Source organism: Oncorhynchus mykiss, chromosome 30 (assembly GCF_013265735.2).
Source record: "Oncorhynchus mykiss isolate Arlee chromosome 30, USDA_OmykA_1.1, whole genome shotgun sequence".
Taxonomy (NCBI): domain Eukaryota; kingdom Metazoa; phylum Chordata; class Actinopteri; order Salmoniformes; family Salmonidae; genus Oncorhynchus; species Oncorhynchus mykiss.
This window is the reverse complement of record NC_050570.1, coordinates 42005768-42294125: the sequence shown is the minus strand read 5'-3', so window position 1 is coordinate 42294125 and position 288358 is coordinate 42005768. Positions and strand designations below refer to the sequence as shown.

The window sequence follows — 288358 nt, the reverse complement described above, 5'->3', positions numbered from 1 at the left end:
TTTTATTTTTATTTAACCTTTATTTATTTATTTCAGTTAAGAACAAATTCTAATTTACAATGACGGCCTACACTGGCCAAACCCGGACGGCTCTGGGCCAATTGTGCGCCGCCCTATGGGACTCCCAAACACGGCCGGTTGTGATACAGCCTGGATTCGAACCAGGGTGTCTGTAGCGACGCCTCTAGCACTGAGGTGCAGTGCCTTAGACCGCTGCGGCACTCAGGAGGGAAGAAAGGGAGAGAGTGGGAGAGGGAGGAGCTGTGGCCTTGAGATACTGCAGAGTTTGGGACTGCACTTTTTGTGTGAATCTCAGTCTGTGGTGGGGGTGGGTACTAGATTTGATGTAGAGATAAAGAGGAGGCAGCAGTTGGTGTTCATAGGCTCAGGCTGGCTAGTTAAGAGCTAGCTCTCCTATTCTCCATCTGGCAAGGAACTGTACAGGGGGCTGTGATATGGGCTCCGGCAGAGCATGGAGAGGGGGAAGGGAGAGGGGGTGGAAGAAGGAGAAAGCTGTTGGAGACAGAGAAAGAAATGGAAAGGAGAGAGAAGGAAAGGGAGAGAGATACAAATAGAGGGGGAGAGAACCTTCCAAATGATTCTACAGTAAGCTAATTGCCAGACCCAATAAAACCAAAGCAGAAACACAAAGTCACACATTTCCACTTTTTTGTTTTCTACAGGCCTAAAACGTAATGAGGTATGCCCATCATGCCCACTCTGTGTTTGTAAATAATTCCATGATGGCTTACCCAAGTGGCCACCCCCAGCCTCACGTGATGCCCGACTAACAGTACACTCTTAGAAAAAAGGGTTCCAAAGGGGTTCTGCGGCTGTCCCCATAGGAGAACCATTTTTGGTTCCAGGTGGAACTATTTTAGGTTCCATGTAGAACCCTCTGTGGAAAGGGTTTTAAATTGAACCCAAATCGGTTCTACCTGAAACCAAAACGGTTCTACCTGAAAACAAAAGGAGTTCTTTAAAGGGTTATCCTATATTCTATTTAAAGGGTTATCCTTTAAAATGTTATCCTACAGCCGAAGAACCCTTTTTGGTTCTAGATATAACCTTTTTTTGTCTAGGAGTGTACGATCTCCCTTTCACCACCCCTCCCTCTCTCCTGCCCTCCACACCTCCCTCTCTCCTGCCCTCCACACCTCCCTCTCTCCTGCCCTCCACACCTCCTCTTTGCCTCTCCTTCCCGCTTCCCCTGTCACTGTTTACCTTTCTTTACAGTATCCTCTTCTGACGCTTTCCTCTCCCACGCTGCTTTGGGAGTTTCTCCGTGAGATGTCACATGAGGTGACCAATAAATTATTCTTCCAGATGAACTCTAGATGTATGGTAATATTATATGGCCCACAGCTGCAGACATCCACGCTGTGTGTGTGACATGTTTTCAGGTTGTAGCATGTTGATGTTGTTGCATTACAGATGAGCTCCATTTTAATGTCAAACAAGTGAAAGAGTTGCGCTATCTATGATCATCTTTTTTCAAGTCATTCTATAATTGGCACCTATTGGTATCAGTGCTCACTACTTTCAATAGGAATATTATGCATCCCTTTATTCAACAAAAAAATCTAACTCTGTTGTATGACAAGTCTTATAAATGCCAACATTTTGGAGACCATGACTTGTTATTTATCATGCTCAAGTAGGCTTAAATCCCACCCTTCTTTTAAATCATAGGATGACATACATTATGCTGTGCACTGCAAATACTGTGGCAGCTCCGTGCATCAGTAAGCCTAAAGATTCAATATTATCCCAATGTAAGATATCCTCATGTATTAAAAAAAATTGACATTGTCTAAACTTTACTGCAAATATTTTACTGCAAAAATTGTTAAATTGATATGGGGGGGCACAAACTCATGTAACCCAATATTGCAAGCTCCGATATTGCAAAGATGTGGAATATACTGTAAGTAGTCAGTTGTCTGCCCTACATACACAAACAAACAGCTTTAGGATATCTAAATGCATCGTGGAATTGTATCCCTGTGTTTACAGGTTTATAATATGTGGAAATATCAACTATGAATTTTGAATGTACAGTAAGCTTTCAATTTTTGGTCGCTGATTAATAGACCACTTTTCCAAGTCAAATTTGCTCTCATTCAATGCTGTATGGTCCTGCCTGACAAAAATACATACAGTTACAGGTATTTTGACGTTGTTGCTATTGTAATCGGCTCTAAGGGAAAAAAGAAGTGGGCTCAGACATCCAAATGTATATTTTTGGGATCCAGGGTTCCTTAAAGGATTTTGTATAGTTTGCCCTTACCCCTGCAATTTAGTCAGGGGGCCACCACAGATGTATCTTCAGGGTCACCCTGGATTTTGCTTCAAATCCAATATGGCTGCCATAGTACCATTTAATGGAGGTCAAATCACCTGTAAATATGAATTTTGTAGATGGGAGGATTTTTCAGAATTGTGTACAACACTCATGCCCATAAAGACTGTTTTGGTGTAAATAAATGTTATTCTGAATCAATATGGCCAACATAATTACACTCACACCTTCGCCTGCATATAAATTTCCCTGGTTTATTTTGTATTATGTTATTCTGTCTTTAAAATGGTTTCATACGGCTCTTGGTATAACTAGAACCACGTATGAATGGCACTGCCATGCTTCTGTTGTGTTTGAATAGCTGAAGTCTACTAGCTTTTCAATGTGTGTTCATGTTTTTCACAACACAAGCACATAGTAGTGTAAACAAGTTACAGGAAAGCAATCTGTAATACAACAGTCAGCCAATCTAGTAGCATAAAGTGCATTTGGAAAGTAGTCAGACCCCTTGACCTTTTCAACATTTTGTTTTACGTTACAGCCTCATTCTAAAATGGATTAAAAAATAAATTAATATCCCATTATGACGAAGCGAAAACAGGTTTTTGGAAATGTATCAAATTTATTAAAAATAAAAAACAGATATCTTATTTACATAAGTATTCAGACCCTTTGCTATGAGACTCTAAATTGAGCTCAGGTGCATCCTGTTTCCATTGATCATCCTTGAGTTGTTTCTACAACTTGATTGGAGTCCACCTGTGGTAAATTCCATTGATTGGATTTGGAAAGGCACACACCTGTCTATAGAAAGTCCAACAGTTGGAAGTGCATGTCAGAGCAAAAACCAAACCATGAGGTCGAAGGAATTGTCTGTAGAGCTCCAAGACAGGATTGTGTGGAGGCACAGATCTGGGGAAGGATACCAAAACATTTCTGTATTGAAGGTCCCCAAGATCACAGTGGCCTCCATCATTTGGAACCACTAATACTCTTCCTAGAGCTGGCTGGCCAGCCAAACTGAGCAATCGGGGGAGAAGGGCCTTGGTCAGGTAGTTGACCTAAACCCCAATGGTCAATCTGACAGGGCCACAGAGTTACTCTGTGGAAATGGGAAAACTTTCCAGAAGGACAACCATCTCTGCAGCACTCCACCAAACAGGGCTTTATGGTAGAGTGGCCAGATGGAAGCCACTCCTCAGTAAAAGGCACATGACAGCCCGCTTGGAGTTTGCCAAAAGGCACCTAAAGGACTCTCAGACAATGAGAAACTCTTCAGCCTCAATACAAAGCGTCACATCTGGAGGAAACATGGCACCATCACTACGGTGAAGCATGGTGGTGGCAGCATCATGCTGTGGGGATGTTTTTCAGCGGCATTGACTGAGAGACCAGTCAGGATCGAGGGAAAGATGAACTGAGCAAAGTTCAGAGAGATCCTTGATGAAGTCCTGAGCGCTCTGTAGCAGGTTCTCAGACTGGGGGGAAGATTCACCTTCCAACAAGACAACGACCCTAAGCACACAGCCAAGACAGTGCAGGAGTGGCTTCGGGACAAGTCTCTGAATGTTAGAATTTTTTATACAATTGCTTTGTCGTTATGGGGCATTGTGTATAGATTGATGAGGGAGAAAATAAAAATTTCATAAATTTTAGAATAAGGCTGTAAGGTAAAAAAATGTGGAAAAAGTCAAGGGGTCTGAATACTTTCCAAATGCACTGTATACGCACAGCTCTAACATTTCCCTTCTTTTTCCAACTAAAACGAAGTGTGTAAAATGTTATCAAACTATTTGAGGTGATCCAGAACATGAGTGTGTCCTAACATGGTGAGGAGACAAAGTAGCCAGTGTAGTTCTGTGCCCTGACCAGGTTGTGTAGTATCCAGTGTATTTCTGGGGCCTGACCAGGTTGCACAGCTAACAGCTAACTGGTCATTCTGCCAAGCTGCAGTGACAAGGGCACATCAAATAAAAAAATCAAATTAAATGTCTTTGTCACATGCTTCGTAAACAACAGGTGTAGACTAACAGTGAAATGCTTACTTACAGGTCCCTCCCAACAATGCCCTCCATTTCCTGTAGTCCACGATCAGCTCCTTTGTCTAGCTGATGTTTAGGAAGAGGTAGTTGTCCTGGCAACACACTGCCAGGTCACTGACCTCCTCCCTACAGAAATTATATCAAAATATCTAACGGGATTCGTCTTCCTCTGATGAGGGGTAAGAGAGGTCGGACCAATTTGCAGCGTGGTATGTGTCCATTTTAATAATACAAACTGAACACTATACAAATACAAAATAACAACCTGAAAGACAGAAACGAAAACCGAAACAGTTCCGTGTGGAACACAAAGACTGAAAACAAACACCCACGAAACCCCGGTGGAAAAAGGCTACCTAAGTATGATTTTCAATCAGAGACAACTAACGACACCTGCCTCTGATTGAGAACCATACCAGGCCAAACGCAAAATACAACATAGAAAAACAAACAGACTGCCCACCCCAACTCACGCCCTGACCATACTAAAACAAAGACAAAACAAAGGAACTAAGGTCAGAACGTGACAAAATAATAACACAATGAATAAATACACGAGTAACGATAACTTGGCTATATATATATGGGGTACCAGTACCAAGTCGATGTGCAGTGGTACGAGGTAATTGAGGTAAATACTGTACATATATTGAACAAAAATATAAACGCAACATGCAACAATTTCAACGACTTTACTGAGTAACAGTTCATATAAGGACATTAGTCAGTTGAAATAAATTCATTAGACCCTATTCTATGGATTTCACATGACTGGGCAGGGGCGCAGCCATGGGTGGACCTGGGAGGGCATAGGCCCACCCACTGGGGAGCCAGGCCCATCTAATCAGAATGAGGTTTTCCCCACAAAAGGGCTTTATTACAGACAGAAATTGTCATCAGTTTCATCAGCTTTCCGGGTGACTGGTCTCAGAAGATCCTGCAGGCAAAGAAGCCAGATGAGGAGGTAATGGGCTGGAGTTGTTACATGAGGTCTGCGTTTGTGAGGCCTATTGTACGTACTGTAGAATTCTCTAAAACGACGGTGGCGTCTTATGGTAGAAAAATGTACATTCAATTCTCTGGCAACAGCTCTGGTGGACATTCCTGCAGTCAGCATGCCAATTGAAGGCTCCCTCAAAGCTTGAGACATCTGTGGCATTGTGTTCTGTGACAAAACTGCACATTTTAGAGGGACCTTTTATTGCCCCCAGGACAAGGTGCACCTGTGTAATGATCTTGCTGTTTAATCAGCTTCTTGATATGCCATACCAGTCAGGTGGATGGATTTTCTTGGCAAAGGAGACATTCTCACTAACAGGGATGTAAACAAATTTGCACACACAAGAGAAATACGCTTTTTGTACATATGGAATATTTCTGGGATCTTATTTCAGCTCATGAAACATGGGACCAACACTTTGCATGTTGTGTTTATATTTTTGTTCAGTATACATATACTGTAGTGTCATGACTGTCTTGATCAGGTCAGGTTACAGGATACCACAACCCTACAGATTATCTCTCAACCCCAACAGAGGAGGAGAGATCTAGGGTTCTGAAGACGTGGGGGGTTTTATGGCCCTCACGCCTCTGGTAAATCTCAGGCCACAGACAAATTCCTTTGTACTGTCACTATGGAGAACCAGCCTCAGAACGTTAAACATGAAATAAAGGGACTTTGGAACAATGGTTTCCGTCAGCCACCGTGGTGGTCATGACAATAGATGGAAAATGAAAATGTATGTCATTTTTGTTTTGTTATTAAAGGTTAATAGATTACGTTATTACAAAAACATTGTAACATGAAGAGTTTTCCTAGTATATGTTTGATGTTTATACATTGTACGTTGTGTGGAAAATTTCCAAATCAAAGGGAATGTTTTGGGGAAGATGAAATGTTGTTAGTTGTCTAAAATGGGATTTGAGAAAAACCTAGCCCTTGCCTCATTAACTTGGTACGCCCAGAGAATTTCCCTAAAGGCGGCTATGCCCACTTCTGACCCAAGGGTATAAAACCTGTGAGTATATAATTTACAACAAGACTACGTGACCCCAGCTGCAGCAGGGTCTTAAAAAGTCAACAAACCCAGAACGCAACGCAAGTTTGAGGACAAAGAAATCCTTTTCTACCCAAGCTACGGACCTAGCCTCCATCTCCCATCGAATCGTGGTATCTAAAGGGTTTCATTCCTATGCTGTGAGCTCTGAGCTACAGAGCTGTCTGGCCTCAGAAGACATCTTCCATAACTAAAGGGGTGAGGGAACAGACTCCTAAGCCAAAAAGGACACTGACACCGAGAAGACGGTCAGAGAGGTGCACCGGAGTAGTGCGTCATCGAACAGCTGAAGGCCTACGCAGAGAATCTCCGGAGATCATTCCCACATAATTACATCATTATATTCTGACCCATAAGAGCGGCAGTTTGAGGCAAGGCTAGGGTTAGAATAGCATAGTTGACCAATTCACCCAAATGTATATTTCTCGTGTACTTCTTTCTGTTCTCTCTCTTTTGAAATTACCATTGTGGGTAACACGCACCATAGTGTGTTGACCCATGTTACTAAGTTCTAATCAATAGCCTATAATGTGTTTTGTCTATGTGTATCTTTTATCATCATTTTAGCTTTTTAGTAAATAAATATTCAATTAAGATTGGTGTGGTACGAATTCATTAGTGGTACCCGGATCCGTGCAGATTCACGGGCTATACGACGTTCAGAAAGAGATTGTTCGAGGCAACTGGTTAATTAGCGGCTGTTGTAAAATCCATATTCTGATATTCTTTGAGTTAATTTAATAATTGCTTGATTCAGTTAATCATGTAATTAGAAACTTGTAATCATTCGATGAGCAACAGTCGTCACATTAACTAATACAACGTCACGACAGTAAGTAGGGATATAGTGATTAAGCAATAGGATAAATAATAAACATTAGCAGCTGTGTATGTGATGAGTCAGAATACAGTGCCTTGCGAAAGTATTCGGCCCCCTTGAACTTTGCGACCTTTTGCCACATTTCAGGCTTCAAACATAAAGATATAAAACTGTATTTTTTTGTGAAGAATCAACAACAAGTGGGACACAATCATGAAGTGGAACGACATTTATTGGATATTTCAAACTTTTTTAACAAATCAAAAACTGAAAAATTGGGCGTGCAAAATTATTCAGCCCCCTTAAGTTAATACTTTGTAGCACCACCTTTTGCTGCGATTACAGCTGTAAGTCGCTTGGGGTATGTCTCTATCAGTTTTGCACATCGAGAGACTGAAATGTTTTCCCATTCCTCCTTGCAAAACAGCTCTAGCTCAGTGAGGTTGGATGGAGAGCATTTGTGAACAGCAGTTTTCAGTTCTTTCCACAGATTCTCGACTGGATTCAGGTCTGGACTTTGACTTGGCCATTCTAACACCTGGATATGTTTATTTTTGAACCATTCCATTGTAGATTTTGCTTTATGTTTTGGATCATTGTCTTGTTGGAAGACAAATCTCCGTCCCAGTCTCAGGTCTTTTGCAGACTCCATCAGGTTTTCTTCCAGAATGGTCCTGTATTTGGCTCCTTTCTTCCCATCAATTTTAACCATCTTCCCTGTCCCTGCTGAAGAAAAGCAGGCTCAAACCATGATGCTGCCACCACCATGTTTGACAGTGGGGATGGTGTGTTCTGTGTGATGAGCTGTGTTGCTTTTACGCCAAACATAATGTTTTGCATTGTTGCCAAAAAGTTAAATGTTGGTTTCATCTGACCAGAGCACCTTCTTCCACATGTTTGGTGTGTCTCCCAGGTGGCTTGTGGCAAACTTTAAATGACACTTTTTATGGATATCTTTAAGAAATGGCTTTCTTCTTGCCACTCTTCCATAAAGGCCAGATTTGTGCAATATACAACTGATTGTTGTCCTATGGACAGAGTCTCCCACCTCAGCTGTAGATCTCTGCAGTTCATCCAGAGTGATCATGGGCCTCTTGGCTGCATCTCTGATCAGTCTTCTGAGCTGAAAGTTTAGAGGGACGGCCAGGTCTTGGTAGATTTGCAGTGGTCTGATACTCCTTCCATTTCATTATTATCGCTTGCACAGTGCTCCTTGGGATGTTTAAAGCTTGGGAAATCTTTTTGTATCCAAATCCGGCTTTAAACTTCTTCACAACAGTATCTCGGACCTGCCTGGTGTGTTCCTTGTTCTTCATGATGCTCTCTGCGCTTTTGACGGACCTCTGAGACTATCACAGTGCAGGTGCATTTATACGGAGACTTGATTACACACAGGTGGATTGTATTTATCATCATTAGTCATTTAGGTCAACATTGGATCATTCAGAGATCCTCACTGAACTTCTGGAGAGAGTTTGCTGCACTGAAAGTAAAGGGGCTGAATAATTTTGCACGCACAATTTTTCAGTTTTTGATTTGTTAAAAAAGTTAGAAATATCCAATAAATGTCGTTCCACTTCATGATTGTGTCCCACTTGTTGTTGATTCTTCACCAAAAAATACAGTTTTATATATTTATGTTTGAAGCCTGAAATGTGGCAAAAGGTCGCAAAGTTCAAGGGGGCCGAATACTTTCGCAAGGCACTGTAATTTGTGCAAAAAGGACCCGGGTAGCTATTAGTTAATAACTATTTAACTAACTACTATATTTGGCAGTTTTATGGCTTGGGGGTAAAAGCTGTTCAGGGTCCTGTTGGTTCCAGACTTGGTGCATCAGTACTGCTGGTCGGGGGTCGCAGGTAGAACAGTCTATGACTTGAGTGGCTGGAGTCTTTGACAATTTTTAGGGCCTTCCCCTGACACCGCCTGGTAAATAGGTCCTGGGTGGCAGGGAGCTCGGCCCCAGTGATGTGCTGGGCTGTAAGCACTACCCTAGCGTCTTGTGGTCGAATGCTAAGCATTTGTCATACCGGGCGGTGATGCAGCCGCTCAAGATGCTCTCAATGGTGCAGCTGGAGGATTTGCGGGGCCATGCCGAATCTTTCCAGCCTCCTGAGGGGGAAGAGGCATTGTCGTGCCTTCTTCGTGACTGTCTTGGTGTGTGTGGGCCTTGACACTTTCTTAGTGATGTGGACACCGAGGAACTTGAAGCTCTCTACCCCTCCAATACAACCTTGTCAATGTGGATGGGGGCGTGCTCGGCCCTCCATTTCCTGTAGTCCACGATTAGCTCCTATGTCTTGCTGATGTTGATGAAGAGGTTGTTGTCCTGGAAACACACTGCCAGGTCACTGACCTCCTCCATATAGGCTGTTTCATTGTCATCGGTGATCAGGCCAACCACTGTTGTGTCGTCAGCAAACTTAATGAGGGTGTTGGAGTCGTGCATGGCCCCACAGTCATGGATGAACAGAGAGCACAGGAGGGGACAAAGGATGCACCCCTGAGAGGCCCCCGTGTTGAGGGTCAGTGTGGCAAATGTGTTGTTGTCTACTCTCACCACCTGGGGGCGGCCCGTCAGGAAGTCCAATATCCAGTTGCAGAGGGAGGTGTTCAGTCCCAGGGTCCTGAGCTTATTGATGAACTTGGAAGGCACTATTGTGTTGAACGCTGAGCTATAGTCAATGAACAGCATTCTCACATTGGTGTTCCTCTTGTCCAGGTGGGAGAGGGCAATGTGGAGTGCAATAGAGACTGCGTCATCTGTGGATCTGTTGGGGCGGTAAGGGAATTGGAGTGGGTCCAGGGTGTCTGGGATGATGGTGTTGATGTAAGCCATGACCAGTCTTTCAAAGCATTTCATGCTTACAGATGTGAGTGCCACGTGACGATAGTCATTTAGACAGGTGTCCTTGGCGTTGTTGGGCACAGTGACAATGGTGATCTGCTTGAAACATGAAAGTATTAAAGACTGGGTCAGGGTATAGGCAGTGTCATTCCTGTATTGACTGGCAGGGTATTCAGGACTCGGTGGTGATCAATTTCCATTTCTACAACAGTTGGGTGCAGGCACTCACAGCAGATGTGGCTTGCCTGCTAACAAAACCCATTGACTAACTGGAATGTTATCTCAGCCTGAATGATGCTGGGGATACTCCCGTAGTGGAATGATTGGTTGTCTGATTGTGAAGGAGGGTCTGTGAAAGGGCTGTCCCAAACGGATCTGCTGTTAGATCTTTCCAACACCTAATTAACTTGTGATTTCAGTTTTTATGTTGAATGTGGCAAAAAAAATCATGCAGGTCAGGTCCTACATATTCCTTTGGAGGTTGGGCAGGATGTTTTGTCAGGCCGATATTTACTGTGGGTAGTTGGCTGTGATTCCGGTCTGGAGCAGGCCCAGCAGGAGATGATGAGAGTGATAGAACCTGTGAGTTTGACCTCAGGTTACCTAGAGGTTACTTGGAGTGTAGGTCATAGACTACAACTATTGGTTATGAGGGACCAGGGGGTTGGAAATGCTTCAGGGAACAGAACCAAACACCGGGAATAAAAGTGATCCATACATTTCCGGATCAGAATCGTTATTTTAAAAATGCTAGGAATCCGGTGAATAACATTATTTTACGTTCCAGGCATTTTTCTCTAGTCCCACAAAAAAACTCAACAAAGAGCCTATGCAAAAACCATCACTCTGTCATTCAGAAACTTATTCCAGCGTCTGCCTGCAAGCCGCAAATCTTTGCCACTGTGTGTACGTGTTTAGGCTACCTGCCCCTCTCCCCTCCGAAGCATAGGCTACTGTACTGATGTTAGAAGCGTGAGACGATAGAGAGAGAGCTTTTTTATTCGCTTTAGTTTTTATTAGTTTTTAATTCTGGTGCCGCTCTCCACACACAAGCTTGTTAGCTTGCTAGCTCAAGCTTGTTAGCTAGCTAGTTCAAAGGACATTGAAACTTCCTTCATAGAAGCTGCTCCACTAGGCATAGTTCTGTGCACCCAATTCACATGAGGCATGTCATAACAAGATGCCTAGCGCTTCAAACCTGCTTCTCAAAATTCTCTTGCTTTTTTTCACAAACCAGTTCCGAACTCTATTTTGCTGGTTGGAAGAGTGGAACAGAACTGAAAAAATAGGAGTTCAGAACGAAATAATTGGAAAATAATTTTGGTTCCTACCCCTGTGAGGGACTTAGCACAACACCACAGACATATACATTTGAAGATCCCCCCAGGGCTTTGATGGAAAGTAAAGGGGTTGCAGAGGTGGTGGAACTGATCAAGCATGGTGCACAAAGACCACTATCTCAGAGTCAATCCCCAACCACCACACACGATGACATACAGCGTCTTTAAGTTTGCCATCCTAAGGGCCTTCTTTTTTTTGCCACAGATGGTATTATGTCCTTATATGGATGTTGGGATTACTCATGCATTGGTCTGGGATTTTCCCAGACCAATGCATGAGTCATCAAAGCGTGAGCTCATTCTTCAAATGCAAGTTCAGTTCTGGTGTCACATGGGCCAGCCAGCTATGGGTGGTAGCAAAATAGGTACATATCAGGGCAATGCACGCCAACACTTTCGAGATGGCATTTTGTTGAATAGCCTCCTGACATCCAGTTCCATGGTGTCTTTATTATCTGCTAGAGGGGGGACTGATGGTGGAGTGGGTCTATCGACAGTTCTGGGAGATTCAGGATGGAATTGATATTGATCACCTGCCTTATGTGCTTGTCATGTGTGGTTGCATCCACCCGATTAGAGTCCTGCACTGGCGGGGCTCCTGAGTGGCGCAGCGGTCTAAGGCACTGCATCGCAGTGCTAGAGGCGTCACTACACATCCGGGTTCAATCCCGGGTTTTATCACAACTGGCCGTGATCTGGAGTCCCATAGGATGGCGCACATTTGACCCAGCGTCGTCCAGTTTAGGGGAGGGTTTGGCCAAGGGGGGGGGTTTACTTGGCTCATCGCGCTCTAGAGACTCCTTGTGGCAGTCCGGGCGCCTGCAGGCTGAGCTCGATCATCAGTTGAACAATGCCGACTCATTGGTGCGACTAGCTTCCTGGTTAAGCGGGCGTGTGTTAAGAATCGCTGTTTTGTAATGACGTTCGTCTGTACGAGAGGCGGACCAAAGCGCAGCGTGGTTGTTTTGATTCATGTTTTTAATAAATAACTTCACATGAACAAACTAACAAAAACAAGAAATGTGAAAACGCAAAACAGTCCTATCCTGTGACAACAAACACAGTGACAGGAACAATCACCCACAAACACACAGTGACACCCAGGCTACCTAAGTATGATTCTCAATCAGAGACAACTAATGACACCTGCCTCTGATTGAGAACCATACTAGGCCGAAACATAGAAATACCCAAATCATAGAAAAACAAACATAGACTGCCCACCCAACTCACGCCCTGACCATACTAACTACATACAAAACAAAGGAAATAGAGGTCAGAACGTGACAGTACCCCCCCCCAAAGGTGCGGACTCCGGCCGCAAAACCTTGACCTATAGGGGAGGGTCTGGGTGGGCGTCTGTCCGCGGTGGCGGCTCTGGCGCGGGACGCGGACCCCACTTCACCATTGTCTTAGTCCGCCTTATTGTCCGCCTCCGTGGCTTTCTCACCATGGCCACCCTTCTCAATGACCCCACTGGACAGAGGGGCTGCTTGGGACAGAGGGGCAGCTCGGGACAGAGGTGAAGCAGCTGCTCGGGACAGAGGGACAACTGCTCGGGACAGAGGGGCGGCAGCAGCTTGGGACAGAGGGGCGATAGCAGCTCGGGACAGAGGGACGGCAGCAGCTCGGGACAGAGGGGCGGCAGCAGCTCGGGACAGAGGGGCGGCAGCAGCTCGGGACAGAGGGGCGGCAGCAGCTCGGGACAGAGGGGCGGCAGCAGCTCGGGACAGAGGGGCGGCAGCAGCTCGGGACAGAGGGGCGGCAGCTGCTCGGGACAGAGGGGCGGCAGCTGCTCGGGACAGAGGGGCGGCAGCAGCTCGGGACAGAGGGGCGGCAGCAGCTCGGGACAGAGGGGCGATAGCAGCTCGGGACAGAGGGGCAGCTGCTCGGGCGGCCCTGGCTGACTGGCGGCACTGGCGGCCCCTGGCTTACTGGCGGCCCCTGGCTGACTGGCGGCAATGGCGGCCCCTGGCTTACTGGCGGCCCCTGGCTGACTGGCGGCACTGGCGGCCCCTGGCTGACTGGCGGCCCCTGGCTGACTGGCGGCACTGGCGGCCCCTGGCTGACTGGCGGCCCCTGGCTGACTGGCGGCACTGGCGGCCCCTGGCTGACTGGCGGCACTGGCGGCCCCTGGCTGACTGGCGGCACTGGCGGCCCCTGGCTGACTGGCGGCACTGGCGGCCCCTGGCTGACTGGCGGCACTGGCGGCCCCTGGCTGACCGGGCGGCACTGGCGGCGCTGGGCAGACGGGCGGCACTGGCGGCGCTGGGCAGACGGGCGGCACTGGCGGCGCTGGGCAGACGGGCGGCACTGGCGGCGCTGGAGAGGAGGAAGGCTCTGGAAGCGCCGGACTGAGTAGCTCTCGTAGCGCCGAACAGGCGGGAGACTCCGGCAGCGCTGGACAGGAGGAAGGCTCTGGTAGCGCCGGAGAGGCGGGAGACTCCGGCAGCGCTGGAGAGGAGGGAGCCCCTGTAAGGATGGGCCGGAGAGACAGCCTGGTACGGGGGGCTGCCACCGGAGGGCTGGTGCGTGGAGGTGGTGACGGATAGACCAGGCCGTGTAGGCGCACTGGAGCTCTTGAGCACCGAGCCTGCCCAACCTTACCCGGTTGAATGGTCCCGGTCGCCCTGCCAGTGCGGCGAGGTGGAATAGCCCGCACTGGGCTATGCAGGCGAACCGGGGACACCGTGCGCAAGGCTGGTGCCATGTAAGCCGGCCCAAGGAGACGCACTGGAGACCAAATGCGTAGAGCCGGCTTCATGGCACTTGGCTCGATGCCCACTCTAGCCCGGCCGATACGCGGAGCTGGAATGTACCGCACCGGGCTGTGCACCCGCACTGGGGACACCGTGCGCTCCACAGCATAACACGGTGCCTGCCCGGTCTCTCTAGCCCCCCGGTAACCACAGGAAGTTGGCTCAGGTCTCCTACCTGGCGTAGCCATACTCCCTGTTAGCCCCCCCCCCAATACATTTTTGGGGCTGACTCCCGGGCTTCCTTGCCAACCGTGTTCCCTCATATCGCCGGCTCCTCTCTCCGGCTGTCTCTGCTCTCCTCGCTGCCTCCACCTGTTCCCATGGAAGGCGATCCTTTCCCGCCAGGATCTCCTCCCATGTGTAGCAACCCTTGCCGTCCAACACATCGTCCCAAGTCCATTCCTCCTTGTGCCGCTGTTGCCCGTTACCACGCCGCTTGGTCCTGTTGTGGTGGGTGATTCTGTAATGACGTTCGTCTGTACGAGAGGCGGACCAAAGCGCAGCGTGGTTGTTTTGATTCATGTTTTTAATAAATAACTTCACATGAACAAACTAACAAAAACAAGAAATGTGAAAACGCAAAACAGTCCTATCCTGTGACAACAAACACAGTGACAGGAACAATCACCCACAAACACACAGTGACACCCAGGCTACCTAAGTATGATTCTCAATCAGAGACAACTAATGACACCTGCCTCTGATTGAGAACCATACTAGGCCGAAACATAGAAATACCCAAATCATAGAAAAACAAACATAGACTGCCCACCCAACTCACGCCCTGACCATACTAACTACATACAAAACAAAGGAAATAGAGGTCAGAACGTGACATGTTTGGTGTTTCGGGGGAGGCATAACTCGACTTTCGCCTCCTGAGCCTATTGGGGAGAAGTTTGAAATTGTGGGTAAAATACAAAATAAAAAATAATATTTAAAAAAACTGCGTGGGCATGAATTTTAAGCCCAAGCCCTACCCATGCCCGCAAAGTTCAGACCCTACCCTACCCAGGCCGATCACTTCAGAAATAACTTCCCCTGTTAGTATCCATCTGTCTGTACCCCGCGCTGCATGTGCTCTGTGCATGGTGTGCTTGTTAGTATCTATAGCAACGCCTCTGCTTGCTGTTCTGTTCAATGAGGAGACAAAGAGCAGATAGTTGTAAACTAGCTAGTTTTTGTCACTCTAAACTTCAGCAAAACTCAAGGAAGATTACTCTATACCAGTACCCCCTGTACATAGCCTCGCTATTGTTATTTAACTGCTGCTCTTTAAATATTTGTTACTTTTATTTCTTCATTTTTTAAATGTTTTTTTTCTTCTTAAAACTGCATTGTTAGTTAAGGGCTTGTAAGTAAGCATTTCACTGTAAGACTGTTGTATTCGGAGCATGTGACAAATATTTATATTTGACGAGGTTGAAGCATTTCTGACACCATGATATGCACTGTGCAGCAGAGCACAAGCAAATGGCTAAGCTTCAAATTGTTAATGATCAATTCAGTGATACCCGAGTCCTACCTGTACCCTAGTTATTGATGAAATAACAGGCCCTGCCCAATGTAAAATGTTGGTACTTGGGTCGGATAGTAGAGCTCTACACCACAATGTCACCAAGTTAACATATATGACAACTCCAGGGCAAACAGCCTGGATGGTGGACATTATTACATTTTTTAACCCAAACAGCATAAAAGTGGACCGGAACATCCCAATGCCCATCACAAATGCAGTGAGGCAGCGGAAGTTGATGTTTGATTCAGGCAACTGTACTTATCTAGCAATGAATCAAAGCGTACTTCTAAATAATAAGGAGTAGATTTAACTTCTAATCCTGGAGGCACAAGTTATACCACAGTTGGTATACCTCAAGTTGTATAGCTATGGATAGGGTGTCCAGGGTTCTCTTTCCTTAAGTTGGAGCCTCCGAGTTGCCTCATTGATCTTCAAAGAGGCTCATGACTTGGAATGCTTGGTGTTGCCATGCCAAGCAGTCTCTGCTGCCTTTTCTACATCCAGACAATGATGTTTGAGTGTAATTATAGCAGTTTTTTTGGATTCCCAACATAGTTGAATTACACAAAAATAGTACTGAGTACTGGTCATAAGTACAATAAATGTATGAAATTCCATTTCATAAATGGGAGACATTAGAGATGTGAAAAAACATGGTTGTGTTTTGTTCTAACTAGAGTAGGGGTATCTAAAAATGAAAGCCCTTTTTGAGGATTAGCCACTAGGCTAAAAGTGGAATTGAAACAGCCTTGGAGCAGTTTGTATCTGGGGAGTGCAACATAGGGCCTACCTAATGACACACCTTAATTGGGATTCTCCAGGTAATGGAATGATCTACCCAGACTGAAAAATGTATGTACCTAAATTTCCATCCAACTGGTGAAAGATTTTCATACAAATATTCTAAAATCAGCATAAAGAAAATATGTGCATTTTCCCACCAGTGGTATGTTTCCACCAAATGGACTTGTCACGGATACAAATCAGTATGTGCTGACATAGTGCACATAACATTTTATTTTATGCCCTGAATCTATTCTACCATGCCCAGAAATCTGCTCCTTTTTTTCTCTGTCCCCACGCACTAGACGACCAGTTCTTGTAGCCTTTAGCCGTACCCTTATCCTACTCCTCCTCTGTTCCTCTGGTGATGTAGAGGTTAACCTAGGACCTGTAGCCCCCAATATTACACCTATTCCCCAGGCACTCTCATTTGTTGACTTCTGTAACCGTAAAAGCCTTGGTTTCATGCATGTTAACATCAGAAGCCTCCTCCCTAAGTTTGTTTTATTCAATGCTTTAGCACTCCGCCAACCCTGATGTCCTAGCTGTGTCTGAATCCTAGCTTAGGAAGGCCAACAAAAATTCTGAAATTTCCATCCCCAACTACAACATTTTCTGTCAAGATATACAGTGCCTTGCGAAAGTATTTGGCCCCCTTGAACTTTGCGACCTTTTGCCACATTTCAGGCTTCAAACATAAAGATATAAAACTGTATTTTTTTGTGAAGAATCAACAACAAGTGGGACACAATCATGAAGTGGAACGACATTTATTGGATATTTCAAACTTTTTTAACACATCAAAAACTGAAAAATTGGGCGTGCAAAATTATTCAGCCCCTTTACTTTCAGTGCAGCAAACTCTCTCCAGAAGTTCAGTGAGGATCTCTGAATGATCCAATGTTGACCTAAATGACTAATGATGATAAATACAATCCACCTGTGTGTAATCAAGTCTCCGTATAAATGCACCTGTACTGTGATAGTCTCAGAGGTCCGTTAAAAGCGCAGAGAGCATCATGAAGAACAAGGAACACACCAGGCAGGTCCGAGATACTGTTGTGAAGAAGTTTAAAGCTGGATTTGGATACAAAAATATTTCCCAAGCTTTAAACATCCCAAGGAGCACTGTGCAAGCGATAATATTGAAATGGAAGGAGTATCAGACCACTGCAAATCTACCAAGACCTGGCCGTCCCTCTAAACTTTCAGCTCATACAAGGAGAAGACTGATCAGAGATGCAGCCAAGAGGCCCATGATCACTCTGGATGAACTGCAGAGATCTACAGCTGAGGTGGGAGACTCTGTCCATAGGACAACAATCAGTCGTATATTGCACAAATCTGGCCTTTATGGAAGAGTGGCAAGAAGAAAGCCATTTCTTAAAGATATCCATAAAAAGTGTCATTTAAAGTTTGCCACAAGCCACCTGGGAGACACACCAAACATGTGGAAGAAGGTGCTCTGGTCAGATGAAACCAAAATGGAACTTTTTGGCAACAATGCAAAACGTTATGTTTGGCGTAAAAGCAACACAGCTGAACACACCATCCCCACTGTCAAACATGGTGGTGGCAGCATCATGGTTTGGGCCTGCTTTTCTTCAGCAGGGACAGGGAAGATGGTTAAAATTGATGGGAAGATGGATGGAGCCAAATACAGGACCATTCTGGAAGAAAACCTGATGGAGTCTGCAAAAGACCTGAGACTGGGACGGAGATTTGTCTTCCAACAAGACAATGATCCAAAACATAAAGCAAAATCTACAATGGAATGGTTCAAAAATAAACATATCCAGGTGTTAGAATGGCCAAGTCAAAGTCCAGACCTGAATCCAGTCGAGAATCTGTGGAAAGAACTGAAAACTGCTGTTCACAAATGCTTTCCATCCAACCTCACTGAGCTCGAGCTGTTTTGCAAGGAGGAATGGGAAAAAAATTCAGTCTCTCGATGTGCAAAACTGATAGAGACATACCCCAAGCGACTTACAGCTGTAATCGCAGCAAAAGGTGGCGCTACAAAGTATTAACTTAAGGGGGCTGAATAATTTTGCACGCCCAATATTTCAGGTTTTGATTTGTTAAAAAGGTTTGAAATATCAAATAAATGTCGTTCCACTTCATGATTGTGTCCCACTTGTTGTTGATTCTTCACAAAAAAAATACAGTTTTATATCTTTATGTTTGAAGCCTGAAATGTGGCAAAAGGTCGCAAAGTTCAAGGGGGCCGAATACTTTCGCAAGGCACTGTAACTGCCAAAGGGGACAGAGTTGCAATCTATTGCAGAGATAGCCTGCAGAGTTATGTCATACTATCCAGGTCTGTGCCCAAACAGTTTGATCTTCTACTTTTAAAAATCCACCATTCCAGAAATAAGTCTCTCACTGTTGTCGCTTGTTATAGACCCCCTTCAGCCCCCAGCTGTACCTTGGACACCATATGTGAATTGATAGCCCCCCCCATCTATCTTCAGAGTTCGTACTGTTAGGGGACCTAAACTGGGTTATGCTTAGCACCCCTGTCGTCCTACAATCTAAGCTAGATGCCCTCAATCTCACACAAATTTCAAGGGACCTATCAGGTACAACCCTAAATCCGTAAACATGGGCACCCTCATAGATATCATCCTGACCAACTTTCCCTGTACACCTCTGCTGTCTTCAACCAGGATTTCAGCGATCACTGCCTCATTGCCTGCGTCCGTAATGGGTCTGCGGTCAAACGACAACACTTCATCACTGTCAAACGCTCCTTAAAACACTTCAGCGAGCAGGCCTTTCTAACCGACGTGGCCCAGGTATCCTGAAAGGATATTGACCTCATCCCGTCAGCAGAGGATGCCTGGTTGTTCTTTAAAAGTGCTTTCCTCACCATCTTAAATAAGCATGCCCCATTCAAAAAATGTAGAACTAAGAACAGATATAGCCCTTGGTTCACTTCAGACTTGACTGCCCTTGACCAGCACAAAAACATTCTGTGCGTACTGCATTAGCATCGAATAGCTCCCGACATATGCAACTTTTCAGGGAAGTTAGGAACCAATACACAGTCAGTTAGGAAAGCTAAGGCTAGCTTTTTCAAACAGAAATTTGCATTCCAAAATGTTTGGGACACTAAAGTCCATGGAGAATAAGAGCACCTTCTTCCAGCTGCCCACTGCACTGAGACTAGGAAATACTTTCCACCTGGCTACCCCTACCCCGGCCAACAGCTCTGCACCCCCCCCCCCCCCCCCCCCCCCCCCCACACACACACACAGTTTCTACTTCACCCAAATCCAGATAGCTGATGTTCTGAAAGAGCTGCAAAATCTGGATCCCTACAAATCAGATGGGCAAGACAATCTGGACCCTCTCTTTCTAAAATGATCTGCCGAAATTGTTGCAACCCCTATTCCTAGCATGTTCAACCTCTCTTTCGTATCGTCTGACATCCCAAAAGATTGAAAGGAGCTGCGGTCATCCCCCTCTTCAAAGGGAGTGACACTCTAGACCCATACTGTTATAGACCTATATCCATCCTGCCCTGCCTTTCTAAAATATTCTAAAGCCAAGTTAACAAACAGATCACCGACCATTTAGAATCCCACCGTACCTTCTCCACTATGCAATCTGGTTTCCAAACTGGTCATACACCTCAGCCACATTCAAGGTCCTAAACGATATCATAACCGCCATCAATAAAATACAGTACTGTGCAGCCATCTTCATTGACCTGGCCAAGGCTTTTTCTACTCTGTCAATCACCACATTCTTATTGGCAGACTCAATAGACTTGGTTTCTCGAATGACTGCCTCGCCTGGTTCACCAACTACTTCTCAGATAGAGTTCAGTGTGTCAAATCGGAGGGCCTGTTGTCCGGACCTCTGGCAGTCTCTATGGGGGTGCCATATGGTTCAATTCTCGGGCCCACCCTTTTCTCTGGATATATCAACGATGTCGCTCTTGCTGCTGGAGATTCTTTGATCCACCTCTTCGCAGACAACACCATTCTGTATACATCTGGCCCTTCTTTGAACACTTTGTTAACAAACCTCCAAACAAGCTTCAATGCCATACAACACTTCTTCCGTGGCCTCCAACTGCTCTTAAATGCTAGTAAAACTAAATGCATGCTCTTCAACCGATTGCTGCCCGCACCCTCCCTCCCGACTAGCATCACTACTCTGGACGGTTCTGACTTTATGTGGACAACTACAAACACCTTGGTGTCTGGTTAGACTGTAAACTCTCCTTCCAGACTCCCATTAAGCATCTCCAATCCAAAGTTAAATCTAGAATTGGCTTTGTATTTCGCAAAAAAGCCTCCTTCACTCATGCTGCCAAACATACCCTCGTAAAATATACTATCCTACTGATCCTTGACTTCAGCAATGTCATTTACAAAATAGCCTCCAGCACTCTACTCAGCAAATTGGATGTAGTCTATCACAGTGCCATCGGTTTTGTCACCAAAGCCCCATATAAAATGAGCAAAACAAGAAATGTCCTCTCACTGTCAACTGCATTTATTGTCAGCAAACTTAACATGTGTAAATATTTGCATGAACATAACAACATTCAACAACTGAGACTTAAACTGAACAAGTTCCACAGACATGTGACTAACAAAAATGTAATAATGTGTCCCTGAACAAAGGGGGGGGGGTCAAAATCAAAAGTAATAGTCAGTATCTGGTGTGGCCACCAGCTGCATTAACTACTGCAGTGCATCTCCTCCTCATGGACTGCACCAGATTTGCCAGTTCTTGCTGTGAGATGTTACCCCACCCTTTCACCAAGGCACCTGCAAGTTCCTGGACATTTCTGGGGGGTAAGCCCTAGCCCTCACCCTCTGATCCAGCAAGTCCCAGACGAGATCAGGGCTCTTCGCTGGCCTTGACAGAACACTGACATTCCTGTCTTGCAGGAAATCACACACAGAACGACCAGTATGGCTGGTGGCATTGTCGTGCTGGAGGGTCATGTCATTATGAGCCTGCAGGAAGGGTACCACATGATGGAGGAGGATGTCTTCCCTGTAACGCAGTGTTAAGATTGCCTGCAATGACAACAAGCACAGTCCGATGATGCTGTGACACACCGCCCCAGACCATGATGGACCCTCCACCTCCAAATCTATCCTGCTCCAGAGTACAGGCCTCGGTGTAACAGTCATTCCTTCGACAACAAATGCGAATCCGACCATCACCCCTGGTGAGACAAAACCGTAACTCGTCAGTGAAGAGCACTTTTTGCCAGTCCCGTCTGGTCCAGCGACGATGGGTTTGTGCCCAAAGGTGATGTAATTGCCAGTGATGTCTGGTGAGGACCTACAGGCCCTTAGTCCAGCCTCTTTCAGCCTATTGCGGACAGTCTGAGCACTGATGGAGGAATTGTGCGTTCCTGGTGTAACATGGGCAGTTGTTGTTGCCATCCTGTACCTGTCCCGCAGGTGTGATGTTCGGATGTACCGATCCTGTGCAGGTGTTGTTACACGTGGTCTGCCACTGCGAGGATGATCAGCTGTCCGTCCTGTCTCCCTGTAGCACTGTCTTAGGCGTCTCACAGTATGGCATTGCAATTTATTGCCCTGGCCACATCTGCAGTCCTCATGCCTCCTTACAGCATGCCTAAGGCACGTTCATGCAGATGAGCAGGGACCCTGGTCATCTTTCTTTTGGTGTTTTTCAGAGTCAGTAGAAAGGCCTCTTTAGTGTCCTAAGTTTTCATAACTGTGATCTTAATTGCCTACTGTCTGTAAGCTGTTAGTGTCTTAACGGCCGTTCCACAGGTGCATGTTCATTAACTGTTTACGGTTCATTGAGCAAACATGGGAAACAGTGTTTCAATCCCTTACGATGAAGATCTGTGACGTTATTTTGATTTTTACGAATTATCTTTGAAAGACATGGTCCTGAAAAAGTGACTTTTTTTTTTTTTTGCTGAGTTTACTACCCAGCACTGCGACCTGTATGCTCTTGTTGGCTGGCCTTCCATACATATTCATCGCCAAACCCACTGGCTCCAGGGCATCTATAAATATTTGCTAGGTAAAGCCCGCCTTATCTCAGCTCACTGGTCAACATAGCAACACTCATCCATAGCACGCACTCCAGCAGGTATATTTCACTAGTCATCCCCAAAGCCAACACCTGCTTTGGCCACCTTTCCTTCCAGTTCTCTGCTACCAATGACTGGAACAAATTGCAAAAATCACTGAAGCTGGAAACTTATATCACCCTCACCAACTTTAAGCATCAGCTGTCAGAGCACTGTACCTGTACACAGCCCATCTGTAAATAGCACACCCAACTACCTCATCCCCATATTGTTTATATATATTTTTTGCTCTTTTGCACCCAAGTATCTCTACTTGCACATTATCATCTGCACATCTATCAATCTAGTGTTAATGCTAAATTGTAATTATTTTGCCACTATGGCCAATTTATTGCCTTACCTCCCTAACCTTACTACATTTGCACACACTGTACATAGATGTTTCTATTGTGTTATTGACTGTAAGTTTGTTTATCCCATGTGTAACTCAGTGTTGTTGTTTTTGTCACACTGCTTTGCTTTTTCTTGGCCAGGTCGCAGTTGTAAATGAGAATTTATTCTCAACTGGTCAACCTGGTTAAATAAAGGTGAATTTTTTTTAAAAAAATGCACATGTGCCTATTCTGGTCTTGACATGTGCGCTCTAACCAACAGCTAGCAGATACAGTGCGGGGTGGCTAGTAAAATACAGTGCGGGGTGGCTAGTAAGACTATTATGGATAATACTGAAAAACAATTTCGGGAAGGGAGCATCAAGTTTATCACCGTGCACCTTCACCACCCTGTGAAGTTCATCATAACTTCATGTGTAGCCTAAAAACTGCATGGTTTCCCAAGTTGTAATGGGAGGATAGAAGACCATACATCATATCATCCCGTGTCTCCAAATTTACTTCTATATGATGGTTATTCTATTCATATTTGCGGATAAAGGCGTTTCCACCACCATGTCTCGCATAATTAATTTCACCAACACAAAAAGATCCCACCATCATGTCAAAGGAACACATTATCTGTTGGCTAATCCCGAAAATCCCTGTTTCCATCAAAGCTGTCATGCTTTTTTAGTTATGGTACGACTTTACTCACATAAAAAAATGTGCATGGAAAGTTACTGGCTATGTTTCCATCCAATTGGCCACTGATTTCGATGTGAATATTCTAAAATCCACATGAAAACAATAATGCAAATTTTCCCACCAGAGATGTGTTTTCATTAAATTGATTTATTGCACATTTAAGGCTGTGCGTGATGACGTAGTGCACATAAAATAACTTTTGCTGTTAAATTCCAACATACTGAATAAAAATAAAAGTTTTTCAACTCTACTAATGGTTTTGTCACAAACAAATTTGTGTGCGCTCTAGCCAACAAATCTCACTTGCAGATACAGCCTACTACATAATGAGATTATTATGGACAAAATAGAGAGATTTGTTTTATTTGTCAAACGGCAGACAAATATCGTTTTTTAATACATTTTACCACAAAAAAAGATCCCACCTTGTCTAGCATATTTGTTTTGTCAACATTTGGAGAGTTTACGGACATACTTTTTATTAGGCCTGTCATGAAAATCTTTATCCGATGTAGTCCTACTTTCCTCGCATAAAAACGACGGAAACCTTTCCAATAAATTTCAAAGGTCTTATTCAGTTGACAGCTTGGCTGCAGTTTGACAAAAAAAGAAAAAGTATTGCTCTTTTGTCCATAATAATAGCATCATGTAGGCTATACCCGCACGGTATCTGCGAGCGGTTGGCTTTTGAGTACACGTGCCAATACCAGAGTGCGCACACTTGCTATATAACGCAACATTTTTGTGAGAAAACCATCAGTAGAGTTGAAAATACGATGGAAATCCATTTAACTTGTATTTTCTATTCAGTACATGAGAATATAACTGCAAAATGTATTTTTATGTGCACTGAATCATCACCTACAGCCTTTATCCTCTCTGGTGGGAAAATGCGCATAATGTTTTATGAGATTTTTAAAAATATTCAAGAAAATCTGTCAATTGGATGGAAACCTAGCTAGTGTAGTAGAATTATATTGACCATGTTCCATTTTTCATTGTAAGGCCTACCGGTAGGCCTATTGACTGGAGGAGAGACAGGGATTGACTCAAATTGGAATGGAACCATTCAAAAACAGAGGATATTTTTTCCATGTGATTAGAAAACACTACATGCGAACGCCATAAGCCTAGACCATTTCAGAGGAGAAATTGAATGTAATTATTTTTTTCTGTCTTTAAAATCACAATATTTGGTTTCAACAGTTTTCAATATTTCCCCTGATTTGGGAAATATACCTATATAACATATTAGGTTTATGACATGTGACACAACATAGATTAATGTTAAGTTTCATAATAATCTCAATTGAATAACATTATTTATATGCACTGCACTGTAAGGTTATTAGGAGTGCACCTTGCTGTTTTCATCTTCGACAGATATTGTTAAGACAGTTTGACTGCAGAGCTCAAGGATTTATTAACATGGATCCCTGCTATCAGGGTGTAACAAACACGACCTGATTTTATTCATATGGGCAATGACATACTGATATTTTGGACAAACCCGGGATGTGTGTGTGTGCGTGTGTGTGTTCGTGCTCGTGCGTGCGTCTCAACGTTGGCTCGTGAGCTCTCATTAACCGTTTGTTTGAGAGGGTTTGGTGGAGGGAGAGGAATATATATATAAATATCTTCTCGCCAAGCGGTAGGTTTGTTTTAATTGACACTCACTAGGACTACGAGAAACAAGGAACAACCCCCATCTACCGGCAGAATCTCTGCTATCCTCTCCTCCTCCTCCTCTCCTTTCCTCTCTTCTACAGGCCCGCAACCTTCTCAACACAAGGTTGGTTTCTATACCAGGACAGCGCATTATCAGCCTGAAGGTAACCTCAACTTTCACCTGAATTACACATTTTCACACAATTATTCGATGTGCTATACATTATATGCACATGGTTGCTATTTTTCGAGGTGCGTGTGCAAAAGTTGTGCGTGTGTGTAAGCTATGAGACGTTGCATTAATAATGACGGATATAGTGAGCCATATAACTGAGCTTTGAGAAAGCCTATGTTGACGGATTGGCGATATTTCTTTCATTCACAAGGAAACAAAAGTCAGCATTGAGCCGCCCGTGGAATAGTTAAAATATAGCTAGCTGTCTTATCTGTCATTGTTCCGAATACAGTATGTTCGTGGTAAACATTTTGTTTGAAAGAAATCAAGGTTGAAATTGAGAAGAAGCTGCACAGTACAGTGAACTGCATGATTCTCAGCAAAGCCGCAGCAAAATAGTGAAAAGGCAAGAGAGGGAAAACGGACTAAAAAGGAATTCATAGTAGCCTAAATGTGTTGCCAATTCTCAAATGTCATCATAAATAGTCTTCTGGAGCCACCAAATAATAGTAAAATAAGGAGGAATTCTGACAGGAATGTAAATACTTTTGTTGGCTCATATATTTAATTTGATGATTATTATTCTTCACGAGACAAAACCCCGGCATGGTTAAAACAATGCAGAGATGAATTCAACGAAAAATATAAAAGCCAACTCGTTTAAAGACCAATACCTTATTTTCGTAAATGGATAATTATATGTGTCGGATTCATCATTATTGGCATTAGGCTCTAAATTGCATCATCAATGGGCATTTCTTTTAAACATCATATAGGAGACAATTACGCATTTATATAGTCTAAAGAAGAACCTGCTATAGGCCTATAGACTTGTGAAATAGGCCTAGCTATAAACTAAGAGGGGATAACGTTAAATATCGATCTAAGTTTAAAAAACGAAATGGGTTGTTTTCCATTTCAGAGATGAACACTGGGAGAGCTCGTGGATGCACTGACGCATTTTAATCCTTTTTCACTTGGATGAAATGTCATTGCTGGAGGCCAGGGAGACACATGCATCTAGGGGCTATGTAACATTTCCTATTCCTTCTGAAGAGGCACAATGAAATAATAATAATAATAACATGGCTAATTTTATTTTCTCAAATAAATAAGTAACAACAGCTATAGCCTACATTTTGTATAAGCGTTTTTAAATTAGGTGGGCCACTTCTGCGTGTTCTATGCTCTCTTGGGACCGCATAATAAACACTTCAAGTAAATGTCACACTGAACTGCACGTTTCCCGTTTTTAGGTTTTCTTTGTCCAAGTGAAATTAATCCTGAGTGCCTTTTTTTTAAAACTTCAGTGGAATGAAACTGACAGAGCGCGAATTAACTCCGCTGCTGCTATATAGCACATCCACCTCCTTTAAAGTTTAGACATTTACGCGCCGTGTTATCTAGGGGGGCCCAATTAAACACACGACTTCTGATCCCCGCGACAAAATGGAAATGTAACAGGTCTTAAAATGATTGGCGTTGGCGTGAGGAAGCGCACCTGCAACTTCATGGAGCTTTGGGAAGTCTAATGGTCCGGACTGTAAGGAGAGTTATCTTTTGTCCTCTGACACAAAACCTTAAAATCTCCCAGACGTGTTGTATTGTCTGTCAGGCCTCGGCCGGGAATTTAGGCACAAAACGATACACACATTCGTTATAGATAATAGAAATTACTTCTTCAACCACATGCTATACAAACAATACAAATATTTTATGGAATTCAATATCTTGGATTAAGGTGCAGAATTTAAATTTACAAAGAAACTAACCGATTTAGCAAATATCATGGGTGTGTGTTGTCACACATTGGAGAGAGAAGCCTGTCTGTCAGTGTAAAGTCATAGTTTGAGTACAGAATGTTTAATTGGAGAGACGAGGGACATGCTAATGAGTCAGTGGCGGATAATTAGTTTACGTTGATTTTAGGTTACTGTTTAATTAAGAGAGCATTGATCTGGCTTTAAAAGCAGTAATTAGGGTCTACGTTACTTACACAGAATGCAGCCTACCACTGTCACTTCAACACATGCAGCTATATAACTCGACAATTCATATAAGCTAATGTCTTCTTAATTGGGATAGGCCTAACGTCTTTTGTTGGTTATCAGAAAAAGAGAAAAGGGCCTGGCATTTGTCCGTTTTAGAATGGGCCTATATATTTGCCATGCACTCTTTGAGGAATATTTATCGTATATAGGTCTAAAATTATTTCGCAGGCCTACTTGTGTTTTGTAGGCTAAACTGGACATATGTTGGCTATGACACACACACACATACACACAACATGTATTCTATAGTATTAATTAATCAGAATCCGGGTAAATTTAACCTTTTACCAATACAACTAATATTTTCAAAATCCAATCCAAAATGTTCAACTTCTTTTTTTTATAATAAACATGTTATAGCCCTACTTAGTTATTAGGCATACACAGCACGCTCACAGGTAAATGAGTATCACATTTAAAAATGCACGGCGGCAAAACATACATGACAAGGAAAGGTATCACCCTCACACGACTGTTTCACTTAAGACGTGCTATTCCACTAGACGTTTCACATAAAGTTATCGAATCAAATTCAGCAAGTGAGGCTACTGAAACTCCATATTACAGTTTATACAGATTAAAATTCGTTCAAATTACAATTCAATATCCAAGGTTTATCCTTCTAATTCAATCACACCAAAAGATTATGCAAATTTCACTAAACCGTATCGTGTCACTGCGATTTAGACTCCACTAATGTCTTCCGATAACTAAAACCCATAGAAAAGAAAAGTAATGAAAATGTCAATAACCAAAGTGTCTCTCTCCACGCTCTCGCAGCCAACATGCACCGCGGGTTAGAGGGGAGAGTGACAGCTCTTTGTTGGTGAATAGAAATCAGTGGCATAGAGAGAGGGAACGACTCCTCCTACCAAATTATCCAAACTGGGCAGGCTTTTGCTCTCTTCACAAATAGGACACGGCTCTCCAACTCAGGCAGTCCCAATCTGACCTTCAAGCGCACGGAACCCTATAACGTGAGATCGGCGCGGGACTGTCGAGAGAAAAACACCTAATCGAAACTTCTGCAATTTTAACCGTCCATCACCACCATCATCATCAGTGCATAAACTGGCCACCGCCGGATCAGCTGGACTATACTTATTTTTTTTTGTTACAAAACATTCAGGGGAGAGGAAATAATTTCTTCCTGCCTTGATTTCTCCCGGTCCCTCATCTATCCACCACTTGCAGGGGAGGTGAGCTGAGCTGAGTGTGTCTCTTGTTTGTTTGTTTGTGTGTGTGTGTGTGTGTGTGTTTGTGTGTGTGCCTGTCTAACAGTCTAACAGCAGAGCCAGTCGGATGCTCTGAGCCAACGGGACGCAGAGCTGTATATGGAAGTTGTGGGCTGCAAGGCAGAAGCGAGCAGTTGCACATTGCGTCGTTCAGGAGCGGGAGCCATGCTGTTCCACGGGATCTCCGGTGACCACATCCAAGGCATCATGGAGGAGATGGAGAGGAGATCCAAAACCGACTCGCGCCTTACCAAGGGCGTGCAGCTCAACGGAAGGGAATCGGTAAGAAAAATGTACTAAATGCAATGTTTTCTTTTCTTGTTCTGACATCCATGAAGATTACCACTTACATCCAAATGGGCATAACTGTTTAAATGCAAGGACATGCTTTATGAAGCTGTAGTTGGGCTAAGATAGCTGCAAGAAACAATCACTCGAAAGAAAATGTTGGGTTTAATATTGCGTTTACAGGTTCCTATATGGACAAAAAAAAATGTTTAAAGAACATGTATGTGTGTGGAAATGTTCGTATGTAATACAAATACATTCAGTTATCAACTAAACTAAGTGAAAGTGCATTAAGTAAAAGTGACAATTATTACTCACATTTTGCCAAATTGTTACACAATTTATATTTTGAGCAAATAACAAATTGCTGTTATTGTTTATTTATATAATATATAGGCCTAATTAAACAGTTATTACATAGATAATAGTTTGGACATTATTAGCATCTCTACATAATAATTTATTGTTATTATTATTAATTGTTGTTCTTTTGGCAGTAATGCTAAAGTTATAGACGTGTGAAAGTAGGAGGACATAGCGCATCAGGCTGTCGATACAGCTTATTTTAAATGTGCAATGAAGCGCAATTAATTATTCTTTGTCATTGTAATACATTTATGTATACAGGCTCCATTTGTTAGATACATTGAATGCAGTTACTCCCTAAACACAACCGGCCCTGCATGTTGACACATTTTCAGCTCCGCAGGAATTTCTTGGGATTGGCTTTAAAACCGAACTGTCATATATAGGCTACTTAAGAAAGTCTAACGATCGTTGTACTATTTATTTATTTTTAAGAAAATTGTGCATTGCTCATATTAGGCTAATATGTAATTTTTCAGATATGTCAGTTTTATCACACACAAGCCAAACCCCACATGGGAAGTATAGTCCTCACCACATGCGCAGGATGTGAGCCATGCATTTCCACATGTATTAATATTCCCCTCCTCTTCCAGACCATGCCTTCGATGGGACCGGAGAAGCCCGCGTTGTGTGCTGGCTGTGGAGGCAAAATCTCGGATAGATATTACTTACTCGCTGTGGATAAACAGTGGCACCTGCGGTGCCTCAAATGCTGTGAATGTAAACAACATTTGGAGTCAGAACTCACGTGTTTTGCCAAGGATGGCAGCATCTACTGCAAGGAGGATTACTACAGGTAAGAAAGCATACGGTTATGATTGGTTGTTTTTCTATAGGCCTAGTGAAATGATTGATTTTAATATTCGACGATTGAACACACGCTCTCTCTCCCTCACTCTCTTGTGTGTTTGGCATTAGGCCTGTCATACAAACTATTGTTAATGTCTGAAACGATAGATCTATAAACACAAACACAGGCCACAGAACATTTGAAATAGGCTATAGGTTAAATGTTCGCACAGAAGGCGGCCTATTGGTTCGATCAGCTATAGCTTTGGCATATTCAACAAGTCATACAAGGAAGGCCCCATATAATGAATCTACTACATGGAAATATAAATAGCTGTTAATAGCCAAGCAGCCTAAATATCAGAGGCAATCTGTCGTCTCTTGGCCATGCTGCAAATGCGATATGTTATTATAGGCCTGCGGATGGAGGTTATGACATTACATGCAAACTGCTGAATAAAAGCACAGTAAGAACATGGAGTTGTATTTTACGTAGCCACTCGCGGTGTGTGTTTGTGTTCCACTTTTTCAATCCTGTTTTGAGTGTTTTAGAAGTGTTATGTCTGGGCGTGTTTTTAAAGAATTGCGTCCTTGTTTCAGAAGGTTCTCAGTGCAGAGGTGTGCGCGCTGCCACCTCGGGATATCGGCATCGGAGATGGTAATGCGTGCACGGGACTCGGTGTACCATCTGAGCTGCTTCACGTGCACCACGTGCAACAAGACCCTGACCACCGGCGACCACTTCGGCATGAAGGACAGCCTGGTGTACTGCCGGGTCCACTTCGAGACCATAGCCCAGGGAGAGTACCCACACCCCGGCCTCAACTACTCCGAGCTGGCGGCTAAAGGCGGAGGTCTGGCGTTGCCTTACTTCAATGGCACTGGGACAGCTCAGAAGGGAAGGCCTCGCAAGAGGAAGAGCCCCGCCATGGGCATAGACATCGCCAGCTACAACTCAGGTGATGAGACGGAGAGGAGTTGCTGGTTGGGGAGTTGTACGCACAGAAGGCTATTGCGCTGTTTGAAAATAACGATACGGTGGGGATGTTTTGATTGAGGCCTATAACCTGTTAGGCTACATGCTAACTAACCAACCCATGCCGCGCGCTGGTGAACTGAGTAGAAAAGATAATGTCGAATATAGAGATTTCATTAATTATTTGGCTTGATCCGTGTTTAAGGGCATAGGCCTCATCTCCGTATTCCTACACCAAAAGCAATTTTAACCTAAAAAGGGGGGGACACGAAGAGAACAATTAGCCATTCCACACCTTGGAAGATGCCTACTTTGAATGTGTGCTCTGTTCACGAAGTAGCGTATTTGCATTTCTCCTCTTTAGGCTAAATTGCATGCTGTCAAAATGATCAAAAATGTACCCCCAGTTAACCATTAGTTTGACTTTTATAGCCTAATTATGGCTCTCATTCGGTAATCGAATTTGTAAAATGGGTACACACATGAACTTGAACCAGTGACCTAAGCACGTGCAGGGGGTAAAATAAATATGGGCTCAACTATTGAAAATGTGGGGAAATTGCCTCCTCGTTATACATTACAGGTAATTTTACAATTAAAAACTGGCATTGAAAACGTGAATGTTATAATCTAACCAACCCCGCGGCGTCTCTTTTGTAGTCGCTTTTTACAATTAGTGTCCGGCTGAGAAAGTTTGTCACTGTGTGCCAAATTTGTTCTGTTCTCCATGCATGGAGAGGAATAAGGGTAATCTGCGTGTTAAATAATTGTTCTGCGTTAATTGAAGGTGATGTAGGAATCCCTGGCTTCCAACCACTGAATCATACTCGGAAGGTCAGCACAGTTCTCAGAAACAGAGTGAGTGAGATGGAGCGGAATACAAAAAAACTAAACAAACAAGCAATAACATTACATCCTCTCCAGAATCTAACGTTATATAAAAAAAAATATTTGAATTGTTTTAATACGATGCTTTTGTTATGTCCTCTATTATGGTCTATCCCAAGCATAATATGTTATGTTTATTGGACTACAGTATTTTGCTTTAATAACGACAAGGGTGGTGGTAATGGTTCTTTTCTCAAGACTATTTCATTTTAGAAACATGCCCATATGCCCCCTTCATTTGTTTTGTATTTATGTTCAGCTGTAGATGTTGTGCTCTTTCCATATTTAAAACACTTTTGGTTGCACTGCAAAGACATATGATTGAATTTAGCTCTGAATTAAATCCTGCTTTTGTCCATAGCACTCAAAAAACATTCCATTAGGTATAATCACAAATTGCCTGTCTTTCACAGTCAGTTTCGAGCAAAAATGTTGATATTGTCTATATCCGGTTTAATGTTTAGGTTCCATCGACTCTATATGCATATAGCCTACGTCTTTAGATAATTATTCCATGCGGTCAGTCCCATGTCGACCTTGCAGTTGGAATACCGACTCAGCATGTTTTGTTAGCGACCCCTGGTGGGTAGTTGTAGAAATAAAGGCACTCAGCAGGCAATCATAGCTGAGGAAAATGGGATACCCAAGATTTAAAGATATAGCTGTTATTTTATTGCAGTGCTTTTAAGATGCTTGTCTAACATGAATTAAGATGCATATTTGACATCTGAAAATAAGTGTTTTAAGTTACACATTTCTGATGAAATATGAGTAGTAGTCTTGGACTATGGCCAAGATTCATTTGAAAAATACATAGATTCTGTATCCCAGAGATATTTAATCCTAGGGTTTTCTGTGTTCATGTTTAGTTCTGTATCAACTAAACGTCTAGTTTAGGTCTGTGACACCAGCACTAAAGTCTGTCATTTGAACTGTGTTTTGCATTTGCAGGGGGCGGAAATATCAAGATAGGTGTCTTGAATATATTAACAGCCTACTACAGCCTTTGCTCTCTTTTATTAGTCAGAGATTTAGAGATGACCACTTTAGCTAATAGGCCTATAGTAGAATGAGTAAAGTCTGTTATAGGAATATGCATGTCTGCTGGATGTGTTGAAAATAATTGTCTTTTGATCATGGCATGACAATCAATGATTTTAAATATATTTCAATAGACAGGACAGAATATTAGTATGGTGCATATTGGAAGTAGAGAATACATTTTAATGACAATACATTATTGCTTTCTTTAAGCACAGAGGAGTAGAATGCTAGCTTGACCAAATGGAGGACTGATCAACTCCTACTGTAGATATGGATCTGCTTTACATACTTTCTAAGGGGCTTGTGTCCGTTACATTTTGAATAACTTATGTTTGATTTAATTCAATCTTAACTGAAAATGATGGCCATTTTATGCCTTTAATTCCTCTTCAATGGAATCATCATAACCTAATCCTAACCCTGATCGGATGTGCTGTGTCTTTCTATAACTAACAACCTTGATTTTGGGAGTGCTGTCTATGTTGACAACTCTGGATTATATGTACGAGGACCAACAGCACCCCACTTTTTGTTTGAAGAATTATACTGCAATGCACACTTTACCACAGTATATCTGTTCTAACTTTGCACCCCCTCCTTCTCCTCCTTTTGGTCAGGTTGTAATGAGAACGATGGAGACCACTTGGACCGTGACCAAGCCTACCCTCCCTCCCAGAAGACCAAGCGCATGCGCACCTCCTTCAAGCACCACCAGCTCCGCACCATGAAGTCCTACTTTGCTATCAACCACAACCCCGACGCCAAGGACCTCAAACAGCTTGCCCAGAAGACAGGCCTCACCAAAAGAGTTCTACAGGTAAGCAGTAGCCATCGCCCTCATTTCTGACTTATGACCTAGTATGACATCATCACTCTATATCCCCCAGTCCATTGTCTGTTCTCACATTTGACCATCAGTTCCATTCAAGTCCATTGAAATCATGTTTTTTTTATACAATTATTTTCATTGGTTTTCTACCGATGTTGTATGCAATGTTGTTAGGCACCAGGTTCCTTGATGTACTGTATGAAGGAGATGTATGGTATTTGTAGTGTTTAGGGTTTCTAGACATATAATTCATCCACGTATCACTCCCAATCTCCCTGGGTCAGTGGTGGGAAGAGTAATTTAAGAGAGAGTGCACAAGTCTGTAAGGATCTTTTACAAAATAAAAATACTCTTTCAGCTGGTCATTTCTCATTTGGTTTCTACTCCCTGAGCCCAAAATAATGGCGTCAAAAACAGTTTGTAGGTATTGTTCTTTACTCTTTCTACTCTACGGGGAGAGTCAGGTAGTGGACAACACTGTGATGTCATAACTATTGCATTTTATTAGAAAGAAAGGAGACAAAGAAAATAAGTTAATAAATTAGACATAAACATAAAGTAAAAGCCATTGGATTGGATTTGCAGGTATGGTTCCAAAACGCAAGAGCCAAATTCAGAAGGAACGTTTTGCGACAGGAGAATGGTAATGACAAGGCCGACGGCACGTCACTCCCGCCGCCCTCGTCCGACAGCGGCGCTCTGACGCCCCCCTCCAGTGCGGCCACACTAACAGACCTGACCAATCCCTCTATCACTGTAGTGACCTCCGTCACATCTAGTTTGGACAGCCATGATTCGGGGAGCCCCTCACAGACTACCTTGACAAACCTTTTCTAGCAAGCTCTACAACTCTAAGCTCTTAACTCATTTATGTGTTTTTCCATAATTTGCATTTACATTTTTTTAAACACCTTTAAAGAAAACAGAGACAGTTCTGTGGATACAGGAAGTACTGTACTGTACCCAACAAAAAAGCAACAAGATCAACAAGAACAACTACAGCAACATTTAAACAGGAGGAAATTATGTTGATGTGTAGCATTTGCAACCGCTTGGCAGCTGTTTGTAGTCAACGTATTTAGTGATTGGTATTGTGTAGAGGACATTTTGAATCTGGACGGCATTGAACAATTATGAACAGGGTTCAACAATCTTGGACAGAGCCCAAATGGAACTATTTAAAATGGGAAAAGTATATTATTTTTACTTTATTTTATTTCATTTGGTAATTTGATTAAGTCTAAATTTATCCATCCCTGATAATTAATGTATTATTTACTGATCAATTAATTTAAAATCATTAATATTTTGCTCTAGAAATGTGTATGTTACCACTATCCTATTTAAGACATATTTAGATATTTTGTTTTTTCAAAATCAAAATACATTCGCAGAATACGTTGTAAAATATAATTCAGAGTTATCCTGGACCTAAAAAAACATTGGATTATTTTATGGATTAGTAATTCTAATCTCTAAATTGCACTGTATACATTACAAGAATCCGGACAATTACAACTCAAATGCCAGGTGGCTGCTGTGACCTCAACATGCATTTTGTCTTGACACACCTCAACTGTGAAAAAAATCAATAACAACAGAACAAATCTATATATCTGTACAGTGGTAACTGTCAAAGATGTAATGCAGTAACATTGATGTTAGAAAGAATTCCACAATAGAAATCAGTGAATGAAATTCTGGATTGGGACACAGTTGAATCGGCACTGTTTGAAAGGATTGTTTCCATGACAGTGCACTTTTTCTAATCTGCTGGCCTAATTTTACATACCAACACACAAATTGATTTTTTAAAATAGTTTATCTGGATTCAACGTGCCCATAGAATTACTGTTAAATAAAATACTGCCCATCATTTTGCTCAGGGTAAAGAAGGGTTGATAAAAAAAGGGAAAGGGGAGGAGGTTAAAAAGTGAGGGATGACAATGTGGCAGATTAGAGGCGTAGAGCTGACAGAAACTTTACAATGACCTCAGAAAACTAGAGATAGAAGACATGCAGCCAGTGGGACAAATAAATCATCCTCCATGTTCACGTTAGGCCATATTTATACTTTCTTTACGATCACTTGCCACTGAACAGACCAAAAACATGTTTCCTCTCAATGAATTAAGAGAAAGAAAGAGAAGCAGTCCTTCTGCAGGGTTCTAACATTTTAAATTAGTATTTTGTTGTCTTCTGGGCCAGCTGTTTAAGGTCGTTGGCGTTGGGGTTGTGGTTGATAGCAAAGCAGGACTACATAGTGCGGATTAAGAGAAAGAAAGAGAAGGAGTTCTTGCTGCTGGGTTAAAACATTTTATTGTAATTGTCACTATTTGTTCTATTGTAGAACAAAGCGTTATTCTCAATCTACTTGATGAAGTAGATGCCTAACTCAGTTCTACTATGTGCCTTATGATATAACTTGGAAGAAAGTTTGTGAACTTCAGGATTATATGTGTTGTTTGTTAACTGATTCACATACTTGTGACGCCTCACTAGTTTTGTACTGTTTTACATCTTATTTCTGAAGATCTTTTTATGGTGTATCCTGTTAAAAGGGGGCAGCGATGTCATAGAAAGCGTTTGTGCACTCTTTCAGATATAGTTGGTTAATCCAAGAATCTTATAAATTGATTTTCGTGTTAATAGTTCAGTACAGTAAGTGTTCTATCAAGATTGTCCATGTTTCCCTGTTTCTTGATAAAGATGGTGTATAGAAACTATTTCCCCTTAAATATTTATGGACCAAACGGTTGTTATATATCTTATTAAATTTGTGTGAATAAAAATACTTTGCTTTAAATGAGTTTTTTATTTTTCATTACACTTGCCATTTTTGTGTTGTTCCTTAGATACTGTTTTATTTTTTACTCACATCAACAAATGAAAAAGCATTCAATGATTGATTGACCAATTCAAAACAAGCGTTCCACATTTTTACTCTTATTTTAATTTCCTATTTTATGGTGTTTACAGTTTTAAAGTAATGCCCCATGGATTTGCACCTAAACCAAGTCGTCAAAAATTTCTGAAAATTGCTTTTTAATGCATGAATATGGCTATAACTTTTTTAAATTGAAAAAGGAACGCTGCAAAGCACACATTGATTGATATATCTATGTAGAGCTAAAGTGAAGAGTAAATGCAGACCCATAAAACCAGGTTGCTCTGTAGTTAATATATTGTTACTCTATGATTTCTTTCAGGGAGAACAAATCTTGGGGCATTACAGCCAAACTTCCCGACGTTTGAAAATTCCCTAAAGTATTAAGAGAAGGGGAATTCCTCACCATTGAAGACAAAGACAATATTAGGATAAGACCATAGAATAGAGAAAAAAAATAAACAAAAACATGTTTTAGTCCAAAAAAACAAAATAAATATTTTGAACATTTGAATCCAACTACAGAGGATAATAGTGTGTGATTACTGATATCCTTATGAAAAAAAGACTTGACTGCTCTTTGTATTGGAATGCCATTCACACACAGTGAAATAAAGTTGTATAGTAACATAGTTGTATATAGCAGAGCAGCCTGGCAGCACAGGAGATACAATGGGATTAAAAGACAGCAGACCTTAAACAACACCACAGGACACGAACACACACAGACACACACCTACTCCCCTCCCTTACCCCACACACTCCTAACCCCACCCTCTACAGAATCGGCTTACTCTATGAAAAAAGTTATTTTGTCACAAATGTAATTTTGTAAACACATGGCCTCCTTGAAACTGGCGAGCATGACGGCCATCAAACGGGCTGATGAAGAGGACTGCAGAATTGGCGCTTTGTGATCTGGCTTCACTAAGGAAAAGAGGAAGTAAAAAAAAAAGATGAAAAAGATTCCCATTTTGCATGCACCTCATCTTGATAACATTATCCTTGAGATGTATTTTATTATTTTGTTTGATGCATTGTATTTGTATCATTCATTGTCAGCTGTGAAATAAACCCTGTGAAAATCCTGTCCCTGATCCTGATCATGCCCACATATTTTATGGTGGAAAATGAAATGTCATTGTGAGAACATGGATGGAGTGTAATGCTTGAAACCTATTTATGCATGTACATGACATTTAGCTAACCAAGGACAATATGAACAATACAATTATTATCTGTTTTCAATATTGTGGTTATTCTTAGGTTCTTGGTTACTATGCAGCGTTACTTTCAATTACACAACCAGCCCATGTAATTCCTAAGTGTGTGATTACTGATAATACTGTAGATTACATTAATTAGATGTAGAATTCAAGCTATTTACAATTACATTTTCTAAGTTCTGGATGGAGTCCATTCAGAATCGTGACAAATGTGGGCACTACATTTCATTCTAGAGATAAACAACAATAATTATATTTGACTACCCGCATCTCAAGAATAACATTGCGAGGATTTTAGCAGCAACCTGATCCCACTGCCTTACCCTGGTTCCTTCAGTGTGGTGTACTTACTGCTCTATGATGAATGCTACATATCCATGTTAGGAAAGAGTGAGACAGAGGGGAGCAGAGGGCCGGGATTGGAGGGAGGGAGGGGAACGGTGGTGCCACATGGGGCCTAGTAAAACAGCTCGCTGTTGAATTCCAACAACGTAGGAAACAGCAAACGCTACAGACAAGTCCAAGCCTAAACCTCACTCACTGGGGTGCCGGCCGTGCTGTTTTTCCATGCCCGGGTGGTGGACGGTTTACACTAGCGAGCAGCAGGAAATGGGATTGCAACATGACACAAACAAACAGTGTCGGCCATCTTGGATTCAGGAGATTCTGGACATCATCACAGCATCCTGCTGACTGACAAGAATGTGAAGGGATGGAGGTTGGTGACTGGAATGCTTCTTATTGTAACAATTAGTGTGCAAGTGTGTTTGTGTGTGTGGCAAGTAAAAGTTCAGCTGTTAACTAGTTGTGTGTAAGATGTGTGGTTTGTAGAATGCCTCAGATTATAATGGAGCATTGTGCAGACTGCAGGGTCTTAAATACTAGTAGATTCCATTGTACAATTACATTCATTTTACAGTTGTCTCAACTATGCTTTGTCATTTTATTTATATTTTCGGATTATTAAGCATTTTGCGAGGGATAAAATCCCTAAATCCCTTCAGATGAATGTTCCAACATCTAGTATCTAGTGGAAAGCCTTCCCAGAAGAGTGGAGGTTGTTATAGCAGCAAAGGGGGGACCAACTCCATATTAATGCCCATTATTTTATTATGTTTGACGAACAGGTGTCCTGTCCACATACTTTTGGTCATGTAGTGATGTTGAATTTCTGGTTTCCTGATTAAAGAAAATAGAAGAGTAGCCTGTTTGAATAGAAAGGGAACTATTTTGCTTTAGTGTTATGAGCTTGCCAGGTGTCAATGAGGTTGTAATCAGAGAGTATATGTTGGAGAGACTTGGTTGCCTGTGGATTGTAGTTGGTCTTATTAGTTTTGTCCTGCATGTCCAGAATGGCATTCGTGTCTGTCCCAATTACCAGTTGGAATTCAGCTTATTCAAGATTTAATTTATAAGAATTTTTGAAACAATACAAAACATCCCCCCTGCCCAGACTCAACTGCTTCTCCCCTCTCCAGCATACACATCACTCTCTGCCACATGGCCTCAAACTGCACCATTTTGTTTCTCTCCATCCCCCATGCACTTTCAATATTTAGATAAAGAGTTTAACCTTTCCATTGTGTTAAAGATGGATGATTGGTTGATCTCCAGCTTTTAAGTATATGTTTTTTCAAGATGATTGATGAGAAAAGTATCTCACTACATCCTCATATGCAGTGTTAATTCTAACAATGTCTGTGGCATTGATTGCTAACCCCATTAAGATCGATTATTTGTAAATATTCTGAAAAAATGTGTTCAATATATGCTTAAACTATTGAATTACTTGCTGTGGTAGACATACGGGATGATATTTCCTTTATAAATCTTGTTTTATGTTCTAAATCTAGGAAAATATGCCAAAATGCTAACAAACAATTGCAGCCATTTGTGTTGCACCCTGACTGTGGTCCAAACACTTAAAAGACACACCCATGTCCACGTACCCTCGCCCTATGCCCTTGGGGGAATCCCCTTCGCCATCTTGGAGGGTGGTCCAAATGATTAGCCAAGCAAGGGAAGTTTGCAACGTAAGACCCTCAGCCCTCATTTTTAGTCGACTTTGCGAGTGTACAATCATGTTCACCCCGGGGCCTGAAACTCAACATCAATGGAGAAGTCAACATAAGTTAAAACGAATGCAAATAAGTTAGACATGTTGCTACTATGTAAAAAGTAAATATGTTTTTGTTTGGTTACATTTTGGAAATTGTAGAAATAAAACATTTCCCTTCTTGAGAAGATCAAGATGGGCAGGCTACCGTTAGTTAGCTAATTCATTTGCTAGCTATCATACAGTAGATATTAAGAATTATAAATATACATAATATATATAATTGACTGTAGTGCATATAAAGCACCCACAAGCTACCGGTGGCTGAAAACACAATCATTGCGGGATGAAGGAGTGACGAACTTCCGGCCCAGGGTGGTCCATTTAAAAATCATTCCTTCCTCCCTGGCCCCTTGCCCTGCAAGTGTATACTCGTGAGACGTAATGATACATCATCAAAAGTGTCCACTTAATTAGAGGGCTGAGGGGATAGGGTGTGTCTTTTAAGTGTTTGGACCGTATCCCCTCAGTCGGGGGAAACTGAAAACATCCCGTTAAGAGGGGAAAGGGAAGTGAGCTTGTGACGCAACTTCTGCTTTTGGACGTGATATGACATATAACATATATGGATGTCTATAGATAGCTGTTCCAGGCTGTATCACAAACGGCCATGACTGGGAGTTCCATAGGGCAGCACACTATTGGCCAAGTGTCGTCGGGGTTAGGGTTTATTGTAAATACGTTTTTTTCTTAACTGACTTGCCTAGTTACACAAATGTTAAAATTAAAATAAGAGTGCCTGTCTTTCTTCGAGATTAAGTTGTTGTTACGGTGTCAAGCTGGCTCGATAATAGACAGTGGAAATGGTAATTGTCTGCGTTCACTATTCCCGCCCAAATTAAGTAACGTCCTATCAGGGACAACATCGGAAATACGATGTCAATTACGATGATTTGGTTAACACTTTTAATTGCAGACATTTACTTATGCCTACATCGAGGCTACTCTTCTGTGAAAAAAAAGTTATTGAAGACCAACTTAAAATGAATTACATTGTAAATGAAAGTTATGGATTGCAGTAACGTGTGAAAGACAATTTCAATAAACATAAAATGAAGCACTTTGCATCTGTTTCTTTGATTAAGATAACGACTTCCAAATAGAAATACAAGATTACTTCATAAAATACAACAATCATGATTAGTTTTCAATTTCAAAATGTGTGGTCTACAGTTCATGAATATTTAATTTCCCCCTATCGATAAAAATGGCCACATTATATTTAGACAAATAAAATCATTAATGGATTACATAAATTGGAAACCAAAATTTTGTAGGAATACACCAACATTACTTTTCCATTCAATCATAAAATGTCTAGGGTAGGCTACATTGCCAAATTAGATTTGCTGTGGTAAACAAGGAAATTAAATACTCTATTTCAGTTGTACAGAGTGATTGTGAAATAGATAAATCATCCATATTTTGATAAAATAGCAAGATTAAATTGTTCCAATGATAATCCTCACCAGAGGGCGAAATAGTCTTGAAAAATCGACATCCGCTTTTGGGAGAGGTAAATCGGTGGCCAATAATGGTTCTAATTGAGATCAGCTGTGTGGGTGATTTTAGCATGTATTGATGGTTAAACGAGAGATCAGGTGCCGATAATCTGGTGGCCATCGAGGGTTGCAATTGGCCCAATGTGATTGGATTTAAAAGGAATCGCGCAGAGAGTGGTGCGAAGAATATGGTGGAAGGAAACTCTCTCTCTCGACCATGTTTACACCAATCCAATGCTTTTTAACTTTAGTGGTACATGTAATAAGAATCAAGTTAGCTACCTGGTAATTTTTTTCCCTTAGCTAGTAATTGCGATGCACAAGCTAGGCCTATTTTAAACATTACAATCTCCTGGCCGCATTTAACCGCCAGATTCAGTAGCTTGAAAACCCCCCAAAAGCTTGAAGACTTTATAATGTTAGTTAGTTTTGGAGTCAGAGATAATAGTTTTAGTTTTTCAAACCGGTTTGTTAATTTTATTTCAGTTTACTAAATCGTTTTTTCATGATTAGTTTGTTTCAGTTTTCGTTGCCTATAATAACCTTGGCGCACACACACACAAAGTATGGTATTGGTATTATCACAGATCTGTGGGTCTCTTGTGTGGCGTACATGTTTCTCTGATAGAGTGTCAGTTTAATGGGTGTGTGTGTATGTATATGTACCAGTTCCGCCCCAACGCCAATAAAGGCGTGCATTTCACCTCCACAGACACACACAAACGGATATCAGAGAGGCCACGATCTCGACAAGACACTGCTCGGGGTGGCAGGTAGCCTAGTGGTTAGAGCGACGGCCTGCAGGCTGTTAAGACACAGCAGTGACAGAGGGGAAGAGGGTGTTTTGGGGGAGAGGCGGGACAGGTCTGCCCTGTGAAGAGGTGGAGAGATCTGGGGTGGGCAACCCCCCCCCCCCCCCCCAAAGAAAACCTTAATTCCAATCATACATTTCTACTGCTCCTGTAGCCAAAACGTTTTTTAACATAAGACTTTATTTTCTACAACAACACGCTCACTCATCACACATTGCAGTCTAAGCAAGCTAGAACCACATATGAAAGGGAGTTGGTTAAAGGTATCTTTGCTAGAACCACTAATATGTGGGCTATATCAGTTGATCAGCACGGTTTCACTTCAGTATTCTATGGGTGAAGAGAAAGAAGGTAAGGGTTAAACTTAACAATTGGGTATTCATTCCCACTGGTTAAGGTAAGGGTTAAGGTTTGGGATAGGGTTTAAACAGAAATAATAAAAACTCAAAACAAGTGCCAAGCACTGGGATTGATCCTGCGATCCTCGGAGCCAAAGCTCATGGTTTAATGGGAATGGTCACCCTAGCAAGCCACAAGCCTACTAGATGTTAATAGGCACTTGCGTTGCCCCTACTGGATGGCATCTCTCGATGTCCTAGGGATCTGGATAAACGTCTAATACTGCAGTGGGATTTGGTGTGACCTGGCTGGAATGTAGGCTAGAATAGATGAATCAGCTCGTTAGCTAGACAATGCTGTCAAAATAAGCTAACTAGTCTTTAATTGATCCGAATTTGTTCTGCTACTGACAAACAGGACCTGCAGTTTCTCCGTTCCCTGTCCCTGACAGTAAGACACATATAAGCAACTCCAAGCAACTTACTATAAGTAACCTACTACTGACAGTATTAATTTCAAACTCACTGTCCAGCGCTGATAAGTAGCTTGTGCGCTTACTGGCGTTTTTTCAAATTTCATGATTAATGTCCTACTTTGATGGGCAATTCGTTGCATTTAATGTTGCAATAGAGAAAAGAGACTAAAAATGTTAGAAAGTTATTTGTTTGAAATAAAAACCCACCACCAATCAAAAGGACACTTCTTCATAGGACGGCTGTATCTGTGCACGTGTCTGCACACACAAAGGATAGGTTCATGTACATGACTCATTCTTCACATCATTATAAGGCATCTCTCCTGTGTCTCAATTATACAAAGCTCTCCCTACAGCTAAAACTGTATCTCTCTCTGTTTCTAACAGCGTTATTATTCCGTATCTACATTTATGTTGGTGTGTGAAGTCTTACATCTAAACAACCTTGAATGATCAGGGATACTGACTATGGGTTGCAATTATACTTGTGCAAACCTCACACACATTGCCTGCAAGTTTATCTGGCTATCAATAAGTAACATCACATACATACTTTCCTGTGGCCGGGAGATGGCATATGGAAACAAATGACCTAACAGGCTGCTGTAACAGGTCAGCTTTACTCTGCCTCACTCTAACCTCTAACCTTTAAAACTCCTGGACACATGTTTTATTTATTTAACCTTTATTTAACTAGGCAAGTCAGTTAAAAACCAATTCTTATTTACAATGACGGCCTACACCGGCCAAACCCAATGCTGTGCCAATTGTGCTCCGCCCTATGGGACTCCCAATCACGGCCGGTTGTGATACAGCCTGGATTTGAACCAGGATGTCTGTAGTGATGCCTCAAGCAGTGCCTTAGACCGCTGCGCCACTCTGGAGCCCACATGCTCCCCTCCTCTCATTTTCTCTCCTCTGATCTCTCCATCTGCTGGCTGTATGAAGTATGATCTCTATCACATCGGCTTTGACTACAGCCTCTGTGTTTCACACAGCAGTCATAGTCAACCCCAGACACAGGCAGTTAGAAAAAAAGACGACAGAGAAAACTTTTACAGTAAATATATGATGCCTGTGGCTCTACCAAGGTGACATATGTAATACATACATAAAAATGACAGACGATGTATAGTGTACAAAAAATGTAATCATTTCAAACGCATGTCAAAATACAGTGATAACCTGTTTCATCTTTAAAGATGTGATATTATACTTATCATACTTATAAAACTTTAGATTTGCAGAAAACAATTTTATGAAATAAATTGTATTTTTATTAAATATATTTGACCATATTTCTGTATGTGTTCAGATTTCATTGTGCATTGGTGACAATGTAAATAATCTGTAGTTTTATAATCAATTTTTCCATTTCAAATCAAATCGACTTTTATTTGTAACATGCGCTGAAATGCTTACTTACAAGCCCTTAACCAACAATGCAATTAAGAAAAATAAGAATGAAGAAAGATTTACTGAATAAACTAAAGTTTAAAAAAAAAGAGCAACAATAAAATAACAATAATGAGGGGACATTACCGAGTCAATGTGCAGGGGTACAAATTATTGGATGGTAATAAGTAAATGTAGGTAGGGGTAAAGTGACTATGCATAAATAGGTCATTAACAGCAAGTAGCAGCAGCGTTAAAAAAAAGGAGGGGGGTCATTGCAAATAGTCCAGGTAGCCATTTTATTAGCTGTTGAACAGTATTATGGCTTGGGGGTAGAAAATGTTAAGAAGCCTTTTGGACCTTGACTTGGCGCTCCGGTACTGCTTGCTGTGCGGTAGCAGAGAGAACAGTCTATGACTAGGGTGGCTGGAGTTTTTGGCAATTTTTAGGGCCTTCCTCTGACAACGCCTGATATAGAGGTACTGGATGGCAGGAAGCTTGGCCCAAGTGATATCCAGGGCAGTACACACCTTTCGGTCGGAGGCCGAGCAGTTACCATACCAGGCAGTGATGCAACCTGTCAGGACACTCTCGATGGTGCAGCTCTAGAACTTTGAAGATCTAAGGACCCATGCCAAATCTTTTCAGACTCCTGAGGTGGAATAGACATTGTCATGCCCTCTTCACTACTGTCTTGGTGTGTTTGGACCATGATAGTTTGTTGGTGATTTGGACACCAAGGAACTTGAAGCTCTCAACCTGCTCCACTACAGCCCCGTCGATGAGAATGGGGGTGTGCTCGGCCCTCCTTTTCCTGTAATCCACGATCATCTCCTTTGTCTTGATCACTTTGAGGGAGAGGTTGTTGTCCTAGCACCACACTTCGAGGTCTTTGACCTCCTCTCTATAGACTGTCTCAATGTTGTCGGTGATCAGGCCTACCACTGTAGTGTCGTCTGCAAACTAAATTATGGTGTTGGAGTCGTGCTTGGCCACACAGTCATGGGTGAACAGGGAGTACAGGAGAGGACTGAGCATTCACCCCTGAGGGGCCCCCGTGTTGAGGATCAGCGTGGCAGATGTGTTGTTGCCTACCCTTACCAACTGGGGGCGGCCCGTCAGGAAGTTCAGGATCCAGTTGCAGAGGAAGGTGTTTCGTCCCAGGGTCCTTAGCGTAGGTCTTCCTTTTGTCCAGGTGGGAAAAGGCAGTGTTGAGTGCAATAGAGATTGCATAATCTGTTGACCTGTTGGGGTAGTATGCAAATTGGAGTCCGTCTAGGGTTTCTGGGATGATGGTGTTGATGTGAGCCATGATCAGCCTTTCAAAGCACTTCATGGCTACAGACGTGAGTGCTACGGGTCGATAGTCATTTAGGCAGGTTCTTGGTGTTCTTGGGCACAGGGACTATGGTGGTCTGCTTGAAACATGTAGGTATTATAGACTCAGCCAGGGACAGGTTGAAAATGTCAGTGAAGACACTTGCCAGTTGGTCAGCGCATGCTTCGAGTACACGTTCTGGTAATCCGTGTGGCCCTGCGGCCTTGTGAATGCTGACCTGTTTAAAGGTCTTACATTGGCTACGGCGAGCGTAATCACACAGTCATCCAGAACAGCTTGTGCTCTCATGCATGCTTCAGTGTTGCTTGCCTTCAAGCGTGCATAGAAGTAATTTAGCTCGTCTGGTAGGCTTGTGTCACTGGGCAGCTCGCGGCTGGGTTTCCCTTTGTAGTCCGTAATAGTTTGCAAACCCTGCCTTATTCGACGAGTGTCGGAGCCAGTGTAGTAGGAATTAATCTTAGTCCTAATTTGATGCTTTGCATGTTTGATGATCTGAGGGCGTAGCGGGATTTCTTATAAGCTTCCGGGTTAGAGCCCCGCTCCTTGAATGCGGCAGCTCTACCCTTTAGTTCAGTGCGGATGTTGCCTGTAATCCATGGCTTGTGGTTGTGGTACGTACGGTCACTGTGGGGACAACGTCATTGATGCACTTATTGATGAAGCCAGTGACTGATGTGGTGTACTCCTCAATGTCATCGGATGAGTTCCGGAATATATTCCAGTCTGTGCTAGTAAAACAGTACTTTAGCTTAGCATCTGCTTCGTCAGACAACCTTCAGTATTGAGCGAGTCACTGGTACTTCCTGTTTTAGATTTTGCTTGTAAGCATGAATCAGGAGGATAGAATTGTGGTCAGATTTGCCAAATCTAGGGCGAGGAAGAGCTTTGTATGCGTCTCTGTGTGTGGAGTAAAGGAGGTCTAGAGTTTTTTTTCTCCTCTGGTTGCACATGTAACATGCTGGTAGAAATTAGGTAAAACGGATGCATGAAAGTCACTGGCCACTAGGAGCGCTGCCTCTGGATGAGCATTTTCTTGTTGCTTATGGCTTTATACAGCCCGTTGAATGTGGTCTTAGTGCCAGCATCGATTTGTGGCGGTACATAGACAGCTGTGGAAAATATAGATGAAAACTCTTTTTTTGTAAATAGTGTGGTCTACAGCTCATCATGAGATACTTTACCTCAGGCGAGCAAAACCTATAGACTTGTGTAATATTTGATTTTGCGCACCCCCTGTAATTGACAAATAGACACAGACTGCAACCCCTCGTCTTACCGGAGGCAGCTGTTCTGTCTTGCTGATGCACGGAAAAACCAGCCAACTGTATGTTATCCATGTCATTGTTCAGCCACGACTCGGTGAAACATAAGATATTACAGTTAATGTCCCATTGGTAGGATAGTCTTGAACGGAGCTCATCCAGTGTATTCTCCAATGATTGCACGTTGGCCAATAGGACGGACGGTAGAAGCCGGTTAGCCACCCGCTGACGAATTCTCACAAGGCACCCGACCAATGTGTCCCCTGTATCGGCGTCTTCTCTTCATGCGAATGACGAGGATTTGGGCCGGGTATCTGGAGTAAATCCTTCACATCTGACTCCTTAAAGTTTTTTTTGTTGCCCTGTTCGAGGTGAGTAATCACTGTTCTGATATCTAGAAGCTCTTTTCGGTCATAAGAGACGGTGGCAGAAACATTATGTACAAAATATGTTACAAACAATGCGAAAAAAACACACAAAATAGCACAACTGGTTAGGATCCCGTAAAATGGCAGCCATTCTTTCTGGAACACTTCTGATAGCTAGTTACTTTGTAAAAAAAATGTACATGTAAAGCCGAAATGTCTTGAGTCAATCAGTATTCAATGCCTTTGTTTATTTATTTCACCTTTATTTAACCAGGTAGGCAAGTTGAGAACAAGTTCTCATTTACAATTGCGACCTGGCCAAGATAAAGCAAAGTAGTTTGACAGGTACAACAACACAGAGTTACACATGGAGTAAAACAAACATACAGTAGAAAAATAAGTCTATATACAATGTGAGCAAATGAGGTGAGAGATAAGGGAGGTAAAGGCAATAAAAGGCTATGGTGGCGAAGTAAATACAATATAGCAAGTAAAAAAAATGTTAAAAAATAAACACTGGAATGGTAGATTTGCAGTGGAAGAATGTGCAAAGTAGAGATAGAAATAATGGGGGTACAAAGGAGCAAAATAAATAAATACAGTAGGGGGAGAGGCAGTTGTTAGGGCTAAATTATAGATGGGCTATGTACAGGTGCAGTAATCTGTGAGCTGCTCTGACAGCTGATGCTTAAAGCTAGTGAGGGGGATAAGTGAGGGCGATAAGTGTTTCCAGTTTCAGAGATTTTTGCAGTTCGTTCCAGTCATTGGCAGCAGAGAACTGGAAGGAGAGGCGGCCAAAGTAAGAATTGGTTTTGGACGTGACCAGAGAGATACAGTGGGGAGAAAAAGTATTTGATACACTGCTGATTTTTCAGGTTTTCCTACTTACAAAGCATGTAGAGGTCTGTCATTTTTATCATAGGTACACTTCAACTGTGAGAGACTGAATCTAAAACAAAAATCCAGAAAATCACATTGTATGATTTTTAAGTAATTAATTTGCATTTTATTGCATGACATAAGTATTTGATCACCTACCAACTAGTAAAAATTCCGGCTCTCACAGACCTGTTAGTTTTTCTCTAAGAAGCCCTCCTGTTCTCCACTCCACTCACCTGTATTAACTGCACCTGTTTGAACTCGTTACCTGTATAAAAGACACCTGTCCACACCCTCAATCAAACAGACTCCAACCTCTCCACAATGGCCAAGACCAGAGAGCTGTGTAAGGACATCAGGGATAAAATTGTAGACCTGCACAAGACTGAGATGGGCTACAGGACAATAGGCAAGCAGCTTGGTGAGAAGGCAACAACTGTTGGCGCAATTATTAGAAAATGGAAGAAGTTCAAGATGACGGTCAATCACCCTGGTCTGGGGCTCCATGCAAGATCTCACCTCGTGGGGCATCAATGATCATGAGGAAGGTGAGGGATCAGCCCAGAACTACACGGCAGGACCTGGTCAATGACCTGAAGAGAGCTGGGACCACAGTCTCAAAGAACACCATTAGTAACACACTACGCCGTCATGGATAAAAATCCTGCAGCACACGCAAGGTCCCCCTGCTCAAGCCAGCGCATGTCCAGGCCCGTCTGAAGTTTGCCAATGACCATCTGGATGATCCAGAGGAGGAATGGGAGAAGGTCATGTGGTCTGATGAGACAACAATATAGCTTTTTGGTCTAAACTCCACTCGCCGTGTTTGGAGGAAGAAGAAGGATGCGTACAACCCCAAGAACACCATCCCAACCGTGAAGCATGGAGGTGGAAACATCATTCTTTGGGGATGCTTTTCTGCAAAGGGGACAGGACGACTGCACCATATTGAGGGGAGGATGAATGGGGCCATGTATCACGAGATCTTGGCCAATAATCTCCTTCATTCAGTAAGAGCATTGAAGATGGGTCGTGGCTGGGTCTTCCAGCATGACAACGACCCGAAACACACAGCCAGGGCAACTAAGGAGTGGCTCTGTAAGAAGCATCTCAAGGTCCTGGAGTGGCCTAGCCAGTCTCGAGACCTGAACCCAATAGAACATCTTTGGAGGGAGCTGAAAGTCCGTATTGCCCAGCGTCATGCCCTGAAACCTGAAGAATCTGGAGAAGGTCTGTATGGAGGAGAGGGCCAAAATCCCTGATGCAGTGTGTGCAAACCTGGTCAAGAACTACAGGAAACGTATGATCTCTGTAATTGCAAACAAAGGGTTCTGTACCAAATATTAAGTTCTGCTTTTATGATGTATCAAATAATTATGTCATGCAATAAAATGCAAATTAATAACTTAAAAATCATACAATGGGATTTTCTGGATTTTTGTGTGTACAAAAATGTGTAATCCACATCATGAAGTGTACCTATGATAAAAATTACAGACCTCTACATGCTTTGTAAGTAGGAAATCCTGCAAAATCGGCAGTGTATCAAATACTTCTTTTCACTGTACACCTGCTGGAGTGCGTGCTACAGGTGGGTGCTGCTATGGTGACCAGCGAGGTGAGATAAGGGGGGACTTTACCTAGCAGGGTCTTGTACATGACCTGGAGCCAGTGGGTTTGGCAACGAGTATGAAGCGAGGGCCAGCCAAAGAGAGTGTACAGGTCGCAGTGGTGGGTAGTATATGGGGCTTTGGTGACAAAACGGATGGCACTGTGATAGACTGCATCCAGTTTGTTGAGTAGGGTATTGGAGGCTATTTTGTAAATGACGTCACTGAAGTCGAGGATCGGTAGGATGGTCAGTTTTATAAGGGTATGTTTGGCAGCATGAGTGAAGGAGGCTTTGTTGCAAAATAGGAAGCCAATTCTAGATGTAACTTTGGATTGGAGATGTTTGATGTGAGTCTGGAAAGAGAGTTTACAGTCTAACCAGACACCTGGGTATTTGTAGTTGTCCACATATTCTAAGTCAGACCCGTTCAGAGTAGTGATGTTGGACGGGCGGGCAGGTGCACGCAGTGATCGGTTGAATAGCATGCATTTAGTTTTACTTGTATTCAAGAGCAATTGAAGGCCACTGAAGGAGAGTTGTATGGCATTGAAGCTCGTCTGGAGAGTTGTTAACACAGAGTCCAAAGAAGGGCTAGATGTATACAGAATGGTGTCGTTTGCGTAGAGGTGGATCAGAGACTCACCAGCAGCAAGAGCGACATCATTGACGTATACAGAGAAGAGAGTCGGTCCAGGAATTGAACCATGTGGCACCCCCATAGAAACTGCCAGAGGTCCGGACAACAGGCCCTCCGATTTGACACACTGAACTCTATCAGAGAAATAGTTGGTGAACCAGGCGGGGCAATCATTTGAGAAACCAAGGCTATCGAGTCTGCCGATGAGGATGTGGTGATTGACAGAGTCGAAAGCCTTGGCCAGGTCGATGAATACGGCTGCACAGTAATGGCTCTTATCAATGGAGGTTATGATATCGATTAGGACCTTGAGCGTGGCTGAGATGCACCCATGACCAGCTCTGAAACCAGATTGCATAGCGGAGAAGTTATGGTGGGATTCGAAATGGCAGGTAATCGGTTTGTTGACTTGGCTTTCGAAGACCTTAGAAAGGCAGAGTAGGATAGATATAGGTCTGTAGCAGTTTGGGTCAAGAGTGTCCCCACCTTTGAAGAGGGGGATGACCGCAGCTGCTTTCCAATCTTTGGGAATCTCAGACGACACGAAAGAGAGGTTGAACAGGCTAGTAATAGGGGTTGCCACAATTTCGGCAGATAATTGTTTAAAAAGAAAGGGTCCAGATTGTCTAGCCCGGCTGATTTGTAGGGGTCCAGATTTTGCAGCTCTTTCAGAACGTCAGCTGACTGGATTTGGGAGAAGGAGAAATGGGGAAGGCTTGGGCGAGTTGCTGTGGGGGGTGCAGTGCTGTTGACCGGGGTCTGGGTAGCCAGGTGGAAAGCATGGCCAGCCGTAGATAAATGCTTATTGAAATTCTCAATTATTGTGGATTTATCGGTGGTGTTTCCTATCCTCAGTGCAGTGGGCAGCTGGAGGAGGTGTTTTTATTCTCCATGGACTTTACAGTGTCCCAGAACATTTTTGAGTTTGTGTTGCAGGAAGCAAATTTCTGCTTGAAAAAGCTAGCCTTGGCTTTTCTAACTGTCTGTGTGTATTGGTTTCTAACTTCCCTGAAAAGTTGCATATCACGGGGGCTGTTCGATGCTAATGCAGAACGCCATAGGATGTTTTTGTGTTGGTTAAGGGCAGTCAGGTCTGGAGAGAACCAGGGGCTATATCTGTTCCTGGTTCTAAATTTCTTGAAAGGGGCATGCTTTTTTAAGATGGTGTGGAAGGCATTAAAAAAAAAAAACAGGCATCCTCTACTGACGGGATGAGGTCAATGTCCTTCCAGGATACCCTGGCCAGGTCGATTAGAAAGGCCTGCTCGCTGAAGTGTTTCAAGGAGTTATGGCAAGCCTAAGTAAGTTCAGGAGTAAGGATTTGCTTAAATTGCAAATCACATAAATTGCATGGACTCACTCTGTGTACAATAATAGTGTTTAACAAGATTTTTGTTATGACTACCTCCTGTCTAGGCCACAAAAATAACTATCTGTAAGGTCCCTCAGTCCAGCAGTGAATTTCAAACACAGATTCAACCACAAAGACCAGGGAGGTTTTCCAATGCCTCGCAAAGAAGGAAATTTACTGGTAGATGGGTAAAACAATTTTTTTAAACATTGAATATCCCTCTGAGCATGGTAAAGTTATTCATTACACTTTGGATGGTGTATCAATATGCCTAGTCACTACAAAGATACAGGCATCCTTCTTAACTCAGTTGCCGGAGACGAAGGAAACCGCTCAGGGATTTTACCACGAGGCCAATGATGACTTTAAAACAGTTACATAGATTAATGGCTGTGATAGAAGAAAACCGAGGAAGTGTCAATAAGACTGTACTTACTCCACAATACTAGCCTAACTGAAAAAGTGAAAAGAAGGAAGCCTGTACAGAATAAAATATTCCAAAACATGCATCCTATTTGCAAAAAGGCACTTAAGTAAAACTGCAAAAAACATAAGGCAAGGAAATTAACTTCATGTCCTGAATACAAAGCGTAATATTTGGGGCAAATCCAACACAAGACATCACTGAGTACCACGTTTCATATTTTCAAGCACGGTAGTGGTTGCATCATATTATGGGTATGCTTGTCATCAGTAAGGACTAGGGAGTTCTTTATGATAAAAATCAATGGAATAGAGCTAAAGGCTGTCTAGCAATGATCAACAATCAACTTCACAGAGCTTGAAGAATTTTAAAAATAATAATGGGCAAATATTGTGCTCTTAGAGGCTTAACCAAAAAGACTCAAAGCTGTAATCGCCGCCAAATGTGATTCTATAAAGTTTTCACTCAGGGGTGTGAATACTTATGTAAATTAGATACTTTTGGTCATGTAGTGTATGTGGACACCTGCTCGTCAAACATCTCATTCCAAAATCACTGGCATAAATATGGAGTTGGTCCCCACTTTGCTCAGCCTCCACTCTTCTGGGAAGGCTTTCCACTAGATGTTGGAACATTGCTGCGGGGACTTGCTTCCTTTCAGCCACAAGAGCATTAGTGAGGTCGGGCACTGAATTTGGGCGATTAGGTCTGGCTCACAGTCTGTGAGCCAATTCATCCCAAAGGTGTTTGATGTGGTTGAGGTCAGGGCTCTGGGAAGGCCAGTCAAGTTCTTCCACACTGATCTCGACAAAGCATTTCTGTATGGACCTCGCTTTGTGCACGGGGGCATTGTCATGCTGAAACAGGAAAGGGCCTTCCCCAAACTGTTGCCACTGATCCAGAGTCCAATGGCAGCAAGCTTTACACCACTCCAGCCGACGCTTGTCATTGCACATGTTTCGTATTGCGTCAGATAACAATATTGACGAATACGCTGATTCGGTGTGCGAGTTCATTAGAACGTGCGTTGAAGATGTCGTTCCCATAGCAACGATTAAAACATTCCCTAACCAGAAACCGTGGATTGATGGCAGCATTCGCGTGAAACTGAAAGCGCGAACCACTGCTTTTAATCAGGGCAAGGTGACTGGTAACATGACCGAATACAAAGAGTGCAGCTATTCCCTCCGCAAGGCTATCAAACAAGCTAAGCGTCAGTACAGAGACAAAGTAGAATCTCAATTCAACGGCTCAGACACAAGAGGCATGTGGCAGGGTCTACAGTCAATCACGGACTACAAGAAGAAATCCAGCCCAGTCACGGACCAGGATGTCCTGCTCCCAGGCAGACTAAATAACTTTTTTGCCCGCTTTGAGGACAATACAGTGCCACTGACACGGCCTGCAACGAAAACATGCGGACTCTCCTTCACTGCAGCCGAGGTGAGTAAGACATTTAAACGTGTTAACCCTCGCAAGGCTGCAGGCCCAGACGGCATCCTCAGCCGCGCCCTCAGAGCATGCGCAGACCAGCTGGCCGGTGTGTTTACGGACATATTCAATCAATCCCTATACCAGTCTGCTGTTCCCACATGCTTCAAGAGGGCCACCATTGTTCCTGTTCCCAAGAAAGCTAAGGTAACTGAACTAAACGACTACCGCCCCGTAGCACTCACTTCCGTCATCATGAAGTGCTTTGAGAGACTAGTCAAGGACCATATCACCTCCACCCTACCCGACACCCTAGACCCACTCCAATTTGCTTACCGCCCAAATAGGTCCACAGACGATGCAATCTCAACCACACTGCACACTGCCCTAACCCATCTGGACAAGAGGAATACCTATGTGAGAATGCTGTTCATCGACTACAGCTCGGCATTCAACACCATAGTACCCTCCAAGCTCGTCATCAGGCTCGAGACCCTGGGTCTCGACCCCGCCCTGTGCAACTGGGTACTGGACTTCCTGACGGGCCGCCCCCAGGTGGTGAGGGTAGGTAACAACATCTCCACCCCGCTGATCCTCAACACTGGGGCCCCACAAGGGTGCGTTCTGAGCCCTCTCCTGTACTCCCTGTTCACCCACGACTGCGTGGCCACGCACGCCTCCAACTCAATCATCAAGTTTGCGGACGACACAACAGTGGTAGGCTTGATAACCAAGAACGACGAGACGGCCTACAGGGAGGAGGTGAGGGCCCTCGGAGTGTGGTGTCAGGAAAATAACCTCACACTCAACGTCAACAAAACTAAGGAGATGATTGTGGACTTCAGGAAACAGCAGAGGGAACACCCCCCTATCCACATCGATGGAACAGTAGTGGAGAGGGTAGCAAGTTTTAAGTTCCTCGGCATACACATCACAGACAAACTGAATTGGTCCACTCACACAGACAGCATCGTGAAGAAGGCGCAGCAGCGCCTCTTCAACCTCAGGAGGCTGAAGAAATTTGGTTTGTCACCAAAAGCACTCACAAACTTCTACAGATGCACAATCGAGAGCATCCTGGCGGGCTGTATCACCCACCGCCTGATACGGCAACTGCTCCGCCCACAACCGTAAGGCTCTCCAGAGAGTAGTGAGGTCTGCACAACGCATCACCGGGGGCAAACTACCTGCCCTTCAGGACACCTACACCACCCGATGTTACAGGAAGGCCATAAAGATCATCAAGGACATCAACCACCCGAGCCACTGCCTGTTCACCCCGCTATCATCCAGAAGGCGAGGTCAGTACAGGTGCATCAAAGCTGGGACCGAGAGACTGAAAAACAGCTTCTATCTCAAGGCCATCAGACTGTTAAACAGCCACCACTAACATTGAGTGGCTGCTGCCAACACGCTGACACTGACACTGACTCAACTCCAGCCACTTTAATAATGGGAATTGATGGGAAATGATGTAAAAATATCACTAGCCACTTTAAACAATGCTACCTTATATAATGTTACTTACCCTACATTATTCATCTCATATGCATACGTATATACTGTACTCTATATCATCGACTGCATCCTTATGTAATACATGTATCACTAGCCACTTTAACTATGCCACTTTGTTTACATACTCACCTCATGTATATACTGTACTCGATACCATCTACTGTATCCTGCCTATGCTGCTCTGTACCATCACTCATTCATATATCCTTATGTACATATTCTTTATCCCCTTACACTGTGTATAAGACAGTAGTTTTGGAATTGTTAGTTAGATTACTTGTTGGTTATTACTGCATTTTCGGAACTAGAAGCACAAGCATTTCGCTACACTCGCATTAACATCTGCTAACCATGTGTATGTGACAAATAAAATTTGATTGGGTTTGATTTGATTTGATTCTTAGGCTTGTGTGCGGCTGTTTGGCCATGGAAATCCACAGCATGAAGCTTCTGTTGAACAGTTATTGTGCTGACATTGCTTCCAAAGCCAGTTTGGAACTCAGTAGGGAGTGTTGCAACCGAGGAAAGACGATTTACGTTCTACACGTTTCATGACTAGAAGATCCCGTTCTGTGAGCTTGTGTGTCCTAACACTTTGCAGTTGAGCCATGGTTGCCCCTAGTTGTTTCCACTTCACAATAACAGCATTTAAAGTTGACCGGGACATCTCTAGCAGGGCAGACATTTGACAAACTGACTTGTTGGAAAGGTGGCATCCTATGACGGTGCCATGTTAAAAGTCATTGAACTCTTCAGTAAGGCCATTCTACTGCCAAACGGGTGTGGCTAAAATAGCCAAATCCACTAATTTGAAGGGGTTTCCACATACTTTTGTCTATATATTGTATTTTGGTATTTCATTTTCAATAAATTTGCAACAATTTCTAAAAACATGTTTCCACTTTGTCATTATGGGGTATTGTGTGTAGATGGACGAGAAGAAAATCTATTTAATCAATTTTGAACACTACAAATTGTGTAATAAGTCAAGGGGTATGAATACTTTCTGAAGACACTGGAGTTGCTTACCAAGACATTGAATGTTCCTGAGTGGCATAGATACCGTTTGAAAGTAGTTGTCTACCAATGGTCAACAACCAGCTTGACAGAGCTTGACAATTTTTTAAAAGGATTATGTATTGTAAATATTGTACAATCCAGTTGTGCAAAGCTTTTACAGACTTACCCAGAAAGACTCACAGCTGTAGTGGCTGCCAAAGGTTGAATACTTATGTAATCAACAAATTGTCACGGCTCAGGAGAAGACACAGACAGTTAGAAAATAAGTAACAAAAGTTTAATACAAAAACAGGGAAGGAAACGGCAGGTCAAGGGCAGGCAGAGGTCAGTAATCCAGAGCAGAGTCCGAAAGGTACAGAACGGCAGGCAGGCAGGCAGGCTCGGGGCAGCAGAATGGTCAAAAGCGGGAAAACAGGGACTAGAGGAGAAAAAAAACAGGAGTACGGGAAAAATGCTGGTAGGCTTGACGAGACAAGACGAACTGGTAAAAGACAAACAGAGAACACAGGGGATAATGGGGAAGATGGGCGACACCTGGAGGGGGGTGGAGACAAGCACAAAGACAGGTGAAACAGATCAGGGCGTGACAGATATATTTCTGTTTTATTTTTCATTCATGTTTTACAAATTAAATAAATTTTAATCCCAGGTTGTAACACAACAAGATGTGGAAAAAGTCAAAAGTTGTGAATACTTTCTGAAGGCCCTGTATACAATATTGTTGAAATTAAGAGCACTAAAGACATTTGGCCATGTTACCTTTTAATCTGAGCCATTTTGTTTTCAACAACTAAGAAAGAGCTCAACTTCTTTTTTTAATGTTTGTCAGTCAGTCTACCTCAGAAAGGTACCTCGAATTCCTCAGTCACGCCCCCCCCCCCATCCTTCTCAGCTGATTGTACACTGGAGAAGACAGACACCTAGAAGTTTGCAGATGGGGAATAAAGTGAAAGAGAACACAATCTATACACACACAAAAAAATCCTCAAACCAAATGAAAGATCTCAGCTAAATAAACAATATCAGTGAGAGAAAATACGTTTGCCATTGGTTTAATGCAGATCAATGGTGTGTGCCACTTTTAGAACAATGGAAATCCAACACCATTATTAAACAGATTTCCACCACAGAAACAGCTAGGCTCGTGTGTGCGGAGTGCATATTGAACCATGAGGATCTCTTGTTGCAGCTCCCCTCGCTGCCTGATGCATTACGTTTCATCCAGCCATCTAATTATTCCCTCAGAAACCTGAAATTTGAAGTTACAAAAGAGCGTCCCTATCTGTCACTGAGCGCCATTGATCTTATTGAAAGAAAATGTGGGTGTAGAGGAAACCCAATATAACTACATGCCATTAAATTCCACACAGCATTATTCACCAACAGAATTGACAGATTTCCCTGAGACATTTCTTTTAATCTTCAACTGTTGTTCAAGAAGAGAAAAAAAAACTACACTTCAGGCCTTTCCCTTTTTCCATATTTGTGAGGAGGTTAACAAAAAGGCTATTGAAGTAGGGAGAAAAAAATAACTCTTCCTTATAACTTGTTGATTATTAACAATGAGGAGGAAAATACATGTGTATGTGTTGTATCAGGGTTGTGTGAATTGTCAGGCTGTATTATTCATTGTCAAAAATATACACTGAGTGTACAAAACATTAGGAACACCTGCACTTTCCATGACATAGACCAGGGGTGTCAAACTCATTCCATGGAGTTCCTTACTAATCCGTGACCTTAATTCATCAATCAGGTCCAAGGGAGGAGCGAAAACCCGCAGACACTCGGCCCTCCGTGGAATGAGTTTGACACTTGAAAACTATGATCCGTTATTGATGTCAGTGAAGATGAAATGGCAGGTTAAAGAATGATTTTTAAGCCATGAGACAATTGAGACATGGATTGTGTATGTGTGCCATTCTGAGGGTAAATGGGCAAGACAAAATATTTAAGTGCCTTTGAACGGGGTATGGTAGTACGTGCCAGGCGCACCTGTTTGAGTGTGTCAAAAACTGCAACGCTGCTGGGTTTTTCACGCACCACAAGTTTCCCATGTGTATAAAGAATGGTCCACCACCCGAAGGACATCCAGCCATCTTATCCCAACTGTGGGAATAATTGGAGTTAACATGGGCCAGCAGCCCTTTGGAACACTTTCGACACCTTGTAGACGAATTGAGCAAAAGGGTGTGCAACTCAATATTAGGAAGGTGTTCCTAATGGTTGTGTGTAGTTTAAGGTCATAATTGTTTCCAATTATTATGTAGGCCTATTGCATGGTTTTGTGACAAAGAGAGAGAGAGAACCTGTAGACCTATATGTGTGTTTGTGCATATGTCTGTGTCCAGGTATGGGATGGAGGGGGCAGCTCAACCTTTTCTTTCTGTAATGATCAGAGTACGGTAATTGGTAAACATTAGAATAATATAGAGGTTAATGTAACACTCGTCTGTGGTGGAAGAAGAGGAGGACCACAAAAACAAAATAACGAGAACGAAACGAAACAGTCCTGTACGGTGAATACACAAAACAGGAAACAATAACCCACGAAACACAGGTGGGAAAAGGCTAAGTATGATTCTCAATCAACTAACAACACCTGCCTCTGATTGAGAACCATACCAGGCCAAACGCAAAACACAACATAGAAAAACGAACATAGACAACACACCCCAACTCATGCCCTGACCAACCTAAAACAAAGACATAAAGGAACTAAGGTCAGTCCGTGACAGTACCCCCCCAAAGGTGCAGACTCCGGCCGCAAAACCTGAACCTATAGGGGAGGGTCTGGGTGGGTGTCTGTCCACGGTGGCGGCTCTGGCGCGGGACGTGGACCCCACTCCACCATAGTCTTTCTCCGCCTCTTAACCCGTCTCTGTGGCGTCTCGGACTGGGGACCCTAGCAACAGGTCCCAAATGGACGGGAGATTCCGGACAGGCGGGAGACTCTGGCAGCGCTGGACAGAGACGGAGAGACAGCCTGTGCTACCGGAGGCCTGGAGACCGGACCGTGGAGGCGCACTGGAGGTCTCGAGCACCGAGCCTGCACAACCCTACCTGGCTGGATACTCCCCGTAGCCAGGCCAATGCGGCGAGGTGGAATAGACCGCACTGGGCTGTGCGGGCAAACCGGGAACCCCAGCCCGAGGACCCCAGCCCGAGGAGACGCACTGGAGACCAGATGCGCTGAGCCGGCTTCATAGCACCTGGCTCGATGCCCACTCTAGCCCGGCCGATACGAGGCGCTGCGATGTAATGCACCGGGCTATGCCTGCGCACCGGGGACACCTCACAGCATAACACGGTGCCTGCCCGGTCCACCTCTCTCCACGGTAAGCACGGGGAGTTGGCTCAGGTCTCCGACTTAGCCACACACTTGTGCCCCCTCCCAATAAAGTTTTGGGGCTGCCTCTCGTCCCTGCCGGGCTGCCTCCTCATACCACCGCCGCTCAGCTTTCGCTGCCTCCAGCTCTGTCTTGGGGCGGCGGTGTTCCCCAGCCTGTGTCCAGGGTCCCTTGCCGTCCAGAATCTCCTCCCATGTCCAGGAGTTCCGAGATTTCTGCTGCTGCCCGATACCACTCTGCTTGGTTCTTTGGCGGTAACGGTCGTCGGTGGAAGAAGGTGAGGACCAAAGCGCAGCGTGGTACTTGTTCATGTTATTTATTTAAACTGAACAACATCAAACAAACGCACAACCGAAACAGCTCTGTCAGGTGCAAACCACACTAAACAGAAAGTATAATCACCCACAACTCAAGGGTGAAAACAGGCTGCCTAAGTATGGTTCTCAATCAGGGACAACGATTGACAGCTGCCTCTGACTGAGAACCATACCAGGCCAAACACAGAAATACCAAATCATAGAAAAAAGGACATAGACTGCCCACCCGACTCACGCCCTGACCATACTAAAACAAAGACATCACAAAGGAACTAAGGTCAGAACGTGACAGTTATAGGAAGACCTGTGTCTTCCACGAGGTCCGAAGGGCAGCAATGTGAAACTGGTGACATTAAGGTCATGTGATTATACGGTTACTTTTCAAAATAAAGGTCCCCCCTGACCTTTTTTCTTAAATGGATGTTGTTCTGATTTAAAATGACAAAAAAATATATAGTTTTAAAGGTACGTAAACATACATTTATTAAAAATACTTAAAAAAATATAATAATCACAATTATTATACAGTGGGGCAAAAAAGTATTTAGTCAGCCACCAATTGTGCAAGTTCTCCCTCTTAAAAAGATGAGAGAGGCCTGTAATTTTCATCATAGGTACATTTAAACTATGACAGACAAAATTAGAAAAAAAATGAATTTATTTGCAAATTATGGTGGAAAATAAGTATTTGGTCAATAACAACCGTTTATCTCAATACTTTGTTATATACCCTTTGTTGGCAATGACAGAGGTCAAACGTTTTCTGTAAGTCTTCACAAGGTTTTCACACACTGTTGCTGGTCATTGTAAATGAGAATTTGTTCTTAACTGACTTGCCTAGTTACATTTTTTTTTTAGTATCAACTTTGCTGTGGGGTCATTGGAAGCTGCAATTTTGAAATATAATTGTAACATTCTCTTAGAAGAACTATATTGGTGTCACGACTTCCACCGAAGGTGGCTCCTCGGCGTCACCGGTCTACTAGCTGCCACCGATTCCTTTTTATTTTCTGTTAGTTTTGTCTTGATTGTTTTCACCTGTTACTTATTTGTTGTTAATTATGGCCTATCTAAACTTCCAGGGCCCGCCTGCTTTTGTGCGGGCTTATTCTCACTGTCAGTGGTGAAATTGTTTTGCTTATACGTATTTTTCTGTCTGTTATTTTCCCTGGTTTTGGTGACATACCTGATTATTGGTCATTTTGCCTGTTTGTTGGCTAGACCCAGCTTAATAAACGTAGGCATTGGAAGCATTGCTCTCTGCGCCTGACTCCACACCCACCACTCCTAGCTATTCGTGACAATTGGCAAGCCAATTCAAGCATTGCCAATATGCCTAACTTTAATAGTGTCTTTAGTAGAGCATTTTGGCCAGTTTGATGGTAAAGAGAATTTGGTGAATAATTTGAATGGCCTTATACATCTAAGCAATGACTGAATATTATCTCAGGGTTACCTTTTGAAAACTTCTTAGGTCAAAGAAAAAAAGATGGTTTGAAGTTATAAGACGTATGTCAGAGTTTGAACATGCAACTCTGATACTTGTACTAAGGTACTATGTGAAAGAATCTCACAATGATGTTCCTATTCCACAACATGTCACATACCCAGTCAGTGAAAATAAGGAAATACAGTCTAGCCTATGAGCGTATATTGAGTTCACTTCTGTCACAAAACTTTTGTCATCCAATGAACTCAAATGACAGTGTGGCTTTAAGGTTTTTCTGAACAATAAATGTACATATGTAAATTGATTATATATAAAATGTAAAGTACTGAGAACAGTTGCAAATGCAAATTGATCTTAATTTTTAGGACAGAGGAATCTCTTAAAGAAGAAGTTACAGGTCTGTGAGAGCCAGAAATCTTGCTTGTTTGTAGGTGACCAAATACTTATTTTCCACCATAATTTTCAAATAAATTCTTTAAAAATCCTACAATGTGATTTTCTGGATTTTTTTCTCATTTTGTCTGTCATAGTTGAAGTGTACCTACGATGAAAATTACAGGCCTCTCTCATCTTTTTAAGTAGGAGAACTTGCACAATTGGTGGCTGACTAAATACTTTTTTGCCTCACTGTATGTGTGAATGGTGACAGAATATTAACCCCAGCTGTAGGTCCATTTGAGTGTGTGCGGTCACTTTGGCCTGCACATCAACCAGTTCTGGGAACATTCAATATTTGGGCTGCTTGCTCTCAAAGTGCTGCTTGAATATCTTCAGGCTTGTGTCTATTAAAGGTCAAGTACAAAATAGAGGACCTTAATCTGTGGCTTAGATTGAATTCAAAGTTGACACAAATGATAAACTAAGCAATAAGATGCAACAAACTACAACACATATGAAAGACTGTACGACACAGGCCAAGTTTCCCAAAAGCATTTTAAGGCTAAGTTCATTGTTGGAACCTTCGTATGAGCATCGTTAAGTCTCTGAGCTGTTTCCCAAAACCATCATTACTAAAGTGGCACTTGAAAACCATAGCAGGTATGACTAAATAAGGTTACATAACCTTGTCTACTTGCTATAACAATTATCTGCTGTCCAGAGGGTAACAGAAAACAGATCAATGACTTCCTGCAGTAAAGTTTGTACACTGTTGACTCAAGAGAAGATGCTAATCAGCAAATCTCTTTAACCTTTCAAAAAGCCAGACCAAAATAATTCAGCTAGCTAGGGTAGCGACAAGTAATACTTGAAGTACCCACCCCTCACCCACAGGCACAAACAAACATCAAAAACACCTAGCTTCACCAGCAACATTAGCTAGATAGTTAACTAGCAAGCTAGACTGTTGGTTTATAAAAGCCAAGGAAAGCTAATTTTATAACCAATTTCTCATGCATTTAAATAGCTAGACATATAATTTCTGGGTATAATTTGTGGAACATTCCAACAGAAATCTGTTCCAAAAACTTTGTAAATAACAAGGTTGCCAACAAACAACACATTCAAAGTTGTATAGGGGCAGAATAAGATACCGTGTGGGCTATTCAATTACGTAAATGCAGACAAATGTATTGATAAACATCTAAACGTCACTTCAGGATAAGCCTACTCGAAACACAGATGTTATTTGAAGACGTTCTAAAATCCGCTATGGGAAAAATGAATGGGGGAAAAAACAATTGGAACCATTTCCGTATTTGACCGCTAGGTTTTATGGGCATTGTGATTTATATTGCGGTACTCTATAGGCTACTACTTCTGATACCTGTAAATCTGCCCTTAAAGATCACTGAAAATAAAAAAATAGCTACTTTCGTTTCACGCCAGTGGTATTTGACAGTTCCCCTCAATTCTCTGACGTTTACCCCGCCCCATCAATCCTGGGTTGTTTACAATACTGCCACAGGCCAGGAATGGTAAGGGGCTGACGGACTCTTTTGGAACATACCTCGTCAACTAGCTACTTTTACGATAGAGGTCGTCTCTGAAAAGTATTTGCGCACAGGGAAAGGTGCCACGCAAGAGCGGCCCGGCAACTCGACTGCAGCACGACCTTGGATTGGAAAAGTAAGCACCATCGCCACCCGAAAATAACAGTAGCGAAGCTCCCACTTCCTGGTAAGAATGCAGAAGTTTGCTAGCTAGCTAACGTTAGCTAGGTTCCAGTGTCCATACCATTGCCACATGTAAACTAACGTTGGTTAACTTTCACAAACTTATCGAATATGCTAGCCAGCTAACGTTAGCTAGGTTCGAGTGTCCATACCATTGTCAAATGTAAAATTTAACTAACGTTAGTTGGTTAACAAACTAAGCGAATTTACGGGGTAATTTCTTATTATTCCACGGAAAGTTAAAGCAAACAATATTAAAGTAATGCGACTTCACTTTTCATCGTACTTTAACTAACTCGCTATCAATCCATCTGTTTTATAGTGTATCTTGCACGTTACTAATAACGGTATGTACTGTCAACAGTTAGCTAGCTAGGTTGTCAGGTGTTGTATAATGATATAGCTAATGTGCTATCTAGGTAATATAACGTTTGTCGTCAGTTTAGTGTATGCCAATATTTTTGCTTTTCCAAACTTTTGACAGCCTGCCCTGTGTTTCAGTTCTCGTGTCTTGTCTGATGTCACAATGGAAATATGGGGTTATTTCAGAACAGTTATAATTCACAGACGGGTTGTCTGACAACGCCACGAAAATGATGTGGCCGGAAAGTGTGCGTTGTTATGATTCTGAACGTTGTCATGTCTAGATGGGATCCAGCATTTGTCAAATTTACAAAACAAGTTTTTAGCATTGTAGCTAATCCTAACCCTTTTCCTAACCTTAACATAATTCCCCGAACCTGCCATGTGTATTCTCCTTATCTGCTGCGTACGTTCTCCTAAACCTGCTACGAAAAGTAAATTATTACAAAAGCTTCTAGCCATGGCCTATTAATGGTCAGATAATTAGCAATAATGAAAATAAGCTGCCTTGTGGGGAATAGCAGGCCAGGAACTGCCAGATGCAACAAAATTACCTGGAAGTAAAGCTGCATTGGGAGCCAATTTTTTTTAATGGAATACATAGATCAGGGTGGGGAAAAAAATAATTAAAACACAATTTAAATGTGTTTTCGGAAGGGCTGTGGTCACCATTCATGTAATACATTTAAATGTTTCATCAGGTAGTATTGAGGAGCTATTTCATAGTTTTTTCATAGGTACACTATTTTCCTATTTCAATCCTATGCTTGGTGTGACTTGTATGGACAGAGCAGACCATCTGATATGCCCTTAAATATTATGATATGCAACCTGGAATCAAATTTTAAGAGGACCAGTGTTATATAGCGAGGGAAAAAAATCTCACATCTGTGCAGTTTGCAAGCGATGTTGTTTGGCTACATTGTATTGTTGTTTCCTTTCCAGAGTGTACTGGTTGTATTGTGTCATTTTGCTTGACTGAGAACCACAGGTTTCGGGCTGTCCCCAACCACAAAAAATGTTGGTTGAACGAAAGTGTTCTTTCAACTAGGAATCGGCCAATATTAGCTAAAAATTCCAACATCTGTATTGGCCCGATGTCTAGTTTAACGGCAATGTGCAAGACCGATGTCAAAGCTGATATAACGTAGATGGATGATGTAATGACGCCACAAAAAAATATAGCGCTACAGGTGCAACACAGCATTCCTAACCTAGCCCACAATGTCTGCTGTGTGGGTCAAGCAGTCATTTGAAAGAGTAAGACAATTCCAGCGAGACAACTCAAGAAAATTTAATTAATTGCCCTTGACAATCAACTGTTCTCTGTCATGGAAACTTTCCTAGAAGGAGGGTAGGGGGAGGATTCTATCATCAAATGTATTTCTTAGTTACTTAGGTTGGCTGTATCACAACCAGCTCTGATTGGTTGCAATTTCAGTTTAATCCACCAGAAAAGAAAAAAACAAATAATACGACAAAAAGTATTATTATTATGTATCACATCCGACCGTGATTGGGAGTCCCATAGGGCAGCGCACAATTGGCCCAGCGTTCCTCTCCCTCTAAAAACATAAATAAATGTTTTGGCCTTTACAAATATTATTTTGGCCTTTTATTCAGATTACAATTGCTCACTTTCATTTTTTTGAAAATGAAATAACCTCCAAAATATCGTTCTAATTTATGAAGTCGATGGCAGAAATGCTTCTCAAAGATGCCCTCTGGAGGTCAAACTAGCACTAACTAGCTTTAATGGCTGACACTTAAATAACGTGCCATAGAATTATGCGGCACGACGCAAGCTGTGCTGCAGAACGCTGCAACTTTTAAATGACGAACCACTGTAGACCTGTTTTGACGTTTCCACTGGTTCAGAGCGTCCCATTTATCCCTTTCACGCTGAGTGGTTATCAAAAGTGAGTGAGCGAGCCGGGAAGATTTTTCAAATACATTAAACTCAATGGATGTAAAAACAGACTTTGTTTGCTTGCTGTTCTGAGATGAATAAAAAAATTGATTTGAGAAGCTCCACAGCTCATTAGTGGTGTTGCTTTAAGCCAATCAGAAATACTATCAGACCCCCACATTTGGCACATTTAAATGCCTACATTTTTGACTCACCACCTGGATTTGGTCTTATGTAGCAAAATGTGAAATTGTATTTGCATTTTTTTTTTTTTACAGTGGATAAAAGTAGACTCAGAGCTACAAAATGGTATATCATACACTGCATTTGTGGAACAATGGGGAAGTAATAATTCTTTGAAAGTTGATGAACTTGTAAACTCGCTTTTGAGAGAGTTTCGCCTTTTGAATTTCTTGGTATCTAGTGAAGAGCTCCTCTTTGTCTAAACCCATTCAGCGTCGTTTACACCCTTTTAAGCTTCAGCACCACCCATCTCATTTCGCTCTCGGTGCGCACACTTTATTTATTTACCTCCTGATAACATGAAAACAGCCTAACCAGCTCTGCTGGCAACCATTTCATTACGCTTTTTTGCAGATGTTTACCGACAATGGCCATATTCAACGGTGTTGTAGACACGTCACGTAAGGTTAACTAACAAGCCAGCCAGCTAACGTTAGGTAGTAAACCTTTCTAGCGCAGGCGTTCCGCTAGCGACCCACCTCGACAACATCCGGTGAAATTGCAGAGCGCGAAATTCAAACTACAGAAATATAAGTATTTAACATTCATGAAAATACATGTTTAATACTTAAAATAAAGCTTAATTTCTTGTTAATCCAGCAGCTGTGTCAGATTTAAAAAAGGATTTACGGCGAAAACACACCATGCGATTATTTGAGGACAGCGCCCCGCGTAGAAACCAGGCAGGTGCGACACGAAAGTCAGAAATAGCCATATAATAAATGCCTTACCTTTGAAGATCTTATTCTGTTGGCAACCCAAAAGGTCCCAGTTACATCACAAATTGTCCTTTTGTTTGATAATGTCCTTCTTTGTATCCATAAAAACTCAGTTTTAGCTGGCGTGCTTCAGTCAATAATCCACCGGTTTCCCTCCTTCAAAATGCATACAAAAATAATCTCAAACGTTAGCAATAAACCTATCCAAACAAGTCAAACAACATTTATAATCAAACCTTAGGTACCCTAATAGGTAAATAAACAATACAATGTTCATTACCGGAGATAAATAACGAAGAATGCGCTTTCCTCCATGCGCATGGAAACACTACAGCCAAAATGTGAGCCACTTAGGAAAAACTATAACTTCTAGCTAATTTTTCCAAAAACCAGCCTGAAACTCTTTTGAGTTTGAGGACTGTTGACATTTAGGGGAAGCCCTAGGAACTGCAATCTGGGAGGTTTTCGCCTTACAATAAAAGTGACAGCCATTGATAATAGTGGTATGCCAAATGTGTTTTTCTTTTGTTGTTGGATGGTTTGTCCTCTGGGTTTTGCCTGCCATATCAGTTCTGTTATACTCACAGACATTATTTTAACAGTTTTAGAAACTTTAGCGTGGTTTCTATCCAAATCTACCAATTATATGCATATCTTAGCTTCTGGGCCTGAGTAACAGGCAGTTTACTTTGGGCACGCTTTTCATCCGGACGTGAAAATACTGCCCCCTAGCCCAAATGAACAAAGTGCCAACATTAAGCTCTAACTAGAAAAGCAAACCGCTCTGGGAAACAAATAATAGCATCCACTAGGGAGCCAGCCAGCTAACGTTAGCTTGAAATGAACCCCCTTTCTGTCAAATTTGAAACATGTTATTTCTGAAAATGTAGCTAGCTATCGTATCTGTTTACACCATCATGCATGATGGACGCGTCTCCCTGTCAGGAATGCCATACCACGTTTTTCCTTAGTTTGAAGATGTAATCCGGAGACAGTTGTTTTATCAATCTCGTTAGCTATCATACTCTAATTCCACTGATTTTTCAAAACTTGATCCTCCAGAAAGTGGAGAGCAACACTTATGCAGCTCCACCACACAATGCATTTATTTTAAAGCCACGTTCGACAGGATTACCAGCACAGACTGACAATCTCAAATAGACCGCAGCCTTCAATATGGCAGACCAATCTGAACTCCCCTCTCAGCATGTCCAGCCCACTCATTATCTCAGACAATCATGGCTAGTGGGGAAGGTTGCTCACTTTTTCTGTGGCTTAACCAACAAGGCTCATAATTTAACAATTTTATTCATATTTACAGATGGCACACAAGTTTTGTTATTAAGGCACATGAAAGGTTCACATGTTCGAGAAGGCATTTCTGCCAAAAACTTCATTTTGATCAAAACATTTTTTTTAACGTTCAAACGACTTTCCTGTGAAGTTGCGACATTCGCCTAGTTTCCTGAATCAGGTCACATTTGCATACAGCCCAAGTAGCCTTTAGGCCTACTTCTATGCCTAATCAGGTGCATGCCCTTACTCAACATTGACAGGAGGGCGCAAAACATAAGACAATTACTAAATTGACAAAACTCATAAATGGAATGAAATAAACCAAAACTTGTTTCTTACACATGTAGCATAAAGACTGAAATAATAATATATTGAATGCATTAACAAAAATTACCTTAACCAAACCAACATTGCAGATTAGACATTTTAGGAATTAATGGTAAATGTACAATCAAACTTGAACAATTCGCACACGTTATGAAACAATGAATGTGCACAAATTGGCGGGAGAGCTCATTCTGGAGAGAGACGTGCATTTTAGCCACACTCCCCTTCTTGGACTGTGCCATCCCCGTGGCATCTGCAATGGATTAGTTCACTGAGATGGGCGCAAATCAGACAGGTTTCTCGCGTGCCATAAAAAAATATATATATATATTTGCTACTGCTTTACTAAAAAAAAATATTGGTTGACCAACAGCGTGTAGGCTATTACATGTCACTGGAGTAGGCTAGCATATAGGCCTATATTTCATTTTCTAACAGCATCTAAACTGATTGGATCAACTTCTGAAAGTACCATGCTTAGATTCATAATGACATCTCCGATTGAATTATTTACTAACAGCGACAGTTTTGTTGCAAACAAGACAAACTGGTTTGGCATTGGAGAAATACGGTACGAAGAATATCTTTAAATAGGGTACGTACGCCAATTAATATAGACCATGGTAATCTTACCACTGTAATCAGATCAAATTGATCTTATTGTCATTGAATTGATTAGCCCACTAACCACGTGTTAAATGTGTAGTGTAGCCTACACTGTGTAGGGCTATGAATTGGGCCGCTAGTAGGCTATTGGTGACCTTTTTAGGAGTGGTTTCTTTGTAGCAATTCAGCCCTGAAGGCCTGATTTACGCAGTCTCCTCTGAACAGTTGATGTTGGTTTGTCTGTTACTTGAACTCTGTGAAGCATTTATTTGGGCTGCAATTTCTGAGGCTGGTAACTCTAATTAACATCTCTGCAGCAGAGGTAACTCTGGGTCTTCTTTTGCTGTGGAGGTCGTCATGAGAGCCAGTTTCATCATCCCGCTAGATGGTTTTTGCGACTGCACTTGAAGAAACTTTAAAAGTCCTTGAAATATTCAATGTTGATTGACCACCATGTCTTAAAGTAATGATGGACTGTCGTTTCTGTTTGCTTATTGTAGATGTTTGCTTACTCTAGACATATCTCCCATGTCATGTTAATGGGTAGCTGCCCATACAAATATAATGAATAGAATGGGCTTGTAACCTCTCAACCTGGCAATTATGATTTCTAAACTCATCGTTACACTCTCAATGGCTGCATGGTATTGTGATGCAATTTCCATGGTATAGTCCCAGTCGGTATTACACAGAATATTGTGGCCCCGACCGCTAAGGCTGCACAATTTGGACAAAATATCTAATTGCGATTTATTATTTTTGGGCAGATATTGCGACTATGAATTGCATTTTTTCAAACACGTAGGTGAAAAACGATGTCTGATGGAATTACCAAGTTAAGTGTCAGTGTAGAGAATAACACTTCTAAAATGGGATCATGTGAATGAGTACATACTGTGCTAACTGAATACAAAACCAAAGGAAATACACATTTTCCAACATTGTTATAGGCTACATATGATAGTAGATATGATTATTACACATACATATTAACAAACATGCATTTTTAACATGATCATTAAACTATACTATAAGACCTTTTTCCCTCGATTGCTCAGTTTGGTAGAGCTGCCAGCTCTAGGAAGAGACTTGGTGGTTATAAACTTCTTCCATTTAAGAATGATGGCCACTGTATTCTTGGGGACCTTCAATACTGCAGATATTTTTTGGTATCCTTCCCCAGATCTGTGCCTCGACACAGTCCTGTCTCGGAGCTCTACATACAATTCGACCTCATGGCTTGGTTTTGCTCTGACATGCAGTGTCCTCTGTGGGACCTTATAGAGACAGGTGTGTACCTTTCCAAATCCTGTCTAATCAATGGAATTTACCACAGGTGGACTCGCATAAAGTTGTAGAAACATCTGAAGGATGATCAATGGAAACAGGATGCACCTGAGCTAAATTTCGAGTCTCATAGCAAAGGGTCTGAATACTTATGTAAATAAAGTATTTCGTTTTTTATTTTTAATACATTTTCAAGGATTTCTAAATAACTGTTTTTGCTTTGTCATTATTATTCCATACATTTTAGAATAAGGCTGTAATGTAACAAACATTTGAGAAAGTCAAGGGATATGAATACTTTCCAAATTCACGGCACTAACCTAAATAATAAGATAATGAAAGGAAGCCTGTACATAATAAAAATATTCCAAAACATGCATCCTGTTTGCAATAAAGTAAAACTGTGGAAATGATGGCAAATAAATTAACTTTGTGCCGAATAATAACCTAAATAACGCACGACAAAATATATGCACTGGAGTTGCTTACCAAGACAACCTTGAATGCTTCTGAGTGGCTTAGTTACAGTTTTGACCTAAATCGGCTTAAAAATATATGGCAAGCAATGAAAATGGCAGTCTAGCAATAATCAACAACCAACTTCAGAGTTAGAAGAATTTTAAAAAGAATAAGGTGCAAATATTGTACAATCGAGTGAAAAGCTCGACTTAGCCAGAAAGACTCACAGCTGTAATCGCTGCCAAATGTGATACTAACATGTATTGACTCAGGGGTATGAATGAGATATTTATGTATTTCATAAAAAAAATGAAAAGTTTTTTTCACTTTGTCTTTATGGGGTATTGTGTGTAGGTGGGTGAGAACCCCCCAATATAATACATTTTGAATTCAGGCTGTAACACAACAAAATGTGGAATATGTCAAGGGCCATGAATACTTTCTGAAGGCACTATGTCAGGTAAGCAAACTTTGCAGTTAACATTTAATTGAGAAGGTTTTTGGGGAAAGTATTTCTGCCGGTTATCATAAGCATCGCTAACTGGCTACATACAGAGTGATAGACAAACGCGTGTACCAAGGCAATTTTGATGGAAATGAATTGGCAGATAATGTTACGTTTTCTTTTTAAGCCAGTTGTGGCTAACCGGGGGTCAATGTGGCATTACCCATTACGCCCACTTCCATCTTTGAATTCAAATAAAAAAAAAAAACATTTTCTGCTGTTAATGTTTCAACCTATTCATCTGGTGGTTAAATCAATAACAGCTTTTATTCCAAACCAATCTTTTGTTTTATTATTAAGTTATTGACAATTATTTTAAAGTTCTCCCTAAGTAGCCAATTTCAAAGCTGCATTTTTTTGGGGTGTTTAGGTGACCTGCAGATAAACACTTGACTTATATTATTTGTACCTTTACCAATAATTGATCATACTTTATGTAAAATGAAAAGATGAATGTACTGATATATGCACAGATAGGATGGCATTTCATGGACATTTTTTTTCCCATGCTAGTTGTCGTGCCTGCACGCCAGAGTCACACAGTAGCAACAAGATAATAGATTTCAGGAATTCACAAGTTTAGATTTTTAAATGCATCTTGTCTTATTTTACTTTGAAATGAACCTTGTTTTGTTATACATGTATTACATTTTAGTAAATTGGAACATTTCTCAGGTGGGCTTAAAGGGTACAGTAGCACAAACACAATAAACAAATACTAACTTTGCATAATATTGTAGTTTATAGTGGATATTTATCCCCCAAACCTTTCATTTCTAAATATTAAACCAATCGTATCTTGTTTGAAGTCTATGATTAGTTGAATCAGTTGTGTACCGTTTTGGCGAGAACAAAAGTCGAAGTCCACATTGATCTCTGTGGATATGATTGGACACCCTGTTATTAGTGCTAGGGTTCATGATGAGTAGTAATGATCGGTTTATTTTGATAACTTTAGAGGAGATTATATTAATCACATTATGAATAAGAATGGGCAGTTAAGTTTTGAACATTTAGGAAATGAATTAAAATGGATGATTTAAGAGATGGGTCTTATTTGGAACACCCATGGGGTATACAGGGTACGTTCGGTATGTTGGGCTTAATAGGTACACTATTGCTAGATAGTAGATAACGTTTATGACAGTTTGCGAGGGAACATGAATAAGTGCATGGACTTTCAGAATTGATTGGCGAGTTACTCATAGTTGGGCAGTAGCTCGCAATCTACCTGTTGGAGACCCCTGGTCTAGACCCGTGTATGTATGTATGGTAGAAGTTGAACTATGTAGCTAGGCCTTTTGTCCCACTCCCAGAACACTATATTGTGTCGTACTGTATTGAGAACAATGAACTCAACTCACAGCTTACACAGCCATTGTTTTAACAGCCCAATGTCTCTCAGTTCGACTCCATCAGTAGGCCAGAATAGAATGCAACCAAAGATTATCCAGGAGTGGCTGAGTGATATCACATCATTCTATTGACCTTTATTATTACCCTCCCTTCTGTTTCTACATCCTCTCTCCTTCAAAGACAACAAACAGGGAAAGCATCACACTCACTCAGCCAGCATCAGCCAGGTGATGGAGATCAGATCACTGTCTGATTCTCTGAATTACACTGTCAAGGATCTAGTCAGAAACCCGATGGCTGCTCAATCAATGGCAGCCAAAAGCTGCCTGCATCAGACCGGGCTGAGCGTCAACAGGTTGTAAAATTTAGGCAGGGCCGCCTGCCAGTAACCTTGTTTTTGATTGCTGATGAGACTTGAATTGTTTTTTGACAGCCTTTGGTGAAATGTCATGAATTGTTGCGTTGTAAACCAGGTTATGCCTTTGTTGTTGTTGCATAGTCTATAAATCTGTCTCGCATAGGCTTATCTCGTTTTGTCTCATGTTTGATATCGTAACAGTTTCTGTCATTAGAGTTATGTTCTTAGATTAGGACTATATGCCAGGGCCCTATAAAATCTGTTTTATTTTTTGCCTGATTCTGTTTAGTTTTTCCTTCAATTTTGCTTTCTCAAGGGGCCTTTTCCAGTTTTCACACTCAATCACTCTTTTTTTGCTTAAATCATATCAGGAGACTACTTTTGACATCTGGGGAAAATATGGGATATTTTGAATGTAGTTACACTTTTAGTGATGGTAGAGTTTTCAAAACAAATGCCCACGGAATTAATTAAAATAATCATGATATCATTTTGCCGGGTAAACATAGAGCCTCGTGAAATTACGCATTAGGGCATTGCGCAATAGGGTTTTTTCCACTTTAAAATGTATGCCAAACAAAAACCATTTGATTTTAAAGTTTAACAAACCATACAACTCTATTCACAATTACTACTTTTAACAATTTCCACAGGAAAAAAAAGAGAACTAATTTAGTTGAAGAACTGTGCAGATGCAAACTTTGGTAACGAAATGACGGTAAAATCTACCTCAGATTTTTATGCGACCACGTTTTCCAAAAACTCTTAAGTATCTGCTCCGAATTAAGATTCAAAGATGTCTGCAGAAAGAATGGGTTGTCAGCTATGACCACCTAACCAGTAGGCTACCTTTTGGGGTGTCAGGTAGCCTAGTGGTTAGAGTGTTGGACTAGTAACGGAAAGGTTGCAAGATCGAATCCCCGAGCTGACATGGTAAAAATCTGTCATTCGGCCCCTGAACAAGGCAGTTAACCCACTGTTCCTAGGCCATCATTGAAAATAACAATTTGTTCTTAACTGACTTGCCTAGTTAAATAAAGGTGTTTAAAAAAAAAAAAAAAAAAAAAAAAAATATATATATATATATATATATAACATATGGCACATTGATTTTGAAAATATATATTTTGGTTATTGAACTACAGTAAGTGAAGTGGAGTTACACCCAGTAATGGAATTACTGTAACATAATTACCTCATGGGTCCCTGATTTGTCCTACATAGAAATGCATAATTATGGATAGCATGTTATTCTCGTGTTTCACAAGTTTGGAAATCACAGTGCAGTACAGCAGAGTAGGGTAGAGTTCAGTACAGTAAAGTAGAGAATATTTCAGTAGAGTACAGTATAAAACAGTGGGGCAAAAAAGTATTTAGTCAGCCACCAATTGTGCAAGTTCTCCCACTTAAAAAGATGCGAGAGGCCTGTAATTTTCATCATAGGTACACTTCAACTGTGACAGACAAAATGAGAAAAAAAATCCAGACAATCACATTGTAGGATTTTTTATGAATTTATTTGCAAATTATGGTGGAAAATAAGTATTTGGTCACCTACAAACAAGCAAGATTTCTGGCTCTCACAGACCTGTAACTTCTTCTTTAAGAGGCTCCTCTGTCCTCCACTCGTTACCTGTATTAATGGCACCTGTTTGAACTTGTTATCAGTATAAAAGACACCTGTCCACAACCTCAAACAGTCACACTCTAAACTCCACTATGGCCAAGACCAAAGAGCTGTCAAAGGACACCAGACTAAATACTTTTTTGCCCCACTGTATACTTGTTGTACTTTTGTATTGTACAATTGTATTGAACTGTTCTCTACTTAAGTGATAATGCCAGTGAAGCCGGTGTCTGGAAGATATATTGGCACAAGACTACAAAGTAGCGGCACTTCATTTAGTTTTACCTGTTTTCTGTTGATATTTCTTTGTATATATTTCAACTGGCTGAGAAAAGCTGCCCGCCTGTCTCTCTCATCCCGACTCCAGACTCGTTCATTACTGTGTGACAGCTGTAGATCAAATTTGAATATTGAAACTATGTTGCAAATGTCGGCGAGACAGACAGTAATGTTTATACAAATCTCTGCCGTTGAAAGCTAAATGTTAGTCTAAAAGAAATGTGAGATGATGTCTAGATGATTTTTTATAGTGGATATCAAGTTTATAAATTGCCTGCGTGGGCTGATGAGACGGTGAATTGCGCAGTCAGATCGAACAGAGTAAATAGGCATTTTAACGTCATAGATTTAGCCAGTGTTAACTTGTAAAATAGACAGTCTGGAATGCAGTTTCAACCAATCAGCATTCAGGATTTCACACACACATTGTAAAATGTGCTCTACTCACTGTGCTGTATTGTTCTACTGTATTGTACTATACTGTGCTCTACTCACTACATTGCTGTACTGTACTCAGTACTGTACTCGGGGCCTAAAATGACCACCTGCCAAATGTGGGTATATTTTGGCATTGGTGGGTAAGCATGTCTAATTCACCAGCCAAGTTGGCAGGTGGCCACACTCGGGACTCTAGTGAGAGCATTTCATAAAAATAGTAAATTGTCAAGTATAGGCACATGTGCGAGTTATGATTTATAGAAAAATAAATGCGTCAGTAGCTGTTTTTAAAGAATTTCTGATTTTGTTTCATATCTGGTTATGCGCAAAGAAATCCTAATCCTAAAATTATAGCAATCCCACCAGAGTAGCAACACTGCCTGTCGGAGGGCCTGTGCATACTGTTAATGTACTGAAATATTTGTTTTTAGAAGCATTGGCACAGGCATAAAAGTTGGTCTAATTTACTTGAAAGTCTACTGAAGTATGTCTTTGTCTTTCTTGGCTGTTTACATTGTTGTTCTCAAGCTAGGTTGCTTTTCAATGTTAGCAAAGATACATCATTCCTCTACTGGTTTAATTCTCACAGGCACACAGACTCAGAGTGGCCTGTTACCAAGGTAACCTTAAAGGGGACCTGAACATTTTATATCTTATCTGTGATATTTTGTTTAAGAGACTCCGGAATATCAAATTAAGTTGTGTAATATCTCACATTACTTCTTACTAGTAATACATTTCTTGTTTAGGAAACATTCATATGCGCGCTCGTCTGTTATGGCAACAACAAATTGTCTGGTAAAAAAATCTGAGTGGCTGTTCGATTTTATCTACCTGCCACAGTGGATGGAATTTGGAGAAGTATTATAGTCCCTGACTGTACTGTACTCGACTGTGCCCAACTCACTGGACTGTACTATCCAAACTTGTGAAACATACAGTACCAGTCAAAAGTTAGGACAGAACCCTACTCATTTCAGGTGGTTTCTTTTATTTTTTGACTATTTTCTACATTGTATAAAAATTCAAAATGATGAAATAACACACATGGAATCATGTAGTGACCAAAAAAGATTTATTTGAGATTTTTCAAATTAGCCAGCCTATCACGTTTTAAGGTATGACCCAGGTGCAGACAGTGTTGAAGAAACAAAAGTTTATTCTTTAAACAGGGGCAGGAAAATGACCGGTCAAGGCAGGAAGGGGTCAAAAGTCCAGAGAGGGTGTAAGGCACCGGAACAGCAGGCGTGTTCAGGGTCAGGTCAGACAGAGGCTGGTAATCCAGAGTAGAGACAAAGGTACAGGGCGGCAGGCAGGAAAGGGGAGGGGGGGTAATACAGAAGATAACCCTATTTGATAAAATACCAAGTCCATATTATGGCAAGTACAGCTCAAGTAAGCAAAGAGAAATGACAGTTTGGGTTACTACATGATTCCATATGTGTTATTTCATATTTTGTCTTCCCTATTATTCTACAATGTAGAAAATAGTAAAAATAAAGAAGAACCCTTGAATGAGTAGGTGTGTCCAAACATTTGGCTGGTACTGTGCGTCTACAGTGACTTCAGAAAGTATTCACACCTTTGCCTTTTTCCATATTTTGATGTGTTAGAGCCTTACTTTACAATGGATTCCATTGAGATTTTGTGTCACTGGCCTACACACTACCCCATCATATCAAAGTGTGGATTTAGGGTTTAAGAAATGTTTAAAAATGAATTAAAAATGAAAAGCTGAAATGTCTTGAGTCAAGTATTCATCCCCTTTCTTATGGCAAGCCTAAAGTTCAGGAGTCGAAATGTGCTAAACAAGTCACAGAAGTTGCATGGACTCACTCTGTGTGCAATAATAGTGGTTAGAATGATTTTTGAATGACTACCTCACACGTACAATTATCTGTAATGTCCTTCAGTCGAGCAGTGAATTTCAAACACAGATTCAACTACAAAAACCAGGGAGGTAATGAAAGGCACCTACTAGTAAAATGTCTTCTACACCGCTGCATAAATGATTTAACATGCCTGGGAGATATGAATACTGTAGCTAGCTAAGAAGGTAATACTAAAACGTATGTTGTGTAGTAAGCAGTTAGTAGCCCATGTGCCTCACCCTAATAATTTGGTCCCTTTCCCCCTCATAACTTGTACATCTCAATTGTCAGTAGGAACCACATTTGTTTAAGCAAGTCAGCCATATCCGCTATGCTTTTTTAAAAAGGCAGTGAATGTGGCTGAATGAACTGTTTCGCTCAGACAAGGCTCTGCTCATAGGCAGGTGTAGCAGTGGTAGATGGGCAGGTGTATTAGTAGTAAGTGGGCAGGTGTATTAGTTGTAGGTGTAGCAGTGGTAGGTGGGCAGGTGTAGCAGTGGTAGGTGGGCAGGTGTAGCAGTGGTAGGTGGGCAGGTGTAGCAGTGGTAGGTGGGCAGGTGTGGTAGGTGGGCAGGTGTAGCAGTGGTAAGGATTCACTCCATGGTGCTGATAAGAAAGCTCTGCTGTTGGGACAGCTGCTTTAGTGCAAGTATTTTTTATTTTTTTTCACCTTTATTTAACCAGGTAGGCCAGTTGAGAACAAGCTCTCATTTTCAATTGCGTCCTGGCCAAGATGAAGCAAAGCAGTGCGACACAAACAACAACACAGAGTTACACATAGAATTAACAAATGTACAGTCAATAACACAATCGGGGAAAAAAAATTGCATATACAGTGCCTTGCGAAAGTATTCGGCCCCCTTGAACTTTGCGAACTTTTGCCACATTTCAGGCGTCAAACATAAAGATATAAAACTGTATTTTTTTGTGAAGAATCAACAACAAGTGGGACACAATCATGAAGTGGAACGACATTTATTGGATATTTCAAACTTTTTTAACAAATCAAAAACTGAAAAATTGGGCGTGCAAAATTATTCAGCCCCCTTAAGTTAATACTTTGTAGCGCCACCTTTTGCTGCGATTACAGCTGTAAGTCGCTTGGGGTATGTCTCTATCAGTTTTGCACATCGAGAGACTGAAACTTTTTCCCATTCCTCCTTGCAAAACAGCTCAAGCTCAGTGAGGTTGGATGGAGAGCATTTGTGAACAGCAGTTTTCAGTTCTTTCCACAGATTCTCGATTGGATTCAGGTCTGGACTTTGACTTGGCCATTCTAACACCTGGATATGTTTATTTTTGAACCATTCCATTGTAGATTTTGCTTTATGTTTTGGATCATTGTCTTGTTGGAAGACAAATCTCAGTCCCAGTCTCAGGTCTTTTGCAGACTCCATCAGGTTTTCTTCCAGAATGGTCCTGTATTTGGCTCCATCCATCTTCCCATCAATTTTAACCATCTTCCCTGTCCCTGCTGAAGAAAAGCAGGCCCAAACCATGATGCTGCCACCACCATGTTTGACAGTGGGGATGGTGTGTTCAGCTGTGTTGCTTTTACGCCAAACATAACGTTTTGCATTGTTGCCAAAAAGTTCAATTTTGGTTTCATCTGACCAGAGCACCTTCTTCCACATGTTTGGTGTGTCTCCCAGGTGGCTTGTGGCAAACTTTAAACGACACTTTTTATGGATATCTTTAAGAAATGGCTTTCTTCTTGCCACTCTTCCATAAAGGCCAGATTTGTGCAATATACGACTGATCGTTGTCCTATGGACAGAGTCTCCCACCTCAGCTGTAGATCTCTGCAGTTCATCCAGAGTGATCATGGGCCTCTTGGCTGCATCTCTGATCAGTCTTCTCCTTGTATGAGCTGAAAGTTTAGAGGGACGGCCAGGTCTTGGTAGATTTGCAGTGGTCTGATACTCCTTCCATTTCAATATTATCGCTTGCACAGTGCTCCTTGGGATGTTTAAAGCTTGGGAAATCTTTTTGTATCCAAATCCGGCTTTAAACTTCTTCACAACAGTATCTCGGACCTGCCTGGTGTGTTCCTTGTTCTTCATGATGCTCTCTGCGCTTTTAACGGACCTCTGAGACTATCACAGTGCAGGTGCATTTATACGGAGACTTGATTACACACAGGTGGATTGTATTTATCATCATTAGTCATTTAGGTCAACATTGGATCATTCAGAGATCCTCACTGAACTTCTGGAGAGAGTTTGCTGCACTGAAAGTAAAGGGGCTGAATAATTTTGCACGCCCAATTTTTCAGTTTTTGATTTGTTAAAGTTTGAAATATCCAATAAATGTCGTTCCACTTCATGATTGTGTCCCACTTGTTGTTGATTCCTCACAAAAAAATACAGTTTTATATCTTTATGTTTGAAGCCTGAAATGTGGCAAAAGGTCGCAAAGTTCAAGGGGGCCGAATACTTTCGCAAGGCACTGTATATAATTTTTGTTCATTGTTGTGTAGTGGCTTTTCTGTCATGCGTACAATTTATATTTTTAATCGTAAAATTGCCACTGGCGCTGTGAAATGTTATAAAAAACACTTATCTATCACACAAATCTGTCTCTGTCATTCTGTCTGCTTGTGTCACTCTCCCCGCCTCTAACTGGGTCTCAAGTTACACAACCGGCTCATGCGGCTGCTTCAAACATCGGCGGCAAAAACAATTCTCTGATGTGAGGTTGTGGCCACTTGTGATGAATTATCAAAGCAATTATCGGCTTACTTTCCAGTGAGAACTGCATGTTGTTAATTAGTTTCGAAATGTAATGAAATGATGGCTAAGATGACTGGGCACGAGTCAGGCTATTAGTAGCCTATGTAGCCTTTCCTTTCTCTTACTGACCGTTCGAGTTGAGATTAACTCGTTCCAAATTCTTGCAGTGACATTATTTTCTGGGCTGCTTCAAATTAGTTTGTTTACACTGAAGTTTGTTTTAATAAAATTACTTTATTCCAACCAGCAAATGTTTTAGGAAATCATGCAATCATTGCACAATACAGGCTAATGCATAACATGGTGGTTTTGAAGATAATATTAACATTAATATTAACATTGCTGGACTGTGGGCAGGAGCTAGATGAGATCTGGTGGGATGTCTGCAAATAAACCTGCGGGGATATCTCGTGGGAGAGGGTGGGCACGGTACCAAAAAATCTGTCCCGCGCAGACCCCTAAACCAAACCAACAATCCTAGCTTGCCATTATGAACCTCAAATTTAACAATGCCAATATTGTTTTTAATTAGTCTTTTGCTTTCAAAAGCAGCTCAAACATAGAACAAATGACCTATAGCCATTGAACTCTGCAGTGCAAATAACATGTATTATAGGGAACTAATGCACGCTCTAGAATGCCCTTCAATACAACTATTTAACAATGCCATGGTATAAAATACTGTATTATATCACACATAGAAGAACTAGGTGGGCTATATTCTCAAAAAAAAATAATAATAAGTCTGACATCGTGTGATACCCTTCAGCGTGATGTAAAGAGCTGAAATTGTGTGGTTATGGCTCAGGCTAACCCAGGAATACTCCAACCACTGCTCAGACTTCACACAGGGTCGCAAGTCAGTAATTTTCTGTTTACACATCTTTTGTAGTCAGTTTTCCTTCAGAGCACAGCAGACCTTGATGAGAAAGGGATCAATGTTTTAGAAAATTGAACACTTTCATATCAAACTGTGAACTGTGAATCTGTGAACATCGGGGACCCTCAGAAGATAGAGAGAAATTATTGTCAAGCCTGTTCCTCAGATAGGAGAAATATTGACAGCCTAGTTGTTTGACGGGATAAAACAGCCTACTCTTAGCACCCCACCAAATAACATGATTAGACCGTAGAGCACTTTTAGAGGCCAATTTTGGCACAAAATAAGGTTGGTCAATTTATTAAGATAACATACTGTTCAGGAAAAGCATCATAAACGTTCTACCTATAGCCTAGGCGTAGTATGTATCATTTCTGTAGAGGCGGAGAGGGACTCTTTGACATCATGCAAAAGGCAGAACTTAATGTAGCTTAAAAAACAGCCTCAGGAGGCGTCCAAAGTCGAACGTGCATTGAGATAGAGAAAGAAAAAAAGCGAACAAAAAATGTGTTATTGTAAAATCCCCAGGAGCATGATAACTGTAAAAAGTGGTCAGATGACAAATGTCTCATCCCATCTTTAATACGGTACTGAACCTTGCTGCTCGGCTACAACAGGAAACTGTCACAGCAGGACAAATTTGGTAAATTCCACTGTGCCGAATAACTAAGGCATTTGAACAATAGAAAGGGACAGGGGGATACCTAGTCAGTTGTACAACTGAAAGAAAGCATTCAACTGAAATGTGTCTTCTGCATTTGACCCAACTCCTCTGAATCAGAGGGGTGCGGAGGGCTGCCTTAATCGACATCCATGTCTTCGGCGGCCGGGGAACAGTGGGCTAACTGCCTTGCTCAGGAGCAGAAGGACAGATTTTTACCTTGTCAGCTCTGGGATTCAATCCAGCAACCTTTCGGTTACTGGTCCAACCTCCTACCCGCCAGGCTACCTGCCGCCCCTAGAGGTGAAGCAGCACTGATTCACAGAAACCTCTACAAATATGACTGTACTGTAGCCATTTCAAAACATCTTTCAATCAAACATTTCAATTTCACAGATAAAACAAATGTATAATATTAGGGGGAGCACGTGGACGTAATCACAGAATACCGACATTCAAAATGGAATTCAACAATTTTCAAAAATGTATTAAGCATACTAGGGAATAAACCAAATGGATTGAATTTGCCCAAATTTATCAAAAGACATTAGCAGAATGTAGGGCTGTCCCCGAAAAAAAAAAAGACTGAGTCGTCTGTTCTCTCGACCAATTAATTGGTCTACATTTTAAAGTGTATTTTTATATATATATATATATATATATATATATATATATATATATATATATATTAAAGGGAACACTTAAACAACACAATGTAACTCCAAGTCAATCACACTTCTGTGAAATCAAACTGTCCACTTAGGAAGCAATACTGATTGACAAATTTCACATGCTGTTGTGCAAATGGAATAGACAACAGGTGGAAATTATAGGCAATTAGCAAGACACCCCCAATAGAGGAGTGGTTCTGCAGGTGGTGACCACAGACCACTTCTCAGTTCCTATGCTTCCTGGCTGATGTTTTGGTCACTTTTGAATGCTGGCGGTGCTTTCACTCTAGTGGTAGCATGAGACGGAGTCTACAACCCACACAAGTGGCTCAGGTAGTGCAGCTCATCCAGGATGGCACATCATTGCGAGCTGTGGCAAGAAGGTTTGCTCTGTCTGTCAGCGTAGTGTCCAGAGCATGGAAGCGCTACCAGGAGACAGGCCAGTACATCAAGAGACGTGGAGGAGGCCGTAGGAGAGCAACAACCCAGCAGCAGGACCGCTACCTCCGCCTTTGTGCAAGGAGGAGCAGGAGGAGCACTGCCAGAGCCCTGCAAATTGACCTCCAGCAGGCCACAAATGTGCATGTGTCTGCTCAAACGGTCAGAAACAGACTCCATGAGGGTGGTATGAGGGCCCGACGTCCACAGGTGGGGATTGCGCTTACAGCCCAACACCGTGCAGGAAGTTTTTGCATTTGCCAGAGAACACCAAGATTGGCAAATTCGCCACTGGCGCCCTGTGCTCTTCACAGATGAAAGCAGGTTCACACTGAGCACATGTGACAGATGTGACAGTCTGGAGACGCCGTGGAGAACATTCTGCTGCCTGCAACATCCTCCAGCATGACCGGTTTGGCGGTGGGTAAGTCATGGTGTGGGGTGGCATTTCTTTGGGGGGGCCGCACAGCCCTCCATGTGCTTGCCAGAGGTAGCCTGACTGCCATTAGGTACCGAGATGAGATCCTCAGACTCCTTGAGACCATATGCTGGTGTGGTTGGCCCTGGGTCCCTCCTAATGCAAGACAATGCTAGATCTCATGTGGCTGGCGTGTTTCAGCAGTTCCTGCAAGAGGAAGGCATTGATGCTATGGACTGGCCCACCCGTTCCCCAGACCTGAATCCAATTGAGCACATCTGGGATGTCATGTCTCGCTCCGTTGCACCACAGACTGTCCAGGAGTTGGCAGATGCTTTAGTCCAGGTCTGGGAGGAGATCCCTCAGGAGACCACCCGCCACCTCATCAGAAGCATGCCCAGGCGTTGTAGGGAGGTCATACAGGCACGTGGAGGCCACACACACTACTGAGCCTCATTTTGACTTGTTTTAAGGACATTACATCAAAGTTGGATCAGCCTGTAGTGTGACTCCAAATCCAGACCTCCATGGGTTGATAAATTTGATTTCCATTGATAATTTTTGTGTGATTTTTGTTGTCAGCACATTCAACTATGTAAAGAAAAAAGTATTTAATAAGAATGTCATTCATTCAGATCTAGGATGTGTTATTTTAGTGTTCCCTTTATTTTTTTGAGCAGTGTGTGTATGTATATGTATATGTATATGTATATGTATATGTATATATATATATATATATATATATATATATATATATATATATATATATGTATGTATGTATGTATGTATGTACAGTGCCTTGCGAAAGTATTCTCCCCCCTTGAACTTTGCGACCTTTTGCCACATTTCAGGCTTCAAACATAAAGATATAAAACTGTATTTTTTTGTGAAGAATCAACAACAAGTGGGACACAATCATGAAGTGGAACGACATTTATTGGATATTTCAAACTTTTTTAACAAATCAAAAACTGAAAAATTGGGCGTGCAAAATTATTCAGCCCCCTTAAGTTAATACTTTGTAGCGCCACCTTTTGCTGCGATTACAGCTGTAAGTCGCTTGGGGTATGTCTCTGTCAGTTTTGCACATCGAGAGACTGAAATTTTTTCCCATTCCTCCTTGAAAAACAGCTCGAGCTCAGTGAGGTTGGATGGAGAGCATTTGTGAACAGCAGTTTCCTGTTCTTTCCACAGATTCTCGATTGGATTCAGGTCTGGACTTTGATTTGGCCATTCTAACACCTGGATATGTTTATTTTTGAACCATTCCATTGTAGATTTTGCTTTATGTTTTGGATCATTGTCTTGTTGGAAGACAAATCTCCGTCCCAGTCTCAGGTCTTTTGCAGACTCCATCAGGTTTTCTTCCAGAATGGTCCTGTATTTGGCTCCATCCATCTTCCCATCAATTTTAACCATCTTCCCTGTCCCTGCTGAAGAAAAGCAGGCCCAAACCATGATGCTGCCACAACCATGTTTGACAGTGGGGATGGTGTGTTCAGCGGTGTTGCTTTTACGCCAAACATAACATTTTGCATTGTTGCCAAAAAGTTCAATTTTGGTTTCATCTGACCAGAGCACCTTCTTCCACATGTTTGGTGTGTCTCCCAGGTGGCTTGTGGCAAACTTTAAACAACACTTTTTATGGATATCTTTAAGAAATGGCTTTCTTCTTGCCACTCTTCCATAAAGGCCAGATTTGTGCAATATACGACTGATTGTTGTCCTATGGACAGAGTCTCCCACCTCAGCTGTAGATCTCTGCAGTTCATCCAGAGTGATCATGGGCCTCTTGGCTGCATCTCTGATCAGTCTTCTCCTTGTATGAGCTGAAAGTTTAGAGGGACGGCCAGGTCTTGGTAGATTTGCAGTGGTCTGATACTCCTTCCATTTCAATATTATCGCTTGCACAGTGCTCCTTGGGATGTTTAAAGCTTGGGAAATCTTTTTGTATCCAAATCCGGCTTTAAACTTCTTCACAACAGTATCTCGGACCTGCCTGGTGTGTTCCTTGTTCTTCATGATGCTCTCTGCGCTTTTAACGGACCTCTGAGACTATCACAGTGCAGGTGCATTTATACGGAGACTTGATTACACACAGGTGGATTGTATTTATCATCATTAGTCATTTAGGTCAACGTTGGATCATTCAGAGATCCTCACTGAACTTCTGGAGAGTTTGCTGCACTGAAAGTAAAGGGGCTGAATAATTTTGCACGCCCAATTTTTCAGTTTTTGTAAAAATTTTTAACTGATTTCTTTATATGAACTGTAACTCAGTAAAAGCGTTGAAATTGTTGCTTGCATACATACATACATGTATGTATGTATGTATGCAACAATTTCAACGCTTTTACTGAGTTACAGTTCATATAAAGAAATCAGTTAATTGAAATAAATTATTTACTCCCTAATCTATGGATTTCATATGTCTGGGCAGGTTTGCAGACATGGGGGGGACCTGGGAGGGCATAGGCCCACCCACTCAAAATAAGTTTTTCCCCACAAAAGGGCTTTATTGCAGACAGAAATACCATCAGCTGTCTGCGTGGCTGGTCTCAGACGATCTTGCAGGCAAGGAAGCCGGATGTGGAGGTCCTGGGCTGGCATGGTAACACGCATTCTGCGGTTGTGAGGCCGGTTGGAGGGCAAAGTCTTTAAAACAGCGTTGGAGGGGGCTTATGGTAGAGAAATTAACATTCAATTTTCTGGCAACAGCTCTGGTAGACATTCGTGCAGTCAGCATGCCCACTGCACGCTCCCTCAACTTGAGACATCTATGGCATAATGTTGTGTGACACAACTCCACATTTTAGAGAGGCCTTTTTATTGTCCCCAGCACAAAGGTGTAACTGTGTAATGATCATGTTGTTTAATCGAGGACTTGATATGCCACACCTGTCAGGTGGGCGGATTATCTTGGCAAAGGAAACATTCTCACTAACAGGGATGTAAAGAAATGTGTGCACAAAATTGGAGAGAAGTAATCTTTTTGTGCGTCTGGAACATTTCTGGGGTCTGTAATTTCAGCTCATGAAACATGGGAACAAAACTTTACATGTTGCTTTTATTTTTGTTCAGTATACAGTACCAGTCACCTACTCTTTCAAGGCTTTTTCTTAGTTTTTACTATTTTCTACGTTGTAGAATAATAGTTAAGACATCAAAACTAAGAAGTAACACATATCGAATCATGTAGTAACAAAAAAGTATTACTGAAATCTAAATAGATTTTAGATTCTTCAAAGCATTCTGGCATTCTGTCAACCAGCTTCATGAGGAATGGTTTTCCAACAGCCTTGAAGGAGTTCCCACATATGCTGAGCACTTGTTGGCTGCTTTTCCTTCACTCTGCAGTCCAACTCATTCCAAACCATCTCAATGGGGTTGAGGTCGGGTGATTGTGGAGGTCATTTGATGCAGCACTCCATCACTCTCCTTGGGCAAATAGTCCTTAACAGCCTGGAGGTGTGTTGGGTCATTGTCCTGTTGAAAAACAAATGATAGTCCCACCAGGAGCAAACCAGATGGGATGGGGCGTATTGCTGCAGAATGCTGTGGTAGCCATGCTGGTTAAGTGTGCCTTGAATTCTAAATAAATTACAGACCGTGTCACCAACAAAGCACCATCACACCACCTCCATGCTTCATGGTGGGAACCACACATGCAGAGATCATCCCTTTACCTACTCTGCGTCTCACAAAGACACGCCGGTTGAAACCAAAAATCAAACATTTGGACTCATCAGACCAAAGGACAGATTTCCACCGGTCTAATGTCCATTGCTTGTGTTTCCTGGCCCAGGCAAGTCTCTTCTTCTTATTGGTGTCCTTTTGTAGTGGTTTCTTTGCAGCTATTCAACCATGAAGGCCTGATTCATGCAGTCTCCTCTGAACAGTTGATTTGGAGATATGTCTGTTACTTGAACTCTGTGAAGCATTTATTTGGGCTTTAATTTCTGAGGCTGGTAGCTCTAGTGAACTTATCCTCTTCAGCTGAGGGATCTCTGGGTCTTCCTTTCCTGTGGCGGTCCTCATGAGAGCTTAGTTTCATCATAGCGCTTGATGGTTTTTGTGACTGCACTTTTGTGACTGAAACTTTCAAAGTTCTTGAAATGTTCTGTATTGACTGACCATCACATCTTAAAGTAATGATGGACTGTCGTTTCTCTTTGCTTATTTGAGCTGTTCTTGCCATAATATGGAATTGTTCTTTTACCAAATAGGGCTGTCTTCTGTATACTACCCCCCCCCCCCCCCCCCCTCCTACCTTGTCACATCACAACTGATTGGCCCACAAATGTACTTTTAACAAGACACACCTGTTAATTGAAATGCATTCCAGGTGATTATGTCATGAAGCTGGTTGAGAGAATGTATGCCAAGAATGTGCAAAGCTGTCATCAAGGCAAAGGGTGGCTACTTTGAAGAATCTCATTTATAAAATATATTTTGATTTGCTTTAACACTTTTTTTGGTTACTACATGATTCCATATGTGTTATTTCATAGTGTTGCTGTATTCACTATTATTCTACAATGTAGAAAATAAAGAAAAGCCTTGGAATGAGTAGATGTGTCCAAACTTTTGACCGGTACTGTATATACACACCCTAATGTGTTTTAATAAAATCAGCGAAATACTTATTTGTTGAAATAAGACACATTACTCAAGAGGGAGCCAGAGATCAAGATAACCAGAAGAGGAAAACCTTAACCTGACCGGCCATCCTCCTTCTGCTCCTGCTGGCTTTCGCAGATTCCACCATTACACTCCTGAAGTTCCCGGTAATAGGCAACAAGAAGAGTCAGCGACCTTTCTCATGTGGAAATACCTTTTTATCGTACAGTCTTGACCGATCTACGTGCCAGTTATGATTTTCATATGCACATTTTTGTGGAACAGTTTCATTTCATTTATAATAACGCCTTTGTATCGCAAAATCATTGTCATGTGGTTAATCAAAGTTCTATCAAAATCAAAATTATACAAAAACTAAAAAGTAACTTATTTTGCCATTGCCAACTTTGTAAAAATAGCCTACATAAAGCCAATAAATAAAAACATAACAGCCTGCAGGTAGAAAATATGCTCATAAAAACTCAATTCCTATAAATCACATTGGCTATGTATGGGCCTGTCTGCAACCACGCTTGCACTCGCAAACTTTGCGCCCTCAGTTTCCATTGCCGGTGAGCTCAGGACAGACACAGCTGTAGGCTATTTTGCTCAAGGGATAAGAGCTCATCAGGTAGACCTATTCTATGTTTCCTTTCGATCAGAGCATGTCATTTTTTCCCTTTCAGGCTGAGTGGTTATCGTAAGGGAGAGAGCTGGAAAGATTTTTCAAATACATTGAGGAACTATTGTCATTCTCAATGGATGTAAAACAGACTTGTTTGCTTGCTGTTTGAAGAAAATATTACTTTGAGAAGCTCCACAGCTCATTAGTGGTGGTGCGTAAAGCCAATCAGAAATACCATCAGATCCCTAAATGGGCACATTTTATATGCCTACATTTGTGCACAGGCCAGGTAGCCTATAGGCCTACTTCTATGCGTAATCAGGTGTGCGTTCTTACTCAACATTGACAGAAGCTCTCCAAACAAAAGACAATGACTAAATTGTCAAAACTCGTACATTTTATGAAATAAACCAAAACTTGTCTCTCACAAGTGTAGCATAGGCTTTCGGCTCTGCAAACAATGTGTCCAGTCTGACAATGACGATAATAAAAGACTTGAATAATAAAATATTGAATGCATTAGCATAAATGATCAGAACCAAACAAATATTGTGGATTAGAAATTATATGATTTAACAGTAAATGTAGGCTTTTTACTGGTGATATGTAAAGTGGAATTGATAGACACTAACAATCAAGAAAAAAATTCATACAATGAATTCACGAAACAATGAATGCGCACGTATTGGCGGGAGAGAGTGCATTTTGTAGAGAGACGTGGAGTTTAGCCACTCTCCCCTTCTTCCTGGACTGTGCCTCTGCCAGGGATGAGTCTCAACCTCCAATGGATATGTTCACTTAGATAGGTTTCACGTGTGGCATATGTTTTTTTAAAGATATACTAAACAAAAATATAAATATAACATTCAACAATTGCAGCGATTTTTACTGAGTTACAGTTCATATAAGGAAATAATTCCTTATATGGGAGGCCCACCCATTTGGGAGCAAGGACCACCCACTGGGGAGACAGGCCAAGCCAGTCAGGAATCAGTTTTTCCTCACAAATGTACTTTATTACAGACAGAAATACTCCTCTGTTTTATCAGCTGTCCCCGTGGCTGGTATCAGAAGATCCTGCAGGTGAAGAAGCCAGATATGGAGGTCCTGGCCTGACATGGTTACACGTGGTCTGCGGTTGTAAGGCCGGTTGGATGTACTGATAAATTCAACGAATCCAACCGGCTTATGGTAGAAAAATTAACATTCAATTATCTGACAATAGCTCAAGTGGACATTATTGCAGTCAGCTTGCCAATTGCACGCTCCCTCAACTTGAGACATCTGTGACATTATGTTGTTTGACAAAACTGCACATTTTAGAAAGGACTTTTATAGTCCACAGTACGAGGTGCATCTGTTTTAATGATCATGCTATTTAATCAGCTTCTTGATATGCAAACTTTGTGGCTACAGTTTGGGGAAGGCCCTTTCCTATTTCAGCATGACAATGCCCCCGTGCACAAAGTGAGGTTCCATGTAAAAATTGTTTGTTGAGATTGGTGTGTAATACCTTGACTGGCCTGCACAGAGCCTTGACCTCAACTCCATCGAACACCTTTGGGATGAATTGGAACGCCGACTGTGGGCCCAATTGCCCAACACCCGACCTTACTAATGCTCTTGTGGCTGAATGGAAGCAAGTCCCCGAATCTATGTTCGAACACCTAGTGGAAAGCCTTCCCAGAAGAGTGGAGGCTGTTATAGCAGCAAAGGGGGAGCAAATCCATATTAATGCCCATGATTTTGGAATGAGATGTTCGACAAGCAAGTGTCCACATACTTTTGGTCATGTAGTGTATATCTGGCCATCCAAAGGGTAATTAATAACTTCACTATGCTCAAAGGGATATTCAATGTCTGCTTTTGTATTTTTTTTAAGACCCTGAATGACGGGTCGCCACTGAACATCGCATTTTATTCAGCGATACAAACCATTATGAAATAATTTGCTGAAGTAAAATATTTTCATCCTGGATTTGTCTTTCTGACCGCCACCAACAGCATGAACCATTCCGACCATGCCACACACTTCTCTGATGAGCGACGCAGTAATTCAGGGCTCTAGTTTGGTTAGCTAAACTAGCAAATCTGTTTGGTTACCACGGCAACTACTGTATTGATCTAGTAAACTTGCTAACTACTTCAGTGGATGTTGAACACCTTTCTAATGGCAAATGTGTTAAATTATATAACCATGGTATAAAAGGGATAATCAACTCGGGGCTCTATGCGTTCTCTGGAAAATAATGCAACTTCGTGGAAGTTCAGTTCTACTCCGCTAGTGCGTTGTGGAACACACCTTCCACTTCGTTCATTATTTCCAGCGAACGCATAGCCCCCCGTTGATTACCCCTTACTAAATAGATGCTATTTTAGCCTCTTATACTGTGTGATTACCAATATTGCCCTAGAGTAGGCTTTAATGAATAAAATGTTTGAAAATGAGAATTATGTCTATTAATTAAGATATCATGAAGGCATGATAGCAGAATAGGGTTTTCCTGATGTATCAAGAACTTCTGGTCTTCTGACACCCCCCCCCCCCCCCCCCCCCAAAAAAAAATATATACAAATAAATTAGGGCAGAGTACCTATGACTAATGAATTTAGATAGAACCTACATAATTTTTTATGCTTAAGCCCATATGATCTTAGTTATTTAATTTTAATGTTAGTTATTTTAATGTTAGTTATTTAATTTTAGATATTTAATTTCATTGCTCAGACACGTGCGAGCCAGGCATAGCTGGGGTGGCAGGGAGCCTAGTGGTTAGAGCGTTGGGCCAGTAACCGGAAGTTTGCTGGATTGAATCCCTGAGCTGACAAGGTAAAAATCTGATGTTCTGCCCCTGAACAAGGTATTCAACCCACTGCTCCCCGGTGGGCCGTCGTTGTAAATAAGAAATTGTCCTTAACTGACTTGCGTAGTTAAATAAAGGTACATTTTAAATGTATTATTTTTTTAAATGTTATATAGCCTGTGGTCCATACTGTGACTGTTCTAGGGTAGCCCGGTGAGCATGGCATAGCTCTGACGCTGTCTGTTATCTTAACTGCAGCTCAAGCTGTGTTTGTGGCAGATTGTGAACTGTGCACGAACAGATCGCTCAAAAGCACAAAGTGCCTTTTATTGGATGTTGTGTAGGCTAGACCCTTCCCTCTACGTCTCTTTTGATTATCCATACACACAGACTACAACTACCCCAGGATGCAGATTCACTTTCATGGAGTAATTACAAGATGCTATGAGCCACTGTAAACAGCGACGCAGTGACAGCTGCAGTATGCATTTGTCAGCATGAGGTGAGACAAACGCAGAAGGAGTTTGCACTTGGAATGGCAAAAAAATAAAAAGAGGAAAAAAAGGGCAGAGCATCATTCCAAACGGAGGCGTGTTTACTGTGGTGCTATGGGCGTTTGTTTCAGCCTCAACGTAGATGAGTCTTAATGCTTCACAGAGGATTTACAGCAGAAGAGAGTCACACACGCTGTAGTCAATGTAAAGGCCTGTCTATCTGGATGTTTCACCTCCTTGTGCTATTGTCAGCTAGGGAGGGACTCTTCCTCCATTTATAACCCAACTCGGTGCAGCCTTCTCTGAGCTCTCAGGTCCTGGGTTTGGCCTGGGGGTCTGGTGCTCTTGTCAAGGCCGAGAGGCATGGAGAGAGGATCCATAGAACCCTACTCTCCTGCCCGGCTGCCCCTGAACATTTTGGGTTTCTCCTCTAGCCATGACCCCATCTCTCTGGGTCTCTGTCAGTGGCAGAGTGGTAGATGTATATATTAAAAAAAAACACTTTTTTTACGCACGTCCAACTTGACACTGGAGCTAGACAAAACTATAAAAAAATAAAGTAATATCCACTCTCTGTTGGCTTCTCCCACAAGTGTTTGATACGCAAACAACATTTTGACCATCATGCTATATCAGACAAAACATTGTTTGGGTATCACATTTAGGCAACGCTTTTTATTAAAGATGCCTTGTGGGATAAAACGGCAACCGGTGAGCACCTGGTCCTGGACATTACTCGTATGTTTTTCTTCAGTGTGAGAGAAGATGCTTAGGCAGCCATTTCCTTCCTTGCAGTAGGCTAGGAGCTGCCGGATGCAGCAGGCAGGAAGGAGGGAGGCTGGGCTGTAGAAGCAGCCATGAGGTTCAGGAGCTGGGGCTGGCTCTGGCTCCTTCAGAAGTCCTGCCAAGCTGCGGCCGGGAGACTGAAGACCTCTGCCAGTGTGCTGCGGTCGTGGGCCAGCGAATAAAAATATTTTACAGATGTCTGAAGCCAGGCCCGGGAGCCAGCGGGGTATTTAGCTGTTGTTGAAGGTCTCTGTGTGTGTGTGTGTGTGTGTGTGAGAGAGAGGGTTGGGTTGTCTGTGTGAAAAAGAGTTGTGTGCCTGTGTGTGTGTGTTAGTTTATTAAAGTGAAAGGTGGGGCTACAGCGAACAGGAGCTGACATTGGTCAGTACTCAGGAGTGGTTGGCGTGCTAGTTGGGGGTGAGTTTGGGGGCTGAGGAAGAGGAAGTGTGCTGTTGGAGAATAGCCTGGCTATGCCATCATACTGTGCTGGGGGGGTTGGTGTACAGTAGTGCCTCAGTCTGGTTCATGCCACCATACTGTGTTTGCTCTGCTGGGCTAACAGTAAATACGTTTTAACAGTAAATATTTTAAGTGGAGCAGCAGCAGGCAAGCGGCACGCGGCAGCAGGCTGTAAACAGGAGCGCACCTCAGCCTAGCCTAGTCTTTTTGAAGCCTGTGCACCAGGGCCCTCGGAAGCCTCAAAACACACCGCTTCGCTCCACGACACAGCCCAACGCAGTGCAGCCCATGTCTCAAAGTTAGCGTTTCGTCAGAAGAAGGCAGGTGGCAGGGGCTGGCGGTGTCGGGGACATAAAAAGCATCCCCCGATTTTTAAAGAAGTTGCCTGTCTTTGAACGGGAGGTCTGGTGTGGCGGCGCGGCCGGTGTCTCCAACGTGGCTCCGGGTCAAACAGTTGCCACAGAACTCCTGGAATTTATGCTTTTTTTAAAACTTTTTCATGTTCAAATCGTAATACACACACACACACACACACACACACACCAGTCAAAAGTTTTTGTGTGTGTGCGCATGCATAATACACACACAATCCCTGCCGGTCAAAAGTTTTAGAACACCTACTCATTCAAGGGTTTTTCTTTATTTTTACTATTTTCTACATTGTAGAATAATAGTGGAGACACAAACTAGGAGGGAGGGAAGGCCTAGTTGGTATCAGGACTGCCAGGGCTGGCACCTTCTCTATTGTGGAGAGAATCTCTCCCTCTCCCCTCTCCCTCTGCCTTCTCCTCTCCCCTGCTCTCACCCTCCCCATCCCTCTCTCTATTTCTCCCCCTTTCCATCTCTCGCCTTAGGTCATTTTTATGTAAAATGACCCATGAGCACTAACATTTGAAGTTCATAGGAGCATGTCAAATTGGGTGTCGAATTAAAGCGAAGTCTATTTATTATAAAAAAAATGTAATTAAGGCATGTATATATTTTTCATCCGTTTTCCATCCTAAAAATTTGGAATAAGCAAAGGCTTTGATTTCTTGTCAAACAGATGGAAAAGGGGTCTTAAAAAACATCAACCAGAAAAAGTCTTAAAAGGTATTAGAAAAGCTTCAAAACATAATAATGTTGAAGTAAAGACCCCTGCCAACTCATATTAACACTTATTTTTAGTTTATGAGAATATTTTCTTCTGTAAGTTTAAGAAACATTGCCTTGTGCCTTTTTAATTCCATGACCCAAAACCATATATTATATCTTTAAGATATTTTCCAATTTATCTCCCTCATGAAGTTCAGAAGTAACAATAAAGGTTGACCTATTAATTGGTTATAGTGTTTTTACTGATATCAATTTTGTTTATGATTTACTCATTTTGTTTATAAATTATTAATCGGTAATATAATTTCTGAAAAATCTGTAACTGAATTTATGCAGTTGAATTTGCTACAATGGGAAATCATAGCAGTCACAAACCACAGTTTGGTCACCTGCTACTATCCTCACTACCACTGGCATACTGTTATGTTCAGCTCATAACTATTTTATTTGTCTTTCTGTTGTCTTGGTCAATGCAAGTCTGGACAACCTGTCCTGGTCTGTCTGTGTCTCCAATTAACGTCACCTCTTGCGGCTCTTACTGACACCTACCCATGAGCCCCCTTTGTTTCCATTTACTGTAACCAGCATCCTCACCCACCGGACCAAATCTGAACCAATCATAGATGTCTATGTTTGGGCCAAATGAAGGCCGGTCCAGATGTCTGTGGACGTTGAAATCAAGGCTGGTCTCGATCGGACCAAAAAACTACGTCTGTGGACTACTTTTGGACAACATTTTAAACTACTGTCACTGGGCAACTTTCGGTTATGCTTCCCTTTTGTAGTCTAATGGTTTGCAAGCCATGCCACATCTGACGAGCGCCGGAGCCGGTGTAGTACGATTCGATCTTAGTCCTGTATTGATGCTTTGCCTGTTTGATGGTTCGTCGGAGGGCATAGCGAGATTTCTTATAAGCTTTCGGGTTAGAGTCCCGCTCCTTGAAAGCGGCAGCTCTACCCTTTATCTTTAGTGTGGATGTTGCCTGTGTCATGTCTCTGACTATGATTAAATGAGATGACATGCTATTTTCAAATCGATTACCTTACGTTTAATTTTTGATTAAATAATCGGGCAATGACTAACTCATTAGGAATCCTGGGGCACCACGGAAGCATTAGTTTATGTAAAGCGGCTATCTCCCGAATCCACTCTTAAAGATCTGAAGATCTTTTTATATCAATAGCAGTCACTTATTAATCGTCACCTTATTTAGTCTCATTCTGATTGTCATAAAGTACTTGGTTATCTGTACGAACCCTAACTAACAAGTTGAATCAGCAATACACAAATTGGCTTATTTATTTACTAAATACCTAAACGATCATACAGAATTACATATATATATATATATATATCTCCAGACAGGGTAGATCATACATTGATTACTAATCATGTCATGAAAAGACCCTAGTGGGCTAACCCGATATGACCGCTGGTTACACAAAGGAAGGGGGTTGGGTTTGAATGAAAGAGCGGGAAGACTGAGGGACAAAGTGATTGGGTCTCTATCGGACCTTGAGAAACTATGCTACCGTAAATACGGACTCTTATGCTTTCTAATAACCGCCCATTTGGGAAAAGGAAACTACAAGATTTATATATTTACTATAAGCTGCGCTTCGATAGATGGGTTGAATATGGAAGACTGGTTTACCCAGCAAAGATCGCCATTGTCCTTTTTGAAGAATCTTTCTGGTCGTAGTGTTGTAGAGCGGATACGTTGAAATACCCTGTCATTAGGAGAATGTCTGTCCTTTTTCTAGGCCACGTACGTTTATAGCTGCAGCTGATAACTCAACGTCTAGGATGTATCACTTCTTCTTTAGTGAATAATAGTTCAAAATTCATACCAAGATGCCATAATCAGCTCGGGCTGTATTCTGGTTGGTCTAGTCGAAATTCACCATTCCAGCGTGGTGATCATCACCTCCACGTGATCTGGTCTCATGTAAATTTTAGTTGTTAAACCATTCGCAACCACAGCTCACGTCGGGGTTTGCTTAGTCTGTGAATTGGGCCATGGAGGCTTTTGTACTGGGGAAGAGAAGGGCGTGTTTCATCCCTCTTCAACCAATGTCTGTTCACTTGGGCGTGGCCACTGAGTGAGCATAAGTTTACTTATGAAAACAATTCTCTCATTTTAGAAGCTAAAATCACATTTTCATCTTCTCACAAATAGTTTCATATTAAACATTTAAATTGCATAACAATTTCATGTGAATCTCATAACTAGAATGTGTGGACTTTCGAGATACAATTTATGCCATCCCATCCTATCATCAGATGTCCCAGACAACAACTGATTTGACATCATATTCTTTAAGTACCAAAGGACACTTTCAACTGTTTGAGAAAGGGAAATATTGTTCCATTCCCCTTTTGATTTTTAGCCATATGTTCTCTGTGGTAATACAGGGTTTTCCAAGAGTCCATTCTGTGTAGACTGGAGAGAAAAGGGGGAAAGGTATTTATAAAGGGGTCATGAACCTCACCCAACAGGGCAACGTCATGACACCTGTAATCCATGGCTTTTGGTTTGGGTATGTACGTACAATCACTGTGGGGACGATGTCATCGATGCACTTATTGATGAAGCCAGTGACTGATGGGGTGTACTCCTCAATGCCATCGGAAGAATCACGGAACATATTCCAGTCTGTGCTTGCAATGCAGGAATCTGGAGGATAGAAATATTGTCAGATTTGCCAAATGGAGGGCGAGGGAGAGCTTTGTACGCGTCTCTGTGTGGAGTAAACGTGGTCGAGTTCTTTTTTTTCTCTTCTTCCCCACCCCTCTGGTTGCGCATTTAATATGCTGGTAGAAATGAGGTTAAACGTATTAAAGTTTCCCTGAATTAAAGTCCCTGGCCACTAGGAGCGCTGCCTCTGGATGAGCATTTTCCTGTTTGCTTATGGCAATATAGAGCTCATTGAGTGTGGTCTTAATTGCAGCATCGGTTTGTGTTGACAAATAGACAGCTACGAAGAATACAGATAAACTCTCTAGGTAGATAGTGTGGTCTACAGCTTTGGTCATGAGATGCTCTACCTCAGGCAGCAAACCTTGACACTTACTTAGACATCGTGCACCAGCTATTGTTTACAAATATACATAGACCGCCACCCCTCGTCTTACCACAGGCTGCTGTTCTATCCTGCCGATTCAGTGTATATAATCCGCCAGCTGTATGTTATTCATGTCGTCGTTCAGCCAGGACTCGGTGAAACATAAGATATTCGTTTTTAATGTCCAGTTGGTAAGATATACGTGCTTGTAGTTCGTCCACTTTATTATCCAGTGATTGCACGTTGGCCAACAGTACCAATGGCAAAGGCCTATTAGCCACTTGTAGCCGAATCCTCACAAGTCACCCCGATCTCCTTCCGCGAAACCTCTGTCTCTTTGTCCTGCGAATGACGGGGATGAGGGCCTGTTCAGGTGTCTGGAGTAAATCCCTTTCTTCCGACTCATTAAAGAACAATTATTTGTCCAGTTCAAGGTGATTAATCACTGTTCTGATGTCCAGAAGCTATTTTCGGTCAAGAGACGGTAGCAGCAACATTATGTACAAAGTAAGTTACAAACAATGCGAAATAACAAACAAAATAGCGCGGTTGGTTAAGAGCCCATAAAACCGCAGCCATCCCCTCTGGCGCAATCTTTACTTTTTAGTTAGTTTTTGTTGTTAGTTTTTTGTTGAGTCCGAAAGTGATCTTGACTCAAAGGTTGGTGATCACTGATTTTATAGTATGACTGCACCAGCAGTTAACATGTCTGCCAGCTGTTGATTGCTCACTTAGTTACTTTAGCTTTAATCAGTGTTATTTAGATGGAAGACGTGAGCTAAATGTGGTAGCTCTACAGTTAGCTGACGTTACCATGGAGGTAGTAAGCTAGCTCTTTCACTTATCAGGTAAAGCCCTAATAATCTATTCTGGTGCTGCTGGCTGTTTTTGTGATCCTTTATGAGCCACATTGTTGGTTGGGACAGCATCCTCTTTGAAAAGCAACGTATTGCTGAAGCCCTCCTTCCATTGTTGATAGCCATAGACGTTTTCAAGGAGGAAATGTGCCCCTCAGATTGACAAGTAGATGCTTCATTCTCACAAATGTGTCCCACTTTTTATTTAGTGTTTCATATTTGGCCTCACGATGAAATGCTTTTCCATTTTCTTTTCAGGACAACCAGGGCTACAAGTAGAACACAAAACTATTTCAACAGTTGCACTCATTTAGTTCAATTGACAATTTTTAAAATTTTTATTTCACCTTTATTTAACCAGGTAGGCTAGTTGAGAACAAGTTCTCATTTACAACTGCGACCTGGCCAAGATAAAGCATAGCAGTGTGAACAGACAGCAACACAGAGTTACACATGGAGTAAACAATAAACAAGTCATTAACACAGTAGAAAAAATAAAAAAAAGTCTATATACATTGTGTGCAAAAGGCATGAGGAGGTAGGCAAATAATTATAATTTAGCAGATTAACACTGGAGTGATAAATGATCAGATGGTCATGTGCAGGTAGAGATACTGGTGTGCAAAAGAGCAGAAAAGTAAATCAATAAAAACAGTATGGGGATGAGGTAGGTAAGTTGGGTGGGCTATTTACCGATGGACTATGTCAATAGAAAATATAAGGTCCGCCAAAGCAAAAACCCGATTTAAAATGATAGATGGCTTTTAATTGTTTGTAGCTCAAACCATTCAGACTCTACAGACGTTTTTGTAAAAAGAACCATCCCGAACCCTTTCGGGGTCCGCACGTCTCGCAAACACCGCTCTAGCTCAGCCCCTGTTAATCACACAGACTAATGGTTGGTACCATCGGATACAGAAGAAATGGACAAATCCAAATAGATGAGTCCAGTGGTAAAAATAAGTCTAGCTCAAACACACAATGTTTAAAAGGGGTTAGAAGTCGAAATCGTGTCGGCGTTGCGATGGGACTAGTTGGGTTAAATAACCCATCAATCCAATCAATCAATTTATCTGTTTTAGAATGCAGCTCTCTCTCAGGTCTGACTCTCCTGGTAGCCTATGCTAATTGTTAGTTCATGTGTGGCCAAGGTTTTCTACCTACCCGAAGGTCAGAAAACGCAAAGCTATAATGCAAGCATAATTTGTTGACAGTTCAATATTGCAAATGCATCTCAGTGGCTTGGGGAATTATTAAGTGAGAGATGAATAAAATTAGGCAGTAACTTTAACCCTGTAGGTCAAATGGTATTGAAGATCTGTAGTGGTGTGTGAGTGAAAGTACGGCTCCTATGGCCTTAACTGTGCCGTTCAGTCCTCTCCATTTCAACCATGCTACCAGACCAGAATTACTCCCCTTCTACAAAAGACAGTTCCTCTGTGTCCCATAAAACATTCAGCAGGAGAGACTCTTAAGTTCCACTGTGCATCTCTGATTAAGAGAGGAAGATGAAGAGAGCAAGAGGGAAGAAAGCGAGGGGATGGGCGGAGAAAGGGGAGAGAAGTGATGAGGAAAGGAACATGGAGGAAGAGGGTCATAGGAGACAGGATTGAGAGATGCATGAGGATAGAGAAAGACAGAATGGTAAAGTTGAAGGGAGGATATACGTTTCTAGAGGTAGGACTAGGGTGAAGAAATGCTGCTTTAGGTAAACAGGCCAAGCTGGCTGTGTCTAAATCAGGTAATGTGGAGCTGGAGGGCTGTAGAACACACAGCAACATCTTCTCCACAGCTGAAAAGGGAATTCCCTGCAGGAATACATAGGGCAGGAGAGAGGGGTGGGGGAAGAGGGGAGGTGTGACCCCTCAAGGCATGCTTCCCAGCCAAAACAGTTCGGGAAGAATGGTGCATATATTATGACAACATTTTTGTTTGTTTTGAACTTCAGTGATGTTTTTTTCCCGGGTGTTCGGGCACACAACATTTTTTCTGGAGATAAGCTGAAGTCGGTAGCCGAAGTCTGTGCCCCTTCGTCAGTGATTGGTCAAGGGATTCTTCAATAAAGTATTTGTTGTCATTCAACGAGAGACGACTCGTTTTCATGCTAATTTTTTCAAATGAGATACTGCAACAAACATCTTAGTTAGATGTAAACGCGACTAAGATCTTCTCGGCAAAAAACGACCAAATGAATGTCTTATTTTCTTTCTTAGATTAATTCTGACTATTTTGAGTGTATTTTTATTTTTTATTTAACATTTTATTTAACTAGGCAAGTCAATTAAGAACATATTCTTATTTTACAATGGCGGCCTACCCCGGCCTAAACCTCCTTTTAACCCGGACGACTCTGGGCCAGTTGTGCGCCGCCCTATGGGACTCCCGATCACGGCAAGTTGTGATACAGCCCGGGATCGAACCAGGGTCTATAGTGACACCTCTAGCACTAAGATGCAGTGCCTTAGACCGCTGCGCCACTCAGGAGCCCTAAACTGGCTACGGCATCTCAAAATGGACAAACAGTACTATTGCCACTTTTTTCTCATTTAACAAGGTATTTTTAAGAGTATGCAAGCACACTCGTTCGGTTCCTCTGCTAGGCGCCAACCGAAATAAATCTGCCGACGCCTTAGGGGCAGTGTGATTCTCTGATGGTTGACTCCACACACACTCACTCTCTCTGCAGGAGTGCTAGCTGATGCGTTCAAATGAAGGGGGTTGATTGCAGGAGAGACGCAACCTCTCGTGTGTTTGTGTGTGTGTTCTTGAAATCTCTCCGATCGTGTATGTGTGTTCCTAATGTCTTCATGATTCCCCTCAGTAAATTATCTGAGGAGACTGGCGCAGACAACTTGCTTTCTGTAGTCTGTTCATACCTCAGACATTAGGGTTGACTACCTCAGGTTAGACTTCACTGGCTAGGTTCACTCTCTGGCCTTGACACTAGGAATAAACTCAAATGCTAAACGTTGTTCATTACATATTGACAGAAGTTGGTTTTCTTTCAAATACAGGTAGACTGAATTTGACCCCTCATTGTGCTTCTCTTTGCTGGATCTGGTTAACCTGTTATGGCTGCAATCCCAATACCGGGACAACTACCAGTGAAAATAGAGGGCGCCAAATTCAAACCACAGAAATCTCATAATTCCAATTCCTAAAACATACATGTGTTTTATATCATTTAAAATCTATTTTCGTTGTTAATCCCACCAAAGTGTCTGATTTCAAATAGGCTTTTCAGCGAAAGCACTACAAACGATTGTTAGCTCTCCACCAAACCACAATAAGCACAGCCATTTTCCAGCGAAATATAGCATTCACAAAAAACAGAAATAAAGATCAAATGAATCACTAACCTTGAATTATCTTCATCAGATGACACTCATAGGACTTCATGTTACACAATACATGCATGTTTTGTTTGATAAAGTTCATATTTATATAAAACAATCTGAGTTTACATTGGCTATTTAGGTTCACTAGTTCCAAAAACATCAAGTGATTTTGCATAGCCACATCGTTTCAACAGAAATACTAATCATAAATGTAGATGATAATACAAGTTATACACATGGAATTATAGATATACCTCTCCTTAATGCAACCGCTGTGTCAGATTTCAAAAAAAGTTTACAGAAAAAGCAACACATGCAATAATCTGAGACGGCGCTCAGAACAGAAGCCAAATTAGCCGTTGGAGTCAACAGAAACCAGAAAATACATGATAAATGTTTCCTTACCTTTGATGAACTTCATCAGAATGCAGTCCTAGGAATCCCAGGTCCACAATAAATGCTTGATTTGTTCGAAAATGGGGGGGGGGGGTGTAGGCTGACTACGGAACTAGTGGTGTAACGGTTCACCAAATCCACGATTAGGTATTGCGGTGTTGGGGTCACAATACAGTGCAGCGGAAAAATGAAATTCCTGTTACTGTAGATCATTTTAGGTTATTTGACAAAATGTGCTAAATTAGCCCCCCTTGTGGTGCAGTAGGTTAAAGCACTGCATCGCAGTTCTTGAGGCGTCACTATAGACCCGGGTTCGATCCCAGGCTGTATCACAACCGGCCATGACCGGGAGTCCTATAGGGCGCCGCACAATTGGCCCAGCGTCGTCCGGGTTACAGGAGAGTTTGGCCCGGGGGTAGGGGTTTACTTTGCTCTCTAGCGACTCCTTGTGGTGAGCCAGGCACCTGACTTCGGTCGTCAGTTGAGCAGTGTTTCCTCCGACACATTGGTCCGGCTGGCTTTTGGGTTAACTGGGCCGGTGTTAAGGAGCAAGGTTTGACGGGCCATGTTTAGGAGGACGCATAACTCGACCTTCGCCTCCCCCGAGCCCATTGGGGAGTTGCAGTGATGAGACAAGATCCCCCCCCCCCCAATAAAAATTAAACTAATACAAGCAGAATATAAAATCACCCTAAGACCAGTTGCTATTACATCATTCACAATGTTCCTGGCATTCTGTTGTGACAGGGATTGTTATGCTGAGCACCAATCTCAACGTCAACATTGAAGGCCAGCATCCCGGAGTCGCCTCTTTACTGTGGACATTGGAGACGGGTGTTTTTCTGGTACTATTTAAAGCTATAAGTTAAGGACTTGTGAGGCGTGTGTTTCTCAAACTCAACACTCTATTGTACATGTCCTCTTGCTCAGTTGTGCACCGGGGCCTCCCACTTCTCTTTCTATTCTGGTTAGCGCCAGTTTGCGCTGTTCTGTGAAGGGAGTAGTACACAGCGTTGTTCCAGTTATTCAGTTTCTTGATCAATTTGATGTTATTTTAATGGACAAAAAAATGAAATTTTCTTTCAAAAACAAGGTCATTTCTAAGTGACCCCAAACTTATGAATGGTAGTGTAAGTATTCAGAACCTTTATTCAGTACTTTGTTGAAGCACATTTGTGACTCATCACCTGGTTTTGGTTTTATGTAGCAACATTTTATTTTTTAAATTTTTTTTTTTTTTTTACATTGGTAAAAAGTCACTCACAGACTCACAGCTGCAAAATGGTATGTCATACACTGTTTATTTTTTAAAATTTTTTTTTAGGAACAATGGGAAAGTAATTCTGCTTTGAAAGTTGATACACCTGTAAACTTACTTTTGAGAAAAGGGCCTTTGAATGTTTTTGTACTACTATTGGAGAACCCTTCTTTGTCTACACCCATTCAGCATTGTTCACACCCTCTTAAGCTTTAGCTCCACCCATGTCTTTAAGGATTCACATGTGAGGTCATGTGCTTAACAGTGAGTAGTGTAGTAAAGATTAAGGCTAAAAGTAGTAGTTGCCTACAAGAAGGAAAAAAATCTAGGTGAACAGAAAGTGTTCAGATGTAAAGATACCTTAATAGAAAATGACTCAAGTAAAAGTCACCCAGTAAAATACTACTTGAGTAAAAGTCTAAAAGTATTTGGTTTTAAAAATACTTGGAATATTATTCCAATTCTTTAAACCAGACAGTCCATTTATTTTTTTTGACGGATAGCCAGGGGCACACTCCAACACTCAGACATAATTTACAAACAAAGCATTTGTGTTTAGTGAGTCTGTGTGGTATTTCACAAAATAATGTTATTATATCAATATAATCTATATTTTGCTAAGTGGATGCATCTCTACAGAAGGTGTAAATGGTCACTTGCATGGTAGCAATATCAGAAATGAATATCGTCAATATAAATAAAATAATATACAGTATGTACACAAACAATTATCAATAATGACAGTGATAGACGAGGTAGTTCTATGCATACAATCAGGGGTAAAGTGGCTGAGCAGCCTGTTTCTTTCCTGCCCTTGACTTTGGTGCAGGGAATGTGATGTCCATAGCCACTGTAGCAAAACCTCCTGATCTTCTCAAAAAGGTGAGTTTGTTTAGCTGTGTCCAGTCCAGGTGGTGCTTGTACAGGCAGACCATCTTTGGGGAGGAAGGATGTCAGTGTTGCGTAGCAGCTGAAACCTGGTCCTGACAGACTGAGTCTGAACGCTCCTTGGCGACAACAGCTCCAGAGCACCGAAGCTGTAAAACATGAAATAACCAAACAAAAATTACAGCCTTGCACATCATCAATTTACCTCCCAAGTTTAGATAAGAAGAATGAATGCAATGACAATTATATTCACCTGAAGTGCTGGTGTTGCTTGATCTGTGGCAGCAGCCTGAAGTACGGAGTCAGGTGTTGTTGCCAGCCATAGCTTTCCACCAGCACCGTACCATCCTCCAGTCCAAGCAGCCGTGGGATGTTGACCCCTGTCATAGTGCTGTCCATCACAACACCAGCAATCTCAGACAAAGTGTTCACTCTGGTCTTTCTGAAGTGCTGCTTGATGAGGCCGACGCACCAGTCGCGGGCAAACTTGGTGTTGCTTTTTAATCAGAAAGTGAAGGTCCAGACTGTGGTGAAGCTTGTGCATGGTCCGTCAGGCACAATACCAGAGCACAAACTTTTTCTTGTTTTGGCCACTGCAGTTATCACAATTCAGGTCCACATGTGTTTCCCCAACTGTAGTTGGTGAAGAAATGGTGCATGTAGTTGTTGACTGCGCTGCTACCTTTTTTGCCTGCCTCCCATTTTATATATTTTTGAAATATATTTTTTTGAGTGTATCTATCCATCATTTTCCTTAATCAGTATAAAAGAGGAAATGTTGTTTACTTGTTGAGCAACATCAAAGCTGTAATGCATCCTGATCTCTTTGCTTGCTGATTCAGTAGGGGCACCCAGAGACAACTGCAGGTCTTTAACAGGTGGTCTTGCAGTCAGCAACCATCTTCTGGTAGACAGACCACTCACTCTGAACAAGCAGGAGATGCTGCTCTTGCTTCTTCAGCTTGGCTGAATTAACAGCTTCTGCCAGACTGGTAGATCTGAAGACCTGATAGTTGAATCGCTGGCACTGCCAACACAGGTCTGTCCTGGTCTTAGTGCTTGAGATGTGGGTCAGCAATTTTCTCCACAGATTCCTGAAGGAAGACAGCCCGACTACACGTACCTCTGGAAAATACAGGAAAATGTGAGATCAATAAAAGTAGTGCCAATCATGTTGGAGGTCAATTAAATAATCAAAATGTGTTTATGCTTTACAGACCAAGTGTTGTCATTGATTCCTTGTAGAGACGCCACACTGCTGCTTTTGTCACATGGGATGGCAGCAGCTTTCCACCAAAGTGTTTGTGTCCTGGGTGGTGTCCTGGTAAAACTATGGCATTGTCCTCTGCGTGGTTGTTGAAGTTCACAACTCACTGCAGGTCCTCAAGCTTCAGGTGTAACTTGTGCTCGCTCGGGCCAGCTCTCTTTTTGATGGGAGGCAGTAGACCATTCTCCTTGTATGACTGGTGGAGGAGAGGCAGGAGTTGTTCTACTGATACTGAAAGACAAATTTCAGATACTAACGTTAGACATGTCATACATGTAAGTTAGCTAGCAAACCAGCCATCTAACTTCCGCTAACGTTAGCTAGCTAACAGCAAGCTTTAACTTGGTCTTTTGTTTAGACATACGCCTAGTTTCCTGAATCGGGCCACATTTGGCAGCGATTACAGCTTTTTGTCTTCTTGGGTATGACGCTACAAACTTGGCACACCTGTATTTGGGGAGTTTCTCCCATTCTTCTCTGCAGATGCTCTCAAGCCTCTGTATGGTTTGATGGGGAGCGTTGCTGCACAGCCTTTTTTCAGGTTTCTCCTGAGATGTTCGATTGGGTTCAAGTCCGGGCTCTTGCTGGGTCACTCAAGGACATTCAGAGACGTGTCTTAAAGCAACTCCTGCGTTGTCTTGGCTGAGTGCTTAGGGTCGTTGTCCTGTTGGAAGGTGAACATTCACCCCAGTCTGAGGTTTTGAGTGCTCTGGAGTTTTTTATCAAGGATCTCTCTGTATTTTGGTCTGTTCACCTTTCCCTCAATCCTGATTAGTCTCCCAGTCTCTGACGCTGAAAAACGTCCACACAGCATGATGTTGCCACCACCATGCTTCACCGTATGGATGGTGCCAGGTTTCCTCCACATGTGACGCTTGGCATTCAGGCCAAAGAGTTGAATATTGGTAACACAATCCCTCTGAGGTGTGGGGGGCTGCCATAATCAACATCCACGTCTTCAGCACCAGGGGAACAGTGGTTTAACTGCCTTGCTCAGGGGCAGAATGACAGAATTTTACCTTGTCAGCTCGGGGATTCGATACAGCAACCTTTTGGCTACTTGCCCTACGCTCTAACCACTAGGCTACCTGCTGATGGATGCCAATGTGTTCTTGGGGACCTTCAATGCTGGAGACATTTTTTGGTAGCCTTTCCCAGATCTGTGCCTCGACAGAATCCTGTCTCGGAGCTCCACAGACAATTCCTTTGACCTCATGGCTTGATTTTTGCTCTGACGCACTGTCAACTATGGGACTTTACATAGACAGGTGTGTGCCTTTTCAAATCATGTCCTATCAATTAAATTTTACCACAGGTGGAGTCGAATCAAGTTGTAGGAACATCTCAAGGATGACCAATGGAAGCAGGATGCACCTGAGCTCAGTTTCGAGTCTCAGCAAAGGGTCTGAATACTTATGTAAATAAGGGATTTCTGTATTTTATTTTTAATACATTTGCAAACATTTCTTAACCAGTTTTCACTTGGTCATTATGGAGTTTTGTGTGTAGATTGGTGAGGACATTTTATTTATTGAATCAATTTTAGAATAAGGCTGTAACGTAACAAAATGTGGAAAAAGGAGGGGTCTGAATACTTTCTGAATGGTCTGTGTATATATTAGAGGTCGACCGATTTAATCGGAATGGCCGATTTATTAGGGCCGATTTCAATCGGAAATCGCGAATGCAGTAAGCCAAGGTAAGTTGTTAGCTAGCATTAAACGTATCTTATAAAAAACAATCAATCATAATCACACATAATCACATGGTTGATATTACTAGATATTATCTAGCGTGTCCTGCGTTGCATATAATCTGACTGAGCATACAAGTATCTAAGTATCTGACTGAGCTGTGGTAGGCACGTAAACATTCATTCAAACCAGCACTTTCGTGCGTTTTGCCAGCAGCTCTTTGTTGTGCGTCAAGCATTGCGCTGTTTATGACTTCAAGCCTATCAACTTCCGAGATGAGGCTGGTGTAACCGAAGTGAAATGGCTAGCTAAAGTGAAACGGAAGTTACACTGGCAATACTAAAGTGTCTATAAGAACATCCAATAATCAAAGGTTAATGAAATACAAATGGTATATAGAGGGAAATCGTCCTATAATTCCTATAATAACTACAACCTAAAACTTCTTACCTGGGAATATTGAAGACTCATGTTAAAAGGAACCACCAGCTTTCATACGTTCTCATGTTCTGAGCAAGGAACTGAAACGTTAGCTTTCTTACATAGCAGATATTGCACTTTTACTTTCTTCTCCAACACTTTGTTTTTGCATTATTTAAACCAAATTGAACATGTTTCATGATTTATTTGAGGCTAAATTGATTTTATTGATGTATTATATTAAGTTAAAATAAGTGTTCATTCAGTGTTGTTGTAATTGTCATTATTACAAATAAATAAATAAAAAAAATCGGCCGATTTAACCGGTATCGTTTTTTTTTGGCCCTCCAATAATCGGTATCGGAGTTGGAAAATCATAATCGGTCGACCTCTAGTGTGTGTATAGCCTACAGCAGAGCCATATACTGTATGTATATCTGTTGCTGTGTGCTCACATGTGGAGTGCATGGGACATGGGTTATTCTTGGAGAAAGTTACATTTTAAAATAGAGCTCATCTCTTCTATTTTGAGCATTATTTGGAAATGGTAAACATCTTACCTGCATGGGACTATGTAGGAGAATTTGAAAATGTAACTTTTTGGCGCTCTTTTAAACTGCTTATAACACAATCTTACAACATACGTGTGTTAAATAGACATATTTATGAAAGTCAAGTATTGAGGGGGTTATGACTGGCAGAGATATAAACATTTTATTTAGTCATATTTCGGCAAAATGACACATCCATATCTGTCATTTCCACAGTAACGGTGCCAGCCCTAACACACACGCAAGGTCATGCACACACACAGAGTCCTGGCCCGGTAATCCTCAACATGAGGCGGCAGGGTAGCCTAGTGGTTAGAGCGTTGGACTAGTAACCGAAAGGTTGCAAGTTTGAAACCCCTTGCTGACAAGGTACAAATCTGTCGTTCTGCCCCTGAACAAGCAGTTAACCCACTGTTCCCTGGTAGGCCGTCATTGAAAATAAGAATTTCTTCTTAACTGACTTGCCTAGTTAAATAAAGGTAAAATAAAAAATAAAAATGAGCGGTCCTGCATCACGTTTGCACTCAGCTATGTAACTAGACTTGCCCGGGAACTGCTCTTCTCACGTTTTACTAATGGTTCCGACATCTTGCTCTTGATATTTTTGCATTACCCAAACTGCAACACTGATGCAGGATAACTACTCCTAACTACCAGGGGGTAAGAAAAAAGCTGCATGGAGGGAATAGCATAGAAACCAAATGTTTTCGTCAGTGAAAAACTACCCCAAATGCCAGCTGTTGTTTTTTCCCCTGTCAAAGATGCAGAAAATAAAAACAACTGATTTTTATCTGCTAACGCAAGCAGGCACAAACATCACATTCTAATTGGCAGAGAGTTGTCATCCTATTCCTTGCCTCTGGACATATGCACCGGAAAAGATCGACAGACAGAGCGGGAGGGAGAAAAGGGGGCTGGAGAGAGGGATAGACGGGAGGGTCCAGTCGCGTCTGTAGGCTTGTGTTAGCATGATCGCTACGTGTCTGCGGGACTAGCCCTCTAGCCCGGTCTAACACAGGGACCTAGCCTAGGCTGATAGTGTAGGCTAGTGCCATGAAGCGTCACTTTCCATCCTGGTCCCAGCTCATTTGGGGATGGTCAGCGATATGGCTAACAAACAACCCTGGCCACCTGAGTAAACCTGGAGGTGTGTGTGTGTGTGTGTGTGTGTGTTTGTGTGTAAGTGTTCATTTTGTCACCTATTTTAGATTTAGTTCGTCTGATCTTCGTCTTTATTATAATATTTTTTTTGTCTTAGTCCCATTTTAATCCTTCTTGGTTTTTGTTATCAGTCAACTAAATTAAAAAAGCGGACCGACTCGGTGTTGCACAACAAAGATGAATGAATCGCAGCGCACATGGGAAAATAGAGCTTCTGATGAGATCCAAGCAAAAATGGCCTACATGAAAGTATACGAGTAAATATTGTTTCTAAATTCAGCAAAAAAAAGAAATGTCCCTTTTTCATGACCTTGTCTTTCAAAGATAATTAATACAAATCTAAATATTTAACTTCACAGATCTTCATTGCAAAGGGTTTAAACACTGTTTCACATGCTTGTTCAATGAACCATAAACAATTAATGAACATGCACCTGTGGAACAGTCGATAAGACACTAACAGTTTACAGACTGCAGGCAATTAAGGTCACAGTTATGAAAACTTAGGACACTAAAAAGGCCTTTCTACTGACTCTGAAAACACCAAAAGAAAGATGTCCAGGGTCCCTGCTCATCTGCGTGAACATGCCTTAGGCATGCTGCAAGGAGGCATGAGGACTGCAGATGTGGCCAGCGCAATAAATTGCAATGTCCGTACTGTGAGACGCCGCAGACAGCGCTACAGGGAGACAGGACAGACAGCTGATCATCCTCGCAGTGGCAGACCACGTGTAACAACACCTGCACAGGATCGTACATCCGAACATCACACCTGCGGGACAGGTACAGGATGGCAACAACAACTGCCCGAGTTACACCAGGAAAGTACAATCCTTCCATCAGTGTTAAGACTGTCCGCAATAGGCTGAGAGAGGCTGGGCTGAGGGCTTGTATGCCTTTTGGCAGGCAGGTCCTCACCAGACATCGCCGTCAACAACGTCGCCTATGGGCACAAACCCATCGTCGCTGGACCAGACAGGACTGGCAAAAAGTGCTCTTCACTGACAAGTTGCGGTTTTGTCTCACCGGGGGTGATGGTCGGATTTGCGTTTATCGTGAGTTTAGTTGAGGTTAATTACAAGTGAAGTGTCCTGGCTTCGCATCATTTCAAAAGATTGATGATTGACTGTCAATTCTGCCAATGAGAAGATTGCATGTAATTGGACAAAACAGCAGAAAACAAGCTTCATGTCAAATTCATTTCCATTACTAAAATGAAAAAAGTAATAGGTATTGTTTTTTTTTCAGGGTCTTGTTATCATCATGGTTTTAGTCAGGAAAAATAGGTTGTTGACGAGTGTTTTGTTCATCATAGTTATTGTTGATGAAATTAAACTGATGTTTTGCACGTGCATATGTGTGGAGTAGCCGTGTGTTCTGGGTAGTGCTGAGCAATTAGTTATTTTTGAGGTCTGTTTCAGTTTGGTTTTTGATTATGCTTTTTACATTTAAATTATGTTTTTGAAATTGTTTTATAACTTTTTCCATTGAAATTCCAAAGATAAATATTCAGAATATTAATTTGCCACAACATTGAAAACATTCCATTGTCTTGTTCCTTTTTTGGGGGGTGACTTGATTATTTAATTCCTTAGTCATCATCTCATCTCTGCTCAGGCAGTAGCAGCCAGCCAGACAACTATCTAACGTTCTCTGTGCTCTTCAACGAGTCATCCTATTTAGCTAGGCTAGCTAGTAGCTGCCTATGCTGAAGAGCTGTCTGACAAAATCACAATTTTTGTAGTTCTTCAATGTAGATAGGGCATACTTTAAAGACGGCTAATTACCAAGAAGTACAACTATCAATAGGGTAGAGCTTCCTCACGATAGGCCTGGGCGATATGGCCAAAATATCATATGATAGTATTTGACAATATTTAATGTTTTTGAATAATGAAAGTTCTAAGTATGCTTTCTTTGATGAGTAGTTCATGACCCTAGGGTTGCAACACATACATTACATTCTGATTTGTTTTATACTGTTAGATTTAAGTCTAAAAAAAAATGTTTTTATGCTTTCTCATCGATTTCTGCATTTCCTACACTTTTGCCACGCAGACCTGCATGATATGGGTATAAAACCTATACCTAGGAACCAAAGTTTTTGGTCAGTGTTTCCAGGTGACCCTAATTAGATGTGACATTGTTTTCTTACCTCATATACAGTTGAAGTCGGAAGTTTACATACGCTTAGGTTGGAGTCATTAAAACTCATCTTTCAACCACTCCACACATTTCTTGTTAACAAACTATAGTTTTGGCAAGTCGGTTAGGACATCTACTTTGTGCATGACACAAGTAATTTTTCCAACAGTTGTTTACAGACACAGTGAATTATAAGTGGGTCAGAAGTTTACATACACTAGTTTGACTGTGCCTTTAAACAGCTTGGAAAATTCCAGAAAATGATGGCATGGCTTTAGAAGTTTCTGATATGCTTATTGACATCATTTGAGTCAATTGAAGGTGTACCTGTGGATGTATTTCAAGGCTTACCTTCAAACTCAGTGCCTCTTTGCTTGACACCATGGGAAAATCAAAACAAATCAGCCCCAAAAAATTGTAGACCCCAACAAGTCTGGTTCATCCTTAGAAGCAATTTCCAAATGCCTGAAGGTACCATGTTCATCTGTTCAAACAATAGTACCCAATTATAAATACCATGGGACCACGCAGTCGTCCTGCTACTCAGGAAGGAGACGCGTTCTATCTACTAGAGATGAACATATTTTGGTGCGAAAAGTGCAAATCAATCTCAGAACAACAGCAAAGGACCTTGTGAAGATGCAGGAGGAAACAGGTACAAAAGTATCTAGATCCACAGTAAAACACGTCCTATATCGACATAACCTGAAAGGCCACTCAGCAAGGAAGAAGCTACTGCTCCAAAACCGCCATGAAAAAGCCAGACTATGGTTTGCAACTGCACATGGGGACAAAGATCGTACTTTTTGGAGGAATGTCCTCTGGTCTGATGAAAAAAAAAATTGAACTGTTTGGCCATAAAGACTTCAGAGGAAAAAGGGGGAGGCTTGCAAGCTGAAGAACACCATCCCAAAGGAGGGACTGGTGAACTTCACAAAATAGACGCCAACATGAGGAAGGAAAATGTTGCTTCAATATAGCCTCATCATCTCAAGACCAAGTGAAAGCTTGGTTGCAAATGGGTCTTCCAAATGGACAATGACCCCAAGCATACTTCCAAAGTTGTGGCAAATTGGCTTAAGGACAACAAAGTCAAGGTATTGGAATGGCCATCACAAAGCCCTGACCTCAATCCAATAGAAAATTTGTGGGCAGAACTGAAAACGCATGTGCGAGCAAGGCCTACAAACCTGACTCCGTTACACCAGCTCTGTCAGGAGGAATGGGCCAAAATTCACAACTTACTGTGGGAAGCTTGTGGAAGGCTACCCAAAACGTTTGACCCAAGTTAAACAATTTAAAGGCGATGCTACCAAATACTAATTGAGTGAAAGTAAACTTCTGACCCACTGGGAATGTGTTGAAATAAATAATTCTCTCCACTATATTTCTGACATTTCACATTCTTAAAATAAAGTGGTCATCCTAACTGATCTAAGACAGGGAATTTTTACTCTGATTAAATGTCAGGAATTGTGAAAAACTGAGTAAATAATGTATTTGGCTCAGGTGTATGTAAACTTCCGACTTCAACTGTAAATAGCTAACATATTCATGCTTTTCCATTTTGTGTTACAGCTTGAATTCAAAATGGATGAATTAGATCATGATTTCTCACCCAACAACACGCAATACCACATAATGACATTGTTAAAACATGTTTTTAGACATTTTTGCAAAATCATTAAATGAAATAGAGATCAAATGTACATAAGTTTTCACAACCCTGAGTCAATACATGTTAGAATCACCTTTGGCAGTGATTACAGCGCTTAATCTTTATGGTTAAGTCTCTAAGAGCTTTACCCATCTGGATTGTACAATATTTGCTATTTTTTTCTTTCACATTTCTTCAAGCTCTGTCATATTAGTTGTTGATCATTGCTAGACAACAATTTTTCAAGTATTTTCCATTGATATCCAAGCAGATTTAAGTCAGAACTGTAACTAGGCCACTCAGGAACATTCAGCGTCATCATGGTAAGCAACTCCAGTGTATATTTGGCCTTGTGTTTTAGGTTAAAAGGTGGAAAGCAGCTGAAAGGTGAATTCATCTCCCAGTTGCTGGTGGAACGCAGACAGAACCAGGTTTTCCTATAGGATTTCGCCTGTGCTAAGCTCCATTCCGTTTTTTTGTTATCCAGAAAAACTTCAGTCCTTAACGATTTAAAAGCATACCCATAAAGTGATACAGCCACCACTGTGGTTGAAAATATGGAGAGTGGTACTCAATAATGTGTTGTATTGGATTTGCCACTTTTGTTTGTGTTCAGGACAAAAAAGTTTATTGCTTTGCCATGTTTTTTGTATTATTACTTTAGTGCATTGTTGCAAACAAGATGCATGTGTTGGAATATTTGTGTTCACTACAGGCTTCCTTATTTTCAGTCTGTCAATTTCAAGTAAAGCAAGTAAAGAAATAAAACAACAGTAAAAATACATTTGAAAAAAAGAGTAGCAAGGCTATATACAGACACCTGTTAGTCAGGCTTATTGAGGTAGTATGTACATGTAGGTATCGTTAAAGTGACTATGTATATATGATGAACAGAGAGTAGCAGAAGTGTAAAAAGAGGGGTTGGCTGGTGGTGGGACACAATGCAGATAGCCCGGTTTGCCACTGTGTGGGAGCACTGGTTGGTCGGGCCATTTAGGTAGTATGTACATGAATGCATAGTTAAAATGACTGCATATAAGATAAACAGAGAGTAGCAGCAGCGTAAAAGAGAGGTTGGGGGGGAGGCACACAATACAAATAGTCCACGTAACCATTTGGTTACCTGTTCAGGAGTCTTGTGGCTTGGGGGTAAGAACTGTGGAGAAATCTTTTTTGTCCTAGACTTGGCACTCCGGTACCGCTTGCCATGCGGTAGAAGAGAGAACAGTCTACGGCTGGGGTCTTTGACTATTTTTAGGGCCTTCCTCTGACACCGCCTGGTGTTGAGGTCCTGAATGGCAGGCAGCTTTGCCCCAGTGATGTACTGGGCCGTACGCACTACCCTCTGTAGTGTCTTGCGGTCGGGGTCCGAGCAATTGCCGTACCAGGCAGTGATGCAACCGGTCAGGATGCTCTCTGTTGCAGCTGTAGAAAATGTTTGAGGATCTCAGGACCCATGCCAAATCTTTCTAGTTTCCTGAGGGGGAATAGGCTTTGTCATGCCCTCTTCACGACTGTCTTGGTGTGTTTTGACCAATCTATTTTGTTGTTGATGTGGACACCAAGGAATTTGAAGCTCTCAACCTGCTCCACTACAGCCCCGTCGATGAGAATGGGGACGTGCTCGGTGCTCCTTCTCCTGTAGTCCACAATCATCTCCTTAGTCTTGGTTACGTTGAGGGATAGGTTGTTATTCTGGCACCACCCGGCCAGGTCTCTGACCTCCTATAGGCAGTCTCGTCGTTGTCGGTGATCAGGCCTAACACTGTTGGCATCAGCAAACTTGAATTTGGTTCGTATTGTGGAGTAACTACAATGTTGTTGATCCATCCTAGTTTTCTCCTATCACAGCCATTAAACTCCGTAACTGTTTTAAAGTCACCATTGACCTTATGGTGATATCCCTGAGTGGTTTCCTTACTCTCCGGCAACTGAATTAGGCATATTGCCTGTATCTTTATAATAACTTCACAATGCTCAGAGGGATATTCAATGTCTGTTTTTTATTTTTTTACCCATCTACCAATAGGTGCCCTTCTTTGTGAGGCATTGGACAATCTCCCTGGTCTTTGTGGTTGAATGTATGTTTGAAATTCACTGCTCGACTGAGGGATCTTACAGATAATTGTATGTGTGGGTTATAAATATGAAGTAGTCATAAAAAATCATGTTAAACACTAGTATTGGACACAAAGTCCATGTAGCTTAATATCTGACTTGTTAAGCAACATTTTACTCCTGAACTTATTTAGGCTTGGCATAGCAATAGAGTTGAATACTTTTTGACTCGAGACATTTCAGATTTTAATTTTTAATTAATTTGTAAACATTTAGAGAACATAATTCCACTTTGATTTGATGGTGATTTGTAGTGTGTAGGCTAGTGACAACAAATCTCAATGGAATCCATTGTAAAGTAATGCTGTAACACACCAAATATGGAAAAAAACAAAGGTGTGAATACTTTCTGAAGTCGCTGTAATTAGTGTAATTGTAGAATGCTTGTGGAAAGCAGCATACCACAAACATCTTGTTGCATCAGAAATCTTGCTTTTTTGTAGGTGACCAAATACTTATTTTCCACCATAATGTGATTTTCTTTATTTTTTTTCCCACATTTTGTCTGTCATAGTTGAAGTGTACCTATGATGAAAATTATAGGCCTCATCTTTTTAAGTGGGAGAACTTGCACAATTGGTGGCTGACTAAATATTTTTTTGCCCCACTGTATCTGACCATGGAGACTGCATGAAATGAACGGCGAGCAACTGCTCTCTCCTTGAGTGACAGAGGCAGGGCTTTGTGTGGGAAGCATCATGCAGCAGGAGGGGGAGAAACACTACTCAAGTAGCAAACGTAGTAAACTTTAAAAACTGACACAAGCCTGCGTTGCATATTACGTTTAACAAACCAAACATTGAAATATCGTTATTGAAGGAAAAGTTGAAACCCAAACCGGTCCGTGCATCAATACGAATATATAGTCAAATACGGTAAACCGCCCAGCCCTACCTCACTAACTGTCTCTGCCTCTCGTCACTGTATACTTAAGCAATAAGGCACAAGGCCAATATACCATGGGTAAGGGATGTTATGCATGACGCAACACGGATTGCCTGGTTTCAGCCCTTAGCTGTGGTATATTGGCCATATACCACAAACCCCCGAGGTGCATTATTGCTATTTTAAACTGGTTACCAATGTAATTTAGAGCAGTAAAAATAAATGTTTTGTCATACCCTTAGTATATACTGTATGATTTTTCCATGGCTGTCAGCCAATCAGTAATTCAGGGCTCGAACTACCCAGTTTATAAATTGCTTTATCATGCGGTCTCAATCCGGGGGTGGGAAGAACATGGCAGGCAGTGCATGCGCAATGCATTATGGGCATTGTAGTTAATACATTTTCTGCTTTTAATTAAATTTTTTATTTCACCTTTATTTGACCAGGTATGCCAGTTGAGAACAAGTTCTCATTTCCAACTGCGACCTGGCCTAGACAAAACAAAGCGGTACGACAAAAACAACAGAGTTACACATGGGATAAACAAACGTACAGTCAATAACACAATAGAAAAATCTGTATACAGTGTGTACAAATGAAGTAAGGCAATAAATAGGCCAATAGTGGCAAAGTAATTACAATTTACAATGGAGTGATAAATGTGCGGGTAGAAATACTGCTGTGCAAAAGAGCAGAAAAACAAATATGGGGATGAGTTAGGTAGTTGGTTGGATGGGCAATTTACAGATGTGCTCTGTACAGCTGCAACGATCGGTAAGCTGCTCTGACAGCTGATGCGTAAAGTTAGTGAGGGAGATATGTCTCCAACTTCGGTGTTTTTTGCAATTCGTTCCAGTAATTGGAAACAGAGAACTGGAAGGAAGGCAGCCAAAGGAGGTGTTGGCTTTGGGGATGACCAGTGAAATATACCTGCTGGAACGTGTGCTACGGGTGGGTGTTGCTATAGTAACCAGTGAGCTGAGATAAGGCGGAGCTTTACCTAGCGAAGACTTAAAGATGACCTGGAGCCAGTGGGTTTGGCGACGAATATGTAGCCAGGGACAGCCAATGAGAGCATACAGGTCGCAGTTGTGGGTCGTGTATGGGTCTTTGGTGACAAAACGTATGGCACTGTGGTAGACTACATCCAATTTGCTGAGTAGAGTGTTGGAGGCTATTTTGGGACCAGCTCGAAAGGGCAGACACACTGAAATCTATCTGAGAAGTAGTTAGTGAACCAGGCGAGGCAGTCATTAGAGAAACCAAGGCTGTTGACTGCCCTCCAACTGCTCCTAGTTCTGTGCTGAACTAGGCTGAATGTTTTCCTGTTGAAAAATACAACTTCCTATAGCATCCCACAGTTCGTTCTTGATTTGAATTCTCTAAGAAACGGCACTTTGAGGTCACAAAAAACCCTGAACTAAATGGAATTCAAATATTTGAACCGACGTTGGTCAATTACTTGTTTAATAACCCCCATAAAAAACATACATTTCGGGTAATTGCTCAGCCCCAGTTCTGGGTTGTGTTGCGAGAGTATAGTGTAGCCTGAGGCATTTTCAGACATTTTCAGCCAGGGCCTGGCCAGTCCTAAAGCTTAATGTAGGTGCTCCTTTTGAGAAAAAGGTTTGGCAACCACTCTCAGGACTATAGAATTATAGATCCAGCCCTTCAAACCAATGTCTGGGGGTGTCATTTTCAATGGAAAGGTCTATGAAAGAGGGTTTGTCAGTGAATACACTTTCCATAGAATGGGTATAAGTATCATGCTGGCCAACATACCGACCTCCGATATTATTGGGTTTACAGTGTCTTAAAGCATTCACACCCCTTCAACTTTTTCAAAATGATCTGTAAGGTCCCCCAGTCGAGCAGTGAATTTCAAACACAGATTCAACCAGGGAGGTTTTCCAATGCCTCGCAGAGAGGGGCACTTATTGGCTGATGAAAAAAAAAAAAAAAAGCAGACATTTGAATATCCCTTTGAGTGTTGTGAAGTTATTAAATACACTTAGAATGGTCTATCAATACACTCAGTCACTACAAAGATACAGGTGACCTTCCTAAGTCAGTTGCCGGAGAGGAAGGAAACCGCTCAGGGATTTCACCATGAGGCCAATGGAGCCTATAATACAGTTACAGAGTTTAATGGCTGTGACAGAAGAAAACTGAGGGTGGATCATCAACATGGTTGTTAACGCTTTCTATTCGGGACGTAAATTATCTTTGAGGAAAATCCAACTCAACACATCAGTGAGTACCACTCTTCATATTTTCAAGCATGGTGGTGGCTGCATGGGTATGCTTGGTCTAGGGAGTTTTTTTAGGTTAAAAAGAAACGGAATATAGCTAAGCACAGGCAAAATCCTAGAGGAATCCCTGTATCAGTCTGCTTTCCAATAGACCATGGGAGACTCATTGTGACTTGTTTCAGGAAACTATACGTATGTTGCGGGTCACTAAGTCACAGGAGAGCCATTTGAAAGTAAACATTTTTATTTGTCGTCAAAATGTGTTTTTTTTGTTGGTATAAATGCCTTCTGGAACGTGAACTATAATGTGCCTTAATAACATACTTGTATGCCATCTGAAAATACAAATACAATGTTTAATTACGAGCCTAGTTGGTTTAGCCACGGAAAAAGTGGGCAGCTTTCCTGCTAGCCATGATTGACTGAGATAATGAGTGGGCTGGACATGTGAGAGACGAGTTCAGATTGGTCTGCCATGTAGCGGGCTTCTGTCTATAATATGAGCTGGGCAACCAAGGCATCCATGACAGAGCGGGAGAATCGTCCATCCATGTATACAGGTAAGATAGTCTAGCTAGCTAAATTTTCTAATATTACACGTTTCTAATTTTGTCAGTCATTTTAATTTCAATTTAAAGTGCACTGTTAGCTAGCTAGCTAATGTTAGCTGGCTGGCTCGCTAGCTAACGTTACATGTATGATCTGTGGAGTAATGTTATTCGTATCTCAGAGCCATTTGCATTGCTTGTTATAGCCTAATGTTAGCTAGCTAACATTGAACCTGGTTGGTTAGCTACCTGCAGATTCATGCAGTGTTGTAACATTATGAGTTGGGATTATGGTTCATTGTTTAGCTAGCTACATGTCTAAACAAAAGACTCCGTTATGCAAGTAACCATTTCAATAGACTGTTCATGATGTCACTGCGACAACTGTTGATAGACGTAGCTGGTAAATTCTCTCTGGCTATCTACTCGGATTTCAGAGCACTCTCGTCTGAGTGTGCCAGAGTGCAGAATCACTGACAAATTGCTGAACACTCAACACCTGTTCAATATGGCCGGTGTCATTAAACGTTGACAAAAAAGTGTAATTAAATTGTTGCCAGCAATACAGTCCCAGTCACCAATGCTCTGGATAACATAAATTGTCCGTTCTGAAGAGTCTACGAACGCCCAGAAAACACACACTATAAACCAGCCTTAGTCTTGAAATCTTTGGTTGTTTAGTACATGGCCTCACATGTGAATCATTAAAGAGATGAGTGGGACTAAAGAGGGTGTGAACGATGCTGAATGGTTGTAGACAAAGAAGAGCTCCCCATTAGGTGTACCAAAATATTTAAGGGCCATTTTCTCAAAAGTGAGGTTAGTTTATCAACTTTCAAAGCAGTATTACTTTCCCATTGTAAATTAACTGTAGTGCATGATATACACTTTTCTAGCTCTGAGTCTCTACTTTGATCCAATGTAAAAAAACACTGTTTCAAATTTTGCTACATAAGCCCGACTCGAGCTGGTCGGTCACAATTCACCATTCAGCAGGACAATAACCTAAAACACTAGTCCAACTATACACTGGAGTTGCTTACCAAGACAACATTGCATGTTCCTGTGTGGCCTAGTTACAGTTTTGAATTAAATCTGCTTGAAAATCTATGGCAAGACTTGAAAATGGCTGTCTTGCAATGATCAACAACCAACTTGACAGTGCTTGAAGATTTATTTTGATGAATAATGTGCAAATACTTTTCCTGTGTGCAAAGCTCTTCGAGATGTACACAGAAAGACTCGTAGTTGTAATCGCTGCTAAAGGTGATTCTAACATGCATTGACTCAAGGGTGTGAATAATTATTTAAATAAGATATTTATGCATTTCACTTTCAATACATTTTCAAAAATGTCTAAAACATGTAATCACTTTGTCTTTATGGGGTACACAACAAAATGTGGAATAAGTCAAGGGGTATGGGGCGGCAGGGTAGCCTAGTGGTTAGAGCGTTGGACTAGTAACCGGAAGGTTGCGAGTTCAAACCCCCGAGCTGACAAGGTACAAATCTGTCGTTCTGCCCCTGAACAGGCAGTTAACCCACTGTTCCCAGGCCGTCATTGAAAATAAGAATTTGTTCTTAACTGACTTGCCTGGTTAAATAAAGGTAAAATAAAAAAAAAATAAAAAATGAATACTTTCTGAAGGTGCTGTATCATCTTGACTCTTCTGGTTTTAAGATTACACAAACACTGGCAGCCATTTTCCACCTGTTATTGAAAAATGGTACGAAATGTACTTGTTAGGCTATAATGTTTGTTTCATGTTTCATTGAAACAAAACGGAAATAGACCACATTGACAGACAGTCATTATTATTATTATTTTTTTTTTATCAGATACGACTAGCTAGCTGTCATCCTTTTATGATTTGCAATCATAGTTTTGTCTTTACAAACACAAGTGGAATGTGTTTGTTTGTCAAGTGATCATTAGCATCCTCCTTGGCCTTCCATCTCCAGACATCAAACAGAGACGGTCATACTCACCGCTAACTATGCTGCCTTCCGCTGTCAGCCACCTGCAGGAGTGACGGCAGCGGGACAAAAGGCCTCCCACCACTCAATGTCCTCAGAGCTGGTCTGAAGAGGGCAGGACAATGGGCTGAGAGGTGGCCTTAGCATTTACACATGTGCCAACTAGTCTGAACAACAGAGGAAAGGAGGCGGAGAAGCCTGACACCTGCGTGCACTTTAGGCCTCGGCTCAATGGCAGACATTTGTACTGTATGTGGGTGGTGAGGTGGGTTGGGTTGGGTTGGGCAACTGAGAGGGTGGATGGAGAGGAGCATACACGCATGCACAGTTTACACACACACACACACACACACACACACACACACACACTGGAGAATTGTGTGTGCGTTTTGTGTGTAGAGGAGAGGTGCTAGAGTGAGGCCACCATTGAGATGAAGACAGAGGAGATAGTATTGTAGTGAGACTGGAGGGCTTCCAGCTTTAATGGGCTGACTAAGTCCTGTTGGCCCAGGAGACCGAGGCCAGATACTTCAAAGCTAGGTGGGGAAGGATGGAGGCAACAAAAGCCATAACACACACACATTGTGGGCTGGTGAGCTAGTTTGTGTGGGCAGGCAGGCAGAGGCAGGGTTTATAACTCGAGCAGGCCTCCCATGCAGCCAGGCAGGCAGCGCCATTTGTGTTGTGCTATTTACTTCTGCTGGGAAATAATGATTAGCCTATAAACCTGTGTGTGGAAAATGTAAAGGAGGCCTATTTATAGTGGGAGAGAGAGCAGTAGAAATATGGATCGCTGCTCTGTGGCCTGCCTCTTCCTTAAGGCCTCAGCACTTTTCTCTCTTCTTTCTCGCGCTCTCTCATCTTCTCCCTACTCTGTGCTCCCTCCGGTTGGAGAGGGTGAAGGTTTAAGGAAGAAGGGATGAAGAAGGAAGAGAGACTAGTGTGTTAGCCGGTATCCAATTCTTTACCAGTTGAATATCGCAATCAGGATAATGTGATATTTTTTCTTTGTTCCCCTCTTAGTTAGATCATTTCTTTCACTATCATATCTGATTAACATCCGTTGTTGAATTCTGATTGAGAACTTTTGGAAGTGGGAAGCGTTTGACTGTGTCTGTGTTGCTAACTGTTCTGTGAAGCCAGTTTCAAAGCCTCCTCTCCTCTCACACCCAGAGAGACAATGAGGTTTCTCTATTTCTTATTCCATTACATCCTGAGATACCAATTGAAAGACCGCTGGTGGTGGAACCAACACACACACACACACACACACACACACCCAGTTCTCTGTACTAATGATTTTAATAGTGATTTAAAATAAGTGGGAGAATGTAAAATATGTTTCACTTCTTTAATATCCCGAGCCTGCCTTCGTTAGTTTATGCGGCTTCAGTCAAAGCCTCGCTGAGCCGAGCAGCGTTATAATCAGTTCAGATGAGGCATGGGCCCATGGCTTTCATGAAGACTGACTCAAAGGTCCCTGCTTCTTGTAATCATGGACACCACTTCCACCGTCTTCTGTTGCTCAAAGGTGCCTTTGATTCACACAGATCCCATACTCAAATCACTGCTACAGTCACATCTCTATCTTTCTTCTCCCCTCTTTAATTTTTTTCTCTCTTTCTCTTTACTTAAGCCTCTACTCCCTCTTTCGTTATCTCTTGCTCTGTATCTCTCGCTTTACCTCCTCCCTCCATCCTTTCTATATGTCCCCCTCTCTCTCTAACATATCCATGGGTCTGGGTTGTGTCGGGCGGAATGTTGCTCTCTTCTCTACACCTCCCTCCCATCTCTCCTTGATCCACTTTTTAATCCCCCTCCCTTTTTTGTTTTTCTTCCCTCTTTCTTGTAAATTAATAATGCAGATAGGAGGAAGTGGGGATGAAAGTGAAGCTAAAGCCGGTGTCCTCTCTCCCGGTGCTGCTCTCCATCACACTCTGAACCAGCTCATCAGGCGAACGAGGAGAGAGACTGGAGGAGGAAGAGGGTAGTGGTTTAGGTAACAGGGTTTGGGTGGGAAACTGAGGGTTGAAATGATGTATACTAGTTAGTGGTCCATGTCTTTGAAGCCAAAACTCAAAACATTGCTCTGAGATAATTTGAGTCAAGATGGAATTGAACATAGGTGGGATTGAAAAACAGTTGTATGGACTTTGTTAGAATAAGGAAACAATATCTAGATGTAGATCTTTCTTTGTTAGAAGATCTCTTTGAAGATTTATTTTGTCTCCCCAGAAACTCCCCAGAAATGTTTTGACTGCATTGGACTGTGAGTTTATGCTTGAGTGCTACATTGCTCACATTGTTTGCTCCTCCTTTCCTTGTTGGTGCAGCTCCCCTGGTCTGACGTAAACTAGCAGTCTTAATTGATCCTGTTAAGAGATGTAGAACCAAGATGCCTCGTGGGTATTTTGACAGGAGCCGGGTAAGGGAGAGGAGAGGTGCTAGAGTCAGCTCCCATCTGAAACATCAGCAGGAGAGGAGACTGATGTGTTAATAACCACTAGTGAGGGTGACTCGTGGCCCAAATAACACCCCAGCCTAGCCAAAATGTCAGGCTGGACCAACGTAGACACTCACGACATCCTCTCTAGCTTATGGACCACAGCAAGGGATCAAGAGGGGAGTGGTCCAGCTAGGGAAAAAAATACCAAATCCGTTATGGGCATTTTATTTATAAAATGTTATTTTTAGTGTGGCGGAGTATGTCATTTAGCCATCTGTTTGTTTTATAAATGTAGGCAATTTTTTTTATACCGGATTTAGGGTAAGCTGTCAGGCTTTGTTTCATTTATTCCTTGATCACTTTATTAAAAAATGTCTGAGCAGATCACATTGTAAATAAAATCACGTTTGGATGGGGCACAGACTGAGCTGTTCTGATGGTATTATAGTCTCCCTCTCCAGCACTTGTGTATTTTTCATACCCCTAATTGGAAAAACCCTTTGCAATTTGAATGATGATAATTTACTCTGAAAAAACTTTTAAAGGGCGATTGAACTTCATGATTTGTCCTTGTTCTTTATCAATGCTCATTAAGAAATGCTAGCGGCCGTGACTGAAGGCAAACGAGAGTTGTCTTGAGGGTGTGGTTTGATGTGGATGTTTCTTGGGTGTGTCTTTGCCATTTAATCACAATAAACAAGGCCAGAAATGAGTTTAGCGAGGTAAACTGAGCTAACTTTGCTATGGAGAGAACAAAGGAGAACTTCTCTCCGCCTGATTCAGTTCTTTCTGTAGTACAGTGAAATATCTTTTCCCAACAATGCGGTAATCGATATCAGTAGTAAAAATATTATGCATATGTACTATGTATCAAATCAAATTTTATTTGTCACATACACGTGGTTAGCAGATGTTAATGCGAGTGTCGCGAAATGCTTGTGCTTCTAGTTCCGACAATGCAGTAATAACCAACGAGCAACCTAACAATTTCACAACAACTACCTTATACACATAAGTGTAAAGGGATGAAGAATATGTACATAAAAATACATGATGTCAACAAAACAGAAGAGATGAGCGTGGACTTCAGGAAACAGTAGAGGGAGCACCCCCCTATCCACATCGACGGGACAGCAGTGGAGAAGGTGGAAAGTTTACATATCATTGACAAAGTGAAATAGTCCACGCACACAGACAGTGTGGCGAAGAAGGCGCAACAGCGCCTAAATGTCACCAATTCACAGATGCACAATTGAGAGCATTCTGTCGGGCTGTATCACCGCCTGGTACGGCAACTGCGCCGCCCACAACTGCAGGGCTCTCCAGAGGGTAGTGAGGTCTGCACACCGCATCACCGGGGGCAAACTACCTGCCCTCCAGGACACCTACAACACCCGATTCACAGGAATGCAAAGAAGATAATCAAGGACAATAACCACCCGAGCCACTGCCTGTTCACCCAGCTTCCATCCAGAAGGCGATGTGAGTACAAAGCTGGGACAGAGAGGCTGAAAAACAGCTTCTATCTCAAGGCCATCAGACTGTTAAAAAGCCATCACTAGCACAGAGAGGCTGCTGCCTACCTACAGACTTGATATCATTGGCCACTTTAATAAATGGAACACTAGTCACTTTAATAATGCCACTTTAAGAATGTTTACTTATCTCCCATTAGTCATCTCATATGTAAATACTGTGTCCTTCGCTATCTTTTCTTTACTATCTATTACATCTTAGCCGCTCTGTCACTGCTCATCCATATGTTTTTGTACTTACAGTGGGGAGAACAAGTATTTGATACACTGCCGATTTTGCAGGTTTTCCTACTTACAAAGCATGTAGAGGTCTGTAATTTTGATCATAGGTACACTTCAACTGTGAGAGACTGAATCTAAAACAAAAATCCAGAAAATCACATTGTATGATTTTTAAGTAATTAATTAGCATTTTATTGCATGACATAAGTATTTGATCACCTACCAACCAGTAAGAATTCCGGCTCTCACAGACCTGTTAGTTTTTCTTTAAGAAGCCCTCCTGTTCTCCACTCATTACCTGTATTAACTGCACCTGTTTGAACTCGTTACCTGTATAAAAGACACCTGTCCACACCCTCAATCAAACAGACTCCAACGTCTCCACAATGGCCAAGACCAGAGAGATGTGTAAGGACATCAGGGGTAAACTTGTAGACCTGCACAAGGCTGGGATGGGCTATAGGACAATAGGCAAGCAGCTTGGTGAGAAGGCAACAACTGTTGGCACAATTATTAGAAAATGGAAGAAGTTCAAGATGACGGTCAATCACCCTGGTCTGGGGCTCCATGCAAGATCTCACCTCGTGGGGCATCAATGATCATAAGGAAGGTGAGGGATCAGCCCAGAACTACACGGCAGGACCTGGTCAATGACCTGAAGAGAGCTGGGACCACAGTCTCAAAGAAAACCATTAGTAACACACTATGTCGTCATGAATTAAAATCCTGCAGCACACGCAAGGTCCCCCTGCTCAAGCCAGCGCATGTCTAGGCCCGTCTGACGTTTGCCAATGACAATCTGGATGATCCAGAGGAGGAATGGGAGAAGGTCATGTGGTCTGATGAGACAAAAATAGAGCTTTTTGGTCTAAACTCCACTCGCCGTGTTTGGAGGAAGAAGAAGGATGAGTACAACCGTGAAGCATGGAGGTGGAAACATCATTTTTTGGGGGATGCTTTTCTGCAAAGGGGTCAGGACGACTACACCGTATTGAGAGGAGGATATGTGGGGCCATGTATCGTGAGATCTTGACCAACAAATCGTCAGTGTATCAAATACTTGTTCTCCCCACTGTATATATTCTCATCCCATTCCTTTACTAGATTGTTGTGGAATTGTTACACTGCTTTACTGTCTGGTCTAGAAGCATAAGCATTTCACTACACTCAAAATAACATCTGCTAATCATGTGTATGTGACAAAGAAAATTTGTTTTGATTTTGTTACTATATCTTTGAGGTGAAATTAGTTGGCTAGCTAACGTAAACAAATTATCCTATTTACACCTTGTAGTGAATTTTGACACATGAATGTTTGTCTTACATCGATGCCACATATGCCGTTTAAAACTAGACACGTTGGTTATAAGGGACAGATTACCTTTTAATGTACATTTAAGAATAGGAAAAAAACTTTCCCAATATAACAAACCCAGGAGAGATTGTGTTGTGCACACTTTTTAAGAATTTCAAAGCTCGGCACTCTGAGGCAAAACGCTGAATACCTTAAAACAAAAGCCTAACCAAACCAAAGTAAACAACAGTGGCGGGTGGACACGCAGCCCTGGTGTGTGCTACACTGCCACTCAATGACCGGTTGGCAGATTGGCAGCTAATTAGCATGATTAACCTTTACCAAATCACCCTGATTCTATCGCCATGGAGACTGTGTGTCACTCAGTAACTCCTAAACTGGGCATTTTAATTGGCTACGTGGGGGAATACTGGAGCTCCGTCTTCTGTCCTGACAACCAAACGGAGATGGACAGACACTCTCACAGTGAAGGATACACACATCAACACACAAGTGTGTGTGTGAAAGGAAATGTTCGTATTGCATTCCACTCTGTCAGTGCGACAGAATAGTGTGTGTGTCATGCTGCAGTGGCGTGAGAGAGCCGATGCTGATGGTGACAGATGGTGAGTCATTTATAAATGTTGAAGCCTTTATCTACCTACAGTGCCTTAAAGTATTCATACCCCTTGACTTATTCCACATTTTATTTTGTTACAAAGTCGGTTTAAAATGGATTTAATTGTAATTTTATTTGTCAACGATCTGCACAAATACTCTTTCAAAGTAGAAAAGAAATTCCAACATTAGTTTAAAAAAAACTATGAAAAATAAAACACTTACCTTGATTACATAAGTATTCCATCCCCAGAGTCAATACATGTTAGAATCACCTTTGGCAGCGAGCACAGCATTCAGTCTTTATGGGTAAGTATCTAAGAGCTTTCCACACCTGGATTGTGCAACATTTGCCCATTTTATTGTTTTCAAAATTCTTCAAACTGTCAATTTTTTTAGTTGAACATTGCTAGACAAACATTTTCAGGTCTTACAAAGGTCAATTAATCTCCCAGTGGCTGGTGGATCGCAGACTGAACCCGGTTTTCCACTTGGCTTTTGCCTGTGCTTAGCTCCATCTCATTTATTTTTTGTCTTGAAAAACTCCCCAGTCCTTAACGATTGCAAGCGTACCCATAACATGATGCAGCCACCACTGTGCTTGAAAATTTGGAGAGTGATAAGGAGTAATGTATCATTGGATTTGCCCCAAGCATAACACTTTGTGTTCAGGGCACATGTTTTGCAGTATTACTTTAGTGACTTGTTGCAAACAGGATCCATGTTTTGGAATATTTGTATTATACAGCTTTCCTCCTTTCCACTCTGTCATTTAGGTTATTATTGTGGAGTAATTACAATGTTGTTGATCCATCCTCAGTTCTCCTATCACAGCCATTAATTACCTTACGATTGATTATCTGTATGTGTGGGGTACAGAGAAGTCATTCAAAAATCATGTTCTCGCTCCTGAACTTATATAGACTTGCCATAACAAAGGGGTTGAATAGTCAAAGCATTTCAGCTTTTCATCTTTATTTAATTTGTAAAAACATATTTCCATTTTGACGTTATGGGGTATTATGTGTTAGCCAGTGATTTAAAACAAAAAATCTGGTAAATTTAATTGATTGGACATTATTTGGAAAGGCACACGCACTGTCAACTGTGGGACCTTATACAGACAGGTGGGTCAGAGCAAAACCAAGCCATGAGGTCGAAGGAATTGTCTGAGACAGGATTGTGTCTAGGCACAGATCTTGGGAAGGGTACCAAAAAAAATTCTGCAGTACTGAAGGTCCACAAGAACAGTGGGCTCCATTATTCTTAAATGGAAGAAGTTTGGAACCACCAAGATTCTTCTGAGAGCTGGCCATCTGGCCAAACTGAGCAATCTGGGGAGAAGGGCCTTGGTCTAGGCCTTGGTCCAGGGAGGACCAAGAACCTGATGGTCACTCCGACAGAGCTCCAGAGTTACACTGTGGAGATGGGAGAACCTTCCAGATTGACAACCATCACTGCAGCACTCCACCAATCAGGCCTTTATGGTAGAGTTGCCAGACGGAAGCCACTCTGTTAAAGGCACATGACAGCCCACTTGGAGTTTGCCATAAGGCACCTAAAGGACTCTTAGACCATGAGAAACAAGATTTTCTGGTCTGATGAAACCAAGATTCAACTCTTTGGCCTGAATGCGAAGTGTCTCATCTGGATTAAACCTGGCACCAGTGGTGGAAAAAGTACCCAACTGTCATACTTAATTAAAGATACCTTCATTGAAAATTACAAAAGTAATTACAAAAGTCAGCCAGTAAAATTCTAGTTCAGTAAAAGTCTCTAAAATGATTTGGTTTAAAATATACTTAAGTATCAAAAGTAAAATTATAAATAATTTAAAATTCCTTATATTAAGCAAACCAGATGGCACCATTTTCTTGTTTTAATTTACGGACAGCCAAGGGCTCACTCCAACATTCAGACAGCATTTACAAATGAAGCATGTCTTTTTTAGTGAGTCCGCCAGATCAAAATGCAGTAGGGATTACCAGGGATGTTCGGTTGATGCGTCAATTTGACTATTTTCCTGTCTTTCTATGCATTCAAAATGTAACGAGTTCCTTTGGGTGTCAGGGAAATTTATTGAGTAAAGAGTACACTATTTTCAAAACCTTTCTGGCGCAGGCGTTTTGCTAGTGACCCACCTCGACAACATCCAGCCAAAATGGGAGCCACTTTGAAAAACTACAAATCATAGCTAATTTTTTCCAAAAATAAGCCTGAAACTCTTTCTGAAGACTGACAACTAGTGGAAGCTCTAGGAACTGCAACCTGGGAGGTTTTCGCCTAATAATAAACATGACATCCATCGGAAACAGTGGTAGGCAGATTTTTTTTATTTTTATGGTTTGTCCCCGGATTTTCGCCTGCCATATCAGTTCTGTTATACTCAGACATTATTTTAACCGTTTTAGAAACTTTAGAGTTTTCTATCCAAATTATTATATGCATATCCTAGCTTCTGGGCCTGAGTAACAGGGAGTTAAACTTTGGGCACGCTTTTCATCCAGATGTCAAAATACTGCCCCCTAGCCCAAAGAGGATTTATTGAGGAATGTAGTGAAGTAAAAGTAGTCAAAAATATGAATGGTAAAGTACAGATACCCCAACAAACTACTTACAGTTGAAGTCGGAAGTTTACATACACCTTAGTCAAATACATTTAAACTCAGTTTTTCACAATTTCTGACTTTCAATCCTAGTAAAAATGTCCTGTTTTAGGTCTGTTAGGATCATCACTTTATTTTAAGAATGTGAAATGTTAGAATAATAGTAGAGTGATTTATTTCAGCTTTTATTTCTTTCATCACATCCCCAGTGGGTCAGAAGTTTACTTGCATCAATTAGTATTTGGTAGCATTGCCTCCTTGCTCGCACACACTTTTTCAGTTCAGCCCACAAATGTTCTATGGAATTGAGGTCAGGGCTTTGTGATGGCCACTCAAATCAAAGTTTATTTGTCACATGCGCCGAATACAACCTTACAGTGAAATGCTTACTCACAGGCTCACAGGCTCTAACCAATAGTGAGAGCTATATACAGAAGCGAGGCTACATACTGGTTAGTTGGGCTGATTGAGGTAGTATGTACATGTACATCTGGTTAAAGTAAAAGAGGGGTTGGCGGGCGGTGGGTGGGACACAATGCAGATAGCCCGGTTAGCCATTGTGCCGGAGCAGTGGTTGGTCGGCCCAATTGAGGTAGTATGTACATGAGTGTATAGTTTTTGTGACTATGCATATATGATAAACAGAGTAGCAGCAGTGTAAGAAGAGGGGTTGGGGGGGCTCACAATGCAAATCGTCTGGGTAGCCATTTGATTACCTCTTCTGGCTTGGGGGTAAAAACTGTGGAGAAGTATTTTTGTCCAAGACTTGGCACTCTGGTACCGCTTTCCATGCGGTAATAGAGAGAACAGTCTATGACTGGGGTGGCTGGGGTCTTTGACAATTTTTTGTGGCCTTCCTCTGACACGCCTGGTGTAGAGGTCCTGGATGGCCTGAGCTTAGCCCTTGTGATGTCCTGGGCCGTACGCACTACCCTCTGAAGTGCCTTGCAGTCAGAGGCTGAGCAATTGCCATACCAGGCAGTGATGCAACCAGTCAGGATGCTCTCGATATTCAGCTGTAGAACTTTCTGAGGATCTCGGGACCCATGCAAAATCTTTCTAGTTTCCTGAGGGGGAATAGGCTTTGTCGTGCCCTCTTCACGACTGTCTTGGTGTGTTTGGACCATTCTAGTTTGTTGTTGATGTGGACACCAAGGAACTTGAAGCTCTCAACCTGCTCCACTACAGCCCCGTCGATGAGAATGGGGGCATGCTTGGTGCTTCTTTTCCTGTAGTCCACAATCATCTCCTTAGTCTTACGTTGAGGGATAGGTTGTTATTCTGGCACTACCCGGCCAGGTCTCTGACCTCCTCCCTTTAGGCTGTCTCGTCGTTGTCGGTGATCAGGCGTCGTCTGCAAACTTAATGATGGTGTTGGAGTCGTGCCTGGCCATGCAGTCGTGGGTGAACAGGGAGTACAGGAGGGGGCTGAGCACACACCCCTCCAGGGTTGAGAATCAGCGTGTCAGATGTGTTGCTACCTACTCCCACCACCTGGGGGCGGCCCTTCAGAAAGTCCAGGATCCAGTTGCAGAGAGAAGCGTTTAGTCCCAGGATCCTTAGCTTAGTGATGAGCTTTAAGGGTACTATGGTGTTGAAAGCTGAGCTGTAGGCAATGAATAGCATTCTCACGTAAGTGTTCCTTTTGACCAGGTGGGAAAGGGCAGTGTGGGGTGCAATAGAGATTGCATCATCTGTGGTTCTGTTTTTGCAGTATGCAAATTGGAGTGGGTCTAGGGTTTCTGGGGTAATGGTGTTGATGTGAGCCATTACCCACCTTTCAAATCACTTCATTGCTACGGACGTGAGTGCTACGCGTTGGTAGGCATTTAGGAAAGTTGCCTTTGTGTTCTTGGGCACAGGGACTATGATGGTCTGCTTGAAACATGTTGGTATTACAGACTCAACCAGGGACATGTTGAAAAAGTCATTTTAGACTCCTGCCAGTTGGTCAGCACATGCCCAGAGCACACTTCTGGTAATCCGTCTGGCCCCGCAGCCTTATGTATGTTGACCTGTTTAAAGGTCTTACTCACGTCGGCTACGGAGAGCGTGATCACACAGTTGTCCAGATTAGCTGATGCTCTCATGCATGCCTCCGTGTTGCTTGCCTCGAAGCGAGCATAGAAGTGATTTATCTCGTCTGGTAGGCTCGTGTCACTGGGCAGCTCATGGCTGTGCTTCCCTTTGTAGTCTGTAATAGTTTGCAAGCCCTGTCACACAAGAAGGGGCTTCGGAGCCGGTGTAGTATGATTCATTCTTAGCCCTGTATTGACACTTTGCCTGTTTGATGGTTCGTCGCTGGGCATAGCAGGATTTCTTGTAAGCTTCCGGGTTAGAATCCCGCACCTTGAAGTGGTAGCTTTACCCTTTAGCTCAGTGCGAATGTTGCCTGTAATCCATAGCTTCTGGTTGGGGTATGTACAAACAGTCTCTGTGGGGACAACGTCCTCAATGCACTTCTTGATGAAACCAGTGACTGATGTGGTGTACTCCTCAATGCCATCAGAAGAATCCGGGAACATGTTCCACTCTGTGATTAGCAAAACAGTCCGGTAGTTTCGCTTCATCTGACTACTTTTTTATAGACTAAGTTATTGGTGCTTCCTGCTTTAATTTTTGCTTGTAAGCAGGAATCAGGAGGATAGATTTCTGGTCGGATTTACCAAATGCAGGGCGAGGGAGAGCTTTGTACACGTCTCTGTATGTGGAGTACAGGTGCTCTAGAATATTTTTTCCCCTCAGGTTGCACTTTTAACATGTTGATGGATATTTGGTAGAACTGATTTAATAAGTTTCCCTGTATTCAAGTCTCTGACCTCTAGGAGCGCCACCTGGGTGAGTGGTTTCATGTTTGCTTATTTCCTTATACTGCTGTCTGAGTGTGGTCTTAGTGTCAGCATCTGTCTGTGGTGGTAAATAAACAGCCACGAAAAGTATAGCTGAAAACTCTCTTGGCAAGTTGTGTGGCCTGCAATTTATCACAATATACTCTACTTCAGGTGAGCAAAATCTAGAGACTTCCTTTGATTACGTGCACCAGCTGTTTACAAATCTGCACAGGCCGCCCCCCCGCTGCCGGTGCAGCGTATATCCCACTAGCTGAATACCCATGTCGTCATTCACCCACGATTCCGTGAAACATAGGATATTACAGTTTTTGATGTCCCTTTGGTAGGATATTTGTAATCGTACCTCACGTTGGAGAGTAGTATTAACGGTAACGGCAGCTTTGCCACTCCTTTTCTGGGTCCTGACCAGGCAGCCGGCTCTTTGTCCTCTGTACCTGCATTGTCTCCTCTTGTAAATAACAGGGATGATGGCTCTGTTGGGTGTTTAAAGATTGTCTTGTGCTTCTTGCTTGTTGAAGAAAGAATCTTCGTCTAATTCGAGGTGAATGATTGTTGTCCTAATATCCAGAAGCTCTTTTTTACCGTAAAAAATGGATGCAGAAACATTATGTTCAAAATAGGTTACAAATAACGCTGGAAATAACACATAATAGCACAATTGGTTGGGCGCCCGTAAAACTGCTTCCATTTCTTCCGGCGCCACTCCAGTACCTTCACTTTGTTGTCCTTAAGCCATTTTGCCACAACTTAAGTATGCTTGGGGTCATTGTCCATTTGGAAGACCCATTTGTGACCAAGCTTTAACTTCTTGACTGATGTCTTGAGATGTTGTTTCAATATATCCACATTATTTTCTTTCCTCATGATGCAATCTATTTTGTGAAGTGCACCATTACCTCCTGCAGCAAAGCACCCGCACAACATGATGCTGCCACCCCCGTGCTTCACCGTTGGAATGGTGTTCTTCGGCTTGCAAGCCTCCCCCTTTTTCCCCCAAACATAACGATGGTCATTATGGCCAAACAGTTCTATTTTTGTTTCATCAGACCATAGGACATTTCTCCAAAAAGTATGATATTTGTCTCCATGTGCAGTTGCAAACCGTAGTCTGGCTTTTTTATGGCGTTTTTGGAGCAGTGGTTTCTTCCTTGTTGAGCAGCCTTTCAGGTTATGTCGATATAGGACTTGTTTTACTGTGGATATAGATTATTTTGTACCTGTTTATTCCAGCATCTTCACAGGGTCCTTTGCTGCTGTTCTGGGATTGATTTGCACTTTTCACACCAAAGTACGTTCATCTCTAGGAGATGCGTCTCCTTCCTGAGCGGTAAGACGGCTGCGTGGTCCCATGGTGGTTATACTTGCGTACTATTGTTTGTACAGATGAACGTTGCACGAACACCTTCAGGTGTTTGGAAATTGCTCCCAAGGATGAACCAGACTTGTGGAGGGCTACAATTTTTTTCCTGAGGTCTTGGCTGATTTCTTTTGATTTTCCCATGATGTCAAGCAAAGTGGCACTGAGTTTGAAGGTAGACCTTGAAATACATCCACAGGTACACCTCCAATTGACTCGAATTGTGTCAATTAGCCTATCAGGAGCTTCTAAAGCCATGACATCATTTTCTGAAATTTTCCAAGCTGTTTAAAGGCACAGTCAACTTAGTGTATGTAAACTTCTGACCCACTGGAATTGTGATACAGTGAAATAATCTGTCTGTAAACAATTGTTGGAAAAATTCCTTTGTGTCATGCACAAAGTAGATGTCCTAACCGACTTGCCAAAACTATAGTTTGTTAACAAGATATTTGTGGAGTGGTTGAAAAACGAGTTTTAATGACTCCATCCTAAGTGTATGTAAACTTCCGACTTCAACTGTAAGTAGCACTTTAAAGTATTTTTACTTAAGTACTTTACACCACTGCCTGGCGCCATCCATATGGTTAAGCATGGTGGTGGCAGCATAATGCTGTGGGTATGTTTTTTAGCGGCAGGGACTGGGAGACTAGTCAGGATCAAGGGAAAGATGAACAGAGTACAAAGAGATCCTTAATGAAAACCTGCTCCAGAGAGCTCAGGACCTCAGACTGGGGCGAAGGTTCACCTTCCAACAGGAAAATGAGCTGCCACACACAGTCAAAACAACATAGGAGTGGCTTCGGGGCAGGTCTCTGAATATCTTTGAGTGGCCCAGCCAGAGCCCGGACTTCAACCCAATCGAACATCTCTGGAGAGATGGTGATCATACGTAATTGTTGATGGACATCCACAAATTAATGCATACCATACTAAACGGAGGGTATAGGATTTACTTACAGAATAATGCAAAATGCTCTGAGACCAGGTTGGGAAATAGCTCTAGCGCTGCAGTTAGTGGGGGGGGGCTATATAACCCTGTGACGTACCTTTCGCTCTTCTTGAGTGAAAGAGGTGCGCACTTTGACATGCAGTCCAGCAATGAGTCACAGAGGGGTTTAGGAACATAGACACATTTTCTAAATTCCCCTTTTAAGATAAATTACCATAATCTAAATGTGATTTCTGTCATTCTGAGCACTGTGGTTGGACGCCCTAATGGGTTACGCAACCAATGCAAATGGGTCCATTAAATTTCCAAATAATCTGTAAATGAAAATCATCCCGGTCACGTTGTCCGGCACCACATTTTCCTAACGGAAACCCTGATGTGTGTCTGGAGCCTTTCAGGTCCATAGAGACCCAGCCAGCGAGGCAGATCCCGTTCTACTGCAATGTGACACCCTCTGGGCCACAGACCGACAGAGCGACAGTACCCAGGCAGCAGAGTCCTCAGCAACACACTATTGTCTCAGGCTCCGTAATGCTCAGGCTCCGTAATGCTCAGGCGATCTACAGGAGTGTGATATTTGTTACTAGTCTGTGTATATTGTCTGTCTGGTGGCAGAGTTCTTCTGTAGAGGGTATGTTCAGGTAACAGGAGGATCTACTTATGTTTCTACCTGGTTGTGAGGGAAAAGAGTCCCGTGTTTTTGTGACTGTAACGTTAACTGAAGGTTGTGTTTGTGTTTCCTTAGGGGTGTGAGGGATTGATCTCCTGTCACCATGGACATGGACACCCAGCCACAAGGCCAGCAGGCAGCAGTACCCGTGTTCCAGCCACAGGTAGGATCCCCTAACCCAACCACAAGGCCAGCAGGCAGCTGTACCTGTGTTCCAGCCACAGGTAGTATCCCCTAACCCTAACCCAACCACAAGGCCAGCAGGCAGCAGTACCCGTGTTCCAGCAACAGGTAGGATCCCCTAACCCAACCACAAGGCCAGCAGGCAGCAGTACCCGTGTTCTACCCACAGGTAGAATCCCCTCGCCCTAACTTACCCTCACCCAAACCGGTTTGGCCGGGGTAGGCCAACATTTTAAATAAGAATTTGTTATTAACTGACTTGCCTAGTTAAATAAAAAATATTAGAACATCACTTTTACTCTAACTCTAACCCTAACACAGCAAGCAGCAGTACCTGTGTTCCAGCCACAGTATGATCCTCTTACATTTGTGTTTCCTCACAAATACTCATTCATATTTAGGGTAGGCCTATACTTAAATGTTAAGCCTGTCAATTAATGCAAATTAAGTAAAGTACAAATTAGGCTACAGGCGATTCCCAGTAAAGTTGGGAACAAAATGTGTCAAAATTATTGTATTTGTTAGAGTATTATTAACAATACAGGTTGTAATTTTACTAACCCCTCAATCGTACAGTATAGGCAGATGAAGGCCATATGAATGGTGGAGAGAGAGTTAGTATTGATTGAAACTCTGAAACTCTGGAGGCTTGCAGAGCTTGACCTCCCAGTGAGCAGCTTTTGATACGATAACATTCAGGTTGTTGTGTTGCAAATCTGGTCACCGTTGGAATTTAATAGCAGTGTCGTACATAAACTTCATCAATCTCATTCATAGCACAAGGATGTTTCTGTCCCCACTATGTATTGAATGGACTTATAACAAAGAGGATTCGCCCGCTATCCATATCCATACGTTGAAGAGGAAACGGGAAAACAACCTTTTTTTTTTTTTTGGAACCCCCAAAATTATCCAGTTTTTCTTGTGTATGCAAAGCCAGTGCAATATTAACTGTGAAATCGCCAGGTTGATAATTTATTTGAATATGTTTAATTACTAATTGGGTTGTGCACAGAAAAGGAAAGAACGAGAACACGCATCCCCCACACTCGAGATACCATATTCCAATTTAACAGTGTTGTGGTAATAATCATTTCCTCTGTTTTTCACACACTATATTTGGCTTCATTTCAGTTCTTTTTCTCTTTCATTATTGTCTTAAAATATAGGAAATGTATTTAGAAGTAGGTCTAATAACATGCATATTATTAGTTTATGCAAGATCAGATTTTACAGTTTGTATTTCAAACACCAGTCCTATGCAGATCCAGACATTATTTTGCTTCCTGTTCGGCATCCAGCTTCATACTGTGTCTATCAGCAGACGGATCCTTCTCTTTCAACAAGTCCTCAATCTGTTTCACACTTTTTCTCAATTTAATCTGCTCGGCAAAAATTCCCCTCCTGAAAATGTGAATTGTATCACATCTCTAAGTCCCGGAGGTATGATGCATATGCATTAGGTAAAGTGGATGAGCTGGTATCATGTGCATTTTTAATGGTGCATTTGCTCTTTGAGTGGGAGAGAGAGATTCTCAAAATGGAATTTGAACGTCGCAGCAGGTTTTGACAGAGTCAGATCTCTGCGTGTGTGTGTGTGTGTGTGTGTGAGACAAGGCGGAGGGTTATAAGTGAGCTAACGCACTGTGGTACAGGAACAGATTGAAGAGGAGCAGAGAGAGAAACACCAGCGGGGTAGGGAAGGATGGATGGAGTGATGAATATTGTATGGCGGTGCTAAGCTGGCTGGGGCTGAGGAGAGATGTAGGTGAAAGAAGAGGGAGGTGAGGAGTACAGACCGAGGCTGGTGATGGGGAGAGGGGGGGGGGGGGGGTAGAGGGTGGGTTGTTGCTCTGTGGGAGATGGCACCCTTACTGGCTCCCGCTGGCCTTTTTCTGGCTGCCGCTGGCAGTGCCACACTGTCGCATCACACCTCACATCTCTCCCCCTCTTTCTCTTCCTCTCCCCCTCTGTCTCGCTCTCTTCATTTATTTTCATCTCCTTCCCTCTCCCTCTCTCTCTCTTATCTTAAATTCTCTGTCAGTTGCTCTGTGTCTCTGTGTCACCACTGATCAGCCCATATCACACGTCATCTATGCTTCTGTCTTCATGCCTTTTCTCTTTTTCTCTCTTCCTATCTCTCTTCCTCTCATCTCCTTGTCAGTGAGTAGCCCAGGGTGTGTGCATCTCTGTGTCACTGGTGGCCACCCTGTCCCTCTGCCATCTCTACAGCACAGGCACATGCAGTCCCTCATAGACATGCTTGTCCACTCCTCTACAATCCCTCACTCTTCCCATCAAGGAGTAACTTGAGCTAGACACCACAAGTCTGATTCCCCAAAGCAGTGGCCTAACTTCAGCTCTCACCAACTGAGGGTGTGTTCCTCATTCACATGTATGGCCCAAATTCCCACGATAACTGATTGGAAATTGAGACAGAAAATGGACATCTCTGTTACGAACTCCTTTCTAACACGCACACACCTCCACGTCCGCAAGCTGCAATCTGTACAAACCTCTCCTCTCTGTGCCACTCCTCTCCTCCTTTCCTCTTGCGGTTTGCCCAGTGACCCCTCCGTTGTCAGGGGTCGAGCTGCTGCGCCTCACCCGTATGTGTGTGTGTCAGCTGGGAGCGGCTGTGTGTGTGACGCCAGTGCGGGCAATGAGACAGCCTGTCAGTCAGGAGGGCCCGGCTGCCCTTTGAAGGCCAGGCCAGGGGCCGACAAGGTGCCGCAAATGGCCTGTGAAGTTTACATACACTGCCCACTGCTAAACAGATTAGCTCTAATGAAGTGTCTAATGCCGGGCCCCCGCCTGACATAATCCTGCCTGGCAGCCCAGCCCCTCGGCTCACAAAAAAATGGACCCCCTCCGGCCCTCTGCGCTCCCCCTCTCCTAGCCCTAGCCCTCCCCAGTCCTGGTTCACCCCTCGCCTAGCCCTCCCCAGCCCCTTGCCCACTACCCAAGGCGACTCCACGTGGGAGGTGCCCGTTGTTAATCACACTGGACAGTGTGCGATCTGACATGCAAATATAGGTCATTGCATATGTAAATGTGTGATTAAGGGGCCGGCGTGCCAGAACACATTAGTGAGACTGTGCTCTCAGCAGGAGGCTGTCACAGCGCTTTACGGGCTCATGCTAACATTCGTCAAGCTACCATGCAGCGAGTGAAAGCTATGCCCTCGCTCTATTTCTAGATCCAGCTCTCTTTTTCTCTCATTCCATTTCTCTCCTCCTAACCTAACACCATGGCCTCTGCTCCTCCACTCCTTCTGCTCTTCTTTTTCCTTCTGCTTTTCTTTGTGTGAAAAACACTGTAGTGACCACTGTTTCTCTTTGTTCTCTGCGTTTGACCATAGACAGGGTTCAATATAACATCTGTATAAAATGGTATTTTAAAGGTATGTGTGGGGTACAGATATTTAAAAATCATGTTAAACACTATTATTGCGCACAGTGAGTCCATGCAACTTTATGTGAATTGTTTAGCACATTTTTACTCCTGAACTTATTTCGGCTTGCCATAGCAATAGAGTTGAATAGTTTTTGACACAAGACATTTCAGATTTTCATTTTTAATTAATTTGCCAACAATTCTAAAAATAATATTCCACTTTGACATTATGGGTTATTATTGTATGTAGTGACACAAAATCTAAATTTAATTCATTTTAAATTCAGGCTTTAACACAACAAAATGTTGAAAAAGTCGAGGGGTGTGAATACTTCCTGTGTGTAACATTCATTTATACTTTTTGCAGGCACTGTAAAAAATTCATACTAAGAGGATATAGCGCTATAAAACAGTAAGATCGTAAATTACTGTTATATCAGTATATATCAGGGAGTAATGATTTACAAAAGAACTAACTGTAATCCATTTTTACCAGCTAAAATATTGTAATCAGATTACAGATACTTTTCAAACACTTCTAGGATTACTTTTTAAATTCAGAAAGGACGTTTGCGGAAAAAAAAACGGTCACCTTTCTGTCCTCTCAATGACATTCAAAGCAGCATTGGGAAAAAAAAGCATAAGTGTTACGTTTGTTCCGCCTGAGCGAGTCTGACCGCAAGTCAGAGACCACTATGATGACACACCAAATGCATTTGACGGATCGCAGGAAAAGAGCAGGAATAGGCTTTTGTAGGCTACAGTCCAAGCTATGTCTTCTAATGTTGACATCTAAAGATTATCCAACTTGTATAAACTATTTGAGAGAAGGACAAGAGCAGTGGTGTAGCCTACAGGCGATTACAAATATCACTTATTGATATCTACAGTGGAAGTCAGAAGTTTACATACACTTAGGTTGGCGTCATTAAAACTTGTTTTTCAACCACTCCACAAATGTCTTGTTAACAAAATATAATTTTGGCATTTCCGTTAGGACATCTACTTTGTGCATGACAGAAGTAATTTTTCCAACAATTGTTTACAGACAGATTATTTCACTTATAATTCACTGTATCACAATTCCAGTGGGTCAGAAGTTTACATACACTAAGTTGACTGTGCCTTTAAACAGCTTGGAAAATTCCAGAAAATGATGTCATGGCTTTAGAAAATTCTGATATGCTTATTGACATAATTTGAGTCAATTGGAGGTGTACCTGTGGATGTATTTCAAGGTCTACCTTCAAACTCAGTGCCTCTTTGCTTGACACCATGTGAAAATCAAAAGAAATCAGTCAAGACCTCAGAAAATAAATTGTAGACCTCCACAAGTCTGGTTCATCCTTAGAAGCAATTTCCAAACGCCTGAAGGTACCACGTTCATCTGTACACACAATAGTACGCAAGTATAAACACCATGGCACCACGCAGCCATCATACCGCTCAGGAAGGAGGCCTGTTCGGTCTCCTTGAGTTGAAAGTACTTTGTTGCGAAAAGTGCAAATCAATCCCAGAAAAACAGCAAAGGACCCTGTGAAGATGCTGGAGGAAACGGGTACAAAAGTATCTATCTACAGTAAAACGAGTCCTATGTTGAAAGGCCGCTCAGCAAGGAAGAAGCCACTGCTCCAAAACCACCATAAAAAAGCCAGACTACGATTTGCAACTGCACATGGGGACAAATATTGTACTTTTTGGAGAAATGTCCCCTGGTCTAATGAAACAAAAATAGAACTGTTTGGCCATAATGACCATCGTTATGTTTGGAGGAAAAAGTTGGATGCTTGCAAGCCGAAGAACAACATCCCAACCGTGAAGCACGGGGGTGGCAGCATCATGTTGTGGGGGTGCTTTGCTGCAGGGAAAGCATGTGCGAGCAATTAGGCACCCGCTCTGTCAGGAGGAATGGGCCAAAATTCACCCAACTTATTGTGGGAAGCTTGTGGAAGGCTACCCAAAACATTTGACCCAAGATAAACAATTTATAGGCAATGCTACCAAATACTAATTGAGTGTATGTAAACTTCTGACCCACTGGGAGTGTGATTTAAAGAAATAAAAGCTGAAATAAATCATTCTCTCTACTGCTATTCTGACATTTCACATTGTTAAAATAAAGTGGTAAAGACAGGGAAGTTTACTCAGATTAAATGTCTGGAATTTTGAAAAACTGAGTTTAAATGTGTTTGGCTAAGGTGTATGTAAATGTCCCACTTCAATTGTACATAGCGCATTGATGTGAATCGTGGATGGCTGTTCACAAATGCAGATGTGTATTTTAACCCAATAATGGTTGAATTGAAGAAGTTTAAGCTGCCTATCAATCATTGTTTTTGCCACCCAGTGGACAACCAGTGAAACATTTTCTCTTGCAACAGCTGCATAGTGCGGATACCAGCCTGTGGAATACAAGTGTGATGGAGTTTTTACCTTCTAAACTCCTCCATGGTATTGTGCTCCGTACTCTCAAAAACTAGTTTAATTTAAGAATACCACAAGTGGGGCTTTTGTTGCTCAATATAATTTGTGCTGATAAATAAATACATCCGTAGGCCTAACGGACACAAGCTCAAGGAGAGCAGTTGTTCCTCGACCACGAGATCATTTGCCAACCATTCAATCTTGAGTGTGCATAGTCAATGCAGCAGATGCAACAATATGTTGATGACAACGATTGTGCTTTCCACTTTGCTTCTTATTATAAAGAACACAAGCGTTCTATAATTACACTTAGTTTGTGTATCTTACTGTCTGCAAATAGCTAGTTTGTCTTTTCTTAGCAAGTTGTGGCTAAAATCAACTGTGTAAGACACTAACGGAAATCGCTAGTTAGCTGGCTAGCTAGCTAATACATGTATTGAGTCAGAGCAAATGAAGCTAGCTAATACAGCCTGATACCAGTCCTGGTGTATGCCTAAATCAGCATGTTTGTGCAACAGCATCTTCTAAATCAGGTAGGAACAGGCAAAGCGTTAATATTTTAGCTACATGATGTAATCGAAAACATTTTAATTAATCAGAAGATTAAAGGGTCCTACTCCCCTGGGACACCCTGTCACAATTACGCATCCATAGAAATTATATTAATATTCTATATTAATATTACATTCTAACTATAAAATTAGAATTGCCATTATATTGCCATGATTACAAACGTTCACCCAAGTGTTTTAATCTAAATCGCAATTGCAATATTTAGTTAAAAATAAGGCCTCGATTATGTTTTGCCCATATCGAATCAAATTGTATTTGTCACATGCACTGAATACAGCAGGTGTAGTATTTAGGTAGTAGACCTTAGTTAAGGACTTGTAAGCAAGCATTTCACTAACAATGTAGTTAATAAAAAATACCTAAATAAGAAATAAAAGTAACAAATAATTAAAGAGCAGCAGTAAAATAACAATAGCGAGGCTATATACAGTTAGTTAATATGTACATCTAGGTAGAGTTATTAAAGTGACTATGAATGGATAATAACAGAGTATGGCAGCAGTGTAAAAGAGGGGGGAGGGCAATGCAAATCATCTGGGTAGCCAATTGATTAGATGTTCATGAGTCTTGTGGCTTGGGGGTAGAAGCTGTTTAGAATCCTCTTGGACCGTGACCTGGCGCTCCAGTACCGCTTGCTGTGCGGTAGCAGAGAGAACAGTCTATGACTAGGGTGGCTGGAGTCTTTGAACATTTTTAGGGCCTTCATCTGACACCGTCTGGTATAGAGGTCCTGGATGGCAGGAAGCTTGGCCCCAGTGATGTACTGGGCCGTACGTGGTACCCTCTGTGTAGTGCCTTGCGGTCGGAGGCCGAGCAGTTACCATACCAGGCAGTGATGCAACCAGTCAGGAATGATAACTGCCCTCAAATGTTCTGTTCAGTTAATCAGAATGCCCCCCTTTTTTTTAAATGATTTGGCATTTATGTGTTGCCAGCCTAGGGTCATGCACAACTCATATAGCATTTTTTTTTTATTTATTCAAAAACACAAAATACTGTAAAAAAATGAACAATATTGTCTCATAATATTTTGGCCAAATCAAACTTTATTTGTCACATGTGCCGAACACAAGTGTAGACCTTACCGTGAAATGCTTACTTACAAGCCCTTAACTCTTCTTGAACTGCACAGTTGGTTAAGAAAATATTTACCAAATAAACTAAAGTAACATAACAATAACGAGGCTATATACAAGGGGTACCGAGTCAGTGTGCAGGGGTACAGGTTAGAGGTAATTTGTACATGTAGGTAGGGGTGTAGTGACTATGCATAAGATAATAAACAGCGAGTATCAACAAAGTACAAAACAAATGGGTCAATGTAATAGTCTGGTTGGCCATTTGATTAATTGTTCAGCAGTCTTATGGCTTAGGGGTAGAAGCTTTTAATGAGCCTTTTGGTCCTACACTTGGCGCTCTGGTACCGCTTGCCGTGCAGTAGCAGAGAAAACAGTCTGACTTGGGTGACTGGAGTCTCTGACAATTTTATGCTTTCCTCTGACACCGACCTATTATATTGGTCCTGGATTGCAGGAAGCTTGGCCCCAGTGATGTACTGGGCCGTACGCACTAACGTCTGTAGCGCCTTACGGTCAGATGCTGAGCAGTTGCCCTACCAGGCGGTGATGCAACCGGTCAGGATGCTCTCGATGGTGCAGCTGAATAACTTTTTGAGGATCTTGGGACCCATGCCAAATCTTTTCAGTCTCCTGAGGGAGAAAAGGTGTTGTCGTGCCCTCTTCACTGTCTTGGTGTGTTTGGATCATGATCGATCGTTGGTGATGTGGACACCAAGGAACTTGAAACTCTTCACCCACTCCACTATAGCCCCGTTGATAATGGGGGCCTGTTCGGCCCGCCTTTTCCTGTAGTCCACGATCAGCTCCTTTGTCTTGCTCACATTGAGGGAAAGGTTGTTGTCCTGGCACCACACTGCCAGTTCTCTGACCTCCCTATAGGCTGTCTCATCGTTGTCGGTCATCAGCAAACTTAATGATGGTGTTGAAATCGTGTTTGGTCATGCAGTTGTGTGTGAACAGGGAGTACATGAGGGGACAAAATACACACCGCTGAGGGGCCCAAGGTGGTAAAGGTTGTTGCCTACCCTTACCACCTGGGGGTGGCCTGTCAGTAAGTCCATAATCCAGTTGCAGAGGGAGGTATTTAGTCCCAGGGTCCTTAGCTTAGTGATGAGCTTCGTGGACACTATGGTGTTGAACGCTGAGCTGTAGTCAATTTACCTCGCTAGGGTACGTGGGACGCTAACGTCCCACCTGACCAACATCCAGTGAAAGTGCAGGGCGCCAAATTCAAACAGAAATCTCATAATTAAAATTCCTCAACCATATGTATTATACACCATTTTAAAGGTAATCTTGTTGTTAATCCCACCACAGTGTCCGATTTCAAAAAGGCTTTACGACAAAGGCATTCCATGTGATTTATGTTAGGTCAGTACCTCGTCACAAAAAAACACAGCCATTTTTCCAGCCAAAGAGAGGAGTCACAAAAAGCAGAAATAGATTAAATTAATCACTAACCTTTTGATCTTCATCAGATGGCACTCATAGGACTTCATGTAACACAATACATGTATGTTTTGTTCGATAAAGTTCATATTTATATCCAAAAAACGCGTCAATGTAAACATATGTTTTGCCTCCAAAACATCCGGTGAAAGTGCAGAGAGCCACGTCAATTTACAGAAATACTCATCATAAATGTTGATGACAATACAAGTGTTATGCATGGAATTAAAGATATACTTCTTCTTAATGCAACCGCTGTCAGATTTCAAAAAAGCTTTACGGAAAAAGTAATCTGAGTACAGCGCTCAGAGACCAAAACAAGCAATACAGATACCCGCCATGTTATGGAGTCAACAAAAGTCAGAAATAGCATTATAAATATTCACTTACCTTCAATCTTCATCAGAATGCACTCCCAGGAATCCCAGTTCCACAATACATGTTAGTTTTGTTCAATAAAGTCCATGTATGTCCAAATACCTTGTTCGCGCATTTAGTACAGTAATCCAAATGCGCAGGCACTAGGTCCAGACAAAATCAAAAAACGTATATTACAGTTCGTAGAAATACGTCAAACGATGTATATCTTTAGGATGTTTTTATCATAAATCTTCAATGTTTCAACCGGAGAATTCCTTTGTCTTTAGAAATTAAAGGGAACGGAGCTAACTCTCACGGGCGCGCGCGCCTGACTGAGCACATGGCCTTCTGGCAGATCCATGACTCAATCAGCTCTCATTCTCTCCCACTTCACAGTAGAAGCCTGAAACACGGTTCTAAAGACTGTTGACATCTAGTGGAAGCCTTAGGAAGTGCAATATGACCCCACAGACACTGTATATTGGATAGGCTGACTTGAAAACCTAGAAACCTCACAAAGACTGGTTTGATTTTTTTCTCAGGTTTTTGCCTGCCATATGAGTTCTGTTAAACTCACAGACGTCATTCAAACAGTTTTAGAAACGTCAGTGTTTTCTATCCAAATCTACTAATAATATGCATATCCTAGCATCTGGGCCTGAGTAGCAGGCAGTTTACTCTGGGAACGCTTTTCATCCGGACGTGAAAATACTGCCCCCTACCCCAAAGAAGTTAACAGCATTCTCACATACGTGTTCCTTTTGTCCAGGTGGGAAAGGGCTGTGTGGAGTTTGATTTTGTCATCTGTGGATATGTTTGGGCGGTATGCGAATTGGAGTGGGTCTAGGGTATCCGGGAGGATGCTGTTGATGTGAGCCATGACCAGCTTTTCAAAGCACCTAATGGCTACTGATGTGAGTGCTACGGTTAGGCAGGTTACCTTCGCTTCCTTGGCACAGGGACTATGGAGGTCTGCTTGAAACATGTATTACAGACTCATTCAGGGAGAGGTTGAAAATGTCAGTGAATACGCTTGCCAGTTGGTCCTCCCATGTTTGAGAACATGTCCTGGTAATCCATCGGGCCCCGCGGCTTTGTGAATGTTTGTCTGTTTAAAGGTCTTGCTCACATCAGCTACCTAGAGCGATATCACACAGTCATCCAGAACAGCTGGTGCTCTCTTGCATGCTTCGGTGTTGCTTGCCTCGAAGCGAGCATAAAAGGCATTTAGCTCATCTGATAGGCTCGCGTCACTGGGAAGCTCGCATCTGGCTTTCCCTTTGTAGTCAGTAATAGTTTTCAAGCCCTGCCATATCCTACGAGCGTCAGAGCCAGTGTAGTATGATTCATTCTTAATCCTGTATTGAAGCTTTGCTCGTTTGATGGTTTGTCTGAGGGCAACATTAGATTTCTTATAGGCGTCCGGATTAGTGTCCCACTCCTTGAAAGCGACAGCTCTAGCCTTGAGCTCTAATCAAATCAAATGTTATTGGTCACGTACACATGGATAGCAGATGTTAATGTGAGTGTAGCAAAATGCTTCTGCCATGATAGATGCGGATGTTGCCTGTAATCCATGGCTTCTGGTTGGGTTATGTACGTACGGTCAGTATGGGGATGCCGTTATTGATGAAGCCGATGACTGAGGTGGTATACTCCTCAATGCCATTGGATGAATCCTGGAACGTATTCCATTCTGTGCGTGCAAAACTGTCCTGTAGCTTGTAAGCAGGAATCAGGAGGTTAGAATTATGGTCAGGTTTGCCAAATGGAGGGTGGAGGAGAGCTTTGTATGCATCTCTGTGTGTGGAGTAAAGGTGGTGTAGAGATTCATTTTATTTTTTTCTCTGGTCGCACATGTGACATGCTGCTAAGAATTTGGGAAAACTGATTTAAGTTTGTCTGCATTAAAGTCCAAGGTGAGCATTTTCTTGTTTGCTTATGGACTTATAGAGTTGTTTGAGTGTGGTCTTCGTGCCAGCATCGATCTGTGGTGGTAAAAAGACGCCTACGAATAATATACATGAGAACTCTCTTGGTAGATAGTGTGGTCTTCAGTTTATCATAAGGTATTCTACCTCAGGCAAGCAATACCTCGAAAATTCTTTAATATTAGACATCGCTCACCAGCCCAGCCCTAGTGTGTGTTGTCCTAGGAACCCCTTCTGTCGTTGCCGCAGGTCTGTGTTCTGTTCATGCAGACTTTGTTTAATTGTGAAACGAATCTGAAGTGAAGACATCTTAAGCTGCTCCTTCCCTCCCTCCATCATGACACTGTGCTCTCACCCTCCTCTCCTCCTCCTTCCCAGAGTCTGCCTGCCTGCCTGTGAGGGTGTCCCCGGGTCGTGGTTGGGGCCAGGCACCGGTGACATGTGGCATTGTGATATCTGTCGCCTCCTCTCTCCCTCCACCACACCAACAGACACGTTTACAAAATGGCTGCAAAGGTCACGCTCTGCTCTGTGTGTTTTCACACATCACAACCCCAAGGCTCATTCCAGCCTGTTTTCTTAGCTTTTTAATTTTAGACATTCACTGGCGAGCTGAGTTTCAGGGCGCCACATGCATCCCTTGGAAGAGGAGGGGGGGGGGGGGGGGTTGTCGCTAGCTGACTGGTCCAACATAAGTCACCTCAAGTGCAGCAGCGTCATGTTAACTGTGATGTGCCATGGCAGACTACAGCACAGACACACACTCTAATTATTGTCCTCGTTGGACATAATAATGACCTAATAAGATTTAGTGGTTCAGGAAGAGTCACATTTTTTCTCTGTTAAAGGGATACTTTGGGATTTTGAGTCAGATAAACTTGTGTATACCATTTTGATGTCTCTGTGTCCAGTATGAAGGAAGTTAGAGGCAGTTTCCTGAGCCACTGCTGACTAGTGTTTCCCACAGACTTCCAGTCAATGCGCATGCTAAAATCAAATAAAATTGAATTTGTCATGCGCCGAATACAACTGGTGTAGACTTACCGGGAAATGCTTGCTTTACAAGCCCTGCCCAATGATGAAGAGTAAAAATATATATATATATATTTTTTTTTTACTCTTCATCATTCATCATATATATATATATATATAGTAACACATGAGGAATAATGTTTTATTTATATATATACAGTGGGGCAAATAGGTATTTAGTCAGCCTCCAATTGTGCAAGTTCTCCCACTTAAAAAGATGATTGAGGCCTGTAATTTTCATCATAGGTACACTTCAACTATGACAGACAAAATGAGAAAAAAAATCCAGAAAATCACATTGTAGGATTTTTTATGAATTTATTTGCAAGTTATGGTGGAAAAGTAAGTATTTGGTCACCTACAAACAAGCAAGATTTCTGGCTCTCACAGACCTGTAACTTCTTCTTTAAGAGGCTCCTCTGTCCTCCACTCGTTACCTGTATTAATGGCACCTGTTTGAACTTGTTATCAGTATAAAAGACACCTGTCCACAACCTCAAACAGTCACACTCCAAACTCCACTATTTCCAAGACCAAAGAGCTTTCAAAGGACACCAGAAACAAAATTGTAGACCTGCACCAAGCCTGTTCAGGGGCAGAACGACAGATTTGTACCATGTCAGCTCGGGGATTTGAACTTGCAACCTTCCGGTTACTAGTCCAACGCTCTAACCACTAGGCTACCCTGCCGCTCCATTCATTTCTATTGGGCACAAAATCATCTGAAACACAACCAAAACAAACAGCCAATGCATCCAACATGTTTCCAGTGTCACAAGCTTGATGTAATCATTGTGTTCTAGGAATATGGGACCAAATACTAAAATGTTCACTATATCAATACACATATATGAATTTGTCCCAATACTTTTGTTCTCATAAAATGGGGGGACTATGTACAACCTGTATGGATGAAAATACCCTCAAATATAAAGCTGACAGTCTGCACTTTAACCTCAGTCATTGTATCATTTCAAATTGAAAGTGCTGGAGTACAGAAACCAAAAATTCAATATAAATGTCACTGTCCAATAGTTTTAGAGCTCACTTTGGTTTATAGGTTGTCAACAATCTAAGCCAACCCTGTCTGTTTTGCCCCGTAGTTGCGCACGTGTCGGTTTTGTTGCTAAACAACCAACCCGTCTATAGGATTCCACCTTCCTCCTTTGTTGTCCTTTTGCATGTTTGATGTCTCGTCGGAGGTCCGTGTCCTGTTCCTTGTAAGCGGTAGCTCTAGCCTTTAACCCAGTGTGGATATTGCCTGTAATCCATGGTTTTTGGTTTGGATACATTCTTACTGTGTGGACGACGCTGTCTATGCACTTATTGATGAAGCCCGTAACTGTTGTGGTAAACTCCTCAATGCTATCGGATGAATCCCGGAACATATCCCAGTTTGTACTAGCAAAACAGTCTTGTAGCCTCACGTCTCCTTCATCTGTTCACTTCCGTATTGATCCCATCATTGGTACTTCTTGTTTGAGCATTTTTTTGTAAATAGGAAGCAGGAGAATGGAGTCATGGTCAGATTTGCTGAAGGGAGGACGAGGGAGGGCCTTGTATGCGTTTTTGGGGGTAGAATAAAAGTTTAAGAATTTGAGTTTTAGCGTCCCTAGTGGCGCAATAGACTTGTTGGTAGGAGTGAGGTAGGGCAGTTTTAAGTCTCCAGAAACGCTGCCTCTGAGTGAGCGGTTTCTTGTTTGCCTATGGTTCGAGAATGGTGTTGGCTTGTGGAGGGATGTAGACAGCGGTCATAATTTCGGATGAGAATTCTCTTGGTGGATAAAAGGGTCTGCAGCTTACCCTGAGGTATTCTATACTGAACAAAAATATAAATGCATGTTGCATCAATTTCAAAGATTACGCCGAGTACAATTCATAGAAGGAATCAGTCAATTTAAATATATTCATTCGGCCCTAATCTATCGATTTCACTTGACTGGGCAGGGGCGCAGCTGGTTTTCCCCCACAAAAAATCTTTATTACAGACAAAAATAGACCTCAGATGATCCCGCAGGTGAAGAAGCCAGATGTGGAGGTCCTGGGCTGGTGTGGTTACACATGGTCTGCGGTTGTAAGGCCGGTTGGAGGTACTGCCAAATTCTCTTAAACAAAGTTGACAAACCTGCACATTTTCGAGTGGCCTTGTATTGTCCCCATCACAAGATGCACCTGTGTAATGATCATGCTGTTTAATCGGCTTCTTGATATGCCACACCTGTCAGGTGGATGGATTATCTTGGCAAAGGAGAAATGCTCATTAATAGGCATGCAAACAAATTTGTGCACAAAATTGGAGAAATTTCAGCTAACTTTTATTTCAGCTCATGATACATGGGATCAGCACTTTACATGCTGCGTTTATATTTTTGTTCAGTATATATCAGGTGGGCAAAAGCTGCTAGCAGATACCCATAGACCTCCAGTCATTGTGCTAACGCTAGTTAGCAACTTCCATCTCTGCACGCAGAGACATAGAAATGGTATCCACGAGTTCATCTGATGCTGGGGGAAGTAGATAAAGGGCCTCATTGGCAAATCCTGAATATCCCTTTAACTGTAAATATGCATAAACAATCACTAAGTTCAATGTTGTTTTTCTGGACAGGAAATGCCAAGTTCAGCAGAAAAACTAGGAGATGAGATGGATTCTGCTTTATCACACAATCTATTGTGAACCATTCCATGTTCAACATGCTGTAAAACTCTAATCATAACTGCAAGGGAAGGCATCAGGGGTGTAGGCCTACATGTGTGACTGTGTGTTGTCTGTGTCGGCCTTGCAGAAGCCGCTTCAGCCGGACATGGGCCACAACTCTCTGGCTAACTTCCAGATTGAGAAGAAGATTGGGCGGGGCCAGTTCAGTGAGGTGTACCGGGCCAGGTACCTGATGGACAACACCTCCATGGCCCTCAAGAAGGTTCAGGTGAGAGAGCCTCACACACGCGCGCACACATAGCACACACCATAATATTTCCACCATTCAAGATACCCAAGGACACATTTCAGGGGTTTGATGTCACCAATTTTCCTACATATTCTCAAACTACTTAATATTTTCTAGTTCATAGAAAGATTGATTTGAAATTGAAATTGTATGATCGACTCAAATCAAGATCTATATCTGAATGTTTATCAAAGTTAGCTGACTAACTTATCAAATGTATTAGTGTACTTGCTGAAAGCAAGACCACTCTAGAAATGGCACATACTCGTATTATTATAGTTTGCCTTCTTCCGCTCGCCCTAGTGCTTTAACTGCTTGAAAAATGTTGTGGCCATAAAATGATTAGCATAAAATAATCCACCAACAGTAGTGGTAACTCTTGAACTAGAGACACCAAACTAACTTTCAACTGTTCAGTCTATCTGATCAATCAATCACTCAATCGATCAATATTTCCATCTACCTACTTTTTCAACTATAACCAGTCACTACCGTTACGACTGCAGTCATTAACACTACTGTGACTTATTCTACAACCACAAATACTTTAAGACAAGCACACACATTTTCTTTAGGAAATATACTTTTGTAGTTCATCCTGCTTTGCGATCATTACTCTATACTAGTGTATACACGATATACCGGTCTAATAATGTCCACTTCACTTTCATTCGTATCTCATGTATAGTATCTCTTTCCAGCCATCACTCACCTGCATGTCTCTCCGTCCGCTCTTCCTTTGCATCTATTCCTCCATAAATGTTTTAAATATCATTTAGCCATGATGGAGAGCGGGGTTGCAGACCCTGATGTCTTCTGTTGTTACATTTGTAAATGTTTTACATTCGAGCAGTGTGCAGAGCGAGCAAAGTTGACACATTGTATCAGTTCATCGCCTGGTATAACCAAGAGCACAGGCCAGTCTGAGCAGGCTTTGCAATTGCAAGTTCGCTCGTCAGAGGAAAATGGAATGAACTTCACAGCAAAGAAAATGGCGTGTCTAGCCCAGAAGGTTATATGACCCATATTACCAGTGTTGCTTTTTTTTTCTCTCCCTGTACGATTTCGCACGCATTTTTTATCAAATTTCACAAACCATGTCGCAGGCCATTTTAAAGTAATCCTGTGGTTCATTCATGTTACCGAGCTAGCTAACAACCTATTAACTTGACATTAGCTCTAGGCAAATTAGATTGACACGAGTAAAGTAAAATGGTCTGCTACTCATGAGATGTGCTTCAAAGGTAGGATTTATATAAGCCTAATGTAAGCCTAAGCTATATATATATTTTAAAAAATCTACCGCTTTCTGGTGTTCCTTAAATTCTGTTTGGTGCCTAATCCTTTTAAAGTTGGGAGACGTTTTTGAGGGAGGGAGATTCTTCTCTGTTAACTGAAGAGTAAAGAGGGTTTCAGTGTTTTCCACTTACTGCCACAATGATATGCAGACCATAATGCATGCCTATTCATTCCTCCAGCCAAATCACGGTTAGGCCTCTGCAAATATGAGCAAATCAGCCTTTCTATGCATTATTCTATTTTACAGTGAACAGTGTGAAGTAAAATGTGTTGTATTGAGTTGAATTGTGAATATCAGTTACAGTTTTTTTGCATATCATATGCGCATTACATTTATAAAACGGGAACAAGTATTCGGGGTAGGGAACAGGACAAGGACACTTGGCCGCTCTGAATTGTATCACAATATTTTGTGATTTTGATGGATATGATTTATTTAAGTGTCGTACACCTACCGGTGCCCAGCCCACATGAGCTTTCAAGACACTACTAAATACATACCATTTTCCTTGTACTCAAAACAAAATAACATTTTACAAATTATAGGCATACAATAATCATGTAAAGTACAGATACCATTTAGCCACACTACACAAACAGTACATTTCTCCTTCTCCTCCAGGCATTGTGAACAAACAACACTACTTGGTTATCGTGATACTTGGCCTGGTATTGTATTGTTAGTCAAATGTTTGTGTCTTGACAACACTACTCTCTACTATCTCTGCATTTAATATTTAACCGTGTCTTTATTTGGGTTTACTGCATTATTGAAATGCTTTATTAAAATGTGTATGTGTTAAACAGAGTGCTGGAAGACCGACTCGTCTAACTAGATTCAACTGTCAGTGTTCATGTCTGGTGGTGGTGTGACAGTCTTCATTTACAGATTCCCTCTATAGACTGTAGAAGGTTGGCTCAGAAAGTAGGAAACTAGTGTCTTCGGATTATTCCTTTATAACATGGGAGTGCTTGCCACACTCTAGTGACACATACAGTAGTTTCCACCATCATGTCACCTGAAGTAAATTGTTGAACACACATTTCTATGTTTTTAAGGTGCATTATGGCTCTAAAAACACATTTTTTTATTAAAAAGTAACTTAATAAAATACAAAAATGAGGCTATATACAGGGGGTATTGGTACCGAGTCAATGTGCGGGGGTACAGGTTCGTAAAAGGTCATTTGTACATGTAGGTAGGGGTGAAGTGACTATGGGGGCGGGTGTTAATGTAAATAGTCCAGGTGACCATCTGATTAGGTGTTCAGCAGTCTTGTGGGTAGAAGCTGTTTAAGGAGCCTTTTTGTCCTAGACTTGGCGTTCCCGAACCGCTTGCCGTGCAGGTGAGGGAAGAACAGTCTATGACTTGGGTGACTGGAGTCTTTGACAATTGTTTGGGCCTTCCTCTGACACCGCCTAGTATATAGGTCCTGGATGGCAGGAAGCTTGGCCCCAGTGATGCACTGGGCCGTACACACTACCCTCTGTAGCGCCTTACGGTCAGATGCCGAGCAGTTGCCATACGAGCCGGTGATGCAACCGGTCAGGACGCTCTCGATTGTTCAGCTGTAGAACTTTTTGAGGATCTGGGGACCCATGCCAAATCTTTTACTTATTTATTTTTTCCACCTTTTTTTTAACCAGGTAGGTCTGTTGAGAACAAGTTCTCATTTACAACTGCGACCTGGCCAAGATAAAGCAAGGCAGTGCGACACAAACAATACAGAGTTACACATGGGATAAACAAATGTACAGTCAATAACACAATAGAAAATCTATATGCATAGTGTGCAAATATATTAATATTAGGGAGGTAAGGAAATAAATAGGCCATAGTGGCGAAATAATTACCATTTAGCAATTAACACTGGAGTGATAGATGTGCAGAAGATGAATATGCAAGTAGAGATTGGGTGCAAAGGAGTAAAAAAATAAGTAACAATATGGGGATGAGGTAGTTGGGTGGGCTCTTTACAGATGGGCTGTGTACAGCTGAAATGATCGGTAAGCTGCTCTGACAGCTGATGCTTAAAGTTGGTGAGGGAGATATAAGACTCCAGCTTCAGTAATTTTTGCAATTCATTCCAGTCATTTGCAGCAGAGAACTGGAAGGAAAGGTGGCCTAAGGAGAAATTGGCTTTGGGGATGACCAGTGAAATATACCTACTGGAGCGCGTGCTACGGGTGGGTGCTGCTATGGTGACCAGTGAGCTGAGATAAAGTGGAGCTTTACCTAGCAAAGACTTATAGATGACCTGGAGCCAGTGGGTTTGGCGATGAATATGTAGCGAGGGCCAGCCAACGAGAGCATACAGGTCGCAGTGGTGGGTAGTATTTGGGGCTTCGGTGACAAAACGGATGGCATTGTGATAGACTACATCCAATTTACTGAGTAGATTGTTGGAGGCTATTTTGTAAATGACATCGCCGAAGTCAAAGATCGGTAGGATAGTCAGTTTTACGAGGGTATGTTTGACAGCATGAGGGAAGGATGCTTTGTTGCGAAATAGGAAGCCGATTCTAGATTTAATTTTGTATTGGAGATGCTTAATGTGAGTCTTTAAGGAGAGTTTACACTCTAACCAGACACCTATGTTTTTGTAGTCGAACCATCCATCAGCGATTTAGTTTACTTGCATTTATGAGCAGTTGAAGGCCATGGAAGGAGTGTTGTATGGCATTGAAGCTCGTCTGGAGGTTTGTTAACACCGTGTCCAAAGAAGAGCCAGAAGTATACAGGATGGTGTCATCTGTGTGGAGGTGGATCAGAGAATCACCAGCAGCAAGAGCGACATCATTGCATTGACATATACAGAGAAAAGAGTCGGCCCGAGAATTGAACCTTGTGGCACCCCCATAGACTGTCAGAGGTCCGGACAACAAGCCCTCCGATTTGACACACTAAACTCTATCTGAGAAGTAGTTGGTGAACTAGGCGAGGCAGTCATTTTAGATAAGAATATGGTGATTGACAGAGTCAAGCCTTGGCCAGGTTGATGAAGATGGCTGCAGACTATTGTCTTTTATCGATGGCGGTTATGATATCGTTTAGGACCTTGAGCATGGCTGAGGGTCACCCATGACCAGCTCGGAAACCAGATTGCATAGCGGAGAAGGTACGGTGGGATTCGAAATGGTCAGTGATCTGTTTTGTTAACTTTGCTTTCGAAGACTTTAGAAAGGCAGGGTAGGATAGATATAGGTCTGTAACAGTTTGGCTCTAGAGTTTCTCCCCCTTTGAAGAGGGGGATGACCTCGCAGCTTTCCAATCTTTAGGGATCTCAGATGATACGAAAGAGAAGTTGAACAGGCTAGTAATGAGGGTTGCAACAATTGTGGCGGATAATTTTAGAAAGAGAGGGTCCAGATTGTCTAGCCCAGCCTATTTGTTGGTCAGATTTTGCAGCTCTCAGATCATCAGCTATCTGGATTTGGCTGAAGGATAAATGGGGGAGGCTTAGGTATGTTGCTGTGGGGGGTGCAGAGCTGTTGACTGGGGTAGGAATAGCCAGGTGGAAAGCATGACCAGCCGTAGAAAAATGTTTATTGAAATTCTCAATTATCGTAGATTTATCGGTAGTGTGTTATTCCGAGCTTCAGTGCAGTGGGCAGCTGGGAGGAGGTGCTCTTATTCCCCATGGACTTTACAGTGTCCCAAAACTTTTTGGAGTTTGTGCTACAGGATGTAAATTCCTGTTTGAATAAGCAAGCCTTTGCTTTCCTAACTGCCTGTGTATATTGGTTCCTGACTTCCCTGAAAAGTTGCATATGTCGGGGGCTTTTCGATGCTAATGCAGTATGCCACAGGATGTTTTTGTGCTGGTCAAGGGCAGTCAAGTCTGGAGTGAACCAAGGGATATATCTGTTCTTAGTTCTACATTTTTTGAATGGGGCATGCTTATTTAAGATGGTGCAGAAAGCACTTTAATAGAATAACCAGGCATCCTCTACTGACGGAATGGGGTCAATATCCTTCCAGGATACCCGGGCATGGTCAATTAAAAAAGCCTGCTCACGGAAGTGTTTTAGGGAGCGTTTGACATTAATGAGGGTAGTTGTTTGACCACGGATACAGGCAGTGATCCCTGAGATCCTGGTTGAAGACAGCAGAGGTGTATTTAGAGGGTAGGTTGGTCAGGATGATATGAGGGTGCCCGTGTTTACGGATTTAGGGTTGTACCTGGTAGGTTCCTTGCTCATTTGTGTGAGATTGAGGGCATCTAGCTTAGATTGTAGGATGGCCGGGGTGCTAAACATATCCCAGTTTAGGTCACCTAACAGTATAAACTTTGACGATAAGTGGGGTGCAATTAATTCACATATTGTGTTCAGGGCACAGCAGGGGGCTGAGGAGGGTCTTTAACAAGCGGCAACAGTGAGAGACTTATTTCTGGAAAGTTGTTTTTTTTTCTCTTCCCCTCTCCCGAGGGGGAAAGGTGTCGTCATGCCCTCTTCACGACTATCTTGGTGTGTTTGGACCATGATAGTTTGTTGGTAATGTGGACACTCGTAATGTGGAACTCTCAACCCGTTCCACTACAGCCCTGTTGATATTAATTGGAGCCTGTTCGGCCCACCTTTTCCTGTCGTCCACACGAGATGACATCAACACTGTTTGTGTATCATTATTAACAGTGACTGGGAAAATGGATTATCTGGAGGAACAATCCAGGAGGAATAACATGGTTGTGGATGGCATACCAGACATGAGTCTGAGGAGAAAGTGAGAAAAATTTCGCTGAAAATATGCAGATCGATCATGGAAAGATTGAGGTGGAGCGCAGGTCTATAAAACTTAAAACCAGCCCAGGTGAAAGACCCAGGCTGATAGCGGTCAAGTTGCTAAGGTTCAATGACCAGATGGCTGTTCTGGAGAGAGCCAAGAACTTGAGAGGAACCAACATCTTCCACAATGAGGACTTATGTGAAGCTGTGCGCCAGCAGCGGAAATAACTTATTCCAGCTATGAAAGCTGCCAGAGAGCGTGGGAACATTGCTTACATCCGCTACGACTGGCTTATTGTCTACCCTCCCAACCACAAGCCTGGGAGGCGTGAGCAAGCCAAGCTTCCGGGTCAATAGCTTTAGCCCAACATCACACACACACCAACTGACACTCACAAGTGCCTGATTGACTGACTATTAGCCAAACAAGGTTTTTAATTTAATGTAGTTTTTTTTTAGGACTGACCCCAATTAGTCAACTGGTTAATTGTTTGGTTGTTAGGCTGTTGGTCGACCGATATTGTTTTAGTCGAGCAGTAACGAATATAAATATATGCACTACATTTCAAAAGTTTGGGGTCACTAAGACATTTTTTGTTCATTTAAAATAACACCGAACTGATCAGAAATACAGTGTAGACATTGTTGGAAACGGCAGATTTTTTTTTCAATGGAATATCTACATAGGCGTACAGAAGCCCATTATCAGCAACAGTCACTCCTGTGTTCCAGTTGCACGTTGTGTTAGCTAATCCAAGTTTAGCATTTTAAAAGGCTAATTAATTGATCATTAGAAAACCCTTTTGCAATCATTTTGTGGACGGCTACCCAAAACGTTTGACCCAAGTTAAACAATTTAAAGGCAATGCTATCAAATATTAATTGAGCGTATGTAAACTTCTGACCCACTTGGAATGTGATGAAAGAAATAAAAGCTGAAATAAATCATTCTCTCTACTATTATTCTGACATTTCACATTGTTAAAATAAAGTGGGGATCCTAACTCACCTAGACAGGGAATTTTTACTAGTATTAAAGGTCAGGAATTGTGAAAAATGTAGTTTAAATGTATTTGGCTAAGTTGTATTTAAACTTGCGACCATCTCAGTGAAGTAATTCATTGTGGAGGCCGATACTAAGAGCCAATTTATGCTTGAACCGAAAATGTGGTCGGAGGCAAAATATGACTGAATTGAGATATATATATTTACAAAATAACATGGGTAACTATTTACACACTTTCAATATTCGGAAGACCCTCAGTCCTCTATCAAATCTATTTATATAGCCCCAGCCTAAAACCCCAACCATCAAGCAATGCAAATGTAGAAGCACGGTCATCCTTTGGGTCACTGATATGAAGCGTCTGTAAAATAACCAGAAACCTTTTGCAAGACATAACAGTCATGGAGAAAGGCAGTTGGTAGAGAGATTATGTTTTCCAGTAGTCCCTCAGGCTTTTCAGCTTCACCAGCCCCATGTAGACGACCAGTGAAAGGTAGCAGAAGAGGTCTGACATGGATATGGGCTTCCATGCTACCTTTTTGCCTGCTTGCTTCTTCTCCCCATACTTATTCGTGTTAGACACGAGCGACTCGACAACGGATTGGGTGAAAAACAGCTGAAAAAGCTGAAGGGGGCTGTAAGTTGATGTCATACTCACCTGAGGTCCTGGCTCCCTTTTCGGCCTAAATGTTGGTTGAGGTGGCTCCACATCATCTTCTAGGACAGTGTGCCAATGCCCTTCTGTCCCTTCGTTAGCAGGTGGCACACTTCCCCTCCTCCGCTTCTTTGTCAGTGCCTTCACACCTCTAGATGGCCCGGGAGGTGTGGAGCCGGAGACAACGGGTGTCCGGCTGGATGAACCAGCTTCAGTGGGGGATAGACACCTTGGCACTGGGGGCTCCCATTCGGAGTCAGTGTCACTGTGAAAGAAAATGTTCAGTTAGAATAGTTTCACATATGAGCCCTGTATCAACAGGTATAATAAACAGATATATAAAGTACAGGGAACATAAAGTGCTGTTCCATTTCACTTTGGCCATTGTAGTGGGCCTGCCCTCCCCTCAACAGCCTCAAATAGGCTATTTCATGTGGAGGTGGGGTGGAGCGGCAGACACACGCATCTCAACAATGCTCCCTCTAATCCATAATATGTAGACTGAGAGGAGGAAGCATGGTCGCTGTGTTGCGATGTGTGGGTTTGCTGTTAAAATTCTACTCCATTCTATATATCTATATATATATATATATATATATATATATATAGATAGATAGATAGATAGATAGATATTACACACACACAAACATAGGCTAAGGGTCATTCACATATTTACAAACATTTACAAACCCCCACCCACAACGCATAGACAATGTGTACTTTACACATTTCATTACATTTTTATATATTGCAAATAAAATGTTTTTAAAAATCACAAAGAATATTTTATATTATTAATATCAAACAACGGCATTAGCATGAGAAGAACTTATCAGTCCAAAACGATGTCCTCGCCATTCAAAAAATATACTTCCATTTTGGAGTCAAAGCTATGTTCGCTAGCTGAATCTTCTTCCAAAAGAAGATCTGTTTCACTGTCACGATCAATTTGCTCTATAATTTTGTCTACATTTGTATATCTAGTCTTAGATTTAGCTTTCCCTGACTTATTCGCCATGATGTTCGATATATAAACAGCTGAAGATGCACGTTACCGAAAAAGGGCTGTGCGCCACAAGCTTGGCTCCTTCCAGTATGACTGTTCAATGGCGAATGACCGTCTTTACGCAGGAGTTTCCTACATGGGTTGGTCTTCCAACACATAACCATTGCATATTGCAGTGTTCCTCAACTCATTGGCTATCTACCCAGCTAGATTTCAAGACGATAAGTGGTCATTGGGTTAAAATTCAGTCAATCAATGAAACAGCGGGCAAATCATTGGTGCACAATGATGTCATGACTTGTTGTCTTCAAATCGGTTTCTCTCAGGCAATAGTAAATCCTTTTTTAAATCTGACAACGCAGTTGGATTAGCAAGATTATAGGCTTTCGATACATGTGAGACACATGAATGTTTAATATGACTATTTATGTAGCGATCACCGTATGTTGTGGAATTTCAGCCCGCTAGCGGGTTCCATGCTCAGAGGGGTTAAAAACTTCTTAGGGCTGCAATCCCGTTAACGGGATCGATATGACAACAGCCAGTGAAAGTGCAGGGCACCAAATTCAAAACAACAGAATCTCATAATTAAAATTCCTCAAACGTACACGTATCTACCGTTTTAAAGATAATCGTGTTGTTAATCCCACCACAGTGTCCGATTTCAAAAAGGCTTTACAGCGAAAGCACCACAAACGATTATGTTAAGTCACCACCAACTCACAGAAAAATTCAGCCATTTTTCCAGCCAAAGAGAGTCTCAAAAAGCACAAATAGAGATAAAATTAATCACTAACATTTGATGATTTTCATCAGATGACACTCATAGGACTTCATGTTACACACTACATCTGTTTTGTTTGATAAAGTTAATTTTTATATAAAAAAAATCTCAATTTACATTGGCGCATTACGTTCACTAGTTCCAAAAACATCTGGTGATATTGCAGAGAGCCACATCATTTTACATAAATACTCATTATAAATGTCAATAAATACAATTGTTAGACATGGAAATATAGATATACCTCTCCTTAATGCAACCGCTGTGTCAGATTTTTTACAAAATTTACGGAAAAAGCAAACCATGCAATAATCTGAGACGGCGCTCAGAAAAAAATAATAATTATCCGCCATGTTGGAGTCAACAGCAATCAGAAATAACATTATAAATATTCCCTTATTTACTTCAAAAATGTATATTTCAGGTTGAAGAAACTTGTCAAACTAAGTACAGAATCAATCTTTAGGATGTTGTTATCATAAATCTACAATAACGTTCCAACTGGAGAATTCCATTGTCTGTAGAAAGCCATGGAACGCAGGTCACTATCATGTGAAATGCGCATGACCAGGACCTGGTTCTCTGCCAGACCACTGACTCAAAGAGCTCTCATCCGGCCCCACAATACAGTAGAAGCCTCGTTCAAGTTTCTAAAGACGGTTGGAAGCCTTAGGAAGTGCAACATAACCATTATCCCACTGTGTATTCAATAGGGGCTGGGTTGAAAATCGATCCTCAGATTTCCCACTTCCTGTTTGGATTTCTTCTCAGGTTTTTGCCTGCCATATGAGTTCTGTTATACTCACAGACATCATTCAAACAGTTTTAGAAACTGGAGGAGAACAGTTGGGTCAGGTTACGTTTTGTTTTTGTTCTGGTTATCTAGATCTCTGGCACCCTCCTGAGACATTTGTCTTATTTCATCAAATGCTAAGCATAAAGCATCAGACCAGCTCAATTAATGTAGTTGATTTTATTGAAACATGTCTATATATGGAAAAATACAAGTAAAAAAATGTTGTCCACTCGTTTGGTTGAAAGAACAGACAACTTTCGGTCGACCAAGATTATTTTTTGGGGGGAGGGGGGGCAGCCCTAAGTTTTTCCTCCATATTATGTCTGACAAGCTACCCAGAAAAGGACTAAGAATAGATAGCCCATATAAATATATGTAGCCTTAGAAATAAGGTTCAATAAATCAGTAACTTACTAAGATAACATTCATATACTGCCTAACCTAACCCATTCATATACTGCCTCTCTGAGACTCACTTAGATAATTCCTTTTATATAGCAGTAGTAATACAGGGATGTAACATATACAGAAATGCCTATGGAGGAGGTGGTGTTGCATATGTCCAGAGTCATATTCCTGTAAAGGTTAGAGAGGATCTCATATCTAATGTTGTTATAGTGTTGTGGTTGCTGATTCACCTGCCTCATCAAAAGCTTCTCCTTTTGGGTGCTGCTATTGGACAACAGTTGCTAACAGTCATGATCTGGATAATATGTGTGAAATTCTTGATGTGTGTGATGTTAAGAGGGGCCTGTTTTCTGGGTGACCATGCTGTCCGCTCATCATCCAAGTGTGTAAATATCTTTACTAATTCTGCAGAACTTTGTTCTAAAGCTGTATCCACACCCATTGGATATATTGACCATAATATAGTGACTAGAGTGGCTTGCGAATGTATTCACCCCCTTTGGCATTTTTACTAATTTGTTGCCTTACAACCTCAAATTAAAATAGAGTTTGTATCATTTGATTTACACAACATGCCTATGACTTTGAAGATGCCAAATATTTTTTATTGTGAAACAAACAAGAAATAAGAAAATAAAAAAACTTGAGCGTGCATAACAACCCCCCCCCCCCAAAAAAAAATGTCAATACTCTGTAGAGCCACCTGTTGCAGAAATTACAGCTACAAGTCTCTTGGGGTATGTCTCTCTAAGCTTGGCACATCTAGCCACTGGGATTTTTGCCCATTCGTCAAGGCAAAACTGCTACAGCTCCTTCAAGTTGGATGGGATCCGCTGGTGTACAGCAAGCTTTAAGTAATATCACAGATGCCTCTCAATTGGATTGAGGTCTGGGCTTTGACTAGGCCGTTCCAATACTTTTAAATGTTTCCCAATGAACCACTTGAGTGTTGCTTAATCAGTATGCTTAGGGTCATTGGCCTGCTGGAAAGTGAGCCCCTGTCCAAGTCTCAAATCTCTGGAAGACTGAAACAGGTTTCCCTCAAGAATTTCCCTGTATTTAGCGCCATCAATAATTTATTCAATTCTGACCAGTTTCCCAGTCCCTGCCAATGAAAAACATCCCCACAGCATGATGCTGCCACCACCATGCTTCACTGTGGGGATGGTGTTCTCGGGGTGATGTGAGGTGTTGGGTTTGTGCCAGAAGTAGCGTTTTCCTTGATGGCCAAAAAGCTCAATTTTAGTCTCATCTGACCAGAGTGCCTCCTTCCGTATGTTTGGGGAGTCTGCCACATGCTGTGTTTGCTTATTTTTTTCTTTAAGCAATGGCTTTTTTCTGGCCTTTCTTCTGTAAAGACCATCTCTGTGGAGTGTACGGCTTAAAGTGGTGCCATGAACAGATACTCCAATCTATGCTGTGGAGCTTTGCAGCTCCTTCAGGGTTATCTTTGATCTCTTAGTTGCCTCTGATTAATGCCTTCCTTGCCTGGTCCATGAGTTTTGGTAGGTGGCTCTCTCTTGGCAGGTTTGTTGTGGTGCCATATTCTTACATTTTTTAAATAATGGATGTAATGGCACTCCGTATGATGTTCAAAGTTTCTGATATATTTTTTTTTAACCCAACCCTGATCTGTACTTATCCACAATTTTGTCTCTGACCTGTTTGGAGAGCTCCTTGGTCTTCATGGTGCCGCTTGCTTGGTGGTGTCTCTTGGTTAATGGTGTTGCAGACTCTGGAGCCTTTCAGAACAGGTGCCTTGCGAAAGTATTCGGCCCCCTTGAACTTTGCGACCTTTTGCCACATTTCAGGCTTCAAACATAAAGATATAAAACTGTATTTTTTTGTGAAGAATCAACAACAAGTGAGACACAATCATGAAGTGGAACGACATTTATTGGATATTTCAAACTTTTTTAACAAATCAAAACTGAAAAATTGGGCGTGCAAAATTATTCAGCCCCTTTACTTTCAGTGCAGCAAACTCTCTCCAGAAGTTCAGTGAGGATCTCTGAATGATCCAATGTTGACCTAAATGACTAATGATGATAAATACAATCCACCTGTGTGTAATCAAGTCTCCGTATGAATGCACCTGCACTGTGATAGTCTCAGAGGTCCGTTAAAAGTGCAGTGAGCATCATGAAGAACAAGGAACACACCAGGCAGGTCTGAGATACTGTTGTGAAGAAGTTTAAAGCCGGATTTGGATACAAAAAGATTTCCCAAGCTTTAAACATCCCAAGGAGCACTGTGCAAGCGATAATATTGAAATGAAAGGAGTATCAGACCACTGCAAATCTACCAAGACCTGGCCGTCCCTCTAAACTTTCAGCTCATACAAGGAGAAGACTGATCAGAGATGCAGCCAAGAGGCCCATGATCACTCTGGATGAACTGCAGAGATCTACAGCTGAGGTTGGAGACTCTGTCCATAGGACAACAATCAGTCGTATATTGCACAAATCTGGCCTTTATGGAAGAGTGGCAAGAAGAAAGCCATTTCTTAAAGAAATCCATAAAAGGTGTTTTTTAAAGTTTGCCACAAGCCACCTGGGAGACACACCAAACATGTGGAAGAAGGTGCTCTGGTCAGATGAAACCAAAATTGAACTTTTTGGCAACAATGCAAAACGTTATGTTTGGCGTAAAAGCAATACAGCTCATCACCCTGAACACACCATCCCCACTGTCAAACATGGTGGTGGCAGCATCATGGTTTGGGCCTGCTTTTCTTCAGCAGGGACAGGGAAGATGGTTAAAATTGATGGGAAGATGGATGGAGCCAAATACAGGACCATTCTGGAAGAAAACCTGATGGAGTCTGCAAAAGACCTGAGACTGGGACGGAGATTTGTCTTCCAACAAGACAATGATCCAAAACATAAAGCAAAATCTACAATGGAATGGTTCAAAAATAAACATATCCAGGTGTTAGAATGGCCAAGTCAAAGTCCAGACCTGAATCCAATCGAGAATCTGTGGAAAGAACTGAACACTGATGTTCACAAATGCTCTCCATCCAACCTCACTGAGCTCGAGCTGTTTTGCAAGGAGGAATGGGAAAAAATGTCAGTCTCTCGATGTGCAAAACTGATAGAGACATACCCCAAGCGACTTACAGCTGTAATCGCAGCAAAAGGTGGCGCTACAAAGTATTAACTTAAGGGGGCTGAATAATTTTGCACGCCCAATTTTTCAGTTTTTGATTTGTTAAAAAAGTTTGAAATATCCAATAAATGTCGTTCCACTTCATGATTGTGTCCCACTTGTTGTTGATTATTCACAAAAAAATACAGTTTTATATCTTTATGTTTGAAGCCTGAAATGTGGCAAAAGGTCGCAAAGTTCAAGGGGGCCAAATACTTTCGCAAGGCACTGTACATGTCAGTACATACACACAACAAGTAGGTCACATGAGGGAAAGCCGTTGTTCAGTGAGGTGTTGCTTTATTTGTTTTTTGAAACCAGGTTTGCTGTTCAATAGCGCTATATGAGGTGGAAGGGAGTTCCATGCACTCATGGTTCTGTATAACACTGTTTTCTTGAATTTGTTCTGGACTTTGAAAAGACCCCTGGTGGCATGTCTGGTGGGGTAAGTTGATGATGCAAGCAATTTGGAATTTCCAACACATGAATGTTTCTTATAAAAACAAGAAGTGACGCAGTCAGTCTTTCCTCAACTCTTCGCCAAAAGAGACTGCACACGTAGTATTAATAATAGCCCTCTGATTACAAGGAAGAGCAAAACGTGCCGCTCTGTTCTGGGCCAGCTGCAGCTTGACTAGGTCTTTCTTTGCAACATTTGACCATATGACTGAAAAAGAATCAAGACAAGGACTTGCTTTTAATTTTTTTATTTTTTTTATTTAACTAGGCAAGTCAGTTAACAACAAACTCTTATTTTCAATGACAGCCTAGGAACAGCGGGTTAACTGCCTTGTTAAGGGGCAGAACATGATTTTTTACCTTGTCAGCTCGGGATTTCGATCTTGCAACCTTTCGGTTGCTAGTCCAACACTCTAACCACTAGGCTACCTGCCGCCCCGCTTTGTGGAGTGTGGTGTCAAAAAGCAGAGCATGTCTTTATTACAGACAGACCATTAAATCGATATGTTTTGACCGGGACCGTTTACAATCTAAGGAAACACCAAGTCCTTCAGTCTCCTCAACTTGTTCAACAGCCACAGTTGTGAAAGGTAGTGTACTGTAGCTATAGGTCTAATTAGCATTATGGTAATTGTACTCTCATAGGATAGTTGAAATGTTTATGAATGAAGAAATGGGGTGATGCGTTATTATTGTGGCTGAGAGCATCACTGACTGCTGCTGAGAGGTGTGTGTGTGTGTGTGTCATTACATATAGCATCAGCAGCCATGATGTTTTGTTGTCATTCTATTAGTGTTTTTTCCTTCTCTCTCTTTCTCCTTTCCTTGAACATGCTGCAACAATCTCTCCTTTTGATCTCTTGATAGATATTCGACTTGATGGATGCCAAAGCTCGGCAAGATTGCATCAAAGAAATAGATCTCCTAAAGGTAAAGAACCAGAGCGAGCGAGAAAACAATTGATCTGTACCAGACGCCTGCATGCGAGTGTGTTTGTGTGTCTTTTTCTGTGCTGTGTGTGTGCCTCCCTCTTTTGTGTGTGTGTGTGTGTGTGTGAGAGACTCCTCCAGGCTTACATTGACTCTTTTTTTTTTTTAATGCCCAAAACATTTCTTTTTTTTTTCTCTCAGTATTGTTTAGAAGGGGGGCAATAGTGGATCGCCATGGAAATTTAGCAGACTCCCTTGTGTGTCTTTTGATGTTTTGTCCCCCCCCCCTCCCACGCCCCACCCCACGCCCCTCATCTTTTTGTCTTTTGTCTTTCTTCTTTAAATGAAGTGTTTTCATTGATCAAACTACCTTAAACATGCTTTGCTTGTCTCTGGTCTCAAAAGCTAACGAACAAATTAATGACAGGTTGAATAACTCCCTCTGTCTCTGTGATCAGAGGTGTGTGTGTTCTCCAGGTTGTTGCTAACTCTGTTCATAACACGTTACTCTCTCTTCCATACACACCTTGCACACCTCCATGCACACCTCCATACACACCAAGCATTTTGCTACACCCGCAATAACATCTGCTAAACATGTGTATGTGACCAATAAAATTTGATTTGATTTTGATTTGATGAGGTCTGCATTAGCCAACCACAGAGGAGACTGGTGTTATGCCAGGCTTAGCCACATGCCCCCTCTTTTTCCCTCCCTCCATTTCCTCCTCTCTCCTCCATTCTAGGGCTCAGGAGGCTGATGCACAAGATATGTCACTCCGTCCCTCCCCCTCTCTCTCCCTCACCCCTCTCTTTATCCCTCCTCCTTGAGTGTGTGTGTGCTTTCTCTGCTCTGTCTCTTCTGTGTGAGTGCTAATGGTTGTGGTGGTTAATTCCAACTGTGTGTGTGTGTGTGTGTGTGTGTGTGTGTGTGTGTGTGTGTGTGTGTGTGTACTGGGCAGGGCTAACAAGGCCAGATTGTGAACAGGGGAATCCAGCCTTCCTTCCATCTATCCATCCTTCTACCCCAGTAGACAGGACAACACGACACACAGCCAAATCAGAGTAATGAGATGCACACTGCCATGGGCCTGACACACACACACACATGCTGGCATGCATGCTCACGGTCCTCTGTCTGTCTGTCTCTCTATCTGTTCATATGCTTTGTAAAGTGTAGGCTAGATGATCCTGTTGTCCTGTATGGCTCAGTTGGTAGAGCATGGTGCCTGTACTGCCAGGGTTATGGGTTTGATTCCCGGGGCCACCCATACGTAAAATATATGCACGCATGACTGTAAGTCGCTTTGGATAAAGGCGTCTGCTAAAAAGCATATACTGTATATACATTGATGTATATAAATTTGCTTCATTGGCATGACGTATTGATACATTATGCCGGAGCACAATGTTACTCGCTCACTCTCACATTTCTCTGTCCATCTCTCAGCCTTTGTGTTATAGTTTATGTCCATCCTAACCTTACGTGAGTTCTGTGAGATGGGATGCAGTACACCCCCAGCCCAGTCCCAGTGTCCGGCTCAGATTCAATTACTCCAGTCTGTTTCACAGGCAGTCCTGAAGCCTGCTCACATTAACCTCATTTAACCTGAACTAACTGGACAGAAGCCTGGCCCTGCCTGCACACACACCCTGTAGCTGTCCAGGCCTGGAGCTGGGGAGCCAGCATCTACAGTCATATCTCTTAGCATGGCCAGGGTCTTCACGGGTCAGCGTGAGTAGGGGAAGAAGAGAGATGGGATGGGGGGGGGGCACATGGATGTTTCTCTTGCTCTGAAATGACGCATCACAGAGCTGCAACCCTGATCCAAAAATATGTCTGCTGCAGTGTTTGTTTGTATGTGTGTGTGTGTACAGTATGTATACGTTGCTTCTCCTGTGGATCAGTCCACAGAGTGAACATTTCTTTAATCACGTCGGAGCAGTGTCATACCGCATGCCTGGGCCCCGCTATCGCTGCTCACATCACAACCCCTGACACACAACACGTCTACTGTAGCTCTCTCTCACTCTCTCCCTCCCCTCTCTCTGTCTGACTGCACCTGATGTGGTTAGTCACTTATTGACCGATCAACAGGAAATAATCGGTTGAGAAAATGAGAGGGTTTTCTAGATCTATTTATTTCTCTGCCAGCGGCGTGTTGAGAGCTGTGTGGAACAGCAGCCTGTTGTAATCAGACAATGGTTGTTGTCGACATGTCACACTGCTCTGTCACACACACAGGACAAAGCCATAGCCTTCTCATTCAACTACGCGGTTTCTACACCGGCGTGGCCAGCCAAATGACCGACAACATTACACATCATAGGAGCACCTGATAATGGTTATTTGAAAGGATTTCAACACTTTAACATACTCGTTGTCACATTGTGTGGTATATTATATCTGTGTAAGAAGGGGTCATTGGTTGGAGACTTGGGACAAAATATGTGTTGATTTCACAAAGCTTTACAAACCCTGGGAGCCAGTTAAACAGTCATTGTTCCCTCATCTATTCTCTCTCGCGCTCTCTCTCGCTATATCTCTATTTTTCCCCCTCTCTCTCTTTCCCTCTCTCATCATCTCTCTTTCTCTGTTTCTCTCTCTCTCGTACAGCAACTGAACCACCCAAACGTGATCAAGTACCATGCATCATTTATTGAGGAGAATGAGCTGAACATTGTGTTGGAGCTGGCCGATGCTGGTGACCTCTCCCGGATGATCAAGGTAAGATATTTGATGCTCCCACACAGGTCAACCTTCCTCACTGGAATCCACCCTGGTGATCTACTACCCTGTTGACCCGCTGAAGTGGTGATCTCTGGTGCTGATCTACTGGCGATCCACTATAGTGATGGTCCACTACGGTGATCATAAACAGTAGGCCGCCATAGTGATCTACTTTTGCTTAACTCTTATGTCAAATGTGTTTGCCTGCTGTAATCTCTCATACAGGACAACTCTCCACCAGAACCATAGTATTCACATTCTTCACTCATGCCAGTGTAAAATTAGTGGTATGTTATGTATGTATGTATGTATGTATGTAAAACCCTGGGCAGAGCAGCCTCTCCATGTATAAATGATGCCTAGCCAGGGTGTATGAGCATCTCAACAAGCCCCTAGCACTCATCTACTGCAGCTCTCAATGTCCAACCATCCAATGCTGTCTCACACTGCAAATTAGGACAGCACGATTAGCACTGCCTGTGAGAGATACCACATGGCACACTACACACACCCGGGCACAGACACGTGCTGACACACACGGACCTACACACACAGGTCTTCCTTCGCTCCTGCCCTCTCTTCAAATCATTTGTTTTCCTAATTAAACTGTGCCAGTCTAGAGGTTGGTATCATGACTACGAACCTCTTCGCTCCCCCTTCACTGCCCTGCTGCAATATGAAGTAAATACACCATTCTTACACTGTGGTGCCCCCCCCCCTTCTCTCCCTTCCTCTTCCTGGCACTTGCCCTGACCATCTCAGGATTCTAATAAAATCAAATGGTACTTGATTTGCATGCACTTACAGAATATTGCATGTGCAGTTTTTGCAGTGGAAGGAATGGAAGGCTTTCTTCTGCTTCCCCATTGACATCAAACACTTCTCTGATATGCTAATGTGGGGCAAGGGGAAGAATGGCCCACCATGCTGCCTTTGTTTGGATGTGGGCCAAGGTCTCTCTATTTCACACACGTGCACCTACGCAAGCGCACACACATGGGACGCACGCTGGGACAGACGCAAGCGCACACACACACATACACACACTGACAGATGCACGTGCGCACACACTTTCTTGCTATCATTCCTGTTCACTCTCTCTTTCTCAACTATTGTTCCCATTTCCTCTCTCTGTTTCTCGCTATCTTTTCCGTTCCGTCACTCTCTCTCTGCGCTCCATTTTTGCTAGTTTTTGCCAATCAGTATCCCATCCAGCACAGCAACAAAGCTAGCTCGCCAGTCCATTTCTCACCCGATTGGCTATTACGCCGCCCTAGCTGATAGTTTGCATAAACTTTGTCCCATCACTCGTACCATTGATTTCCGGTAATCCTGTCGCACGGTGACTGTTTCTGTGACCTCTGAAACAGAATGAAGTCATAATCGACCGCTAGGAGCTGCTGGGAGGGTGAGGGGGTTAGGGAGAGGGGGTTAGGGTTGTGGGAATTGTGTGTTGTGTAGTTTGTGTGTGACTGGTTTACATATATATGTAGGAGCTATATACCAGATGTGAGCGTTTTGAACATAACCCCAAAATGCCTTTTCTCTGGTTCTGAGAACTAATGTGCTTTCCATCGCAGCATAATGAAAATGAGAAAGGGCTCGGTATGAGAAAGAAAGAGTGAGCGAGAGGAGGGAGGGGGGGTGGGGGGGGGGGGGGTAGAAGGAAAAAGGGACAGAGAGAAGCAGAGCGAGGGGAAAGAGAGAGGTCAGGGAGAGGGTAGCGAGAGAGGCAAAAAGAGAGAGGTCTGCATCATATTAACGATGGAGTCAAATACATACAGAGGGACTCGAGGGGCTTAGCTAGTAAGTTGTGTATGTTAAGCTTGTGTATGTTGTCTGACATTGTTGTGCTGTGTGTATCTATGCAGCACTTCAAGAAGCAGCGGAGGTTAATTCCAGAGAGGACAGTGTGGAAGTACTTTGTCCAGCTGTGCAGTGCGCTGGAACACATGCACTCCCGACGGGTCATGCACAGAGGTACTACACACACACACACACACGCACGCACACATGCGTACACTTTTAACTTCAACTTGAACTATGTACCCTGTCCTCTCTACAGATATAAAGCCAGCTAATGTGTTCATAACAGCCACAGGAGTGGTGAAGCTGGGAGATCTGGGACTAGGACGATTCTTCAGCTCTAAAACCACCGCTGCCCATTCTTTAGGTAAGACACACACACACACACACACACACACAAACAAACACTTTTGTTTGACTATCCTTGTGAGGACCAAACAATTGATTCCCATTCAAAATCCAATTTTTCTTCATTCCTAACTCCTAAACCTAACCTTAACCCAAACCGTAACTTCTAACCATAAACCTAACCCCTATACCTAATTGTAACGCTAACCCTAAACCTAACCTCTAAGCCTAAAATAGCCTTTTTCCTCGTGGGGACCAGCAAAATTAAGCCAACTAGTCCAATTTTCATGGATTTACTATCCTTGTGAGGACTTATGGTCCCCACAATGATAGTAAAACCAAACATGCACACACCCACACAGTAAGGGGGGGATGTGTTTCATTAGCTGGTGCAGCCCAGAACCATTTGTGTGTTATAAAGCTGGGGGGTTAGGTCTTCTTATTGCAGCTTAGGGGCTGTCACCTCTTCATTTGCCAGTTTGTCACTTCCTGTTGCCTTGACCTCTGACTTCTGAACTGTTGTCTGGGCGGAACCTGTCTGAAACACACTTCGCCTCTGCTGCCGGATACATAGTGATGAAAAAAGTACCCAATTGTCATACTTGAGTAAAAGTAAAGATGCCTAAACAGAAAATGAGTAAAGTAAAAGTGAAAATCACCCAGTAAAATGCTACTTGAGTAAAAGTTTTAAAGTATTTGATTTTAAATATACTTAAGTATCAGAAGTAAAAGTATAAATACTTTCAAATTCCTTATATATGGCAAACCAGACGGCACTATTTTCTTGTTTTTTTTAATTTACGGATAGTCAGGGGCACACTCCAACACTCAGACATAATTTACAAATGAAGCATTTGTGAGTGAGTCCGCCAAATCAGAGGCAGTAGGGATGAGCAGGGATGTTCTCTTGATAAGTGGGGGAATTGGAGAATTTTCCTCTCCAGTTCAGCATTCAAAATGTAACGAGTACTTTTGGGTGTCAAGGAAAATGTATGGATTAAAAAGTACATTATTTTCTTTACGAATGTAGTGGAGTAAACGTTGTCAAAAATATAAATAGTAAAGTAAAGATTCCACAAAAAAACTACTTAAGTAGTACATTAAAGTTTTTTTTACTTAAATACTTTAAATACTGCCAATCCACAGCTCTGACTGCTGTAAAACAGTGGCCGACTGGCATGTGATGTGTTGTTGTGGGGATTGTGCCACTCTTCTCAAAAATGCTCAGTTAACATATTCTCACACTCTCAAAAACTTTCCCAGGACAGGATTTTCTCAAATAAACATGTAATGAAATTTACCATTTTAATTAAGAGAGAAAGTCATTACACAATTGTAAACTTTAAGACCCACACTGACAGTGTTCATTTAATTTGGAAAACAAAAACCACAGCGCCCTCTTCAGGTGGTCTGTGAGTAGACTGCTTCTTCAGCCCCTTGGTCAGGGTGGGAGAGGAGAGGAGCGTTTGGTTTGGTTTATTCGAATCGCCATTAGCTTTTGCCGAAAAGCAGATTCCTAGGGTCCACAAAAAAACAACACAGCAAGTAGCAGAACAATGATACACTGATAAATTTAAAATTAAACAATCTACAAATAATACAACTAAAGAATGTGTGTGTTAGTGTGAAAGAGTATGTCTGTGTGTGCGTGTCATTTCACTGTCTCTATTGTGCCATGAGATGTTGTTTTATAAAGAAATGTAAAGGTAATTTTGCTGTTTGCTTCTCTTTCATTATTAGATGTTTTATAAAAAAAATATGATGCTTCACTGTTCAATGTTGTCATTTCACTTCTGAGTGTTTCCACTATGCCAGTGAAATAGTCATTGAAATGATTGGCAATATCGTAAGGCTTTTTATAAATCACCCACCAACTTCAATGAATGATGGAGATCATTTGGGTTTTCTGCCCATGATATCATTTAAGGTACTGAAGTCTTTTCCCTTTGTGGTTTATGTAATTTCTTCTTCTTTTTGTTAAGTTTAGTCAAACATTCGTCAATTTTGAGTATGTCAACCAATCAGCTGAGCAGCCTGACTTGTTTGCCAACTCTTTCGCATAATTTTTTTGTACCGTACCATTTTTCAATTCGCCATCAATCTAGGGGTCTCAGTTTTCACAGCAAATTTTTTAACAAGTGCATACTTGTCAGTAGTAATTGTACAAATATTTCCAATGCTGCATCTGGATTCACTTCCTCATACACATCAGACATTTTTGGAGATGGCTCCCAGATGAATCTGTCCCTGTGCCCATCAGGAAAACCCAGACATAAAATGTTTATTACGTAAGATGTGTTTTAACTATAGAGAATAGGCCATCTATTTCTATTCTTCCTGAATTTTTATTATGGACATGGTTTCGTGATTTCACAACTGTGTTACAGCTCTATATTTTCAATGCTGCATCTGGATTCACTTCCTCATACACGTCAGACATTTTTTACATCTTCAACAAAACATTTTGTGTGATCTATTATAAATTACTTTAGGCCCACAATTTGGCGTTTTGGCTTTCCTTGTTATTGCCACAATTTTATGGCCACTACAGTAATATATATTTTCTTGAAGCAAAGTTCGGCAGCATTAGTGAAGATATGATCAATACCTGTGACAATGGACGCCACAGACCCAACACAATTGGTATTCACTCTAGTTCGTTGAGTTACAACCTGGGACATATTATAGGCATTAGTCACAATTAGAAGCTTCCTCTTGAGAGGACTGCTAGTTGTTAACCAGTCAATGTTCAGGTCACCCCGAAAATAGACCTCTCTGTTAACAGCGCGTGGACTCCACAAGGATGCTGGACGGGGGCATCCTCCACAAGGATGCTGGACCATGTTTGGTCTTCTTGCCAGGTCACCCTCGCAAAATAGGTTTTTAACCTCAATTGTTCTTACCTGGTTAAATAAATGGTTCCCACAGTTGTGTCAACTTGGCTGGGTGTCCTTTGGTTGGTGGACCATTCTTGATTCACAATGGAAACTGTTGAGCGTGAAAAATCCAGCAGTGTTCTTGACACACTCAAACTGGTGTGGCTGGCACCTACTACCATACCCTGTTCAAAGGCACTTAAAGATTTTGTCTTGCTCATTCACTCTTTGAATGCACACGTACACAATCCATGTCTCAATTGGCTCACTGTTTAAAAGTCCTATGTCATGGAAAGAGCGAGTGTTCATAAATCTTTGTACACTCAGTGTATACAGCAACACCTCCCCCATAGGCATTCCTGTCTTTTCTGCAGATGTTATATCCTTGTATTGCTACTGCTGTATCATCAAAGGAATTATGTTAGTGAGTCTCAGAGATGGCCAGTATATCCGATCTTAGCACGTTATTGATTTCATGAACCTTTCTAAGGCTACATGTATTAATATGGGCTGCTATTAGCCCTTTTTTTGGGTAGCTTATCAGAGATAGACATAATATGGAGGAAAAAATATATGCAACATAAAAATAAAAACATTGTTTGGCTAATAGTCAGTCAAACAGGTATTTATGAGTGTCATTTGGTGTATGTGTGTGATGTTGGGCTGAAGCTACTGACCCGGAAGCTTGGCTCTCTCACTCTTCCCAGGTTTTTGGGAGGGAGAGTGGACAATGAGCTTGTCGTAGCGGATGTAAGCAATGTCCACACGCTCTTTGGCAGCTTCCATAGCTGGCATAAGATCTTTCCGCCTCTGGCGCACAGCTTCAGAGAAGTCCTCGTTGAGGAAGATGAGGGGAGGAGAAGAGCAGAGTGGTTCAGAGGCTAGTTTCTCCACAAAGGGTTAATCTCCCCCACGGGCATGGAGACCCAGAATCCATCCATTTCCTAAAGCCTCTTCTCCTCTCCGGCCCTCACCTTTCTCTCCATTGCTCTCTCCCTGTCTCCTGCTGCCTCTTTCTTTCTCTTTCCCTCTCCCTTTTTTTCTCCCTCATTTTTATTTTCCCCATCTCTTTCTTTCTGCCTCACTGTCTGTCCATGTCTCTTACTCAAGCTCTCCTTTCTGCTCTTGCTCTTTCTCCTCCATTCTCTCCTCCCCCCAACTAATTTTCTCACTCTCTCCTTCCTTCCCTCTCTCACCCTCCCGCCTTTCCTCTTCCCCTCCGTCTCTTTGGGAAGATCTCAATTGCATACTCCTCGCGTCGTCTCTCCTCGTCTTCTTCTCGAAACCCATTGGACGAGAAGCCCCTCTGACCTTCTCCTCCATTGGGTTTTGAGAAGGTGAGGAGAGAGGACGCCAGGAGTAATCAATTGAGATTCTTTATCTTTCTACATCGACTTTCTTTCCTGCCCCCTTTCTCCCTCCTACCCCCTCTCCCCTATCCTTCCCTTTCCCCCCCGTTCTCTTCCCCTAGCCCTCTTCATCTCTCATTCTCTCGCTCCCTCTATTCCCCTTTCTTTCCTTCTCTCCCCATGTCTCTCTCTGCATGGGGGCGGTGAAGTGTGTGTGTGTGTGTGTGTCTGTGAATCTGCCCATGTGTGTCTGTGTGGGGTGGGGTGTAATAAGTCAAACCACCCCAGTAGAGCAGGGAGGTGCTGGCTAGATGGAGGGCCAGGCTTAGAGTCTGTCAGCTTTCTCGCTCGCTCTAGCTCCCTTTCAACTCAGCGCGCACACACACACACACACACACCACGCATCACCAGGTTCCATCCATAGATTGCTACCATGACAATATTATCTTCTCTTCCTCGAGAATGCCACTCAGTTGTCTTAACGATTTCTAATAATGGAAATCAATCCCAACATGACTTCTCGTTTATCTGCATGAATAAATGATTGTGTTTTAATTGGGAATGAATGAATGCTGACTGAGGCCCTGTTGCTCTGCTCCTCAATACAACTATTAGCATAAGAGAGGGTGATGATCTTTAATCAGCTGGTAATGAATGTTAGGGGAACGCTGTTCAAACAGCACCAGGAGACCTCTGTAGAAACACACAAACACAGAAACTCATGTGCGCATGCACACACACCACCAACGTGATGACCTGGGCACTCACAAGCCAGATGTGTGTCTGTGTGTCTGTGTCTGTCTTTTCTCTCTCTCTTTCTGTCTCTGTCTGTCTTTTCTCTCTCTCTTTCTGTCTTTTCTCTCTCTCTCTTTCTGTCTTTTCTCTCTCTCTCTTTCTCTCTTTTCTCTCTTTCTCTCTTTTCTCTCTCTCTCTTTCTGTCTTTTCTCTCTCTCTCTTTTCGCTCTCTCTCTTTGTCTTTTCTCTCTCTCTCTTTCTGTCTTTTCTCTCTCTCTCTCTCTCTTTTTGTCTTTTCTCTCTCTCTCTCTCTTTTGGTATTTTCTCTCTCTCTTTCTGTCTTTTCTCTCTCTTTCTGTCTTTTCTCTCTCTCTCTTTCTCTCTTTTCTCTCTCTCTCTTTTCTCTCTCTTTTCTCTCTCTCTTTTCTCTCTCTCTCTGTCTGTCTTTTCTCTCTCTCTCTCTTTTTGTCTTTTCTCTCTCTCTCTCTTTTGGTATTTTCTCTCTCTCTCTCTTCTGTCTTTTCTCTCTCTCTGTCTTTTCTCTCTCTCTTCTGTCTTTTCTCTCTCTCTCTCTTTTTGTCTTTTCTCTCTCTCTCTCTTTTTGTCTTTTCTCTCTCTCTGTCTTTTCTCCTTTTCTCTCTCTGTCTTCTCTCTCTCTCTCTCTTTTCTCTCTCTCTCTCTTTTCTCTCTCTCTCTCTCTTTTCGCTCTCTCTCTCTTTTCGCTCTCTTTTCGCTCTCTCTTTCTCTCTCTCTCTTTTCTCTCTCTTTTCTCTCTCTCTCTCTTCTGTCTTTTCTCTCTCTCTCTCTTTTTGTCTTTTCTCTCTATCTCTTCTGTCTTTTCTCTCTCTCTCTTTTGGTCTTTTCTCTCTCTCTCTCTTCTGTCTTTTCTCTCTCTCTTCTGTCTTTTCTCTCTCTGTCTTTTCTCTCTCTCTGTCTTTTCTCTCTCTCTTCTGTCTTTTCTCTCTCTCTCTCTTCTTGTCTTTTCTCTCTCTCTCTTTTTGTCTTTTCTCTCTCTCTGTCTTCTCTCTCTCTCTCTCTGTCTTTTCTCTGTCTCTCTTTTCGCTCTCTTTTCTCTCTCTCTCTTTTCTCTCTCTCTCTTTTCTCTCTCTCTCTCTTTTCTCTTTTCTCTCTCTCTCTCTTCTCTCTCTCTCTGTCTTTTCTTTCTCTCTCTCTTTGTCTTTTCTCTCTCTCTCTGTCTTTTCTCTCTCTCTGTCTCTTACCTCCTCTTTCTGTAGTTGATGGTGGAATCGAATTATGATTTTTAGAGTTATAGGTCACAATTCATTATAGATAAAGAAATATTTTCGCAGCCCAATTAAAAACCACACTCTAATAAAAAGTGCTCACTTTCAATTCTGCACTGAAAGACATGAACTCGTATAGAATTCCCCGTAATAGGTTTATTAAAACTAATTACATTATACATTGGTATATTTCCCCTCAACATGTTAATGTGTGTGTTTGTGGACGTGTTTAACTATGCTTGTGGACCAGATGTCCCCACAAGAACAGTAAATGAACAAATATTTGACCAACTGGGGGTTTAGGGTTAAGGTTAGAATTAGGTTTAGGATTAGAATTATGTTTAGGGTTAGGAGCTAGGGTTAGGGTTAAGGTTCGGTTTTAGGGTTAGGGAAAATAGGATTTTGAATGGGATTGAATTGTGGCTCAAAAGCATTAGGAAGGAAAGAAATTCCACAAATAAACTTTTAACAAGGCACACCTGTTAATTGAAATGCTTTCCAGGTAACTACCTCGTGAAGCTGGTTGTCATCAAGGCAAAGGATGGCTCCTTTGAAGAATCTCATATATAGAATATATTTTGATTTGTTTAACACTTTTTTTTGGTTACTACATTATTCCCTATGTGTTATTTCATAGTTGTGATGTCTTTTCTGTTATTCTACAATGTAGAAAATGGTACAAATATAGAAAAACTATAAGAGTAGGTGTCCAAACTTTTGATTGGTACTGTAGCTCAACCACCTGTATTTGGTCTCTCTTTCTATTAGCTATCTTCCCCCCAATCAGGCTCACTAGTGCCCTCTGTGGTGCGGCAGTGTAACTACACCTATCTGTACATGATCTGTGTGATTGTACTATATGATTGTGTGGTCTGGAGCTTGGCCAGGCAGCATGGCATTGGGATTATTGAGTTTCAGAGCCAGAGTGTAATGTCTGTTTGGCTCCTGTTTCTGATCATGATGAGGTATGTTAATGAGAGCTGAACCAGAGCTGTGATGTAGTGGACTAGCAGTTCGCATGCATGTGTGTGTTTGTGAGATCTCTTGGATCTCTTTTTCTGCCCTTCTCACTCTCTCTCTGAGGTTGTGTGTGTTGGGACATATGTGGTGTGCTGGAATGGCTAGGTTGGAGAGGCAACCGGCTAATGTCTCGCTCTCTCTCTCCCTGTCTGTCTGTTCCAGTGGGGACCCCGTACTACATGTCTCCAGAGAGAATACATGAAAACGGATACAACTTCAAATCTGACATCTGGTCTCTAGGCTGCCTGCTCTACGAGGTAACGTATACACATATACTGTACTGTGGCATAATGTACACAGAAACCCATACCCACACACATTACTGGGATAAAGGTGGATATGAGAGCTGTTGTGTGTTTGAAGCTAGCAGGGAATTCACAGTGACATGTCCATGTGGTGCAGATCAACTGGGTGGTTGTGCTGAGCACTGATACTGACTAGTAAAATTACCCTCTCAGAACCCTTTCCACCTTACAGACCACACGAGAGGGGGAGAGCGAGGGGGACAGGTCTTACAGGTGTGTGTGTGTGTTGGATGTAAAGGTTCTTGAATGTCTGAGGGTCAAACGTGTGTGCGTGCGTGCGAGAGAACATACATGTTTCAGTGTTATGCTTGGGGTTCTAGATGGGTGAAAGACAGACAATACCTGGCCATTGTCTCTCTGTCTGCATCTCCTATACTGTTTGATTGAGGATCGTGTGTGTGCGTGCTCACATGTGCATGCATGTTTGTTTGTGATGAGAATACCCCATTTTATTCACCTGACCTTGCCCACCTCCGGCATTGTGGTAACGGGACGATGCCTAGTTGCCGGGGTGGTCTCCCTTGGTGACCAGGGGGGAAACGACAACAGCAGGTTGGAGATTGATGATGGCGCCGGAGAGGATGGCTGCCAATTTATTGGCCCTTAACCAACTGGCCACTAGGAGCGCCACCTGATGTAGAGTATCTCATTATAAGCTGTAGACCACACCATCTACCAAGAGAGTTTTCATCTGTATTTTTCGTAGCTGTCTACATGCCACGACAGGCCGATGCTGACACTAAGACCGCACTCAGAACCTTTTACTCCAAACACAGAGACGCGTACAAAGCTCTCCCTCGCCCTCCATTTGGCAGATCTGACCATAATTCTATCCTCCTAATTCCGGTTTACAAGCAAAAATTAAAGCAGTGAGCACCAGTGATTCGGTCAATTAAAAAAGTGGTCAGATGAAGCAGATGCTAAACTACAGGACTGTTTTGCTATCACAGACTGGAATATGTTCCGTGGTTCTTCCGATGGCATTGAGGAGTACAGAAGACAAACTAAACACCTTCTTTGCCCACTTTGAGGATAATACCGCGCCAACGTCGCAGCCCACAAACAAGGACTGCGCCCCTTCTCCGTGCCAACGTGAGTAAAACATTTAAACGTATTAACCCTTGCAAGGCTGCTGGCCCAGACGGCATCCCAAGCTGCGTCCTCTGAGCATGCGCAGACCAGCTGGCTGGTGTGTTTACAGACATATTCAATCGCTCCCTATCCAAGTCCCCACATGCTTCAAGATGGCCACCGTTGTTCCTGTACCCAAGAAGGCAAAGATAACTGAACTAAATGACTACCGCCCTGTAGCACTCACTTCTGTCATCATGAAGTGCTTTGAGAGACTAGTCAAGGATCATATCACTTCCACCTTACCGGCCACCCTAGACCCACTTCAGTTTGCATACCGCCCCAACATGTCCACAGACGATGCAATCGCCATCACACTGCACACTGCCCAATGCTCTATCCCATCTGGACAAGAGGAATACCTATGTAAGAATGCTGTTCATTGACTAGAGCTCAGAATTCAACACCATAGTACCCTCCAAGCTCATCATCAAGCTGGAAGCCCTGGGTCTCAACACCGCCCTGTGCAATTGGGTCCTGGACAATTGGGTCCTGGACTTTCTGACGGGCCGCCTCCAGGTGGTGAAGGTAGGAAACAACATCTCCACTTCGCTCACCCTCAACACTGGGTCCCACAAGGGTGTGTGTTCAACCCCCCTCCTGTACTCCCTGTTCACCGACGACTGCGTGGCCATACACGCCTCCAACTCAATCGTCAAGTTTGCAGATGACACAACAGTAGTGGGCTTGATTACCAACAACGACGAGATAGCTTATAGGGAGGAGGTGAGGGCACTTGGAGTGTGGTGTCAGCAAAACAGTCTCTCACTCTACGTCAACAAAACAAATGAGATGATCGTGGACTTCAGGAAATAGCAGAGGGAGCACCCCCCTATCCACATTGACGGGACAGCAGTGGGGGAGGTGGAAAGTTTTAAGATCCTCTGCGTACACATCACAGACAAACTGAAATGGTCCACCCACACAGACAGTGTGGTGAAGAAGGCGCAACAGCGCCTCTTCAACCTCAGGAGGCTGAAGAAATTTGGCTTGTCACCCAAAACAACTTTTACAGGTGCATAATCGAGAGCATCCTGTCAGGCTCTTCAACAGCCTGGTACGGCAATTGCACCTCCCTCAACCGCAAGGCTCTCCAGAGGGTGGTGTGGTCTGCACAACGCATCACTGGGGGCAAACTACCTAACCTCCATGACACCTACAGCACCTGATGTCACAGGAAGGCCAAAAAGATCATCAAGGACATCAACCACCCGAGCCACTGCCTGTTCACACCGCTACCATCCAGAAAGCGAGGTCAGTACAGGTGCATCAAAGCTGGGACTGAGAGACTGAAAAACAGCTTCTATAAGGCGGCCACCAGACTCTTAAACAGCAATCACTAACTCGGAGAGGCTGCTGCCTACATTGAGACCTAATCACTGGCCACTTTAGTAAATGGATCTCTAGTCACTTTAAACAATGCCACTCTAAATAATGCCACTTTAAAAATGTTTACATATCTTACATTACTCATATCATATGTATATACTGTATTTTATTGCATCTATTGCTCCTTGCCTATGCCGCTCGGCAATCGCTCTTCCATATATTTATATGTACATATTCTCATTCACCCCTTTAGATTTATGTATATTAGGTCGTTGTTGGTAAATTGTTAGATTACTTATTAGATATTACTGCACTGTTGGAACTAGAAGCACAAGCTTAAACATCTGCTAGCCATGTGTATGTGACCAATACAACTTTTAAAGTAAGTATTTCACTTTAAGGTTGTATTCGGAGCATGTGACAAATCAAATTTGTTTTTTGATTTGGTCACGTGTAGGTCAATATGGCGGTCTGCACCCCCTCCCCGGCCCAGACCTACCGATTGTAAGATGGCGCCGGAGGGGATGGCGGCCGTTTTATGGGCTCTTAACTAGAGGTCCACCAATTATGATTTTTCAACGCCGATACCGATTATTGGAGGACCAAAAAAAGCTGATACCGATTAATCAGCCATTTTTATTTATTTATTTGTAATAATGACAATTACAACAATACTGAATGAACACTTATTTTAACTTAATATAATACATCAATAAAAATCAATTTAGCCTCAAATAAATAATGAAACATGTTCAATTTGGTTTAAATAATGCAAAAACAAAAGTGTTGGAGAAGAAAGTAAAAGTGCAATATGTGCCATGTAAAAAAGCTAACGTTTGTGTTCCTTGCTCAGAACATGAGAACATATGAAAGTTGGAGGTTCCTTTTAACATAAGACTTCAATATTCCAAGTTTTAGGTTGTAGTTAATATAGTATTTATAGGACTATTTCTCTCTCTACCATTTATATTTCATATACCTTTGACTATTGGATGTTCTTATAGGCACTTTAGTATTGCCAGTGTAACAGTATAGCTTCTGTCCTTCTCCTCGCCCCTACCTGGGCTCGAACCAGGAACACATCGACAACAGCCACACTCGAAGCAGCGTTACCCATCGCTCCACAAAAGCTGTGGGGAATATCTAGGGGAATATCTACTCCAAATCTCAGAGCGAGTGACGTTTGAAATGCTATTAGCGCGCACCCCGCTAACTAGCTAGCCATTTCACATCGGTTACACCAGCAATTAGGCTGATAGGCTTGAAGTCATAAACAGCGCTGTGCTTGAAAGTCCTGTTTGAATGAATGCTTACGAGCCTGCTGCTGCCTATCATCGCTCAGTCAGAGTGCTCTATCAAATCATAGACTTGATTATAACATAACACACAGAAATACAAGCCTTAGGTCATTAATATGGTCGAATCCGGAAACAAAATGTTTATTATTTCAGTGAAATACGTAACCGTTCGGTATTTTATTTCACGGGTGGCATCCCTAAGTCTAAATATTCCTGTTATATTGTACAACCTTCAATGTTATGTCATAATTACGTAAAATTCTGGCAAATTAGTTTGCAATGAGCCAGGCTGCCCAAACTGTTGCATATAACCTGACTCTACGTACAACGCAAGAGAAGTGACACAATTTCACCTGGTTAATATTGCCTGCTAACCTGGATTTATTTTAGCTAAATATGCAGGTTTAAAAAACATATACTTCTGTGTATTGATTTCAAGAAAGGCATTGGTGTTTATGGTTAGGTACAGTCGTCCAACGATTGTGCTTTTTTCGCAAATGCGCTTTTGTTAAATCATCCCCCAGCGTTTCATCGATTATATGCAACACAGGACACGCTAGATAAACTAGTAATATCATCAACCATGTGTAGTTAACTAGTGATTATGATTAATGTTTTTTTACAAGTTTAATGCTAGCTAGCAACCTACCTTGGCTTCTACTGCATTCGCATAACAGGCAGGCTCCTCGAGTGCAATGAGAGGCAGGTGGTTAGAGCGTTGGACTAGTTAACCGTAAGGTTGCAAGATTGAATCCCAGAGCTGACAAGGTAAAAATCTGTCTTTCTGCCCCTTAAGGCAGTTAACCCATTGTTCCTAGGCCGTCATTGAAAATAAGAATTTGTTCTTAACTGACTTGCCTCGTTAAATAAAGATTAAATAAAGGTGTAAAAAAAAAAGTGCTAAAAATAATCGACCAAAAATTCCGATTTCCGATCTGCCATAATTAATTTGCCATTCCGATAAATCGGTCGACCTCTACTCTTAACCAACCGTGCTAATTATATATATATTTTTCTCATTGTTTATAACTTATTTTGTACATAATGTTGCTGCTACGAAGAGACGTTCAGAACAGACATCAGAACAGACATCAGAACAGAGATTAAAGCAGGAAGACACAGTGACACAGTCAATAAAAAACTGGTCAGATGAAGCAGATAGTAAGCTACAGGACTGTTACAGACTGGAATATGTTCTGGGATTCTTCCGATGGCATTAAGGAGTACACTACATCAGTCACTTTCAAGGAGCGGGATTCTAACCTGGAAGTTTATAAGAAATCGCACTATGCCCTCCGATGAACCATCAAACAGGCAAAGTGTCAATACAGGACTAAGATCAAATCGTACTACACCGGCTCCGACGCTTTAAACAGGTCAACATTCAAAAGGCCGCAGGGCCAGACGGATTACCTGGACATGTACTCCAAGCATGCGCTAACCAACTGTCTTCACTGACATTTTCAATTTCTCCCTGTCTGAGTCTGTATTACCAACATGTTTCAAGCAGACCACCATAGTCCCTATGCCCAAGAACACTAAGGTAACCTGCCTAAATGACTACCGACCCATAGCACTCATGTCTGTAGCCAAGTGCTTTGAATTGCTGGGCATGGCTCACATCAACACCATTATCCCAGAAACCCTAGACCCACTCCAATTTGCTTAACCCCCTAACAGTTCCACAGATGATGCAATCATTATTGTACTCCACACTGCCCTTTTCCACCTGGACAAAAGGAACACCTATGTGAGAATGCTATTCATTGACTATAGCTCAGCATTCAACACCATACTACCCCGAAGCTCATCACAAAGCTAAGGACCCTGGGACTAAACACATCCCTCTGCAACTGGATTCTGGACTTCCAGAATCCAATTAGCCATCATTTATGACATTCCTGGGAGTGTGTAAACGTAATTTTTTTATTACCATATCATTTCTGTATGTTCTCTATAGTATAAAAATGTATCAGTTGACCAATTCGATACATTTGGGCAGACTTGATACAACATTTTGAACAGTAATGCAAATGTTCATTGGCATAATGGTTAATGGTTTACACATACACTGCTGCCATCTAGTGGCCAAAATCTAAATTGCGCCTAGACTCCTAAGTGATATAATGGCCTTTGTCTTGCATTTCAAAAATGATGGAACCAACAATTATTTTGAAAATGCATGTTTTTTCTTTGTATTATATCTTACCAGATCTAATGTGTTATTCTCTCCTACATTAATTTAACGTTTCCACAAACTTCAAAGTGTTTCCTTTCAAATGGTATCACAAATATGCATATCCTTGCTTCAGGTCCTGAGCTACAGGCAGTTAGATTTGGGTATGTCATTTTAGGTTAAAAATTGGGGGAAAAAGGGGCTAATCCTTAAGAGGTTTTAAAGTTTTACCGTCAACATGAACACACCAGTTTAAGTCTTGATGTCTCTCTCTGTTGGACCACATGTTTCTGTTTGAAACCACTCTCCTCTCACTTCCCTCCCCATATAGCTTTATGCCACTGTGTGTTTGACCTTTTAAATGGGACAAATACAAGATGAGAACATGCTAAAGATTGTTAACCTCTCTAGGGTACGTGGGACGCTAATGTCCCACCTGACCAACATCCAGTGAAAGTGCAGGGCGCCAAATTCAAACAGAAATCTCATATTTAAAATTCCTCAACCATACATGTATTATACACCATTTTAAATATAAACTTGTTGTTAATCCCACCATAGTGACAAAAGCATACCATGCGATTATGTTAGGTCAGTACCTAGTCACAAAAATACACAGCCATTTTTCCAGTCAAAGAGAGGAGTCACAAAAAAGTAGAAATAGAGAAAATTCATCACTAACCTTTGATCTTCATCAGATGGCACTCATAGGACTTCATGTTACACAATACATGTATGTTTTGTTCGATAAATTTCATATTTATATCCAAAAATCTCTGTATACATTGGCACGTTATATTTTGCCTCCAAAACATCCGGTGAAAGTGCAGATAGCTATGTCAATTTACAGAAATACTCATCATAAATGTTGATGAAAATACAAGTTATGCATGGAATTAAAGATATACTTCTCCTTAATGCAACCGCTGTCAGATTTCAAAAAAAGCTTTATGGAAAAAGCACACCATGGAATAATCTGAGTACAGCGCTCAGACCAAAACAAGCAATATAGATACCCGCCATGTTATGGAGTCAACAAAAGTCAGAAATAGCATTATAAATATTCACTTACCTTTGATGACCTTCACCAGAATGCACTCCCAAGAATCCCAGTTCCACAATAAATGTTAGTTTTGTTCGATAAAGTCCATAATTTATGTCCAAATACATCCTTTTTGTTCGCGCATTTAGTACAGTAATCCAAATGCGCAGGCACTAGGTCCAGACAAAGTAAAAAAAGTTATATTACAGTTCGTAGAAACATGTCAAACGATGTATATAATCAATCTTTAGGATGTTTTTATCATAAATCTTCAATGTTTCAACCGGAGAATTCCTTTGTCTTTAGAAATTAAAGGGAACGGAGCTAACTCTCGCGGGCACGCGCCTGACTGAGCATATGGCCTTCTGGCAGACCCATGACTCAATCAGCTCTTATTCTCTCCCACTTCACAGTAGAAGCCTGAAACAAGGTTCTAAAGACTGTTGACATCTAGTGGAATCCTTAGGAAGTGCAATATGATAATATGGATAGGCTAAGACTTGAAAACCTACAAACCTCAGATTTCTTCTTGGTTGGATTTTTCTCAGATTTTTGCCTGCCATATGAGTTCTGTTATACTCACAGAGATCATTCAAACCGTTTTAGAAACTTCCGAGTGTTTTCTATCCAAATCTAATATGCATATCCTAGCATCTGGGCCTGAGTACCATGCATTTTACTCTGGTCACGCTTTTCATCCGGGCGTGAAAATACTGCCCCCTACCTCAAAGAAGTTAAGAGATCTTCCGTGTCCTTGTTGTATCTATACATCTGTCTCCCGAGTGGCGGAGCGATCTAAGGCACTGCATCTCAGTGCAAGAGGCGTCATTACAGTCCCTGATTCCGGCCATGATTGGTGAGTCCCATAGGGCGGCGCACAATTGGCCCAGCATTGTCCGGGTTTGGCCCGGGGTAGGCCGTAATTGTAAATAAGAATTTGTTCTTAACTGACCTGTCTAGTTAAATAAAACATTTTAATATATCAGTCATAGTAAGTTCATTTTAGATAACAGCTCCTTAAAAGCACCCGCGTAGGTCTGCTGTAAACACATTTTCATTTCACGTGAACTTCATTTCACTTTAACTTTTAACATATATTTAGAAAGGCTTCATATAGTATTCCAGTGTTAGTTTCCACTGAGCTTTACTTTTGTTCCTGCTCTCCCCACTCCTCTCCCTACTGTCAGAGTTTAATGTCATTGCTTAGGGAATTAATTTGTGTGCTCGTGCACACTTACATTATCTCCCTTTCCCTCTCTCAGCTAGGCCTGCAATAATTTATACAGTACGTTAATACAGCAGATTAACAGACATAAACGTTCTGTTTTCCCACATAATTTGTCATGTTCTATGACTACGGAAAGAAAGAAAGAAAGTGATTGCATCTGAAATGTAGTTCTTTACAACAGTTGAGTCAGGAGGGAGAGGGGGAGAGCTAGATAGATAATAGAGAGGGATTCATGCAGAGGGATCAATATTCATTAAGAGAAGCTAGACCTCCTTATACATTCTCTTTAACACGGCTAGGGCCTCATGCTTACACACAAGCTGAACTATAGAGGACACACACGAACACACATACACTGGACAGCTAGAGGGTAGAGGAGGAGGCAAAGAACCAGCGAGAGAGAAATTGAGGTGTTTGTGTGTGTATGTGTGCGTGCCACTAGCCTTAGACAGACAGACAGCAGGCGTGCGTGTGAGGGAGACGACCCTGGAATACCAATGAGCTGACCCACCCCCCCCCCTTCCTACACACACACACACACACACACACACACACACACACACAGGCCCCCGGAGGTCATAGAGCGAGTCAATCATTTCGCCCAACCTGAAATGAGCCTGTGTGTTCGTGTGTGTGCAGGGCCGGCAGCTGTCAGGGGCCAGGAGTAGCAGACATTAATGAACCAGATGAATAGTGCAAAAATTCCCAAATACAAACAGGACAGTTGACATTTTTCATCTGTCAAAAGAAGAAGATTCAGGAAAATACCATGGTCCTTGTTTAACCCTTTACTGGCTACAGCTGCTGCCTGCCTCCCCCTCCTTTCTCTGTTTTTCTCTCTTCTCTCTTTTTCTCCTCTCTCTCTCATTAGCTCGCTCGCTCTCTCTCTCTCGGAATACATGCAGTAACCCTACATATCCCCCTGCCCCACACACTGTGCTAGTGTGGGTAAGTGATGGTGCAGCGGGGGGAATGTCCAGGGGAGAGACTTCCTGCTGAGATTCTAGCACAATCATCCTTATTTCTCATTGGCCGATGTGACAGAGGCTGTCTTAACAATATCCACCACTCATTGGGCTCCTTGATCTCTATTTTATCTCCTCCTGTTGGCACTCTGAGATGGAGGGACGGGCCAAGGGATGGAGAGAGGGGTATAGTAACTGCTTCAATGGAAGCAATGTGTCTCGTTTTCTATCCTCCCCTCGTTGCTGGGCAATTTTCCAGTTGCTTGATTAAGCGGTGGTAAATTATAAAGCTGGTGTGAGGAAGAGAGAGGACAGGGGGAGAGAGAGCGTAACATCTGGAAGAAAAGTGACACCAGTCTCAATGGCTACTTCTGCTAATGTCTGCCTCTCCTCTCCTAGCTCTTCCCTGCCTCCCCCTTTTCTCCACCCTCCCTATAGCCTTCTTCCCCTCTCTGCCACTATTCATCCTCTTTGTGGCTACAGTCTTCATACTGGAAACAGAGAGATAAAAATGGCATGCACAAGTTCATCTAACTCTGGGGAAGTAGATAAAGGTCCTCATTGCCAAAACCCTGAGGTATCCCTTTAAGTCCAATGGTCATTGAGAAGGCCACATTCAGATAGTGTAGTAGTGTTTCAGTAGTGTGCTGTTTGTCTTCCACGAAGCAGAACATGTGTGTCACTAAATGATCTCTCTCTGCCTCCCTCAGATGGCAGCTCTCCAGAGCCCGTTCTATGGCGATAAGATGAACCTGTACTCTCTGTGTAAGAAGATAGAGCAGTGTGACTACCCTCCGCTCCCTTCCGACCACTACTCTGAAGAGGTACCGCTTCAACACCCACTTTACCCTCTTTCACCCTACCATCTCTCCCTCTCTCTCACCCCCAAATCACCTCATTGTACTGTGGGGTCTGGAATTATTGACACCCTTGATAAAGATGAGCAGAAATGACTGTTTAATTCAAGTATTTGAGCTATATTGTATACAACATTTTGTAAATTATATTATTTTATACTAATGCAATTGCTCGGAGAACGATTTTGTTTAACAAGTAATACTGTTATTTTCTTCAAAAAAGCAAGGGGTCAAATTTATTGACACCCCTGTTTTCAATACCTTTCAATACAATATATGTCCTTGTGAGGATAATGGCACTGAGCCTTTTTCTAAAATGAGTTGGAGAACACATTGCGAGGGATCTTGGACAATTCCTCCGTACAGAATCCTTCCAGGGCCCGGATTCCCGATAGTGAAAGTTACACAGGCTTAGGAGTGTTTTTAACGATGCATCTTTCCCAGAACACCTTGCAGAGAGATCGTTTTCTAAGTGTGTCGTTGAGGCTTGTGTCGAATCTGATAGGGTCGAAAGGCAACGCTGCCTTCAGGTCTGCTTTCCATTCAAATCTTACCTTAACATTAGAATTATTGCACCATACTGATGACAGTTCAGCTCCTAGAAAGATATTACCTAAGGCTGCAAATATTGAGACGGCTTATTGTAATGTCTTCCCAGAATCATGCACTAAATCAAGATTTGGCACCTCATTGCGCACATGCTAGGCTGCACAGCGTGAAATATATAAGGACATATTACGGACGGTAGCCTACAAGTAGCAAAATAGAACTCTGAACATGAAATGTATTTCAATTTTATTAAAATAGGCCTATAGCCTACTGTATTTATATTTTAATGCAGTCATCTCAGTTTTTATTTGAAGTATGTTTTTATATGTCGCTTGTTTGTATCAATTGCGCGGACACTGGCAACTTTGTATTTTAGTCAACTTTGTTCTGAGGTTATCGGTGGGCACAGAGAGACATAAACCATGTTATTCTATGTTTAGTGGAGATCGTCTGTGTATAAAGTGATGCTGATGGACAAAAAAAACATCTAACGACAAAATTAGCTGTTCCACGAGTGGTCTGAGGCAGGCGTTAGATTACGAGCGTTTTCAAGAGCAACGTTAATGCAATGGTTTTGTGAGCAGGTCGGCGATATAACGGTGCTCCTACGAAGGTTCTAACAATGAACTTAGCCTTCAGATGCTTTTGGGAAATTTTGCAATGGCATGTCTCAGTCTCTGGACTTGAAACCCATTACAAACCTGTGGTTTGAATTGAAGAGGGCAGTACATAAGCACAGATGAAGGATATCAAGAATCTGGAAGTATTCTGTGAGGAGTAATGGTCTAAGATCCCTCCCAATGTGTTCTCCAACTCATCAAACGTTTTAGAAAAAGGCCCAGTGCCATTATCCTCGCAAGGTGGTGTTTTGAAAGGTATTCCAAACAGGGGTGTCAATAATCTTGACCCCTATCTTTTTGAGAAAATATATATTACTTCTCTGAGCAATTGTATACGTAAACAATAATATAATTTCCCCAATTTTATTTTTGCCAACAATATACATTTTTCATATACATAATTTCAGACCTCACTGTAGATCCAACTATACAGATGTCGGATCTTAATTTGACACTTTCCATTGCATGAGGGAAAAAATCCTTTAACAGGAGGATTTGAATATATTTAGAGTCACCGCCAGGGGGCAACTGGAAGCGGTGATTTAATATACAATGCAGTACTGTACCTACATTTTATCTTATGTAGTCTACAGCACGTCTCTTGTTAATTCATATGTGGGTTATAATGAATTGACATTTGTAGCGGGTAGGTGTATTTTTTTTGTTCGGGAAATGTAGTTGATTTAGATCAATTGTTTTATTAAATGTTGAAGGCAAGCAATAGGCAAAATACATTTTTGGAATTGTATAAATGTATATTTATTTTTTGGTCGAGTGACCATCTTATTTACATAAGTATGTATTCAGACCCTTTGCTATGAGACTTGAAATTAAGCTCAGTTGCATCCTGTTTCCATTGATCATCCTTGAGATGTTTCTACAAATTGATTGGAGTCCCCCTGTGGTAAATTCAATTGATTGGACATGATTTGGAAAGGCACACAGCTGTCTATATAAGATCCCACAGTTGACAGTGCATGTCAAAGCAAAAACCAAGCCATGCAGTCGAAGGGATTGTCCGTAGATCTGGGGAAGGGTACCAAAACATTTCTGAACCATTGAAGATCCCCAAGAACACAGTGTCCTCCATCATTCTTAAGTGGAAGAAGTTTATATCCACCACGACTCTTCCTAGAACCCTGCCAAACTGAGCAATTGGGGGAGAAGGGCCTTAGTCAGGAAGGTGACCAAGAACCCGATGATCACTCTGACAGAGCTCCAGAGTTCCTCTGTGGAGATGGGAGAACCTTCCAGAAGGACAACCATCTCTGCAGCACTCCACCAATCAGGCCTTTATAGGTAAAGTGGCCAGATGGAAGCCACTCCTCAGTAAAAGGTACATGACAGCCCGCTTGGAGTTTGCCAAAAGGCACCTAAAGACTCTCAGACCATGAGAAACAAGATTGTCTGGTCTGATGAAACCAAGGTTGAACTTTTTGGCTTGAATGCCAAGCATCACGCCTGGAGGAAACCGGGCACCATCCCTATGGTGATGCATGCTGGTGGTAGCATCATGCTGTGGGGATGTTTTTCAGCGGGACTGGGAGACTAGTCATCATTCGTGGGGGGCGACATGCTTACTGTGGCCTTGTTTAGTTCAGTTACCTTCCCTTTCTTGGGTACAAGTGGGCATTTTGAAGCAAGTGGGACAACAGACTGGGATGGGGAGAGATTTAATATGTCTGTAAACACACCCACCAGCAGGTCTGCACATGCTCTGAGGATGCTGCTTGGAAGCTTTGCGAAGGTGAACACGCTTTAATGTCTTACGTTGGCCACGGAGATTGGGGGCCCGCGTCGCTAGCTCCGTGTTTTTTTCCCTCAAAGGGGGCAAAGGTGTTTAGCTTGTCAAGGAGCGAGGAGTTGTCCACAACGTGGCCGGCTTTCCCTTTATAGTCTGATTTTTCTGGACTCCCTTCCACATGCGTCTTGTGTAGGAGCCGTTAAATTGCGGCTCAGGTTTGTCCCTGTACTGTTGTTTTGCCTCATTGATTGCCTTACGGAGGAGGACATAGATGGTCTGTTTGTACACATCCATGTTCCCAGTCACCTTGCCATGGTTAAATGTGGTGGTTCGCTCTTTCAGTTTTGCACGAATGCTGCCACCTATCCATGTTTTTTTGGTTTGCATAAATTTTAATCATCACAGTAGGAACAACATCCTCTATCCATTTCCTGATTAACCCAGGCACCGAGTCTGTGTATACGTCAATACAATTCCCAGAGGCGACCCGGAACATTTCCCAGTCCGCGTGTTCAAAATAATCTTGAAGCATAGATTCTAATTGGTCAGACCAACATTGAACAGTTCTTACCAAAGGAACTTCCGGCTTAAGTTTCTGCCTATAGTGTGTGTGCGTGCGTGCATGAGTCTCGCTAGTCGCTACCCATCTTCCCCCACCCAGCCCTCATATCACCCCTCTATCACCACATCCAGGAAAGAGAGAGATGGGAAGGGAAAGAGCGAGATATGGAGAAGGAGATGGAGGGATGGGATGGGTGTTGCCTGCAGCGACTGTCTGGATATAAACAATGCTCCTGAAGCATCGGCAGGAAACTGTCAGCTGCTCATCTTTGTTGTGTCATTTACTGTCTCCTCCGTTTGCTTCCCCCTTCTCTCCCCCCTCCACCTGACACCATCCCTCCGTCCCCCCTCCATCTCTGCTGCGAAGAGGCAAATCAGTATTTTACATATCTGAATCTCTTCATCGCTAATCCCCCTCTTTCTCCATTCTGTGGGACTAAGACTGTTTGCATTTGCATCACACACACACCCTGACACACACACACACGCGCGCACACAACACTCACTTTTACACTGTTCTTTATTGAGCTGCTACTCTGTTCTTTATTTTACTCTTATTATTATTATTATTATTATTATCATTATTATTATTATTATCTATCCTGATGCCTAGTCACTTTACCCTGTCTTCATGTACATGTTTACCTCATATCATATACCTCTGCACATTGATCTGGTACTCTCTGTATATAGCTCCATTCTTGTGTATTTTATTCCTCGTGTTACTTTTTATTTGTATTATTATTTTTAAACCCTGCATCGTTGGGAAGGGCTCGTAAGCAAGCATTTCACTATAAAGTCTAGACCAGTTGTTTTCGGCTCATGTGACGAATACCATTTGATTTGATTTGACACACACCGTACACTGCATGACGAGGACTCGCCGGGCCTAGCGCCACGCAACAGCAGCCAGGAAATTGTCAGGCCTGACAATTTATAGTGAGTGACCTTAAACAGGCGCTTTCGATCTTAATTTTTTACCTTATTTTTTTTTATGATGGCGGTCGCTGTTCCACCTCTGAACCGTCTATCTGCTCCAATCAGTGGCTCCGCTCGGCTTCAAGTGTAAAGGCTGTCTCCGAGACGGTGTGTGTGTCTATGTAATACACGTGCATGTGTCTCTGCCTGATTTGGCGATGTGCAAGCCGTGTGTGTGTGTGTGTGTGTGTGTGTGTGTGTGTGTGTGTGTGTGTGTGTGTGTCTCTCAGGTTGGCTGGAAGTCGATTCACAAGGCCTTGGGGAAATTAACATACTTACCCCCCCCTGCTGTATTTAGTTACCACACCTGTAGCTTGTTAGCTGCTATTGAAACAGGAAGAGGGTGAGAATGAGATATTTGTGTTTCTGTCATTAGATTTGTTCATTTGTCTGGAATGTTCTTTTACCACGAGACAGGCGGCTCACTTTGTGCTGTCTCTCAGTATACTGTCTAATAGCTGATATCTCTGTCTTCCTCTCTCTGTTTTCTGTCTCCATCTCTCTCTCTCGCCTCTCTCTCTTCTTCCTCTCGCCATCTAGCTGAGGAAGGTGGTAGATATGTGTATTAACCCCGACCCAGAGAAGAGGCCGGACATCATGTATGTGTATGACGTCGCCAAACACATGCACGGCCAGACGCAGCAGGGCAGCTAAGTCTACACCTGAAGATAACAATACGACCCGCATCTCTTCCTCTCTTCCCTCCTCCTTTCATCCCTCGCTTCCACATAAGGACAGGCAGACACCGATCTTGTCTTTCACACAATCATGTATTGAGAAGTTCTGCAAAAAAAAAAGTTCTGTAATGTAAGTGTTTTGTTTAAGAGAAGGAGGTTATGTACAGTGCATTCGTAAAGTATTCAGACCCCTTCACTTTTTCCACATTTTGCTACTTTACAGCATTATCCTAAAATTGATAAAATGTTTTTTCCCCTCATCAATCTACACACAATAATGACATACAGTTGAAGTCAGAAGTTTATCCAAGTACATTTAAACTCAGTGTTTCACAATTCCTGACATTTAATCAGAGTAAAAATTCCCTGTCTTAGGTCAGTTAGGATCACCACTTTTATTTTAACAATGTGAAATGTCAGAATAATAGTACAGAGTGATTTATTTCAGCTTTTATTTCTTTCATTACATTCCCAGTGGGTCAGAAGTTTACATACACTCAATTAGTATTTGGTAGCATTGCCTTTTTAAATTGTTTAACTTGGGTCAAACGTTTTGGGTAGCCTTCCACAAGCTTCCCACTATAAGTTGGGTGAATTTTGGCTCATTCCTCCTGACAGAGCTGGTGTAACTGAGTCGGGTTTGTAGGCCTCCTTGCCCACAAATTTTCTATGGGATTGAGGTCATGGCTTTGTGATGGCCACTCCAATACCTTGACGTTGTTGTCCTTACGCTATTTTGCCACGACTTTGGAAGTATGCTTGGGGTCATTGTCCATTTGGAAGACCCATTTGCGACCAAGCTTTGACTTCCTGACTGATGTCTTGAAATGTTGCTTCAATATATCCACATATTTTTCCTTCCTCATGTTGCCATCTATTTTGTGAAGTACACCAGTTCCTCCTGCAGCAAAGCACCCCCAACAACACAATGCTGCAACCCCTGTGCTTCACGGTTGGGGATGGTATTCTTTGGCTTGCAAGCCTCACCCTTTTTCCTCCTAACATAACGATGGTCATTATGGCCAAACAGTTCTATTTTTGTTTCATCAGACCAGAGGTCATTTCTCCAAAAAGTACAGTCTTTGTCCCCATGTGCAGTTGCAAACCATAGTCTGGCTTTTTTTATTGCGGTTTTGGAGCATTTTGCTGCTGTTCTGGGATTGATTTGCACTTTTCGCACCAAAGTACGTTCATCTCTAGGAGACAGAACGCGTCTACTTCCTCAGCGTTATGACGGCTGCATGGTCGCATGGTGTTTATACTCGTGTACTATTGTTTGTACAGATGAACATGTTACCTTCAGGCGTTTGGAAATTTCTCCCAAGGAATAACCAGACTTGTGGAGGTCTACAATTTTCTTTCTGAGGTCTTGGCTGATTTTCCCATGATGTCAAGCAAAGAGGCACTGAGTTGGAAGGTAGGCCTTGAAATACATCCACAGGTACACCTCCTATTTACTCAAATGATGTCAATTAGTCTACCAGAAGCTTCTAAAGCCATGACATAATTTTCTGAAATTTTCCAAGCTGTTTAAAGGCACAGTCAACTTAGTGAATGTAAACTTCTGACCCACTGGAATTGTGATACAGTGAATTATAAGTGAAATAATCTGTCTGTAAACAATTGTTGTAAAAATGACTTGTCATGCACAAAGTAGATGTCCTAATCGACTTTCCGAAACTATAGTTTGTTAACAAGAAATTTGTGGAGTGGTTGAAAATTAGTTTTAATGACTCCAACCTAAGTGTATGTAAACTTCTGACTTTAACTGTATAAAAATAATAATAATAATATGAAATATTACATTGAGATAAATATTCAGACCCTTTACTCAGTACTTTGTTGAAGCACCTTTGGCAGTGATTATAGCCTTGAGTCTTCCCATTCAGATCCTCTCAAACTCTGTCAGGTTGGATGGGGAGTGTCGCTGCACAGCTATTTTCAGGTCTCTCCAGAATTGTTCGACCGGGTTCATCTATGAGACAGCCTATAGGGAGGAGGTCAGAGAACTGGCAGTGTGGTTCCAGGACAACAACCTCTCTCTCAATGTGAGCAAGACAAAGGAGCTGATCGTGGACAACAGGAAAAGGCGGGCCGAACAAGCCGCCCTTAACATCAACGGGGCTGTAGTGGAGCGGGAAGAGTTTCAAGTTCCTTGGTGTCCACATCACCAACCAACTATCATGGTCCAAACAGACCAAGACAGTCGTGAAGAGGGCTGAAAAGATTTGGCATGGGTCCCCAGATTCTCAAAAAGTTCTACGGCTGCACCATTGAGAGCATCCTGACCGGTTGCATCACCGTCTGGTATGGCAACTGCTCGGGCATCTCACCGTAAGGTGCTATAGATGGTAGTGCGTACGGCCCAGTATATCACTGGGGCCAAGATTCCTGCCATCCAGGACATATATATATATATATGCAGTGTCAGAGCATAACCCATACAATTGTCAGAGACTTCAGTCACTCAAGTCCATAGACTGTTTTCTCTGCTACCGCACGGCAAGCGTTAACGGAGCGCCATGTCTCGGACCAAAAGGCTCTTCAACAGCTTCTACCCCCAAGCTATAAGACTGCTGAAAAAATAATCAAATAGCCACCGGACTATTACATTGAACCATTTGTTTTGTACACTGCTGCTACTCGCTGTTTATTATCTATGCATAGTCACTTCACCCTTACCTACATGTACAAATGACCTCAACTAACCTGTACCACCACACACGGACTCGGTACCGGTACCCCCTGTATATAGCCTCGTTATTGTGTTATTCTTTTGTTTTATTTTTTAACTGTTCTTGAACTGCACTGTTGGTTAAGGGCTTGTAAGTAAGCATTTCATGGTAAGTTCTACACTTGTTGTTTTCAGCTCATTGATTTGATTTGAAGTCCGGCCTCTGGCTGGGCCACTCAAGGACATTGAGACTTGCCCCGAGACCACTCCTGAGTTGTCTTGGCTGTGTGCTTAGGGTCGTTGTCCTGTTGGAAGGTGAACGTTCACCCATCTGAGGTCCTGAGCGCTCTGGAGCAGGTTTTCATCAAGGATCTCTCTCATCAAGGATCTCTTGCTCCGTTCATCTTTCCCTCGATCCTGACTGGTTTCCCAGTCCCTCCCTCTGAACAACATCCCACAGCATGATGCTGCCACCACCATGCTTCACCATAGGGATGGTATTGGCCAGGTGATGAGCGGTGCCTGGTTTCCTCAAGACGTAACATTTGGCATTCAGGCCAAAGAGTTCATCTTGGTTTCATCAGACCAGACAATCTTGTTTCTTATGGTCCGAGTCCTTTAGGTGTCTTTTGGCAAAATCCAAGTGGGCTGTCATGCACCTTTTACTGAGGAGTGACTTCGATCTGGCCTCTCTACCATGAAGGCCTGATTGGTGGAGTGCTGCAGAGAAGGTACTCCCATTTCCACAGAGTGAACTTCGGGTTCTTGGTCACCTCCCTGACCAAGGCCCTTCTATCCCGATTGGGTGGCCAGCTCTAGGTAGAGTCTTGGTGGTTCCAAGATTCTTCCATTTGCGAATGATGGAGGCCACTTTGTTCTTGGGGACCTTTAATGCTGCAGAAATGTGTTGGTACCCTTCCCCAGATCTGTGCCTCGACACAATCCTGTCTCTGTGCTCTACCGATAACTCTTTCTACCTCCTGGCTAGGTTTTTGCTCTGACATGCACTGTCAACTGTGGGACCTTATATAGTAGACAAGTGTGTGCATTTCCAAATCCTGTCCAATCAATTTAATTTACCACAGGTAGAGTCCAATCAAGTTGTATGAACAAATCAAGGATGATCAATGGAAACAGGATGCACCTGAGCTCAATTTCGAGTCTCATAGTAAAGGGTCTGAATACTTATGTAAATAAGGTATTTCTGTTTTTTATTTTGTCTAAAATCCTGGTTTCTCTTTGTCATTATGGGTTATTGTGTGTAGATTGGGGAAGGATTTTTTTTAATACATTTTATAATAAAATAAAAAAGTGTCACATTTGACTAATACAACAGGTGAAACGCTTAATTTACAACAGGTGAAACGCTTAATTTACAACAGGTGAAACGCTTAATTTACAACAGGTGAAACGCTTAGTTTACAACAGGTGAAACGCTTAGTTTACAACAGGTGAAACGCTTAGTTTACAACAGGTGAAACGCTTAGTTTACAACAGGTGAAACGCTTAGTTTACAACAGGTGAAACGCTTAGTTTACAACAGGTGAAACGCTTAGTTTTACAACAGGTGAAACGCTTAGTTTTACAACAGGTGAAACGCTTAGTTTACAACAGGTGAAACGCTTACTGTGAAACGCTTAGTTACAAGCCCTTAACCAACAATGCAGTTCAAGAAATAGAGTTAAGAAAATATTTACTAAATAAACTTTAGTAAAAAAATGTAATAAAAAGTAAAATAACAGTAACGAGGCTGTATACTGGGGGTACCGAGTCAATGTGCAGGTTGTGCAGGGGTACAGGCTAGTCAAGGTAATTTCTACATGTAGTTAGGGGTAAAGTGGCTATGCATAGATAATAAACAGCATGACACTGCAACGTAACAAAATGTAGAATAAGTAAAGAGGTCTGAATACTTTCCGAATGCACTGTGTCCCAGATATATCCTCTTTCTGTTCCTGTTGTGTTTAAAGATTGCTGCGGTTAAGAAACGTACAATGTTTCTGTTGTACCCTCCTGGCCCTGCCCTGGGGTGATGGAGGACTTTCAGAGGATTAGGATCTCAAGTTAGGATTCAACATTAAGTAGTCTGCTGACACCTGTGTTACTGATGTATTTTGATAAATATCAATGAATATGTACTATATACAAACACACACACACAGCAGAATCTGCAAAATATTAATGTTGAGTATTGTTATTTTAGGAACAGAAAACTGTTAAGTGTAGATTATCTGTAGATTAGATTCTAAATCGTAACAACAACCAGACAGGAAAAAAAAGAAGTAAGTGTTTTAATGGTTAAATGTTGCTGCGTTGCACTTTTTACCCCGGTACTGATAGGAAGGTATGGTAATATGACAGTGAATGTATTTCAGGAAGGATTGTGCTATGTATTTTACCATAAAGCAGGGTAGTGAGCGAGAGAGAGAGCGCAGGAGTGCGAGAACTAGGAATGAGGTACAGTAGGTAGAGAGACGTCGCTAGTTAACAGCAAGGTTATACATGTATGTACTTGGTAATGTAGATTTTATTGCTAGATATTGCTGCACTGTTGGAGCTAGAAACATAAGCATTTCGTTGCACCTGCGATAACATCTACAGACCGTGTACACGACCAATAAATTCTGATTTGATTTGATTTTTAATGTTAATGAAATAATAACTAATATAAAAGCTTTGTCTGGTTAGTGCAGTCCATGACATGAGAAACAAATGAAAACAGAAGTGCCTGTTAAAGTATATTAGTGATAATTCTAACTAATACTCCAACCCTATATTTTAATTTTAAAATAAGCCCACTCTTAGATTTACGAGTAGGCTCACCATAGATTTGAAATAGGATAGCTAGTAATCAACCATTTTGTTTTGTTTTTGTGTGTGCTTTAGTTTTTTATCGATGGTAGGGTGGTTTACTGAACTGATGCCTAAGTTTAACAATGATCACGTTGACACATCAAATCACCATTTGTGCTGATGTCTGCCCTTGTTTGATTGGGGAAATGAACAACAGTGATACAATGCAGGAGGTACAGGATCCAACTCATTTCCTTTGCACGTCTTGCTGATGTTTTTCTTTGTTTCCACAGTTCTCCACAATGTCCCACCAACTGATTGTTTGCTATATTCCATTTCAATATTCAAGTTCTGTCTTTTACAAACTCAGTCCTCTGTACACGCCATTATTACACCTTTGATGCCTTTCTCTACTCATCTTTCAGTGTCTGTAACTAATGGAAAATTAGCTGTACAGTAAGGGAGTTTTGTTAGTTACAATACATGCCTTATCAATAATGTCCTACTATCAGAATGGCTTTTGCACAGCGCCATCATCAGTTTATGGAAACTGTAGCAAAGATTATACCAAATGTAAAATGGTATTTATTTGATCAGATAACAATTAAGAGGATTGACAGTTTTATTCCATAACCCCCCCCCCCCCCCACCACCACCTTGCTTTTCTTTTGGCTCTTGTTTTGGTAAAGAAAAACATAATTTATTCCTATTGCTTTGTAGAAGATTAAAGATGCAGTCTAGGATCTTAAGCGCTTACAAATTCGTAAAATATATTGTATAAATTTGAATTCGTAACATATATGAATTGCAAAAAAAACAGCATTTCTACAAAATGCAGGATGTAGTACACAATTTTCGGGATCCGTTTTGGCTTGTGAGCACTACTTTCAAAAATACTGGCTGAAATTATACAAAACCTCTGCAGGATCACTTTAAGTAATGTATTTGCCTTAAAATATTATTTTTTTAAACCTGTAAACACTCACAGGTTGTCGTATGGAGGAAAGCACCAAGGCTCTTTTTTTAATGCTCATTGAGGGCGCACACACACTGTTCTTGCGCTCGATTAGATTGCTCACAGGGGTGATGACCTCTGCTCCATTGGTAGTGTGATGAGGATACTACACTCCCCTACATATTTATTTGGACAGTGAAGCTAAAACTTTTAATTTGGCTCTATACTCTAGCTTTTTGGATTTGAGATCAATTTTTTTATGAGGCAACAGTAGATGATGTCACCTTTTTATTTGAGGATATTTTCATACTTCTTTTTTACTGTTTAGAAATGAAAGCACTTTGTGTATCTAGTCCCCCCCCCCCCCCCCCCCCCCATTTGAAGGTGTAGTAAGTATTTGGACAAATTCACTTATAGTGTATTACAATGAGAGAAAAGTTTAGTATATGGTCCCATATCCCTACACGCAATGACTACATCAAGCTTGTGACTTTACAAATTTGTTGGATGCATTTGCAGTTTGTTTTGGTTGTGTTTGGGATGATGTTGTGACCAATAGAAATTAATGTTTAATGGTTGTCATGTGAGTCACTTTAATTGTAAATAAGAATATATGTTTCTGAAAACTTCTACATTAATGTGGATCCTACCATGATTAGGGATAATCAGGAATTAATTGTGAATATTGATGAGTGAGAACGTTACAGGCATGAATAGTATATCCCCCACCCCTGAACAAATTATGCTAACCTCCCATGTTGTTGGTAATGGTGAGAGGTTTGTTTTTGGTTCATGAACCTTTGTGCATCTGTAAGTGAATTTGTTTGAATACTATAAGTGCATTCATGTCTAGCCGCTAAAACGGCTATGTATGAAAATACCCTCAAATAAACGGTGGCATTCTGCACTGTCGTCTCGTATGAAACATTTAATCTCAAATCCAAAATGCTGGAGTATACAACCAAATTAAAAGTTTTAGATTCACTGTCCAAATAAATACGTAGAGGAGCGTATATTATTCCTACCAGCCCCCTGAAGTTCTTATTGAAGTATTGGGGAGAAAAACATGTTTTTGAACATTTCATGGCTGTCTTTCAAGATGTGCATCATAATTGCTTTGTATGCTAACTGAATGCAATAAAGTAAAAAGTATTTTGCAACATTGTCTGGATGATAATATGTCCGCCCGCATACACTTCTTTTGAATGAAGATAGATCACAGAAAATCTCAACTCGTTCAGACATCATTCTATCAGTGAATGCCTTTGACTGGTACAGTCAATCAAATCCTGTCACATGCTTTATACTGTACACTGCTTGTCAAATGAGAAATGCTCGCTAACAAGGATGTATGCAACATTTGAGAGAAATAAGCTTTTTGTGTGGTTTTAAACTCATGAAACGGGACCAACACTTATTTAAAAAAAAGAAGTTTTTTAATGTTACCTTTATTTATCTAGGCAAGTCAGTAAAGAACAAATTGTTATTTTAAGGACGTCCTACACCGGCCAAACCCGGACAACGCTGAGCCAATTGTACGCCGCCCTATGGGACTCCTAATCACGACCGGTTGTGATACAGCCTGGATGGTTTCTTTACATGTTGCATTTTTGTTCAGTGTATAAACATGATTGTTTTTGTGTTATGAGAACATTTACCACAAACTAACAAATGTTCTGGGAACTTTCACAGAACCAATTTTGGTTTGCTAGGAAAACTTTACTGGTACATTGTGTTATTACATTACCTGGAAACCTAATTAGAAATTATGCAGGATGTTCTGTGGTGGTTGTTACAAATGCATAACATTTCAATGAATGTTAGGATACGTCTATATTTTAAGGGGATAGATCAGCTATGAAATTAGCAGGTAGAATTGAAGTCTATCAAATAACATCATTTAAAATCCCCTGGCCAATTTATTAGGTAAACCCATCTAGTACTGGGTTGGACCCCTTCTGCCCCAGAACAGCCTGAATTCTTGGGGGCATGGACATGTTGCTCAATTCATATCAAGGGACCTAACCTATGCCAGGAAAATATTCCCCACACTATTACACCACCACGAGCCTGTACCATTGACATAATGCACAATGCTGCTTATGCATATCCTGACTCTCCCATCAGAATGACGCAACAAGAACCAGGATTCGTCGGACCAGGCAATGTTTTTCCACTCCTCAATTGACCAGTGTTGGCGATTGTGTGCCTATTGGAGCCGCTCTTTTTGCTTTTAGCTGATAGGAGTGGAACCTGTGTCTTCGTCTGCTGCAATTGCCCATCCATGACAAGGATTAGAGAGTTGTGCTTTCCGAGATGCCTTTCTGCACAGCACAGTTGTACTGCACCGTTATTTGCCTGTTTGTGGCCCGCCTGTTAGCTTGCACAAATCTTGCCATTCTCCTTCAACCTCTCATCAATGAGCTGTTTTTGTCTGCAGGACTGCCTTTGAGTGGATGTTTGTCGCACCATTCTCGGTAAACCCTAGACCAGTGGTCACCAACCTTTTTCTAAGTCTAGATCAATTTCTTAGTCCAAAAGCTAACCGAGATCTACCTCTCAAGATTTTTTTTAAACATGACTTAAACATAAGTCTATTAAAAAATGATTCTGTAGCAATTAGGTTTGTGCAGTAGGCTATAGGCCCAATACATTATCACTGCACATAATTTGCCCTGCCAATGTTCTCAGACCATTTTGAAATTAGATTTCAAAATTGTAGGTACAGTATATGATCACACTGGTAATAGATAATTTGTTGTATCACTTGTGAGGCACAGCCGTGTGCACAATAATTAGCTTTTTTTTATTGTACTGAACTGATGGCATGCATTTGATGGTCAGTCTGAGGGGAGGGAGCAACAGTGAGGCAACCTCTCACCCCGCTCACTGTCCCTCCGCAGAGAAAAGGGGACACAGTCTTCCAGATGGAGAAACTCAAGTCGCACTGCATTATTTCTGCCTCATACACCAATTAATGTTCTTACTCCTATGACCAGATGATGTGAAATATTCCTTGATTAAAAAAAATGTATATAAGACGCTAATAATAACAACGCAAGTTTGACACACTTTGCTATACTCATACATTGCAGCTTCAGTGCACGATGAAGTAGGAAGAACGCGCATTTTAAGTCTTATAAAATTGTTAGTGTTGGCAGTGCTGAATAACAACTTAAACATGAACTTAGTTATAAAAACATTAGCTCTTTGCTGTATTCTGTGTCTCGCTCTAGTCATGGTTTTAAAACTTTTGAAATCTCACAGTATCAACTTTGAAATCTCACAGTATCAACAATTTTTTTTTTTATAATTAGGAATGCAATGCTTTAATCATTTTTGTATTTTTTATTTTACAGATTTTATTTTTATTTTTACAGACTACTGCCCTAGACATTGTTGTGTGTAAAAATCCCAGGACGCCGGGCCGTTTCTGAGATATTGGAACCGACGATCATAGCCTCCTCCTAGTCGCTTAGGTCACTAGTTTTGCCCATTCTAATGTTCAAACGAATAGTAATTGAATGCCTGTCTGCCTGATTTATATAGCAAGCCACGGCCACGTATTTCCAGCGGCGATTTTAGCATGTAAATCTTGGTGGGGCAAAAAACAATCATGTGGGATGTTTGCCAGCAAAGCTACTACACTACTTTTGAAATGTACATAGACAGAATTCAGAACATGGGCTGTTCTTACAGTGTTCTCCCTGTACGACAAGTCAGAACCGTAGGATAAATAAAGGGGACATTTAAGCAGACAATGAAAGATCTTACAATATTCGATGATTAAATTTCTCAAAACCAGGTTTTATTTCACCTTTATTTAACCAGGTAGACTAGTTGAGAACAAGTTCTCATTTACAACTGCGACCTGACCAAGATAAAGCATAGCAGTGTGAACAGACAACAACACAGAGTTACACATGGAGTAAACAATAAACAAGTCAATAACATAAAGTCTATATACATTGTGTGCAAAAGGCATGAGGAGGTAGGCGAATAATTATAAATTAGGAGATTAACACTGGAGTGATAAATGCTCAGATGGTCATGTGCAGGTAGAGATACTGGTGTGCAAAAGAGCAGAAAAGTAAATAAATAAAAACAGTATGGGGATGAGGTAGGTAAATTGGGTGGGCTATTTACCGATGGACTATGTACAGCTGCAGCGATCGGTTAGCTGCTCAGATAGCAGATGTTTAAAGTTGGTGAGGGAGATAAAAGTCTCCAACTTCAGCGATTTTTGCAATTCGTTCCAGTCACAGGCAGCCAAGTCTGCAAAGTAGTTGGTGAACCAGGCAAGGCAGTCATTAGAAAAACCGAGGCTACTGAGTCTGCCGATAAGAATATGATGATTGACAGAGTCGAAAGCTTTGGCCAGGTCGATGAAGACTGCTGCACAGTACTGTCTTTTATCGATGGCCGTTATGATATTGTTTTGTACCTTGAGCGTGGCTGAGGTGCACCCGTGACCGGCTTGGAAACCAGATTGCACAGCGGAGAAGGTACGGTGGGATTCGAGATGGTCAGTGATCTGTTTGTTTACTTGGCTTTCGAAGGCCTTATAGGCAGGGCAGGATGGATATAGGTCTACAACAGTTTGGGTCCAGGGTGTCTCCCCCTTTGAAGAGGGGGATGACCGCGGCAGCTTCCAGTCCTTGGGGATCTCAGACGATACGAAAGAGAGGTTGAACAGGCTGGTAATAGAGGTTGCGACAATGGAGGCGGATAGTTTCAGAAATAGAGGGTCCAGATTGTCAAGCCCAGCTGATTTGTATGGGTCCAGGTTTTGCAGCTCTTTCAGAACATCTGCTATCTGGTTTTGGGTAAAGGAGAAGCTGGGGAGGCTTGGGCGAGTAGCTGCGGGGGGAGCTGTTGGCCGAGGTTGGAGTAGCCAGGAGGAAGGCATGGCCAGCCGTTGAGAAATGCTTGTTGAAGTTTTCGATTATCATGGATTTATCAGTGGTGACCGTGTTACCTAGCCTCAGTGCAGTGGGCAGCTGGGAGGAGGTGCTTTTGTTCTCCATGGACTTTACAGTGTCCCAGAACTTTTTGGAGTTAGAGCTACAGGATGCATATTTCTGCTTGAAAAAGCTGGCCTTTGCTTTCCTGACTGACTGCGTGTATTGGTTCCTGACTTCCCTGAACAGTTGCATATCGCGGGGAATATTCAATGCTATTGCAGTCCGCCACAGGATGTTTTTGTGCTGGTCGAGGGCAGTCAGGTCTGGAGCGAACCAAGGGCTATATCTGTTCTTAGTTCTGCATTTTTTGAACGGAGCATGCTTATCTAAGATGGTGAGAAAGTTACTTTTAAAGAATGACCAGGCATCCTCAACTGACGGGATGAGGTCAATATCCTTCCAGGGCCAGGTCGATTAGAAAGGCCTGCTCGCAGAGCTTTTGACAGTGATGAGGGGTGGTCGTTTGACCGCAGATATAGGCAATGAGGCAGTGATCGCTGAGATCCTGATTGAAGACAGCGGAGGTGGATTTGGAGGGCCAGTTGGGGTGAGGGTGTCCATGTTTACAGATTTAGAGTTGTACATGGTAGGTTCCTTGATGATTTGTGTGAGATTGAGGGCATCTAGCTTAGATTGAAGGACTGCCGGGGTGTTAAGCATATCCCAGTTTAGGTCACCTAACAGAACAAACTCTGAAGCTAGATGGAGGGCGATCAATTCACAAATGGTGTCCAGGACACAGCTGGGAGCTCAGGGGGGTCGGTAGCAGGCGGCAACAGTAAGAGACTTATTTCTGGAGAGATTCATTTTTAAAATTAGAAGTTCGAACTGTTTGGGTATGAACCTGGAAAGTATGACATTACTTTGCAGGCTATCTCTGCACTGCAACTCCTCCCCCTTTGGCAGTTCTATCTTGACGGAAAATGTTATAGTTAGGTATGGAAATCTCAGAATTTTTGGTGGCCTTCCTAAGCCAGTATTCAGACACTGCAAGGACATCAGGGTTGGCAGAGTGTGCTAAAGCAGCGAGTAAAACACAGCGGATGGAGTATTCGTCGGCAGACCAGTCATGGTGGTGCGGCGGGGCGCCGTGTTGACAGAGAATCCAAGCCAGATGGCGAAAGAGGTATTGTAGAATTTAGTTTGCTAGCCGGAAGATGTGCCTGGCTCACGGCTAACTGGTGCTAGCTTTGTGGCAGTGGCGTTAGCCACTATAGCCAATCGGTAGCAGCGGTGATCCGGTGCCAAGGTCCAGAGTTTACAGCAAGGATCCGGTGGAGTATTGGGCTCTAGCCGTGTTTGAGTGGGGTTCGGGTGAACAGCTGAGTGGGCCGGGAGGTGGGCCTCAGGGATAGCTTTGGTACTAGGTGCCACGGTGAGTGCAAGCTTCGGTACTGCGTGCAAGCTAGCTCTGAAGACCAGAAGTAGTGGTCCAGGGATTACGGCAGGAATCGGTGTTGTTGTGGAGAGACAGTCCGATATTGGTATCAAGGGTAAAAACAGGGCTGGTTCCCTGTGCAGAAGGCAAAAGCCTCTAGCAGTGGCAAACAATGGCTAAATAACTTGTAGCTAATTAGCTGGTTAGCTTCTGGAGGTTCTTGAATGTGTTCTAAAATAATAGCGATTCCGTATCACATTGGGTGAGGCAGGTTACCGGAAGGTATAATCTAATTAAAAATCAAACAGAGATTGAAAATAAAATTGAAATATATATGCAAAAAATACAATAGTACACGAGAGGACGAACAAAACACGTCTTCACTGCTACGCCATCTTGGATTAAGGTTATAGGCTACATGTGCACCCCCAAGTCAGAACAGTAGGTGAAATTAAGAGGTGAATTTAGCTAAAATGATTAGGGTGAGGCACATGGGCTACTAACAGCTTACTACATAACATACTTAGAATTACTTTCTTAGCTACAGTATACATATCTCCCTGGCATATTATATAATTTATGCAGCAGCATACAATACATTTTTGGACTCACCATGTTGTGCTGTGCTCACAGAAAGGTGGTGCGGCGGTCGTTCGTGAGCAAATTTTGTCATCAAACTTTGTCATCAAAGTCTGGCATTCTCTGAATTTATGGTGCTTTCAAGACAACTGGGAAGTTAAATCATGATGACATCAGTGATCTTCAACTCGTAGCTCTAGAAAGAGGCTTGAGTTACCTATTTACAATTCCGAGTTGGATGAAAGTTCAAAATGGATTTTCCCAGCCGTAGCTCGTTTTCCCCGAGTTCCCAGTTGTCTTGAACTGACTGAAGTCAGATTTTGCAGTTCCAAGTCAAGTTGTTGTGAGCACGGCACAAATCATGCTTCGTTGACAGCATGGCCAATGTTGAATGTTTATCATTTTAAACTAGGAAAAGAGACCCTTAGTCTTAGACTTGGGACCACACAGCCACTCTACTGAATAGCAGGCAAATTATTGCTTTGCAATGCTTGCAAATAGCAACTGATTCCTTCCAAACCACTCATTGTGGAATTTGCGATTTCCAACTTGTGTAATATTTATGTCCAATGGCCGATGAACACTGATACGTTTTATCTATAATTTCTATTCATTATTTCTCTTCATATGACAAGGATTAAAAAGGATTTGCCAGTAGATTGTTGACTTGATTTATGATGATGACTGCTAGCTAAGATTTTAAAAGTATGATGTTGACAGTCCAATCAAAGCTACTGTATATATAATGTGATTTGATGTCATTTTATCTGTGGCCAATGACCTTTAGTCTTCTTGGATGGGCACTTCTGATTTAACTCTATGGCAGCACCCAAGGGGCTTGAATTTTCGAGCTCTACCCTTAGACTTGGCGGCTACGTAGTGTCCCCATGAGTGACAGAACACTGAGCCAATCACAGTGCAACGCTCCATATTTTCTGCTGGCTTGTCCCACCACCACAGAAACACTGAGCTAGGCTGAAACACCTGCATTTTGGAGCTCCCTTGCTATGCGGCTTTATTAACTCAATGATATATATTTGTTTACATTGTTTTGCTGATATGTGACACGTATTAATGGCAAAATAGGCCAGCCCAAAAAATATATATTTTTTTTTAATAATATTTTTTTGCATTAAATGTCGGGCTCTGCCCCACCTGCCCTGAATGACGGATCACCGCTGCGTGATTCACATTTTCATGAATGGGTTGGTGTACCTAATAAACTGTATGTATATACTGTAGGTAACTGGTAACAATTTACTTTGACTAAGTATCCATAACACATTTATTACACATCTGAAAGAATTTCTTGAACGTTATAACAGGTTCCAACCGCATTATTAAAAGGTAATGAAATAGATCCATAGCACATTCATGTCTTGCTATGCAAGAGCTCATATTTAGGTATCTTAATAGATGCATCATGAAATATGCTGATATTCAGTGAGCTCCAAAAGTATTGGGACAGTGACAAATTGAAATGATACAATGCCTATGAGGTTAAAGTGCAGACTGTCTGTTTTAATTTGAGGGTATTTTCATACATATCCGGTGAACCATTTAGAAATTACAGCACTTTTTGTACATAGTCCCCCCATTTTAGGGGACCAAAAGTATTGGGACAAATTCACTTACAATATATGTGTATTAAAGTAGTCAAAAGTTTAGTATTTAGTCCCATATTCCAAGCATGCAATGATTACATCAAGCTTGTGACTCTACAAATTTGTTGGATGCATTTGCTGTTTGTTTTGGTTGTGTTTCAGATTAGTTTGTGCACAATTAGAAATTCATGGTAAATTAATGTATTGTTTCATTTTGGAGTCACTTTTATTGTAAATAAGAAAATAATATATTTCTAAACACTTCTATATGAATGTGGATTCTACTATGATTACGGATAGTCCCGAATGAATCGTGAATAATGATGAGTGAGAAAGTCACTGAAGCACATGCTAACCTCTCTCCATTACAATAACAGGGGAGGCATATGATATTTGTGTGTCTCACTTTCTCACTAATCAAACTTCTCAGAGTAGTAACAGTAAATTAAAGGATTGTTGTACATTACTTTTCCCCATCTTATAAGAGATTCTACAAAGTTCGTCCAGGCATTTATAAACATATTCTAGACGTACTGTATCAAAGGCTTTCTCAAAATCCACTGTAAAAATTATACTTGGTTTCCCTGCATTCTCATAGTTTAAGTATTTATTGTAGTTGTCTGATGTTGCCAATATATCTTCCTTTTAAGAATCCCATTTGATCGTGATGAATAATGTTCGGTTGGACCTTTTTAATTCTATGAGCAATACATTTTGCCAGTATTTGTGCTTCGGAACATCGAAGGGTGAGGGGCCTTGGATTTTTTTAAAGAGACTGGGTCTTTGTACTGCCCTTCAGTAGAAGAGATATCAGTCTGTCTTTTTGTGTGTCCAACAGGTTGCCATTTATATATGAGTAATTAAAACATGATATTAATGGATCTTTTGGTAGTTCATAAAAGGTTTGATTGGCATGCCATCGAGGCCAGGGGTTTTCCCCTTCTGAAAGGAATCAATTTCCAACCATAGGCATTCGCAATTATTGTTTGTGTTGAGTATAGTTTCACATGCTTGTTTTGGAAGAAGGATATCAAAAAACTCATCCTCAAGGGAGGTTGGAGGAACTTGACAAGAGAACTTTGTTAAAATATTTTCCTCTTTTGGTGAGATAAGGATTTCTCCATTGTTTGTAACTATTTTCTGTAGGTTATTTTTGGTCTTTTTGTACTGAAAAAAAATGTAAATGAAACCTGTAAAGTGTTGGTTGCATGAAATAACAGATCCCAGAAATGTTCCATACACACAAAAAGTGAGCATTTCCCCTTTGCCAAGATAATCTATTCACCTGACAGGTGTGCATATCAAGAAGATGATTAAATGGTATAATCATTGCAGTACATCCAACCGGCCTCCCAACCACAGACCACATGTCACCACGCCAGTCCAGGACCTCAGCATCTGGCTTCTTCACCTGCGGGATTGTATGAGACCAACCACCCGGACATCTGATGAAACTGTAGATTTGTACAACCGAAAACTTTCTCTAGAAACCGTCTCAGGGAAGCTCATATGCATACTCGTCGTCCTCTCTAGGGTCTTGACCTGACTGCAGTTCGGCATCGTAACCGTCTTCAGTGGGAAAATGCTCACCTTCGATGGCCACTGGCATGCTGGAGAAGTGTGCTCTTTACGGAAGAATTGCGATTTCATCTGTACCAGGCATATGGTGTCGTGTAGGCGAGTGGTTGGCTGATGTCAACGTTGTGAACAGAGTGCCCCATGGTGGCTTGGGGTTATGGTATGGGCAAGCATACGCTACAGACAACAAACACAATTGCATTTTATTGATGGCAATTTGAATGCACAGAGATACCATGACGAGATCCTGAGGCCCAGTTTTGTGCCATTCATCCGCCGCCATAACCTCATGTTTTAGCATGATAATGCACGGCCCCATGTCACAAGGATCTGTACACAATTCCTGGAAGTTGAACATGTCCCAGTTCTTTCATGGCCTGCATACTCACAAGACATGTCACCCATTGAGCATTTTTGGGATGCTCTGGGTCGATGTGTACAGCAACGTGTTCCAGTTCCCAGCAATATCCAGCAACTTTGCACAGCCATTGATGGGACAATATTCCACAGGCCACAATAAACAGCCTGCTCAACTCTATGCAAAGGAGATGTGTGGCACTGCATGAGGCAAATGGTGCTCACACCAGATAGTCACTGGTTTTCTGATCCACGCCCCTACCTTTTTTTAAAGGTATCTGTGACAAACAAATGCATATACAGTATATCACAAAAGTGAGTACACCCCTCACATTTTTGTAAATATTTGAATATATTATTTCATGTGACAACACTGAAGAAATGACACTTTGCTACAATGTAAAGTAGTGAGTGTATAGCTTGTTTAACAGTGTCCCCTCAAAATAACTCAACACACAGCCATTAATGTCTAAACCGCTGGCAACAAAGGTGAGTACACCCCTAAGTGAAAATGTCCAAATTGGGCCCAAAGTGTCAATATTTTTTGTGGCCACCATCATTTTCCAGCACTGCCTTAACCCTCTTGGGCATGGAGTTCACCAGAGCTTCACAGGTTGCCACTGGAGTCCTCTTCCACTCCTCCATGACGAAATCACGGAGCTGGTGGATGTTAGAGACCTAGCACTCCTCCACCTTCCGTTTGAGGATGCCCCACAGATGCTCAATAGGATTTAGGTCTGGAGACATGCTTGGCCAGTTCATCACCTTTACCCTCAGCTTCTTTAGCAAGGCAGTGGTTGTCTTGGAGGTGTGTTTGGGGTCGTTATCATGTTGAAATACTGCCCTGTGGCCCAGTCTCCGAAGGGAGGGGATCATGCTCTGCTTCAGTATGTCACAGTACATGTTGGCATTCATGGTTCCCTCAATGAACTGTAGCTCCCCAGTGCCGGCAGCACTTATGCAGCCCCAGACCATGACACTCCCACCACCGTGCTTGACTGTAGGCAAGACACACTTGTCTTTGTACTCCTCACCTGGTTGCCGCCACACATGCTTGACACCATCTGAACCAAATAAGTTAATATTGGTCTCATGAGACCACAGGACATGGTTCCAGTAATGCATGTCCTTAGTCTGCTTGTCTTCAGCAAACTGTTTGCGGGCTTTCTTGTGCATCATCTTTAGAAGAGGCTATGCTATGCAGACCAATTTGATGCAGTGTATGGCCTGAGCACTGACAGGCTGACCCCCCACCCCTTCAACCTCTGCAGCAATGCTGGCAGCACTCATACGTCTATTTCCCAAAGACATCCTCTGGATGTGACGCTGAGCACGTGCACTCAACTTCTTTGGTCGACCATGGCGAGGCCTGTTCTGAGTGGAACCTGTCCAGTTAAACCGCTGTATGGTCTTGGCCACCGTGCTGCAGGTCAGTTTCAGGGTATTGGCAATCTTCTTATAGCCCATGCAATCTTTATGTAGAGCAACAATTATTTTTTTCAGATCCTCAGAGAGTTCTTTGCCATGAAGTGCCATGTTGAACTTCCAGTGACCATTCAGTATGAGGGAGTGTGAGAGCGATGACACCAAATTTAACACACCTGCTCCCCCATTCACACCTGAGACCTTGTAACACTAACGAGTCACATGACACCGGGGAGGCAAAATGGCTAATTGGGCCCAATTTGGACATTTTCACTTGTTGCCAGCGGTTTAGACATTAATGGCTGTGTGTTGAGGAGGTTGTTGGCCAAGATTGCGCGATACATGGCCCCATCCACCCTCCCCTCAACATGGTGCAGTCGTCCTGTCCCCTTTGCAGAAAAGCATCCCCAAAGAATGATGTTTCCACCACCATGCTTCACGGTTGGGATGGTGTTCTTGGGGTTGTAATCATCCTTCTTCTTCCTCCAAACACGGCGAGTGGAATTTAGACCAAAAAGCTCTATTTTTGTCTCATCAGACCACATGACCTTCTCCCATTCCTCCTCTGGATCATCCAGATGGTCATTGGCAAACTTCAGACGGGCCTGGACATGCGCTGGCTTGAGCAGGGGGACCTTGCGTGCGCTGCAGGATTTTAATCCATGACGGCGTAGTGTGTTACTAATAATTTTCTTTGAGACTGTGGTCCCAGCTCTCTTCAGGTCATTGACCAGGTCCTGCCGTGTAGTTCTGGGCTGATCCCTCACCTTCCTCATGATCATTGATGCCCCACGAGGTGAGATCTTGCATGGAGCCCCAGACCGAGCATGATTGACCGTCATCTTGAACTTCTTCCATTTTCTAATAATTGTGCCAACAGTTGTTGCCTTCTCACCAAGCTACTTGCCTTGTCCTGTAGCCCATCCCAGCCTTGTGCAGGTCTACAATTTTATCCCTGATGTCCTTACACAGCTCTCTGGTCTTGACCATTGTGGAAAGATTGGAGTCTGTTTGATTGAGTGTGTGGACAGGTGCAGTTAATACAGGTAATGAGTGGAGAACAGGAGGGCTTCTTAAAGAAAAACTAACAGGTCTGTGAGAGCCGGAATTCTTACTGGTTGGTAGGTAATCAAATACTTATGTCATGCAATAAAATGAAAATTAATTACTTAAAAATCATACAATGTGATTTTCTGGATTTTTGTTTTAGATTCCATCTCTCACAGTTGAAGTGTACCTATGATAAAAATTACAGACCTCTACATGCTTTGTAAGTAGGGAAACCTGCAAAATCAGCAGTGTATCAAATACTTATTCTCCCCACTGTATGTATAGTTATCAAAAACTGCATGTTTTTGGGATGTTATCCTAATGTTAGGGTTTTATCTAATGGGAATTTTAGCTAATGTTCTGGGAATGCCTGTAAGCATTGTTATGAGGCTATTAACCAAATGGGTCTACTACCGTTGCCTCTCGAGACCTCCCCCACTCGTCCCCCTAAAAATATATATAAAGTACAGTAATTTGTTAAATTACAGACAAGTGTGAAAGTGAAACCATTGTTGAAACACAATGAAAGACTGAGATAATGGAACATCGAATGAGAAATGGCTGATCTTGCTCTGTTGGAAGATTTGGCACATGGTGCATTTACCAGAAAGTGCATTTTTAGAGACAGATGGGACTTTTTTTCTGCAGAAAGTACAGATTGGTTTTGGGAAACGATATCTGATGAGCCAATCTTCTAGCATTTTTGCAAGGATTTAAGACCTACTTTAAAAAAACAAACACATGCCATTCCAGTGCACATGTACAGTTGAAGATGGGCCACTGCTCCAAAACCGCCAGAAAAAAAGCCAGACTATGGTTTGCCACTGCACATGAGGATGAAGATTGTACTTTTTGGAGAAATGTCCTCTGGTCTGATTAAACAAAAATATAACTGTTTAGCCATAATGACCATTGTTATGTTTGGAGGAAAAATGGGGAGGCTTGCAAGCCGAAGAACACCATCCCAACTGTGAAGCACGGGGGTGGCAGCATCGTGTTGTTGGGTGTGTTTTGCTGCAGGAGGGTCTGGTGCACTTCACAAAATAGATGGCAACATGAGGAAGGAAAATGATGTGGATATATTGAAGCAACATCTCAAGACATCAGTCAGGAAGTGATAGCTTGGTCGCAAATGGGTCTTCCAAATGGACAATGACCCCAAGCATACTTCCAAAGTCGTGGCAAAATGGCTTAAGGACAACAAAGTCAAGGTATTGGAGTGGCCATTACAAAGCCCTGACCTCAATCCCATAGAAGATATGTGGGCAGAACTGAAAAAGCGTGTGTGAGCAAGGAGGCCTACAAACCTGGCTCAGTTACACCAGCTCTGTCAGAAGGAATGGGCCAAAATTCACCCAACTTATTGTGGGAAGCTTGTGGAAGGCTAACCCAAACATTTGACCCAAGATAAACAATTTAAAGGCAATGCTACCAAATACTAATTGAGTGTATGTAAACTTCTGACCCACTGGGAATGTGATTGAAGAAATAAAAGAAAAATCATTATAAATCATTCTCTCTGCTAGTATTCTGACATTTCACATTGTTAAAATAAAGTGGTGATCCTAACTGACCTAAGACAGGGATTTTGTGCTAGGATTATATGTCAGGAATTGTGAAAAACGGAGTTTAAATGTATTTGGCTAAGGTGTATTTAAACTTCCGACTTCAACTGTATATAGTATGTGTCTTGCAAAATACAGAGCTTTTTTTTCATAATTTTGTCTCACGTGGATGAGGAAAGGTAGGAATATGACGTTGTTTTGGAGGAAGCCAAAGCCTTTTTTTGTCTGATTCATCAATAGTATTCGCACATTTGAAATTCTCGTGGTGCATGAATGGCAACCAAAGCTTTAAAGATATTAGTTTGCTAGTTGACAAGATTCACCAGGAAATGTCTCCAACCTCAAGAATATATACCCTGGTTTATTATTTGAAAGCTGGTATTGTTAAAAGGTCTTTTTTATGTGTCCTAATGAATTTGTATAAACTATAAACAGGTTCAATTGAACATTTCTGTCGGTCTCAGTGCTCTAAAGGGGAACATGTTAGAGAGAGAGTGTGGGGTAGAAAGAGTGAGAAAGAGAGACAGAAAGAGTGAGAAAGAGAGACAGAAAGAGAGAGCGTTTCGATCTACAGTACAGTAACATCCGTCCTTTAACTGATAAGCTGCATAGCCCAGTTGGCAGCCGGTGTCAATCCCTAACATTATCACACACTCACAATGACTGCTTATCCTTAATCTATTGTTGTCAGTCCAGCGCTGAGGGAACACAGTGAAGTACAAGCTGCCAAAATAAAATGCCAAATACCTCTCTAAAACAGTTAGGGGGTTTTAAAAGACACGCACGGCCTGGTGCAGAAGCACTACCAGAGTTTATAGAACCCCAGACCTGTAAACGGAATTCGGAAGCATCACTGGAGCCTTCCGGAATTGGCGTTTTCACAAACTGTAACTATTGGAAACAAATGCTGTGTTAAAGTGGTTCAAAAGAAACCTGATCCACAATGTGGCTTTACAGGTGGTTGTGGTGGCGGGGCACATCTCAACCCCTCAACACAGCTGGTTTCACTTCCTGGGGGAGACTTTACTCACCCCAAACCCACTTTCTGTTGATCAGTCAGGAGAGACAGTAAGTCTAAGATAAGGACACCATGGATTTTTGGGATGTTGGTTTCTGTTTTGCTTTCAATTGAGGTCATTTTGAATAAAAACACTACGTTTTGAGAAATCAGGATAAAATCTAAGTGTTTGATTTAATTTCTGGCCTCTTACAGGTGACTTTAACGTCATGTGTCCAGCACAGTTATTATAGTAAACTAAAACTTAAACTAATCATGAAAACAATTATTAGTTCACTGAAATAAAAAAATAAAAAAATCAGTTTGAAAACTAAAACTATACTGAAACTATTATCTTTGACTCCACAACTAACTAAAATAGTTAGGGGGGGGGTTTAAGCAACCGACTAGAAGGTTCATGACCTTTGATCATATCATTTTTGCAACGTTCATGCAGTCAACATTTTTATCCCAAGAAGGCAACACACTTTAAAAGGTGGTGCTACAACGTAGTAGCTATGGGACCAAAACAGTGGAGAAGTTTAGGCACGCCCTTCAATGCTCCTGAGCCCTGTACTACATAACTGGTTTGAGGAGGTTTGCGAGGTGACTTTGGTCAACTCTGACTTCAACTCGTTCAACTATTATTGCTCATCTATATATTTATATGTATATATTCTTATTCCATTCCTTTACTTAGATGTGTGTGTTTTATGTAGTTGTTGTGGAATTGTTAGAGTACATGTTAGATATTGCTGCACTGTTGGAACTAGAAGCACAAGCATTTTGCTGCACTCGCACTAACATCTGCTAACCATGTGTATGTGACCAATTAAATGTTATTTTATTTGATAACCAGTACCTCTCAAATGGCTCACCTTTTAGCCAGGCACATTACTATACCAGCAATTTTTATCAGGACTAACCTGCTCCAGGGCAGGATAACTCCATTTATGTCTGAGCCGCGAGTTGAGGACCAATGAAATCAGATTCCCTGCCTCTTGCAAAGATGCGTCATCTTCTTTTTCATTTGAGAAAGATGACAGATAAAATATTTTATTAATACAAAAAATGTGTTTGTTCGGTATTTTTACATGACTACTTATCACATTATACATGTAGTAATGACAGAATGCATTTGAAACTTCAGGCACAATAAAACGTTTCTATGACTTAATACAATGATTTTATCGATAGGGTTGGGGAAAAAAAAGGTGCTTGTGCATTGATAAGCACACCAAAGATGGAATCTAAAATAAAGACTGCACTTCTAAAGATATTTCACACCATAGCCTGCTGAATTTGCTAAATAACTTTTCTTTCACTTTGATTTCGGCACAAATAAAAATGTAGAACTGACACTCCCATGGCTTGATGTTGCAGCACTGTCTCAACGAAGAGTTCGGCATTCAACAAGCCTCAACTGGAATGTGAAGCTAACTGAAGCTGGCTAGCTTTAGAAAACTCTGAGTAGATCTAGCATGTACCATAGTATACCCCTCTGGTTGTTATGGAAATTGACCCATTACTACTGTTTACTTTGTGCATCTACGTCCTCTCGCTGAGTCTACCTTTAAACCTAATCTAACCTATGACCTAACCCATCACCTTATACATTACTGACCCACAGTTGCAAGAAGTGACCGAAAAAAACGAAACACAAATGGCTAGCCTCCGATGCGTCGGCTTCTTTCTATCGCTAACACCAAAACTAAACGGAAGATAAATCACATAAAAATGAAATAGAGCCTCCCGAGTGGCGCATCGCAGTGCTGAGGCGTCACTACAGCCTCGGGTTTGATCCCAGGCTGTGTCACACCTGGCCATGACCCATGAGGCGGCGCACAATTGGCCCAGCGTCGTCCGGGTTAGGGGAGGGTTTCAACTTGCTTTAGTGACTCCTTGTAGCGGGCCGAGCACCTGCAAGCTGACTTTCCTCAGACACATTGGTGCGGCTGGCTTCCGGGTTAAGCGATTAGTGTGTCAAGAAGTAGTGTGGCTTGGCAGGATGTGTTTCGGAGGACGCATGGCTCTCGACCTTCGCCTCTCCCGTGTCCGTAGGGAGTTGTAGTATTGAGACAAGACTGTAACTACCAATTGGATACCATGAAATTGGGGTGGAAAAAAAAGGTTAAAATAAAAAAAATATATATATATTATTTTTTTTGAACTTAAACTAAATAAAAACTATTAAAACTAGATCTGAAAACTTTTTATTTTTTAATTAATAAGATAAGTCAGTTAATAACAAATTCTTATTTACAATGACGGCCTAAACTAACTGAAACTAAAATGAATTTCAAATAAAAAAAATCTTAAAACTAATAGAAATAAAAACATAAAACTATAATTAACCTTGGTTATTACCATCAGGCAGTTTTACGGCCTCCTTAGGCCTCCTATATTTCAGCCTGTATGCCAGACTTCCTAAAGGATTTCCTTCACTGTCACTGTCACATGTGTCTGGGTCTAGAAAATAAGTAGTTGGCTCGTAAACTGGCTATTGAGCTGTCCCAAAATAACCACTTCTGTCAGTCTGACTTACCATGGCCCTAAAGACACATGTTCAAAGATGGAGGGAGGTTAGTCAGAGGAAGACCGAGGAGGCAGACACTCAAAGAGAATGGCTACATCAACCGGTGACATCACAATCAAATGCAAAATCTGAAATTCATGTAACAGGACTGTAAAAAGGAATTAGAATGGATTGAATTTAATGCGTCTTTATTTGTTTACTCTGGAGGAACAACGGAGCTTTTGAAGAAATATGTTGCTTTCACTGACTAAAATGTAATGCACAACAAACCTACTAATTTCTCCACACTGTCCAACTCTAATTCAAGGTCCTGCTTTAGTACCCTGTCTTCCACCGTCTGTGTGTGTGTCATGGTGGAGTAGGTTACTTTCTAAAACAAACTTGAACTTTTCAATGCTGAATTGAATGTCATTGAGAAAACAGAAAGCTTTCATAGTTTTTCAAAAGCATCTGTAATCTGATTACAGTATTTTTGCTGGTAACGTAACTGATTACAGTTGTTAGTTTCTTTGTAATCCGTTATTCCCCGACCCTGTTGTGTGTTTGTGTATACACATTGTCTCTCGTGGTGTGCATTCTGTAACTCTGTTATGATCTCCAGTAAACTAAACCCCTCCCAGTGGCGCCGTAGGAGATGGCTGCTGTTTTATGGGCTCCTAACCAATTGTGCTATTTTTTGTGTTTTTTTTGTGTTGTTTGTAACTTATTTTGTACATAATGTTTCTGCCACCGTCTCTTACGACTGAAAAGAGCTTCTGAATATCAGAACAGTGGATTACTTTTCTTTAACGAGTCGGACGCAAAGGATTTACTCGAGATACGCGACCCAGGCCAAAATCCCCATAATTCGCATGAAGAGAAGACACCGAGACAGGGGACGCAGGTCGGGGTGCCTTGTGAGAATTCGGTGGCGAGTGAGTAACCCGCCTCGACCATTCGTCTTATTGGCCAACGTGCAATCATTGGAGAATTAACTGGATGAGCTCTGTTCAAGACTATCCTACCAACGGGACATTAAAAACTGTAATATCTTATGTTTCGTTGAGTCGTGGCTGAACAACAACATGGATTATATACAGTTGGCTGGTTTTTCCATGCATCGGCAAGACAGAACAGCTGCCCCGAAAAGACAAGGGGTCTTGAGGTTTTGCACTCCTGAGGTAGAGTATCTCATAAACTGTAGACCACACTATTTACCAAGAGAGTTTGTCTATATGTTTCGTAGCTGTCTATTTACCACCACAAACCACACTCAACGAGCTGTATAAAGCCAAATTAGCAAACAAGAAAATGTTCATCCAGAGGTGGCGCCCCTAGTGGCCAGGGCAACTTAAATCCATTTGACCTAATTTCTACCTGCATGTTACATGTCCAACAAGAGGGGGAATAAACTATTGATTCCTGCAAAAACGAAAGCAGGTAGTACCAGTGACTCGCTTAATACGGAAGTGGTCAGATGACGTAGATGCTAAGCTACAGGACTGTTTTGCTAGCACAGACTGGAATATGTTCCGGGACTCATCCAATGACATTTAGGAGTATACCACATCAGTCACCGGCTTCGTCAATAATCGCATCGATGAGGTTGTACCCACAGTGACCATACGTACATACCCCAACCAGAAGCCATGGATTAAAGGCAATATCCGCACTGAGCTAAAGGGTAGAGCTCTAACTCGGACGCTTATAAGAAATCCCGCTATGCCCTCAGACGAACCATCAAACAGGCAAAGCGTAAATACAGGACTAAGATTGAATCCTACTGCACCGGCTTCGACACTCGTCGGATGTGGCAGGGCTTACAAATTATTACGGACTACAAAGGGAAGCCCAGCCGCGAGCTACCCAGTGACACAAGCATACCAGACGAGCTAAATGACACTGAAGCATGCATGAGATCACCAGCTATTCCGGACAACTGTGTGATCACGATCGCCGTAGCCAACCTTTAAACAGGTCAACATTCACAAGGATGCAGGACCAGATGGATTACCAGGACTTGTACTCCGAGCATGCGTTGACCAACTGGCAAGTGTCTTCACTGACATTTGCAACCTGTCCTTGACCGAGTCTGTAATACCTACATGTTTCAAGCAGACAACCACAGTCCCTGTGCCCAAGAACACCAAGGTAACCTGCCTACATGACTACCGACCTGTAGCACTCACATCTGTAGTCATGATGTGATTTGAAAGGCTGTTCATGGCTCACATCAACACCATCTTCTCAGAAATCCTAGACCCACTCCAATTTGCATACCGCCCCAACAGATCCACAGATGACGCAATCTCTATTGCACTCAACACTACCCTTTCCCAACTGGACAAAAGGAACACATACGTGAAAATGTTGTTCATTGACTACAGCTCAGCGTTCAACACCATAGCACCCTTAAAGCTCATCACTACGCTACGGACCCTGGGACTAAACACCTCCCTCTGTAACTGGATCCTGGACTTCCTGACTGGCTGGCCCGGTGGTAAGGGTAGGCAACAACACATCTGCCACGCTGATCCTCAACACGGGGGCCCCTCGGGAGTGCGTGCTTAGTCCCCTCATGTACTCCCTGTTCACTCATGACTGCATGGCGACTCACGACTCCAACACCCTCATTAAGTTTGCAAACGACAATGGTAGGCCTGATCACCAACAACAATGAGACAGCCTATAGGAAAGAGGTCAGAGACCTGGAAGTGTGGTGCCAGGACAACAACCTCTCCTTCAACGTGATCAAGACAAAGGAGATGATCGTGGACTACAGGAAAAGGAGGGCCGAGCACGCTCCCATTCTATCGAAAGAGTTGTAGTGGAGCAGATTGAGAGCTTCAAGTTCCTTGGTGTCCAAATCATCAACAAACTATGATGGGCCAAACATACCAAGACAGTTGCGAAGAGGGCACAACAACACCTATTTCCCCTCAAGAGACTGAAAAGACTTGGCATGGATCCTCAGATCCTCAAACAGTTCTACAGCTACACCATCGAGAGCATCCTGACTGGTTGCATCATCGCCTGGTATGGCAACTGCTCTGCCTCCGACTGTAGGGCGCTATAGAGGGTACTGGGGCCAAGCTTCCTGCCATCCAGAACCTCTATACCTGGAGGTGTCAGAGGAAGGCCCTAAAATTTGTCAAAGACTCCAGCCACCCTAGTCACAGACTGTTCTCCCTGCTACCTCACGGCATGTGGTACCGGAGCGCCAAATCTAGGTTCAAAAGACTTCCTAATAGCTTCCTTTCCCAAGCCATAAGACCCCTGAATAGGTCATCAAATGGTACCAGGATTATTTGCATTAAACCCCCCTTTTATGCTGCTGCTACTCGCTGTTTATTTTCTATTATCCATGCGTAATCAATTTACCCCTACCTACATGTACATATAAACCTCGACTAATCGGTAACGGTACCCCCTGTATATAGCCTCGTTGTTATTATTATTTTATTGTTGCTCTTTTATGTTGTACTTTAGTTTATTTTGTAATTATATTTCTTAACTCTTATTTTCATTAAAACTGCATTGTTAGTTAAGGGCTTGTAAGAAAGCATTTCCTGTTGTATTTCGGCGCATGTGCTAATTTTTTTATTGTATTTTATTTCATGCCACACAGGGCTGAGCCTGCAGTTACAGCTGAGCCTGCAGTTACAGTAAGATGATCCTAGATCTGTGCTTATGGGCCTGACATACACTACCTTCACCCCCAAACTCCAATTAACACCCTTTTCCTGGCTTCAACGCTTTCCGTAGCTGCTTTACCCATCTCTTTCTATGTGTGTGCGGATGTGTGTGTGAAAGAGAGAGAGGACATTTTACTGTAATGATTGTTTGCTGCTGAAAGGTTTCACTATATTTGATCAATAACATCAAGCCATACTTAATGGAACATGCTCAGTTAAGAAGTTAAGACAAGGGCAATTGAAAGGCAGGACCTGGGGCACTATGTTAAAGGTGAACTTAGCTTCTTTTTTTTTTTACAACCAAAGCTCTATTTTTGATGTACATGTTATAGAAGCGCCCTGAGACAATTAGTTTGCTATTTCACTTGTTTTTGAGAAACGTATCCCCAACCAGTGATTCATTTCCTCGTCCTTGTTGGGCAGAATGTTCGCTCTGAAAGAACATGAATGAATGCTCCAAAAACACCCAAATGTGTCCTTTTAGAAACTGAAAAGCTCTCAGTATAGTGATACAGGTCTTTATATCTTGTACACATGAAATTGTGTCATTCTGAACTTTGTCCGCAATGTAATATTCAATTTTCTTGCGACTCGAGCGATACCTCTCCGTCCATTCTACAGGTAATTGCCAACATAAAAGGCAACACTTTAGTAAATTAGGGCTACAAGGTATTACAAGCAGGTGCTTCCACACAGGAAGTTCCAGACAGTTGTAGAATCTAGGCTAAGGAGCATTCAAGCTGTTCTGGCGCTTTGTGGTGGCCCAATGCCGTGTTAAGACCATTTCTCTTGGTATTTCCTTTATTTTGTCACTTTCCTGTAGCAGCAAGCTACATGGAAAATGGAACAACTGGATAGGGGAAATGGCTTGAGTCGCACAAAGTCGAATATAACATTGCGGACAAAGTTCGGAATGACAACATTTCATGTGTACAACATCTAAAGCATCACTATACTGACAGCGTTTCCATTTTTCAAAGGATGTATTTGAGTGTTTTTGGAGCATTTGTTCATTTGTTTTTTTCAGAGCCCCCGTACTGCACAATAAGGATAAGGAAATGAATCGCTGGTTGCAGTTTTTGTTGTTGTGTCAAAAACAAGTGAAATCAAAACAAGTGTCTGGACCCTTCTATTATATAATTTACAGAAAATATATAGATTTCTCCTTTAACTCAGTGTTGTGCATGATGCAGTTGGAAGTGGTTTACATGGAGACGGTTGTGAGAAGTTGTTTTGACATAACATAATAAATAGACAATGTGAACTTGATCATTTCACTGCATATCTAACATTTTGTTCTACGCTGAGTAAATATGCATTGTGAAATGAGTGAAATATACATTCATGATAATGAACGAAGATGGAAAAGTGTTGGTTGAAGTCATATAAAGGCCAATATTAGCAAACAGAGACCTAATGATCACTATGTACAGCCTCAATCCCTCAGAGTTCAACACACTCACTGCACACTGTCCATAAACACACATGCTCACACACACACATGCACTCTGTGACAGGCCATCACTCCACCCCTCTCACAACACAACCAGAAGAAAGTTCAGCGCAGAGAAGCAAACATCCTCTCCTCTCCATAACAAATCAGCATAACGCAGCGTTGTGATGAGGATTGCGATGAGGGTGATGAGATCTAACAGGCTCAGTTTGTTGTTTACCCCGCAACGCAACGTGGCTCAGCAGAGACACACCCGCTACCTCTCTCTCTGTGACCTTGAGGCACACAGGAGTCACTTGATGCTTCTCTTGTCTCTTTGACACAAGCACACACACACACACTCTCACACACACAGAGCAACAGCAGTCCCCCACCGTTAGAAACCCTATAGTTGCACTCCGCATCCCAGCGGAGGCCATGCATCTGCGTGCCCCTCTAGGCTAGTCCTGGGGTGCATTTTCCCTGACACACACACACACACACACACACACACACACACACACACAGTAACAGCAGCCCCCCACCGTTGCACTCCGCATCCCAGCAGAGGCCATGAATCTACGTGCCCCTCTAGGCTAGTCCTGGGGTGCATTTTCCCTGCCACACACACACTTCCACTGCATGGTAATGAGGGTGAGGGTTGTGGGTATAAAGGCGACAGCCTACTCACCAAATACTGACCCGCAGCTCATGGGCGGGAGCGAGCGCGATGGGGGAGCGCACTGATCAGATGGAAGCGCCACGATGCGGCTTGCTCACACTGAAGGCACAGGCAAACCGGCTGATTAGACGCTATGATGCCGTCGCTTCAGCTGAGCTGGTATCTTTATTTTACATTTTTTAATGTTTGTTTTTCTCTCTCCTTTGTTTTTTTTTCTTTGTCCTCACGGAGATGGCATTGGATGAGAGATGTGTGCGTGAGGGGTTTTGCACGTAATTAACTGAAATGTATTCCCATCCGAGAAAAAAATTGTGCCATTTTAACTTTGGAAAATATACTCGGCTTCTTATTTAAAATATATTTTTAAAGACACTAGTTTTTTCTTTCAATGCTCAAAACCCAATAGAAAACAAACGGAAACTTATTGTAGGCCTATTTCCGACTTTTTAACGCCTAATTCAGAGACAGGTGGATGACTGGACATCCATTTTGTGTCACCTTGACAAAGAACAATCAGACAACATGCAGAATTGGGGAAAGAAGCCTAATGAGCTTTCTGTGCAAATTGTCTCAAAATTATTGAATTCTCTGTCTCAATAATGTTTTCTCAAAGAAAATAATTTATGATCTGAATTTCTCCTGCAAGAGACTTTAAAAGTGAATGATTTTCACCTGTAGTGTGCAGATACTGTATATTTTGGTGCTAATCTATTCCTGCTTTAGCCAACCTGTCGGTAACTTGCCAAATGTGACAATGGTGTGCCATTATTGAGAGCAGAAACCAGACTGGCACCCAGGCTAGGGTTAGCCAGGCTGTGCCCACTCGTCTGTGCTTTTTGGCCTGGTTGTAAGACAAAGAGTTAGGGAGAGAGACAGAGGGCCAGGCCTCACTCTCTGCCATGCGGGAGTTAACTGGCAGACCCATCCTGGAACATGCAACCCCAGCCTATCCTGGTTCTAAGTGATAGTGAGAACAATGACAAACTCTACTTTTTAGGCTTCACCACTAAAGCATTCTGGCAACGATGCTGTCTCTGGCCAAGATGGACAGATCATGGAGGAGTTGGAAGAAAGACAGGACAATGACCCAATGCAACATCCTTGAATGAGAGAAAGAGAAACCGAGAGAGACCAGACAATGGCCAACTTATCTATAGCCCTGGTCAGCTTTTCATTTCTCTTTTCATATCTCCTGTAAAACTAAATTCAATGAACCCTGACCTCACAGTGACAACCCTGAGGATGTGGAGAAGAGTAAGTCTTCATTATCTGGCTGGGAAAAAAAGTGCATGACGGTGAGATATGATTTGGGGAGAGGGAAGGAGTAAGAGGAGAGAGAGAGGAGAAATTGAGAGGGAGAGGGGTGAGACATGGATATGGGAGGAGAGAGGGTTAGAGGAGTGAGAGGCACAGAGGTGAGAGAAGGGGGCAGAGCGTGCCAGTGTGAATTAGTGTCCAGCCCGACAGGCACAGGAAAAGCAGAAAGAGGAGAGATCCTGTGAGGCAGTCTGATCAGCACGGCAGAGAAAGAGGAGGAAGAGGAAGAGGAAGAGAGATCTTGTAAGTCAGAGCAGTATGGCTGCCAGCACAAAGGATGGTCCTCCCTGTTATTTTCAGCCCCATTAATATCTGAACGCTGAGTACAGCCTCATCCATTATTCATTAGGATCCCAGTACGACAGAGAGGATGCATGTGTGTGTGTGTGTGTGTGTGTGAGAGTGACCCCGAGGCAGAGAGACAGTGGGGCCAAAGGCAGATAGAGCAGATAAATAGTCGTATAAGTGACACTGAGTGACAGAGCCTGGGGCTTTCACTGTGCTCTGTCGGCGGTGCTCCGTGGTGCCGCGGCCAAAGGTCCAGGCTGATCCTCTGCTAACGACCTGCATGATGTATGAGTGGGGCTGGGACTGCTGACATGGGGGCTGGACGCACACTGGGCTGGGCTGGACGACACACACTGACACATATACTGTATCACAATGACGACACGGCTTTCCCTAACACCACCCCAGGCCAACTCACTCCCCACACTCTAGCCTTGCACCCTGACCTGGGTCCAGATAGTATTTGTTATCTTTCGAAATGAACGCACCCAAAGTATTTGAAAGAAAATAAATGCTATTTGGACCCAGCTCTACCTAATACCTCCCCACCCAATGTGGTATACTTGTTTGATCCTTTCTAGGGGTATTTTGGCATATTACTTTTAACGTAGAGATGGTAATACCCTGCCTAACCCCGGTGTATCTGAATGCAATGCGTGGGGATTTAACGATACAGTGAGTATTGAGTTGGTGAACATTCACCAGTAAGGATTCAGATTATTCAATTCTATTTCAACTCATGGCTGCAGACAGACAGGGAAGGAGAGACGGTCCCTATAGGCTTTGTGTTGCTTGCCCAATTCTCCAGTGATATCGACTCAATCAGATTTTAACCCCTCTCAGCTGGAACCACATTCAGACAAACACTCTCAACGTAACAAAGGCAGCGTGCTGTGTATGTGTGTGGCTACCTTAAAACTGCTGACTATTAATTGTAGCAATGTGAATAAAGCTCACTCAGGGGAATACTACTATGCTATTCAGGGTTTTCCTTTATTAATTCAAATGAATTAACTGTTACCCTTTACTCCTTTGTCTTTAAATCAACTGTCCTCATCGTTTGAGCTGAGAACGTGATTCTCAAGTTAATTGTAACTTACTTGTCCCGTGTCGCTCAGTTGGTAGAGCATGGTGCTTGCAACGGCAGGTTTGTGGGTTCGACTCACTCACACGGGGGACCAGTATGAAAATGTATGCACTCACTACTGTAAGTCGCTCTGCATAAGAGCATCTGTGAAATGACCAAAAAAAGAAAGACTACATTGCATAATGTAGTGATGTCGGTACCCATTGGGCACAGACATCAGTTCAACGTCTAGTTTTGATTTACATTTGGTTGAGTTGTCAACTAACGGCAGGTAGACAACCTAGTGGTTAGAGCGTTGGACTAATAACCGAAAGGTTGCAAGATCGAATCCCTGAGCTGACAAGGTAAAAATCTGTCGTTCTGCCCCTGAACAAGGCAGTTAACCCACTTTTCCTAGACGTTATTCAAAATAACAATTTGTTCTTAACTCCCTTGCCAAGTTAAGTAAAGGTAAAAAGAAAACGTAAAACCAACAAACAATATCACCATGTCATTGGATTTAGGTTAAAAGATGGTTGAAAAAAATACAAAATTCCCTTATATTGATTACTTTAAAAAAATCTAATCAGTTTACCATGTTGATTCAGCATGATCACATCTACACTACCGTTCAAAAGTTTGGGGTCACTTAGAAATGTCCTTGTTTTTGAAAGAAAAGCACATTTTTTTGTCCATTAAAAAAATCCATAAAATGTATCAGAAATACAGTGTAGACATTGAAAATGACTATTGTAGCTGGAAACAGCAGATTTGATATGGAATATCTACATAGGCGTACAGAGACCCATTATCAGCAACCATCATTCCTATGTCCCAATGGCACGTTGTGTTAGCTAATCCAAGTTTATCATTTTAAAAAGCTAATTGATCATTAGAAAACCCCTTTTCAATTATGTTAGCACAGCTGAAAACTGTTGTGCTGATTAAAGAAGCATTAAAACGGGCCGCCTTTAGACTAGTTGAGTATCTGGAGCATCAGCATGTGTGGGTTCGATTACAGGCTCAAAATGGCCAGAAACAAAGAACTTACTTCTGAAACTCGTTAGACTATTCTTGTTCTGAGAAATGAAGGCTGGCAGGCCATGCGAGAAATTGCATGGCGGCAGCGTAGCCTAGTGGTTAGAGTGTTGGACTAGTAACCGAAAGGTTGCAAGTTCAAATCCCCGAGCTGACAAGGTACAAATCTGTCGTTCTGCCCCTGAACAGGCAGTTAACCCACTGTTCCTAGGCCGTCATTGAAAATAAGAATTTGTTCTTAACTGACTTGCCTAGTAAAAAAAAAAAAAAAAAATTTAAAAAAAAAAAAAAAATGTCCAGTCTCAACATCAACAGTGAAGAGGCGACTCCGGGATGCTGCCCTTCTAGGCAGAGTTCCTCTGTCCAGTCTCAACATCAAGAGTGAAGAGGCGACTCCGGGATGCTGGCCTTCTAGGCAGAGTTCCTCTGTCCACATCAACATTGAAGAGGCGACTCCGGGATGCTGGCCTTCTAGGCAGAGTTCCTCTGTCCAGTCTCAACATCAACAGTGAAGAGGCGACTCTGGGATGCTGGCCTTCTAGGCAGAGTTCCTCTGTCCAGTCTCAACATCAACAGTGAAGAGGCGACTCCGGGATGCTGGCCTTCTAGGCAGTTGCAAAGAAAAAGCCATATCTCAGACTGGCCAATAAAAAGAAAAGATTAAGATGGGCAAAAGAACACAGACACTGGACAGAGAAACAGTTTTTAGCTGTGCTAACAATTGCAAAAGGGGTTTCTAATGAGCTATTAGCCTTTTAAAATGATAAACTTGGTTGGTTGCTGATAATTGCCTCTGTACGCCTATGTAGATATTCCATATCAATAATGCCATTTCCAGCTACAAAAGTAATTTACAACATTAACAATGTCTACACTGTATCTCTGATCAATTTGATGTTATTTTAATGGACAAAAAGTTGTTCTTTCAAAAACAAGGATATTTCTAAGTGACCCCAATCTTTTGAACGGTGGTGTATATTTTTTGTTGTTGAAATGTGGAAACAATGTTGACTCAAACCGTTTTTGAGTATCTATTTACCTCATCAAAGAATATTACCCTTTTCATATATTTTCACCATATGTATTTTCAGTTTATAGTTGTAATAATAGAGACTGCACAACAGTAACAATGATTCCTTATACAATCATCATGTGGGAAACAACTGGTGTCTATACAGATACCAGTCTTCCCTTTATCTTCCAGTGTCATCTTTATCTGAACAGAAGTGTCAAATTACATCTTACTGGGCATACACTGGTTGAATCAACATTGTTTCCACACCATTTCAATAAAATGATATTGATGTCTGAGCCCTGTATGAGGATTCAGTGGGATGATTCAGTGACTTCCAATCGTTTTATACTGTAGGTCTACTCTGTCTATATATTGGACACTTATTTTATTTAAAGTGACTGCATGTGTTCTTAGTTAGCTGGCCGTTGATAAAGAGGTTGAGACTTGCCTGCTGTAAGATGGCCTCCTTCACAGCAGGATCATTCAGTTCCAGATCAGAGTCTGGGGTCAGCTCCACTCTCATTAAATGCCTCTTGGTTTTTGGAGGCTAAGGAATAAACAGGAATGTTTTAAATGGAATTCATTGAAATGGCATCAAATGGAATGAATTAACCACCACCATGATTTGTGGAATATGATTGATCTTTTAGCACATCATATGAGTCAGATAAAGGTTGTGTTTGATTTGAATCTATGGCATTAAGCCATTTCGTGTTACAGGGGGAGATTATCTATGCTTAATATTCTGTAAAGGAGTATATTTATTTTGCGTTTTGCAGGAAAGCCCGGTTCCTCACTGTAGAGGAGATCACTCACCCCCGCAGCAAAAGAAGGCCTTTTCGGTGTCACAGTACCCATCTGCCTTTGATGCCAAATGCGACACAGTTCTCCGCCCAGTGGCCAGAATAGACAGTTACTGGGGTTGTCACTCGATCCAGTTTGACCACGTCCTGTACAGGCTAATCCACACCACCGGGTCACCAGCTATCTCGTCGTTCTCATCCTGGTTAGTCACGCTGGCCAGGTCTGTGGGGTTGTCTCTGCACTGCAGTAGCTTTAAACCGCTCTGCAGCCCATAGCCTCTCCTATGTAAACATTATTCTGCTGTAGTTGAGCAAGCAGTTGAAATACTGTTGTGTTTTTATAAATCAGTATAAATAAGCGCTCAATTGTAAAAGTGTCTGGGTGATTGTAGCTTTTGAGAGCAGAAAATATGAATTGATTCTCACCCTCGTAGCTGATGAATAAATGTTCACTGGAATATCTGCTGTCAGACATTTCGTCATGACCACACAGGACTCCGTGTTACTTGTTTCGCCATCACTCCAGTGACTGCCTACCATAGACCCCCTGCAGCTGTTCATAACATCATATTGTAACCCCTGTCTACGATCATGTCTGTTGTCTACAGTGGCCAGGTCAGTGTACCTCTCGCTGCAGTGACTGGGCCCAGATCAAGGTCTTCAGCTCATTCACAAAGCGGTACTCACGGGAGAGATTAGAATAGTGGGTGAGGGACCCTGTGAAGAGGTATCACTAAACCCTACACCCGTTTTTGGTTTACTGGTGTTAGTTCCGACAACCAAATATTGACAGTCCAGAACAAATATATTTTGAATAAACAGTCAGTTCGAGCCTGGAGTGCCTAAGACCAAAAGGAGAGGAAGAATGTTCCCTCCCGTGATAATCTAACCTGGAATTAGTTGCAGAACTCATATGTAAAACAAAGTATTTTATCAGAGCGACCAAAAGCGTTTTTTTTAAAGCATTGTAAGAAACAAGAGAACAAAGCAGTCAACGTTAAGATATTTTTCAGCACAAGTATAGTATATTTCCTCTTAAATCAGAATGTCATATCGTTCCAACATGTGAAGTTAAATGTTGACGGTGTAATAGACAGGAGAGTGTGTATGAATTCATGAATATTGTTTTCTTTTCGTGTCAAATCGCCAGCTGGCAACCCATCTCTTGCGGGATTAATTGACACAAAAAACACTACAATAATTCAGTGATAATTCTTCCGGTGTTCTCTGCAGTGCGCATTGCATTAAGAATGAATTAATTTAAGATAAAAACCAATACATAATAGTAAATAAAACAATTATATCCCTAGAGCAGTAAAAAAATATATACATAACATAAAAATAAATAAATGCACAAATTTAACAGAAGGCATTTGAATCCAGTCTAGCAAAAAAAAATATTTCAACTTTATTTAACCAGGTAGGCCAGTTGAGAACAAGTTCTCATTTACAACTGCTACCTGTCCAAGATAAAGCAAAGTGACACAAACAGAGTTACACATGGGACAAACATACAGTTAATAACACAATAAAAATCTATATACAGTGTGTGCAAATGTAGTAAGATTAGGGAGGTAAAGGCATTAAATAGGTCATAGTGGCGAAATGCCAATTTAGAAATTAAACACTGGAGTGATAGATGTGCAGAAGATTAATCTGCAAGTAGAGATACTGGGGTGCAAAGGAGAAAAAGGAGAAAATGTGGGATGAGGTAGTTGGGTGGGCTATTTACAGATGGGCTGTGTACAGGTGCAATGATCGTTAAGCTGCTCTGACAGCTGATGCTTAAAGTTAGTGAGGGAGCTATACGACTCCAGCTTCAGTGATTTTTGCAATTAGTTCCAGTCATTGGCAGCAGGGAACTGGAAGGAAAGGCGGCCAAAGAGGAGTTTGCTTTGGGGATGACCAGTGAAATATACCTGCTACGGGTGGGTGCTGCTATGGTGACCAGTGAGCTAAGGCGTGTCTTACCTAGCAAAGAATTGTAGATGTGTGTTTGGGGCGGCAGGGTAGCCTAGTGGTTAGAGCATTGGACCAGTAACCGAAAGGTTGAAATTTCATATCCCCGAGCTGACAAGGTGTCGTTGTTCCAAATCCCTTTGGCCCTGCAGTCTAGGGGGGATGGAAACAAGACCCGTAACATAAATCATGCAAATCATAATAGTGAAAAAGTAACAGTGAGAATAAAAAAACCACAGACAACTTAAATCTACCATCAAACACTCATGGTTTATTTGGCAAACACATGGTATCTAAATATTATGCAAATGGTAATTCACAATGGACAAAAAAAACATTTAAGTTTCTCCTCATCGCTCAATCTAGAAGAAAAAGAAACGCACCTATTTAGGCGAGGTGCTGGCTAGCGGAGTAGAAAACTTGAAAATAAAACATTCTAGGAGCTCAGCTGCAAAAAATGTAATTACCAACGTTTTGACAGCCAAGCTGTCTTCATCGGTATAATCACAAACACTGCGGGATGACTCGTTTCTGTAGTGTCAAAAGACACAGGTGTCTGTAATCATGGCCAAGCGTGGCCTAATATCATTGGTTAATTATCAAATATTAAAATGGCATACAAAGAACAGCATACAAACAACAAATGGATAGCATATGATCATAAATTAATTTGACTACACAAGCTTACAAACAATTACAATGGCAAAGTCACAATAATCACAAAAATGGCTTCAGATCAAAGTCTACTTTGAGACCGAAGGGAGCAAGGGTCTTTAAGTTAAAGATCCAGGCAGCCTCTCGTTTTAACAATAAATTATCAAGATCTCCTCATCGCTCAGCCACATACTGCCTGGTGAGCTTTCTGGAATAACAGCAAGCGTATATCGTGGAACATCATATATTGTGTAATTCAACTATATTTTGAACGGTCTACCACTTGTCTTGAGAGGCAATGTAGTAGAGAAGTCTCTCCAATTCTCTCTCGCTCTCTCATGCAAAGCTGGACTAGTCACCATAGAAACCCTTGACTAGTGGTGGTCAGCTGTAGTCCATAGTAGGGTGACTAAAAACTGATCCAAGGTTTTGTCTTAAACAGGCCCCCAGTGCCCGGCTGGAGCATGAAGTCAGGAGCTCAGCTGGTCGTCTACTGCCTAATAACCTAGTGGTGCCAAAAGCCCTGGTCTGCCCTAGGAAGCCTATGTAAATTATGATCACCAGAATGGCCCAACATTTTTTTATGGACCCTGTTTTGGACTCTAAAATAACTATATTATGATACATTTCGATCCCCACTGTGAATTACTTTAAAGTTCACTACAAATTGTGATCCATTCTGACTACTACATTTGTTGTCACACAGGCCCACGTGCTGATACAGACCAATCACGGCTACGTGGAGGCTCGCGCCCTCATGCCGTAGACATTAAGGTTGACTCGCTCAGGCAGGAGTCTGTGGGTTGGTCTGCTTGTGTGTACTGGATATTTTGTGGATTTGATTTTCACTGGGCCATTGACAATTCCTTGGAGTTGACCTATTGGAAGCACTGTGTGCTTTGAATTATGTTTTGCTTAATTGTTTAATCAAAAAAAGGTAAAGAGTCTGTCCCTTCTGTTTAAAGTGGTCATTTGGTTGTGAGCTGACATTTTTTACCCCCCCCTCAGTTTGAACAGAGGATAGAGCAAGTGTAAAAAGTCCTCCATGTTGAAGCTACAGTATGGTATGTAGTTATACTTACTCTAAGTACAGTGGACTGTAGTTAGTCAGCCTGAACGTTAGTGAACTGTGGTGTAATCAGGCTCAAGTGGTCAAGTGCGGTCGGTCAGGAGATAAGTGGTTGGATGAATGGCAGTGACTTTGCGCCTCATTAGTGTGTGTCTGTGTGTGTGTGTGTGTCTCTTGTTAGTAATAGGTCAGTGAACTGCTGTCCAAATTTATAAATGGCCATTCAGAGCAGAGCTGTGTGTGTATTACTATCAGACCACTGGGTTTGTCTGCATCTTCTTACTCAGACTTGCTGTTTACAGCAGGAAATATATAACCTTTCTTTCAGTTTGATTTCAGGGTAAAAAGACTGTCAAATGTCCATATTTATCAGTTTGTTATTTACAATCAGTTATAAAGTGTGTGCTCTGGTTCTCCGTGGCCAATGTGAGTAAGTCATTTAAGCATGATAACCCTCGCAAGGCTGTTGGACCAACACCTCCGCCACGCTGATCCTCAACATGGGGGCCCCACAGGGGTGCGTGCTCAGCCCCCTCCTGTACTCCATGTTCACCCATGACTGATTGGCGGGTTTGGTAGCTCATGTTTTTATACTTCAAAAACAAAGTTAGGTAGGTCGATAGCTTTGTAAACAATAAGGAAATAGTGAAGTGATCTGCGGGACTTTAATGAGGACCGGCCAACCTTTTGATAGAGGATGCAGTGATGAGTATTAAAACTGTCACCTGTGATAAAGCAAAGGGCACTAAGGTAGACGGCTTCCAAAGGTTAAGAGTAGTGGCTGCTGCATTCTGGTAAATTGTGTCACCATAGTCAAGAACTGGCAGGAAAGTTGATGATACAATCTACTTCCTGCTGTTTAGGGAGCAGTGGAGGCTGCTGAGGGGAAGACAGCTCATAATAATGTCTGGAACAGAGCAAATGGAATGGCATCAAACACATGGAAACCACTCATTCCACTCCAGCCATTACCACGGGCCCGTCCTCCCCAATCAAGATGCCACCAACCTCCTGTGTTATGGAGAGGCAAGGTCTTTTTCTAAAACAAAGCCCACTTTAAATCTTAGCTTTTTAGCTAACTCATCAGTATGTTTTTTAAACGTTGTCTCCTTGTCAATCCAAAAGCCCAGATATTTATAGGTGGGAACCTGATCGATGGGAGAACCATTAACTTCTTACGGGTCATTGGGACTCTAGCGTCCCACCTCGACAACATCCGGTGAAATTGCAGAGTGCCAAATTCAAATGACAGAAATCGTAATATTAAACATTCATGAAAATACAAGTGTCATACATCATTTAAAAGCTTAACTTCTTGTTAATCCAGCCATTTCGTCAAGGCTTTATGGCAAAAGCACACCATGAGATTATCTGAGGACAGCGCCCCGCACACAAAAGCATTACATACATTTTCCAACCAAGCAGATGCATCACGAAAGTCAGAAATAGCGATAAAATAAATCACTTACCTTTGAAGATCTTCATCTGGTTGCAATCACAAGGGTCCCAGCTACATAAAAAATGGTACTTTTGTTCGATAAAGTCCCTTATATCCCTAAACAGTAAGTTTCATTGGCGAGCTTGACTCCGTAATCCACCGGTTTCCCTCGATCAAAATGCATACAAATAAATCCCGTAAGTTACCAATAAACTTCTTCCAAACATATCAAACAACATTCCTAATCAATCCTCAGGTACCCTAATATGTAAATAAACGATAACATTTAAGACGGAGAATACCGGAGACCATTACCGGAGATACATAACTAAGTGCAAGCCCTCACCGGAACGCGCAACAAACACTACAGCCAAAATGGGAGCCACTTAGAAAAACTACAAATTCTAGCTCATTTTTCAAAAAACAAGCCTGAAACTCTTTCTAACGACTGTTGACTTCTAGTGGAAGCCCTAGGAACTGCAATCTGGGAGGACCTCCTTTATACTCCCATTCCCAGCCATCGTAATCAGAGGTGAGCTGCCATTTCTGTTCTATTATACTCACATACTGTACATTATTTTAACAGTTTTGGAAACTTTAGAGTGTTTACTATTCAATGCTACCAATGATATGCATACCATAGCTTCTGGGCCTGAGTAATAGGCAGTTTACTTTGGTCACCTATGGCATACATAACATTATTGTCTGCATGTAAATTAATATTACAAGTTTTAAAAGAGACCAATATTATTTATATAAATAATAAAGATGTGTCTCAATACATCGTAATATCCAGGAACCTATATTTAACTACTGCTGTACACACCTTTTCTATTCATATACTATCCATACTGTCTAAACACACCATTATATATGTATAACATTGCTCGTTCTGATATTTGTTAATTTTTTACTTTTTTGAATATGTGTGTATTGCTTTCTATTACTGCACTGTTGGAGCTAGAAACACAAGCACTTCACTGCACCAGCAGTAACATCTGCAAATGTTTGTGGCAGCAGGTAGCATAGTGGTTAGAGTGTTGGGCCAGTGAATGAAAGGTTGCTGGATCAAATCCCCGAGCTGACAAGGTCAAAATCTGTCGTTCTGCCCCTGAACAAACCCTGTTCCCCGTTAGGCTGTCAATGTAAATAAGAATGTGTTCTTATTAACTGACTTGACTAATTAAATAAAGGTTCAATAAAAAAAATATGTGTACACAACCAATAAACCTTGATTTTAATAAAAATGAATCATTGTAATTGATAACTAGGGGCTAGATGAAATCAGTGACGAGGAAGATCTGCATTATACCGCAATAGAAATGAGCGTTTAACATGATTGCAGTATTCGTGAATGTAGGAACATTTCCTTTGCATTTAAAGTGCACTATAATCGCACTTCCGCAATACAGTCCTAACTAATATAATATAGATTCATATACTGTGCCTTCAGAAAGTATTCATACTCCTTGACTTATTCCACATTTTGTTATGTTCAAAATTCTAAATGTATTAAATAGATTGTTTTTCTCACCCATCTACACACAATACCCCATAATGACAAAGTGAAAACATGTTTTTTTTAATACATTTTTGCACAAATGTTAGAATCACCTTCGGCAGCAATTCCATCGGTGAGTCTTTCTGGCTAAGTCTCTTAGAGCTTTGCACACCTAGATTATACAACATTTGCACATTATTCTTTTTTTGTTGTTCTTCAAGCTGGCTGTTAGACAGCCATTTTCAAGTCTTGCCATAGATTTTCAAGACGATTTAAGTCAAAATTGTAACTAGGCCACTCAGAAACATTCAATGTCATCTTGATAAGCTACTCCAGTGTATTTCTGGCCTTGTGATTGAGGTTATTGCTATGCTGAAAGGGGAATTCATTTCCCAGTGTCTGGTGGAAAGCAGAATGAAACTATGTTATACATTTTTTACCTCCTGTTTCAGGAAGTGATGTCACTGAATACTGCCCCTATATATAGGACCTTCCACCCCCACATGGGATATGGATGCCTGATGATGCCTGTAAATAAATATCACCTGGAAGCCTGAGCAGTAGTGTGCAACATTTTCCTTTCTGTTTTCCGGAGAGCAGAATGAACCAGGTTTTCCTCTAGGATTTTGCCTATGCTTAGCTCCATTCCATTTATTTTTTTTATCCTGAAAACTCCCCAAGCATACCCATAACATGATCCAGCCACTGCTATGCTTGTAAATATGGAGAGTGGTACTCAGTAATGTGTTCAGGACAAAAAGTGAATTGCTTTGCCACTTTTTTTGCAGTATTACCTTAACACCATGTTATAAACAGGATGCATGTTTTGGAATATTTGTATTCTCTAAAGGGTTCCTTCTTTTCACTCTGTCAATTAGGTTAGCATTGTGGAGTAACTACAATGTTGTCGATCAATTCTCAGATCACAGTCATTAAACTATGTAACTGTTTTAAAGTTACCATTGGCCTCATGGTGAAATCCCTGAGCAGTTTCCTTCCTCTCCGGCAACTGAGTTAGGAAGGATGCCTGTATCTTTGTAGTGACTGAGTGTATTGATACCCAAAGCAAAGTGTAATTAATAACTTGACCATGCTCAAAGGGATATTCAATGTCTTCTTTTTTTTTTTTTACCCATCCATCAATAGGTGCCTTTCTTTGCGAGGCTTTGGAAAAGCTCCCTGGTCTTTTTGGTTGAATCTATGTTTGAAATTCAGTGCTCTACTGAGGGACCAGAACTTATGTGACTTGTTTAAGAACATTTTTACTACTGTACTTTTTTAGGCTTGCCTTAACAAAGACTCAAGACGTTTCATCTTTTCATTTTTTATTTAATATGCAAACGTTACCAAAAACATATTTTCCACTTTGACAGTGTGGGTTATTATGTGTAGGCTAGGTAAATGTAATCAATTTCATATTCAGTCTGTAAGAAGTCAAGGGGTGTGAATCATTTTTGAAGGCACTGTAACTCTTCAGATACTTTGTTCCATACTCTGTGTGGTCAGTAATGTGGCAGTGTATTGTTATTGTGGGGGCAGTTGTAGTGAAATATGAATGGATGCAAATGAGAGCTACAGAGCATGAGTATACAGTATTTAAGAGGCATGAATTGTCGAAAATCCTGCAGAGCTATTGTCTGACAAGAAGAGAAGAGCTGCTGCTGGAATGACTGGCAGCTCCCTGTGTCCACTGGAAGGGAGAGAGGAATGGATGGATGGAGGGAGGGAGGAAGGGAGAGAGTGAGAGAGAATGCTGCGATGTGTGTGTGTGTGCGTCCGTGTATGTGCACGTCCGTGTTTGTGTGTTGGATCAGGCCTGCCAGTGCAAGGCATTATCTCCAGGGAGGCCTCTACTAGAAAAGGAGAGGAATAGAATGATGGAAGAGAAACGCATGGCTGCGCGTCTCTGTATGCACACATAAAAAAAATGTATGCATTTCTCACACTGTATCAGGAATACGTTTGGCATCCCTTATGGGATCCCTCGCACGCACGCACGCACCCACACACACAGCAGCACATGTAGCCTATGTGAGTGAATATGATAGCGCTTTACTGTTTCAGCTGAAATATGTATTCATCCATACTTGTTATATATTTTTGATACCGTACATCAACATTTAATGGTGCTGGGAGGGAGAAGAAGCTTCTTTATTCCGGTGAATGTACCAGATCTGTCGCTGTGGGGAGAGAGAGTGTCATGGAAGTATGTCTTTCTTCAGGGTATCCATCGACGTGCTATGTTAATTGTCTTACCTTTCGTTCAGCTCCTATAGAGGAGAGAAATGGAGGGAGAGGACACACTGCTCCTGGTTCCGATCTTCAGCTCTCCAACTATGTCGTCTCAGTGTAATTCCCGTCTATAATAACCCCACTGTGGCTGTGTGTCATTCCTATCCCTGTATCCTAGGTCGCGTATGCCTGTTTCTAGGTGTAGGTGGTGTGTGGTATTGTGTGGTGTGGTACTACTCTATTTTGTGGCATTGTATGAGTTTTGTATTTATCCCTGCAAAACAAAGCCATGACTAGCATTCTCTGTGTCGAGATACGACGACACACAGGGAGTGTGTAGATGCAGGGCGAGAGGCAGAGCTCTAGGCTGTCCTCCTAAGGAGTCTGTCAGTCAGTCAAACAACCACACCGCCAGAGATAGCCCAAACCACTGCAGCTAACACGCAAGGCAAACACATACACACACACGCACACGCACACACACTATAAGATGAAGACAGTACTTATTTGACCATTGGTGACTATGAGGCAGCACACCACTAACTGTAGGTATGCCTTTATCTGACCAAATCTGATGTTTGCAGGTGATATGGTGGTAAGCCACTAGCAGCAGCAGGGGATAGACATCTGCCTCACTCTTCTCTGTTTCCCATCTCAGAGAATGTTAACGGATAGTTCAACATGGAGACACACTGCCATCTGGTGGCTAGACATGCTACTGCATCCTCAGTAATGCTTTATATTAGTGCAACGAAATGCATTTCAGGGGAGACAAAGATTTATTAAATTGAGCCTTCCAGTGAAATTACTGTTATTATTATAACTGATTATAAGAGAGTGAGATCCATAAATATCTGATAGCCATGTAGGAGATACCAAACCGGTTGGCATACTGTCACATTCAAAACCAACAATAGTCCAGCCTACTCCATACACTCATTACAGTCCCAAATTAATAAAATACACTAGCATCATTTGAATGGGATGTTCTCTTTGATGTAACACAGGCCTTTGGACATACAAGCATATGTTCATAAGTTTGCTAAAACACCGTTGACTTTCTGCTGTTTCTGTTATGTTTACAGCCTTATTCTAGAATGGATTAAGTAAAAATACCCCATAATGACAAAGCAAAAACAGGTTTTTCTAAATTTTAGCAAATTTATAAAAAAAATGTATTTACATTTACGAAATTAAGCTCAGGTGCATCCAGTTTCCATTGATCATCCTTGAGATGTTTCTACAACTTGATTGGATTCCACTGGTGGTGAATCCAATTGATTGGACATGATTTGGAAAGGCACACACCTGTCTATATAAGGAAGGAAGAAGTTTGGAAGCACTCTTCCTAGAGCAGACCGCCCAGCCAAACTGAGCAATCGGGAGAGAAGGACCTTGGTCATTGAGGTGACCAAGAACCCGATGGTCACTGACAGAGCTACAGAGTTCCTCTGTGGAGATGGGAGAACCTTCCAGAAGGAAAACCATCTCTGCAGAATTCCACAAATCAGGCCTTTATGGTAGTGACCAGATGAAAGCCACTCCTCAGTAAAAGGCACATGACAACCCACTTGGGAGTTTGCCAAAAGGCACCTAAAGACTCTCAGACCCTGAGAAACAAGATTGTCTAGTCTGATGAAACCAAGATTGAACTATTTGGCCTGAATGCCAAACACCACGTCTGGAAGAAACCTTGCACCATTCCTACAGTGAAGCATGGTGGTAGCATCATGCTGTGGAGATGTTTTTCAACATGCAGGGACTGGGACACTTGTTAGGATGGAGGCAAAGATGAATGGAGCAAAGTAAATAGAGATCCTTGATAAAAACCTGCTCCAGAGTGCTCAGAACCTCAGACTTGGGTGAAGGTTCACCTTCCAACAGGACAACGACCCTAAGCACACAGCCAAGACAACACATGAGTGGCTTCGGGACAAGTCTCTGAATATACTTGAGTGGCACAGCCAGAGCCCGGACTTGAACCCGATCGAACATAAATCCATTTTTAGAATTAAGGGGTCTGAAGGCACTGCATATACAGACACACCTACTCAATCAAGGGTTTTTCTTTATTTTTACATTGTAGAATAATAGTGAAGACATCCAAAATATGAAATAATACATATGGAATCATATAGTAACCAAAAAATGTGATAAACAAATAATAATATATTTTATATTTGAGACGGTGGCTACTTTGTTTGATGGTCTGATGAGTCCAAATTTGAGATTTTTGGTTCCAACCGCCGTATCTTTGTGAGACGCAGAGTAGGTGAACGGATAATCTACGCATGTTTGGTTCCCACAGTGAAGCATGGAGGAGGAGGTGTGATGGTGCTTTGCTGGTGACACTGACAGTGATTTATTTAGAGTTTAAGGCACACTTAACCAGCATGGCTACCACAGCATTCTGCAGTGATACCCAGCTGGTTTGCGCTTAGTGGGACTAATATTTGTTTTTCAACAGGACAATGACCCAACACACCTCCCAAGCTGTGTAAGGCTATTTGACAAAGAAGGAGAGTGATGGAGTGCTGCATCAGATTACCTGGCCTCCACAATCACCCGACCTCAACCCAATTGAGGTGGTTTGGGATGAGTTAGATTGCAGAATGAAGGAAAAACAGCTAGTGCTCAGCATATGTGGGAACACCTTCAAGACTGTTGGAAAAGCCATGTTGGGTGATGGGTTTGAAACTGGGTCCAGGCCAGTGAGTGTGTTTCCTATATGAGTCTCTCAATGGAACAATGTCAGGACAGTGTTGAGTGGTGGGTTTGGAACTGGCCCCAGTCTTCTATATGAGTCTCTCCATGAGTGTCGGATGGGCTATGTCCACATCTCTATGCGAGATCCCTCTTTCTCCTATCGGCTGGGGCTGTAGGTGCCGTGGATGGCCCTCCGGTTCAGCGCCACCACCAGGCCCACGGAGGTACTGACCAGGGCCAGCAGCAGCACATCAGACACTAGTGTGACTGACAGCAACAGGTCAGAGGTCCTCAGAGGTCAACTGGAGAGGGAAATGGATTGAGGAGAGGGGGGGGGAGGGGAGACAGGGGTAAGTACAAGTACACAAAAAATGGGGAAGCAGGAAAAACATGAACATCAATTAAAAGGTACAAAAGTGCATTAACATCATGATAAAAAATACTGGTCAGACCAGGGAGGGAAGGAACACTTCTGGGAGACATGGCCAGTTAAAACAAGTCAACAGTTACTTCCCTTCACACAGGTAAAGAGTTAGCAACATGCCCTTGTGGTGCTCCTGTAAAACATTCCTTAATGAAAACAATAACACCACAACAACATTCCGGAACCATACTACTCTGTCTTGTTTCAACAATAATATGATGTTTGTTTACCTGTCAGATGAGACGGGTTTACTCTCAGAGTGAACGTAACACAGAGTACCCAGACCCAGAGAACTCCATCGCCAAGGGTCTTCATCAGTCAGAGGCAGACAGGTTCAGGACTCTACTCTCTAACCAGTCTGCATTCTAAGCAGTTTCTATGGCAGAGCAAGCCCCCACACACAGTCTCTCCCTACTGCAGCTACACAGTGTGCATCTCAGCACCTAGGTGTCTGACAGGTAGATGTGTCCTGTACTGTGTGCCTATATATACAGTATACGTGTGTGTGTGTGACTGTCTCTAGAGGAACGAGCATGTCTGCCAGTTAAGCTGCCCTCGTGCATTTCTGTGAAACAGTCCCAACCTGCAGGTACGCCACCAGATCAATGCTGAGTTGCACTTCAGATGGAAACAAAGGCAGCTTTTAGCTGGCCAAGCACCATCTCTATCTAACAGCCGTGCCACACAGCTCACCGGAAAACCCATGGAGTACTTACACCAATGGGTCTATGTCTGCCCGTACATAAACAGACACACACACCTCTGCCCGGGACTTACATTGACAAGTCTATGACCAGTGGAATAACTGTTGGCAAGTGTATGTTCGAGCACTCTGAAACGGTGACAAGAGAGGTAAAGTCATGGCAGAGTGTTGAAGTGACATTTAGTGGCAGCTTCAGGGGTTGACTTTCCACTGTCACCAGTCCTAGAGCAGTGACAGCTACAGGACACTTCCTACTGGGCACAGGCATCAGTTCCACAACATTTTTTCAATTTACGTTTGATTAATTGTCAACTAACGTGAATTCAATGTGAAATCAACAACAAATGTCACCGTGCCATTGGATTTAGATTTAAAGTGGTGTGAAAAATATTCCTTTATGTTGATGACGTTTTGCAATCCAATCAGTTTTCCACGTTGATTTAACGTCATCACATAGAATTGTTGTTGTTGAAATGATGTGGAATCTACATTGAGTCAACCAGTTTTGCCAAGTGGGATGTTTTGGAGCTGTTTCTGATGGCAAGCTTTAGCCATCCAACTTTCTCCAAAACCTACTGCTTTATTTTCTCAGATCATTGAGGCGTAGAAAGAATTAGGACTGGAAGACAAAATGTTGGATAAATTAAGACAGGTAGTGAAAGGAGGATAAACAACAGATGAGGATGAAAAAACAGGAAATGTTTATTTGAAGACAGAAAGTGGTTTAAAAAAGTAAGACATGACAGAACACCTCAGAACGGACACAGACCCATCGAGAGCAAGATACACTACATGGCCAAAGGTATGTGGACACCTGCTCGTCGAACATCTCATTCCAAAATCATGGGCATTAATATGGATTTGGTCACCCCTTTGCTGTTATAATAGCCTCCACTCTTCTGGGAAGGCTTTCCACTAGTTGTTGGAACAGTGAGGTCGGGCACTGATGTTGGGCGATTAGGCCTGGCTCGAAGTCAGTTTTCAATGGGGTTGAGGTCAGGGCTCTGTGCAGACCAGTTATGTTCTTCCACACCGATCTCGACAAAGCATTTCTGTATGGACCTCACTTTGTGCACCGAGGCATTGTCATGCTGAAACAGGAAAGGGCCTTCCCCAAACTGTTGATATAAAGTTGGATGCACAGAATCGTCTAGAATGCCATTGTATGCTGTGGTGGTAGATTTCCCTTCACTGCAACTAAGGGGCCTAGCCTGAACCATGACATTTTTTTACTCTCCACTAAACTTTACAGTTGGCACTATGCATTGGGGCAGGTAGCGTTCTCCTGGCATCCGCCAAACCCAGATTAGTCCATCAGACTTCACCAGTTGGGGAAGCGTGATTCATCACTCCAGAGAACGCGTTTCCACTGCTCCAGAGTCCAATGGCGGTGAGCTTTACACCACTCCAGCCGACGCTTTGCATTGCGCATGGTGATCTTAAGCTTGTGTTCGGCTCCTCGGCCATGGAAATCGACAAACAGTTATTTTGCTGATGTTGCTTCCAGAGGTTGTTTGGACCTTCCACTTCATGATAACATCACTTACAGTTGACCAACGCAGCCCTAGCAGGGCAGAAATGTGACGAACTGACCTGTTGGAAAGGTATGCTATGCTCTTCAGGAAGGCCATTCTATTGTCTAGTGGTGTCCACATACTTTTGTATAGAGACAGACGGACGGACGACCGACGGACGGACATAGACAGGTATAGACAACAACAGAGAACGTGTGACAGAATTTTGATTAGTTTAAAATTGATAAACGGTAAGTGTGATTCGCTGCCTTCAAGGGCCTAGGGGAATCCATCTAGCTACACCACTTACAGTATTTGTATGTACAGTACCAGGAACACACAACATCAAATGGACATGAGCCTGACCATATATTGTGAGACATTTTGCTTTCAGAGACAAGATTCATCCAAGAAAATACTGTATATATTTTTATTTTACAAAAGTGAATTTGTTTTTCAATAACAAAACATTCCTTTTGGAAATGGTGGTTCTACACTGACGATTCTGTGTAATTGCAAAACCTGTGTCTTGTTTTCCATTTGGTCCATGGAAAATACCCGTTATTATAGTTTCTGTATAGCTTAGTCTAATGTACAATATAATGCTACCTGATCTGTGTTAGTTTAGCAACATCGCCCAAAGGATATTCATATTGTCATATCCAACAGAGAGGATATTCCAAAATCACACCACTTTTTATAAAAATCTGCTGCCCATAAAAAAGGTGTTGTTTTAAGGCACAAAAAACAGCTCTGTGCTCTTGTCAGAAAAGGAAGATAATACATTTAAACTTGGCTCACCTGAACAATAGAAAAACAATTAAACCTATTGCTAAGTTGTACTTTTACACTCAGAGACATTACGTCTTGTCCAGGGCTCCAATTTCTCATTGGCCCAGTTCAGGAACAACTCCTATTGTTTCTTAATTCAAGTTCTCAGTGGTCAGCTGTCACAGCTGGATTTAATCCCTAAAGAATCCTCTCTACTAACCCCAGTGGTAATGTAATACACAGACACAGATATAACAGCACTCACACTATTTAGAACATAGCTGTTTTTCATTGAACAGGCATTTAACACCTTAAACACCCATCACCATAAATCTCAAGTTTATACACCACTCGAACGCACATGCACAAACACACGCGCGAGCACACACTCTCTCTCTCTCAGTCGTCTTGCCCTCCCCAGTCGATCACAGGATCGTCATCAAGGTTCAGGATGAGGAAAGAGATCAGCTGGAAGAGGTTCTGCCAGAACAGAACGGCCATGTAAAAGTAAATGTCGCTTACGTCGACCTGGCAATTGTCCCCGGCGAAACTCATGTCACACACACAGTGGTAGTTGTTAATGAGGTTTCGGCAGTAGCCCCCGTTCAGGCAGGGATTGGACTTGCACTCATCCACCTCCTGCTCACAGCTTCACGCAGGATGAAGGTCAGATATAGAAACAGAGGCAAAAAAAAAAGAGACGACACACAACATCAAGATGGTCTGTGTCTAATGAATGTTTTACAAAGTTACTTTTAGATTATCTCTACCCCCGTCCTTCCTTTTCACTCTGTATCCTTCTCTTTTCTTTATTTAACTCTTTCTCTTACCGGTGTCCAGTGAAGCCGGGTAGACAGTCGCAAGACAGGTCCCTCTCAGTGCAGTTACCTGCATTGAAGCAGATGTAGTTTCTCGCTGCATCTCCACAGACAGACACGGGCAGCTTAGGCCTACTGAGGAGAGAAAACCACATACAGGCCACACAATCAGACAGGCACACTCCTCTAGAGGGTGTGTGTGCATAAGAGAGATTTCGATGGGAAGGGGGCAGGACATTGTCTTGCTTCCGGTTGCGGGGTTGAGCGAGTAGTGGTGCGTAGAAGAAGCACCATCTGACGTTAAACAATGGGGGGGCAGGGGGTTATAGGGTAAAGGGTTATATTGTCTACTAATATGTGTGTGAACTAGGGGGAGTGGGATGTACCGTCTGTCTACCCACTGGGAGACTACAGGATGTAGGGGGCGATCATGATAGAGACATTTAGACCCCTGACTGCTCCTCAAGAACAGGACATTAAACCACTCCTATAGGACTTTAAAACTGCTCTGATGTAGGGGGAAAAACACTGGTCCTGGTTGTTATGTCATTTCTTGAAATAGGTGGGAGGAGTATCAAATAATAAAACTTACAATTTTCTGATGTCTATGTACCATGGCATTTCCTCAATGCGATCACTGGAGAGCGAGAGAGAGAGAGAGAGAGAATACATAAACTCAGCAAAAAAAGAAACGTCCCTTTTACAGGACCCTGTCTTTCAAAGATAATTCGTAAAAATCCAAATAACTTCACAGATCTTCATTGTAAAGGGTTTAAACACTGTTTCCCATGGTTGTTCAATGAGCCATAAACAATTAATGAACATGTACTTGTGGAACGGTCGTTAAGACACTAACAGCTTACAGACTGCAGGCAATTAAGGTCACAGTTATGAAAACTTAGGACACTAAAGAGGCATTTCTACTGACTCTGAAAACACCAAAAGAAAGAAGCCCAGGGTCCCTGCTCATCTGCATGAGTATGCCTTAGGCATGCTGCAAGGAGGCATGAGGATATGGCCAGGGCAATAAATTGCAATGTACTGTGAGACGCCTAAGACAGCGCTACAGGGAGACAGGACGGACAGCTGATCGTCCTCGCAGTGGCAGACCACGTGTAACAACACATGCACAGGATCGATACATCCGAACATCCCACCTGCGGGACAGGTTTAGGATGGCAACAACAACTGCCCAAGTTACACCAGGAATGCACAATCCCTCCATCAGTGCTCAGACTGTCTGCAATAGGCTGAGAGAGGCTGCACTGAGGGCTTGTAGGCCTATTGTAAGGCAGGTCCTCACCAGACATCAATGTCGCCTATGGTCACAAACCCACCGTCGCTGGACCAGACAGGACTGGCAAAAAGTGCTCTTCACTGACGAGTCGCTTTTGTCTCACCAGGGGTGATGGTCAGATTTGTGTTTATCGTTGAAGGAATGAGTGTTATACTGAGGCCTGTACTCTGGAGCGGGATCGATTTGGAAGTGGAGGATCCGTCATGGTCTGGGGCGGTGTGTCACAGCATCATTGGACTGAGCTTGTTGTCATTGCAGGCAATCTCAACGCTGTGTGTTACAGGGAAGACATCCTCCTCCCTCATGTGGTACCTTTCCTGCAGGTTCATCCTGACATGATCGTTCTGTGCGTGATTTCCTGCAAGACAGGTATGTCAGTGTTATGCCATGGCCAGCGAAGAGCCCGGATCTCAATCCCATTGAGCACGTCTGGGACCTGTTGAATTGGAGGGTGAGGGCTAGGGACATTCCCCCCAGAAATGTCTGGGTGGAAGACTGGGGTAACATCTCACAGCAATAACTGGCAAATCTGGTGCAGTCCATGAGGAGGAGATGCACTGCAGTACTTAATGCAGCTGGTGGCCACACCAAATACTGACTGTTACTTTTGATTTTAACCCCCCCTTTGTTCAGAGACACATTATTCCATTTCCGTGGAACTTGTTCAGTTTATGTCTCAGTTGTTGAATCTTGTTATGTTCATGCAAATATTTACACATGTTAAGTTTGCTGAAAATAAACGCAGTTGACAGTGAGCGGACGTTTCTTTTTTTGCTGAGTTTAGAATTTTAAAAAAATGATTTAGGATGAAAACTTTCCAGCAAAGATAGACATCTTGTCTGAAACTCGAGCTTGCCGAGGGAAGTTGTTTCAAAAACGCCCTTGTGAAGGAGCGATGTGAGAGAATGTGTGTGAGCGAGAGAGAAAGAGAGAGTGTTTGGTAGTGCATGTGAGAGAGAGTGTGTGTTTACAAGATAAATGGATGAAGGCATTCCCTCGATGATGCTCCAAGGCAAACGGGAGATGAGAGGCAGTAGCGCTGAACCACCAGGGAGATAAATACACCACACACAGTGCACTACAGTGACACACTGCAGCAATGTTACTACACAGACTACAGCGACACACTAGAGCCATATATGACGTTAAGTCGAACAGAAATGCTGCAACTAAAACACACAGTTCATGCATGGTTTAAGTGCTTTACAGAGATCTGAACATTTACATGGTTTCCTTTTTCCTTACTGTGTAATAGAGCTAAAAGGGAGTCCCACTGGTGTGTCCTATTGCTTTGAGATCCTTGGATTATACTTTTATCTCATTGAAATATTCCAAATGCAGAATCCATGTTTTCAAAACATAAAATATTGTTTTATGATGTTATTCTTTCAACTGTTGGTTATTAAAGCCTATTTGTGGACTTAATACTTAAACATTTAGCAAATTGTGTTTAATCTCAAAGGGACTGCAATTTTGGAATACAAAACTTTGCAGATAAAAAGATGACTGTTTAGTTGTGTGTTCATTCCTCTGTATAAAAATAAATATGATTTTCCATTCCATTCCTAACCCCACCCATGTGACTCACTTGCAGTAAGGTCCGGTGTAGTTCTCTGCACACAGACAGGCGTACTTGTCCACTCCATGTAGACACGTGCCTCCATGAGCGCATAGATGGTTCTCACACACATCCACCTCCTCCTCACAGTCCACCCCGGTGTAGCCAAACTCACAGGCACACTCATATGCCAGCCCCTGAATGCTGCAGTTGCCATGGATACAGGGATTGGAGGCGCAGGTGTCGGTGTTGCGCTCACAGCGGCGTGCGGTCCAGCCCTCCTCACAGCTACAGTTGAACAGGTTCCAGAGGTCCTGACAGCTACCTCCATTCATGCAAGGGCTGGGCTGGCACACCGGGCCTCCACTGCACCCGCTACGGGGTGGGTTGGGGGATGTCCGAAGGAACTGCTCCTCCTGAATCCGGGGCAGGTTGACCTCTAAGGGGCTGTAGTAAGGCAGGGCGATGCCCCCCACCTCCACAGTACCCAGGCACCCCTCTAGGCTCCAGCCAGCCTTGGGCCCAAGCCCCCCCAGCTGGATGTCCACCCCCTCCCTGAGGAAGTCCAGGTTGCCCCCTTCACTGTTGGAGCTCGCAGCTTCATCCACTTCCTCATCCAGCACTAGGGTCCAGCGGGACACCTCTGCCCATGGGGTGACCATGAATAGGTGGACGCTGTGCCAATCCCCATCGCTGACCCCCACGCGGCTGCTCAGGGACACCGTGGACGAGCCCTCCCCACTCTGTAACTCCAAGAAGAGAAGGCCATGCTGCACAGACACCGTCACAAACTCCGGCCCACGCTCGGCATGCAGGATGGCGACGTGACGTTTACGGGTGCGCAGGCTGGCGGTGATGCTGGCCAGGCCACGTTGGATACGGCCATTACCGCGGTAAGACAGTACACTGCTGTTGTCAAGGAAGGTAGCGCTGGAGAAGCCTGGGAAGGAAAATAAGGGATATGTATGTAAATATGTGGTCAATTAATAAAGGCTTTAACCCTCAGGATCAGTCCCAAACGTGATGGAATATGGACCATGGAATAAAGCGAAAAATATACATTAACAAATAAATAGAAAATCAACCACAAGGAGGCTGAATGATGAGCGAATGTGTGCTGGGCAGACACAACAACACTGTATCCTCTGCTTTTTCTGAGTGACAGTGTTGTTTCTGTCTTCATTCCAGGACAGCTAATCGTAGGGGTGACAGGGCAGACAGACGGCCGTGTAAATCATCACTAATACAACCACGGGCTAATCTGTCCTAATCCCAGTCCTACCTCACAGACCGACGGGCAGATTTAGGGAAGAATGACTCACATTCGTATCCCTGGTTGAGGGTGCGGCACTCCGCCTTTGCGGGGCAGGGGGCTAGCTCACACCACTTGACTTTCTCACAGCGCCGCCCTGCAGTGTTGTGGGGGCAGGTGCAGGTGAAGTCATCCCACATGGAGTAGCACATCCCCCCGTTCTGACAAGGGTTCCTCTGGAGAGGAAGAGAAAGAAAATACAATTTATTAATATTATTATTATTATTATTATTATTTCTCCTACTAAATGATATAGGGACAGTCAGGTTATCTTTTATAATTCATAAATTCATTAGGCTCTAATCTATGGATTTCATTTGACTGGGCAGGGGCGCAGCCATCAGTGAGCCTCGGAGGGCTTAGGCCCACCCACTCGGGAGCCAGGCCCACCCACTGGGGAGTCAGGCCCAGCCAATCAGAATGAGATTTTCCACACAAAAGGCCTTAATTACAGACTGAAATACTCCTCAGCTTCATCAGCTGTCTGGGTGGCTGGTCTCAGACAATCCCGCAGGTGAAGAAGAAGCCAGATGTGGCGGTCTTGGGCTGGTGTGGATACATGTGGTCTGCGGTTGTGAGGCCGGTTAGACAAATTCTCAAAAATTATGTTGGCAGTTTATGGTAGAGAGATTTATCTGCTAAATTATTTGGCAACATCTCTGGTAGACATTTTTGCAGTCAGCATGCCAATTGCACGCTCCCTCAAAACTTCTGTGGCGTTGTGTTGTGTGACAAAATAGCAAATTCAACAATGAGTGGTTTGGAAGGAATCAGGGACTAACTGTAAGCGTTGCAAAGCAATCATTAGCCTGCTGTTCAGTGGAGTGGGTGTGTGGCCTAAGTCTGGGTTTAAAGGTCTCTTTTCCAAGCTTAAAATGATAAGAATTCAACACTATGGGCCAGAAAATACATTGGCCGTGCTGTCAATCCAGAATTACTTCTGCCGTGTTCAAAACAACTGGAAACTTGGAACTGGGAAATCTCAGACTTCAGTGAGTTCAAGACAACTGGAACTGAGCTCCGACTAGGAAAATACATTTTGGACGGTTATCCAACTCGGAATTCCAACTCAGGCATCTTTCTAGAGCTCCGACCTGAAGATCACTGACATCATGATTCAATCTTGTTTTTTCCCGAGTTCCCAATTGTCTTGAAAGCACCATAAATCCAGAGAATGCCAGACCCCCGATTGCTCTGTTTGGCCGGGCTGCCAGCTCTATGAATAGTCTGGTCTTCCATTTAAGAATGATGGAGGCCACTGTGTTCTTGGAGTACTTCAATGCTGCTTACATTTTTTGGTACCCTTCCAGATCTGTGCTTCGACACAATCATGTCTCAGTGCGCATCTCTGACATGCACTGTCAACTGTGGGACCTTATATAGACAGGTGTGTGCCTTTCCAAATCATGTCCAATCAATTGAATTTACCATAGGTGGACTCCAATCAAGTTGTAGAAACATCTCAAGGATGATCAATGGAAACCGGATGCACCTGAGTTCAATTTCGGGTCTCATGGCTCATGTCACCACCGATATATCCACTATAATTGACAATTTCAATAAGCATTTTTCTACGGCTGGCCATGCTTTTCACTTGGCTACCCCTACCCTGGTCAACAGCACTGCACCCCCCACAGCAACTCATTTTTTGTTCCGAAAGAGCTGCAAAATCTGGACCCCTACAAGTCAGCCGGGCTAGACAATCTGAACCCTTTCTTTCTAAAATTATCTGCAGAAATTGTTGCAACCCCGATTACTAGCCTGTTTAACCTCTTTCGTGTCTGAGATTCCCAAAGATTGGAAAGCAGCTGCGGTCATCCCCCTCTTCAAATGGGGACACACTCTTGACCCAAACTGCTACAAACCTATATCTATCCTAACCTGCCTTTCTAAGGTCTTTGACAGCCAAGTTAACAAACAAATTACCGACCATTTCGAATCCTACCGTACCTTCTCCACTATGCAATCTGGTTTCAGAGCTGGTCATGGGTGCACCTCAGCCACGCTCATGGTCCCAAACGATATCTTAACCGCCAACAATAAGAAACAATACTGTGCAGCCATATTCATTGACCTGGCCAAGGCTTTCGACTCTGTCAATCACCACATCCTTATCAGCAGACTCAACAGCCTCGGTTTCTCAAATGATTGCCTCGCCTGGTTCACCAACTACTTTTCCGATAGAGTTCAGTGTGTCAAATTGGAGGGCCTGTTGTCTGGGCCTCTAGAAGTCTCTATGGTGGTGCCACAGGGTTCAATTCTTGGGCCAACTCTTTTCTCTGTATACATCACTGATGTCGCTCTTGCTGCTGGTGAGTCTCTGATCCACCTCTACGCAGACGACACCATCCTGTATACTTCAGGCCCTTCTTTGGACACTGTGTTAACTACCCTCCAGATGAGCTTCAATGCCATAAAACTCTCCTTCCATAACCTCCAACTGCTCTTAAATACAAGTAAAACTAAATGCATGCTCTTCAACCGATCGCTGCCTGCACCTGCCCGCCCGCCCAGCATCACTACTCTGGACGGTTCTGACAAATACCTAGGTGTCTGGTTAGACTGTTAACTCTCCTTCCAGACTCACATCAAACTTCTCCAATCCAAAGTTAAATCTAGAATTTGCTTCCTATTTCGCAACAAAGCATCCTTCACTCATGCTGCCAAACATACCCTCGTGAAACTGACCATCCTACCGATCCTCGATTTCGGCGATGTCATTTACAAAATAGCCTCCAGCACCCTACTCAACAAATTGGATGCAGTATATCACAGTACCATCCGTTTTGTCACCAAAGCCCCATATACTACCCACCACTGCGACCTGTACGCGCTCGTTGGCTGGCCCTCGCTTCATACTCGTCGCCAAGCCCACTGGTTCCAGGTCATCTACAAGACCCTACTAGGTAAAGTCCCGTCTCATCTCAGCTCGCTGGTCACCATAGCAGCACCCACCCGTAGCACGCGCTCCAGCAGGTGTATTTCACTGGTCACACCCAGGGCCAATTCCTCCTTTGGCCGCCTGTCCTTCCAGTTCTCTGCTGCCAATGACTGGAACGAACTACAAAAATCTCTTAAACTGGAAACACTTATCTTCCTCACCAGCTTAAAGACTAGCTGTCAGAGCAGCTCACAGATCACTGCACCTGTACATAGGCTATCTATAAATATCCCAAACAATTTACTCATCCCTACCTCTATTTATTTATTATTTATTTATTTTTGCTCCCTTGCACCTCAGTATTTCTACTTTGCACATTCACCTACTGCAAATCTACAATTCCAGTGTTTTTAATTGCTATATTGTATTTCTTCGCCACCGTGGCCTTTTTATTGCCTTTACCTCCCTTATCTCACCTCATTTGCTCACATTGTATATAGACTTGTTTTTGTACTGTATCATTGACTGTATGTTTGTTTTACTCCATGTGTAACTCTGTTGTTGTATGTGTCGAACTGCTTTGCTTTATCTTGGCCAGGTCGCAGTTGTAAATTAAAATTTGTTCTCAACTTGCCTACCTGGTTAAACAAAGGTAAAATAAATAAAATAAAATAAATTAAAAAAGGGTCTGAATACTTATGTGAATAAGGAATTTATGCTTTTATTTTTAATACATTTGCACCAAAAAAACAAAAACTGTTTTTGCTTTGTCATTATAGGATATTGTGTGTAGATTCACGAGGAAAACATTTATTTAACCAATTTTACAATAAGGCTGTAACGTAACAAAATGTTGAGTCTGGCAAAACCCATTTATACTGCCAGGCAGGGTCGAATCTACATTCGCCTGGCATTTTAGCTATCGATGTGTTGTTTGGCGTTGACTAATCAGTCAGTTTGGTACCTGCCTGGCTGAGTGGCAGTGTGAGTGGAATGAGCAAGCTCGCCTGGCAACCAGAGCCGAAACACGTGAGGAAATAAAACTTGGTAGTCTGCCTGGAAATTAATTCATAAGACCAATACATTTTTCTAATAATTTTCATATGAACATATTTGATCATTTTCTCTTCTCCTCTCTTTTGAATTCAAGTACTTTTCAAGTACCAACTTAAGAGTACCAATTTCAGAGTTGTAAATTCAAGTATTTTAAGCACCTCAATTACTTTGTGCGAACCTTGTGAGATGGAGGACATTAAGCCATTACGGCCTATGTTATTAAAAGGTTTCAAGTGCTTTAGTCAGGTAATCTAGCCCTAGCACTGATCCCAACTGAGCCCTATGGCTGCGTTCACACAGGCAGCCAAATTCTGATCTTTTTCCGCTAATTGGTCATTTGACCAATCAAATCAATAATTTGGCAAAAGATCAGAATTGGGCTGCCTGTGTAAACACACCCTAACAGTTGACAGTTCCTTATTGTCTCCCTGTCTTCTTGTCTCTTTCGTCTTCTCTTACGTAAAAGCATTTCCAATTAACACCTTTAACCTCACCCTTAAACACAATTTAATTTGATTGTGTGGGATTGGTGACATATGTGGCTGTCAAACGCAGTGATGGCGAGTAAGATAATGAAGGCTGAGAATGGATCAGAAGGGGCAGGGTAGTCCGGGATTGGGGCAGAATTGGTAGGGCAGGGGCAAGGCATGGCTGTGTGCAGAGCAGGGAAAGGCAGGACTGGGTATGGCATGTGAAAAAAGGGGACAGAGTAGGGGTAGAAGAGGCAGGTTTAGAGAGTAGTAAAGATTGCTCAGTCCACTCACACTACAGGAGTCGACCCCAGCGCAGCCCGCCGTGACATTAGCCATGAGCACCAGAGGATATGATGTCACTGTGGTGTCCAGCCTGAAGAACTGCAGTCTCTCACTGTTGATCCTCAGGTCCTGGATACAGCCTTTAAAGTAGCCCCCGAATGCTGATGACGCCTTCTGCTCTGCCAGACCCCCCACATACACCACATCCCCCATCTGACTGTCCACCGTCCTGACCTCCACCGAGCCCTGCTTCTGGTTGGCCACGTATAGGACCAAATGCTCACGGTCCACAACCACGCTCACAAAGTGGATGTCCCCATCGTTAATAAAACTCTCACTGGTCAAGGTCTCAAAGTTATGGAGCTGAACTCTGACCCGCCCCTTATCCAGCCACAGGCGCAGGTATTGGCTGGTGCTATTGGCGAGCACCAACAAGAGGCCAGCGTGGCGGTGTGTGCGCAGAAAGAGGGAGACAGTGATGTCACTTCCTGCATCATCTGTGATGGTGAAAACGGCGTAGCTCTGAGAGTCCTCATTGCCGAAGCGGGCCGTCTCATACTCTACAGAGAAGGACAGGGAGGGAGAGGACAGAAGATGAGGGTAATTGTTTTATTATAACATATTCAGGGTTTCAACTACTGGTTCCCAAATAGTACAAATTATGCATTTGTTTTGTGTGACAAAAATACCAAATACAACTTCTAGTGGTATGGCTTTCTCGCTCACTGTCCAAGAAGTCTATGCTATATTGTGTGTGGTAAGCCCATATGTTCCCATGTTACAGACGCAGCCCAGACGACACTAGATAGGACACACTCTGATCTGTCTAAGATAGCACTCACAGACTGCACTGTCTGCCTTTTTTCCACATGACACACATACACACAGGTGCATAGACACAGAACAAATGTTATCTTTCATTGTCACCCACTTCCTGTTCCAGTAGCAGATAGCAGGCTACAGGTGATGTAATTAAATAAGGCAGGGGGGTAATAGTGTGTTAATTGCCCCACATCCTTGTGAATCTACTTTCAGAGACACACACACATTGCATGCATATCCCCAACACCAAGCACATACACATGCATGCGTATTACATAAAGACACACAAGCGTTGGTGATCTGCATGCATTTAAGAGCAAAGGACTTTAATTATCCATACCATCTAGGATAGCAGTAGTTTAACTCTAGATCTCAGCATGTGTGTGCAGCATTTGTGTTTCTGTGTGTCTTTTCTTGGGTACTGCCAGATTACTAATTTGCTTTCGTGGCAATTGGTTATTAATATCCCTCTCTGAAAAGAAATAATCAAAATTACTTACCAGGGTCTGTACCCTGACTGACATTTGTGTGACTATGGTTGCAAATTCATTTTTGTTAGTATTGTAAGTGTCGTAAGCGCTGCTGTGTCCCTGTAAGGCATTGCCTTACCTCATTGTATCCAACACAGATCTCTCACTGTGACTTCTGATCTGCTCTACGCGCTCTCTATTATGTAGGTCTACTAAGGATGTTCTACTTTATATAATGAATGACTTTGAGGGCAGAATTGTTACATTTTCTATTAAATATTAAAGCATTAGAACTTTCACTGAAGGCTTCAGTCATACAAAATGTATACTTAAAATTCAAACTTCTTCTCCAGCAGATAAGTAAGAATGTCTCACCCCATGTGCAAGAATGGCTTTTTTACATTTATTTAGATTATAACTGTCATGCCCTGACCATGGAGAGCCCTTGGTTCTCTGTGGTATAGTAGGTCAGGGCGTGACTAGGGGGTGTTCTAGGTTTATTATTTCTATGTTGGTGCTCTTGGTATGGTTCCCAATTAGAGGCAGCTGAGGTTTGTTGTCTCTAATTGGGGATCATACATAAGGGTTCCCTGTTTCCACCTGCTGTGTGGGATATTGTTTTGAGTTAGTGCATGGTGCACCGCTGATGTCACGGTTTGTTGTTTGTTTTCTGTTTTTGAAAGTTTTGCTTAAATAAAATGTGGAATTTTAATCACGCTGCGCCTTGGTCCGTCTATCCACACAGTTATTTAAAAATGAAATAATCTCCAAAATATCACTATTTTTAAAACAAGCCACAGGAAGTTGGTTGCAATTTCAGTTTTATCCACCAGAAAAGACAGAACAAAATGTAAAAAATACTATATATATATTTTGCTGGGGTGCTGTCCTCAGACAATAGCATGGTTTACCTCCGGTTCTTTAGTGCAGGGCTGACAGACAAATTCCTTACTTTCACCTCCTTTCACTTGCCTCTTCCATTTTTGCGGTAATGCTGCAATTAGTTGGTTGTAATTTTGAGTAGAGCAGACATTTCCATATATTTTGTGTGACATAACTCAACCAATCCTATATATATATATATATATATATATATATATATATATATATATATATAGGATATATAAGGCTAGGGTGCACTATTTTCACGTCTGGATGAAAAGTGTGCCCAAAGTAAAATGCCTGCTACTCAGGCCCAGAAGCTAGGATAAGCATATTATTGGTAGATCTGGATAGAAAACACTCTGACGTTTCTAAAACTGTTTGAATGATGTCTGTGAGTATAACAGTACTTATTTGACAGGCGAAACCCCGAGGACAAACCATCCAGGATTTTTTTTTTGAGGTCACTCTCTTTTCAATGGGATTTTATTGGGAATCTGGAATTCTAAGGCAGTTGCTTGCAGTTCCTATCGCTTCCACTGGATGTCAACAGTCTTTAGAAATTGGTTGATGTTTTTCCTTTGAGAAATGAAGGAGTAGCCCTGTTCAGAACGAGGGTCGAGTGAAGTGTACTGATGTGGTTGAGGCGCGTGACCTGAAAGCTCGCTACACTTTATTTTCCTCCGGTATTGAACACAGTTTATCACGTCTTAAATTATATTAATTATTTACGTTTAAAAATACCTAAAGCTGGATTAGGAAAGTTGTTTGAAATGTTTGGATCAAGTTTACAGGTAGCTAATTAGATAATGTGTAGTATTGCGCGAGTTGGAACCGGTATATTTTCTGAATCATACGCGCCAAATAAATGGATTTTGGATATATAACGACATAATTTATCGAACAAAAGGACACATTAGAGTGCCAACAGAAGAAGATCTTCAAAGATAAGGCATGCATTATATGTTATTTCTGACTTTTGTGTTGTGCCTGGCGGGTTGAATTCTGATTTTCATGTGTATGTTTGCTGGGGTGCAGTCCTCAGAAAATAGCATGGTTTGCTTTCGCTGTAAAGCCTTTTTGAAATCTGACACTGTGGCTGGATTACCAAGAAGTTCATCTTTAAACCCATATATAACACTTGTATGAGTATTTCTGTTTTTGAATTTGGCGCACTACTTTTTCACTGGGTGATGTCAAATCAATCCCGTCAACGGGAGTGGCGCGTGAAGGGATCACTAAGAGGTTTTAAAGAAAATTGTGATAAAAAAAGGCCTACCACTTTAATTTAAGGACCAAAAAATTGACAGCTGTGCCATATAGATTGCAAATTCGTTGGGAAGAGTTTTTTGATGTACCGATTCCATGGCATATGGTTTATGAATGAAGCTTAATTCAAAACCTAATTTTCAATTAAAATGATTATAAATAAATATTACAACAAATAGAATGTTATATACAGACCATTCGGAAAGTATTCAGACCACTTCCCTTTTTCACATTTTGCTACGTTACAGCCTTATTCTAAAATGGATTAAATAAAAAAGTTTTATCCTCAATCTACACACAATACTCCACTATGACAAAGCAAAAACAGGTTTTTAGACAATTTTGGAAATGTATTAAAAATAACAAACTGAAATATTTACATAAGTATTCAGACCCTTAGCTATGAGCCTCAAATCAAAGTCAAATCAAATCAAATTTCATTGGTCACATACACATGGTTAGCAGATGTTAATGCGAGTGTAGCGAAATCCTTGTGCTTCTAGTTCCGACAGTGCAGTAATATCTAACAAGTAATCTAACAATTCCCCAACAATAAGAATATGTACATATTGAATGAGCGATGGCCGAGCATCATAGGCAAGATGCAATAGACGATATAATTGTTTTAATAAACGAGTGAGTCTCTATGTAGGCAGCAGCCTCTCTGAGTTAGTGATTGCTGTTTAGCAGTCTGATGGCCTTGAGAGAGAAGCTGTTTTTCAGTCTCTCGGTCCCAGTTTTGATGGACCTTTACTGACCTCGCCTTCTGGATGGTAGCGGAGTGAACAGGCAATGGCTCAGGTGGTTGTTGTCCTTGATGATCTTTTTGGCCTTCCTGTGACATCGGAGGCTCTAGGTGTCCTGGAGGGCAGGTAGTTGCAGTGCAGTTGCCATACCAGGCGGTGACTCAGCCCGACAAGATGCTCTGAATTGTGCATCTGTAAAAGTTTGACAGGATTTTAGGTGGCAAGCCACATTTCTTCAGCCTCCTGAGGTTGGCATGGCTGTGTGCAGGGCAGGGAAAGGCAGGACTAGGTATGCATGGGCAAAGGACAGGGTAGGGCAGGTGAAAGAAGGGGACCGAGTAGGGGTAGAAGAGGCAGGTGTAGAGAGTAGTAAGGATTGCTCAGTCCACTCACACTTCAGGAGTCGACTATCTGCAAACTTAATGATTGAGTTGGAGGCATGCATGGCCACGCAGTCATGGGTGAACAGGGAGTACAGCAGGGGGCTGAGCATGCACCCTTGTGGGGCCCCAGTGTTGAGGGTCAGCGAAGTGGATATGTTGTTTCCTACCTTCACCACCTGGGGGTGGCCTGTCAGAAAGTCCAGGGCCCAATTGCGCAGGGCGGGGTTGAGACCCAGGGCCTCCAGCTTAATGATGAGCTTGGGCACTATGGCGTTGAATACTGAGCTGTAGTCAATGAACAGCATTCCTAGATAGGTATTTCTCTTGTCCAGATGGGATAGGTCAGTGTGCAGTGTGATGGCGATTGCATCGTCAGTGGACTTGTTGCGGTGGTATGCAAACTGAAGTGGGTCTAGGGTGGCAAGTAAGGTGGAGGGGATATGATCCTTGACTAGTCTCTCAAAGCACTTCATGATGATAGAAGTGAGCGCTACGGGGCGATAGTCATTTACTTCAGAATCTTTGCATTCTTGGGTACAGGAACAATGGTGGCCATCTTGAAGCATGTGGAGACAGCAGACTGGGATATGGATTGATTGAATATGTCCGTATACACACCAGCCAGCTGGTCTGCGCATGCTCTGAGGATGTGGTTAGGGATGCCGTCTGGGCCAGCAGCCTTGTGAGGGTTAACACGTTTAAATGCCTTACTCACGTCAGCCATGGAAAAGGAGAGGGGGGGCCCGCAGTCCTTGTATACATTGCGAAAGTTAGAGTAGCACTGTATTGCCCGCCCCAGTGCTGCAATCAATAATATGCTGATAGAATTTAGGTAGCCTTGTTCTCAAATTTGCTTTGTTAAAATAAACACCTACAAACATTGCAGCCTCAGGATATATGGTTTCCAGTTTACATAGAGTCCACTGAAGTTGCTTGAGGGGGTATATACATAGCTGTGACGATAACTGACAATAATTCTCTTGGGAGATAATGTGGTCGGCATTTGACTGTAAGGAATTATGGTGAACAGAAGGACTTGAGTTCCTGTATGTTGTTATGAATACACCATGAGTCGTTAAACATGAAGCTGTCAGCGTGACGCGTGAAGAAACCCAGTGGCTTTACCGACTCCGACAACATATCCTGAGAGAGCCATGTTTCTGTGAAACAGAGAATGTTAAGATCTCTGATGTCTCTCTGGAAGTCAACCCTTGCCCTAATTTCATCCACCTTGTTGTCTAGAGACTGTACATTAGCGAGTAGTATACTCGGGAAGAGGTGGACGGTGTGACCAGGAGGCCGCTCCGTCTACCTCTTCTGCGGCGACGTTGTTTTGGGGCGGCCTCTGGGATTTAGATCCAATGTCCTGGGTGGTGGTCCGACTGAAGAATCCACTTCGGGAAGTTGTATTCCTGGTCGTAATGTTGTTAAGTTCTTATATCCAATAGTTCTTCCCGGCTGTATGTAATAACACTTTAGATTTTCTGGGCTTACAATGTAATAAATAATACATTAAAAAAATAAACGGCATAGTTTCCTAAGGACTCAAAGTGAGGCGACCATCTCTGTTGGTGCCATCTTGCTGACTCGAAATTGAGCTCAGGTGCATCCTGTTTCCAATGATCATCCTTGAGATGTTTCTAAGACTTGATTGGAGTCTACCTGTGGTCAATTCAATAGATTGGACAGGATTTAACACCTGTCTATATAAGGTCCCATATTTGACAGTGCATATCAGAGCAAAAACCAAGCCATGAGGTCAAAGGAATTGTCTGTAGAGCTCCAAGACAGGATTGTGTCGAGGCACAGATCTGGGGAAGGGCCTCCATCATTATTAAATGGAAGAAGTTTTGAACCACCAAGACTCTTCCCAGAGCTGGCCACCCGGCCAAACTAAGCAATCGGGGAGGAGGGCCTTGGTCAGGGAGGAGATCAAGAACCTGATGGTCACTCTGAAAGAGCTACAGGCTTCCTCTGTGGAGAAGGGAGAACCTTCTAGAAAGGACAACCATCTCTGTGGCACTCCACCAAGCAGGCCTTTATGGTAGAGTGGCCAGACGGAAGCCACTCCTCAGTAAAAGTTACATGACAGCCTGCTTGGAGTTTGCCAAAAGGCATCTAAAGGACTCTCAGACCATGAGACACAAGATTCTCTGGTCTGATGAAACTAAGATTGAGCTCTATGGCCTGAATGCCAAGTGTCACGTCTGGATGAAACCTTGCACCATCCGTACGGTGAAGCATGGTGGTGGCAGCATCATGCTGTAGGGATGTTTTTCAGTGGCAGGGACTGGGAGAGAAGACAGGATTGAGGGAAAGATGAACGGAGGAAAGTACAGAGAGATCCTTGATGGAAACCTACTCCAGAGCACTCAGGACCTCAGACTGGGGTGAAGGTTCATCTTCCGACAGGACAACGACCCTAAGCACACAGCCAAATCAATGCAGGAGTTGCTTCGGGACAAGTCTCAGTGGCTCAGCCAGAGCCCGGACTTGAACCCGATCAAACATAACTGGAGAGACCTGGAAAGAGCTGTGCAGTGATGCACCCCATCAAACCTGACAGAGCTGAGAAGAATCGGAGAAACTCCCCAAATACAGGTGTGCCTAGCGTAGCGTGACACCCAAGAAGACTAGAGGATATAATCGCTGCAAAAGGTGCTTCAGCAACGAACTGAGTAGAGGGTCTAAATACTTATTTTAATGTAAAATGTCTTTTTTATGTTTAATACATTTGCAAACATTTCCAAAAACCAGTTTTTGCTTTGTCATTATGAGGTATTGTGTATAGATTGATGAGGGAAAAAAACTGTTTAATCCATTTTAGAATAAGCCTGTAACTTAACAAAATGTGGAAAAAGTCAAGGGGTCTGAATACTTTCCGAATCCACTGTATTTACAAAAAATATATATGGGGGATTGTTAATTATGCAGACAGTAACATTGATGGAAGCCACAATCTATCTATTAAAGCTGATATAACCCCCCTGGTACGTAGCTATGCATGTAATGGACAAAAATGAACCCTTGAAATTAAAGGAGATCTCGACTACATCTTATACTCAGCACCCCCATCCACTCTGTCCACTCATTCCTCCATTCTTACCCTCAGCGCAGTCCTGGCCTTCATATGGCCGGGGGCACCGGCACTGGTAGCTCTGCCACAGGTTGGTGCACTGTCCTCTGTTCTGACAGGGGCTGTCTTGGCATCTGTCTCTGTGGCTGCAGCCTATAGTCATGTTCACTGCCGAGTCGCTCAGCCACTCCTCCGGAACCACCAGCTGGGAGTTCACAAATATGTCCTGCAGACAGCCGATGAAGGCCGGGACCGTGACCAGAACCACACCTTCCTCCACCACCCCACCGATGAAGGTGTTCTGGAGGGGAGACTCTGGAGAGTCTGTCCCAGCCAGAGTATCTGTAACCTGGGCTTCCCTCTCACAGTCCTGTTCCTGACAGACCCCGCCATCCAGGAGCCTAAGGCTGAGTAGGCCGTCCCCCAGCACGGCCTCCACAGAGTGCCACCTCCCATCAGTCACGTTAAGGGGGAGCTCCAGTGTCTGGCTAAGTTGCAGGGCCTCTGCCCTACCCCCAGCCGAGGCCTCCCTCCTCAGGCTGAGTCTCAGATGGCACCCCAACAGCTCCAGACCCAGGATCAGCCTTCCACTGCCCCGCTGGAAGAGGACGGCCCTGGGCAGCACTGTCCGGAAACTCAGGGTGATGTTGCAGGAGGCCTCTGTGGACATCACGGGGCTCCGCAATAACAGGTAGCCGCTCTGCTCGAAGGAGAAGGCTGTGGGGGTCTGGCAGAGAAGCCCGGTGTGGCCTGGGGGGCAGTGGCAGGAGTAGCCATGATGTCCGTCGCTTAGGAACGGAGAGCATGAGCCCTGGTTCTGACACTCATGGCCCTCACAGCCCACCAACGCTTCGCTGCAGTTCCGGCCCCCATACAGGAACTCATCAAGGCTTTGCTGGGAGCAGTGGCACACATAGCCCCCCACAAGGCTCTGACACTGAGACCCGTTCTCACAAGGGCTGGGGTTGCACATGTCCACTACCTCATTACAAAGGGTACCTGGAAGGGAAGGGAGACTGGACGTTGATGTGGGTCAATGATATTATGATTGGTACAGCTTAGTCTGTGAAGGTGTGGAAACCCATAACTTTTTTTAAAATAACTTTTTCTCTAAGCCCTGCTCCCAGGTGGGAATTATTCACTCTTCACCTTTCCTGCTATTCTAGTACAGAAAACACACTTATTCTCCTCATCTTTGAAAGCACTATCGTCTATTATGAATCATGAATAATGTATGTAACTTATTATAGTACATGACTACACTATTACTTCTTACTGGAGACATGTTAACCTTCCCCATATATGTATTGTTTATGTTTTTAGAATAATTGTTTATGTGTAATCTATATTGGTGTGACGTTAAGTTCTAAACTAGAGGAAGCTTCCTGCGGTGTCATATACCCCATGATGCCATCTCCGAGCTGACCCTCATCATCCTCGACATCTTGTCAGGTCAACTTCGACACCTTTGTCACTGACAGGCATTTATGCCATGTTTGTGGACTACACAATGCAATGTACCTCGGGCTCTATGATTTGGGTAAGGCTCTGCAAACCAACCGACCTGATACCATCACGTATTCTAATGCCTTGCATGGTCAACTGCTGTAGTGCAGTGGTCTGATCAGCATGCTTTTGGCATTGAGCATCACAAGTTCATGCCCAGTGCTTGGCACTTGTTTTGACACTTTGTATGACGGGAAACTAATGTTGGTGTAGCATACTTTTATTATCCAAAATACAAAAGATGCTTCCTATCTGCATCCAATGGCACCTACCTTAGGTTACTGCCCTTTGGGAAGGGATTAGAAGGCAGTATCATTTGATAATGCATTCGAAATTCCACCGAGAGCGAGACATTTGTAACCACTGTAGCAGAATGAGCAACTAGTACTAGCAATTCAGTGAATAACTATCCCAAAATGGAAATATCTCACACGAATAACAAGTAACAGAATCGATGGCCTCAGTACCTGATAAATTAATTGTTGTGATGTGTGTTTTTGTCCTATATTTTTATTTAACTTATTTCAATTTTAAATTCCATTACCGATCCCCGCAGGAAGCCTTTTGCCTTTTGGTAGGCCGTCATTGTAAATAAGAATTTGTTCTTAACTGACTTGCCTAGTTAAATAAAATAAATAAAATAAATAAATACATTTGACACGACCAGAATAATTGTCCTCCTCTCGCATATTGCTTGGTCTGCTGCTCCATTGTTGTGGACATGACAGGTAAGCTTGCATCTTCGTCCTGCAACTAGCCATTTAATTTACCATTTACATTAACAATATTGACTTTTACTTTTAATGTTACACATGACTAATTGTGAAAAGATCCATAGCCTGGAGTCCTTCTTTAACCAACTAAACTATTCGGATTCACCCAAAAAATGTTTAACGTCAACAGAGGCATTTCCAGAATCTCTAGGAACACAATTGACCAATTGTCGGGTTGAATGTTTCCCTCACTATCAAATAAGACTTAAAAACAAGTTTTTATCCAGGGTATTCCATTCCTAAGACTAGTGTTGAAAGACTCACTTCTTCTACATCTAGTGGCAGCAAAAAGCAGAGACCCTGAAGAACGGGCTCAGTGCTGAATAGGCCTAGAATAAAAAATGATACAAATACATTTACTATAGCTTTTCCTTGGACTTTACGAGAAGAGGAATGGCCTATGAGGAGAGCCTATAGCCCAGGGTGTAGGCAACACTGTTCATAGAGTGCCATAGCCACGGGAAGTATGTGCTGCACCCCCCCCCCCCCCCCCCCCGTAATTGTATGCATATTAGCCCATAATTCATGACCTCAATGCTAAAAAAAAGTAGCACATGGGCCTAACGAAATTATAGGTAGCCTACACTATTTTTCAGGATGTATCGGCTAACGGAAACATGCTAATGCAGAGACTTCTAGTGGTGCGCATATTAATTATGATAATGCGAGAGCGCAGAGGAAGTTGTATCCATAGTTCCCACATTTGGCTTCAGAGTTTTGAAAGCGTTCGAAAATGAAGTGGATAGTCCATTTAGTAACTTCAATCACTACTTGTATCTGTATAGTCCGTTTGTTTGTGTTGTTGGTCACGTGGCTGCTAGCACCGTCATGAAAAGAGGTACAGTATGAGGGAAGCCCTGCAACATTACGTTTTTACTCAACAGTGAGAACGCTCAGGCGCAGGCAATGTTGAAAAGTAATCTTTAGACTTGTACTTTTCTTAAATGTAGTTTTGTAATTGACTAATGCAAACAGACAAGAAAGTTGTGTTTTGCTGTGAACTAATGAGTAACCTAGGCAACCACACGAAAGGTCTATATGTGCGCTCTGAAGGCAGCGGCCCTGACCACTAATCCACACCACACATTTTGGATTTTCAATTGACCATTAAAGTAATCTTAATCTGAAATGTGAATTTATTGATAATGATATAGCTGTACATTTATCCAGAGTTATAGGACTTATAGGAGCACATCAGGGTTAAGTGCCTTGCTCAAGGGCACATTGACAGATTTTCACCTGGTTGATTCAAACAGCGACCTTTTGGTTACTGGCCCAACGTACACATATGATGTATATAGAGTTCATTTTCCTATTCCTAATTTATAAAAAACGTTTGACATGTTTCTGTGGACATTATGGAAACTACTTGGAATTTTCGTCTGCGTTGTCGTGACCGCTCTTTCCTGTGGATTTCTGAACATAACGCGACAAGCAAACGGAAGTATTTTAGATATAAAAATAATCCTTATGGAACAAAAGGAACATTTGTTGTGTAACTGGGAGTCTCGTGAGTGAAAACATCCGAAGATCATCAAAGGTAAACTATTAATTTGATAGCTTTTCTGATTTTCGTGACCAAGCTTCCTGATGCTAAGTGTACTTAATGTTTTGTCGTGTGATCGATAAACTTACACAAACGCTTGGATTGCTTTCGCTGTAAAGCATCATTTCAAAATCTGACACGACAGGTGGATTAACAAAAGGCTAAACTGTGTTTTCCTATATTGCACTTGTGATTTCATGAATATAAATATTGATTCAGCGGTTGTTGATGACACTTATCCCGATAGTGGGATTGCAGCCATAACAAGTTAAATTATTTATTTACTAGCTAACTAAATGATAACACAGGATAACATACACACTTAATACATTAGGAAAAGGTCCCGAGCGGACTGACACACCATATGGGTGCTTGTTACACAACGACATGGAGAGATAGAGAGAGAAAAATACACTTATCGTTGATACATCTTAGAAACTATTCTCTCAGTAATCATATACTTTGCCGCCCGTTTGGAGTAAGAAATCATGAATGTATTTACGTTGAAATGCCTTAATTAGCTGTGGGTCTCTGTGAGAACCAGCCCTCCTTAGGAAGGGTGATGGACCTTTCAGCGGCATGCTTGTAAGGCTCTGATTGTCTGAAAGGGGTCCAGACCTGTCTCATCTACTGATGCTCCTTTGAAGATAGCCTAGCCAGCCGTATCAATGGTTCCCATTGAGTGATGAGAGTAGCGTTTTACAGTGATTTTAGAAGAGTAGCAGAAAATGATGTTTTGAAGGATAGTAGAATGGTCCCAATTAAATTCACTTTTCTACATACTTTTTTATGACAGCTAATCAGCTGTACCAGTGACTGTCTCAGAGGGGAGTTTTCTTCTCCATGTCGTGTTGGTATTCAGAGTTCAAACCACTTTACACAAGCAGCTGCAGCCTGGCGATGTTCTGGTCTAAATGTTCATTTCTTTACCCATCCTTTTATGCACTCTGGTCGAAATGGACGGTTTCGTCAGGCTGACACGCACTCTGACCTCACTTGGGGCGTGGCTACTTACTCTGCAAAGTTTATAGGAGACAAATTCTCTCTCATGGCTCCTAAAATCAGATTCGTATCTTAACAATATTTCATATTCATATTTTATATACAACGGTAAGGATTGAGACTTCGTAAATGTATTCAACATACTTTAAGTTAAAGTATTTCCTTTATAACACTTTAAAATAGCATCCCATATGACATTTTTATTCTTTAGATCACCTCTGACCATTCCCCACGTTCTAATGTTAGAAATATTGTTCCAGTATTCGCTTTTGAACGTGTTAAAGTTTCAGCGGGGAAAGTCTCTGGAGACAAAGCACATTTCTTTGTGGATTTTGGAGCGGGAGACCCTAGATCTCCTCTCCTTTAATTTACAACAGGGTGTGAACTGTCAATCCCCCAGCAGCTCCCTCCTCCCCTCTGTAGTTGAGAGAGGGTCTGGTTACTGCCATCCATTGCCAAGCCGATCTGACCCATTCGGATTCTTACAGGACAGTCATGGCAAGACAGAGGGGAAATGATGCTGGTAATTAATTGGCAGATATTGTGTTACGTTTGGCTTTTTAAGCCAATAGTGGCTAACCAGGGGTGGGATAATGTAAATGTGGCTTTGATTGGATTGTAGCCGGGAGCTTTATGTTCATGACAGTTTGTGATGGAACAACTGGCAGTGGCAACGTTGATATAGATTAGTGTATGTTAATTAGGAGTAAAAGTAAAGTAAAAGGTCCATGTCTAGTTTTCAATTCCATTTGCTTTCAGATAAAGAATAGTATAGGTTCTGAAACCATAAGCATCTATTCTTAATATAAGAATATGTTAGTGGTAAAATACAGTACCATGGCTTCTATTCAGGCCAATAGACCCATTCAATCTCATATACAGTAGCAACAAAAGTTACTAGATGAAGATATTTTCTCAATCCAGTTTACAACAACACACAGAAAAGATGGGAAGCTTAAAACACGATGATGATCAACAATAATCACTTAATTCCATTTACTTCAATGAGATTGTATAGCATTGTCATTGAAACAAATAGTCACATACATGAAAGCACAAAGAAGAACATAACCATACCTGCATTTAGCAATAGAATGCTCGAAATCCATACTTCCACGTTCAGCATTGCGTTGGTTTATGAGTTTCCCAACAGTAGTTGCACGCACGCCTAGATGTCAACTACCACTGTGTGTACAATCTCAATGTGACCATAGGTCATCAGGGTATCTGGCAGTCCCTGTCCTCGTCTTTAGCCATGCACAACTAAACACAGTGCTGAGTCCTACTGCAGGCAGGAGTCTGGGAAAGCCAGATCCTCAGGATTAACACTAATGCAATTAGTGCCATTTTACAGAGTGAGCACTGGTGACTGCTAGGATGGGTGAAAACTGTAAATAAACCCAATCTACAACCATACACATGCTTGGTACCTGTCACATGGTTATTAAACTGAGAGCTGATCATTGACTCTTGGGTGTGCCCTAAATAATAGGCTGGACCAATATCCATATCCATACTTGGTGGTTTTCACATTTTAATTGAGCATGCCCTAACTTGTTATGGGAGTGCATAGAATCATCAAGCTTCCCAGCAATTTGAACCTTGGACAATTTTTGACAGTTCTCAATAATGTCTCTATGGGACATTACCTGTGGTTCCTGGTTGGTAGCTGCATATGAATCCTGCAGCGTGCTGTGGGTCGTAGTGGTCTGGAAGCAGAGGCTCTGAACCATACAGGCTATGCCAGGACAACTCTATACACCAGCCACCATAGAGAGGTGCTGCTACTGCACTCACTCACATCCACCTCACACTGACGACCCTTGAACAGGACACAGACAGAGTGTAACGCATATAGAGAGGGTAGACAACACACACACATGTACACATGCAGGCCAGCAGAGAGGGATACACACACACACACACACCTCTGTATTTATAAAGATAACAAATACATTTCCAACATTGTGAGATCTCTCTCTCTCTCTCTCTCTCTCTCTCTCTCTCTCTCTCTCTCTCTCTCTCTCTCTCTCTCTCTCTCTCTCTCTCTCTCTCCTCCCCCCCCCCCCCCCCCCACTTTCTCTCTCCTACCCCCTCTTGCTCATCCTCTTCTTCCCTCTTCTCTCTCCATCCCAGATAGCACATTTGGTTCATTGGAAGTTGTGGGAACCTGTGTTTTTGGTTTCAGATTGGTTCCGGGAGCGAAGACGACCGGCAAAACAGGCTGTAATTTTATGCTGTTTTTTCAAACAGCTCCTACACTAAAAGGGCATTATCGTCATTTTCACAATATTATTCCAACCTCATAGTGCGGAAATATAATAATAATATAATAATAATCTATGGATTTCACATGACCTGGAATACAGATGTGCATCTGTTGGTCACTGATACCTTAAAAAAAGGTAGGGAGTGGATCAGAAAACCAGTCAGTATCTGGTGTGACCACCATTTGCATCATGAAGCGCAACAAATCTCCTTCACATTCAGGCTGTTAATTGTGGCGTGTGGAATGTTGCCTCACTCCTCTTCAATGACTGTGCAAATTTGCTGGATATCGGCGGGAACTGGAACATGCTGTCGTACACATCAATCCATATCATCCCAAACATGGTCAATGGGTGACCTTTCTGGTGAGTATGCAGGCCATGGAAGAAGTGGGATATTTTCAGCTTCCGGGAATTGTGTACAGATCTTTGCGACATGGGGCTGTGCATTATAAAAGCTGAAACATGAGGTGATGTCGGTGAATGAATGACATGACAATGGGCCTCAGGCTCTCATCACGGTATCTCTGTGCATTCAAATTGCCATAGATAAAATGCAATTGTGTTCATTGTCCGTACATTATGCCTGCCCATACCATAACCCCTATGCCACAATGGAGCACTTCGTTCACAACCTTGACATAACTTGTTAGGGCTAGGGTGCCTTTTTCAGAATTTCTGCCTGACGAACATGCCCAAAATTAAATGCCTGTTTCTCATGATATGCTTATAATTGGTAGCATTGGATAGAAAACACTTTTAAGTTTCTACAACTGTTAAAACATTTTGGGGTGGCAGGTTAGCCTAGTGGTTAGAGTGTTGGACTAGTAACTGAAAGGTTGCAAGTTCAAATCCCTGAGCTGACAAGGTACTAATCTGTTGTTCTGCCCCTGAACGGGCAGTTCACCCACTGTTCCTAGGCCATCATTGAAAATAAGATTTTGTTCTTAACTGACTTGCCTAGTTAAATAAAGGTAAAATAAAATCAATGTCTGAGACTATAACAGAATTCATATGGCAGGCGAGAATTTATTTTTTGAGCTCCCAGGCTCTTATTGTGTAAATCTATTGTTTCTATGCATGTCCGTCACCCAGATTGCAATTCCTATGGCTTCCACTAGATGTCAACAGTCTTTATTCAAGGTTTTAGGCTTCTTTTTTGAAAAATGAACAAGTATTTGGCATTTTTGTAAGGTTACCACCTGAGGCAAATCAGTCTTTCGGCGCGCGCTTACGAATTTGCCTTTCCTATTGAACATACTACTTTCCGTGTGACATATTATAGTTTATTTACATTTTAGAGTACCTGAGGATTAAATAAAACATAATTTGACTTGTTTGGACGAAGTTTAGCGGTAGCTTTTTGGACTCATTTGTCTGCATGTGTTGAACGAGTGGATTACTGAAATCAATGGCGCCAACTAAACAGACTTTTTGGGATATAAAGAAGGATTTTATGGAACAGAACGACCATTCATGTTGTAGCTGGGACCCTTGGGATCACAAACAGAGGAAGATCTTCAAAGGTAAGGTATTTATTTTATCGCAAAAATATGCTTTACAGCCAACGCTAGACAAGCATTTGTGTAAGTTTATCATAGCCTAGCATAGCATTATGCCTTGTTAGCAGCAGTCAACCTTGTCACGGAAATCAGAAAAGCAATCAAATTAAATCGTTTACCTTTGATGAACTTCGCATGTTTTCACTCACAAGACTCCCAGGTAGACAACCAAAGTTCATTTTTTCCCAAAATATTGTTTTTGTAGGCAAAATAGCTCCGTTTGTTCTTCACTTTTGGCTGAGAAATCGCCCGGAAATTGCGGTCATCACAACGCTGAAAAATACATACATACACATGATCTGTTGGTTGCGAGGCTGGTTGGACACACTGCCAAATGCTCTAAAATGATGTTGGAGACGGGAAATAGCTCTGGTGAACATTCCTCCAGTCACCATGCCAACTGTACCAACTTCAGACATCTGTGGCATTGTGTTGTGACAAAACTTTCAGCCATGAAACATTTGACCAACACTTTACATGTTGCATTTATGTTTTTGTTCATTGTATATATAAAACACAGGAAATCATTTTTTTGACTGCAGTGGTCCTTTAAATATCATTCTTAGAATGTTTTCTGAATGTTACTAGTGCTACGTTTGTAACAAAGTGGGAATTTACGAGTTTCCCACTAGTATTTACCAGTTGAAGGGCCATTCAAATAAAAAAATAAAGGGAACACTAAAATAACACATCCTAGATCTGAATAAATGAAATATCCGTATTAAATACTTTTTTCTTTACATAATTGAATGTGCTGACAACAAAATCACACAAAAATTATCAATGGAAATCAAATTTATCAACCCATGGAGGTCTGGATTTGTAGTCACACTCAAAATTAAGGTGGAAAACCACACTACAGGCTGATCCAACTTTGATGTAATGTCCTTAAAACAAGTCAAAATGAGGCTCAGTAGTGTGTGTGGCATCCACGTGCCTGTATGACCTCCCTACAACGCCTGGGCATGCTTCTGATGAGGTGGCGGGTGGTCTCCTGAAGGATCTCCTCCCAGACCTGGACTAAAGCATCTGCCAACTCCTGGACAGTCTGTGGTGCAACGTGGCGTTGGTGGATGGAGCGAGACATGATGTCCCAGATGTGCTCAATTGGATTCAGGTCTGGGGAACGGGCGGGCTAGTCCATAGCATCAATGCCTTCCTCTTGAAGGAACTGCTGACACACTCCAGCCACATGAGGTCTAGTGCATTGTCTTGCATTAGGAGGAACCCAGGGCCAACCACACCAGCATATGGTCTCACAAGGGGTCTGAGGATCTGATCTCGGTACCTAATGGCAGTCAGGCTACCTCTGGCGAGCACATGGAGGGCTGTGCGGCCCCCCAAAGAAATGCCACCCCACACCATGACTGACCCACCGCCAAACAATTCATGCTGGAGGATGTTGCAGGCAGCAGAACGTTCTCCACGGCGTCTCCAGACTGTCACGTCTGTCACGTGTGCTCAGTGTGAACCTGCTTTCATCTGTGAAGAGCACAGGGCGCCAGTGGCGAATTTGCCAACCTTGGTGTTCTCTGGCAAATGCCAAACGTCCTGCACGGTGTTGGGCTGTAAGCACAACCCCCACCTGTGGACGTCGGGCCTTCATACCACCGTCATGGAGTCTGTTTCTGACCGTTTGAGTAGACACATGCACATTTGTGGCCTGATGGAGGTCATTTTGCAGGGCTCTGGCAGTGCTCCTCCTGCTCCTCCTTGCACAAAGGCGGAGGTAGCGGTCCTGCTGCTGGGTTGTTGCCCTCCTACGGCCTCCTTCACGTCTCCTGATGTACTGGCCTGTCTCCTGGTAGCACCTCCATGCTCTGGACACTACACTGACAGACACAGCAAAGCTTCTTGCCACATCTCGCATTGATGTGCCATCCTGGATGAGCTGCACTACCTGAGCCACTTGTGTGGGTTGTAGACTCCGTGTCATGCTACCACTAGAGTGAAAGCACCGCCACACCAGCATTCAAAAGTGACCAAAACATCAGCCAGGAAGCATAGGAACTGAGAAGTGGTCTGTGGTCCCCACCTGCAGAACCAATCCTTTATTGGGGGTGTCTTGCTAAATGCCTATAATTTCAACCTGTTGTCTATTCCATTTGCACAACAGCATGTGAAATTTATTGTCAATCAGTGTTGCTTCCTAAGTGGACAGTTTGATTTCACAGAAGTGTGATTGACTTGGAGTTACATGTGGAAAACATACATAAAGATGATATCTCTATCATTCTCTATGTCCCATTGATTCAGAGGGATTTGGTTAAATTCGGAAGACACATTTCAGTTGAATGCATTAGGTTGTATTAGGTTGTACAGACATTAGGTTGTACTGGCTTGGTACCACCCTTTCCCATGATGTTGTTTGTGAGCATATGGACAGAACCATTGAGGCCAACTCCATTTTTAAGTAGTCCATTTTTCCTCTACTACTTCTATGAGTTGGGAAACATACTGAAAGGGTGCATACAGCCAGGTAGACTGTGTTGTTTGAACAGGTATAAAGCCAAGGTTAGCTATTTACTGCCACCTACAGTTATGGAATGTTTGCTCACGAGTATAATCCATTGGCTGATTCCTCCTGATGACCCGGATGAAATCCTGTAATCCTTCCTTCAACCATAGGAATGCCTACCCAGTTGACTACTTTAAAATGGTGGAAGACCTCAATGGCAATGCCAATGCTAAAATAGGTTTTATTAATCTAGAGTCATCTATCTAACTCTATGGTGGTAAATTCCCACTCCCCACTTGGTCACAAACGCAGCATGAAGTTTTCTTGTGGTTTATATAGAACGTTTTCTTAATGTATGTTTTAGGTAACATTCTTAGAACATGTTCTAAGGGTTACATTTATTTTTATTTCTTATGGATAGCTCTCTCAATATATTGAGAACATAATGGATGTGTTTTTAAATAACACTAAGAACATTCTATGAAAGTTGCTAATGTTTTTGTGGTTTTCATGGAAAGTTTTCTTTATGTTCTGAGAACAGAATTTAGAGCTTATTGACATTCCCAGAATATTACCAAGAACTGACATAAAAGAGAACCATACATTCTCTGAATCCATCAATCAATCAATCAATCAATCAATCAAATGTATTTATTTATAAAGCCCTTCTTACATCAGCTGATGTCACAATGTGCTGTACAGAAACCCAGCCTAAAACCCCAAACAGCAAGCAATGCAGGTGTAGAAGTGCGGTGGCTAGGAAAAACTCCATAGAAAGGCCGGAACCTAGGAAGAAACCTAGAGAGGAACCAGGCTATGAGGGGTGGCCAGTGTCCTCTTCTGGCTGTGCCGGGTGGAGATTATAACAGAACATGGCCAAGATGTTGAAATGTTCATAGATGACCAGCAGGGTCAAATAATAATAATCACAGTGGTTGTAGAGGGTGCAACAGGTCAGCACCTCAGGAGTAAATGTCAGTTGGCTTTTCATAGCTTTTCACAGCACCTACTGTCTCTAGAGAGTTTAAAACAGCAGGTCTGGGACAGGTAGCACATCCGGTGAACTGAGAACATCAGTTAAGTCACACCATTTTTGAGTACGTTCCCAGAATGTAGTAAAAACATGACATTAAATCGAACCAGATGGGAACTTGTGTGGAATGTTGTATGGAAGTACTGAAATTCCCACAGAAGGATGTTGTTTCTGAAAGTTCTCTGAACTTTGACAACATTCCCAATGTCAAATCATTTTGTGTTCCTAGAATAATACTTAAAATTAAAAATAAATTGAACCATTAGTGAATCTTTTGGAAACCAAGTGTGCTGAGAATGTTCCAAAACCAAGCAATTATCCTGCACTATTTCCAGGAAGTTGTGGGAAGCTTGAATGCAAAATAACCATAGGACAACCACGCTCTCACCAAGTTCTTAGAATGAGATCCCTGTCTTTCCCTCACTCCACCTTACTCTCATACCTTCTTAGGGGACGTCTAGAGAGGGGCTGCAGGTGCCATTTCAAGAACAAATGACATGCCTACTGTGCTTTCTGTTCTGTAACTGTGTGACAGTACTGTACTGTACTGTACCTGGCCAGCTTCACATGTATAGTTCCCCTCGTCCTCCACACAGGTGGCGCTGTTGACACAGGACTGGGGATTGCATGGAGGGAGAGGAGTTTCACAGTGTCGCCCAATGAAGGTGGTCTGAGAGCAGTCGCAGCTGTACCTGAACGATAAAGATTTTTAGTTACAGATCTTTCAGTTTCAGTGCTAATTACTTTTCCAATAAAAAGTGAAGCTATACAAGCAAGCATTATGCAGGCGTTTCTTGTTCTACTCCACAAAATTCAAATCTCTCACACACACACAAACGTCTTACTCATTAAAACCCCTTCAGGACACAGAGCCCCATTTTGGCATGGCTGGTCTTGGCACTCGTCAATTTCGATTTCACAGTGGTCTCCCTGGAAACTGGACATGCAGGTACACGAGAAAATGTTGACGTAGTCATGACAACTCCCACCCTTGACACTCGTCAATCTGGACGTCACAGGTGGCATCTGGAACATCAAACATCCTATATGGCCGACAGAGTCAGTCACAGGACTCTGGTCGTATAATACACACTGGCCAAACCATCTGGACAGGTCAGTTTATGGAAACATGAAGGGGAATATCAACATGCACCTGTGGAGATAATACTCAATGTCAAATGCTTTCATGTTGAATGGCTTACGGATCTTTATATACTGATATTAGAGGCTCTTTTTCCTTTACTCGTGATCTTTCATGAGCAAATCTCTATTTCTATAACTGGATGTTATCGAGCATGGAAAGCCTATAGATATCCTGATTTCATGTTTTTGTATTTCTATTTTTGAATGTATGGGCTATAGCATAGAAGAGGCTATAGAACAGAGGGTTAGATTTGAGGACTAGTGTACATAACTCAAATTGCCACTAGATGGCATCTGTTTTACTCATTGGGTCAGTGGTGAGCAATCTTCATCCTGTGACCGGGAACACACACGATACAACTTATCAAAGTTATAATTAAAAACTAGTTTAATAAGAGATGTGTTACTTCCTGGCTGGAGCAAAAGCCTGCACTCATATACCGGACCTCTGCAGCTAAGATTGGCCACCCCTTGATCTAAACCATTTAAGAGGGTTTGCGACCTAAATTCACATAACACATGCCTGTTTCAAAACATTTTCTCCCATTTGGTAACTACTGAACAAAGCCCTGAAGGAGCTGTCTCTTCTCATTTTACCTGTAAACCCTGGGCTGCAGAGACAGTCGTACCTGCCCACCCTGTCTATACAGGTGGCTCCGTTCCTGCAGGGCTGTGACACACTTGTTCACCTCTATCTGGCAGCGCACACCCTGGAACCCAGGCATGCAGAAACACGAGTAGCCATCACCACGGCTATGACAGATGGCCTGGCTGTAGCAGGGGTTGTGGAACACTGGTCCGTTACCGGTACCTCTGACCTCGCCTTCAGGCGAGACGCACCTGGGGACAGGAAATATAGTTTTGATTGATTGTCTGATTGATGTGTTTCTGTTAGCATAGGGGTGGGACGCTCCAGATCTGGAGGGCCAAGGGTTTTCTGGCTTTTGTTCTGTCCGTGCACAAAATTTCTGATTCAACTAATATTGATTGATCCCCAGGGGGGAAATTGAAATGTCACAGCAGATTTTTCTGGTATATATTATTTTATTATTTAACGAAAAGGTCTTTCATACATTCTCTTTCTCTTATTTACATTTTCGTTCCAATATGTCAGTACTCAGTACCACCAGAAAATGGTATTGATATTGAAAAGGGTAAGTGTTTAGTGAGGGTGAACTAAAAGACATCCATGTTTTGTTCTCTTAGCCGTGTGTTACAATGAGTCATGCTTTGCATTGTCCCACACAACCATTGTGTTCTATAATAGCCTTTGACACAAAAGCCTCTCTTTCCACCTTTGAAAAAAAGAATCCTACCATTATCCATTCCAGTACAAGGACATTTGCAAACTTAAGAGCCTCACAAAGCATCACAGCGTGCCTCCATGGCAACCAATTCCACAGTTCCATTTCTGCATTGCCTCTATTTCCATAGCGACCGCAGGCAGACAGAAGTCACTCATTTGAGGCATTTATCACTCCATTCATTCGAAGCACAGCCTCATAGCTGCTGTGGGGCTACTTAATCACACAGCACAGCAGAGCTTAATGACACACCACCTGGCCTGCCAGTCAGTCACAGTTATGTTTTTCCTCTTTTCATTTGTTTGGCTGTAAAAAGGTTGCCTCCAATACTAATTAGTGGATTAATCCATTCATTTGTTTTTACAAAACACATCTTAGAGGGAGGGAGGAATGAACAGCATGGCTCCTCGTAATGCCCAACATACAGGAATATAGAACTTCCACTCAGATTAGCTGGCATCATGCATACTGTAGATCGGGGATGGCCAACCCTTCTCCTGGAGAGATAATGTTACCTCAGGTGTTTTTTGAGTAGGGCTGGAGCAAAAGCCTCTACACCCAGTAGGTCTCCAGGAGGATGAGGATTGGCTACCCCTGCTGTAGATGCTATACCACCCATGTCATTTACTAAACAAACAAAAGCTTTCTATGGGAGCGGAAGGTTAGTAAACATGCATGCACCACCCATCCCGGCACATTGCAGATGTACTATCTCGATTAAGTAAGCTAAATCAAGCTACTTTTTAAGCTCTGACTCTGCTGCAGATCCTTTTACATTTAGGAAAACATTAGTACATGCACATACAAATTCATCTTCTTCTCTGCCTAAGCAAGTTCTGTCTGACTCTGGCATAACTGAGAAAAATGGGATAAGTGTTGCTTTTAATCATCATTTTATCTCGGCAGACTTTTTATTTGAGAGAAATGGTGGTTTATTTGACCCTGGTCAGTCAATCGATTGCTTTTCTCTCTACCAACCTCTAGCTCAGGGGTTCCCAAACTTTTTCACTCTGGTGCCCTCCTTCTAGCATTGGGCAACATCCCGCGCGTGCACACGCACCACGTCTATTTCTATGGGCACAAGCTCTGTTCATGACACAAACTGTTCACACGCCTTATGTTGGTGAAGAGAATGTTGCAGGTTTAAAGCTTATTACCTGCAATTCTACACATTTTGTCATGGGGTGAAATAAAATGTTGCAGTTTTGAAGAAAATTGTCTTGCAATTGTATGTATTTTGCCATGTCTAAGACCTATTTTTAAACTTTCTTACCTAGCCTCTTGGTGTTAGGGGGCGCTATTTTAATTTTGGGATGAAAAACGTTCCCGTTTTAAACAAGATATTTTGTCACAAAAAGATGCTCGACTATGCATATAATGGACAGCTTTGGAAAGAAAACACTCTGACGTTTCCAAAACTGCAAAGATATTGTCTGTGATTGCCACAGAACTGATGTTACAGGCGAAACCCAGATAAAAATCCAACCAGGAAGAAAACCTATTTCTAGGCCCTTTACCGCAATACGTGGTTATAGGTTTGGTTGATCATGCCTCCAATACGGGCAGCTTATATAAAAACCCATTTAACTTTCAACACTTCAATGCAGAGAATGTAGCTCTGTGTCAGGACGGACGTCAGGTCCCTGCTAAGGCTTTCCAACCGCAATTTAATAACAACATATCTGTGCGAGAATTTTACAATCTATTCCTGGCTACCAGGGAGGCATCTAAAAGATCTCTCTTTACCTATTGACAGAAATGATTTTGCAGAGGGTTACACAATGTATGATTTCAATTTATCCCCTGATGATGACACCTCAGGAAATCTTTCGTGTGTCCCAAGGTAACCTCAGGCTGGAAATGCGTTTCCGTACACCTTTAGCCTGTACCGTTAGCATGATTGTTTATGCCTGCTCTGATTCAAACTTGGAGGTGAATAGCCGAAGACAGGTTTTAGTAGATTATTATTAAGGATCGTTGAGCAAAGACATGAATACCCAAGAGTTGGAAGGGCTCATGAGCCGACTGATTGGAAAACAATTTTGTGGAGTGTTGGCTTGTGATGAATTACCTATGGAGAAATGGATGGTGCGGCCTGCCATGTTTATTGTCAATACCCATCCTAAACACATGCCGGGTGAACATTGGCTAGCTGTGACATTAGAAGAGGAAGGAGGAAGAAAAATCTCAACTATTTTTGATTCCTATGGCTTTCCCCCCGGTTTTTCATATTTCCCCAAATCTATTAAAGAATTTTTGACCAAAAACTGCTCAAAGATATACTACAACATCAAACAGGTGCAAGATAACCTTTCCACTACATGCGGTCAACACTGTGTATTCTACCTATGCCAAAGAGCCCGGGGAGTTTCTTTTGAAGATGTTATGTCTCTTTATAAGGATGATTTAAGAAGTAATGATAACGTTGTAGCTTGTTTTGTTAGAAAATATCAAAAGTGTTCAAATGTGTATCCTTTAAGAACGTGTAATCAAGACGTATGCTCACGCCAAATGTTTCAAGAATGCCACAAATGTTAAATTGCTTATTTTTTCAAATAAAATTTATTGAATTTAATCATAGTCATTCAAAAGTCTAACCACCCAGAGAGATCGGGATTAGGGAAAGGTCTGGAGGCGTTCAGGGGGGTAAATGGGTTATCGTCATTCATTTCATAAGGATGCAAGGGTTTTGGGGCGTATTTAGGGGTGCTGTATCTCGTTGAAGTTTTGTGTTTTAAAGAGTGAATCTGTTGATGAAGCTTATAGTTGGGTACACCCGAGAGGGGAATGTTGAGGATGGCCAGGGCCTTAAGAAACTGAAGCCACCCTGGAGGTCTTCTGTCATCAGCAACCTTGCCAATGGGGCAGATGTGGTACTTTTAAGCAAGTCAAGCATATGTGAACCCTTGACAACAGAACCCTGAAGGATAAACTCTCCTTTGTCGTTCCAAGTAGCTGCCCCATTTGAGTCTTTTATCTTGTTCATAATGTAGCTAACATTTTTCCTGTTACGTGCCGGAACATGGGTTAACAAGTCATGCATAACTTTATCTTCAACAGGCATTTGATCTTCAGACGGTAAGCTCACAGGTACAGGCATTACAGGGGCTTGGGTCTCGCTAGGCTCGTCATCTTTTAAAGGGTCCTGTAGGGAAATAGTTAAATGGCCTGTCTCTCTCTCTCCCCTTGTTTCACCAAGGACAAATACCTTTGCAAGAGGTTTGTGTATTTTTGGACCTTATCATAGGGGTTCAATCCTTTTTGATTCAAAATATCCTTCATGGCCGTATCCAAATCATTTTCAGCTGTTTGTCTGATATTTTCAGGACCCTGCACTTGTTTTTTAAGTCTATCCAACTCTTGTTGTGGTACCAGATACATTTTATTGGCCATCCCCCTTGGTTCAACCCCCACGTCTGGCAGCAATAAGGCTGGTGATGAAGGGCACGGCTATACTTAGTAAAGGTAGAATAAAATCGCCAGACTGTTGTATGCTATGTCATTTCTTTTGAAGACTGACCCTTTTATTGGCAAAGAGTTTGATCGCAGTCTTTTGTCTCTTTAATTTTTTCAATTGTGTCAGGGTGAGTGGAATGCGTCCTTTGAGAATATTCAAAGCAATCTCACATAGGGATAATATGAGATCTGAAGAACAGTGACCCAAGATGGCCTTCCGTTCATTAGATGTAGCCCCAACTAGGCTTCTCAAGAGGGGCAGGTTTCTTTTTAAACGCAGAGACATAGCGGTTACTTTTTAGGAATGTACGCAGCCGGCCACTCCCACGGGAACAGACCTGTTCGTAGCCTCAGGTGTTCTGGAGTATTTGCTTTTAAATCCACGATTAAATAAGAAAATGGCGCTTTGGTAGCGTCCTCGTAGCTTTCCATAAAGTAGGATTTCCTTCCCGGGTACATCTGCTGAGCTAGAGTGTTAATTTGTAGTTTGTCTCTAGGGTTTTTGAACAAAACCATGTAATTGGCGTTCAAACTGATGGTGCAGCTATTTTTACCTTGGTGAAACACATTCTGCACCAAGTAAAGCACGGACAGGTTTCTATGATGACTATATTGGGTAAATGCTCGGGCAATTTCAGGATGTTCGCTACCTGCAAATAGCATACCGTCCAAAACCAGCAGATTGTTTTTATGAGGAGGTAAAAGTTCATCATCAGACAGGAAATCAGGTATTCCTTCAACAAACTTGATTTTTATTGTCTTCAACAATTCATCATACAGAGGTTGATAACAAGAACACCACACAACATTATCAGGCTTTTGAGATAACATAAAATAATTTTTACAAAACAAGTTTTACCACTATTCGAAGGCCCTGCGATTAAGGCCGAAAATGGTAGTTGCAACCGGGGGTCAAAACGTTCTACAGCAGTCATTATATCTTAAGCTTTAAGACACCCTGTAGCTTGTAGCATAAGTCAGTAGCCAAAGGGACAATGTGGTCCAGTCAGGCAAAAGCAGTCTCTTGTCATAGACAACCCTGAATCTTTTAGAATGTGGGGCCTTCCTCAGATGGAAGCCCTTATTTATACCTAACAATCTTTTTGTAGGAGCTCAAAATCTCCAAGTCATTATTCCTGTCATTTAGGAACCCCTCGACCAAGCGTGTGATTGATTCCAAGTTTTACACGCGGGGCATTTTCATAGTTTTGAGTCACGCCTGACACACTGCTGCATGTAGCATAAGTCAGTAGCCATAGGGCAATGTGGTCCCGTCAGGCAAAAGCAGTCTCTTGTCATAGACTACCCTGAATCTTTTAGTAAGTGGGGCATTCCTCAGATGGAAGCCCTTTTTATCCCTAACAATCTTTTTGTAGGAGCTCAAAATCTCCAAGTCACTATTCCTGTCATTTAGGAACGTGTGATTGATTCCAAGTTTACACGCTGGGCATTTTCATAGTTTTGAGTCACACCTTTGGCTTTCAACACCACGTGATTCTTTTGAGTCCTAAAAGCATAGCTTTTGGGACCACAGGAGGACCATTCTGTGATATGGTCACCCTCTGCGAGTTCACTCGTTAAGCCACCCATATAGTTGCTGAGTGGGGGGCTCCAATCCCCCGGTTTGCTTACATAGACCACAGAGTCTGTGTCGTGGTAAAGAACCCGCCTCTGAAGCTGCTCCATGAGCTTGTACAGTTCAAGTCGGCCATAGGCCGTGGTAAATGCTGCAAGAAACACATTTACATTACCCGGGGGTAGAACCCACTTCTTGTTACGTCGCCATTGCACCAAGGCAATGTCTTGACTCAAGAATGAAAAATGTGAAATTTCGTATTGGTCCGAAAAAACAAATTCCAAAAATGATTTAGGGTCTTTAATAATCGACATTGTTAGCATATTACACCTCTGCGCTAATTTGCCCCAAAGCGAATTTAAGTACAATTTCAACACATTTTGTTTGGTTTTGTTGACCTCTATTCTGTCAGGGTCAAGAAGGATGCCTTCTCTGTCGTGATAGTCTTGAATGTACCTGTCTTTGCTCTCTTGATCTGTGACCGATGCAGGATAGCCTGAAGCCATTTGCTTGCATCTCAAGAATGTCTTGATGTACTCTTTAAAAAGAGTGTCTGATTTCTTGGAAAAGTTCCATACGTCAAAGATTTTGGCCACACGATACCCCATCTCTAAAGCCTTAGAGAATTCAACTGTGACCCACACCCCTGTCAGGGCCCTTTCTTGATCGGAGTGATCACATGGGGTTTGTTGTTTGTTTTCACTGCAGGTGCGACAAAGGGGAAAGAAAAGTTTTCCTTGAGGGCCCCTGTAAGGCAACATTGGTATAAACAAACCCCTAGGAGGGTAGACTGTTGCTTTGATCAGACCAAAATAGTTTTGAGGTAAGTCAAAATCACGATGAATAATTTCCGGATGCCCTATAGGATAGCATGAGGAACTCATTACATGAGGATAAAGGGATGTGAAATCTACATAGCCTATTGTCTCGTCGGGTTGTGCTACATACCGCAATGTCAAAGCATTGGTACGGCCGCCATACAAGGCCTGTCGGGGTTCCAGGGGTTCTGGGGTGTCATAGCTGGAAAGGAAGGCTTGAACATGAGTATCATACTTTTTGAGGGCGGTCCATTCGTGCTCCCACAAAACAACCACTTTTAGACCGTAAGTAGCCTGTAAAGAATCCAATTTGTCTTGAAACTCTTGGTACATTTCCCCAAATGTATTTTGGGTTAGGACACACATGGTCTGGGGCACAAAGCAAGATTTGCAACCATGGAAGAAACAACCGTTGTACGGTCTCAACCCCGTCAATCTGGGTGTAGCCATCTACATGGTAAGAGCCAAATGCCTTCTCCCCTCGATTCAAAGCATGTTGAATAAAAATGTCTTTATCCTGGGCCATATACTCTAACCATTGAATGGACCCACTAGAGTATGACTTGAATTGGCGTCGGTAGTTGTCAGGCGAGGGGATAGCTATAGAGGCTGTAGGCAGATAGTGTGTACGGTAGGTTTTCATGCATGCCGATGCAATAGTTGTATAACTCCAGGGGTCAATGCCTGCATCTTTGATTACCTCTTCTCTGAATCTGAGGCATCCTTCACGAAGTATAACCACATCATTGTCACAGTATGATTCCATCTCTTTATGGAAATCAAAGGTGCCATGTCTTACTGTCTCGTACCACGTCATGAATCTCTCACGCTCTTTGGGAGACATTTGATCACACCCGTACATTTCTGGGCTGGGATATGATCCGACATAATGTAGATTCTCCTCAGATGTGAAGAAGTGGGGGAACCAGCCTTTCACAGAGTTTCCAAAACCCAAGGCCTCTGGCATTTGAGCCAATCGCATGGGTAGGAAGCTTAAACTGTCAATGTATCTCTGGTTGAAGGCTGAGTCTACAAAACACAATATTTTACTACCTCTAGCATTGTGGGCTATGACCCTGGGTGCCACGCCTTGCTGTATCAATGGATTCAGAAGCAGGTAAGAATCGTAGGCTCTAGCATTGTGGGCTATAAACGTGAAGTTTCTGTACTGTGGCTTTCTAAAATGTTTTAGAAAGAGTAGTGCACAATTGGATCCTTCTGCAGACCACTTTTCCCCCTTGAATGTCGTGGTAGACCCCTACCCCTAGGCCCCTATGAACGCTGTGATGTTGGTAACGGCGTAGTAATATTCGTTTTGCACATAAAAGTACAGAATCTGAGGATGCGGTTGGGGGGTGTTTTGGAACTTCAAGAGAGCTGCATTAGCTCTACTGTGGTACAAAGCCACAATCTTGATATTCAGAAAGTTTTCAAATTTGACTATGTCCGAGAAAGCCACAGCCTCCTGTATACCGAGACCCACACCCGTTTGGATCTCTCTAGCCTTTTGCAATGCCGTCAGATCCGTACATCCAGGATTAAGTACATTTCCAATTCCCCCAAAACATCTTGTGGCTTTTCAGACTCTACGGACCTGGGCGTTACTGGTTGGTCTAACGCTGTTGGGGTGGCAGGGGCCGAAAATGTCTGACTCTCGTTCATCCGATTAAATTAAGCAGACTGGCGGCTCTGGCGGCTCCTTGCAGACTGGCGGCTCTGGCGGCTCCTTGGAGACTGGCAGCTCTGGCGGCTCCTTGCAGACTGGCAGCTCTGGCGGCTCCTTGCAGACTGGCAGCTCTGGACAGGCGGGAGACTCCGGCAGCGCTGTAGAGGAGGAAGGCTCTGACAGCGCTGGACAGGCGGGAGACTCCGGCAGCGCTGGAGAGGAGGAAGGCTCTGGCAGCGCTGGACAGGCGAAGCTGGACGCTGGTGCGTGGTGCTGGCACTGGTGGTACTGGGCCGAGGACACGCACAGGAAGCCTGGTGCGGGGAGCTGCCACCGGAGGGCTGGTGCGTGGAGGTGGTACTGGATAGACCGGACCTTGCAGGCGCACTGGAGCTCTGGAGCACCGAGGCTGACCAACCTTACCTGGTTGAATACTCCCGGTCACCCTGCCAGTGCGGCGAGGTGGAATAGCCCACACTGGGCTATGCAGGCGAACCGGGGACACCGTACGCAAGACTGGTGCCATGTAAGCCGGCCCAAGGAGACGCACTGGAGACCAGATGCGTAGAGCCGTCTTCATGACACTTGGCTCGATGCTTACTCTAGCCCGGCCGATACGAGGAGCTGGTATGTACCGCACCGGGCTATGCACCCGCACTGGAGACACCGTGCGCTCCACAGCATAACACGGTGCCTGCCCTGTCTCTCTAGCCCCCCGGTAAGCACAGGAAGTTGACGCAGGTCTCCTACCTGGCTTCGCCATACACCCTGTGTTCCCCCCCAAGAAATGGGGCTGACTCTCGGGCTTCCATCCGCGTCGCCATGCTGCCTCCTCATACCAGCGCCTCTCCGCCTTCTCCGCCTCCAGCTCTTCTTTGGGGCGGTGATATTCTCCAGGCTGAGCCCAGGGTCCTTTACCATCCAAGATTTCCTCCCATGTCCAGAAATCTGGATTTCGCTGCTACTGTTGCCTGTCACCACGCCGCTTGGTCCTGTTGTAGTTGGGTGATTCTGTTAAGGTTTTCTTCTTCCTCTTCCTCTGAAGAGGAGGTGTAGCAGGGATCGGACCAAAATGCAGCGTGGTTATCTTCATACATCTTTAATAGAGATAATGACGATACAATACAAAACAATAAACGTAACGTGAAAAACCTAAACAGCCTTATCTGGTGCAAACAAACACAGAGACAGGAACAATCACCCACGAAACACTCAAAGAATATGGCTGCCTAAATATGGTTCCAATCAGAGACGACAATAAACATCTGCCTCTGATTGAGAACCACTCTAGGCAACCATAGACTTACCTAGACAAATTGTGCATCATTAGCTCATTGTTATGCATGTATCCAAATAAATGTCACAAGAAAACAGCTTAAACAAACGCAAAACAAACACAAACAAACGCAAACCTACTTTGCTGTTATTCTGGCTGCGCTGTTTGACGCGACTGTTTTTTAAATTAAATTTTTTATTTCACCTTTATTTAACCAGGTAGGCCAGTTGAGAACAAGTTCTCATTTACAACTACGACCTGGCCAATATAAAGCAAAGCAGTGTGACAAAAAACAACACAGAGTTACACATGGGATAAGCAAACGCACAGTCAATAACACGATAGAAAAATCCATGTACAGTGTGTGCAAATATAGTAAGATTAGGGAGGTAAGGCAATAAATAGACCATAGTGGCGAAATAATTACAATTTAGAATTAACACTGGAGTGATGAATGTGCAGATGATGATGTGCAAGTAGAGATACTGGGGACTGGGGTGCAAAAGAGAAAAAATAAATAAATAACAATATGGGGATGAGGTAGTTGGGTGTGCTATTTACAGATGGGCTGTGTACAGGTACAGTGATCGGTAAGCTGCTCTGACAGTTGATGCGAAAAGTTAGAGAGAAGTCTCCAGCTTCAGTGATTTTTGAAATTCGTTCCAGTCATTGGCAGCAGAAAACTGGAAGGAAAGGTGGCCACAGGGGGTGTAGGCTTTGGGGATGACCAGTGAAATATACCTGCTGGAGCGTGTGCTATGGGTGGGTTTTGCTATGGTGAACAGTGAGCTGAGATAAGGCAGGGCTTTACCTATCAAAGACTTAAAGATGACCTGGAGCCAGTGGGTTTTGGTGACGAATATGTAGTGAGGACCAGCCAACAAGAGCATACAGGTCGCAGTGGTGGGTAGTATATGGGGCTTTGGTGACAAAACGGATGGCACTGTGATAGACTACATCCAATTTGCTGAGTAGAGTGTTGGAGGATATTTTGTAAATTACATCGTGAAGGAGGCTTTATTGCAAAATAGGACGCCGATTCTAGATTTAATTTTGGATTGGAGATTCTTAATGTGAGGCTGGAAGATGTCAGGAATTGTGAAAAACAGAGTTTAGATGTATTTGCCTAAGGTGTATTTAACCTTTCTGACTCCAAGTGTACCTTTAACTGCTGATCTAGGATCAGTTAAGATGACAGATAAAGTACTGTTCCTATTAGGATGGATGAAGTCAACTGACCTTGGATCAGTGTGTTTTGTTGTCTGAGGCCAACTATCACTTCTCGTCTATAATGTGGTCTCAGAAACAACGAGATTGAAACACTGTCTTTGTTTTGTCCTCAAATCAAATTTTATTGGTCACATACACATGCTTAGCAGATGGTATTGCGGGTGTAGCAAAATGCTTGTGTTTCTAGCTTCAACAGTGCAGTAATATCTAACAATTCACAACAATACACACAAACCTACAACTAAAATAATGGAATTATTGAATATATAAATATTAGGATGAGCAATGTCAGAGTGGCATAGACTAAAATACAGTAGAATAGAATACAGTATATACATATGAGATGAGTAAAGCAAAAATATGTAAACATTATTAAAGGGACTAGTGTTCCATTATTAAAGTGGCCAGTGATTTCAAGAATATGTTTAAAGGGTAGCAGCCTCTAATGTGCAGGTTACATAACCGGTGATGTCTATTTAACTGTCTGATGGCCTTGAGATAGAAGCTGTTTTTCAGTCTCTCGGTCCCAGCTTTGATGCACCTGTACTGACCTCGCCTTCTGGATGATAGCGGAGTGAACAGGCAGTGGCTCGGGTGGTTGTTGTCCTTGATAGTCTTCTTGGCCTTCCTGTGACATCGTGTGCTGTAGGTGTCCTGGAGGCCAGGTAGTTTGCTCCTGTGATGCGTTGGGCAGACCACACCACCCCATGGACCAGCATCCCTGTGCAATGCTTTCGTCACCATGTAGAGTCCATGCCCCAACGAAGGCAAAAGGGGTGCAACTCAATATAGGAAAGTGTTCCTAATGTTTTGTACCCTTGGTGTACATAAAATGTTTCTCATTACCATATGAATGGTTGCAGCAAATTATGTGAGCCAGAGTAGTACACTGGATGGTGCTATTGGACTACTGATATGATGAACTCTGTGTTAGGGAAAATGATTGGCAGTAGAAGTGCATGTGTGCATTCTGGCTGTCCCCAGAGTGTTGTGAGCGTCTGGTGAAGAGCGGAGCCACGCTGGTCATCTTCGGCGCTCATCCGCAGCTGCAAACGGATCATCCCCTGCATGGGGTTCATTACCTATGCCATCCAGGTCCTCCTCAACCTCTCCAAGGTGGGTCCTCCTCCCACATTCCTGTAGTGCTTTCATACAGCCACTGTGTTGTGTTGTGTTGTGTTGTGTTGTGCCCAGGCCCAAATCAATCTCACACAGGTAAAAAAAAAAAAATCATTCTTATTACTTTCACTTTATGTGATATGTATTGCCCTGTTCAGAATGTCCAATGTTTTTTTCATATAATTTTTTTACTAAACATAAACATTCTCTGCCATCGTGGCTACCTTCCTTCCTTAAGAGTGTCCCCCTCCACCAGTATGACAAGACAATCAAGGCGGTGTATGACGTAGAGAACTCTGTGGACATGCTGCTGGATCTGCTGCAGATCTACAGGGAGAAGGCAGGAGACAAGGTGCCTGACAAGGGAAGCAGCATCTTCACTAAGGCCTGCTTTCTCCTGGTCATCCTGCTGCAGAACCAGAACAGGGCTCTGGTATGGCACTACTACTACAACAACAACCACAACATCATGATCAGTATAATTACTTTATTTTGGAAGAGCTTTTCATACAACTAAAACAAAACATTGGTAATAACATGAAAAAGACGTGACTCGTGAAGCAAGAAAACAGTTTGGAGATTATGGGAAAATTATTAGACCACAGTCGAGGACACAGCAGTTCACCTGAAACAAGACTGACTCCAAACACTGTTGATTTTATGTGCATTTTACATTTACTTTACTTTTCGCCACATTTGTTGATAACAAAATCAAAAAATACCCTGGATACATTCAGTAACAAGGTAAGAATATTCCTGGAAAATGTGGGGTAGGTGCACCTACCGCACATTTTCCAGGAATATTTTTTATCATGTAACATAAGATAAAAAATTACAAGGGTGTCACGTTCTGACCATAGTTCTGTTATTTTATTCTTTGTTCTAGTATGGTCAGGGCGTGAGTTGGGGTGGGCAGTCTGTTTGATTTTCTGTGTTGGTTTTTGTGTTTGGCCTAGTATGGTTCTCAATCAGAGGCAGGTGTCGTTAGTTGTCTCTGATTGAGAATCATACTTAGGTAACCTGGGTTTCACTTTTGGTTTGTGGGTGTTTGTTTCCATGTGAGTGTTTGGGCCACACGGTACGGTTTCGGTTTTCGGTTTGTTCTTATCGTTTATTGTTTTGTATTTCAGTGTTCAGTTTGTTTGGATTAAATCATCATGAACACTTACCACGCTGCGCTTTGGTCTGATCCTTCTTCCACCGACAAAAACCCTTACAAAGGGTTTGAGAGAGAGGACTAACTGGTGTCTCCAATTGGCCACACACTTCTCCAAAGTGTATACATATACAGTGGGGAGAACAAGTA

General features: G+C 42.4%; 2 protein-coding genes and 2 pseudogenes across 8 annotated transcripts; 3 read left to right on the top strand and 1 right to left on the bottom strand.

The window, feature by feature from the left end:
• The first annotated feature begins 25267 nt into the window (after window positions 1-25267).
• On the top strand, window positions 25268-37888 carry LOC110521836 (LIM/homeobox protein Lhx9). 3 transcript variants are annotated; one of them, XM_021599746.2, is made up of 6 exons: window positions 25268-25424; window positions 28768-29003; window positions 29972-30174; window positions 30768-31126; window positions 33693-33892; window positions 34490-36702. In XM_021599746.2, exons 2-6 carry the CDS (start codon window positions 28821-28823, stop codon window positions 34739-34741), a joined length of 1197 nt encoding a protein of 398 aa, XP_021455421.1. In that variant the 5' UTR covers window positions 25268-25424; window positions 28768-28820; the 3' UTR covers window positions 34742-36702. The 3 variants fall into 3 exon arrangements, with proteins under 3 accessions (XP_021455421.1, XP_021455422.1, XP_021455423.1); XM_021599747.2 differs by lacking the exon at window positions 25268-25424 and having other exon boundaries at window positions 26888-29003; window positions 30771-31126; XM_021599748.2 differs by lacking the exons at window positions 25268-25424; window positions 34490-36702 and adding an exon at window positions 37114-37888 and having other exon boundaries at window positions 26972-29003.
• Window positions 37889-63263: 25375 nt separating this feature from the next.
• On the top strand, window positions 63264-193531 carry LOC110521834 (serine/threonine-protein kinase Nek7). Of its 5 annotated transcripts, XM_036968923.1 has the most exons (11): window positions 63278-63732; window positions 122401-122534; window positions 135163-135250; window positions 150301-150441; window positions 165621-165683; window positions 168300-168410; window positions 170285-170393; window positions 170479-170586; window positions 177954-178048; window positions 187976-188089; window positions 193115-193531. In XM_036968923.1, exons 3-11 carry the CDS (start codon window positions 135191-135193, stop codon window positions 193226-193228), a joined length of 915 nt encoding a protein of 304 aa, XP_036824818.1. In that variant the 5' UTR covers window positions 63278-63732; window positions 122401-122534; window positions 135163-135190; the 3' UTR covers window positions 193229-193531. The 5 variants fall into 5 exon arrangements, with proteins under 5 accessions (XP_036824820.1, XP_021455416.2, XP_036824818.1 ...); XM_036968924.1 differs by lacking the exon at window positions 122401-122534 and having other exon boundaries at window positions 63279-63681; XM_036968922.1 differs by lacking the exon at window positions 122401-122534 and having other exon boundaries at window positions 63280-63732.
• Window positions 193532-240456: 46925 nt separating this feature from the next.
• LOC110521005 lies at window positions 240457-281551 on the bottom strand (annotated as a pseudogene).
• Window positions 281552-286892: 5341 nt separating this feature from the next.
• LOC110521004 lies at window positions 286893-287932 on the top strand (annotated as a pseudogene).
• The last annotated feature ends 426 nt before the right edge of the window (window positions 287933-288358 follow it).

Coding starts and splice junctions, on each gene's coding strand:
- LOC110521834 (XM_036968923.1), top strand. CDS start 135,191: ATGGACATGGACACCCAGCCACAAGGCCAGCAGGCAGCAGTACCCGTG. Junction 170,394..170,478: donor CCGACGGGTCATGCACAGAG/GTACTACACACA, acceptor TCCTCTCTACAG/ATATAAAGCCAGCTAATGTG. Junction 188,090..193,114: donor CCGACCACTACTCTGAAGAG/GTACCGCTTCAA, acceptor CTCGCCATCTAG/CTGAGGAAGGTGGTAGATAT.
- LOC110521836 (XM_021599746.2), top strand. CDS start 28,821: ATGGAAGTTGTGGGCTGCAAGGCAGAAGCGAGCAGTTGCACATTGCGT. Junction 30,175..30,767: donor TGCAAGGAGGATTACTACAG/GTAAGAAAGCAT, acceptor TCCTTGTTTCAG/AAGGTTCTCAGTGCAGAGGT. Junction 33,893..34,489: donor TCACCAAAAGAGTTCTACAG/GTAAGCAGTAGC, acceptor TTGGATTTGCAG/GTATGGTTCCAAAACGCAAG.